Consider the following 243793-nt stretch of genomic DNA (forward strand, 5'->3'; position numbering starts at 1 on the left):
CTCACCCCCACTTTCTGATTGGCTGTTTGATCTGTGACGTCACACGGACACTCCATTAGGTACACCGCCATTTTCAGGTGTTCCTAATAACAGGCCATTTCATTAGGGAAAAAATCATGGTCAAAGCTTAAATGAAAGTAAAAAGTGCCACAACCGCCCTCACCCCCACTTTCTGATTGGCTGTTTTATCTGTGACGTCATTCAGACACTCTATTAGGTGCACCGCCATCTTCAGGTTCGTTCGCGAAGATTCATGAGACAGCGGTGATATTGATGTTTTTATTTTGTATTTGTTGGATTGTAGTTGATGGTGTTATTATACCGAATGTGTTTGTGTTTGAATAAAAGGTTGAAAAAAAAAATCCGTTATGCTGACATTTGTTATTTTGGGGGACACCAACTCATATAACAACGTAAAACACATACATATTGTCATATAAAGCAGTTAACCAAATGTCTGCTTTTTATGTTTTAATTGGCGAATATAAAAACAAGGAATAAAACACCAGACAAGTTTTACCATAAATGTTTATTAAAATAATAATAATAAAAGTACATTTCAAACCAGCAATCTTATGTGAAATTGCAGTAGATATATTAGATAACAATATTTAGGCGTATATATGCATACACGTTATTTAAAAACTACTATAAGTAGTAAAGATTACCCAAAGAGAAGCATACTCTCCCCGTTGTTGCATAACGGGGCATCCCTCCATGCAATAAAGTTAGCCGTTAGCTTGGAGAAAGCGTGCATAAAAGAAGTGCTGTTTCAGTGAGTGGTTCTTTCTGTCCTTGGCAAATCGTAAATCTACATTCTGGCTTACATAGTTCACGCCAGGAGGGAGACGCAACACGTTCACTGACTGATCCGTTGATGCACGGGAAGGAAGGCAGTTCCACCCATTGACTCGTTCGCGAACGGGACAGTCGAATTTGTTCCCTCACTGATCCGTTCTCGCGATGAACCTGAAATGCAAATGACTGACTCGTTCACTCAGATCCGTTCGTTGGTGAACGGGAAATGCAATTCACAACTCATTCATGAATAAAAACTCTTGAAACTTGAATGAACGGGAAGTAACGTCATTTTCTTCTTCGTTTTGTTTTACGGCGAGGTGGCACCAACTTCAATGCGCATTACCGACACCTACAGGTTGAAGTCATATGAACAAAAAAAACCCGAATCACTTTAGAAGTGATTCGCTCACTCTCGTTCACTGAAAAGGTTAGTTCTTTTGAACGAATCGTTCACTCACGAGCCAACACTATCCGGCACCTAACCGCGTCACAAAAAAAGTTGGGGAACGCTGCTCTAGTGTGACTTATTCATTATTTAATTTGAACTATTTTAATTAAAATCTCATATCAGCAGTCTTCATACATAAAACACCCAATAAAGCACATGGAATGAAAAACTTGTTTTCGATCGTGCGTACCACTCCGTTTGCTCCGAAGTCTCGTTGTCCCCAATCAAACTTTTTCAACATTTCAAGAATTTTTATTCGCCATGTTTGAGCGTGCCAAACAAGGAATTTGACTTCGGTACATCACAGCTGCTGTTCAACATCTAGGTGACTAACAACACTCAGGACGTGTGTAAAATGACAAATATTTCCAAACATTTTAACTCCGGAGTTGCTCTTCCTTTACTGATGACCTCCTGCTTCGACCGAAAATCCATCGTTGAAAATCGTTTGGATATGTAATCCTCCATTGCAAAACGAAATGTAAAAACAAAACAAATGGACGACTGGTCCTCAGTTGCTCACTGTAAATTTGAACTGGAGATTTCTTATTCTACAGGTAGGCGCATGAAGCATCCCGGGATCACTAGCACCCTCTGTCGTAAGGCTGGAGAACTTTTTTCGTAGCCTCCGTTTTGTTGACTTAAAGAAACACGACGTTATAGACAGATAAATAAAAACTATTATACACACCAGCTTAACTACGGAAATTAATTAATATAGCCACAGTCTAACTGCATAGCCTGTTAACATAGGCAGCCGTGTGATTACGCAATCCTCAGAGGAGGCTAGACAGGAAGTTGGCTCCTCCGAGCGAATCGTCTTCGGTATTATAACTAAAAATTCAGCGATTTTGGTTCAAAAACATACAAAACTATTGAAATTAAAAGGAAAATGCCTTTATAATAAAAACTATTTAATTTGTTTTACCTCTTTTCATGATGGCAGGGGAGGCGTAGACCGCACGTCCTTGAAGGTGACCCAGGGTGTGTCGAGACGCAACTCCAAATCCAACGTTTTAATTCTTACACAGTTACCAGAAAGTGATTCAAGACATTCCGTTTTGTGGTATTCACATTTATTCCCTGCATCAAGAAACTACATCATCATTTGAGTCAGTAAAACATAAACATGAGTCATTTGCAAAGTGCGTTTTATTTTACGTTGCCTTTGATTACATGCCTCTACGTTCAAAGATAAGCCCTATCAATATAGGATCCGACATTTCCCTCGAGCTAAGGGAAACTCTCGTCGTGGAATATTCTGTACACACGGAAACAACGGATCTTCCCTGCAACTGTCTTTAGTTTGAACCAACTTGTTGGTGAAAATACAAAAAAAGAAGTTGAAGTAGACGGTAGCCTTCAGTCGTGTAGAACTCTTCTTGGACAGTAGACGGCGTCGATCGGGTTTGACGGCCCTTTTACGCAGGAGAGACGGAGCTGGAGGAAACGGACGAGGCCTCGGTTTTGGAGGTGGTCGTGGAGGCGCCCTCCTCCTCTTCAAAGGGGTTCTTCCCGCAGCACATGGTGGTGATCATGCAGTGGCGGAACTGCTTGTTCATGCAGATGTAGATCAACGGGTTGTAGATGGAGGAGCTCTTGGCAAAGAAGGCCGGGATGGTCATGAAAACCGGTCCGAACTCAGCGCCCTGATGCGTGAAGATCCACCAGGCCACGCCAGCGTAGGGCAACCAACAGACCAGGAAGGCGATCACCATGAGCACGACCATACGGGTGACTTCCCTCTCGGCCCTCTGGGTGGTCTCGGACTCCTGCTGAGCGGCGGCCGCCTCTTTGACGGCGCAGAGCAGACGGCCGTAGCAGAAGAACACGATGAAAAGCGGAGCCAGAAAGTGGCAGACGAACATGTAGATCACGAAGGACTCGTTGTTGAAGCCCTCGGCCCGAGTGTAATAGTCGACCCCGCAGGAGCACTGCATGCCCTCCGGGATGTACCGGGACCAGCCGACGAGTGGAGGGACGGCGCAAGCCGAGGCCATTATCCAGGTGAAGGCCAAGCCCATGATGGCGTGGTTCTCCCCGAAACGGAAGTTGCTGATGGGCTTGCAGACCACCATCCACCTCTCGATAGCCAGAACCACCAGGGACCAGAGGGCGATTTCACCGCCCAGGGTGGCGAAGAATCCTTCCACGTTGCAGCCCAGACGTCCGAGCACAAAGTAGCCGTGCATGGACGTGTACATGGTGGTGGTGAATCCTCCGAAGACCATGAAGAGGTTGGCCACGGCCAGATTGAGCAGGATGTAATTCAGAGGGGTCCGCAGCTTCTTGTGTTCGATGGTGACGTAGAGGGTGAGGAAGTTGATGGGGAAGCCCAGCAGGATGAGCAGGAACATGTAAGCGCCCAGACCCGCGTAGGCCGCCGGGTTGACAAGGTAGTACTGAGGGTATTCATAAGGACTCCGGACCACGCCGGTGGTGTTCAGCATGGGGATGTAGAAATAAGGTCCCTCGGTGCCGTTCATGCTTGCGGTTGGCGCTTAGCGTCGGCCCTCGTGCGTGCGGCGTTTCTTTTAGATCTTCGGAAAGGGACCTGGCTACGATTGGACCACGGTGGCGAGGCGCTGCCTTTTAAAAGGCGCACCTTGGATTATGGCTTTCCAAATCCGTCAGCACAAAGTGATTTAGGCCACGTTTAATATCTAATCCAGCCGTGACTGCAAACAGAACTGACCACTCATCAACATATTAAGGTCTTTGCACTCGCCCGTTCCTGATGAGGAGCACCAATCGTTTATCTTGTCAGATGAAATGCTTTTTGGGCTTGAATGTGTTTTACTGGTTGCTCCAAAGTTCTGCTTTCCCTTTCACATGAACTAATCAAGGTCCAATTAAATTGAGCCCGTTTAAACAGAAACTGAGAAATAAATAAGATGAAACCTCAGTTTTCATGATTAATCCATTTCAGCAAATCTGAAATTGAATCCTACAACAGTCAAAGAAATATCTCACATTAATGTAAATTCAATTTATCGACTCCGGTCTGAAATACTGACGCCTAGAAAATACACTTTAGAGAAAATAACTTCACATTTAAACACAGACAGCAGTTGGAAATCAAATGAAATGACCAATAAAGTGTTTATAGAGCATTTCACACACACTTTTACCTTTATTGAAAATGCTTAAAGGCATATGAAAGAAGTGGGGTGCTACAAAAACCAAAAGTGACAATAAAGGAGTGTTTGATACCCGAGACCGCGTCATATTATTGAATCGGAAGGTAATAAAAATAAAAATGAAGTGTTTTACAAGGATGCCTCTGACACGCTACGTATATCGCCAGCGTATTTAGCTAACCTGTGTGACCTGGATTCTCACACGGAATACTCTTGCCATGGTTGTGAATCGAATCACGAACGGAGCAGCGATTCAAACGGCTCTATAAATATCTCCTTTTATGTTCCAGTGTGGATGGTATGTAGAGCACGGGCCGTGAATGCTGAGTGCTGAAGCGCTCGTCTTAGCTGCTGAAGAGCTCAGCACTTTCCTAATGGGTGTTGTATTAAAGAGATTTGGGGCTTATGGATGTGTTACTCTCACAGGCCTGTCAAGGGTTTAACGTTGGACGGGGGGTCATTCTCGCTCGGTACCGTGTTGCTATCTTCGGCCTCATTACACAGTTTTTTTTTTTTTGCCTCTATGGTTTGTGTCAAGGTCAAGGCCAGATGCCAGCATCAGGAGGAGGGGAGGTAGTCTGACTTGTGGAAGGCTTCTAGTTAGTGCAGCTTGCACAGCAGGGTTGGGACATGGAAAATGAACTCCTCCTAATACATGAGAAAATGTATTTGGTGACAGTAAGTGGTGTTAATTTAGTTAAAAACAAAATACGAATATTTTCATCAACGCACATATTTCACCTGAAAACACGAGAATAAAACCTCCAACACCTCCCCTAGTTGGAAACACAAATTTGAAACCCTAACCCTAGTTTGAAACCCGAACCCAAGTTGGAACTCTGAGTTTGAAACCCTAGTTTGAAACCCTAACCCTAGTTGGAAACCCTAGTTGGAAACCCTAACCCAAGTTTGAAACCCTAACCCTAGTTTTAAACCCTAGTTTGAAACCCTAACCCTGGTTTAAAACCCTAGTTTAAACCCTAACCCTAGTTTGAAACCCTAGTTTAAAAACCCCAACCCTTGTTTTAAACACTAACCCTAGTGGGATATGTTACTTTAAACCCCCTAACCCTAGTTTTAAACCCCACTTTGAATTCCTAACCCTAATTGAAACCTTCTTTGAAACCCTAACCTTAATTTGAAACACTAGCTCTAGTTTGAACCCCTCATGCTGCTCAACTGCTGTTGTCTACCTTATGCAGCGGTGAATCGATTTAGTTTTTCATCCCACATTCTGGATTGATCAAATGTCACTCACTGGACTGACTTTCTCTCATTTACACTTGAAACCTTGAATCCAGCATGCATGGTCTGTGAAAGGAAGCAGGTCCTCACACAGAACCCTCTCAAGCACTCGAGGGAAGGCCCAGGTGAAGAGTTTCACACTTTACAATAATCAGTATTTTTATTCATTATGAAATCTAAAGGACTTGAAATAAAATCCTGCCTTTGCTGACCTCTAGTGGTCTTTCTCCGTATCCGGTACAGTAGTTGGGTTGTTCCAGAACGGAGGAAAATCTAGTGCAGAGCTATACCGTTGCATTTTAAAATGACTATTTTTTTTCTAATTAGTCTTTCTACAATGTTGAAACTAATTAAGTTTGTCGGGGTGACGTCACCAATGTTTAACTATATCAATGGGGCAAATTAGTTTTTCCCACCGGTTTGGTTGTCACCATTTTTTTTTTTTTTTTTAATATTTTGGGTGCAAGCAACCAAAGTCCAGGAGCATTTTTTTTTTTTTTGCATCCAAAGATGAGTGAAGTTTGTAGAGGACAAATGAGTGGGAAGAGTGTGATGCTCTCTCTCACTGAGGACCGGTAGAGAGGAGGGAAGGCTGCAAGTAGGACATGGCACATTCCACACCATCAGCCCCCACAGTACACTTCGCGCACTCCATCTTATACATCATCGGAACAAAAATAACAGCAGCTGGTGTCGGGGTTGTCAATGTATTTGGTTAGGTAGCACTGGTCATCCAGTTCTCATGATGCGTTGGCAGTGAATGAACACAATCTCATTTAAAAAATAAATAAATAAAAATCATTCCACCTGCGCAGTTTCATGTAAAATGGTGGATGTTGAAAGTCTTTGCTGCATCGTGTGCCGCCTGCCTGCGGCGTCTATGCCAGCAGTGGGAGCTGTTTACTGGGATAAGATAAAAAAAAAAAAAAGCTCATGCTGCATCAGTATTGATTCGACAGGTTTCTGATGATTAAATAATGAAGACAGCGGCTTTTTACGAGAGGCTGTCGCGGAGAAAGCAACATTGCCGCGTCTCCGTATTTTATTTTTTCATTGTGTCAAGTCTGAAAAGCTTCTTAAGGCCATTATTTCCCACAAAAAAAAAAAAAGACACCCTGGTTTAGTCACTCGCCAGAGTGCAGAGAAGATGGGGTCAAAGGTGAACTTGAAGCCTCGTAGATAATGCTGATCATCAGCACATTTCAGAGAAAGCTATGTGTCGCCGCTTTTTTAAACTGCTGACACCTAATAAATCTTTCCTTTTTCTCGCACATCAACTTTTTGACATGTTTTTAATTTTTAAGTGTTACCTATAAAAGCCGTCGTATTCGGGAATCGAACTCACAGTGACAGGGAAGTGTACATCAGCGACTCCGGACGATTGCGCAATACGCATTTTACGATGCGTAGGCTATGACGTCACGGTGATTTTTCAGGAAAAAAAAATTCGACCTCTTGCTGAATATAATTCATAAATATTTATAAATATACATATATAAATATGATATACTCTTGCTGAATATAATTCATAAATATTCATAAATATGGCTAAATAGACAGTATTGCTGCATTGCAGACTAGATAATAACAATCGCTCATATTTATATCGCACTTACCGTAAATCTTGACGTCACTTTTGTCATCTTGACAATCAGGATGCTCCCTGCGGTGGCATGGGAAAAAAAAACGCAAAAGATACTTTCATATGATTATTTACCTTTCTAACCATATTTAATCCACCTTTTTATTCAAAATATTTCAATAAAAATATTGATCAAATTCCATGTTGCCATCCACACATTCTACTGACACTTTTAACAATTCTATTTTCTTAATGGAATTTGCAGTCCCCCCCGTTCATATTTTATTTATTTTTATCTTAAATTTTAATTAATTTAATTTATTATTCACTTCAATTTATTTTTAATTTGAAGAGGAATCATTCCACTGCACCCAGATTGCTTTCTTTTGTCTTCACCATTCAATCCATTGATCTGTCTTAATCTTGTCTTTCCCTTTCTCACCACTCTGGTCTTTCAAGTTTAAACTCACTGACACTGAGCACGCGCACACACAACGCACACACAACGCACACAACGCACACAGAACAATTTGTGCTTGTTTTTCAGACTGCTCGAGCCTATTGTGTACCCGAATTGCAAAAAAAATTAGCAGTCTACGACATGATTCAACATCTTTCTCGTTGCTACAGTGATAAATCCACTGTGCATGTGTAGATGGCTGAACTCCCCGTCAAGCGTGGCGAGTCATGTCCTCGGTTTAAGACACACACACACACACACACACCTCCCACACACTCATCTGCACATGATCACACAACAAGCGCTTCGGATTCGCACATAATCATCAGCCACTTTTCAGAACTGCTTTTATCAAAGCGCATCATTCATATGTTAAAGAGCCACCCAACTCGCGGGACTTCAAACAAGAGTGGAGCCCAACAAACACCTTCGCGAGACGTGACCCCATTTTGCTGTCTTTTGTTCTTATTTTTAATTTTGGAGCATCGTGCAGCCTGTTGACAGAAACGTCTCACCTGAGATACGAAGACGAAGTCTGGGTAGATGTGAGCACCACGTAGAATCTTGCATCACACTGACCTTGAAGGACAAGCCAGACTCAGCTGGATGGGCGTCTCTAACTGGAGGCTCATTCGGATCCCTAATCATCTCCAAAACAGACAGACACACACAGCAGCCAAGGTTGACGGAAATATATCTGAAACAAACAGCAAAATATTTTCGATCCCCAACTTGGACGGTGCTTGGACTTGTTTGTATTTACTTGAGACATTTGTGAAGGTCGCCGACAAAACCATCATCTGAACGAACGGCGGTTTTCCAAATTGGATCACAACTGTGTCGAATCAGCAAATTATTCCCGATATAGTGTGCTTTAAAGGGGTTACGTCATTTTGTAGGGGTGTCCAAATATCTAGGGAGAAGAAATGTAGGGCACGCAAAATGACCCGCGATGCACTTGGAAAAGTAGTGGCTATCAATGCTCACTCAAAACTTGAATATTTAGCACAATGTAAGAGCTAATATATATTAAAAAAAAGTAAAAGCTCAAAAAAGTTAATTTAGCATGATACAGCGACCAAAGTCATATACTTTATATCAAATATATTCCGTCACCAATCCCTGAAGTCAAAATGAGCCACGCCGCAATGAATGCTAACAAGCTATGCTAACAAAAGACAACAGAGGAGAACGTGCGAGGCCTCGATTTATTTTTCGGATGCTAGCCAAAGGTATGGGCGCAAATGTCACTCAAGAGTGACGAGGAAATCAGCAAAGTGTCGAATTTGGAGTTTTTTTTACAGCAATACTGAGTGAAGGCATAGCGAAACGCTAAGCTAACATTAGCATGTGGAATAGTTTTTTTGTATCTCGTCTTTTCAAATTATACAGAACAATGCTGCAAATATGAATGCTTCTCTGGTGAGTATAATTTCAATGATTGATTGCTCGATTGATTTATTCATTTTCACCAGTTGAATAACGTCGGTAGCAAGGTGGAAGGTATGAAGAATTGAAAAAGTGGGCTACGTATTACTTTGTAGTAGAAGCTGCAGATATTAAAGGTCGAATTGAAATTGGTGGTGGCACGGATATGGGGGGATGTTTTATGAATAATAGTTTGGCCTTCCGTGTTTCATTATAAATCACATTAATATTCATCGTGGGTGTCCAGGATGACAACAACAATAATCTTCTACGCTACGCTCCGCACCTAGACGATTCTTAGTGTGCAACACAATTCCGATTCACGTATGTTGTGACGAAGACAAACTTTTAGCTTTCCAGTTCATTACGCATTTGCATGAATCATGTTGTGGCATGAGTGGCGGGAATTTGGACCAAGATGCAAACCGGGATTGAGTTACTAACATGCCAGAGAATTAACACAATTTCCAATTAAGCTTTCATTTCCTTAATGAGACTCAGGTATGATGAGCAAGAGAGATCAGCAGATGATGGATGAGCCTCGTGACCGGTGAGAACAGGCTCGCATGGCTCACTGCTCCATCTGCTCACCAACCTGATTCTACTCTTTGTGGAGCAGACGGCTTTTTTTTTCTTATCCACATACAGAAAGTAATTGACTCCATTCTCGAGACTTTGTGGGATTAAAAAAAAAAAAAAAAAGGTCCACTGCACTACAGTAGGGTCATGAAGTTTTATCATCTGATTTTTTTTTTAATAATTCATACAGCTTCACATTGGATTTGAAATAAAACTCACCAGTTATGAAATATTACTGAAAAAAGGTCGGTTAAAAACTACACATACGATGGGATGTACACAAAACAGAACACATAAAAACAATTAGTGTAATTAAAAGAATTATATAATTATATAATGATAATGATTAAATATATATATAATTAAATATATTATTTATATATTAATTGAATTTATATAATTATATAAAAATAATTATATAATTATAATTATATAAAAATAATTATATAATTATAATTATCCATCCATCCATCCATTTTCTGAACCGCTTAGTCCCCACGGGGGTCGCGGGCGTGCTGGAGCCTATCCCAGATATTTTTATAATTAATATAAATATAATTATAATTATATTTATATTAATTATAAAAATATTTATAATTATAATTGTAATTGTTTTTGATATACTAATTATATAAAAATAATTATAATAATAATTAAAAACCACATTCAATGGGATGGACACAAAACACAATTTATAAAAACAATTATAGTATCATACACACTGAAATATTATAACCATGATTATAATTACTTGCATGAAAACCCATTGAATCACTAACAATTGAAGTGTGGTCTACTCGGCTCTGCATTTTGATTTGGAAATTAATTACTCATTGACTGGCATTTCTTTGCTCGTGCATTATGCATATGCAATCTCACAGTGCCCGCTGAGCCCTGTTGCGTCCATTTTTTATTGCCGATAGAAGGCGCCTTGTTTCACCTCAAACGCAAACAGGGGGCGCTATTTCAATTATTCATTTACGGTAGTTAGAGGCATGCAAATTTTGAAAGCATGCCAAGTATCAGGGGGAAACAAAATAAAAACATCTTGTCAAACAGCAGCTCTATTTACTGGAATGTAATTGTGTTAACCCAGATGATGCTAACGTAAAATCTGCATTGATATAATTTCGTCTGCTCGAATGTGGATCGTAGCATCCCTTAAATGTAAGCACACGTTTGGACTACTTTGGCTTTTTCCTTCTCACCCCATTTAATGAGTAGCCCAGATAAGCTCATTTCTCTGTAATTATGTGGCCAAAAATATGATGGGCCTCTCGACAGTCTCTGCAAAGATGGGGACGCGCCAGAATTAGCCAGTTGCTAAAATAAACATCATCTTGCACAAATGATGTCGAACGGCGAGGTGGGGGCTTCGACGAGATTTCATTTAGTGCTCTGCTCAGGTGGTCGTGATGACAAAATTTGTACCAAATGACTTTATGATTTTATTTTTAGCCGTCGCTATGAAAAGATTTTTTTTTTTTTAATGAAAGTAAAAATGTAGACGGAAAAGAGCTATGGAAATTGTCTCTATGAAGATAACCATGTGATTTAATTGTGATGGATTACTTTTATATGCTTCTACGTTGAAACCGAAATCTATAAATGTAATATCCTGTATATTTTCCATCTTTACAATGAAGAATGTCGGACAAATATTTTTGTCTTCTCCTTCACAGCAGAATTGAGGTGTGAAGTCTCAAGGGCAAAAACGCCTTCACGTGTAGAATTTATTTACATTTGAGCCGTAGCCTCGGGTTAGCCGCGACAGCACGGCACTTTGATGTCAACAAACCAAACAATTTTTATTTTTTTGGTCGTCTTTTATTGCCCTTGTTTGAAATTCTGCAGCTTCTAAGGTCCACTTTTCGAAAGACTATGGAATCAATCCACAGCGGTGTTGAAAAACAAGTGACCATGACGATTAACAATTTAGAATACCTGAGTTGTCGTACGCTCGCTACATAATCATCTTGGTCGATATTTCTGTCCTGCATTTAAGAGCAGTTATTGAAAAAGAATAAATTCTGTTTTCAGCACCTCACGAGTTCACGTCGGGAGACGTTAACAGATAAAACCCGCACGGAAACGGACAGGTAATTAGAAAAGGGACACTGGGACATCATCACGCCATGGCCACACTCGATTGAGTTGTAAACATTCACACTTGTGAGGCACAAAATAGCACGAGCTGGAAACGGATATATTTGGCTTCCATGCAAAAGGTCATATAAAAAAAAAAAATAAGTGTGACCCAGAAAAGCTCACACTCCAACCGCAAAATGTGTTTTGGCCCAGAGGAAATAAACGCGGTACATCTTTTGTTGTTATCGGGTTTGTTTGCTGAGAACGAGATGGCGGCTCTTTCACACTTTCGGGCAGTGGTGTGAATTGTACCTGCTTTCAGGAGTTGCTTTTGATTACAAGCCAATGAAATCTTTGCACTTGACTTTCATCCATCCATGTTTGTCTTGGTCCTTGAGAATAATGGAGAAAAGGAAAAAAAAAAAAAGGAATGAATGTGTACCTAGGAGAGTTCAGGCAGGAAATTACAACTGTTGAGTTACAAAAAGACAAGTGTTAAAAAAAAAAAGGATAGAAATCCAAAGTAGCAAAAAAAAAAAACATGGAGAACAGGATCTAAAAACGGACGAGACAACGAGGCACACCCAAAGAGAAATCCGATTGGTTGACGCAAAGGGAGCAAATGAGATCAGGTGGCGATAAACAATAAAAAAAGACTAACAACACAAGAGCTTTTTTTTTTTTTTTTTTTTACCATTTAAGGCCTCTCACTCACACTTAGCGAAGAGCTAAGTGCTTGCTACATTGTGGAAGTGGTCACCAGGTGAAATCAAAGGTCACCTAGCGCCACGCTTGCTCTAATCAAGGCTCCACATCATTGTCACCCTCATTATCGTCCTCCTCCATTGACCTCGTCTCGCGTCGCTCCAACCTCACAATGGCTCATTAGTCTCGTGGACTCACAGCACCGAGATGAATCATGCCCTTAGCTGACGCTAGACGGATGTAGGTGATCCTAGGACGTTCATCTTGTCTTCTTTTAAAAATGCTTTTTAAGTGTCTTGGGTTCAGACCATTGTTTTTTTTTTATTTCAGAAAATCTCTCACCTTGCTGACAGTTTCTGATATTACAGTCGCTTTCTTGTTTATCTAAAGACCAAGGCGACCTTCAAAATAAAGTTGTCTGACTCAAAACAAGTCTGCGCTCCACCCCCACTGCCGTCGTTGAAGGATGGTGTCATAAGTGAGTGGGAGCCCGCCCCCTCCTCCCTGTTGTTGATGCCTCTTAATCTCGACATTCATCGACGTTCTTTATTGTTCCCCATTTGTGGTGCAGCAAGCGAGAGACAGACAAACGATCAACCATGGCAATAAGTCGCTGAAAACCGTGACGAAAATAGTTCCAATCAATTATTTTTTAAAAAAAAGGTTACCGCAGTATCTGAAATGTGCCTAAAAATGTAAAAAGGGGTTAAAAAGTTGCTTTGGATCATGAGGGCTTTCTATCTAATGACCTCCAAGATGGACCTAACAAGGCCCGATTGATCTCGATGGACCTCCGTAATCATACAAAGTGACATCTGGAGGTTTGCGGCTGACGGATTTGTCGTTCTCGGACACAAAACAATCCCAAAAAAAAAACTCACAAGGCAAAAATAGTGGGGTGTCAAATATACAGCCCGCGGGCCCAATCATATTCACTCCTATTTTTCGCTCAACATATTTGTTCTTGCTAGTTTTATCCACTAGAGGGCACAATGCTGACCACTTACATGACATTCTGAATATTGGCCACAGTTCAGGATTTCAATGCATTTGTTAAGGCTGCAAAAAATGCAAATTAAGCTCGTCTAAAACGCTGTGCCGCCTTTGCGCTTTAGTTCAGTGAGAAGAAACTCATCCTGTCGAATTTTTTTTCCTGTTGTTTTCACTTCCCCCTCCTACTTTCCAAGCCTTGCCTTTCTATTCTTTGCTGCACTCATGAATCACGGCTGACCTCATAGTGAGAACTGATGAACTACTCAAACACAAACAAACGGGTGAAATGGTTCTCTGATGGCGAACAGATAAGCTGGCCAGGTTACTGTGATTGATCCTTTGCAGCCTTGCAAAGCCCGCCGGTGAAAATGGGATTCTGAAGGTGAGGCTCCAGGCACAAATACACAACTCTATTCTGGAATTTTAAACAACAGTACTTGGAAACTACTAACACATTTTTCCTGCTCCATAACATTATTTATACGACTATAGACTCATTTTGTTGTTATTGTCCTTTTCCAATGTATTTATTTATTTAATTTGTTTAGAAAATGATTTCCCGTATTTTCCGTACTATAAGGTGCACCTAAAAAAAACTCCAATTTTCTCAAAAGCCGACAGTGCGCCTTATAGTCAGGTGCGCCTTATATATGGACCAATATTGAGCCACTACAGCCCGCGGGCCAAATGTATATATCTTATATATGAACAAAGTTTTAAAATGGGCCATTCATTGAAGGTGCGCCTTACAATCCGGTGCGCCTTAAATATGAACAAAGTTTTAAAATGGGCCATTCATTGAAGGTGCACCTTATAATCCGGTGAATTTTATAGTGCGGAAAATACGGTAATTTAATTGACTTCGATATCGCAGTGTAATCCACAGCATTTTTTTAATTTTTTTTATGGTGAAATTGGTGAAAAGGAAGTGACTAAAATGCTAATGCTGCCCTCCCTCTACCCTTTCATCCATGGAGCTTATTAACATCCCTGTGATTTTTAACAAATAAATATATAAACAATAATAAGTAAATAAATGAAATCTATCTATCTATCTATCTATCTATCTATCTATCTATCTATCTATCTTTTTTTTTTACATTTTTGAGGTTACCTGTAACGGATACTCTCCATCTGATTGCCTCTGTAGTGAAATGACAGCCCCATCGTCCTCATAATTGCTCCTCTACCGAAGCAAAGGGCCGTCATTTGAGCTTAATAACATTTTTGTAGCTGTCAGGAATGATCAGTCCTTTCTAATTGCTTTGCATGACAACGCCGCACTTGCTTAGCGCGTGCTCTTTCTTTGTGAAGTCATGTGAGAGTGTGTGGGTTAGTACTGTGATTGGGCTAAGAGGTAGAAAATGGATTGATAGCGGACTGGATTTGGATTCCTAAACAAGAAACAATCTGAGCTCGGTTCTTTCCTGCCTTGCATCTGTAGTTTTATGATGCCGAGCTGAGCTAAGCCCCTTGTGAGCTAAGCCCCCTGTTTCTGTTTGAACTTCCAAAGACCTGTACGGAAGTGTCTTTTGCTGACTTTAGTACTTAATGGAGCCGGAAGGCTCCATGCATGTTATTTCCACATGTAATGATGTGTGTGAGTAAGGGAACACTGTCAAGTCTTGGCAAGCTAAGAGAAAAGCACCTTACAAAGTCATTACAATAATTTGCTATATCAGCAAGAGCAGCAGAACATTCCAGAAAAAAAATGGATTTCATGGAAGCTACAAATGAAATCGCCTAAATTGATTCCCTGCGCCACTACTTAAACCTGCTTTCAGTGAGTCTAAAATCTAGTATTTTTCGGACTAAAAGTCACGCCGGAACATACGTCGCATTAGCCATAAAATGCACAATGAAGTGAAAAAAAAGTATATAAGTCGCTCCGGAGTATAAGTCGCATTTTAGGGGAAATTTATTCGACAAAATCCAACATCAAGAACAGACATGAACGAGCACCAACAGGCTAAACGATACGGTATGCTAACGTGACATAAACACAAATGAAGAGCTGAGAACGGGCCTGACGTAACATTGACAGTTATCCAAATAACTATAACATAAATAACACCTTTATCAAACCATCTGTGTCACTCCAAATCAGTAAATCCATCGATCGTGCTTTATGTCAACAATGCCGGGTGCGCACCACTGACGGTGGTTGCACTTCAAAATATTCCACAGGCCCATATAATTATAAACAACTATTTCATCAAAGAATCTCTGTCACTTCAAATCATTAAATCCCATGATCGAATATGTATGCGCCGCAGTAGCAGTTCAGATTACAGTAATCCCTTGCTACATCGCAGTTCGTTTATCGCGGTTTCACTACATCGCGGATTTTTGAATTTTTAAAAATTTGTAAAAAAATTCACATATAAGTCGCGCCTGAGTATAAGTCGCCCCTTCACCCAAACTATGAAAAAAAAAACGCGACTTATAGTCCGAAAAATACGGTACTTTTGGTCACCAAACATCGATGAGCAGAAACAAAGTCCACTGGTTGACTTTTTGGTTCAACACCTACAAAAATGTCATTTATGTACATTATGCCAAATTTATGGGCTCGGTTGTCTTGTGGAAAAAAACGAAGCCCCGTGCTCCGTTTAATTTTTCTTCCCCTCAGCACACAAGAACATAAATACTGGTGTTTTGCTGATCCGAGTCTGAGTGTCACTGCCACCATTGGATAAAAGCTGATGACTCATTTGAACAGCCTTTGAGGGGCTGGCAGGACGAGGGCGGATGGTTGGCTTGGAGGTGTGAAGGGGGAACAGGAGGTGGGTGTGTGTGCGTGCGTGGACTGAAACCACTTCTGCGTGACTTGTTCGAACCATCACACATAGGTACATGCAAACGGTGACAACTTCATAGAAACGCATTTTTCCCCAGACGTGAAGGAGTGCAAAAGAGAGAAAGAGAGAGAGAGAGAGGGAGGGAGCGGTGGCGGGGAGAAAGCGAGAAGGAGGAAGGGAGGGAGGGATGGAGAGAGACTGATGACAGCCCTGCAGCCCGGGCAGAAAGCTCGTCGTCGTCTCCCGGACTGCGAGGAGGGAGAGACGTAAAGCCGTTCGGAGTCCAGCGTGAGCGACTCGCTCCAACTCACAGGTGAGTCTCCTCGGCGGCATCTCGACACGCTCGTCGGCCTTTTTTTCGAATGACAAAGAGCATGACAAACGGGCCGGTTAAGCTCAGTTAGGAAATGCCGGCGCTGAAAGTTTTTCCCCGATGAAACAGGTGCATCCATCCATCCATCGTAAGGCGAGAAAAAATGGAAGGAGCTTGTTTATCTTTTGAGTGACATGTGAAAAAGACCAGTGGGACTTTGGGGAAAAACACGGACGAAGATAAGAGCCAACGTGTCCGATATCCCGTCCCCCCCCCCCCAGTGTGGGTGGAGTGGGAAGGATTGGAGCAGTGGCTCTGCCAGCGTTATCTCCACAAAGCGAAAAAGGGGGGGGAAACATAAAGACGGTGAGCTCTTTTTTTTTTTTTTTAATGCTGCGCTTGAGGCGGACATAATGTTTGAAGCAATGTGCACACACAGCGTGTGGACACACTTGGAACAAGCGTCTGGTAAATCCCGAGCTGTTTACATTTCCCGTTTTGCCTGCTTTGCTTCAGATTAGTTTGAGGCTTTTGTCGAGGTAACCGACAATCTGCGCGGTACGAGATTGTGGAATGCCGAAAATATTGGGAGGGATCAGCGTCGATGTCTTGTTGATTTTCGTTTGTTGGATGTGGAGCGAGGAGCAGCTCGTATCTTATCGGGTATCTTAATCCAGATACTTCTCCTCCATGTTAGGATGATTGTCTCCGACGCTGTTGCATCACGGGATGTCATCTGTTGAGCAATGGCAGCGCGTTGAGGGCCAGAAAGAACGGCGGATGAAACTTGTAGGAGTGGGCTCTTTTGAGATTTCAATGAGGCGGGCCGGATTTAGGGTTCAAGATGAAAGGTGGGAGGTGTTGGGAAAAGGTTCCTCATAACCAGATGAGATTTCACAGCCATACGTGATGTCGGCTGCACTCTGAGTGAGTGAGCGTTGCCGCGGAGTTTTTGTGAGTCTGGGTGCAGATGCTGCGCCGTCAAAATGTCAAGCTGTCAAGCTGTCAAGGCTTTTTGTCATGTTGATGTCCTGACCCTGCCCCGTCTTTTTAGCAGGTATTCATCCATCCACCGATCTATCCACCAATCCATCCATCCGTCCATCCATCCATCCGCCATCTATCTATCCATCCATCCATCCATCCATCATCTATCCATCCGCCATCCATCCATTCATCCATCTTCCATCCACCAATCCATCTACCAACCCATCTGTCCATCCATCCATCCATCCATCTACCAATCCATCTATCCATCCATCCATCTATCATCTATCCATCCGCCATCCATCCATTCCTCCATCTTCCATCCACCAATCCATCTACCAATCCATCCGTCCATCCATCCATCCATCTACCAATCCATCCATCCATCCATCTTCCGTCCACCGATCCATCTACCATTCAGTCGTCCATCCATCCATCCATCCATCCATCCATCCATCCATCCATCCATCCATTCGCCATCCATCCATTCATCCATCTTCCATCCACTGATCCCTCCATCCATCCATCCGCCATCCATCCATTCATCCATCTTCCGTCCACCGATCCATCCATCCATCCATCCATCTATCCATCCATCTGCCATCTATCCATCCATCCGTCATCCATTTATCCCTCCCTCCATCCCTCCCCCTCTTCATCCATCCATCCATCTGCATCCCTCCCTCCATCCATCCACTCATCCATCCATCCTTCCTTCCTTCCCCGCCTTCACCACGCTCCCACCAGATTTGGAATGTTTGTTTGTCTCTTCACTTGGAGTGAGCGTGCACTCCAGCACCCCCTCCCTGCCTCCCTCCCTCCTTCCCACCTGCACCGCATCAGCGCTCCGGTCACCACAGAAACGGCTGATTCAGGAAGGGTGGGCGGGTGTCTCCGAGTTCTCGCCGCCGTGCCCCATACGGTGCTTTCACAGTACGCTTGTGCTCGTGTGCTGCTTTTATGTGCCTGACATGCTGACAGCTCAGGTGGCTGGCTCAAATCTTACACAACCATGTCAACACAACAAAGACTATTTGTTCGCCTCCCTCAAAGGACGCGTTACGCCATTTGACTGGATTAGCTTGTTAATACTCGCTAGATTTGCAGATGTCTCAGATGAGCTCCACAATTTTTTTTTTATCTCGTTGCAATATGGTTATCGGAGATTCTGACATCATCTCCCTCGAATTGTTTTATCTTGATGGAGTGTTTTCCTTTCGGAATCACCCCGCTGTGCGTTTAGAAACGACACTCCGGTTATTAATAATGCACACACCCATGACCTGAACATTTAATAATAGATACGCCGTGACCTTTAGCTTCTAGAAGAGAAATCAAAACACAACAAGACAGAAACGAAGAGATTCGGTAATTCAATAATGCAGTTCTAGCGAGAACGAGAGGCTGTAATTTTATTTTGTTTTTGTTTTTTTTCTCCCCCCCCCCATCACCGTCGCTTGTGCCGTGTTAAGGATTGCTTTTGTTGCCATGGCGATGGCTGCTGGTACAGTCACTTGAAACGGCGTATACTTGAAGGTGTCAGAACAAAAGATGAAAGTTGTTTCCACCGCCGCAGCCGATCCAAGCAGGACGGCGAGAGCTCGTCCCCGCTGTGCCGGATGAAATTAAAATGGGAATTTGTTCTCACCCGAGAAGTTATGATGGAGAGCAACTCGTTCCCCGCGCAGTTGCTTTTTCTTTAAGCTCAATTCTCAACCTCCCCCCTATTGATTAGCGTCATACTGGTCGGGTAATGTAATCAAAGCCAATCCAGTTAAGCCATAAATGGTCGTGTCTTCCGTTTCAATACGTACAAATGCGAGCTGGCTGCGGAGATTTCTCCAGCCCCGCAGCGTCGAGCGCTGACGTCGCTCGAGACTGCAGACCCGACACCGGAGTGCCAGAACAAAGAGCCCACGGTGTCATGTCGGAGACAAAGTCGCCACAGACGACGAGAAAGATGTGGCAAAGATTTAGAGAGTGTGATACGATACCCGGGTGCACCTGCAGCTTTTCACATCAGGTAGGGGAGGGGCCTCTGCGTGTGTGTGTGTGTGTGTGTGTGTGTGTGTGTCCGGGGCCACTTTGTTGTTTTCATACGAGAATATTCATAAGGGTGCAGTCGAGTAGTCCTCCGAGTAATTACTTAAGTAGGTAATCAAGTTCTGAGTACCTCCTAACCTATGTATTTATTTTAATTAATAAATGAAGATTAAAAAAAAAAGAAAAATCATGAATATTTAAAAAAAAAAAAAATCTCACCAGAAAGAGGGATTAAATAGAAAAATAGGCAAATTTAAAGTAGAGTTCTTGTCGGCTGGAAAGTCAACATTTCTTCTTTCATAATTCGAAAGGCAAAGACAGACTAAATGTGGGGCAACGGGGATTCTGTCTTCTGTAACGAGTCATTTAAATTCGAAGACAATAGTTTGAATGAGCAATAATTATAATTAATTAATAATTAAATAATTCACCTGCTGATTGTCTGATCCCGACACAAAAGAAATGCCAAGTCGAATGGAGTTTTGTTGTCGATGAACGAAACGGCATGACATCTTTTTAATTCAATTTTCCTTTGCTTCATATTTTCTCTTACTTTTTCACTCTTAAAACTATTGCGCAAAAAATTGGACCGACCCATTTTTGTATTGTTTTGCACAAAAACAAACCAAATTTCGGGAACATTTTTGGGTCAGATCAAATTGGGTTGTTTTTTGAGCTAGCAGTTTTCATTTTTTTTTTTCATGTTGTCATCAGCCCTGTTTTTCTATCGACCAATCAGCGACCTCCATTTCTTGTCCAAGTGCTCTTCGTTATCTCGTCAGTTTGCTCGTATTTAATTTTCCGTTTTACTGTCGTTACTCATGTCACGTAATGTTTCAATTCTACGATCTACGATTAAACTAAATATAATACTTTTATATACATCTTGTCCCCCTGCTTCTTTAGAATGGTGCCAAAAATTTTAGGCGGAACATCCTCATATTAGATGACAGCATCTAACTTTATTTTCAGTGTTGTCTCTCGGAAAGTCCTCGTACGACGTTTCGAATGTGATTGACCGCAGTGTTTTGCGGCAACGTGTGCATCAGCATTTTCTGTTCTATCTCTGGAGCCCAGAAAATGCTGAGTGGATCAATGAGCAGTTTACGCACGGCGCGAGGGACACTGTCCAAAAAATAAATTACAATTTGCATCCTGCGGGGAGTTGAAGGAAAGCGGCCGAAGATGCGGATTGATCCACGTTCGCCCGGCCTTGCCGGTGGGACGTAAATATTGCGTCCGCCTTCGGTCACAATTGTTAATGGAGTCGAGGTAATCTTCTGAGGTGCTCCGCCGCCCCGAGGTTACCGACTCGCTCTATCTTCAAACCGGTGACATCATTAGAGGTTCTTTTAGACGCGTAGGCACGCTCATTCAAAGGCCGTTGGAAAGAGCAGAACATGTTCCGCCCACACGCATGTACAATTGTATACGATAAATGTAAAAAAAAAAATAAAATTCCTTCCACGCGACCACTCAGGACTTTCATGAATGTCGTTTTAATATATCACTCGAGTCAATCTGAGATATTCTTTGATACTGTTTATAAAAAAAAAAAAAAAAAGTAAGATGGATGATCTTAAGCTTCCCCTGGTGGCAGCCGTTATGAATTCCATCCCCCCCGATGATTCATATTGATAGCTGCATCATATCTGCCACGAAAAAATATCTCTTCACTCGATACACCGATGCCTCCGTTGGATTTATTTTAGTAATACGTTTCAACTAATGGCGGCACGGTCGTCAAGCTCCGGCCCTTAAATCATTCCGAAGCTCCGAAACCGCCAACCCATCACCGTTATGGAGCAGAGAAGGCAGGACAGAAAATAAATGGTCACTAATTTGGGTTTTGAATCAAATGTAAACATTCTGGAACCTTGCTGGATTAGCGCTTTGTTTTTCCTTTGCTATTTTTGTGCTTTTTCAGGAAAAAAATTGATTATTGACTGGTTGTGTGGTTTTTATGGTTTGGAGCTATTGCACCTGCTGCTTGGTAGTCCTGCAAATGTTTTTTCTTTTCTTACTACTGAGATTGCGGCTGCACACTGATTGGCAATTGTTTAAACTCTGCTGTTTACCATTACGTGGTCAAAATTGACTTCCTTGTTATTTAGTCTATTATCAATTTATGTTATTGAGAAATGCTTAGCGTTGCTAGCTTTAATTGTAGCTACATGCTATGTTGCATTAACTGGGGATTTCATTTTACTATATAAGTCAGGGGTGTCAAACAAATTTTTTTCGTGGGCCGCATTGTAGTCATAGCTTCTTTCAGAGGGCCATTATGATATTATATTCAATATTATATTCATATTATATACAGTAAAAGCTACAAAACAAACTGACAAATAACTCCTTTTCAAATCAGAGAAGTAAAAACTAGTCAAATATTTAAAAAAATAGAAGATATTATTAAAAGTGAAGAGAATTTGTAATTCTAGTAATGACACACAATTTGTCTTCGCGGGCCACATAAAATGATGTGGCGGGCCGTATCTGGCCCCCGGGCCTTGAGTTTAGCACCTGAGATATAAGTCATACGTCTGGTTAAGAGGTGTGTGTGGGCTTAATGTGCGCCCCCTCCCCCAATAGTGCTGATGAAAAATTGTCCCCTCTTATATCATTTCAGTCGCCCTTCCCTGGTTTCGAACTTTGCCTGCAGCCTTCGCTACTACCATGGTACTCACAATATACACCAAGTTTTCGGCCTAAGGCAATGAGAATTGAATTGAGCTTTCCTATCCTCCCATCTCACCATCCCTCACCTTTAAAAACTACGAGCGATAAATATTTATTATTTACTTTCTGTACAAACCTCATTCATGTTAATACATATATCCGCACATTGAACTGTCAATAAGATTTTTAACCTTCATTCTTAGACTAATAACGATACTGTAAATAAGATCTTTCACTTTTATTCTCAGACTTCCTTTTATAGTTTTTTAAATTTTGTAATGTTTTGCACTAGGAAGGGAGCGGCTCCCGGAATTTCGTTGTCCAACTAAGTTGTAAAATGACAATTAATGGCATTCTATTCTATTCTATTCTATTCTATTCTATTCTATTCTATTCTATTCTATTCTATTCTATCTATCTCTCTCTCTCTGTCTCACTTGTAAAAATAGAATTTACAAAGTCACTGTGACCTCACAAAGTCTGCCTGGCTGGCCATAAGTTTGCATCTAATAGGATAAAGTGAAAAGGAAGATATTTTATCCCCAAAAGGTTAGTTCAGCGTGACATCATCATGGTCCACAAAACACTCGGATGGCTTCTAGTTTGCCAGAAAAAGACATTTTAATACATTTGAATGTTCCATTTGAGTCTTTTTGGGACATAAGCCATAATTTGAATTTAAAAAGTTTACTATCGGACACAGTCAACGATCAAGGTTTGATGATTTTTTTTTTGGTTTGAATCATCCTGGACTCACTCGGATTTTGTTCCACCGTCTTGATGAGCGGCGGCGGCTCGAAAATGAGTAAGACAAGGCCTCCATCAGTCACTAATGGCTTGGTTGCGCAACTCCCTCTCAAGAGATTCAATTGCACATTTGCAGAGAGGAGAAACAGCCTATGTTTATTTCAGATGACGTCTGCGCTGTTGATTCCAAATGAATCAAGGGAATGAATCAATATGGGAAGTGAGTTAAAGGATCAGAGTTATTCTTCAGATGTTCTCATTCTATAGAGACACATTTTAATTGATTTTTTCGATACTCGACAAATTGAATATGGGTGCGGTGTAATTATAAAGCGGCGAAGCATTTTTTCTTTCTTGGCTCCAGACAGACTTTGCGAAGCTGCTCTCGTATTCAAACGCTTCAAGGATGACTGCTTTCGAATCTGCAGTTCGCTCATGAACGAAAACTTTTCCCTCGCCGAGGCTTTGTCTCCTCTTTTGTATTGTTATCCTTTTAGCCGCTTCATGTCGCCCGCCGCAAGTAATCGGCATCTCACTTTCTGTCCTTTCCCTCGGTTAAATCTCTTATCTATCCACTTCATTTATATATTTCTTTTGTTTTTTCCAAAGTGAACGCAGCGCTTATCTGGAATTGAGTGGGTATCATAATTGTGCTCAGTTTAACTCGATTCCAATACTGTGCTGGAGAATATTTCAGGAGGACATCTTGTTGTTGCCTTTCAGCTATACAGACGAGTTTTTCTTTTTTTTTTTTTTTTTTTCTCATTAGTGATTATTGTTATGCGATCATGTCTTTGTCAACCGTATGGATTTTTTTTTTTTTTTTTTTTAAGATTATACTTTATGTGTAAGCGAGTGATAATACAACGTAGCCTAGCCGCTATATTTTTCTGCCGTTATTCACTTTAGCATTCCCCAAATAAATAATCTGGAGACACTAAGCCTGTCATGGCGAAATATTTATTCATATTTGATTATAATTATAGATACTTTTATTATATATATATTTATTGATAAATATATTAAATAATGTTTGTTCATATTTAATTATGATTATAAATAATTTCATTATATATATATATTATAAAAATTACGGGTTGTCTAAATTAATAAAGCAGCATAATCCATGCTGAATATTCAGTAATGCGTGATAGACACAGCTTTAATTACATGACTATAATTTGGGTTTATTATTTGGCTTTGCCTTGTTTGCCTTCTGTTGTCGCTGGGCAAAAAAACAGTCGGGCCAGCTTGGGCAACACGAGCGATACCGCTCCGGGTTAAAAGTTTGAAGTGATTATTTTTTTTTGTTCTTCTCGTTCCGTGAACGTTTTTGAATTTCAGTGGGATAAGCGACACAGCAAGCATGTCAGTTGTTTCCAGAAAGGTCTGGCGATGGCGTCAAAATCTTTTTCCTTAGCCGCCATTGTGTTTTGGTCTTGTCACAGTCGACTTTGTACGCTTTGTTCATGTTAGAACAACGAGTGTGAGTCATTACTTGATTACTCGGGGAGCACAAAAGAGCCTATTTGAAAAATAAAAATAAAAACGGGACCGAACAATGACAGCTGGAATGAATCATACCCGAAGTGGCTCTTTGCTCATTTTCATTTTGGGTCGAAGCCAAATTCATTATTATTACGACGTTAACCTTTCTGGGAAATTGAAGATTTTTTTGGGGAGGTGGATCATTTGAATAAAAGTAGAGTCGGTGGTATAAACTTCTTGTCAAGTCTAGTTTGTCACCAAAAAACATTCGGCTAATGCAGACATGCTTAAATTCCGTTCCTGAACCACACAAATTGAATTAAGCAGATATTTTTGTATTTCTCATTTTCCCGCTGTCCGTTCACCCCACAAAAAAATTATCATTGCGCTTTAAAGAAGGTCGGCATTCATTTATCGAGAAAGTCAAGTGGTTCTCGGAGCCATCGAAACAACGCGGCAATGACGTTGTCGTGATTCTAATTCAGGAATTGGGCAAAGGGCAGAAGCATTTCAAAGAGTTCACATTTTCAAGTCCCTGAGAGCTTTTTTAGTGTTCTGAACGTTCCGCACAATAAGTAGTGTGCGCTCCAATCGGCTTCTCCGGAATGATGTGTGTTTTTTTTTTTTTTTTTTTTTTGTGAGCAGTGGGAGGACGTGTAAAAATGCATAGCAACAGACTCTTCTCTCCTCTTTCTCCCACACACACACACACCAAGATACACCCTCGAGCAAAACACGTAAATGGCTTCGCACGAGAGGATTTGTTTGCGTGAACGGGAGTCGAGGGAGCGAGCCGCCCCGCACAGGTCACGAGCTCGGGGTCGAAAGTCGCCTCGTGTGACTTTGCGCCGTCGGCGACTACCTTGGCGTTGCCGCAGCAACACGTGGCACGCCATTACACCTTGTCAAGTGATCTGATGGGGGTGGAGGGGGGGGGCTTTATGAGCCCAGGGGCGAATCCATTTCCCCCTTCGTCAAAAGCGTGGTTCTGGAGAGCGTGCTGAAAGCCTGCAATTCTATTTGCGGCCATCCTACACGCAGTGGGAGAGGGGCTTGAATGTGTCACCCTTTAATTACAGCATTTCAGCTTCTTGTTCTACAGCTGCAAGTAAGAGAACCCTATTTTGGATTTCAGGAACACACCTCCAGCAATTAGCACGTCACACGTTACCTGGAGAGGATCCGAGATACAGGATCCACAAAAAAAAAAAAAAAAAAATCTGTCCTTCCAGCTACTGTGAGTAATGCGGGCGGACAATTCGAGTGTGTTATGTTCCCAATTATATCGACGGTATTGTCAGTCACTCGGAGATTTTTCTCAGTCTGTTCTGCCAGATGAACCGCAGAGCCAGAATTCCTAGCGGGTCGACCCCTCTTCAATTAATTTCTTGTTAGTCCTGATCCATATAAGCCACAGTAAAGGATTTAATCCTCATAACGGGATTATGAGTTGATTGGTGCTACATGAGAGACGGTTATTGTGGAAATCAAAGGCGATGGATTTCGGGTTTTGGTGTCAGGGAGTCCGTGTTGGTCAAGTGGGTCGAGTTTAGAAATTGGGAAATGAGAGGAAGGTGGGTCACTTTTGAGAAGAGGCGAGATGAGGCTGCTCGTAGCGAGCGATCTCGATCGGGATTTTTCCGCACAGACGTCGGTTGCACGCGCAACATGCCCGACTCGTCTTCTGGGCGCGGAAGGATTAGGAAACAAAATGGAGGAATGAAGAATGCTTAAAAGATTACGTTGGGGAAGAAAAGGAATTTTTAACAAGTTGATCTCAGGGGCGGAGCTAGAACTGGTCTTGGTCACTCAGCAAAATTTAAAATTGTGAAGAATGATTATTTTTGTCATGGTGATTTTTTTTATTTGATTGACAAAATGATCACCGATTATCTTTTAGTTTGCATGAGATAGAAGTAGACTATGAGACAAAACCAAACAGATGATAAAATAATATTATCTGACAAATTAAACTCACTTTTGATTTCAATTTGAATTTTTTTTTCCCATCATGGGCACCCCATTGAAAAGTTTCTAATGACTCCCCTGGCTAACCTAATAAGGGTTACCCCGCAATCCTCTGGCCTTTTTATCGTCAAAGAGAGTCTGCGGGTGTTAACGTATTTACTCAAACAGGCTACCGGCTCCGATGCGGCCATTATCGTGTTTGTCGGATCACTGCGCAGCGTACAAAGGTCGAAGGAGCGAGTGAAAGGATTGTGCGTCTCAAAGCAGTTATTATCATTAATCAAACATAAGTGAGTTCAGAAAGGGAGGCAGGAATGCCAAGGGGTTGACATTTGAGGATGACGCTAGGTCAGGAGGGAGGATCTCCAAATAGACGCGCTGAGTGTGGCAAAAAGGGGCGATAAAAAAATTACACTTAATGGCTTTATTTATAGCAGAATCACCAAATAATAAACAGCCTAAATGTTGTGTTTGGAATTTAATTCTTGGGAAAAAAAAATGGAGTCTATGAGGGGCGTAATCCAGGATTACAGAGATTTTTTTTAGGGTTAGGGTCCGGGGGCCAGACCCTAACCCTAACCCGAAGAAAAATTGTGCATCAACTTCATCTGTCAATATTAAATTTACAATTGTCTTCACTTTAAAAAAAAATATATATATATTGCTAGCAATTTTTGATCTTTTCAAAATATTTGAACAGTTTTTACTAGTCTCCGATTTCTCCGAAGGAAATTATGACTACGACAGAAATTAGTTTGACACCCCTGCTCTAACATTTACAACAAAAATGCTCACACTCACAATTTACTAAACTGCTCTCACACTACCAGATCAATCTCCCACACAAAATGGTGTCACACACACAATTGAATTTTATCGTTACTAAAAGCTTTCTAAAATCGATTTCTATCGGTTGCCCAGCTGAGCAATCGTTTGATATCTTGCTTTGGGATTTGGTGAAGCGTTTGATGTTAAACAATTTCGCAACAAGGGCCTCGGGGCAGCCGAACCACTGCGAGCGCGTAAACATTTCAAGAAAATGCGGAGCAAGCAAAACGATGTAAACCTCTTTCGGTACCGTGCCTGCACACTTTTTTTTTTTTAGAAGTCGTGCTGCATCCGGAGACCGTGTTGCCTCCGAGTTTGGCAATTACCAGCAGCGATGGCTGAACGTCGTGACTTTGTATTACGTTAGCTGGCAATCGGGACAAGTTATTTCCAGAACAAAGCGAGTGGTTTGAGAGTATTCATAAATCCTGAATGTTGTTCAACCCTCACCAGGAGAGAGACGATTAATTTCCATGTGTTGGAACGATAATTACACACAGCGGTTGTTTACAATGGAATAATTGCCTACATGCAGCTTTGAGATTAGCTGACGACCAATAAACAGTCGAGATGATTTGCATTCTCTTTTGTGCATTACGTGAGAGGTGGGCTCACATTTGAAAGCTAGAAAAGTTAAATGACTTTATCCTCAAGCATAATGGGCAATCTGTAGAGTCATTGATTCTTTTTTTGGAATGTTAGTTAAATGGAGAGTTCGTTGTGCTCAAACTGTTGACGAGATTTGTCATAATGGAAACAAATAGAAGTGCTAGCATTTTTAAGCTAGCGTTAGCGATGTAAACAAGCTGACATTAGCTGCGGGTGCTAAATTAGTAGCATGACTCATTTGTAATGGAGTTTTATCTTGGCTTGAATATTATTTGTGGAAATAACTAAAATTCGAATTTATTTCTGATTGGTTGTTTTAGGCCAGGTGGTTTCTTCGGGGTTTTTTTTAATTTTATTTTATTCAATGTTTTACCAAGTAAGCCAATTGAGAACACTTTCTCATTTACAATGGCGACCTTTCTTGATAATTAAATTAGGGGCGCTAGATAGGGCAATTTGTTCAAATGCTTTCTATTATGTGACATTTTTTATTTTTTATTAATTTATAATCATATAATCAAAATAATCAAACATTTCATATTTTATATTTATATTATATATATATATATATATATATATATATATATATATGGAATTTTAGTGTCTCTTACTATCACGTAACAATTTGACTTCCTTGTTGGGAAAAATATTTAAAAAAAAAAAATATGTATATATATATATATATATTATTATTAATATTATATATTTTTTTTTTCTTTTTTTTATATTTTAATATTACGTTAGCTGGCAATCGGGACAATAAAATATATAATAATAAATAAAATATATATATTTTTTTATTTATTTATTTATTTATTTATTTATTTTTAAATATTTTTCCCAAAAAGGAAGTCAAATTGTTACATGATAGTAAGAGACACTAAAATTCAAAATCCACATTTTGGTTGTCCATTTGGGCAAGCGCTTCTCTCAGCACATGGAGGTAAAAAAAAAAAAGAGCATCGGTCAGGTTGGGAGCTTCAGCCGAGCACCTCCTCTAATGTCATCTTTTACATAAATAAGAGCTTTTTTTTTTTTTTTTTCTCTCCCGCACACCCACACAGAGGCTGTCAGAGGCACATGAGGATGGGAGGAGGAAGGCAAGGAGGGAGGTGGGTGAAGCATGACACGTGAAAAGGGAAAAGCGTTGCTCTTAGCGCTGCATCTCCAACCCTCTCTCCATCCTTTCTCCTCACTTTCCTCCCTTGCATATCCATTATGTGTCCCGACGCCTTTTCAGAATTTTTGATTGTAGCTGATCTTCCTTCCAAAAAAAAAAAAAATACCTGCTCTCCCGTGAATCTCATCTCCCCACGGGCTCAGAGATGATGATGTTGATTAATCGCCGTTAATTCATGTGTAAATGAAAGCAGTGCTGATTGGATCTAACGGGGAGGGCGAGGAAAATCATGATGAATGGAACGATTAAATAGGAATTTATGATGTGTAAAACACGATATGCATTTGGCACGTGCGTCCCTCATTATATACCCCCGATAATGCATGACGAGGAACACGGAAGATTTTTTTTTTTTTTTTTCTCACAAGTCACTCTACGCACACACTTCCTTGTTAAATCAGTAACGCGTACATGTCTTCACATACCGAGATGATCCACACCAACCAGTTGCTACGGCAACTCAGCTTTTTCTGTCTCTCCCCCAACTGATCCACCATCGCTACTTTCTCACTCAAGTCCACTTTCGATGTCCAAACACGGCTTTAAAATGAAATGGTCCTTTTAATGAGCCGCAATTACTCAAGTGATCCTCCACAAATTCATCGTTATCTATTTGAATCGTATTGTTTTTGTACTTCTCGGCGTGAGACGATAATGTTGTGATTGTAACGATTCGGTAGCATAACAAAATAGATAATTAAACGAGTTGATTCGTTTCTTTTTTTAGGGTCATTTACGACTCAAGTCTCAAAGGGCATCACAGTAACTCATTGCAAAAGGCTGAATGTCAAACGAAGCAGCTAAGTGAATCGCAAAAAAAGACACACACGCTACCGCTAGCTTAATGCTAACGCGCAATGCAAAATGCCATTGACGTGCTATCGAATGGCATGGAAGCAAGGAATTTTTAAATACAAATGTTGCATAGAGAATACAATTCATGCTCACAAGCATATACAGTGATCCCTCGCTACTTCACGTTTCGTTTATCGTGGCTTCACTACATTGCGGATTTTTTTTTCTAAATTAAAAAAACATTTAAAAGTCAAACTAAAACTTCTAAATTGAGGAAACCTTTAGGACAATGTAGTATTGCTCCAAATGTTCGTTTACAATCCTTTAGAAGTCCGTTTTGGCGTGTTAGCAAGATCGCAAATTAGCATTTTTCCGCTAACTCGTTAGCCTGCCCAGTACTTCTTGTTGGTGACCGTACTTCGCGGATTTCACTTATCGCGGGTGGTTTTCGGAACCGATTATCCGCGATAAACGAGGGATTACTGTATTATTTATCCTCTGCCAAGAAATGACCAAAATGACCGCATTTTACAGAATCACTTATAGGATTTATGAAATGCTTCATCTTTGTAACTTCATGCCTTGATTCTATCGTCATATACACCAAAAAGAGTTTAATTTTTATTTATTTTTTTACAATCATTTATGTTATGACGCACAATTTTTCTTGTTTAAAAACAATCATTTTTCTCTGGTGTTTTAAAGAAGCTGTAATGGATAAATGGCATTTCCATTTATCTCAATGGGAAAAGATGTTTTGAGTTACGAGCAGAGTGACGGAATGAGTTCAAGTCATATGTCAAGGCACTATCCAAGACTTTGTGTAATAATATTGAGGCAGCAAGAAATTGTTGAAAACACTCACTATAAGTGGTTATGATTAACGCCATCAGACACGTTGGCTTTGTCGCTTCGAAACCTTCTCGATGCGGTGATGAATCATAAACACAAATTGGAAGCTCTCGGGGAACGAGGGATTTTAAATGTTACAGTTATTTGAGCGAAGATAACACGTAATCCCGACAAATGTCATCTCCGGGCGCGAGGCTCACACTTAAGTGGCAGACGTTTCGCTTGTCAGAAATTATCTAACCATTTTCCCGTTCGGCTCGGCGAGGGGTTGCTGATGTCAAACTGTTCGCCGGCCACGCCCACTTTCACACCGCCACTGAGCTGGAATCGATCCCGCCTCCGTCGTCAGCGACCTTGTCAGAAATTAAATTGAGAAATGTCTGCAGATCCTAATTTCATATACTGTCACACAATCTATTCAAAAACACCCTCCGCCCAAAAATACACACCCACTCGCTTCGGAAGAATGAATCGATCCAACGCATGTCTCCTTGAGGTTCGACGGCGACCTTTGGTTGTTGTTCGAAAACTCGGGTGTCAAGTGGGAAAAACGTTGATGAAGTTCAGACGGCAGCTGCGGAGTAACAACATCTGCTCACGACGTTTATCCACTTTGTGATGACAATTAAATTCGAAAACACTTGTAAGTGAAAGCTAATCTGTATCGGGAAACAAGCTCAGACAAAGTGAAAGGTCAGTTGCAGGATTGGAAAATAAACGTGTTAAAATGTTAGTAGTGCTCAGCCGCTTAGTAATCTCGAGTTTTGTTTTGGTAAGTCACATTGGAAGTGATGTGGGGCTGCCAAACGGGTTGTTTGCTTGCCAGTGGGGCCGTTGTCGTTGCTCGACTGAAAAAGAACAGCCTCGGGCTTCAAGGTTGCGAACGTGTAATCTTTGCTGACAAAGAAATAAGCGGCATTTGTGTTTGAGGAATAAAAGCGTTCTCAGCTCTGCTTGGATGGGGGGGCCGGCGGATCGGATCGACACCCGCTGTCGTATTTGGGGGAAACGCTTTTGGACGAGATCATTTTGATATCGCGGGGGTTTGGCATAAGCCATGCTAGTTGGCTAGCGAGCTAGCTAAGATTAGATAGGTGGGTGGGTGGGTGGGTGGGTGGGTGGATGGATGGATGGATGGATGGATGGATGGATGGATGGATGGATGGATGGATGGATGGATGGATGGATGGATGGATGGATGGATGGATGGATGGATGGATGGATGGATGGATGGATGGATGGATGGATGGATGGATGGATGGATGGAGCGATGGAGCGATGGAGCGATAGATGGATGGAGCGATAGATGGATGGAGCGATAGATGGATGGAGCGATAGATAGATAGATAGATAGATAGATAGATAGATAGATAGATAGATAGATAGATAGATAGATAGATAGATAGATAGATAGATAGATAGATAGATAGATAGATAGATAGATAGATAGATAGATAGATAGATAGATAGATAGATAGATAGATAGATAGATAGATAGATAGATAGATAGATTTTTTTCTTGTAATTGAAGGGTCTCATAACATGTCAGTGCCATCTTGTCTCATTTATTTTGCTGGCCAGCCATTGCATCAGTGCCAGCAATCTCAATCTAGCCGTTAAATATAAAAAGGCAAATGGCTCCTTTGTGTTAGTGGGCAGATGTAGAATTGGCAGTGCGATTTGGCGGGCTCCACAAAACGTTTTGGTGCTTTTTATCGCTTGCCACTAAATATGCGTGGCCCGCATGTTGCCTCGTAAATGAAGAAAATAAACACTAAAGCGCCTCCATCTCCTCTTTATAGTTCTGACTCCCTTTTCCTTTTTTTTGGGTGGCGACCAGGTGTGCAAACCTCCCCTGAAGCAAGGTGTGCAACAGAGCATGTTGTGACAGCCATGTCTCTGGAGATGGAGAAGACCATCACCAAGCTGATGTACGACTTTCAGAGGAACTCAACCTCTGATGATGACTCCGGCTGCGCTTTAGAGGAATACGCTTGGGTCCCGCCCGGCCTCAGTCCGGAACAGGTACACGCCCAATTGACTCCTTATTCACGTTCCACGCCGAGGAGATTTTCATCTCACATTTGACACCGCTGTGCCGCCGCTCTCGCATGCTCCATTAGCTAATGTGTTTCTGTCCTGGAACCAGACTGGAACGAATTGAACTAAATCAGAGAGAGGAATTTAATTATTTGGCCCATCGGTGTGGCATTTTCCGAATAACACTATGATGGCTAATTCGCTGATTCCCTTCATGGTGCTTTAAGAGTCTTTGGCTTGTCGTCGGTAGTGGGGGATTGGGGCGGGGTCAATCGAATCCCTACAACTAAGCTGTCAGGCTTTTCGTGGAAGACTAATTGCAATGACATTGTTTTGAGGAGGCAATGTTAAAGCTGTGTAGCAACCCCAGTTCACATTCAGCGTGGCAAGCGTGGCCAAATGAAAAGCAACCCCATACTGATTGACTGATTATAGTGTTTCGACAGAGTCTGTGATGCAGCGAACAAATGGCGGCGGATCGCTCGAGCGAAGAAGCAATTTCCTCCCCAGAAGCAACTGGGCAATTTGTATCGAAATTTGACAGAAAGACATCACATCAAAAACAAATTGATGATTCTTATTTTCAGCAGGGATTCACTCTTTGAAACTTGCCGATCAAAATGGAAGCCAAAGGGATGAGAGTGTTTGATGTCAATGAATGAGCGGAGAGTTAATTGAAAATGTGCGTTAAGGAGTTTGCGCGTTCGCGTGCTAGAATGGGCTCATTTGCAGTTTCGGTTGCTTTTAATTGTACGCATGGCCGAGCTCATTTCATCGATTGCCGAAGAAGCGTGTGTGTTGCTTTAAGCGGTTGTGCCAAGTTTAGAGTCATTTCGAGGGCATACTAAAAACATCATATAAAAATTCATTACAAAAAATATATCTAGATATAAAAATAATATAACATGGGGGATCAGGAGTGGGCCACTTTGATCGGCCATGACTGAAGTCAGAGGTGACCACTCCCACAACGGCGCAGCCAACATCGAGTCCAACCCACTTCCAGATGCAGACAGGATTTACGGCTGTCGTGAAAATGAAGCACTCCCTTAAATAACGTGCCAATAAAGATGAAGATGGAACAAAAGGCCAACATCAAGTGACCTTTTTGTTTTAAAAACAGGATTTAAAAAGCCTAACACTTGTTAACTACTATTTATTCCCATGAAACATTTCCAATTCACATTTTTTAATCTTCACGATTTTATTTCAATAGCTGCCTCAAAGGGGTTTGTAAAAACCTCTTTCCTTCCTCCATCTTCGCAGTGAATATTGCATCCAATTAACTTCTACTTACCCTTCTCGCAATTTTGTCAAGTATATTACTCTAAATAATAAAGGCCACCATCTTTTGTCTGTATCAGGTGCATCAGTATTACAACTCTCTACCAGAAGAGAAAGTCCCGTACATTAACAGCCCCGGGGAGAAATTCCGCATCAAACAACTGCTGCATCAGTTGCCACCGCATGACAACGAGGTAAAGCATTTTGCAAGTCTTACAACAAAATCCTTTTTTTAAGTGCCTGCATATATTTCGGATTGGTCACAAACTGTCTTGTCCAGGTGCGTTATTGTAACTCCTTGGAAGAGGAAGAGAAAAGAGAACTGAAGCTGTTCAGCAACCAACGCAAGAAGGACAACCTGGGGAGAGGCAACGTCCGGCCTTTCCCCTTAACCATTAACGGGGGCATCTGCGATAAGGTATGAAGACTCGAGGAAAATGTACCTTGAGATGCATCTTAGAAATCCTTACAATACGTCCAGCTTAAATTTATTGTCAAACTAAATCGAAAAGACCAAAAAAAACGAAGTACACTTACAGCTAAAGCAACCGCATACAATAGCTTTGCTAGCTTATGCTAAATAGCATCAATGGCGCCATGCTACAATCCTTATAAAAAATGTACAGTAAGCACGATCGCTCCCATTTTGGAGCTACCGTATTTTCCGCACTATAAGGCGCACCGGATTATAAGGCGCACCTTCAATGAATGGGCCATTTTAAAACTTTGTTCATATATAAGGCGCACCGGATTATATGGCGCACCTTCAATGAATGGGCCATTTTAAAACTTTGTCCATACATAAGATATATACATTTGGCCCGCAGGCCGGACTTTGGACACGCCTGCTGTAGTGGCACAATATTGGTCCATATATAAGGCGCACCTGATTATAAGGCGCATTGTTGGCTTTTGAGAAAATTTGAGGTTTTTAGGTGCGAAAAATACGGTACATTTGGGGGGGAAAAACTTTTTGAATGAAAGTCTGTAACCCTTTGCCTTCCCTCTTTCCTCTCAACCAGTGCGGTGGTCAGTTAAAGGGAGGCGACATCGTGGTGTTTGCCGCCAGGGCGGGTCACGGAAAATGGTGGCACCCGAATTGCTTTGTCTGCTGCATGTGCGAGGAAATGTTGGTGGATCTCATCTACTTCTACCAGGACGGCAAGCTCTACTGTGGTCGGCACCACGCCGAGAGACTGAAGCCCCGCTGCTGCGCCTGTGATGAGGTGCGCCTCTCCGGGCCCGGTGCCCTTCGCTGTTGGAAAAGGCTCTGATTTTTGGAACCGCTTGGAGCTAGTCTGGTGTGAAAAGATGGCTCAGTGTTCTTGCCATGTCTCGGAAAATCTGCTTGTGTTTTGATGTACCGTATGCGAGGCAAGCAGGCAAGTCACGACAACAAGTTCTCCGTGGAAAAAAAATTAAAAATCACTCATTAACGGGTTGTAGTAATAATAACGAGACTGCTTTTATAACGAGGGAAGTTTGGCGTTATAAATCTGGGTACTGTGTCACCTTAAAATTTTAAGTTCACGCAATTATACGAAAAATGATTCATCTGTAATTTTTTTTTTTTGTCAAATCACTCCAAAACGTTCACATAAGTATAAAATTATTCGGTAATGATTGTTATTATGGTAGAATTAACAGCAGGTGAGTGCACATAATGAAGAGTTGGTTGAACTTAAATATAACCCTTCATTTTAAACCTTTCAAGAAATGAGTCACATTGTCTTTATTCGTACTGCTCTCCTGAATGTGACAACTGCGAACAAGATCTCGTAATAAGGTCTTTTCACACACCAAGGCACAAGGAACGTATTCATCGGGTTCTACAATAGGACGCAATGCCTTGGTGGCCCCCAACATCTGTCCTCAAATAAGTTCTATTTGAGAGAGCCATTAGGATGAGGTCAGGAGGGCCTATCCGATAAAAGAGCAATTGGCTGACTGGGGAAGAGAAGCCTCCGGGTCACTTCCTGTTTGGCTGCTAGCCAAGTAACTTTTTGGAATAAGGGGAGCAAGAAAACCAAATGGAGTGACATCATCTTTCTTCATAATGATCCTATCTGATGCTCACGCAAACGAAGCTAAATACTCAAGCTATGGTTTGCGGATTAGCTTCAGTGGAGATGACGTAAAAAAAAAAATGCTTACAGACTTCAGAATTTCTGAAGTCATCTGGGATAGGATAGGCTCCAGTGGAACAGAAAATGGATGAATGGATTTTAGGAAAATAAAATGAAATTCAGCAGTCAGAAAAAGTATCTCACTTGGAATAGAATAGGATAGCTTCGTCCAAAATGACCTTTGAATTGAAACGGTGTTTTTCCACATAGATCATCTTCGCTGATGAATGCACTGAGGCGGAGGGGAGACACTGGCACATGAAGCACTTCTGCTGCTACGAGTGCGAGACCACCCTGGGGGGTCAGCGCTACATCATGAAGGACGGCCGGCCGCATTGCTGCAACTGCTTCGAGTCCCTTTACGCAGAGTACTGCGACGCGTGCGGGGAACATATAGGTAAGCGACGTGGGATTTGATTTCCATCACATGACCTTGTCTCAAGACATTTCTTAAAAATCGCACCCGAGCAAACCTCTGATTGAGGACATTTATCCAAGAGTGGGCATTGTAAGCCACAGCTGTGAGGAGGCGGAGTCAGTGCAATGAGACGTAGATGCTTATTAAGTGTGACCCATTCTTGTATCCAGATGGGATCTGTGAATGATTATTACTTGCTTGAGATCAGCGGCAAGGTCGGAGATGTGCTACTTGTTCATCGTACTATGAAAATCACATTTCTAATGTTCTCTGTTGTTCCTTAAAGGCATTGACCAAGGCCAGATGACGTACGACGGACAGCACTGGCACGCAACTGAAGAATGTTTTTGTTGTGCTCACTGCAAACGTTCTCTGCTCGGTCGTCCCTTCCTGCCAAAGCAGGGACAGATCTTCTGTTCACGGTCCTGCAGCGCTGGACAGGTAATAGTTCTCACGACACTGTTGAGAACACTCAGATTTATTCGGAGTGGCTGATTGTTTTGTTGTTTGAATCAGGATCCGGATGAGTCTGATTCGTCCGACTCCGCTTTCCAGAGCGCCCGATCCCGTGAATCTCGCCACAGCACCAAGATTGGTAAAAAAGAGCGCAGGAATGCCGAGCAGGAACGGAGGAACGTCGAGACCCGCCATTCAGCTCCGCCACCCATGCCTGACCGTCTGTCGGTTGAAATCGATCCACTGACCGTTCAGATGGATCGCTTAAGCGTATCGGCCAGCCAGACTCCGAGCAGGACGCCGAACCGCACTCCCAGCCGCACACCGAGCCGTACTCCGAGTCGGGCCCCGAGCCTTAACCAGGTGTGGATGAGCAGAGATGACCCTTATGTCCCTGGTGCCTTTGAGGGACCCCAGCGAGAATCCTCCCCCACCCCGACATCCGTTCATCTTTTGGGTCAGTGTAACGCCAGGCAGGGCTACAATCCCAACGCAAATGTTCATCCTCCAGCCCAGAGTCCCGCCAACCCAGGAAAGAGGCCTGATTCCTGGGGGAAAGAGCAAGGCAATTCAAAGAGGACACCTATGGCTGCTCTAAGGGGGCACTCCTTCAACGATAACTGGATCCACCACAGCCAGGATGAGTTCAGACCTAACAAGCTACGCACCCAAATGAGTTTCAACGAGATGTCGAGCCAGAACCAAGGATTCCCTGACAAGAGGAGCATTAGCCTTCACGGATTTCAGAGAGACGGAAGGCCCCCACTAACCAGACGGAACCCGATCAATGCCATGAGCTTCAATGAGCCGCTGACTCCATTGGAACAGACACCCCGTGGCTCCATGGATTCCATCACTGTGTCGAATGCTACAGGTAAGTGTGCACAATCTGCCCTAGTTCCAAATGGCACGCTAATGTGGAATGTGCTCTGTTTTTAGCAGGCAATTCTCTGGATGGGGTCACCAAGCGTCAGGAGAATTTATCCAGGTTCTCCATGCCTGATCTGAGCAAGGATTCGGGAGTAAATGTGTCTGAAAAGAGCAACATGGGAACTCTTAGCTCTTCGGTCCAGTTCCACAGCACGGAGTCTCTGTCCTCTTCTCGTCCCTTTAACAACAACATGTACACCCCGCACAGGGTGGGCTACCCACTGCAGTACTGGGATGGCCCACAGCCCCTGGCTTTTGACGGCAAAGGTCGTGTCGGGGTGATGGGCAGCAGCGGCAACTTGCGAATGGCTCCCATGAGCGACAGAATGCCCCGTCGACTCATAAGCGGGCAGGAACTGGCGTCCCAGAAACAACAGGCTCAACCCAGACGTCGCAAACACCATCGAGGGCAGCACCGCAGCGCCCGCCACCACAAACGCTCCCGGCGCTCCCGTTCGGACAACGCCCTGCACCTGGTGGCTGACCGACCGGCTCAAATGGCGGAGCCGCCGTACCATCGCGTCCAGGAGGATTACGACCGCTTCCCTTCGGGTCACGCCGCCCGGGAGCTGTTCGGCCCGGAGTCCAGCGGGTGCCGACAGCAGCCCCACCGACCGTGTCCCCGCACCACTTCTGATCTCACCCTGCAAAACGCTGGCTGGCAACCTGTCGGACTGGGCGGGCCATGCTGGGGCGATGGCTACATGGAAGCCGCGGACCCCTGGTGCTCCAGCTGCTCCTCTTCCTCCGAATCGGAGGAGAACGAGGGCTACTTCATGGGCGAACCCATCCCTCGGCCCGTGCCGCTGTGCTACATCAACAACGAGGAGCTACGCCATCGCTACAGCCCCTCTGGAATGGGCGCCCACCACGGACCACTGCACGGACCCATTCACGGCCAGCTGCACGCCCGGCAGAGGAGGAAGAGCAAAAACTGCATCATTTCATAAATTTTAGACAGGGTATAAGTGGAGGGGTGAATGAGGTAAGAGAGACAGATGAGGAGACCATAAAAGCAACAGAGAGTGGGTAGCTGAGTGTGAGATAGTGACAGCTAGTATGTGTGTAGGGGTGGACGTAAAGAGACACTAGGCCTATTTTTCATGCTGTGAGGTTACACAACTCGGGTAGTGTTTGTGTACACCTACACGGGATGATCTAACCGCAAGAGGAAGCTCGGTTGTCTTACACAACACAAAAACAAAACAAAAGGAATGTTTACAACGTTGGATGCCAACCTGACGACGAAGCACTGCTCAATTTGACTACGAAATGTGGTCAAGGTATATAAGACTCGTTCCTGACTGTCTGTGCATGTGTCCATGTTCTAGGAAGATCGAACAGTTGCTTTACCGGTACTGGAGTGATGTCAGCGTTCAGAGATCGAACTTTGGCGTTCAATGTATCAATGTGGACAATGCGGAAGTCAGAGTGGCGGGGCTAGCGAAGGCTACGTGCTGGATTCCGAGCCGTGTCGTCAGCGGAATCGCAACGCTGCTGGAATGGAGCGTTAGCTCGCTAGCCCGGTTAGCACCGTGTACAAATAGTCTGTTGAACTTTGTGCTCTGCATAGCCGACTCTCCATGCTTTACCGAGGACAGAGCGCCGGCCCGGGCGGGGTGGCCCCTCTGCTCCTTGACCATTCAGGCACAGTAACGTCAGGTATGGTCCCGTTTTCTCTTCTGCGACATGCTTTGTTTTTTGAGAGTAACTTCTAGGCAAATATGAATCAAGATAATAATGCTAACAATAAAGAACTAAATAACCACTCATGCAAATAAGAATCTTACGGAAACGAAAAAGAATAGCTATTAAATGTTTATATAGTAATACACATATTAAAGCGATGGATATAGTCATGTAAATGTCATGTACATATGGTCCTAAATATCTCTATATTTTGTAACTCAAGAATCATTCTTTGTATAATATCATGTAGAGATAGGGATTCTTGCATGTCATTTAGTTGTTGTCGCATACTTCAAATAAAGTGTACTTCTACCAACGACCAATGACGCGTATTTCCGTCGTGTGTCGGACCTTTAACGACGAATCCCGAAAATCAAGTCAGTCGTGTTCAGTTGCATTTGCGATCCGGTAAAATCGATTTTCCTTTGTTTACGCGCAAACATGATTGTGGCTTTAATGAACGAATGAGAGCACGCTGAATTCCAAGCGGCAGGCGCACAGCATCTTGTGAAAATGATTGTCCTCAATACGTTTCCATGGCATCTGCGGAACGATTACAGATTCGCTTGCAGCGGCGACTCAATGGGAAGCTTGTGCAATTGTTATTTGCCGACAAGTTTTTTGATCTATCTGTTCCGTTACCAGGCGGCCTTGGTTGCCCTGCAACTGGGAAGTGGGAAAGGAGGCCATTTTGTCCACCGGGTGGGTGTGAAAAAACACGCGGGCAAACAATAACAAGCAAACACGTGTTTGCATTGGAGCTGGAATATGTAAATGAGGTGGGAGAGGTTTTCTCACCATGCAATATCACACAAAACTAAGATTTTCCGATGAAAACCAAGCGAGTGGCTCTCAGTATTTGATTTCGATTCAATATAAATCTGAATTTTTACATCTGATAAATCAACTGTATCCAAGTGAAACCTTAGCTTTTGGCAATTGTGAATTCAAAATGGCTGCCGGATCAGATGATAGATCCCTCTGGTGTATCGCCACATTATAAAGATCATTTTATCCACGACTTAATATTTAAGTTTCAATTTGGTGCCTCGTTTTTCTTTTTCTGCACAACAAGGGCTCTTCTTTATATTTAAAATGCTTGAACAGCGGGAAATCATACGCTCCTTCCATCGCACGACGATGCATCATTGATTTGTTTTCCATTTTTCCGAGCTGCTAAAGTGTGCTAAAAACAAGCAAAAAGATGGTAACACGTCCAAATCAAAGTGAGCCGCCTCAGGATAAGAACGTTCACATCAATATCAAGGCGAGAGAAAACAAACGTTGCGGGTCTCCGAGCAATTTCCAAACTCCTCCCTGTCAATCTCGAGTGTTTGTGTCTAGCTGTTTATAAGTACAACGTCTCCCAGATGTGTGTGTGTGTGTGTGTGTGTGTGTGTGTGTGTGTGTGTGTGTGTGTGTGTGCAACTGACACACTACCTCATCCATCGCTGGCCGCCTTTCATGCTCTCAGATTAAGGGATCTTTGGTTCTCCCCTTGCTGTATTTTCTGCCTTTGTTATGCCACTCTGGCTGTGATTCCTTCTTGCCAGGCTTTGGTTTTGCGGCCGCTTTGAGGAACCTGCAAAAGAAAACGGTCGCAAACAGTTGGACTGTTTCAATCAGACAGTTGGCGAGAGAGGGAGAACGATGAGCTGGTAATGACTCAAAAGATGAAAGCCAAGCGCCACATGTCGATTTGCAACAATGCACCAGTGAATTGCGAGCTCGTTTGATGGCGCAGTTAATCAAAACGTGTCAAAGGGAAAAAATAAAATAAAATTATTCACTTGAGTTTACAGTATATCAAAGCGCATCGGGACATGTCTCTCCGTGAGGGTTTGGGCCTCACCAAAGGATAGGACAGATGGATTTTGCCACGTGTTGTATAATTTCCAAATCTTGCTCAACCTGATCCTTAATTCATAAATTGGTATATTATTATTATTATTTAGATAGATCGATATTATTATTATTTAGATAGATAGATATTATTATTATTTAGATAGATATTATTATTATTTAGATAGATAGATAGATATTATTATTATTATTTAGATAGATAGATATTATTATTATTATTTAGATAGATAGATAGATATTATTATTATTATTTAGATAGATATTTATTATTATTTAGATAGATATTTATTATTATTATTATTTATTATTTATTATTATTTTATTATTATTATTATTTAGATAGATAGATATTATTATTATTATTTAGATAGATAGATAGATATTATTATTATTATTTAGATAGATATTTATTATTATTTAGATAGATATTTATTATTATTTAGATAGATATTTATTATTATTTAGATAGATAATTATTATTATTTAGATAGATAATTATTATTATTTAGATAGATGGATTATTATTATTTAGATAGATAGAGAGATAGAGAGAGATAGAGAGAGATAGAGAGAGATAGATAGAGAGATAGAGAGATAGATAGAGATAGAGAGAGAGATAGAGAGAGAGATAGATAGATAGATAGATAGATAGATAGATAGATAGATAGATAGATAGATAGATAGATAGATAGATAGATAGATAGATAGATAGATAGATAGATAGATAGATAGATAGATAGATAGATAGATAGATAGATAGATAGATAGATAGATAGATAGATAGATAGATAGATAGATAGATAGATAGATAGATAGACACACAGATAGATCAACAGATAGACAACATAGCTTAATATTAGTAAACAACAAATAGACCAATAATAAATAAGTAAATACATAAATAAACAAATAAATAAATAGTCTATTGTGTTCGAGAAAAAAACAAAGGCAGATTCAGAATCATTACCCCAAAAAATCATCTCAAATTTTTCTTGGATCTCTGGTTTAAAGAAATAGCAACATTTTGTTGAGCAGTTTTGCATTGACACACAACAAGCAGATGCAGGTTAAGTAAATGCAAGGATGTTTTGGCGACAAAAGTGAAGAGGAAGCACATTTGTGTCAAAGAATGAGGCCCATGATTGCTTTTATGTTTTGGTTTTTTTTTTGCTGGTGTTTGTCACTGTCAACAAGGTTCCGAGCGCAAAAATAATGAACGTGAACGTTCCTCCTCATCTCTTCAGTTTTGACTCCAGTGCTGCAGCGATCCATCATTTGCTGTTTTGCTCCACACTGTTCTGGTCACCCAAGAAATGTGTGTAAAGCTTTAAATTTAGATCTCGGTGCCGCATTGAAGCAAAAGTGGGTCTCAGAACTCGCTTTTTGTGTGGTCAACGGAGTATCTCCACTTACTGGATCACATGATCTTGCTGGTCATGATTGACCTCTATGAAATTGCACATAATTTGGACAACCATTTGCATTAATAAATAATAATAATAATTAAAAAAACATTTGCATTCATACTGTTTTTATAATAATAATAATAAATTTAAAAATAATAATAAATAATAATAATAAATAATAATAAACATTTGCATTAATGCTGTTTTTATAATAATAATAATGCTGATAATAATAATAAATAACAATAAAAAAATAAAAATAATAATAAGGGAATCTAAAAACAGAATAGGCCTTTGTTTTGGTAATGTAGCAGATGGTGAATCTTTTAAATTTCCAGTGAACTGTCCTTGTCTCAGCGGGAGATGCACTCGAAAAAAAAAAAAAAAAACATCTGAGCTGGAAAGAAAGCAAAATCCAAGGTCGATACTACCGAGGAGTTTATACAGTGCACAATTGTTATGTTTTTTTTCTTACGACATGGTTATTTTTCTATCACACCCGTCGTCTGTGCTTGACTTGTTTCCATGGTATCCACCTAATTAGAAAACTATTTTGCAAAAAAGAAAATGGAGCAGTATTGGCTGCTATATGAGCCTGCAGTATTCCCGTGCTGGCAATAGTAGCATTATATACAGCCTCTCACCCTCTCGCTTATACACGGCACACACACACACAGCGATGAGTCACCATCATCACACCATCACTAGGGCACACACACAAACGTGTTCCCGAGCTCACACACACACACAAACACATCAACACACCTACACAATGCTGCAGTGTGTGCACAAGATGGAAGAAAACAAGCTGGTTAAATCAATGCAGCACAATAAATCAAATTAATGTACTTTTGAAATTTAAATGAACTTACATTGACTCTTTTTTTTTTTTTTTTTTTTTTTGCTGGTATGTGGCAACCTGCCAACCTCTTGAAACTCCTGGAGGAGCTGCTAACCCTACAAATATTTCTACGATTGTCATCAGGGAGACTCACACTGCCGCTCGACGGCCATGTGAAAAATTGCAAAAGACGTTGAAAATGCATCGCCGGATAATTCTATCGGCCAAGTGGGGGGGATCGGTGTTTCGATAATAAACGTATGCGGTTGGGTCAAGAGACTATTTTCATCACGGTTGCGTCACAGGTTACACTGGTGCTAATGTACCTTTCATCTTCTTCAAGTAGCACCTTCAACAACTCCATTAAATCTTAAAATAGTCGATGTAGTCACTCATGATGTGAATCACTCAATGACGCTGCCTGCTGCTCGAATACATTTTGTCTTATGGAAATCGAGTTTATTCATGGTTTGTCATGGATTTTTGTTAGAATTTAGATTAGGAATATTCAGATTTTTTTTTTAGAGCAGCAGCGAAGGCCGTGCTGGACCTAACCGTCCCTTCTGGCCTATATATTATTAGATATTCTAAAGCAGAGGAAAAAGAAAAAACAAACGCCAGAAGCATTTCATTTTAATGGCTGCTTAAAAAAAATCCTTCAAATGAAACTCTTTAATACTAACTTATTAGACTCCACAGGTGTTTCTAGAACTAAGAGTTTCCCTCAAAAAGCAAAGACAGACGTACGATAAGCTAAAGGGCCTCTCCCTTTCCTCAGCGTGCCTGTGGCTCCACCCATCTCACCACTTCTCTTTCCGCCTTGGATTGCAAAAAAAAAAATGATTAAAAACAGATTTGAATCAGTCTGGTGGTTTATCGTCGGTCGGCAGCGCACGAGAACTTCAGGGACGCGTTCTTCTTAAAAGGTAATTCTATATTCTAGAGATACCACCTGAAAAGCTGTAAATGAAACCGTGGCGGTGTTTGGGGTTAGAAACTTGTTGGAGCAGGTTTTTCTTCTTTTTTGGAGCTGTCACGCTTCGGCTCTAAGAATGTCGTTGGGCGCAACGCGGGGCTTTGCGAGACATGAGGAGCTAGACTTCACAGTTTTTCTTTTAAAAACAGCACAAGTGAATTTTTGGAGGTAAACTGAGAAGAAACAAAGACTGGAAAAGAGAGACACCAAAGTATGGTAACTGGTTCTATTTCTTCACCGCACGGATGTTTAGGATACTTTCTGAGATGTGTTTTATTTTTTTAGAACATCAAGACTGAAACTGAGAATAATCGCTCTTCAATATCCTGCTTAACTTCAAGAAGCGACATGAGGTCAAATCAACTGCAACGTTAAGAGAATATGTTTTGTTTTTGTTTATTGTTAGCAAAATTGGTGGAAGGGCTGAGAAGATTTGCTCAAGCATAATTGAATTATCCTCCATAAAAGGGCATGTTGTAATTTGAAGTGTGAACTTTTTTGGTCCTAATTGTAAAAGTTATGGTTGACGCAACTCAACAATATACCTTTAGCATGATGGCAGCAGGATCACACCTCCAGGGCTTCCTTTCTTTTCACCAAAAATGAGTCGCAATTAGCATGAAAGTTCTGCAAGAAAAAAAAAAAATGTCAGGACAAGATTATGAGAACATTGATAAGAGGTGCTTTAAATTGTAGCAGTGTGGGGGACCAGGGTCAAAATAGCTAGGGAATTTTTCTTAATAGTTTTTAATTCATATTAGCTTTTATTTTTATTCAGTTATTTTTTTTGGGCCTTTTTTATTTTTATTAGTTTTTTTTTTTTTTTTTTTAAAAAGGTGCTTTATATTGTAGCAGTGTGGGGACCAGGGTCAAAATAGCTAGGGAATTTTTCTTAATAGTTTTTAATTCATATTAGCTTTTATTTTTATTCAGTTAGTTTTTTTGGGCCTTTTTTATTTTTATTAGTTTTCTTTTTTTTTTTAAAAAAAGCTTTGTTTTAGGTAAGCTTTTAATTAGTTTTTTTTTTTATTTATGGAATATTTGTTGAGTGCAAGACACAAAAATATCAGTCATGTGTGATAAAGTAAGATAAATTACAATTCTCAAACGGCAATACAGAAATAAATACATTGAAAATTAACTCGAAAAATTTGTATATAATATCAAACTAGCAAAGATAAAAATGAATAATATAAAATAATTGAGTTGCATAGGTTGGTCGCATTAGTGTAAATTTTTTAAAATTGTTTCGCTTCATCTCTTTTTTTTCCATATTAACAAAATAACATTTGTGCAAGGGTGTGTAGACTTTTGATATCCACTGCAGATGTTCAATGACGTTAAAAACGGGTTTGTTTTGCAGAGTGCAGACCGCCTCAAGAGCAGAGATCCTGCGTGAATTTGAGTCGACATGTCAGGCCCTTGCCGCTTCTGACAACAGAGGCTTCAAGCAGGAATTTCAGGTAAGTTCAAACTTCCAAACATTTGTTGCACGTCCAAGCAAGAACCCTTTATTATTAAATCCTACATTTCTTCTCAGTCACAGTTTCTTTTATGAACGCTTGAAAGTTTTGAAAACTATGACGATTGATCCCTTCCATTCATTGACTGGACTCAAAATAAACATCTCATCATGTCTTTGTGAAGGAGCTGAAAGATGTCGGGAAAGATCTCCCAACCAAAACGGCGGACTTGGAGGCTAATAGAGAAAAGAACCGATACCCATACATCTTGCCATGTAAGTGCTTAACATAACATTAGGTTCAGTAGTTTGTTTTTCTCAAACACGTTCTCCTACAGATGACCACTGCCGTGTGAGGCTGACCATTCAAAACTTCCCCAACACCGACTACATCAACGCCAGTTTTGTACCTGTAAGACTTTCTTCTCTCACCTAAATGAAAAAACACCGAGTGGTTTACACATGTGTCTCCACATCTGCATTCAGGGTGGAGGATCTGAGCGAGACTTCATCTGCACCCAGGCTCCCATGCGCAACACCATGGAGGCTTTCTGGAGGATGGTGTGGGAGCAGAATGTCAGGATAATTGCCATGGTGACGGCGCTGAGGGACAGGGACTTGGTGAGACACATTGTGTGTGTGTGTGTGTCTGTGTGTGTGTGTGTGTGTGTGTGTGTGTGTGTGTGTGTGTGTGTGTGTGTGTGTGTGTGTGTGTGATAATGAACAAAATCAAGTACAGTAATCCCTCGTTTATCGTGGATAATTAGTTCCAAGACCACCCGCGATTATGTGAAAATCCACGAAGTAGTGTCACCCTCTCATTTTTAACATACATAATTTTTTTTGTGTATCAATAAGTGTATATTAAACCATATACCATATTTTCCGCAGTATAAGGCGCACCGGATTATAAAGCGCACCTTCAATGAATGGCCCATTTTAAAACTTTGTCCATATATAAGATATATACATTCGGCCCACGGGCAGGACTTTGGGCACGCCTGCTGTAGTGGCTCAATATTGGTCCATATATAAGGCACACCTGATTATAATGCGCGCTGTCAGCTTTTGAGAAAATTGGAGGTTTTTAGGTGCACCTTATAGTGCGGAAAATACGGTAAGTGCATATGTTATCATTAGAACATTAAATAATAGTTTCAAACATGTAAATATTATATTAATACTTAGTATAAATGACATACAGAAAATAATGTAGAAATAATATAAGTGTAAATATGATACGTGTGTATGTGTGTGTGTGTAATAATGTACAAAATCAAGTGCGTGGCGTTAATGAAGAAAAAGGGGCATTTTGCGTATTTAACGCAAGAAAAGTATCAGTATCAGTTCCCATCACATATTTATCTTTATAAAAAGTGTCAATAAAACTAAATCTAACTCACCAGAGATGCTGACACAGCAGACCTGGATTCTTTGCTCCTGCTTGTCCACATTTCGACTTCGACTCTCTCAGTATTGAAAATATAACAAATAACGTGCCAAACAGCGCTGGTTGCTGAAGTCATATTAATTGCGCAGGTGTCGTCCATGTTTTTTGCCAACTCCGATTGTGCTTTAAACTGTTTAATGACACCCCCGTGGGAATTTACTGTAAAGATAATCACACAACTGAAAGACTTAAACACATTGTAAATTGAAATACAAGACATGCTAGGTTTTAAAATCGTTGAAAGTGCTAATGCTAAAAGCAATCAATCAACATGTCGTTTACCTGCTTATGCGAAATTACCATCGACTTCCGGGAGTGGCAGTCCTTCAAATAACGAATATTTAAACAAATAAAGAAGATAGTATTGCAATACTCAAAGACACATATTTTCCCCAACTAGCGAAAAAAAAGATATAAAAAACGCCAAATTGAACTTTCTCCTTCTACTCTTGCTATTGCATTGTAGGTGTACCCAATGCATGCACAGCACCACACTGCCCCGATGAGGCCAACGTGCGCACTGCAGGAACAGCCAACATTTATTTTATTGCTTTTAATATCGATATTATCCATCCCATCCATTTTCTGAACCGCTTAGTCCCCACGGGGGTCGCGGGCGTGCTGGAGCCTATCCCAGCCGTCATCGGGCAGTAGGCGGGGGACACCCTGAACTGGTTGCCAGCCAATCGCAGGGCACACAGAGACAGACAACCAATCGCACTCACACTCACACCTAGGGACAATTTGGAGTCTTCAATCGGCCTACCAAGCATGTTTTTGGAATGTGGGAGGAAACCGGAGTGCCCGGAGAAAACCCACGCGGGCCCGGGGAGAACATGCAAACTCCACACAGGGAGGGCCGGAGGTGGAATCGAACCCGCACCCTCCTAACTGTGAGGCGGACGTGCTACCCAGTGCGCCACCGAGCCGCCCATCGATATTATTATAGTGCATTATTTTCCTGTGTTGCTAATTTAATTTCTAGTTTTTCTTACAAGTTAAATTTAAAATTGAGTTTTCAAATTTAATTAATTTCTACTGTACCAATACATATTTGGCACAAATACTCGAGGTGCCAGGATAGCCAAGTAAGTTCTAAGACTTGTGAAAAAATAAATAGACAAAAAATTAAGAAGATATATATTGAGAGAGATGTTTATTTGCGGTTTGAATGTGTCAAGGATGCAGTTCAGAAAAGGTGTGGCTGCAGCAGAATGAAACTGCGAAGTTAATTTTGTACTTGACAAAAAAAAAAAAAGGAGGGTGCATGGGAGTTTGCCCAACCAGTCCACATGTGTTTTGTGGACTTGGAGAAGGCGTTTGACCGTGTCCCTCGGGAGGTTCTGTGGAGGGTGCTTCGGGAGTACGGGGTGCCAAGCCAACTGATAAGGGCGGTTCGATCCCTGTATCACCGATGCCAGAGTCTGGTCCGCATTTCCGGCAGTAAGTCGGATTCGTTCCCAGTGAGGGTTGGACTCCGCCAAGGCTGCCCTTTGTCACCGATTCTGTTCATAATTTTTATGGACAGAATTTCTAGGCGCAGCCGAGGCGTTGAGGGGGTCCGGTTTGGGGACCTCAGCATCGCGTCTCTGCTTTTTGCAGATGACGTGGTGCTGTTGGCTTCTTCAGGCCGTGATCTCCAGCTCTCGCTGGAACGGTTCGCAGCCGAGTGTGAAGCGGTCGGGATGAGGGTCAGCACCTCCAAATCCGAGTCCATGGTCCTCGATCGGAAAAGGGTGGAATGCCCTCTCCGGATCGGGGATGAGATCCTGCCCCAAGTGGAGGAGTTCAAGTATCTTGGAGTCTTGTTCACGAGTGAGGGGAGGATGGAGCGTGAGATCGACAGGCGGATCGGTGCAGCGTCGGCAGTAATGCGGACCCTGTACCGGTCCGTTGTGGTGAAGAGAGAGCTGAGCCAAAAGGCAAAGCTCTCAATTTACCGGTCGATTTACGCTCCTACCCTCACCTATGGTCACGAGCTATGGGTCGTGACCGAAAGAACGAGATCTCGGATACAAGCGGCCGAAATGAGTTTTCTCCGCAGGATGTCCGGGCTCTCCCTTAGAGATAGGGTGAGAAGCTCGGTCATCCGGGAGAGACTCGGAGTAGAGTCGCTACTCCTCCACGTTGAGAGGAGCCAGATGAGGTGGCTCGGGCATCTCATCAGGATGCCTCCTGGACGCCTCCCTGGGGAGGTGTTCCGGGCATGTCCCACCGGTAGGAGACCCCGGGGACGACCCAGGACGCGCTGGAGAGACTATGTCTCTCAGCTGGCCTGGGAACGCCTTGGGATCCCCCGGGATGAGCTGGATGAAGTGGCTGGGGAGAGGGAAGTCTGGGAGTCCCTCCTGAAGCTGTTGCCCCCGCGACCCGACCCCGGATAAGCGGAAGAAGATGGATGGATGGACAAAAAAAAAAAAACTGCGGGATGAATGGGCATGAGGAAATGATGCTAATTATGAGAAGTTGAATTTTGTGGGTTACCTCCCAAGGCAGTTATGGTGGTTAGGCATTTCTGATTTGTCTCCTTTCCCTTTAAAAAAAAAAAAAATCCAAATGTTTTCCCACAATTACAACACACTGTCAAAGTGTTTGAGAAACTCCTGACCTCCGTAGTCTTCAATAATTTCCTGACAGCTTAAAATACCGGGAAGGTAATCAATCACCACAGTTGTCATGCAACAGAATGTCATTCCCTAATTGATCATTTAAAGCCACATTATCTTTTTGTCCAGGAAGTGTACGCCATCCATCAATCTGGTACGAATAACCCGAATAACTAATCAATGCTTCTATGGGTGCAGGTACTATGTGATGAGTATTGGTCTCTGGAACCAGGAACAGTTTATCACGGACCATTCCAAGTGACAACGATGGCACGTAAACAAGGCCCCGACTATTTTATCTCCACCATTAACCTCAGACAGGTTCGAAAGAATCGATCTTCCTTATTGCTACTTTGAGGTGTGCACCTCTCGCTCAGATTCTGTTCATTAAAGGTGAGTGTTGTGCGTTTTTCAGAAAGACTTTCCAACAGATCGGATCATAACACACTACCACTATCCACCCTGGCCGGACCGGGGCGTGCCCAAAGACCCGTCCTCGCTCTGTAACTTCACAGATCACGTGCGGCAGCATTTGGACGCCATTCCGCGTTTGGGGCCGGCTGTTGTGCACTGCAGGTCTGACCTCTGGCGATATGGTGGTGGTGTGATGAAGTGGCGAGCCGTCCGGAGGCTTGTACTCATTGTGGTGTGTATATCAGTGCAGGTGTTGGACGATCGGGGACGTTTGTCGCTCTGCTGTGGTTGATGCAGCTGTGCGTGAGAGGCGTGCGGCCCAATGTACGAGCGGCCGTTGCTGATTTACGATTACATCGGATGGGGATGGTTCAAATGCTGGTAAATCCACTTGAGGCTCGGGGGGGATTTTTTTTTTATATGTAGTCACACAGTTGTTAAAGTGAAGAGTAATGGGTGCAGCATAAAAAATGCAATTTCTTTGTTCATACTGTATTGAAGTGGCAGGTCATGACCCCGTCTACCGCTTACTGCAGGGGTGTCAAACTCGTTTTTTTCACGGGCCGCATTGTAGTCATAGCTTCTTTCGGAGGGCCATTATGACTGTCAAGTCAAATAAATATACGAGCACCTCATATTATATACAGTAAAAGCTACAAAACAAACTCACAAATAACTCATTTTCAAATCAGATTAGTAAAAAACGGGTCAAATATTTAAAAAAAAATAATATTAAAAGTGAAGACAATTTGCAATTCTAGTAATGACACATGAATTTGATGCACAATTTGTCTTCGCGGGCCACCTAAAATGATGTGGTGGGCCGTATCTGGCCCCCGGGCCTTGAGTTTGACCCCTGTGGCATACTGTAATACCAACACGGTATTATTGAAAATGCTACTGTATAAAAATGCAAAAATAACAACACGTAACTGGAGCAATTTAAAATCAATATGTACACAAAATCACCCCAAAAATAAATAAAACACAGGATTCAGATTATTCACTTATGAGTTAATTGAATTATTGGGTCAAAATTGCTAAAGGTGTAATTTGCAAAGTTGAAATCTGATTTGTTAGAAACAAGAAAGATCCAATGGCTGACATGCATAGCCAAGAGAAATGAAAATATATTTTTTAAAGGACATAGCAGCTTTATAAAACAAATCTTCTGCTTCATAAATGGCTTGTTGGTTGATTAAAATGGAAGGGTGTTAAAACATAAATTGTTTCTTTACTTTTTAGGAGCAGTACATATTTGTTCACCAGTGTCTGCTATACTGGATAAGCGGAGGCAAGTCATCTTGGTGAGCAAACAGAAACAATATTTTGGCATGAATAGCAAACATTAAAATTACAATTCCTCTCTGACATCTGTTGACCTTTTACCTTGACAGTTTAACCCTCTTGGAGTACACAAACCGAGAGGTGACCAGGAGAAATCGTCATCATCGACGGAAACATTCAGCGGGCCAAGAGCAAAGCACGTTACAGCAGATCTTGCAACCTGGGAAGCTACTGCGGAGGATACTACCTTCGTAGATACATCCAGGGCCGCATAGATATTGACCTCATGGGGGGGGGGCTAGAGGGCCATGACTGACAAAGGACCAAAAAAAAAAAAATAATTTTCAGCATTAACATCTGAAAACTTTTAAAGGAATGGAGCAACTCCTGCTCAGGCACATGGAAACCAAAGTCAGCAACCAGAAGATATGAGATCAACCTGCCAAACATGTCCAACCTGTTTTCCAAACACTGCCGTAAGCGAACAATGCGACAAAGTGCACATTTGTCTCAACAGCTAAAAGTGCCGATTCATCTCAATATCAAAACACTTGTTTTTGTATACCGTCACTTTTATACTGTGACTTTTTCTCTTTAATTAAAATATGTTGGGAAAAAAAAAAATCATTGTGTAGTGTTTTATTATGACACAATGCAGGCTAGAAGTATTTAAGGAAGTGCAGAAGTGATGCTGGACTTACTAAAAAAAAGGCAAAAAGATGGTATAGCAGCTGTACAAAAAATAAATTTCAGAAAACCGTCAGGCATAGTCAGTCTTGACACACGAAGGAGTGATTGAGGGAGTGCGCATTGAGGGATGGTCGAGTCGTTCAACTCGTTCATATACGTTAGTTAAAAACAAATTCATAATGGGCTTGGTGATGCGCTGAAGGAAGGAAAATCAATCTGGAACCTCATATCCATTGTTTGGCAAGTGCTCAGAAATATTTGTATTCCAATACGGGAGTGGGGGCTTCAATGTCGGACCTCGAGCAGGATCCCCAGAGTTCCAAGTCCCTTGTTCGAACAGACATAAAAGTGGGGAGGAAAAAAACCAACAAAGGGGTCACACGAACTTCATGATCAAATGATCATCATGACACAGCACACAGAAATCAACAGCTCCAAGGAAGGCAGCAAAGAAATATATTACAATTTAGTTTCTGGAAAGCATATCAACAACTGATAGGAGGCTAATGATTAAAAATTAAAAAAATAATATACAAATGATAGCAGAGAGATCAGCTCCGATTATCCTTTGGCCAAATGAAAAGAAACGGAAGAGAAAAGACAAATAATTGCCGATATTGATTGTATGTACATTTCGCATGAACAAGTTAGTGTGCATGAAGATACACGCCCGTCAGAGAACACGGGAGGGAATCCGGAACGAATCCCTAATTGAGCAATCAAAATGTCGACTGAAGAAAATGAAGCGGTCTCGTGGCTTTTTTTTCCCCCCTTTCGGTCCAATTAGCGTACGCTCTCCGCCATGTTGATGGTTTCTTGGATTTCACGGACGACCAGGATGCGGGTCAGCATTTGCTCCAACTCCTCTTTTGGGATGGGTTGGGTGGAGTACCAGATGGGGCTGTTTGGGGCCACCACGGGTTCCGGCGTCAGGTAGAAGGTGTCGTGACGTCCTTTGGCGCTCTGTGGACTGGAAAGACCGGTAAAAATATAAATGATGACCGTGTGAGTGGAACGTAACGTAAAGGACAGAAGAACTTTATTGCTAAAAAGATAATCAAACATTTCATATTTTTATTGAGCGGGCTCAACTATAAAGGATGATAAGTTTTTATTTTGAAGGATTACATTGTTGTTTACCATTTGAAGAGGTAGAAATCGTACAGCTTGATGGGGCACCGGAGAGGATTTTCCGGGTCCTCCAGTTGCTCCAAGTACATGTCGTCTGTGACTGAATAAACCGTCATTGTTGTCAGCCTTTGAAAACTCGATGAACGCGTCAAACCGATCTCGCTTTACCTTTCTGTCCGATGAACCTTTCTGCCGTTTTCAGGTATCGGATGCTGGTGCTTTTGTCTTTGGGATTATTTGGACTTTTCCTGGTGTGTCTGAGCACTTTGGAAAAGGCGAGCTTTAAATGCTGCTCGATTGTCTTCAAATGAAAATACCTATGAGGGAGGATATGTTAGAAGTGACTGGAGTGCGGGCGACGAAATGGCTTTGTCACGACTCACTTTGTGTTGAAGAACATCAGCGTCGTGAGCAACGTTGATGGCGAATGAGCGCCGAGTTGTTTGCATTCCCACAGCATCTCCTCGGTCACGTGACTGGGGATTATATAGCCTGGGTGGGCGGGGATATAAAAAGCACAATGGTCGTTAAATGCATATGGGTCAGGGGTTTTAAAAAAAAAATAAAAAAATTGTGATAGTCTCATAAAATGAAATACCGTATTGGCCTGAATATAAGGCGTTTTTTTTTTTTGCATTGCAATAAGAGGGGGTCGTCTTACATTCTAGACATTATACCCATTCACAACGCTAGATGGCGCCAAATATCTTTAAAGCGAATGCCAAAGGGAAACCCTGTCACGAAGAAAAATAAAAATAGCGGTAGCATGAAAAAGAAAAAAGTAGCTGTAAGAAAGAAAAGAGAAGAAAATAAGAGAAGAGATAACAGAAAATGGAGAAACAGTAGGTTTATTTACATTTCAAAAATCAGAAGCCATTCATTTACAAATGTAATTGCATTTTAGTTTACAAATATTAAGATGTGTTAGACAGTTTTTGCATGATTTGAATGAGGCAAAATATTATTATATATCGAATACATCGTTGTAATCATTTGTTTCAGATGTACTGTAATTATTTCCTGTATAAAAATTTAATTCGGTGTTCAAAAAGTCTTTTTTCAAACTTGAGTCTTGAAAAATCTTATAATCAGGGTCATCTTATATTCGGGCCAATACGGTAATAGCGTTTGGATGATATTTCAAAACCCCCGCAACAAATGTGAAAATGGTCCACACATTTTTGTTCTCACCGAGCGGATGGATAGACGGCGTCCAGGGCTGGAGTATCTGGTGCAGGCTTTGAGCAAAGCGAGTGTAGTACTGATCTGAAAAGATGTCATCCACGCGACCGTTATCAAACAGGTACTGCAAGAGAAGAGCGTGGGTATAAAATGGCGGTCCGTACGAACAAAGCGGCAAACGTGACCCCAGCTACCTTTTGTATGCACAGAAAGACATAGTAAAGGACATCCGCTTCGTAGGGTTCTCCTTCCAGGCCACGGGCTTCTGTGGTCATTAGCGAAAGACCAACGCAGAGCTCGGCCACAGCGCAAGACACCAAGTCTTCCTGGTAACGCAGCGCCTGGCGTCCTAAAAAAAAATTCACGCAACTCAGTGAGATGAAGCGAAGACGGCGACGAGAAAAACGAATTGCGTGCTTACGGCCGATGGGAGCCAATTTATGGTTCTCGGATTTGTCCATCTCGGCATTTTTCCGCTGAGCCCAAGCGGACCACACGTCCAGCCCCTCCTCTGGTTTGAGAGTGGCGGGAAGCAGAAGCTCCTGGACTTGCACTTGCTGCTGACCTTGTCCGTCGACCTCGGCAACGATCGCCTGAGCCTGCATGTATGGTTGGTAACGGTTAGGCCACTCGTCTTTAGATAGCGGCGATAAAAAGTTTACACACCCCTGTTGGAATGTCCGTCACATTGAGTGAGACTCGAATTTTTTTGTTCCATCGTTTTGAGAGAGGAAATCAAAATCTCCAAGTGAAACAATAAACATTTCAATTTCAAAATTCAAAAGTTCTAACCTTTGGGAGAAGTTTTGCCAAGCTCTACCTTGGTCTCAAAACTTGGCTTTTGAACAAGGGTGTGCAGACTTTTTCTATTTACCAAGTTGTGTGTACCTGTAGCTGCTGTCCATCCTGCCCCGTGAGTCCCTGCGTGTGCAACACCTGCTGCTGCGGGTCCCAGATGAGCGACTGCGTGGCGTTCGGGTAGCCCTGCACCGCCACCGGGATGTGAATATTTCCGTTCATCAGCTGAGCGGGAAAAAGCGTGTTGGCGGCCAACGTGTGCACCACTTCCTCTTGCCCGCCCATCCCCGCCGTGGTGGTGATGCTGGAAACCGCCTGAGCCGTCTGACTTTGACTGGAAGAGTTTTTCGACTTGTCGTTTTCCGCCGCGACGCTTGTCGAATTGGTGACCTGCACAGTTCCGTAGGCCTCCTGGGGGATGGCGATGTGCGTGACCTGCTCCCGACCCGACGCCCCCGCGGGAGCCGAATAGACGGGAATGGTCCAGGTCTCCCCCGTGGGACTGGTGATGGTGCCCGTAGCACTGTAAAGGTGTGAGCTGTCCACTGTCAGCAGGTCTGGCCGCAGGGAGACATAACTCTGCTGTTGACCCTGTCCTTGTGGGATAGCGAGGACCGTCGCCACCTGCTGACCAGGTAGGGCGTAAGACACCGTGATGGGCATGTCCACCTTGCGTTTTTTAGCGGGCTGGAGGACCCCCGCGCCTTGGGCTGCGCTTCCCAGAGCCCTCCTCTCGGCGCCGTCCTGTTGCTGAGTGGGCGAGAGGGCCCCCACTGTTTGAATTTGGATCTGCTGTCCCCCGGCGACAGCCGCCACCAACTGGGCTTGGAGCTTGAACGCAAAAAAAAAGCATTTTGTTGCGCTCGGCTTCGCCAAGAAAGGCGGAAGATGTTAATACTTGTTGGTGCTGCTCCTCGGTGAGATCCCCCGGCTGAATTAGCTGCGCTGTCGTCACACCTTGAAGCTGCTGATGGGAGCCGGAGGGCACTTGGAGGACCTGACCCAGCATATGACCTGTCTGCTGACCAATCTGCACCTGATTCGGGATGATGTCATCGCAGCGGCAATTTAACAAAACCCAAAGTGAGAAAAAGATTCAAATCAACGGACCTGTATAATCTGTTGGTCGTCATTCTGCTGCTGAGCTGTTGACTCTTGGATCTGCTGCTGCGGCTGAACTTGCACCTGAACCTGCACCAGAGACGGAGAGCTCAGCTCCCTGCCCGACCACGCGAGGTTTCGAGCAAATCGCAATTATCGCTCTTACCGGACACGCTAGTTCCAGAAGCGAGCCTGCTACTTCGGTGCTGTCCGTGTAAATGCAATTCGCCTCGGGCTGGTACACCATGGTGGTGGTGGTGGTTGTGACATCTTCACTTTGCTGGCTGAACTCCTGCAGGGCATCCGGACCTTTACTGGCCAAGGACTCGAGGAACTCTTTCATACGATGCTGGGGGATACTCCGAGCTTTCTGCCGCACGAGCTCCTCGTAGGAGCTTGTGCCGTCCAGGGAATTATTCATACTTGCCAACACTTTCACGAAAGAGTAGCTGTGGAAAGAATGAGAAGATAAATAATCTGTGATGTCACAAGTATGCGTTCAATCTTTTTCACAACATAAGCGTTACAAAGTTAGTCAAATAATTTGAGTGCTTTATGTTTTCCTTTTTAATGTCAATCATGTGATCATGTTAAAATAGGGTAAGCGCCTTGGATTTACTTGAAAGGGAAAAAAAGTGGAGTGTGTATTTGAGATATTTATTAGGAGGTTTTTTATGGTTAATCAAAATTAGACATTGCTATCATCGGCTGCTAATCGTAACTTCTTTGAATAAACAAATGAATAAATTTAAACCTGAAGTACTAGTCTCAGATGGATCACATAAAAAAAGTTTGAGTTATTTAATCATTAAATAATGACAAATACAGAACGATCATTTGTTAATAAACAGTCATCGGGAAAATTATTTTGCAATAAACTTGAATGCACAAACAATCATCCGGCTATTTATCAATGGAGTAATTGACAAGAACTGATTGTAAACATGTTTTATATAGACAGCCAATCCAAATTAATTTGGAATCTCTAACCTCAACCAGGACCAAATGCAACCATCGGTTCAACTCCGGTTGCTGTCAGATTCGCAGCTTGTCGTTCGGCGGTCCTGTGGCGTCTCAAAACAAGCAAGTAGGAGAATACGAAAGGGTTAATTCTGTCTGCGTGTAGTCGAGCTGGGGACAAAAGCGCGCTCACTTTCCAAACGGCTCACAGCAGCCTACGGAAATAAACATTTAATAACCCCGATTTCTTGTACAGTTATTTCTAACAACTAGAAAAGGACACCATAGCGTGATATTCTTGCAGCCGATTACTCAACCCGCCAGCTTAGCCATTAGCCGCATGTTGTTTGCTTCAGACAGCAACAAATGGCGAGCGATGCAGCGACATTAACAGTTGTTTTGCGTTTGCATGTGGTTCTTAAATGCAGTGGCGCGACATCCCGATGTTGGTGAAGATGCACCTACTGTGTTTTCTGTTTGCTGCCCAGCTAGCAGGCAAAGGTTTGCAGACTCGCTAGCATCAGCTACCTTCCCTTTCCTCAACGGTGGCAAGTCTCGGGCCGCCCACTTCGAAACAACGCCTCTTTGTCGTCAAGGAAGCAAATATTATTCCACTATGGCTAGGCTTTTTCTTTTTTTTGTAATTTATTTCACGTTTGGAGGCAGTTTCTTTTCTTTCTTGACTACTTAAATTTCGCTGGGCGCCATTTTACAACAGTACCGCCAGACCAATGGGCAGGCAATTTGTAAACCTGCCCTGCTCTCGCGGGATTTGGAAGCCATGTTGTCGCGGGATTTGGCGTTCGTTAAAGACGCCACACGCTGACTGAGCGGCACAGAGGAGAAGCGAGATAGCGGTCCACCTTAAAAGCTTGAAATTGCAGACACTTGTTCTTAGTGGTTCACTGCCATCTCAGGTTTTTAAGGTCGTCTAATTGAGATGATGGGACAATTCGAATGGTTCTTGTTAAGCTCCGGGCGATTGGGGGTTAATGCCCGTCAGTGGTGGGAAGTTTTGTCACTTCAATTTTCATTTAGTTTTATGAACTGGCATTGAAATGATACAAAGAGATTTTTTTAAAAAATAGTTTTGTACTAATGTTGTCAAATTACCCCCACTTTATGTTCAGCTGTGTTCTTGACGTCTGTGCTTGCATTTTTCATATTTCTTCAAGCCACCGGTTGATTTTATTTTTACTCCAGCAATGCAAAGTAAACTATAAATAATGCTAACACAGCGCAAATGATTATACAGTAATCCCTCGCTACTTCGCGTTTCGTTTATCGCGGCTTCACTACATTGCGGATTTTTTTTCCAAATTAATTTAAAAGTCAAAATAAAAGTTCTAAATTGAGGAAACATGTGTCTAACCTTTAGGACAATGTAGTATTGCTCCAAATGTTCGTTTACATTCCTTTAGAAGTCCCTTTTCGCGTGTTAGCACGATCGCGAATTAGCATCTTTCCGCTAACTCGTTAGCCTGCCCAGTACTTCTTGTTGGTGACTGTACTTCGCGGATTTCACTTATCGCGGGTGGTTTTTGGAACCAATTATCCGCGATAAACGAGGGATTACTATATTAGCGAAATAAACCATGTTTCATACACATTTAAACATTTTTATTATTTGGGCTATCTCATATGCATGACCTGGCCCAGTTGTCCATTTTAATATCATTTTGAATTTCCCCTTGATGGATCTTAACTACAATCACTAAAATGGCATTTCATGAGGGTGAATTTGTTCCTTATTGAAACACAGACACAAACTGTTTTCTAATAAATTTTAATTTTCCCTGATACACGAGAGCACCCTCTGCGACAAAAAGAAACGATGCGTCATGGATTTGACAGCATTACACAAGACATGAGAAAATATTGTTATGAAATTCAGGTATTGTACTGCACAAACAAAAAGGTAACCGTGAGCAATTACAAATACTCATAATTTCACACTCACGTGACAAAAGTTTGATACCAAAGATCCTAAAGTACTTAGAGTCACCAGTAAAATGGTGACTATTGTGGAAACTTCAAACGATAACTTTTTTTTTCAATCTTAACCAAAGCCGTAGCTGGCTTTCTGCATGAGGTGATGCAAATGATTTTGGCATGTATCTGTGGGCTCTTGGGAAGCGGGACACGTAGCTTGATCGCAATCAGATGTTTACATCTTCCCGGGATCCTCTTTGAGGGTGACTGTCCTGTTGAAGACCAGCTGCAATGACAAAGGAGACGGTGAATACAAAAAAGAAGCAGATAAACGGCGCTGACTGAGGAAAAAAAATAAAATAAATCGAGTTTCTCCTATCGCTATGAATGTATTCTATTTTCTAATATTTCACATCAGTCAACTATTTGGATGTACCTTGTCTGCCGTGCTGTCGGGGTCCACGGAGAAGTAGCCAACTCTTTCAAACTGGAATTTGTCAAGAACTTTTGCTCCCTTGACAGAGGTATCAACCAAGGCACTGTCGATCACTTGCATAGAATGCTGCATTTGTGGAGGAAGAAAAAATAAAATTTCAAATGTAACTACTACAATCCAATAATGGGAACTGAAGAAACATCATGTGGCCGTCCGTGAGTGCCACTCACTGGGTTAATGTCGCTCAGGAAGCCGTTGGGCACCTCAGCTGGATCCTCTGGATGTTTGTGTAGGAATCTGTGAACATGGTAAGAGCAGAACTTTAATATGCCTTGTATTCGGATTTTTTTTTTTTGGAGAGCAATTTACTAAAATGTCCTCATCAGAACAAACCAGTGTTATTGTCTGATGCTTTATCTAATTTTTTTTAGATCGCAGGAATGTGCCGACTGTTTCTATCCACTGGAAGCAATTTAAAATTCCAACTTACAATCTTTCATAGATGCGGACTTCGCACACGAGCGGCTGGCAGACCCAGTGGATGAAGGCCTTTGGTTTCTCCGCTGTATCCGAACTGCAGCAGTTCACCTTGAGTTCCACCACTTTGCCCTTAGCGTCCTGCGACCAAGCATGTCGGCTAAGAACATGCGCTGCCCGAAATAACGTCATCAAAAAAAGCCAACCCTGCTGAGTCGTACCTTGATGACCTCCTTCACGGAGATGACGTACCCGGCATGCCTTAAGCCAACGGGTTGTTCTGGGGTCAGACGTTTGTAGCCTTTCTCCATCACCTGGAAAAAAAATAAAAATACTATAATCTATCCACAGTTAGAATTATGCATCCATGAATGTTTTTTGAGGATGTGTCAAACCTCTCTGAAGTCACTTTGTTCAATGAAGATGGTGCTTTTAAATGGCACAGTGTGACTACCCTTGGACTCACTCGCGGGGAAGTCTGGCACTTGTACTTCTGACTGAGAGAAAAGGGGATGGCAGCGAATTACATCATCAAAAAATATTTAGATGATGGAAAAGTACATCAGTGGGAATTTTGCCCATATTTGAATCTGGAGATCTTTGACCATGGTAAGCATACCTTTGAGCCCTCAGGGAGGTTTACGATGGTGACTTTGAGAGGTTCCAACACGGCCATGGCTCGCGGGGCCGTCTCGTTGAGCACATCCCTGACGCACGCTTCCAAAAGATGCGGCTCGGTTGTCGTCTGGGAAACGGTCACTCCCACCTAGAAACGTGCCAGAAACGAAAGTATTGGAAGCAGCTCTTACCGATACTCCAGTCTTCCTGCTTACCCGAGCGCAGAAGTTGTTGATGGCCTCCGGTGGGAAGCCTCTCCTCCGAAGTGCGGTCAAAGTAAAGAGGCGAGGGTCGTCCCAGTCTCTGCAATCACAACAGGATATATCAAATCGATTCTTCTCGAACGGAGCTTTGAGGCTTTTTGTCCTTACTGTCATCTGATTTAAAAAAATAAATAATTTTTGCAATTTTACCTGACCACTCCTGTCTCGACCAACTTGATGATCTTCCTCTTGGACACCACCGTGTAGGTGAGGTTCAGGCGGCCATATTCCCACTGAACGGGGCAGTACACGTCCAGAGCGTTACATAACCAGTAATACGATGAACGCCTGTCAGTAAGAAAATAAAATATTATGAATAAATAAATAAAATAAAATGAAAAAACAACAAGGTCTCTTTGAATGAATTAAACGTTCATCCAAGAAGGCTAATGATTGTCAAAAAAAAAAGTGATCCATGTCTACCTGGCCTGAAACTCTTTGGTGCAGAGTGAATGGGTGATATCTTCAATGGAGTCACACAGACAGTGGGTGTAGTCATAAGTGGGGTAGATGCACCTGGAGAAAAACATTTAGGAATCCAGTAGAGTAGAATTCAAAGTCAATTAAAATCAAAAGAAGCCAACCATTCATCTCCTGTCCGATGATGCGGCGTGTATTTGATTCGGTACGCCACCGGGTCCATTTTCCCATCCTCCATGACGGTCTTCATCCTGAGTGTAATCTCTCCTTCAGCAAACATTCCCTTCTTCATCCTCTCAAACAAAACCAAAGATTCTTCCACGGGACGGTCTCTCCAAGGTGACGGAGGAGTATTGTGACCCTTCAGTTCCTCCCCCTTCTGGTGGCACACATACGCATGACCTCTGAGGGAAGACAAAAAAAAAAAGAAATCATTATCTTTATTCTAATTATGGTCTTGCAAACACGCAGAATTGTTGCACTCACCTGCGAATGAGATCCAGTGCCAGATCGTAGAGTTTCTGGAAATTGTCCGACGCGTGCGTGACTGCGTACGGCGTGTACCCTGTGCAAAACCGTAAAGTTGGAAGATGCCCGTCGAAAAAATCGTCATCAACTCACCGAGCCACTCGACCATCTCTTTGATGGCGGTGAAGTATTTTTCTTCCTCCTTCTCTGGATTTGTGTCGTCGTATCTCAAGAAACAAATTCCGTTGTTTGCCTGGCAAAAAAGTGCAAGCGTGAAAGGAGATCCACATCGACATGGAGGAAAGGACGAAGTACCTTCGCGTATCCGAAATTGAAGTTGATGGCTTTGGCGTGTCCGATGTGAAGGATGCCGTTGGGCTCGGGAGGGAAGCGGGTTCGTATCTACAGGAATGAATATGTCAGCTCATTTCATTTTTGTTTTGATTCTTCTCCACGTGTGATCTCACCTGTCCACCAAATTTCTCCATGTGCTTTTTGAGCAAGTTCATAGTGTTTGGCGTGACCACATAGCCCTCGGTTGTATAGTTCTCGCCTGGGTTATGAGGGACGCGGAAGTGATGCTTAGTATGGAAGAAATCTGCTGCATCTCATTTTGTGGTTGTCACCTGGTTTGTGGAACTTCAGCGCTTCGCCCCTGAGCTGCTCCATTAGCGATTTTCCTTCCGCTGACGTGGCCTCACCTAAACAATACACATGGCCAAAAAGTAAATAAAAAAATAAGAAACTTAAGTGGAGTCAGACTCCTTACCATTAAGTGCCACCTCTTCTTTTTTCGCCTTCACCTCATTGTCAGCTTTATTTTTCGGGGCCTGTGTTGTATTCAGAGAAAAACTGTCAATATTTGTTTTATTTCAGCAAGACAATCACGAGAGCTAACTTCTGAAAATGACATTTGTCGAGGAAAAACTTCCGAAAGTTACCTTACCTTCGATTTCTTCTCAAGGTCAGCCTCTGTCTTGGGGCCTAACAAGTGCAGGACCTTTCGAAACCAAATACAGAGTTATTTCCTTTGGGTAGTTGGAGGTTTGTGACATTTCATTCCAAAATTCCCAGACCTACCTGCATGTCCACCTCATTTTTGAGAACTTTCCCATCAGCCCATTTTAGAGCGGCGCGCACGTCTCCTGCAACAAACACCAAAACCGCCATTTTAGCCTTGTGATTGCGCAATGTCGCTTGGTTTAAAAATATCCACCTCGTTAGGTGAGCGATCCTACCCATTAGCAGGCCCATGTTGAAGTGGTACCGCTCCTTTTCAAGCTGTTCTTTATGCTTCTTGATCACAGACTCCACCTACGCAACAAAATCCGGTTTACTAATCACATCCAAGTTTGAAAGTTGCTCAGGTGAGCACCAGCAGTACTTACGGCATCTTCAATCTGCTCAGGCGTGATGACCACACCCACTCCACAGGCTTCATTAAACTCATTCTGGTTAAGGGGTTCCTCAGGGTGAGTCTTAACAAATTCCAAAGCAGCTGCAGTCAGAAATGTTGCAGAATAGAAACAGTCAAATATATATTAAGTGCAAGCAGGTGAGATAAACAATTTTTAATACGGCTTGCCTTCTCTGTTAAATATCAATCTGGCTTGATATCGAAAGCAGATTATCAGTGTGGGTTAGGTAATGATTAATTTAAATAATGCTGATTTAAGAGGCTGTGTGACTCATCTCTGGAGGTAGCAGCAGACTTTCCATTCCACAAACAGGTTCCTGAGGACCTCTGAAGATGTTTTAATAGTGGCGAGTACCACAAGTGATGATTTTTAGTCACACAGCTTTGTAAATACTCAGCGAATATTAAAGTGGTCGACGTGAAAAACTTGTTTCGCTAATTAGAATCCTCAAGAAGGATTTTAAGGACTATAACACCGTGTTTGAAAGATAAATCTTGTGTCTGTGCAGAATGTGGATGGCCCTATAAGTGTTTTCGCCCGAGGCTAGTAGATGACAATATACGCCCCTGCTTTTGGGTGAGGTGTTGCAGCTTGTCACACATTACCAGCAAGTTGTTGCTCCGTGGAGATTTTACGCAGAGCTATGTTTTCTGCAAGGAACGCCAGACGTTTCGTATCTTTGAGGCGAGAGGCCAGGCTGTACAACAATGTCCCCGTTGCTTTGTCCACTTCTGTTGCCCCATTGACATTGCGAGCCTAAGGAAATCATTGAAAGCAAAACTGAAATAATCAACAACTTGCGATCTTCATTAATAACAACAATAAAGATCAGCAACAAACAAGCATCACCAATATTGGCACAAATGAACGTTTTGTGAGCCTCAATTGCCAATCAAATAGCTGCAAAGCACTCAAATAAACAGAAATATGTCCGTACTAATCGAGAAATTAAATTCACATTTTTTTAAAAGTTTGTTGTAGCAAAAGAAATGATCAGCGTGTGGCTGTCACAGCTGTCCCTGCCATGAATACCACGAATGGATCTGGGGGGGTTCGAACCTGAACGATTGCGCTCTTCAAGGTGGTACTCAAGGCTGAATTTTTCAGGGTTTCTTTCACTTTCTGCTCACTAAGTCCAATGGAAAGGAAAAGGTTCGATGTATCGTCCATTTTTTTACTTTTCTCCAACTGGTTCAGGTGAACACCGACACACCACCGCACAACAAGCTCGCTACTTTGAGAGAGAGAGAGAGGGGGAGAGGGACTACTTCCTGTTCGCCCCAAAGGGGGACGGACAAAAAACACATAAGCCAATTGGAAGTGGCGGGTTTGACACGGTCAGCCAATCGTATGATGATTTAATATAAGCACCGCCTACTAAAAGGAATATGGCCAATCACAACGTTTATGTCATATAATTGGTAAGGAACTCCAAAACTATCCGAGAAATATTGCGTCAGAAAATCATTCCAGACATTTTTCTAGTATGAATTTAGGATAATAAATTGTATTTATTTTAGATGCAATTTGAAACGGAACACAAGACACGTGTTGTGTTGTCATTCCGCAACGTTTCCTCCGTAATGCACGCGTAATGTGAGTGAAACGGTGTGCAACTTTTTTTTGTCCATGAAATAACACCGTCGCTAAAACAACACAGCTAACTATTTTTAATAACATTTGGGCTTTTATCTGAAAAAGCGACTTAATTTACAGGCGTTATCCATCGTCCCATTGAGATATTTTTTAACATTATTATCATTAAGGCAACTACGTGCGTTCATCTTTATGCGGTTAACCACACCGCGAAAAATTTAGCATTTATTTTGTGTATATTTTATGCAGGAATCTAACTCCTGCACACAAAACAGGCGAGTATACCACTACATCGACCCTCACGAAAAATGCAGTTTGATTTTTTGACAACTTCCGCTCTGACGTCATCAAACTTCCGCCGGCAGACTGGCTGTAAACAACAGCGACAAAGATGCAAGTCGAGGTTCTTTTCACTGTGATAAACTTTTAGATGCATGCCAACAAATGCGTAAAATGATGGCAACCCACGCGGTTCTGTCATCGGGAGTCAAAACGTGGAGAGCTCTAACCTGTGAGAAGTCAGAGCTCCGATTGGATCTCACTCTTGCTTGTGGGCAATCATTCCGGTACGTCAATTAAACTAGCAGCGTGAACCAAGGCACTCTGCAGTTTGCATTGGTAAAATCGTACGGCACTATTAAACAAAAATGTTCTCAAACAATGTCGATAGTACAGTGATCCCTCGCTACTTTGCGTTTCGTTTATCGCGGCTTCACTACATCGCGAATTTTTTTTCAAAATTAAAAAAACATTTAAAAGTCAAAATAAAACTTCTAAATTGAGGAAACATGTGTCTCACCTTTAGGACAATGTAGTGTTGCTCCAAATGTTTGTTTACATTCCTTTAGAAGTCCATTGTCGAGTGTTAGCACGATCGCGAATTAGCATCTTTCCGCTAACTCGTTAGCCTGTCCAGTACTTCTTGTTGGTGACCGTACTTTGCGGATTTCACTTGTTCGCAGGTGGTTTTTGGAACCAATTATCCACGATAAACGAGGGATTACTGTACTCGGTTTAATTACCTAACTTCTGCCATCTAGTGGTATCGCATTGAATTGTTCTGCCTGTCTGCATACTTTGCCGTCTACAACGAACAACCATTCAAACCAAAGCTAACCCGCATATTTTTCCACAGCTGGAGGGAGACGGCAGACGGCCACTGGACTGGAGTCATGGGAGGACAAGTGTGGACTCTGACTCAGACCGAGGACACTTTGTGGTACCATGTTTACAAACCCAATGACGTGCACAGACGACTCATGGCAGAGAATGATGGCGAGGAAACCATGTCACAGCAGAAATGCAATGCAGCCGTGAAAAAGGAACAGAAGGAGGTCATGGCTGTAAACCAGCAGGAGGACGAGGCCATCTTGAGAGATTACCTCCAGCTGGATGTGAATTTGAAGGATCTGTACAGAAAATGGGGAGCAGCGGACAAGCATTTCCAGAAAATTGCAGACATCTTCACTGGTCAGTGTTTGGATGTTCTCATTTATTAACATCTCACATTCACATTTTCATTCCACAGGTGTGCGAATGCTCCGCCAGGACCCCACAGAATGCCTTTTCTCCTTCATTTGCACCTCCAACAACCACATCTCTCGTATCCAAGGCATGGTGGAGAGATTGTGCGAGGCTCGGGGAAACCTGCTCTGCAAGCTGGATCAAACCTCCTACTACGACTTTCCTTCGCTGTCCGCATTAGCAGGTGCACAAATATTCTGCAAGTTCCAGACCTGTGCTGCCATAGCATTTTTTTTTTTAAATCTTCAATAAGAGTTTGCAGAGAAAATCCACGTAAGATTAATTTAATAATACTAATATCGGATCAAAAAAAGTCTACACATCCCTACCACTCAATTCAATTCAAAAAATAAAAAATAAACAAATTAAATGTTTTTGCATAAGTGTGCACACCCTCTTGCAACTAGGGCAAGGTTGTGTTCAAAATACAAATCACATTCAAGTTCGAAATGAGTTTGGATTCTTTTGTTGATTTTTTTTTAGCCTTAGTGGAAATAGAGGGAAAAGTGTCTTATTTTATTATATCTTAAAAACCTGTATTCCAACCGGGGTGTGATGACTTTTTATAACCACTTTATGTGGTGTCATAACTAACTTTAATGTATTTTGCGTTTTGTAGATAGCAGCGTAGAAGCCCGCCTGAGGGAACTCGGTTTTGGATACAGAGCTCGGTTCTTGCAACAGAGCGCAAAACAGATTTTGGACCAACACGGTTACAAATGGCTCGAAGGTCTTCGCACGGTCCCGTATTCGGAGGCCCGCCATGCTCTGCGTGCCCTACCTGGGGTGGGCACTAAGGTACAGCGGACGAAATGAGCAGCCACTCTGTCGTGAGCTAAAACTTGTCCGATGTGTTCTCCTTCAGGTGGCAGATTGCGTATGTCTGATGTCTCTGGATAAGGCCAACGCCGTGCCGATCGACACGCACGTGTGGCAGATCGCCAAGCGCGATTATAAATACGCCGCGGCCAACCAGCCCAAAAGCATCACGGAGAAGCTTCACAAAGACATCGGTTTGTGTTCGAGCGTATTTTGGAAGTATCTCACCTGGCTTTACCTCACTCATGGGTACTATTGTACGCAGGTGATTTCTTCCGGAATCTGTGGGGTCCCTACGCCGGGTGGGCACAGTCTGTAAGTAGATGAATGTTGATAAACATCTCCACGCATTTGATCCATTCTAACCACAGAGTGACGTTCCATCTTTTAGGTGTTGTTCTGTGCCGATCTGAAGAAATTCCAAAAGCTGAAAGAAACGCCACATCTGAAAAGGCCAAAGGAAGAGTCCGACACTGAAAGTGTGGGAACGTGCAAGAGAGCAAATATGAAGACTGTGAAAAACAGGAAACTCAAGTCAGCGTCGGAAAAGAAAGGAAAGATGTCTGTGAAGGAGGAGCAGGTAGTATGATACTGGACTTTTTTACATTTTGATACAACTATGTTAAATAAGCTAGTTTGTAAAAAACTTAATTAAAAAAATTGTACTGTATTGAGTCTTTTTTTTTCGAAGTAAATACAAAAGGCAAAATTTCAATCCGCAAACAATTCTAGCTAATAGAAAGTAAGTCAGCAAACATTGCCGTGGCCACTAGATGGCAGTATACACTTACTGTTTTACACGTTAATGTCACTTAAAAATTGTACTGTATTAAGTCTTTTTTTTTCGAAGTAAATACAAAAGGCAAAATTTCAATCCGCAAACAATTCCAGCTAATAGAAAGTAAGTCGGCAAACATTGCTGTGGCCACTAGATGGCAGTATACACTTACTGTTTTACACGTTAATGTCATTTATGGGGTCATCGGCTCGTCTATTTTCAACGTTATTTCCTCGAGTAAACGCATTATGTGCTATTAATATGTACATTATGGCTTTTGTGTTCATATTTAAAACGAATTTCTGTGCGTTTCTAATTGGGTGGATCAGTGTGCTTGTGTTTATTAGCATTGGTTCGACTGTGTCAACTGGGCTTTTATTTTATTTTTTACAGCAGCCATTGTGCCACATTAACAATATACAGTATGTGCGGCTTACAAATTAAGATTCCATTTTCCTCCTCAACGCAAGGTGCATCGTGAATACGTTTGCATGTGTTATGTTTATGTGTCATCCAACCAGAGGTGCTGTTTATGTGCTGAGGTGTGCAGCCATGTGCATTAATGAATGTGAGTCAGCGTTCATGCCCACTCTATTTAAGCCAAACACGGGTTTGGGGGCCTGCTTCAGGGCAGAGAGGAACAGCAGACTGAGAATGGAGTCAAGAGAGCAGCAAAAATGAAACAAATAGGGAGGCTTTGGTGGATGCATGCTGATGGTGGGCACATGAATTTGAAAGGGAAGGCTATGTCCGAACACTTAACGCACAACTCGGCGTTATATAAGGGAGATTGTTCTTTGTCCTTGAGTATGGGGCATCTCTTCTCGTCAGCTTTGTTTTACTGCAATGAATGACTTCAGCAGCAGGGGGCGTCACAATTTGTCACGCCAAACAAAAACGTGAAAGTTGTCGATCTGGATTCATAAATCCTGAACAGTCACTTCCAAGTTTGAATTAGTACATGACCAAGTAATTATTATTCCTTTATGTTGGAACAAGCACAATTAGTGGGTAATTATGAAAATGGCTATTGTTTCTTTATGAGCTCTGTCAATTGTTACTTTCCACTTTCAATTTTCGGTTGACGACAATTAACTACAGTAATTCCTCGTTTATCGCGGATAATTGGTTCCAAAAAAAAACGTGGAATCCGCGAAGTACGGTCACCAACAAGAAGTACTGGGCAGGCTAACGAGTTAGCGGAAAGATGCTAATTCGCGATCGTGCTATAACGCGAAAACGGACTTCTAAAGGAATGTAAACGAATATTTGGAGCAATACTACATTGTCCTAAAAGTTAGACACACGTTTCCTCAATTTAGAAATTTTATTTTGACTTTTAAATTGTTTAATTTGGAAAATAAAAATCCGCGATGTTGTGAAGCCGCGATAAACGAAACGCTAAGTACCGAGGGATCACTGTCTTAGCTTCCGTGCTTGCTAGCAGCCAAAATGGTTAGCCTAGCTGTTAGCCGCTCATCTCCAGGCTAGCACCGATGGCGGCGACCATTCGGGGTGGACAAACAACAAATTACATTTGTTTAATAACTTAATTTTTTTTTAGCTACCGTTAGTTTAAACCATTTTTGTTAAATTCCACTTTGCTCAAGTGACGGTTGAAACTCTGTAGTTTCTAAAACCATGAATGTTATTACTGCTGAATAGTATCAGATGTACTCAAGTGTGTGTGATACATTGCCTAAGATGGATAAAATAATGTTGTTTCACCTTAGATGTGGTCAACCCAATGTAGCTGGAGCCAGTTTTTTCGAGGGGGCCACGCCAATTAATCTTTGCAGTCTAGACATCCACAGACAGAATTGAGTTGATGAGTTGGCGTATTATATTATTCGTGAACTGAGGCCTCATTAAATTTCCCAGCAATTAATGTAACCGACTGGCTTTGGCTGGCAAGTGATGAAGGGCCGAGTCGTTGTACAATCCGAGGAGGAGCCAATTCCGCCTGTTCCAGAATTGAATCGCCGATCGCCGGATCAATCGAAATGACAGAACGGAATGTGCTCACCACATTTTTGGACAAAGATGAATGTGGGCACAAGGCAGCATGAGTATCACATATGGCTGTGGTGTCACCCTCCTTTTCATCATTATGCACGCTTTAAATGTTATGTCGCATTAGTTCTCGCTTTGAAAGCTTGAAAGTGCGTTCCAGATTTATGAATAGCTGTCAGTCGAATATGATTAACCGCGTGGATTATTAGATACACCTGCGCCATTAAAATAATCATCGGGCTTGTTTTCGATTGACAGTGTGGATCAATTTTTCAAGATTTCTTTCAAAAAACACTAATAAATATTCAATGAATGGGTTCCATGAAAATAGAAGGAAAGCACACAGCAGATGATTCCAAAGTCCTCATAAAAATAATAATAGAAGAAAAATACATTTTACGAATGATTAGGTTCTTTTTATTTATGTTTATTGTTTTTGAAAAACACGTTTAAACCCCGCTCGGCCGTTTCCTGCTGGCTCAGTTACAATGTAATGGCATTACGGCAATCCTGTGTCGTGCACGGGTTATTTTAGGATTACATCGCGCGCTGCACGGACGCAAATAACGACGGCTGTGGCTTTCTGCTTCACGCGTGTGCCGCCAACAAAGAAGACACTTGCACACAAGCCGCAAGCTATTAACAATGTGGTTGGTATATTTACTTTTTTTGTATGTATGATGTTTGCTTACAAAAGTGTCTTTTCTTCTATTATAGTGAGTCAGACACATAGGCAGACATTTTGGGGGCAGGTAAAAAAAAAGAGCACGTGTCGCCAGTATGTTATTTAACTTTTGCATTTATTTCTATTTGCACAATCAATCAGCTATCACAGTGGATTAAAAAAAAGTCTACACACCCCTGTTGAAATGGCAAATTTTTATAAAATTTAAAAACAAAAACGATAAATCATTCAGAAACTTTTTCTCCAGTATTTGCTAACCTGTGACCAATAAAATAATTAAAATAAATTATTATGTATATATTTTCAAGAGGGGAGTTTATAGGTTCATTTTATTATATTTTATTCTTTAAATATTGATAAATTTAGAGGAAAAATTGCATGTGCTTGAGCACCACCTAGTGAAATAAATAAATTAAAAAAAAATATTAAAAAAAATAAATCACCACTCGCATAATATAACGACATAGCTGCTCAGTGTATATTGTAGTATATGATTCTTTCTCGTTATGTTATGCGTGCGTGTTCCGACAGGAGTGTTTTTGCACCCCAGAAGGTGAGCAGGTGGGGGCTGAAAAGCAGGCAGTAGGCCAAGGTGCAGCATGATGATGCAGAAAGATGGAGGCCAGCTCATATTCCAGTTTGTTCTCCACTGATGCGCACCAACGGTATCCGCTAACCTCGTACCCTTCAAACACAGACGGCATTTAAAATATGCAGTTGAGGCTACTTCTAATTATACAAATTAACCCAGGTTGGGTATTTTAGTGCTGCGGGATAATGTCAGTATGCTACAATGTGCCCCCAGAGATAAATGTTAATGTTTTGAGTCATCACTATCTTTTTTTTTTTGCTTTGTGTTGGAAGCAAGCTGCTAAAATTAAGTAATAAAAAGTAGTTTTGTTGCAGTTGAGTGTAGTTATCGAATGATAGGAGTGGCGGCGTTTGACATCAGAGCACACAGTGTTAAAGGGACACTGTGTTAAATGTACTGCCATCTAGTGGTGCCACAGAGACCAGCATCACCATTTTCTTCAGCAGAAATACAAAGAAAATGTTATCCCAAAAGATTTCTAGCATTTCCTAAAGTGACGAAGTGCTTTGCATTTGTTACATAGCATAGCAGTCCGTCCAACTTCCATTTTGTTTTGGTTTGTTTTTTTATTGTTGGTAATTATGGTGGTAAAGTAATCCCTCGTTTATCGCGGATAATTGGTTCCAAAAACCACCCGCGATAAGTGAAATCCGCGAAGTACAGTCACCAACAAGAAGTACTGGTCAGGCTAACGAGTTAGCGGAAAGATGCTAACACGCGAAAACGGACTTCTAAAGGAATATAAACGAACATTTGGAGCAATACTACATTGTCCTAAAGGTTATACACATGTTTCCTCAATTTAGAAGTTTTACTTTGACTTTTAAATGTTTTTTTAATTTGGAAAAAAAAATCCGTGATGTAGTGAAGCCGCGATAAACGAAACGCGAAGTAGCGAGGGATCACTGTACTTTTTTTTTTCATGGTGGTACGTGGTGTGAAAAAAATTGAACCATTGTTTTAAAAAAAACTGATTTGGTTGGATAGCATTTCATTAAATAGATAACATTGATTTAGTATAGGAGCTTAGTCGAATTAAATCCGTAAGGTAACAGAATATATGACGTCACGATCCACTTGCCAGCTTTGTGCGTGCGTGCGTGCGGGGTTGGTAAGCTTGCGTAATGTGTAGGCTGCGGTTCCATGGTGAGTAATTGCGCGCTCCTGCTAGGGGGGTTGAGGTGGGGGCAATGGACAGTTGGGCATATGGAGAGAGATGCAGCGCTGGGAGGGGGCGCGTCTCCCTCTCTCTCTCTCTCTCTCTCTCCAGTCGTGCTCATTCACTCGTGGTCGAGCCGCTCGCTTGCTTGCAGCAGAGCCGAGCTGCGAGCGTTCGTTCACTCTCCTCTTCGTCTTCCTCCAGTAATCAGCCGCGGACTATGGACACTTGCCCCGCAGCGAGAACGTCCTAACCGGCGTCGTGGCGCAGAGGAGGCGCACAGCTAGCAGGTACGTCAAATTGTATTTTATTTTTTGTCGTGGAGGCTGCGGTGCGGCGTCACTTTTGCGCAGTGATACAATGTGACTAAGCGTCGTGGCCATTATAGGAGGCTACTGGAGTCAATTTCTCACCATTGTACTCGTTGGAATATTTTACCACTTGATTCTCTAATTTAAATATTGATGGGGGAAGCAGTGTATTTTTTTTTCCGTGTATTTTTTTCGTGGTGGAATAAGTTGGGGCCTCCACAAATTTTAATATTCTAAAGATATTATTTGGGTGGAAATAAATTGAGCTGTATATGAAATTAATGTTTCTCATTGAAATTAGTCCTTTCCAGGCATCAAAAACACTATTTAATATAGGAAAAATGTTAAGTCCATTCAGAAATCTTTGGGATATATTGTATTATATGAAAATGACATCACAGTTGCTCAAGGCTCAGGTATTGGCCAATTACGGCGCAGCTTGCAAATGTCACATGACCAAAGTCAGAAAACAGGTGAGCTGCAATTGGTCATGACTCATTTCCTGAGCCCTGAGCAACTGTGATGTTATTTTCAATCAACAGCCAGTGGAAAAATAGCCACATCTTGAGATGGACAAATATTTTGCTGCTTAATTCATATTCCGCAAATGCAAAATTAATCAGAATGGATTAAAAAAATGAGAGATTAATTTAAAATATAATGAAACTAAAACTAATTATTTATATTGTATTATCTAAAAAAAAATACAAATGCTGTCTGACATACCAAGTAAAGCCAATTAAAAACTGCAATAAAAATGACCCGTCACATTAAATGTGACATCCCTGCATGAGCGCAGCATTTCATTTTATTCATTTTCCATTTCTATTAAATAGGCCATGAATATTTATGCCGAACCGATCAATGAAATTTATAATTGCCCTGGCTAATAATCCGAGCTTGGCTCACATGCTGTGTTGCGTTTGTGGTGCGCCGCAATTACAATGGCCTCACCTTTTAACCTGCGGTAACTTTTTACTCTTTATACTGTATCAATTTGAGAAGGGTGTTGCTTTACAACAGCTTGTTGAAATGCGCTCGACTACCAATCCCAGGTCAAACGGGCAGAATATCGGAAAGAGTTGCGAAACCTTTTTATGAGTTGATTCCGAGATTCCGATGAAATAGAAAAAGGATCATGGGTGAAAGTTGTAAAGCAGTTAAGGATGATAAAAAATGTTTTAGTAGAAAGCATCTCTGGCAATTCTGCATCAGCTTGTTAGGTTTCACAAGACCGAACCAGGAACCAAATTAGCCCCGATAATAACTCAGGAAATGAAAACAGCATGCCAAGCAACTAGCAACAAGTGGAGCGGGGCGTCGACGTTTTAGCAGGTGCACGCCGTGTTGTGTTTGTGTGCAGTCGCAACACACGAGGATGTCTGGGTGCCAACGTGGCTGAAGATTCACATGAACCTTAGTCTGGAATATTCGGGAAAGGAAACTGGTTTTACGTGCTACTGGACGGCTAGCGCCAGATGAACTCAATTCAGAAGAAAAACAACACGCCCAGATCCACTGGCAGGACAAGGAGGCCTCATCTTTCCTTCAAAGCAGCTCAGTAAAGATTTACAGCTTGTTTCGACAGTCCTCCTGCCGCTCATGGACAACTTGTCTGGAAGAGGACAGAAGATAAGCCTTTTGTTTTGAATTACGAGTGCTTGGACTACAATAATGGCTGACCTTGGAGGCTTTTAAACAAGCGGTCTACAGTCTTAAAACGTCACCACTGAGAAATAAAACATTAGCATAGCAACAAAGGGCACTTAGCATTAAAACACAATCCCGGGCTTTATGAAATGTTTCAATGGCAAATGTTTGCCACACAACACTTCACTTAACACCTTTTATTGCATCCAGCTGCAAGCGAGTGAGACTTTTTTCTTCCCTCCCTTGTTGCAGGCCAACACTTGACGACTTGTGATGTCTTTTTTCCCCGACAGTGTTTTGGAGCTTGCACAAGATTTAGCAGCTGTCTTGCGTGCTCACTTGTGGAGCGCGTCACTGGGAATGCGGGGGCCACTATTTGGACACCTGAATTCTTAACTCATTCATTGCCAACCCAGTTACCGTAAATTTCGGACTATAAGCCGTGACTTTTTTTTGTGCTAATTTTGAACCCTGAATCACAAGTGGTGCGGCTTATAGTCCAGTGCGACTTATAGTCCAAAAATTACGGTAATATCTTTGTTGTCTATAACCATCATAAGTTACGCATATGATTTTGGGAATGGCTTAGCGTTGGATATGAAACATAACAGAAAAGGAAAAAATCTCAGCAGCTTTTCTTAGTTGGCAATGAATGTCTTATTGCTTAAGCCAGAAAGAAGACATCATCATAAAACAAAAAGTATTACTCAATATATTTAAAACCATGTAAGGTCACTAGCTTAATGCTAACACATAATGGGAAACGCCATTCACAGGCTAGCAAATAGCATCAATGTGACATTGTCGTAACACTAAATGCAATGATTTAAACACAAACGGTGCAGCAACGCATCTAGACAGACAATATAACGATACTCGCAGGCAATTCTGTTTAGGAGGAACTTTTTAAAAGAATATTTAACTTCAGTTATAAGTGTGGCCACGGAAAGAATATTTGCCTGGCTATTTTTTATTGTGTTTTAACTCAACCAGTTTGATTATTTACTTGTTCGGCCATAATGGAGATGAGCTACCGAATGTGAGTCGATAAGCATTTTGTGCACGCCAGCAACCCCCCCCCCCCATGATGGCTACGCCCCTGGTAGACAATGAAATTTTCTGGAAAAGCCTTCTACGGCTGCCATCATGAGTCAATATTTGCTGTGTGTGTTTTGGAGGGTACTCAAACCAGACCACCCTCCGTGACCTTTCATCTGATGTGGTGGGGCTCAGCACTTTTAAGACGAACATCCGTTTCGGACGGAGATCAAAAGCATTTGGAGTCTTGTCTCCTCTGCCGGCGCGACCTTGCCGGCTGGAAGGGAGCACATCCGACCCCCCTCCCTCCAAGACATCTTTAAACGGCTTTGGACTCCCTTAAAAGCTCAGCGGGTGGCATTTGAGGGATAGTTGTCTATCAGCACTTCAGGAGAATCAATTACCCTCACGTTTATTTTTTCTAGATTTAAAACAGCGTAACGTAAACGGAATTTGTAGCGGTCTTTAAAGGAGCAAATCTGTCAAATAAATAGAAGAGGCTGGAGAATATTATGGAGGCAATCCACATGTTATTCCAAGGTGTGGAATTTTTAACGGTCATAGCCGCGACCTCCCCCCGCTACCCCACATACCAAGATAACCGCACATAGTCTCCCTCCCATTTCCCCGCTTCTCGCTGGGCTTCACAGCTTCATGTGTCCACCTACAGTCCATAAGGCAGTGCAAACAAATCTTGCACGACGTTGCTATAGGCTAGCAGGAATATTCAAAAACAGCTGCTTTTTCATCCAGCTTTGCTAGCTTGAGTTTCTATTGTAGCTTTCCTCAGATTTGAACTGGAGAAGTTTTTGAAGTTTGGAGTTAGCTTAAGTGATGGGCACTCTAGGATTAAAAAATAATGACATCTTATCACTCTGAGATCAAAATACAGTGATCCCTCGCTACTTCGCGTTTCGTTTATCGCGGCTTCACTACATCGCGGATTTTTTTTCCCAAATTAAAAAAACATTTAAAAGTCAAAATAAAACTTCTAAATTGAGGAAACGTGTCGAACCTTTAGGACAATGTAGTATTGCTCCAAATGTTCGTTTACATTCCTTTAGAAGTCCGTTTTCGCGTGTTAGCACGATCGCGAATTAGCATATTTTCGCTAACTCGTTAGCCTGCCCAGTACTTCTTGTTGGTGACCGTACTTAGCGGATTTCACTTATCGCGGGTGGTTTTAGGAACCAATTATCCGCGATAAATGAAGGATTACATTATTTGCTGCTGTCATTCAAATTTCAATTCAATTATAAGATTCAAATAGAGCAGATGTATTTTGTGATAACCATTTTCTGCTCAAAATTGTCAAAACACAACTCCTTTTAGTAAATCCAAAAAAAACCCAATTTAAAACTCTTTTTCTGCAAAAGACTGACAGCCAACAAATTTATGTGTGTCCTAAGAAACATTCTCGGTATATGAAAGGAAACATTTTGCTGCCAGGCTGTCTGGACGCTGGCAGAGAAGAAAAAAAAAAATCTCTCAAATATTCCACACACACCTTCCCGTCTGTTCCGTATGAACTAACCAACATTACTCGTATTAGAAATGACATCAACGTTAACGAGATTAGCCCCTGTTCCGCTACTTAGTCATGTGATCACAATCGTGTAATCTCTCGTTGCTGTACTATTCCATATTGTCTGTAAGCATTTCCTGTTCTGGAGAAAGAACATATTGTGCAAGAGAGCGTGACGCCATCTCCACAACATCCACACACCCCGCTAGAGCAGAATGATGTGTCCTTTGACCCCCGGGGAGAACGACATGATGGAAATACTCAGGCTGGCTGCACCCATCTGCCAAAACGGAAGCCAATGTGCCAATTTCCTTCTCTTTGGGGATTGTTCAGATTAACGCTGCACGGTTGTTTCATTTCAACTCATTGAGCCAGACAAAAAACATTCAGGAGGTCCTCGAGTACGTCTTGTTCTCATTCATCTAAGCACACAAGCTTGGGCATGCTGGAGTGCTTTGGAACAAGACGGTGGTGTGTTTATTAAAAGCCATTTCTCAATGATGATATTGTTTCCGTTTGGCTGTCAGCCATTTTGTGTGTGTACGGGGAATGGAAACCTCACCGGAGTGGGAATGGAACGTTCCTTCAAAGTATTGCAACGGACAAAACGGCCGATGCACTTTCAATTGCTTCATTCAACAAAATAAACATGCTGGCTAACAGTTAGCTAGTCAGTCTACGTTCTCATTGGCTGGCACCCACGTCACTCACCGGGCACACTCAAAGACTTAAAGAGGGAAATCTCAATGTTGCGAAATCAATTTTTATCTGAAGAGTCACTAAAATTAGATATTTGATACCAGCACCCCTTTTTTATCCATAATGGCCCATTCAGTTTTTTAAATGGCTATTGTCTTTTAATTTCAACCAGCCTGTCCTTTCTGCTCTAAATTTAAACCTTCACTCGTTCCCCTCATCCCCCCGCGGTCCCTTTTTTTTTTTTTTGCTGTCAGCTTCATCTCATCACTGGGCCACTACTTTCACCCGCCTACCCACCCTTGTCCTAAAATGATTCTCGATGAATGCTGTATCGCTGGGGTGGAATTATGCAAGAAAGAGAAGTGGAAACGAGGAAAGGAAGGGAGTTGAACTGGACTCAAGCCAGTCAGCCTGAGAGTAGAAGAACTGAGACGGGAAGCAAAATAAACACAGAGGCTACTGTTATGCCTCAGCATGAACGATTGTTCCATTACGATTGTCCTAACGTCATCCATCTGTGTCTTCTCGTTTGGTAACTTTGGGAGCTGTCATTTTTTTCCAAATGTGGAATAAAAAAAAAATAAAAAATCACCTCTAATGAGGTCATTTGCGTCTTCACGGCGGTGAATGAACCTTTGGTGACTCATTGGCTATAGAATGAGTCCTACACACAGAATAATTTCTGCTCCTAATGTTACACACTCAAGTTTCAGCACAATCTGCCTGGGGCGTTTCTCAGAGTGAGTCAAAGATAGAGGCCAGCGTGAACAAGGAAGGTTTACGTAAGCCGCGTGCTAAAAAAAGGAAGAAAATCGTTTTTGGGACGAGCGAAGGGCAGCTGGTATCAGTTTGGTCTTTGAGGATTGTGCAAACCTTCAGACTTGAGGTGTTTCTTTGTGTCGGTGGGTTCTTAATAAGCATTATTTCACCGCTTTGAAGAAATCATAAATCAAAATGACATGTCAAACTGTCAAATCCCGTGACTAATATTTTATTGATTTATTTATGACATACCGGAAGACAGCGAAACTCGACGCCTGTTTGACAATCAATCACAACTCTGGTGAATTTTGCAATATTTGGCTTTGAGACTTTTTGGGGAACGGGAGTTTTCATGAAACCGACTTGACACATCCTTAATATGACGTGCCGGTCTGCAAACCCCCCCCCCCCCCGTAGAAGTTCCATGTGACCGCTGACTCAGCAGACCAAATCCACAGAATAACCCGAGACGATTAAGAACTAAGAGATAGATTTGTTTTCAGTATTCCTGTAGTCAATCCCGAGTTTGCGTAATTTAGTGATACGGTGAGGAAGGACCTTTGTCTTGCAAGTTTTCCATGTAGTCTCAAATTAAACTGATGACTAACTAGTTTTGAAATCAGAGACTAGTAAAAGCTATTCATTAAAAAAAAAAAAGATGAATAGCAATAAACCAGAAACATCTGTATTTTAAGGCAATTGTAGTATTGACAAAAAATCGTAGCACATTTTGTTTTCACGGGTCAAAAATAATTACACGGTGGGCCAGATTCGGTTTTTGGATCGTAAAATGTAGCATTTTTTTTTTTTTTTTTCTCCCAACAGAAGCCCAGTGTGAAGATGATGTAACAGCGAGAGGCCCCTCCTCACCACTCAGGCCATGGCTTCCATGCCACTCCTTTTAGTAACCTTCCTCATCTCCTCCCTCCGTCCATCGGATGGCCAGGTCGTCATTGGCACGTCGCCTTCCTTCTCTCCTCCGGATCTTCCCAAAGACTCTCAAGCCACCACCACTAAGCAGACAGATGGATCCTGGTCCTCTTTGCCTCCCGGCGGACGCAGTGGCGTGCCAGCTAAGGTTACAACGCGGGATCGGCTGACAACAACAAATGCAGCGCAGCAAAAGCCGAGAATACACTCCACCGTGTCAACCCTTTCGTCTCAGACGAGAAGCCGTGGGATAAACGTGACCGGGCCCAAGATGGACTCGAGTAGCCCGCCACTCAGAAAAACATCGAAGGAAAATGTGCTCACTGACAAAACGGTGACTGCTGGAGTTCAAGACACACGTGATTTGCAGGGACTCGGATCAGGTAGCGCAACGCTGATTCTCGAAAAGGAGGAATTGCTCGCGCCTGCGCCGACGAGTATCGATGAATCGGCTCAGTATCGAGCGCAGACTAAAATAGTTGATGTACGCAATTCATCAGTGGTCGCTCGGGCTACGGAGCCGCAAGTGACTACGCAAATTGTCTCACGAGCAGCTCCGTCTGAAATGTCGACACAGGCCACGCCCCCTGCTGGTGAGGAACTCAACCAGTCAGTCATTTACATTCAAATCAACACTTGTGCTTGACATTGTATTTTCTTCTAATTCTCAGGTGATTTGGAACTTCCCATTGACAGAAAAAAGGGGTTAGTGACTTTAAACGAATCCTCCAATGCCACCACGGTCGGATCTACTGGAAAACCACCGCAGACTCCAAGACAGCCGGTCACCAATCCAAACAAGATTTCACTCCCAAAGATCTTAACCGAGAAAGTAACTACATCTGGAACGCTCCTCGCTTCCGAGTTGGATCGGAAAAGACCAACCAAAGCAACAAACAAATCGACACATTTGGAGAGGAACCGAACACGGACAACTGTGCAGCCAACAGGTAACTGAAGAATAACTTAAAATAAAAAATAAAAACATCACTTTTCTGACAACCTAAAAAACGACTTCAAAGCAAAGGGAAAGGTATTTGAAGGTAGATCCAGATGGCAGCAGGGTGGGTTGCATGGAAAGGAAATCCTTGGAAAACATTCATACAAAAAAAAAAGTGGGTTCAAGAAAAAAAAAAAAAAAAGACTGTTGGGAATACAGAAACCTTGGGTGAATGTGCGGTAAAGGAATAAGCGATAGAAACTCAGAGAATAATGAAAAGCAGATGTATAGAAAAAAAGCAGATGGAAAGTGTGACACATGGGTAGATTGTTTAGGAACAACACGGTAACGGAGAAATCATTTTGCACGACTTCCATGTGTTCATTCAATCCACGCCAACGGTACGTGTGGTTTGGGGAACACTTCAAGCTGGAGGTACGTTAAGCACACCCAGCTGTGCATTGTGGAATGTGTCCACATCACACCCCTGAAAGTTACAAGGAAGGAAGTCAACGGAAACCAAGAGGTCAACCCAATAGCTTGGCCAGAAGAAGTTGGAAGTCAACAATGGTTCGTTAGCCTCTCCTTGTTGGGCGATCCAAATGGGCAAAATGAGAAATTCCTGTTTGACATCCTTCAAGGTCCAAAAATATAGACCCTTACATCTCCATAAATTGACAAATGAAGATGTTACGTAACATGTAGACATTACAATTCATTCCATAACGTAACCCTAATTATGAAACGTAATTTCCAAGTAGGACCCGCTCTGCATTACGTCTGGTATGCTAATGACGTGATTAGCATGATGCGATTATATCTGTGATTATATACGTCGGATGTTTTGCCAGTCTAGTTGAATTACATAATGACATAACTTGACCGTAATATCCCAGTTGGCTGAAATTTGTTGAGACCTGGTTTTATCGGGCCTCACCTAGGAAGTACTTACAGTACATGATACTCGCATTCTGAGTTTAGAGGTTTCATTTGGTTATCGTCCTGTGGTGAAATCATATTTAGACCTCAGGCGGTTCGCTACATGACAAGCTAGCATAATAATGAGACTGGATTGGACCAGATGGTACAGTGATGGATGGCTAGCTACACCCCTCTAGTGGCGTTAGCACAGCGTTTAGTTGGCAAGAGAATAAGGTCGGGCTATGTCTTTAAGAGCGAGGTCATATTTCTTCAAGACCAGACACTTGCTAGTTGATTTTAGCAACTGACCAACCACAGCTAGCTTGCGCTAACATGAGACTTATGTTGTTCTTTTTTTCAGCTAACCCGACGGTCTTGGCTACCAGCGTCGCACCAGTCACCCTACCCAGCTTCATTGATCCGAAGACTCGCTCCATTTTATTAGCGGACCCTCATCAGGCTTCCATGTCGCCCCCGTCTGCCAGCGCCGCACCCGCCCCAAATAGAAGCCTCATCTACTGGGGTGACCTGAGCCAGAATCTTACTTTTGCGTGGGAGCTAGTACATGTCTACGGTTCGGCGAGCCTTTTCTTGCTTTTGTTTGCCGGGTCGGCTCTCGGGCTCATCTTGTCCCCGGGGTCGAGCTGTCCTCATCGAGGGGCTCTCGTGCTGGCCAACGCCTTGTTGTTTCTGGTCGGAGCTCTCCGAGCAGCTCTATTCCTGATCGATCCCTACGGGACGCATAAAATCCTCCCTCGTTCGGCAGTTGCGGCTATTTACAACTTGCCGCTCCACTTGCTGGTTTGGACCCAGGCTACCTTAGCCCTGCTGGCCCTGAAGGCGGCCGGAGTGACGGTTTTACCTTCAACGTTGGAGCGTATTCCCCTTGTGGCCGTGTTGGCTGTGCTTCAATGCACTCTGCTGCTGGCAGCAGATCTGTTTTCGCCAGCTCTGTCGCCCGTGGTGCCTGTCACGCTGCAGGTTCTCGCCCTATGCTGGGGTCTGGGTCTCTGTCTGGGATTCCTCTTCTATGTCTTCCCACGAATACGTTGCCCTCCCATTTCTCACCCGGGACTCAACGAAGAAGCCAGGAGAAAGACTTGGACAGGGAGTAGGAAAGAAGGGATGATTCTTGGAAAGGTGCTGGCGGTTTGTGCAGTTGTTGGAGCACTTTGCTGTGGGTTACATGTTCATGCCACCTTTTGGCTCTATGGACTTCTCGGGGACTGGATGAGCTTCAACTGGGGCTGGTGGCTGGTTCATTTCTGGGCCAGACTACTGGAGCTGGCCTGGGGTTTAGGCCTCCTTCTCTTAGCTTCGTGGGTGTTCTGGAGGCCCCACTGTTGCAGAGGAAGAGACGAGGGGGGAGCAGGAGATGGAGGAACCGCAGGAGACGTGCCGTCCCCTGGCCATTCTGGACCTTCCTCTCAACGGCACACGTGCTGGTCCAAGATAGTCCAGAGTCTGACGGGAAAACCGTGCAGAAAGTCCGATAGTAACGGTGTCGGAGCTGGAGGTCAAGCAGAGGTGCCCAACAACTGGGCTGGCCAGGAACGTTCTGGAGTGGACATCACAAAGAGTCTCATCAGGAACCATAATCATGATCAAGCACCTGCGCAAGCTCAGTCCGTCAAAGATAGCAACCGAGTACGCAACCACAGGGGTCGTTCGGCCGAACGCGGCGTATCCGATGACTCCACAAGCACCCTGCTGAAGATGCAGGCACTCGGACGGACTCCGCAACGCTCCGTCAGTGGAAGTCTGGAGACCGACAGAGACCCCTCGCTCTCAATGTGTGACTTTGATCTTCGGCCCCCGTCCCCCATTAACCTCACCCGCAGCATCGATGAGGCCCTGCACCGAGAACACCTCCTCGAAGGGGGTAGCTTGTTTCAACCTTTTAACCAAAATTCGCAATCGCCCTCCCTCGGATCCGGAGTCATACCGGGGCTCTGGCTGCGCAGAAACAGTGACCCTCCGTTTTCCGAGAGCAGCGAGGCTCCCACAGAGTCCTCCATGCCTCTAGGGGGCAGCGTTCTCAGCAGTGTGCCTAGCAGGCAGGTGACTGCTCCACCCACACCTTCCCATCAGGGTCACAGGTGGGCCGGGAACGAGACGGGAAACGTCCCCTCGTCTGTGTCTTGCCCCGTGTCGCTTCACCCCACCAGAATATCAACGGGACATCTCGGGGAGGAGGGAGTGGACGACACGCGACCCTTCATCACACCAGACTCTGAGCAGGGGCGGGGGAGGGCTACAAGGCCCATCGGGTCACGCAGTTACCTGGAAGTCAGCCGACATGACGACTCTGCAAGTGTGAGCAGTGAAATTATTGACTTATGAAACAAAACATCCATCCATGCATTCATTTTTTTTTCTCGCTCATTCTTACAAGGGTGAGATGGAGCCTAGCCGATATCAAGAAAGAAGCATTTACGCTCACAACAATTTAAAATCTTCAATAAATCTAACGTGCATTATTTTAAAATATGTGAGAAAACTCACACAAGCATGAGGAGACCAAACGACCGCCACATAATCTTATTGAGGACTGTTTGGCTAGGGAGCTTGCTAACAAACTAGCTTAGCGCTAAGCTAACACGATGCTAGTCCAACACGAGGTAAAACATCCAGTCTACCACTGGCTAGAGTACAACACCTGATCCTGGAGGTTAAAATAGTAAAAATACTAAACTAAAAATGAAAAAACGTGCTGGTGTAGATGATGTCAATTATTTGAGAACATTGTGGAATTCGCGTACATTACGTTCCGAGGGATTGTCCCTCCTGATTGAACTCATTAAGCTTCCTAATAAAATCTAATTAGATCATCAAATGGTTCCCTGAGAACATCGCCAAACATCATTGTTCCGGATAAAAGACAAACTGAGCTCTTGTCGTTCACTTTCGTTCTGTGTCCATATCGATAATCGTTTTGTTCAAGAGTTTTCATTTCAATTTTCCTCTGTCATGTAACAATGTGCCATCCATGACTTTTTTTTTCGTGCTTGTAATGGTTCTGTAAACCCGCAGCCGATGGTAATTAACTTGTCAAGTATTTGTAAGCCCTTAACATGTCAGGGCTGCTTCGGAATTGACGGGATTGATTTAAATCACAACCACTCATTCACACATGTAGTATATGCTTACATGCGGTTAACAGTAGATTATCAAAATTGGGTAACACCAATAGCATAACAGAATTCAAATAGAAATCCTGAATTTCAACCCGCCCCAGATTTCCAGGATTGCGCCGAGATTTAACATCAGGCTTGGCATGAACACACTATGGCTGCACTTAACTTTTCATCGAAGCACTAGACTGAAGTATTTTATTACTCGAGATTAAGAAAAAAAAAGTGTCTTTCGAATATATTCTATAGAAGCAACAATGTAAATACTTTTATTTTTATGTTGAATAAAGATATATTTGAAACATAGTCACGATTGTCACTGTGAAAGACAATCGGAAGGGTTTTTTTTGCTGACTGTGCTGTATTGTTGTTTTGATATCGGGACTTTCTTGGCTGCGCTAAGGATTGAAATATTGATTGATATGAAAATCTTTCGATTCCCTTTGAAAATTAAAACAAGTATTTTTGGGTTAAAAAAAAAAATCCCAGTGTACACGAAGGAGCCTGAGTGAGCATGTGCAATTGGTACGATGCAAAAGAAGACATACATTAAATAATTATTTATTTTATTGGCTAATTATCAGTACAGGAATGATTTCTATTAGCCAATCAGACCATGACAGGATGACGTCGACTTTTCCCAGCGATGCTTAAGTTGTTTAGTGATTTCCGTCCAATGGTTTTGTGTCGTGGTCTCCATTCCAGTGTATTTCATTTTCTTCCAGACCAGAGAGAAAGTTCCAAGTGTGCTCAGTGTTGCTCTCCCTCTTAATCTTACATGCCATAGAAAATAAATCCATGTGTAGTGCAAGATATTCAGTATTAGCGCTTTTTATTTGGGTCATTTAAAATTTATTTCATTTTGCCGAATTTCATGTCTGGATTCAAATAAAAAAATGAAAAGATCCTAATTCACGTGTACTGTCTTTGATGATAACCTCGAGAGACATTATATAAAACGGTCGACAAGAAGAGGAATCTAGAAAAGCTTGCCGGTGTAGTTTGGCGACGTCTTGAAAGACCAACCGGTTTTTTAAATCACTTCGGTGCGAAAGCGTAGCCCAGGAGACCTAATAAACTTCTTGTAGTGCTCATCACAACGTTCACTTTGGCTCACAGTGAAATGATTCTTCCAGTCACCAACTTTCCCTTCAAAAATGCAGAGAAATCAATTCAGAAGGCATTCCAACCGGCGGCCATCTTGTTTCGTACCTTTTCTCATGAAAGGAGACACCTTCAGATTCATTAAGGGGGCGTTGGTGAAGTTGGTCAGTTTGTTGTCTCTCATGTTCTCAAACTGCACGGCGGTCATGATGCTTTCCTTCTCCTCGGCCGAGACGGACAAGCCGAGGAAAGTGCACAGCTTGTCGATCTCGCGTCCCACGTTCTGCGCACGTGGAAGGTTTGCATCAAAAGATTTGCGTTTCAATTCACAACATGCTCTATCCACTCGGAAATGATGTAAAGCGAGACTTGCCTTGTCAGTACAATGGTTATGTAGTGTTAGGAATGAAAACATTGACCTGGAGGTATAGGATGAAGCATATATTTACATACTACAGTTAGCTAGCTAGCTAGCCTACACGACAAAAATACATTGTCATGATTTTGAAGCCTCATTTTTTATTACACTTTGCTTTTTGTTTGGTTATGTAGTGTTAGGAATGTAAACATTGACCTGGAGCTATAGGATGAAGCATATATTTACATACTACAGTTAGCTAGCTAGCTAGCCTACACGACAAAAATACATTGTCATGATTTTGAAGCCTCATTTTTTTCTACACTTTGCTTTTTGTTTGGTTATGTAGTGTTAGGAATGAAAACATTGACCTGGAGCTATAGGATGAAGCATATATTTACATACTACAGTTAGCTAGCTAGCTAGCCTACACGACAAAAATACATTGTCATGATTTTGAAGCCTAATTTTTTCTACACTTGGCTTTTTTTGGTTATGTAGTGTTAGGAATGTAAATGTTGACCTGGCGCCAAAGGACGGAGCATATGTTTACACACTACAGTTAGCTAGCTAGCTAGCTAGCCTACACGACGAAAATACATTGCCATGATTATAAAGCCTAATTTTTTACACCTTCTTTTTATCATTCAAATTTGGCAAATTTAGAAGATATGTTTGTTCTCACTTTAGCAGGACTTGAAATGATTTTAACTAGTGAAGCTATTGCTAACATTTCACCTCTGTCAGATCTTCATAGAAAATGTAATGCAGATTTGGATACGTTTGCTGCTTCTCCCACCAGCCGACCACATGCTGATGCCAAGGTCCATACGTCACTGAAGCCATAGAAGAGAAGATTTATGTTGGATACAAGGATGGAAGAGCAAAAAATCCCACAGTCCTCACTTTTGCCCTCCATGAATCTTTGCAAAAAACCGTCCCAGTCTCCCGGTGAGGGATGGATGCTGTTCATGCGGCAGAAGTGGAAGAAGGACACGGCAACGTCCTTCGGGTTACGAGCCACGTAGACTGTCTGCTCGAAAAAGACAGCGACGAATCTCAGCTTTTCGTTTGTTACCTGCCACGGTTGAATGCGGACACGGCGCACTTTTTACCTTGCAATTGTTCTCCCAAAACGTTTCGGGGACAAGCTGGACCGGCAGATGAGTTTTAATGAGACGAGGAGTGATTGTGAGTTGGTCTGCCAGGTCTTTTCCTTCGTGAGGAAGAGAAAAATTGTCAAATCTATGTGGAGATACGTACGTGTGACAGATAAGACTTTTTTTTTTTTTTTTTAAACCTTTGGGATGACCAGGAATGCAGAGTTCCAGGAATGGTACTCTCATATACAGAGGGAGAGATGTTTCTTTCTCCGGCTTCGTCTTTCCAAAAAACAGGCGATCAAGGAGGTAGCAGACCCAAGTAGTTCCTGATGTCATAATCAAAATACACAGTAAGTAAGCCGAAAACGTGTTTTATGAGAAATTGTGATTCGTGTTGAAAACCTCACCTGATTTCGGATAAGTGGCTATGACGATGTCATCTGGTTTGGCCTTGAAGGTTTTGACGTTTTCCCAGTTGTCAGTGAAGAATCTGGTCATTGGGACGCCATGGAAGTCAAAGAGTTCTGGTCGAGGTGGCGCCTCCATCTGGTCTTCGGTTTAAAGCAAAACGGTAAGCACAGGCATCGAGTTATTCCTCAATTCAATTATGCAATCGACCTTATGTGTTAATAATGAAAATTGTTTTCACTTGCTAGCAATTTTTGTTACCATCCTTTTTTTTTTTTTAAATATTTGAACACTTTTTACTTGCCTCCGATTTCAAAACTAGTTATTCATCAATTTGTTGTCATACATTTATTGGGGACCACACCTCATTATGGCACTCCAAAAGGAAAGAAACAAAACAAAAGAAAAATTCGTTTAACACCCCGCCTCAATGACTAACTTGTTTAGCCACTTGCTGCTATTTATTCAACAGAATACTTGTGGCTTTCTGCTTAAATAAACTCAGGTTTCACTCGGTGCGTAAATTTGCCAGTTTGCTTTTTTTTTTTTGTGAGGTTTTTGGTTCAGTGACATTTTTCTCATTTAAAATGCAGTTTATGACTCAGCTCAGTCAAGACAAATCGGTGAGACTAGCAAAATGCCTATGGCAATTTTGTGGAGAAGGAATTCCGGGCGGTATACATCTCTTTTTTTTTAAACTACAAAATACACAAAAATGATTTGTTTAAAATAAACTATTCGGATTTATGCCACCACACGTGTTAGTTTTCGTGAAATCCCTCCCAGTCTGTTTTTAGATGTAATTGCTCATGCAATTAAAAAAAGACTCTCGAATGATCACAGAAACTCGACATTCATTACCAATATATCGTTCGATGCAATCTTCCAGAGCCTGATAATAATAATAATAATAATAATAATAATAATAATAATAATAATAATAATAATAATAATAATATTCCATTTTCTATACCGTTTGTCCCGGGTGTGCTGGAGCCTAGAATAATAATAATAATAATAAAAATAATAATTATTATTATTATAAAATAACCAGAGTTATTTATTATGTATTTAAGTAGTTCTTTGTTTTTCAACTATACACACTGTATCTCTCGACTTCCCAAACTGGCTATACCGTCAAGTGATGTTAGAAATTCAAATGGCAGCGCACTCATTATACTAGTAAAATATTCACAAAACCAATTTATGATGAGCCAAGCACCCAAAAAGATTTAACATGTACTTACTATCAGCAATTGAAAAGCCATAATAAAGAATTATGCATAGAGTCACACTCACGCTAGACTCCTCCCGCCTGTAGGTATAAAGTCGAAATGCTCCTCAAGCAAGCATGCAAGAACATGCTTGAACAGTTTCATCACGGCAGATTTTAATGCCATGGTAGAATGCAAAACAAACCTGTTCATCCAAAAAAAAAAAAAAACTTTTTGCAAACACCATCCGGTCCGTCAAACAACCTTAACATTAATCACGTCGCGTCTGCGTGCATCAGGTAATGCGGCTATAACTTAGTGCGTGCACTGTTCGTTTATTTATTTATTTTTATTTATTTATTGTAAATTTTTCACATAAGCCAATTGATTACATGTGGATAGGTATATAACCTGCGAGCATTTTGACGTCTATTAGACGTCTATTAGAGTCTATATGCTAACCAGACGTCTCGGCTAAAACACGTCTAAAAATGGTCTAAAAGTGTAACAATATAGACATCTATGCTATAGGCGCGTATAGCATAGACGTCTAATAGATGTCTATTAGACGTCTATGCTATAGACGTCTACGGCATCCTATAGGATAGGCCCCAACGTGGATTGCGGCCTGGGCGGCCGCTCACATTGCTCATAGCAAAAACCGGCCCTGCTAGTAAGTAAGCGTTTTGTTTTGTTGTTAAGTATTGCCCAAGTAAGAATATTTTACTTTTTTACCATTTTTCCTCAATCAAAGGGTGTAACCTTGCCTACATTTCACTGTCATAACAATAATTATTTTCAAGCATTCAATTTTTATTTCGTTAAAAATAGGTGACACGTTATGATATACATTAAACATAAACAACGCTTTGGATTTTTTTTTTATGGAGAGGGTGCGCCTTGGCCGTCATCACGGAAGTGACGTCATGAAAATAAATCTGGGGGGGTGGAGCACACAACAAAGATGGCGGCGCCCGTCGAACCCGTGGCAAAAGGCTCTCACGTGCCGAAAACGAAAAAGGTAACTTATTACAAGGACGATAGTCCACAACTACACTTACATGGGTCTTCGGTTAATGTTGACCAAGACGAATTTTTAATAAGCGAGGCATTGAGCTACTTAACTTACTTGCTAACAGAGTGATTTTCAGGATAGCCCACACATGCCTGCTGTTAAACTACACTAAAACTTCTTTCTAACAGCCTACAGTTCGTTACTGGCACGAAAAGAATGATAAAAACGACGATGGAAAACAAGCTGCCGATGCACAACCTCAGAACCTCAAAAGAAAGTCAGGCAAGAAGAGGAAGGTACCAACGGATGATGGAAAACAAGCTGCTCCTGCACAACAGCAGAACCGCGAAATCAGGTCTGCTACGAAGAGGAAGAAACCAAACTACAATGGCCAAAGAAAACGCGTTATATCTCGGGTAAGACATGTCGAAATAAGAAGTTGGCTCCTTTCAGATTGCAACAAGAGCAGTGACTAATTTTTTTTTTAAAAAAATCATCACTGACGTATGAACTGTGTGAACCTTCTCCTGAGGTTTTACTTCACATTTTTCCGACCCAATTATTGTCACTCCCTCAGAAAGAGGATCCTTTCCAAGGACCTGCTTCCACTCCAGAAGCCAGGATAAAAAAGTACAGAAGAAAAGGGAAAACGAACGAGAGGGTTTGTACTTTGAGATTTCCGTTTGGTATTTCTGTTGCGCTGCTGGCCCATAGCACTTCTTCTTTTTTAATCCCAGGTGATCAAGAACAGAAAGGTGAAAACTGCCGTCGCTCGTTCGAACAAAGCCTCAAAAATGGCCCAAACACAAGCTGCCCGCTTAGACCTTCTCCTCACGGAGGAAGCTGGGTAAAAACTTTGGCGGCTCGGAGAGATCGGCCGGAAAGGCGACATTGTTCTAACCTCATTTTCTCAGGTTCCTCGAAGGGGACGAAGACGAGGACACGTGTACGATCTCGCAGCAAGATATCGCAGAGTGTGTGGATATAACATCGGCGACCAAGGTTGGGTGGTTTAGCAAGTCGTTATTTAAATTACCACTAAAATTCACATATAATGGCCGTCTTTTTTTTTTTCTGTTCTAAAAATAGCTCATTGACATATTTTCTTTACATTTACTTTGTCCTCAGTATTTTGACCTGAACTTGTCTCAATTTGGACCGTACCAAATGGATTACAGCAAAAACGGACGGTAGGTGACCCAGTTTTGGTCGTATTGGTGTTATTGATTAATAGTGTCAGTTAATCATCGAAACACTTTTCTCAGAATAATCCAATTAGATCATTTCCATTATCATCCATGTCATTGTCTCGAACATATGGCTTCAGTTAGAATGAACAAAAAACGATTTAATTACAGTTACAGTCCCAGAAGATGAATGATAATTTACATGTGAATATTTTTCTTCGGTGTTTGTTTCGTTCTACGTAGTCATCTGCTGCTCGGCGGGAGGCGAGGCCACATCGCTTGTGTCGACTGGCAATCCAAACAGTTGATGTGCGAGATAAACGTGATGGAGTCGATCCGTGATGTCCGGTAAGACCTCTGTAGACTGCAAAGGAATTTGTAGTTGTTTCAAAAATGTACTCAAATGCAAAATATGCACATTTCAGATGGCTTCACACGGAACAGATGTTTGCGGTGGCTCAGAAGAAGTGGCTCTACATCTACGACTCCAACGGAATTGAGCTTCACTGCATCCGCAAGTTCAATGATGTCCTTCGCATGCAGTTTTTGCCTTACCATTTTCTATTGGCCACCGCTGTAAGTTTGAAATATGAACACGATAAACACGATTTGAAATCCTGACGTGATGTTGTGTGATTTTTTTTTTTCTTCTGTTTCAGAGCGCGACGGGTTTCCTGCAGTATCTCGATGTCTCTGTGGGAAAAGACGTCGCCACCATCTGCACCAAGAAGGGCCGCCTGGACGTGATGTGCCAGAACCCCCACAACGCCGTCATCCATCTGGGCCACTCCAACGGCACGGTCAGCCTCTGGGCTCCAAGTCAGAAAGAGCCCCTCGCTAAGATGCTATGTCATCAGGCGGGGGTGCGCTCTGTCGCCGTGGACAAAACGGGAACGTGAGTCATAACTCCAGATGAAGTTAAATTTTATTTTTTTTAAACAAGTGATGATTCTGTTCATAGAGTACTGCGCAGCGATTGCTGTGATTGGTGAAAACCTGTGAAGTAGTTTACACTTTAAGTGCCTATTACCGCCACTAGATGGCAGCAATGGCAATTGTATATTAATCTTGAAATAGTTGTAATCAGGAGCCATAAACAGAAGTTACAGATTCACATTAAAAGTGAGCATTGTGATCAATAGATTATCATTTGGCCATCATACATTTTTTAAAATATTTATCTTATTTATTATTTTATCATGATTTCAAACGTAAACATACCACACAGATCAAAGATAGTCCAGTGCCATTTCAAAGTCATCTTAAATTACCTTTTAAAAATACTGCTTTATTAAAAAAATGCACTTGGGCCGATGAGATTCGTAACTTTTTCCAGCCTGAGCTAAACTTCGCTCCTCCCCCACATACTTGTCTCTTAGTCGAGAGCTCGCCTGAAAATAGTTCCTTGGCCCCAAGTTGCCAAAGGGCAAAGCCCTGACTAATATGGGAGTAGGATCACTTCTCTTTTAAAAAAAATAGATTTAATTTGTAAGCGTGTTTTGAGACCCTCTAGGATATTGTACATCATTAAAACAATATTTAAAAACAAAATTGTACAGAAAAAGACTAATATTAAATTTAAAAAGGTGCTTTGGCGCCATCTTGTGGTGTTTAAGGGCTGATCACAAAAATAGAAAAATAGAGGTGGCAAAGTCTATAAACACTATCGTCCCTGTATGGTCTATTTGTTTCGCCAACTCTCGTCATGTCATCTGTTTTGGCAGTTACATGGTGACGTCAGGCATGGACAAAAAACTCAAGGTGTTTGACGTCAGGACTTTCAAGCTCCTCAAATCTTACTTCATCCCCGCCGGGGCTTCCTGTTTATCGCTGAGCCAGCGGGGGCTGCTCTCTGCGGCCACGGGTGATGTCGTCCAGGTGAGTCACGTCTGAATTTGCTCATGCAAAAATGGCCACAAACCTGGCGATGTGTAACAGACACACAACGCAGAATGTGCAATCGTTATTGGATCAAATAACGCACTCCATCTTGTTGCAGTTGTACAGGGATGTGTGGAGCACTCCGGTGACAAAACCCTACATGGCCCACAGAGCCCAGGCTCCAGTGTGCGAGCTACGCTTTTGCCCCTTCGAGGATGTGCTCGGCATCGGCCACGGACAAGGCTTCACGAGCATGCTCGTACCAGGTCTGACCATATTTGGGCAGCGGTACCTTCAGAAATAAGCATATCTGAAATTTACAAACGTTTCATTTTCATTTCCCCAGGCGCGGCCGAGCCAAACTTTGACGCCCTGGATTCAAATCCGTTCCGCAGTGTCAAACAGAGGCAGGAATGGGAAGTTAAGGCCCTGATGGAAAAGATCCAGCCGGAGCTCATCAGTCTGGACCCCACTCAGCTCGGCAAGGTCGACCACGGCACCTTCCAGCAGAGGCACCAAGACAGAGTGCTCGCCCTGGTCAGTTTTGGAATGCACCACGTCGAGGTTAAAGATTCTTTGCTGAATAGAAATGAACACTTTTTCTTCGTAGGGCTTTGATCCTCTTGCCAGGGAGAAATTCGCCCCGAGGTATAAGAAAAAAGGTCGCAGCTCAGCAGGCAACGTGGAAAGGCGAAAGCGGCAGGTGGCTAATATCGACCAGAGGGTAAGTGCCATGACCTTTGAACCCGTCGGCAATCAAATGTTTGCCGTTGCGGGGCTCAACGCGTTGTCGCTTTCGCCGTGCAGGATCTGATCGTGAAAGGTATGGGGGACAAAATGAAGCTGGAGCAAAAAAGGAGAGCAAAGGAGAAGACGTTTGCGGCCATCGCCAGCCAAAAATCCGCTCTGGGCAGATTCCAGAAATAGAAGCGCAGCCATTGTGCACTGCGACATCCTTTTTTTCCGAGCGAGGCGTTCCCCCCCCCCTCCCCCCTCCCCTCCCCACCCTGTGTGGGCATATCAGGCCATGCCAGAAAGCCACACGCAGGAAATGACGTCTGACGAGCGTTTTTTTTAATGAGCAGCGAGATCTGCGTTTATGCCTCAAGGCACATCCTGTCTGCACATGAAAAATGACATGCTTCGGCTCTTGCTCGTACTTTCGTAGCTCAACTCATTTTCAAGCGTCAAAGCGCTTCGGTCGACAGTGAACTGATAAACCGAGGTCAAAGTGTAAATGCCTGAGTGGCTCCGAAAGGTTTTATGACTTGACGTAATCACTTTAAAATTGTGTGCATTTGTACTTTGGAATTGTTTATAGACCACACCTTACTTTTCTCAGATCACATCAGGTTTTTTTTTTTTTTTTTTTTTTCTTAAGTGTCCACAAAAATGCAGATAAAATGTAAGACAGTCTGAAAATGACACAAGATAGTCAAATGGCATCTCCTTACTTCCTCATGTTTGATTCCTGGCACTGGTTAATTATTACAAATATACACCCAGTGCTGATGTAAGCAGCGTGCTTTGACGCCCGTGACACATTTTGTAAAGTCGGGAATTGTGAAAGGTTTTGATTCCTTTATTGAATGAGTCTGTTCATAATCCATTCATAAAAAAAAAATGCCCTGAATGTCACAACACATTTTGTTCTTTGTTGGGGTAACAATTGAATTGGGGAGTTTGAAATATAGATTTGCTAATATGGCTTCATTGGCCCAACCCTCAGTCAATGTTTGCTCTCACCATAAATGCCGGCGAGGATTGTAGCATGTGTTGCCATATTCGATTCGTGTTAGCCGATAATATCACGATAGCCGAGCTTTCCATTCCATTTGATGAGAAAACACATTTGACAACGTTTGATTTTCCAAGAAATATTTCTATCAGTGCCGTCAAAGAAAAATACTCCAAAAATGCAGTAAAAAAAAAAAAAGCTACAAAGGTTTGCAAATACTGGAGTGTTTTTTTTTTTTTCTTAGTGGCTACCAAATGGCAGAAGCTACAAATAACCTGTCCTATGTTTTACATTCATCCAGCTAAACAGGCTCAAAAGTTTATTTCCTCAACTAAAATATGTGCCTTGGCTCACAAAGGTTGACGAACAAGTAAGACAAGTATTTTATGCTAATGCTCAAATCTCAGTTTCCCTTTCTTGCAAATAGTCCAATGCACAAAAAGGCTACACAAAAATCATTTTTTTGTGTGAAGTCTTGCCAAATTGCGATTATATGAGTTCAGAATTGAATCCCACTCATGTCTCCTTCCCCAAACCGAGCGCTGATCCCAGCAAAGCTCCGACTTTGCACATCAACAGCGACGCCCTCGTGCTCAACCAGAGGCACGGTCCCGACGCGTGCATATCAGCCCAGTAGCGTAGCATATCCTGCGGCGCGATATGGTGCACCGAAACCATGGCTTGATAGCAGCAGCGTCCGTACGGAACCGCCGGTCCACCAGAGAAGAGGGGCGAGTGCGTGGGAATTACACCAGCGGCCCGGGCGCATACACCCACAAATACATCTTCTGGGGGTTGAACCGTGGACAGAGGCGACGTGGAGGCAGCCAAGGAGATTTTGAGCAGGGCCGAGCGGGATAGAACGTAAGCGGTTCCGCTGCAATAGTCTGGAAAAACAGAGGGCGGGTAGGCTTCCTTCTGGACGTAGTGCTTGCTGTCAGGGTTCCGGTTCGGAGCTACGCGGAGATGGACCCTGCCTAGATACAAGTCGGCTTGTTCATACGGGCTGTGGCTCTTATTCAGCAGATGCAGGAGTGCGCTGGGATTGAACAGGACGTCGTCGTCCACTTTGGCCACAAAGTGAGCTTGGGGGCAGAAGCGGCGCACCCAGTTCTGCAGGGCTAAAGTCTTCAGGGTCAGGTTGGAGTAGGAGTCCAGGTAACGCCCCTGAATCAGGTCCCCATGCTGCTTGGCCTCCTCGATGAGCATCTTCGCCAGTCCCGGGTCAGATGGCACACCGAGCATGAAGAGGGTCATGACCCTCAGACCCATCACGTTGTTTTCTCCGCCCCATGTGTCCCTGATGGCCTGGCGCGCCCTATGGTGAGCAGGGGCCGAGGTAACCATGGTGATGAGGTAAGGCTTGGCACGCTGGCATACCAGCGGACTCGGCATGAGGAGGAACTCCTCGGGTCTGGTGGGAGGGACGTTGAGAGGGGGTAAGATGCCGACGTGGGGGACCGGCGCGGCGTTCATTTGCAAGGACGTGATCCAGTACTCGAGGACGTCCACAAACATCAAGGCGAAAAAGGCAGCGATCACGATCGCCCCGCAGAGACACGATAACAATCCGGAGCGCCCCCCTCGTTTCCCCAACCGGGGCACGCATATCCACAGCCACCGGACGACCATCATCACTCCAAGCGGTAGCCGCTCCTCCTCTCGCGCCGCGGATGCTGCAGCCGGCTGCGCACACGACACGATCGAATAATCGGTCGATTGCGACACATTTATTGGGAACGTGCCGATGTGTACGCATTCTAGTCCACCGCAGTGATGATGGAGCACGGAAAAAATGGACCAGAATGATAATAATGCAAGAAAAGGAGGCTAACCTGATTTTATGAATCGCTCGAGGAACGTGCTGCGTGTTGTCTTCACGCATGAAACGCGTTCATCATAAACACACCGAATCGAAAGCCTTTGAAACGTGGTAACGCTCTAGTGGTCATCTGGTGGTACTACATGCAGAGTACACCCTATTTTTACAGTCCTATTGTTTTCTTTTGATTGATTGATTTATGCTCTTTTGACTTTTACTTTTTAAATTGCTCAATAGTCTGAAGGTTTTGTAGCCTCAGTTTGAGAGTTGATATATTGTAGAAGAATTGTGCACGTTGATTGGATTAAAAAAAAAAAACGTGGTCAACATGTAATGTAAAAAAACTCGTACTCCGTTGTGCAGAAAATTACAGAGAAAAAATATATTCGGGTAAAAATATTGCTGCAACTCGTGTTAATGTAAAAAAAAAAAAACTGTATAATAACTGAATATACAAAACAGACTCTGAAATAAGTAAAAATGATTTTATTTTTTAAATAGTCAAATTTCTAAAACAAAATAAAATTATATAATACAGGCTTGAAGTTGGTACTTTTTTAATTGTCTGTTTTAGATAATAAAATGTCTGTCTTATCCACCATAAAATATTTGTCTAATCCATCTCACAGGATAGTAATTTATTCATACATACAGGACTGCCTCAGAAAATTAGAATATTGTGATAGCGTCTTTATTTTCTGTAATGCAATTAAAAAAACAAAAATCTCATAAATTCTGGATTCATTACAAATCAACTGAAATATTGCAAGTGTTGGATTTCAGTTGGAAAATGCTACGCAGGAGATTTTGATTCCATGAGAGTGGGTGCTGTTGTCTTCCATCCCGTCTTTCGGCCTTGGCGATCACCTTTGGCCGGGTTCTTGGTTGTTTTTCCTCTGGCACTTCTACCGGTTTTATCTCCAAGTGTCCTTCCTGTAAATCATTCTTGCACATACATCCACTTCGCCCACTGTTGCACGCCCTCCCATTCATCATTCTTTCAATTTTGTTATTTTCTACGGAATTATGAGAGCTTTTGGCTGTGACATCATCAATTTATTATTAATTTATTGTACTGACCACTTACCATGTTTTTGTTTGGTCTTTTGATACTCCATGTACTTGCTTATATAGTTTAATCATGCTTCCAACCATATCTTTTCTTTGTTAGGCAAAATATTTCCCTCTGTCCAGAACGTTCAGTTGTAATCGAAAACTGGCGTCTAGCATTAGTCAAAACATAAGATATAATCGAGTACTGAACATTTTTAGACGACTATGGCAGTGTCCGTGATTTAGAAAATCATCAGGCATGCATTAAATAGTTCCTTAAGTGTCATTAAGCTATTTAGGCAATATATCAAAAAAGATTTGTTATTTCAAAGTGCTCAGAAATATATATCAGATCAAAAACCTTTCTCATTACCACTTATCAAAAATGTCTAGTTATGTCTGCTTTGTTGATTTGGTGTGTAGGTATAATTATATGCTTAAAATGTTTCTTTTATTGATTTAATATGTGAATATACTTGTCTGCTTATGTACTTTATTCAATGACGTTTGAGCATATCTGTTTTTGTAGCTAGGCAGGACTTTTTGTATTTCGACCTCATTCCTTCAAAAGTTCTTTATTTTCTGTGATGCAATTAAGAAAACAAAAATGTCATACATTCTGGATTCATGACAAATCAACTGAAATATTGCAAGACTTTTATTATTTTAATACTGCTGATTATGGCTTACAGTTTAAGAAAACTCAAATATCCTATCTCATAATATTAGAATATCATGAAAAAGTACACAAGTAGGGTATTCAACTAATCATTTGAATCATCTAATTAAGTCCTGAGCCATGAAAAACACTTGAAAAATAATCAAATGTTTGCAATATTTCAGTTGATTTGTAATGAATCCAGAATGTATGACATTTTTGTTTTTTTTTAATTGCATTTCAGAAAATAAAGAACTTTATCACAATATTCTAATTTTCTGAGACAGTCCTGTAGTGTTAAAATAATCATAAGTCTGTTTTTTTTTTTTTTTTTTTAATTGGAATGCGATGTTCGATTCCCAATCGACGATAGAATGAACGAACGATGTTCGGATTCTCACCGAACGACACGTGCCTCTTTACTGGTAGACAAGATGACGTCACCTGTCTGGCTCGCACGCGCCTGGAGGAGGAGCGCCAGGACGCGACAGAGGAAGAAGGGGGGAGGAAAAAAAAAAAAAGAAAAACCTCCAACCATCAACGGGTCACGAACTATGACCTTTAACAGCAGAAAAGCAAAACAATCCATTTTATAAAATACCACCTAGCTCCGAAATCTTCATTCGACCACTCATTGAGGTAAGGCTCGGCCACTGTGCTTGAAAAGCACACAAAAGCCTCGAGACATTGCGCATGATAAAATAGCGGCGCTAATCTCCCGGTTCGCATGCTAGCTCGAGCCGATAAACGCGTCCCGCGACACGGCCGAGTTGTCTCAATTGGATTTAAATACGTATGAATGACGTACGGTGGTTCCTAACGTGAGCTGTTAATGGGTCACTGTTGTAGGGATGACGAACACGCTGCTGCTGTGCTCGTGTGATGCTAGCTAGGAAAGCTAACGGTAGACAACTCGACCTTTTTACCTTTGCCTTCCCGGCGACATGGGGCGGAAATGTCGTGGGACTTTCCCGCACATACCGAATAATACCGAATCGCCAAATATTTATTTCCCTACCCAAAACATTTTCAGTAATGTGATTGTGAAAAACAATGTGCTGACATCTATTCGTCGATTCGCCCCCAGTGTTATTGGCTGCTTGCCAAATTCTCCATTTTGTTGTGTTGTGATTCGCAATGTGGTAGCGAAAGCACGTTTTGATGGAATCGTGTTCGACCAATCGCTAAATTCCGTTAGAGCTCCACGCCCCTCCCCTTATAGGACAGCTTCACAATGACGTCACCACGACTTCCGGGTGGCAAGGCCTGAGTTTTCTCATCATAAACAAACCCGATAGATAAGATTATTAAAGAGTGTGTGGATTTCATCGTATTTGTTTATACGCAGTCTGATAGGGATTGGGAAACGCTGGATTTGTACAAAAATGAAAAGCTTCCATTACACCAGCTCAAATATTGTATCAGTTATTTTGTGGGTGATTAATCATGCACCTTGCATTGTTCCAAACAGTCCTCACTAATGACCTTACATCATCATCATCATGACGGCCAACCTGAATTTGCTCCCTCAGCAGAAAGTGGAATTTGAGGCAGAGGTGAGTGTGGCTTCTAGTGCGTTCTCCTCCACGCTGTTATTTTTTTTATTCAATGTTTGAAATGTTGGTGGTGTTCTTATGCATGCACTTTTTTTTTTAACCGATGAAGACCCCAATATTTCAAATTGTTCCTTGCAGACTCTGCGATGAGTCAGTCACCTCAGCGCTTTCAGGTCGTGTCTAGTGAGGCTTCAGCAACATCACAGCAGATACAGGTAGCGTATCTTCCACCTCCGTTTTTCCTGCATGACTTTGAGCCGGTGTTGGTATGACTGCCGCACTGTCGCTCTCCTTCCTCAGATTGTAACTGACCGGCAGAGGGGTCAGGAGATTCAGATCGTGACTGCCATGAACCCTTCAAGTTCTCCCAAGCAGCAATTCATTCTGACCACATCGGACAGCTCCGGGACAGGAAAGCTCATTCTGACCTCTCCGGACAACCACAACACCAAGCAGCTCATCTTTACATCTTCAGACAGCCTGATGCCAGGAAGGATACAGGTGAAGGTGCTATAATACATACAAGATTAATCTTCCTCAATCTGTTGTAATGCCGTTACAGAGGGAGGAAGCCAGCAAACCTGTTTTGCTGGTTTGGTCAGATGCCGGCTGTCTGTGTTTAGCAGCCACTTTGGTGCCATCTAGTGGCATCTTAGCGTATTACAGAAAAAATAATGTAAATCAATTAAAAAAAAAAATGTCAAAGTATAGCTTCCAAAAAATGAGCCAGCACCTGTTTGCTTATTTTTTTTAGAGATACAATAAATAAATATGCTTTTGCATTAATTACTACACAATTTTGCTCTTAGATTGTCACAGATCCACTGTCAGTGGAGCAGTTACTCGCCCAATCAGGCGATCTGAGTCGGACGCAGACGGTGGAGTACTGTGTGGTGTGCGGAGACAAGGCTTCAGGTACTTGAGTCCATAGTCAAGTCCTGGATTGTTTTATATTCGGATATCCCCAGTCTAGGATTACGCCAATCTGCTCAAAGTGAGTCTCAGCGTCATGTCACGTGTGTCCAGGTCGTCACTATGGAGCGATGAGTTGTGAGGGATGCAAAGGCTTCTTCAAGCGGAGTGTCAGGAAAAACCTGACCTACAGCTGCCGCAGCAAGCAGGACTGCGTCATTAACAAGCACCACCGCAACCGCTGCCAATTCTGTCGCTTGAAGAAATGCCTCAACATGGGGATGAAGACTGACTGTGAGTCAAGAGCTCAGGGCTGAGATAAATTCATATCTCAAGGCACCCAAGAACCGCTAAACGGTTTGGAGAATGGATGATTAACATTTTGCTCATTGTCCTCAGCCGTTCAGAGCGAGAGGAAGCCTGCCGATGTTGTCCCCAGAGAGAAACATGTCAACTGCGCACCCTCCACCCAGAAAATCTACATCCGCAAGGACATTAACAGTCCACTCATCGCCACGCCAACCTTCATCTCCGACACAGAGACGGACGGCTCCAGGTGAGCGGCCAAACACCCCGGCGGCGGGAGTCGACATTTCGATATGTTTCATATGCAATACGGGTTCTGCGTATCGTGGGCAGATCGAGCCTGCTGGACCAGGGGATGTTGGTTAACATCCAGCAGCCGCTCATGCAGAGCGATGGAACGCTGGTGCTGACGTCTGACTCAAAGGTACAGCTCCAGTTTCTTTTTTGGGTCCTTTGACCTCATTTTTGCTATGTGAATGAGAGAAGTGCATATCGGTTCATCGCATCGCTCTTCGTGTCTCAGTGTGCTGGATTGTGCAAACCTAGCCAGACTATTTCCACAGGCTTGGAACAGGACCAAATATGAAGCATTTCCTGTTGTTGCCTTTAGATGGAGTCTGGACACGGTGACCTCGGCACGCTGGCGAACGTGGTGACATCACTGGCCAGCCTGAGCGACTCATTAAAACAGAACTTGAAGAATGGAGATTCGTCAGAGTGCCAATATGTGGAAAAAAACACAACAGAGATAACACGGTCAGTTCGCAAAGTTCATAATTTAGCTTTAAGTAAATGTGACTCTGTTGCTGGGCAGAGGCAGAAAAAGTGGAGTGTGTACTTAAAGGGGATGTCAAACCAGAAATTTTCTTTAGTTGTATGTGCCCCCACTAGTATAAACACATAATTCCGATTAATATTGTACAATATGAGTTAAGCTGCAAAATTGCCGTTTTTATCCATCTCAGACTGAAAATGACATCACAGTTTCCAGGTCTTTGCTCACAACCAATCACAGCTCAGCTTCAGAAAGCTGGTGTGCCGTGATTGGTTGTTACCTGGTAACTATGATGTCATTTTGCAAAATGGCTGCCCCCTGAGATGGTCAAAAACAGGTGGATTTTGCCTCTTTAATTCATATTCCACAAACAAAGCACTAATAAGAACACTGTGTTTTGATTAGTTGAGCTTCACAGAACATATTTTGGGGGTTGATTTCTTTATGTACAATTTTTTGTATGTGTCGTTCGCAGTGCCTTTGACACTCTGGCCAAAGTCCTCAATCCACCTGAAGCGGGCGTAATAACCGACAAGTGCGTCAGTGAGACGACCTTTCAGCTCATTGGCCAAGACCAGGAGACCCCGATCATTGAGGTGGAAGGGCCTCTCCTGACCGACGGCCATGTTAAATTTAAGGTGGGTGTATCAATCCACTGCTGTCATTTTAAATTCAGTACAAGGAACGCGTCAAACAAACTGCTGTCTTTGCGTGGTCCTTCTAGCTGACCATGCCCAGCCCCATGCCCGAGTACCTGAACGTACATTACATCTGCGAGTCGGCCTCCAGGCTTCTCTTCCTCTCCATGCATTGGGCTCGATCCATCCCCGCCTTCTTAGCCCTTGGGTAAAGACACAACACCTGTCGGCCATGCTCGGATGTTTCTGAATCAGCGCCTTGTCACGTCTTGTCTTTACCAGGCAGGAAGAAAACACCGGTTTGGTGCGAGCCTGCTGGAACGAGCTCTTCACTTTGGGTCTCGCTCAATGCGCTCATGTGATGAACCTGTCCACCATCCTGGCTGCCATCGTCAACCATCTTCAGAGCAGCATCCAGGATGGTATGGACCACCCGCCTCTTCATGGCACAGTAGGACAAAACGACTAAATTTGTAGTGATGATTCACAGGCCAGAATCCCAAAATGTTTTTTTAGTCCTTCCTCTTCTTTCCCTTTGGCCATTGACGGCTCGCCGCGGCAAATCAACACGAGCCGTCATTGGGTAGATTGTGGTCTGCTCTGTCCTCTGCGTCTTCTGCAAGTTGTGCCGAGTCTTCTCTTTGGCGGTCCCTCTTTTCCGCCGACTTGTCAATCTCTAGATCACAATGTCATCTGCAAACATTATAGACCAGCGAGATTTTCCGTCAATCCGATACACCAATTTAAGTGAACCAAACAATGGTGCCTTGAGATACAAGTTTCATCCGTCACGTGACCACTTGCGTAACTCAAAACGCTCTTTCCTCAAATCGTCCTTTCCCATTGAAATAATCAGAATGCCCATAACTTGTTCTAGCAAAAAAAATCCCGCAAATATCAATTTTTTTAAATATATGTATCTGTTTCTTTTTGTATCTGTCTTCAACCCTTGTACTGTTAAGTGTCTAGAAAAGCGCTTTAAAAAATAAAATGTATTATTATACAGATGTACTGTACACGGAGATGGTCTCAGCTCCCCAGTAAGCCGCAGTAATAGTATTCGTTCTTCGCAGAGGATAAAGAATATATGCAGTGAGTATTGTTATATTCTGTCTACATGTGTTGTTCCAACATTTGTGTTCAAATATCCGTGGCTAAATTGGGAGAAAAGTTCGACGCTGATGATGTTAGCAAGAGGTCAAGACGGGTCGCTTGTTTCTCAAGGCACCACCGTATCACAAGATAAGCGTGCAAGACACTTGATGGTGATCCGGCATGGTTGACACAAACCTCGTTGTCCCCGTAGACAAGCTGTCAGGGGAGCGGGTGAAGCAGGTGATGGAGCACATCTGGAAGTTCCAGGAGTTCTGCAACAGCATGACAAAGTTGGAGACAGACAACTACGAGTACGCCTACCTGAAGGCCATCGTCTTGTTCAGTCCCGGTCAGTCATTTGTGAAGGGTCAAAAGATGTGAGGAAGACAAAAAGGGGTTAAAACATAAATCATATGATGTCATCAGATCACCCTGGTGTGGACTGCGGTGGACAGGTGGAGAAGTTTCAGGAGAAAGCCTTGATGGAGCTTCAGGATTATGTACAGAAAACATATCCAGATGATACCTACAGGTACAAAAAATTATAGATGGAAAGTGGAATCAATACTCGCCGCCATATATTCTTTATCCTCATGAAACGTTTCGGAGTTTGCTCTCAATTAGAAAAACTTGTCTTCATGGGCGTCTCCAGGTTGACTCGCATCCTGACCCGTCTCCCGGCGCTACGCCTCATGAACTCCAACATCACCGAGGAGCTCTTCTTCACCGGCTTGATCGGCAACGTCTCCATCGACAGCATCATTCCTTACATCCTCAAGATGGAGACGGCCGAGTATAACAGCCAGGACGTCGACCCCGCCGAGTGACGGGAGAACGGTGTCCTCCATTTCAGGTACTGGTTCAAATTTCCATTTGACGTCAAGAGAAGAAGAGTCTGACTAGGTAGTTTGTAGACAACGTCCCCCTTTGCCTGCATTTCAAATGTATGTTTTAATACGTATGAGTTGCCTTACCTGGTCATGCGCTTTTGGTGGAAGCAATTTTCGGACTTTAAATATGCATCGCAATGGCTTTACTTATCTCTCGTTTGATTTTTTTTTTTTTTTTTTTTTTTCCCGATGAATACATGTGACTAACAACTGGAAGGAAAGTGAGCATCTATCAGGTTCACATTCGTGTAACAGCAGCACAACAGACCTCAAGTTTTATTCTGGAAGCAAAGTGCTTTTATTATTCATTTTTTTTCCACTAGCCAAATTATTTAATTGTTTTTTTTTTTAGCAGCATCTTTGAGGTTGTAAGTGCTTTTTTTGTATGCACACATTTCATGGCTGTATCCCGTGCAATCGCCCCATCACTTTTCCCTTTACGACAATCATGATTTCTTTACATCCCATCAGTGTTTGTCTCCATTTTGTACGTTTATTTATCAAAAAACATTTATTTTTTACATACCTTGTGTGTAGCCACCGTTTTTAGTGCTTGTGTTTGTTCAGCGGACATCGGTCAATTTTTTGTGGCGTTCTTCCGCATCAATCCTGACTGAACTTTAGCGTTTTCTATGTTTTCCGAGAACTACAATTTTGCTCATTGCATACTAAGTGTACTTAAGTCGTTTTTGGGCAGGATTCCCTAATTTTAAGAAAAATAAAAAAGACAAAAAATATAGATTTGGAAGCCCGTCTCAAGACTTATGCAGCTGCTTCCTGCTTGTACGATGGGTCAGAAAAATGTATGACAATGAAAATCTACAGTAAATAAATTAAGAATATATATGAATGGTAATGTTTTGGGTTTAAAACTCATTGAGACTGTTTGTAAAAGTGTTTGTGCGAATTTATCCTTTGTACATGTAATCTCATTAAAATGAGTGCATGTTGTTTTTAAGCAATTTTCTAATGTTGATGCCGTCTGCCCTATTAATCATCATTTTATAGCGCATCGTTGTGCATGAAGAAGTGGCTCATTGCATTTTATTAAATGCTGTATGATAAAAGTTTATTTAAATGTTGTGGCTTTAACAATACTATGAACAAGATTTTTTTTTCTTCATTTTTGAGTTTTCTTGTATGACATACAATATGTCCATTTTTGTTTTCAGCTATTGTGCATGTATGGTTTTTTTCAAACAGTACATTTATGTCATTGTTTGATCCAGAAGTGATTGCAACCTTATTTCTACCTCACAGATGAAAATGTAACCCAATGTATTAACATTCCAGTCTCAGACTGGTTTTGTCGAAGCCACACAGCATAAATAAACTGTTATTCATCCACTTTGGCTCTTGCACCGTTATTTTTTCCCCTAGACTGAACAAACCACAAAGACATTGTGAGAAAAAAATAAATAAATAGCAGGATAGGCAGGCCATCAACGAAAAAATAACAATTTCCACATATAAAAAACATTTAAAATGTACATAGATTAATTAAATGTGATGGAGAAAAAACCTCCAGGGGCTTGCGAAGTGGCATTCTCCAGAAATATGAGTTAATTTAAGGTAAAATTTCAATGAATAGAGAAATATGCATTCTAATACAGATGAAAGAAATAAGAAAAATTAATAACAGGGATAAGACATACAACAATAGGTTAAAAACACACCAAAACTATAACTTTTTTTGTTTTGTTTATTTCGAACATTAAAGAAATACAAGAAAAAAGTAAAAAAATACAGAAAATGATAACTCCATAGTACAATAGAACATAAAAAAAAGAAAAAAATGACATTGCATTATAATTTTCCCTTTATCGTAAATTCATGTTTGTTCAAAAGGGAGTAGAAGGAAGCCTAAGCTTATCTAACTCTACCCCTTGTTTCTCTTTGATACTGTCCAGATTTGACCATAGTCAAATATATAAAAAAAAAAATAATGAAAAAAATTAAAATAAATACAAAAGCAACTTAAGCAACTTCTTAGCATATTACGGTATCCCGTCAATATTTTGTCCTTATAACTAATTTCTAGTGAAGGTTAGTACTATTTAATCATCCCAATTTTTTTACAAGAATAATATTAAACCCTCAAACACACACACTTGGCTTCTCGGAATTTGTGTGTACTGTAATGGAATAAAAAAAAAAAATAAAAATAAAAAAAAAACCACCCTGTGGTGCAGTTGCACATAATGTCCACTGGGTGACAAAACGCAACAGTTTGACATTTGACGCCCAAAGCCCAAAACCAAGGAAACAAAAAACACAGCAGCCTGTTCTCCGAACTAAATAAGTGAAGAGAGAACACACAACAAGAAAACAAATGTCCTCCTCTCCACCTCGCCTTTTTGCACTCTTCGGACGCGGAGGTTCGGTCTCCGTCTGGACCAGAACACTTGTCCAAGCAAGGGCTGCAGTTGAAGCAGCCAAGCTCAAGACCATCGATGACTTACCCGGACCCACTTTGTCCAAAACTCTTTTCTGGTTATTTTTCAAAGGCTATGCGGACAAGAGTCACTTGCTGCAGGTAAGCAGAACCACCGTCCCAATTTTCAGTTCGCGGAGTTCGATTCGACAGATCTATTTCAAAACCGCTTCCTGTCTAATTACCGCATAATTGAAGGTCATTGTACAAATATACGCACTTAGCGATTTTCCAATGCTCATATACGGATTTATTCTTAAATAAATCACGCAGAGCATAGCTCCGTGGTTATCACCTAGCTTAAATTCTATTTATGGATATCTAATTAATGGAAAAATTGACTTCTCGTTTTACGACGGCGGCGTAAATAAAGTCGGACGTTGCTGTGATTTTTCTTCCTAGATTGCCATTTTTCTATCTATAACATCCTTGGCACACTTATTAATTGATTTTAGTTATGGCCGTAGAGTATCGGTGTCAAACAGAAGGCCCGGGGGCCAGATACGGCCCGCCATATCATTTCATTTGGCCCGCAAAGACTAATTTTACATTATTTCGATTAGCTTCAAAATGTCTTCTGAATACTATCCGTAGATTTTTTTTTTTGGCCGGAAAAAAAGAATCTACGAATATAATTTTGCATTAACTTCATCTGTCAATATTAAAATTAAAAAATATCTTCAGTTTTTAAAAAAAAATAGATTTATTGCTTGGAATTTTTATTACCATTCGTCTTTTTAAGAAATTTGAACAGTTTTTATTAGTCTCAGATTTCAAAACTAGTTTGTTTTGTAGCCTATACTTTATATAGAAAATTTTGGCAATCATAATGGCCCGCCGAAGAAAACTACGATGAAGGCCGTGACAAAAAAATGTTTTGACACGTAGCGTGAGATTTATTTTGCTCTATGTGTAGTACTAGTCATATATTTGTGTGGAAAAACCCTTGAAGACCAAAAATATAAAAAAAATTCTTATATCAATTACATGCTGTTTGTAATCTCAAACCTATTTTTCTTTCACCTGACCTTTTACCCCAGGGTGCACAAAAAAATCTTTACGGGCCCATTTGGCGCTCCAAGTTCGGCCCTTTTGATCTCGTCAATGTGGCCAGTCCGGAGCTCATTGCTCAGGTGATCCATCAGGAAGGACGCTACCCCGTGCGAGCGGAGCTTCCGCACTGGAAGGAATACCGAGACTTGAGGGGACAAGCCTACGGCCTGCATGTAGAGTGAGTCCAGGCTGCAAACATCTCGTGAAAATTACTTTTGAAAAGTTCGAGACTAAGTTTCGCCCCAGAAAACTCCATCATGATGACTTTTTAGCAAAGGGGAAGAGTGGCACCGGATCCGCAGCGCTCTGAACCCGAAGATGCTGAAGCTCCAGGAAGTGTCAGCCTACGCTCCCATCATCCACCAGGTGGTCGAAGATCTCCTGCAACGCGTCGAGTTCCTGCGCGCCCGCAGCCCGGATGGAATTTCCGTTCCCGACGTGACGGCCGAGCTCTACAAGTTCGGCTTCGAAGGTGAGACGGCGCGGCGGTGGCGGCAACGGTGGGGAGGGCTGAGCTCTGCTGAAGCTCTACTCGAATGCAGGTATCTCGTCCATTTTGTTTGAGACCAGGCTGGGTTGCCTCCAGGAGGACATTCCGAAAGACACGGAGCGTTTTATCGCTGCCGTCAATGACATGCTAACGCTGTCTGAGATTGTTGTTATCTTTCCACGCTGGACCCGCCGCATCCTGCCTTTCTGGAAACGATTTATTCAGGCCTGGGATGACCTCTATGACACTGGTAGGTTGGACGAGTGGAAATGGTGAAGATACTACTCGAAAGTTGTTCGGGTTTTGGAGCTCACGGTGAATTTTGACGCTATAGCGCAGAAGCTCATCGACAGCAGACTGGCTGAAATCCAAAGCCAGATGGAGCGAGGTGAACCCACACAAGGCTTATACCTGACCTACCTGCTGTCCTGCGATAAGATAACCCGATCGGAGATCTACATCAGCGTGACCGAGCTGCTGTTGGGCGGAGTCGACACGGTGAGAATCATTTCTCGGATACTTTTACCGGATTATCTTGGCGATTTTTCTGCATATTTACTGTTCGCATTGGGGTTATCATTTTAGGGAGGATAAAATTCCGATAGCCGATTAATTTTTAAAATATGTAATTTATAAAACAAAATTTAATACTTGCTTAAAATTTATGACAATAAATATATGAATGACAGGAAGAATATTTAACAGTATTCGACCCTGTTGTATTTGTCATCTACACCAGAGCGAAAAAAATCGGCACTAATCGGACATTTATTTTGTCAATTTTTTAATTTACTGTTCGCATTGGGGTTATAATTTTAGGGAGGATAAAATTCCGATAGACGATTAATTTTCAAAATAGGTAATTTATAAAACAAAATTTAATACTTAAACTTATGACAATAAATATATGAATGACAGGAAGAATATTTAACAATATTGTATTTGTTATCTACACCAGAGCGAAAAAAATCGGCACTAATCGGACTTTTTTTTAGTCAATTTTTTGGCTATTTGAATGTAATCTTTACCTCTCGTAATTTGACATTAAATTGACAAAAAAATCTGCCGATTTTTTGGGCTATTTGATTGTAATCTTTATCTCTCGTAATTTGACACTAAATCGACAAAAAAATCTGCCGATTTTTGCCTATTTTGAAAGAGTGAATGTCACCCGATTTATTAATTTTGCCCTAGTTCGCACATTTGTGTATTCTTGGAGTAAGGGGAAAATTCTGTCCAGTGTTGCTTATAACAATAAAAAAAGGAATCAGGACTTTAACTTAATTTATGAAGGGGAATGTTTTCATTATGTCACTGTGGTGCTGCTCGTCTCCAACACAAAGTCATTTTGGAAGGTGTGGAATGTGAACAGGCCACTGCGTTTAAAGGGCAATTTTAGAAGCATGACATCGAAAACATAGTTTCATTCGCTTTGTAAATACGTTATATTTGCTATTTTGCGTGTAATTGGGTTTAAACTTCTCGGCCACCATAATGTCCTCTGAATGCTTCACCAAACATGTGGAATGTGGTCCAACCACATTCAATTGGTCTTTGTTATAATAGAAGCAAAAAAAAAAAAAAAGCCTCGAATAAAAATTTGAGTTACATTTTTGGATTCAAACAAAAGCTGTAACATTTGATCACAGGGAAATTTCTTGTGCAATGATAGTGAGCAGATTATTTCCTGGTGAGCGAATCAAACTTGTGCCCGCAAGCAGCTGCGTGAATCGCTTATCAGGCTGAAACTTGTTTTTCTCTCCGGAACATTCACTCTCAGCAATATCTGTGTCCAATTGTAAAATGATCTCTTCCCAAAATGAACCTGTTGATATGCTGGCAGACCTCCAACACGCTGTCTTGGGCCTTGTACCACTTGGCGAGGGACCAGCAGGCTCAGGATCGACTCTACAACGAGGTGAACGCCGTGTGCGGCGACGGACGTAAACCCGGAATGGACGACCTTCAAGCGATGCCCTACTTGAAGGCTGTCATCAAGGAAACGTTACGGTGAGCTCGTCCAACTAAGTCTGGGTTCTACGTGCAGCAAATGTTATTTTTCCGGTATCTGGTATGAGCTCCTATCTGGTCTTCCTTTCCAGCTTGTATCCTGTTGTTCCTGGCAACGGACGCTTTGTTACAGAAAATGAAGTGATGGTGGACAATTACTGGTTTCCAAAGAAGGTACAGACATGTTTTTTCCTTAGAAGGAAGGATTCCTTGTCTCTGTTGCCTAGTTCTTCTTGTCGCAATATTTATAGAGCAAGTCTAAAACAGTAAAAAAGTCATGTTGATTGTTTTGGATTTTAATCACAATTAGTTTCAATAGTTTATTCTTTACACTGTCTAAAACCTTTTTAAAAAAACTCACTTTTATTAGAAAAAAAATACAATTTAAAAAATACACTATATTTATTTATTTATTTATTGTTGCAATATTTATAGAGCAAGTCTAAAACAGTAAACAAAGTCATGTTGATTCTTTTGGATTTTAATCACAATTAGTTTCAATAGTTTATTCTTTACACTGTCTAAAACCTTTTTTAAAAAAAATCACTTTTATTAGAAAAAAAATACACTTTAAAAAATATAGTATATTTATTTATTTATTCTTGTCGCAATATTTATAGAGCAAGTCTAAAACAGTAAAAGAAGTCATGTTGATTATTTTGGATTTTAATCACAATTGGTTTCAATAGTTTATTCTTTACACTGTCTAAAACCTTTTTTAAAAAAAATCACTTTTATTAGAAAAAAAACACAATTTAAAAAATATAGTATATTTATTTATTTTTATTCATTTATTCCACATATATATACATATATAGGAATAGAACTTTATTTATACAGCATGTTCTCACGTCTTTTGTTGTAATATAACTCATTTTAATTTTCATGTTGATTATTTTGGATTTTAATCACAATGACTTTCAATAGTTTATTCCTTACACTGTCTAAAACCTTTTTAAAAAACTCCCTTTTATCAGAAATAAAACACAATTTAAAAAAATATAGTATATTTATTTATTTTATTATTTTTATTCAATTATTCCACATACATATACATAGAATATAACTTTATTTATACAGCACGTTCTCAACGTCTTTTGTTGTAATATAACTCATTTGAATTTTTATACAAACATCCACTAGCTTAATGCTAACAGACCATGTGAAATGCCCTAGACGGGCTAACAAATACCATAAATGTTGCTGTGTTGTATTTTTTTAGAAACACAAAAACACTGAACATAAATGGTGGCGCAACACATTTAGACTGACGACATGCATATCCTTTTCCGTCTGTATTATACTGCCACCAGGTGGTCAAAATCCACACACCAAAAAGGAGCAACAAAATGTTTATTGAAATTACAGTCACATGCTTCGCTGAGATCTTAAAGACGCACTCGTTTTCTTCCAGACCCAGTTCCACCTGTGCCATTACGTGGTCAGCCACGACCACGCTCAATTCGCCCGTGCCGACGATTTCGTACCGGAGCGTTGGCTTCGCCCCGGCCACAAGGTGACGCCAGGTTTCTTCCAGCACCACCCGTACAGCTTCATCCCCTTCGGCGTAGGCGTGCGAGGCTGCGTGGGGAAGAGGGTGGCCGAGATGGAGATGTACTTTGCTCTGTGCAGGGTAAGCGGCGCCATGTTGGCTCACATCACATGACCACAATCTTTATAGCTAAGAACTTGGTCAAGAACGCTGACTTGCGGTTTGCAGCTGATGCAGCGCTACGAGGTCCGGCCGGGGGGAGACGACCAAGCCCCTGTCGAGGCCAAAACGCGGACGCTGCTCATTCCCGCACAGCCCATCAATCTTCGATTTCTGCACCGAGCTTGAAGGAATCGAACCGAAAACACGATACGCAGCAAAAAAGAAATGGTGGTTAATAATACAAAGACAGCTAAAAAATATTGTATTCTCATTACTGATCACTTTATTCATTCTGTTCAACTCAAATTTGTTACTAACTTAATTACTGTATACAGATTATAACCAGTTAAACCTTTAAAGTGTACAAAAACAACACATTGCCCTCATAAGAAAAGATTCACATACTGTATGTATTCCTAGCTAAAAAATCATGTAACAAACATGCTAATGAAATGATTTACTAGGCACAAAACTTGTATAATCCTTAATTTTTGCAATAAAGTCGAATGACTAATTTTGTTTTGGTATTTAGCAAGTTGATTCAAATGATTTTGTCTCTGATTTAAATATGTAATAGGAGCCCCCATTAGTCCAAACATAGCATTCTGTGGAATAAGAATTAAAATTAAAATAGCAACGTCCACCTGTTCAGTGGGCTGCCATTTTGTCATTTGCTGTCGAGTAAAAATGACACCACGGTGATGACCGTGACGATTCTCCTGTTGTCTGTCTTGGGTTTAAGATATTTTTTGTGGGTCCTTCTTTAGGGGAGGTTTGTTTTTGTGCGTCCTTACAGAGAAGGAATTTTATTTTTTTTAAGACGGAGGGTGTTTTTCAACTGTCAGCCTGTAGGCGGCGCTTGTGAGCTGCACACACTTAAGTGTAACAGGCAATGCGCGGTCACGAGCGGCTGCCAGCCACCTTCATGGGTAGCGCGACACACCGCGTCCGTCCATCCGGGCTCGGGGCCCGCTCCACATTTGGTTGCGGACCTCCCCGCGGTGCTCCATTCCGACGTCGTATTTGAAACCGCTCCAGTCATGGAGGACTAGTCCCATCCGGATCTACCGACACGGGAGAGACGCGTCGTCTCGACCTACACCGACGGACGGAACACACCCTTTGTTGGACTGGGTGTTCATGACACGGTCGGGGCTCGGGCTGCGGTGGCCCCCTCTGAAGTCATGAGTACGCCGCGGGGGTGGCGCGTCACCCCGTCGGATCTGATGATGGTGAGTCCTGTCCGTCGTCTTTCGCACCACCTGCTGTCAAACAACGGATGCTTTGAGGACATTGGTGCGAAACAATCGTTATGTTCGGGATTGAATTGAGGTCAGTCTAGGATGGAAGTCGATCCGGGTTTACCGGATGGCCGCATCGCGGTCGATGAGTTCGTCGTCGAGGGAAGGTGCGTGGCTCAACATGGATGGATGGATGGCAGTGCAACGTGAGGCACAAACACGGGGGTGCTGACGTCTCCCAGCGGTCCGTGAAAGCAGCACAAAGCATTTCACGCCTCTCCAGAAGGCGGTTTGACAGCATTAATCCATTTTAATCAGCTTCGTTACAGAATCAAGGCCGTACAGCGACACGCCAAAATATTCATGAGAAAATATCCATATTTTATAAAAAAGATCATACAAGCCTACGTGCAGCTGTGTCAATTTACTAGTATGCCCTTTGTCCTCCATTTAAAGAAATGTCCCCCCCACTCACAACTGTGTGATTTTTGTGCACAATTTCTGCCACTTTTGGCCCAAGTATCAGACATTTGGAAAGCTGCTTAGTTTAATATCATGTATCAGTTAAGAGGCAAGCAGCAGCAGCATTTGCTGGAGGACTGGCGGACTCCAAAGTATAACGCATTGCACTAATCCAGGAATAAATTGATAGAATAGAGTGCCCACAAATTTTCTTCACTGCTAGATAAGACCACAGCAATTCTAAATTGATTTGAAAAAAATATTTGAAAAATGGGCAAAATTGCATGAGTTATTAAATAGATGTATATTACAGTAAATAAGAAAATATTGCATGCTCAATGCACATATTAAAGATTCTGTCTACAACCACAAAGGATGTGAAGAATACAAAAAAAACATGCTGTGATTTTTTTGAAAATTCCTTCTGCATAAAAATAATGGCACAAAACTACTGAACAAGTAAAGACACCCCCGTCCAAAAAAAAAAATGAATTCACTTAAAGTTTTAATATAATTCAGGTAGACTATGGTTGTCACTTTTGGTCGGGTCATGCAACATCATCTCCCCCTTCCCAGCATGAGATCCTTGCAAGACTTCCATGCGGTTTTTGTTTGTTTCGTTCCCTTGAAAAACGGTAGCCGTTGTCCGTGGCAACAAGCATCATTGAGATTCCTCAGCTCACGCCGCACGGAGGCGTCTTTTCGTCAGGCTGAAAGGCAACTGGAAAAGAGGAGGCTTTGTCGGAGGAGGTTGGCGCTTACAGTGTGATGATCGGTGGTGGGTGGCCTGTGAACCACCTGCAGCTGTGCAAAATTCTAACGAAGGCAGAAATTGTGCGGTCAACGAAAAGCAGATAGTGAAAATCCTTTTCTACTCGTGCAGAAGGTTAAAAACGACATTTTCTGTTGATTTTTAGGAAGTTTGTGGTCAATTCAAACTAAAAGTACTTTTTGTTCTTATTTACACTATAAAATACTACTGTGCTGCCATCTAGTGGTCGACAGTGGAAATACCCCCAAAAATTCACTTTTGTAAATTCCATTCTCACGGAATCCCATGGAACGTAGTCCTCTGTGTCACGCTCAGGCCTGTCGTACACGTGACACTTTCCACCGAAGCCTCGTATTGATCCGCATCGGCCGGTCTGAATAAAACTGAACGGTGAGAATTCGTCCGAGCCGCTCGGCGTTTGTTCGCCCGTGACTTCAGATGGCGACTGAAGAGCACAAAGGGAGGTAGCTGCGTGCACGAGTCAGTTAAGGACAAGAGTTGTTTACTCCCAACTGCATTGTGTGTGTTTGCTGGAGTGGCAATCTTCCGTTTGCTTGATATTATGGTATGTACATATCTGTGTTTGCGACGGTTTGTTTTTGTCGAATAATAACCGTCACGCTGGCGCATCGACGGTATATCCGTGCACGGCTGCATGCCAAGCCTCTGATTGGCTCTGGTTCTGTTGCCATGGTAATCGCTCGTCTTTCATTTTGAGGAGACAGGTCACGGCTTGTCTGTCGGCGTTCCGCCGTTGTCATAGCAACAGACGGGGAGAGGCCAGAGGGGTCGAAATTCATCCGGGAGATTTTTTTTGATTTTGATGTAAGAGGATGATGGCATCTGCGCTACCAAATGGCTTAACGCCACCACACAAAAAAAGACAGACAGACAATCTGGTGCGGTGACTACACATTTTGTGTCGTCAGTGCAGTCACAGGCACGTGTTTCATCCACAGGTGAAGGCACGCAGCCGGCCGGCGCTCCATCGTCTCAACATCCCCCGGCCTCTCATCTAATCAGCCTGCCATCTTCCATTTCCTGGGCTCTTCATTCTTCTTTTTTTTGCTCATCATGACAACCACCCTGGAACCGCTGCAGGTTCTCCCCGAATTGGAGCTGAGCACCCGGCCGCTCAACGGGTGCGAAGACTCGGCCGGCCGCTACAAGGTGGTTCCTTCCGTAGTCTGCTCCATGTGCTGCCTCTTTGGGGTCATTTACTGCTTCTTTGGTGAGTTGAAGTTCTGGCTGTCCTCACACTCACCACACTTTGGCTGGACAGTTTTTTTTTTTAAGAAAAAAGAAAAATCATGGCTCTAGTTAAAGTTAAAATAAAGTCAAGCCATTTGTGGTGGCCCCTCCCTCCCTCCCGCAGGCTACCGCTGCTTCAAGGCGGTGATGTTCCTGACAGGCCTGATGTTCGGCTCCGTGGTCATCTTCATGCTCTGCTACAAGGAGCGCGTGCTGGACACCCAGCTGAGCGTGGAGGCCTCGGTGGGCATCGGCCTGGGCATCGGCACGTTGTGCGGCCTGGTCACCATGCTGGTTCGTAGCGTGGGCCTCTTCATGGTGGGTCTGCTGCTCGGCCTGCTGGTGGCCGTCGCCACCTTGGTGGGACTGGAGGAGCTTTCCCACAGCCCGCCACGCTCGGTCTGGGTGCCTCTAGGCGTGCTGCTTGGCTTGGGCATGCTCTTCGCCGTGCTCACCCTCCAGTGGCAGCGCATCTTCACCACGCTGTCCACCGCCGTTTTCGGCGCCGCCGTCATCACCGTCGCCCTGGACTACTTCGTGGAGCTCTTTGCGCTCGTTCTCTACATGTACGAGCGGATGAAAGCCGTTCCCGGGAAGCCCGTTTGCTGGCTTACCTGGGTGGTGCTGGGGGTGTGGCCTGCGCTCACCCTGTTGGGGGTGGTGGTCCAGTGGAAGGTGACCGCCGAGGGCTACTCGCATACTAAGGGTGAGGAGACGTGGTGTTCGCTTCGCCCTAATTCAGGGGTTGAGTCTTGAAAGGTCACCAAAAGGTCCAGCCCCTGTATTGGGTCACAAATAGTCTACCTTTAGCGCTTTCCGTGCTAGCAACTTCATTTTGCTAACTGAGCCCCGTTCCTCCTTTCCGCAGTCATCATCAGCCGTCAGCAGAGGAGGATGCAGGTGATGCGTATCCGCCAGCGGGACGACCGCTACCGCCACAAAAAGAAGAAGAAGAAGCATCTGGGCTCCTCCTCCAGCCAAAACCAAGCCAAGCAATTCCACCAGGACCCCGTCTATCGCCGCAAGCCCAATCCAATCCGTCGCTATGACACCGATGTTCTCTCACCTGTGAGTAGAAGCTATGGAAGATTCCAAACAGTCCTAGGCTTTTTCCAGAATGTTTGGGTGGGCAGGAACCCTGAGTTCCACTAGAATAGACCCCGCCCCCTGTACTCAGCAGATCGTGTGATTGGTGAAAAACAAGGAAGTGGGAGACACAAACCGTAAATCATCTCCTGACTTCCCATCCAATGTAGAAAATAGTTAAATGCAATTGATCCATTAATTTCAACACAAAATCTCCAAAGAGGATAAAGAATCTATGACTGTGAGAAGTGTTAAATTTTGATTACATTTGTAGTGTGGATACCCCTGAAAAAAAAAATACTGTATATAACTAAGCCTTGAGTTTTCTATCGTAACAGAGGTCTGATTCTTTTGCAATCTTTTTTTTTTTGACGCAGAGCTACATCCAGAATTTCCGTGACCGGCAGGTGCAGGCCCAGCCTTTCCCAGGACAGTTGTTTGGCGGGCCGCACACCGCAGTGGACCTGGGTTACGACCCCGGCTCGACAGCGCCCCTAGCCGGAGCTACCGGACCTCCGCTACGAGCCTAATCACCTTGACTCGGTCGAGACACACACTTGTGCACACCGGTGCGAGTTGCATCCACGCATCACTGCACGATTTCACACACACACACAAACACACACAGCAGCCACCGTGTGATGGGTCCACATCTGTTTCAGCGCCTCACTTCAGATCAGGGATCAAAACGCAGACCCACCTCAGGCACAAGCATCTTCACAAGATGATGATCCTCAGTCTGCAGCCCCCTTGTGCCATCTGGATTCCATCTGTCACCTTTCAAATTGGTGCTGGACCATTTTGTCTTCAAGTGGATTTTGCTGTAATGGGTGCCTTGCTCCTCTTGGGCTGTTTTGCCACTTTCGGGGTGCTCACACAGGGTCGCATTTGATTCAGGGCTCGGCTCGTCGTCCTCACCACGACCTGGACGGACCTGTGACGAGCGTGCACGTTTCTCGAAAGCCATACGGATGGCGGCGCCTCGCCGCGACTCTCCCAACACGTGCCGGAAGCGTCGGAAGTGTCGTTGCAGCTTGTATTTGTCACAAAGCCCCAAAGATCATTTCGAGATCAAGATCAGAGTTTGTCAACCGTTTATTTTCCATTTGAAAAATCTCACCAAACAGAAATGACACTAAAAATTCTGTACGGTATAGTAAGACGCCCTCCATCGCTGGTTCCGGGTTCGAGCTCAGCAAATTGATGTTTTTGTTTGAGTGGAAATTAACTTTTACAATTTTTTTTAATCAGAGATACAAGTAAAGATTTTAGATTTTTTTTTTTTTTGCGGTGATTCGGAATCAGCCCTTATTTTTTTCTGGCACATCAGGTTTCCATAATATTAATAATTTTATGTAATATAGTTAGTATATGATAATGTATAGTTAGTCGGTAAGCTTTATGAATTAAGATTTTTTTTTTTTTTCCTGAAACATCATTGCTATAAATACAATACATGGCAAAGTTTTTACGGGTCAAACTCGGACAAAAAGGGAAAATATCTCAAAAGCCTGATGTGGCAGGGAAAAAAAATTAAGACATTTTTGAAAACTACATTTAGGGACACATGAAGTCATCTGTGCTTCAATTTATTGTTGACCAGTGTCATTGAATGTCATCATCTGTAATTTTCCAAAGCCACGGCTGGAGGTTAAATTTTTTTAATATACTTCTTTAGGCATGATTATCAATCTGTATTTCAAGAATAAAAAAAAAAAAGTATTTGTTCACTATAAACACATCGAGGTTTCACTACACTGAATATTTTTGTGTTCTCAATTACTCTTGCTTTCTCTCTTACGTGTTTTAAATGCATTTATATTATTTGAAATATGTTTAAACTACTTTAAGTGCCATAAATGCTATAAAAGTATGTCTAGAGAGTATTTCAATAAGATTTTTCCAGAGTGCGGATTTCACTTCTTGTCCGGAACGTAACCCCGCGATGGAGTGGCGATTACTGTATATATATATTTTTTAAAATGCGGCCCTGATTTGTTCATTATTTTATTTTGTGAATAGCAGCAGGTTAAATTGGGAATTTAATTATTCTGCCTGTCACTATTTGTCACTGGCAGGAAGGATGAACAAATCTGAATTATTCACAAAAAAATGAATCATAATTTTTGGACCACTTTTGTGGAATTGGATCATTTCCAGCATACTGCAAACTTGATGATCTTTGACATGCACTTCGAGGCACGTTGTGTTTATTCCATTACATTCCACCGTCTGTTAGCTAGCAGCTTGCTAACAACAGTGACAGAGAGGCAGACAAGGCTGTGAACATCCCCTTAATGGCATCATTTCTGTAAAAAAAAAAAAAAAAAAAAAAAAATATATATATATATATACGAGGCTTTGTAAAAGCAAAGAGTGAATGTATGAGATGATTGCATGAGCACTTCCCTTTTTTGACACACACCCTTAATCGTGATTCCAAAACCCCTCAACGTCTTCTATATGCACCCACGTCCGATTTTTCCAATCTTTTTCCTCTGTTTTATTTAATTCCATCCTTTGGTTGGAATCTTATTGGGATGTAGTCACAGTCAATTCTAACATTAAAGCATGCCTTCCTGTGGGCCAATGTGTTGTCATGGTGACACATGATGTCATTCTTTTTTATTACATGTATCCACATTGCTACACACACGGACGTGTTGATCACACTGCCCTTCCCACACACAAAGCCATTTATCTCCTCCATCTGTCTCCTCTCGATAACATGTTCTCAAACGTGTCTGTATATGTAGAAATATGTAGATAAAATCATGCACAAACACATTGATAATAAATTCCGGTGATGTGGATCACATCTCCTGATTGACTGTTAAGTTGTGTTTCTTTTGTGAAACCGATTCGTTGAGCAGCCGCACAACTCAGAAACTACATCAGAAGACACTTAAGGGTTAAAAATGTAAGAATGTGATATTTTGGTAGGCTAGTAAAAATATCAAGATAAATTGTAACTTGTTTCAACACGACTCTTGTTGTTCATGCTTGGACTTGTCTCAGTTTGATGTTCTTAAATGTAAAGGCCTCAGACGTAGTTTTGCGTAAGGAACCCTCCCGAGCGCTAGGTGTCGCTGTAAGCAGGCTCCTCCTCTTTGATGCTACTTCCGCCGTAGCTTCCTGCATCAGTTATACTGGTCTCAAAGTTCAATGCAGGTAAGTTCCTTTAAAATAATTCGTTTTATTGCATTATGAGCTTTGTGCTTTGACAGAGCCCGCAACCTCGACTTTAAGTGACGTGCAGTTTTGCTAGCAAAGGTTAGCATGCAATGCTATTGGACCTAAGCTTGGACTATAAAAATGATCCTGCTTGTTTAACTGATTTTTTTTTTTTAATGTGCATTTTTTCTTTCACAGTCTGTAATAATGAAGAGCTCCAAGGAAGCCGTGCAGTCAGCAGCGAAAGAGTTTTTACAATTTGTTAACAGAGGCGTGTCTCCATATCACGGTAAATCTGATGAGCTGTCAGTCAATTGTTTTCACAATACTTCTCTTTTACTTCTCTTAATTTTTTTTATTACCAAACAAGAATGTTACTCAAATTTATTCACTGGTTAATTATAATCATACATTCGGCCGTGTACTAAAATTAAAATGAAACACGTCAGTGATCGAATAATTTTAATTTAATTTTAATTCGAATAATGACATACATTTTTTTATTACCAAACAAGAATGTTACTCAAATTTATTCACTGGTTAATTATAATCGCACATTCGGCCGTGTACTAAAATTAAAATGAAACACGTGGGTGATAGAATAGATCTTGTATATATTTTTATTTAATCTTTTTTTTTTTTTTCTAGGGAATTTTAGAGGCATTTGAAATGCTTATTTTTTTAGAAGTCGGCCACTTGGGTGGTAGAATAGGTCATGTATTTATTTTTATTTAATCGGTTTTTTAGAATAGGTCATGTATTTATTTTTATTTGATCGTTTTTTAGAATTTTGTAGAATAGGTCATGTATTTATTTTTATTTAATCGATTTTTTTTCTAGGGAACTTTAGAGGCATTTGAAATGCGTATTTTTTTAGATGTACGCCACGTGGGTGTTAGAATAGGTCATGTATTTATTTTTATTTAATCGTTATTTTAGAAAAGGTCATGTATTTATTTTTATTTAATCGTTTTTTAGAATTTTTTTAGAATAGGTCATGTATTTATTTTTATTTAATCTTTTTTTTTCTAGAAAATTTTAGATGCATTTGAAATGTTTTTTTTTTTTTTTTTAGATGTCGGCCACTTGTAACATTGCGATTAACACCACACAGGCAGGGAGTCAGTGCTCTTCAATAACTTGAATCTTTATCGATTGACTTATGAGCAGGTCAAACTACGTCTTTGAGATTGAGATAAGATTACAATGACCTTTCATTGTCTCTCACCATTGCACTTTGACTCCCGGCACTTTTCATACAGCGAAGTGATTATGAGAGTTGCGCAATCACCGTGCAATGTGTCTTCTTCAGTGGTGGAAGAATGCCGGAAGCGTCTGCTGGAGGCGGGATTTGTGGAACTGAAGGAGATGGATAAATGGGACATCCAGCCATCCAATAAAGTAAGTTGTACTTTGCATGTGCTGGTATGATCCCGATCTTCTCAAAAGTGGACTTTCTGTGTATTTTGCAGTACTTTGTGACCAGGAACTTCTCCAGTGTCATCGCTTTTGCTGTAGGGGGGCGTTACTCCCCCGGGAATGGCTTCTCCATGATTGGAGCCCACACAGACAGCCCCTGTCTTCGGGTGAGACGTCAACACACGTGAGATGTTTAAAGCCAACGCGGGTGACACGTTGGTTTTCAGGTGAAGCCGAGGTCAAAGAAGACAAAGCAAGGCTGCCTTCAAGTAGGCGTGGAATGCTACGGCGGTGGCATCTGGAACACCTGGTTTGACCGTGACCTGACCATCGCGGGCCGTGTCATGGTTAAGGTAATATTCAACATGGATGATAGATTTATAAAAAGTCAGAACCCTCCATGAATGGTCTGGCAGGGAGATGGTAGACTGCTCCACCGGCTGGTGCACGTGCCGCGACCTTTGCTCCGGATCCCTCACCTGGCCATCCACCTGCAGAGGGACATCAACGACTCCTTCGGCCCCAATAAGGAGAACCACCTGTCAGTATCTTGAAAGGATGATGAGAAAATGGTGGGATGCAATTTATCCTAAATGCTGTTTGTCACCTCAGCGTGCCCATTCTGGCCACCGCCGTCCAGGAAGAGCTGGAGACGGGCAGTGCATCATCTGGAGATGCCGTCAACGCCGCCAGCACGGTGAAAACGGCGACGACGCCACATATTTCTGACATCATCAGATTCTAATTAGAATGTCGGACTTGAATGTCTTCAGGCAGACAAGCATCACCCAGCACTGGTGAAGCTTTTGTGCTCCGAGCTCCAAGTGGAGCCCGAAGCCCTGATGGACTTTGAGCTCTGTCTGGCCGACACTCAACCCGGGGTGAGCCTGTCTTTCGTAGTAATTGCCTATAAACTTGTGAGTTGTTATGTAATGTTTGTTTATTTGTTGGCAGGCTTTGGGAGGTGTGTATGAAGAGTTTATTTACTCCCCTCGCCTGGACAACCTCCACAGCTGCTACTGCGCCCTGCAGGTCTGACTCGCTCACATCTAAGCACCTGCTGACTGGTGGGTCAGGACCCAAAAGTGGCTTGCAGACAGCTAGGAAAAAAAAAAATCAAAACTTAGTATATTGTATGCAGGATTTTGTTGACAAAAATTCAGTAGCTAATGTCTTTTATTCATGTTTTCTGCCATTAACATAATAATCACCAAGGGAATGTTTTTGTTGATTCATTAAATTAATAAATATTTAAAAACATGACATTTTAGTTTATTTATATTATCTGTAAAGGAGAAAAAAAATATGTGGAATTTATTATGGTTAATGTCAATTCAGCTCCAAAAAAGCCTGCATTTGTTTTTAGGATATATGAATTAAAAAAAAAATAATCGCCAAATTTAAAAACGTTGAATAATGTCAGCTGTCATTTTATCTTTTTTTTTTTTTTTTTTGAAAGGGAAATATTAGATTTTTATTTTAGAGCCATATTGCTCCGTTTGTGATGTGGTCCACTTTTGTTTCAGGGGCTGATTGAGTCCTGCTCGGGGGACTCGCTAAGCCAAGAGCCCAACATCCGCATGGTGACGTTCTTTGACAACGAAGAGGTTTGTGATGCTATGACTGATCTTCCTTCACTGTTGTCTTTATCTTCTATAAATGTTCCCAAATTGACTTAGTCATTTTATCCCCACCCTCCCCTAAAATTCGACTTGCCTGGAATTTGCGTGTGGGAATCCGGATTATGCTCAAATAATTTTTTTCCACTCTATTATGAGTCAACCTTCAATTAAAAATTGTTCCCTTATTCCGTGGTATAGGTGGGCTCGCAGAGCACTCAGGGGGCGGAGTCCAACCTAACGGAGCTCATCCTCACTCGCCTGGCCTCCTCCTCGTCCAATCCCACCGCCTTCCAGCAGGCGGCGCCACGCTCCTTCCTGATTAGCGCCGACATGGCTCATGCTGTGCACCCAAACTACCAGTCAGTTTTACCCGCCAACTAATAAACTGAATAAAATTTTTTTTTTTGATAAATCATATATTTTTTTTTTCAGCGAGAAGCATGAGGAGAACCATCGCCCGGCTTTTCACAAGGTACGGCAAAATTTTGTTCATTTTTTTTAAAATTTTGTTTGACTTTTATTTATGTTTTTCTTCTTTCAGGGTCCAGTGATCAAGTTCAACAGCAACCAACGCTACGCCACCACCGCCGTGACTGCCGCCGTTGTCCGGGAAGTCGCTAGCCGGGCCGGCGTTCCTCTTCAGGTACCGTTTCCGTCGCGGCGGCTAAATGTCACATGTGCTATCCCGTACCCTGCTCGCATTTCACTGCGCGAATTGCGGCTCGTGCAGGACGTGCTGGTCCGAAACGACAGCACGTGCGGAAGCACCATCGGCCCCATCCTGGCCGCTCGCCTCGGTGTGCCCGTAGTCGACATGGGCGCTCCCCAGCTGGCCATGCACTCCATCCGGGAGATGTGCTGCACCTCCAGCATATTGCAAAGCACCACCCTCTTTAAGGTAACTCCCATTTTTTGAAGCCACCAGCAAAAGGGACATTTTTATTGATTTGTCTGGATTTCCACTTTTTTTTTTTCTTCACCGCAACGAGTCCGTGACAATGCCCGCTGATGTGTTTTCGCAGGCTTTCTTTGAGTTGTTTCCCCGTGTGAGGAGCACAGTGATGGTCGATTAGAAGCAGGAGGATGGGAATAATCAACACGAGGTGGAATCAAATCAGAACGGACTTGTTTGATTAGAAACGGGTCCGTTCATGCTGCACACACCTGTAAATGGTACTTGCAATAAAGCGTATTGAAAAACTCAAGTGATTGATTTTTGATTAACACACAGCACTTCACGCCATTCCAATTCAGTGACATCATTTGGATCGATGCTTTTCTTTGAGGTGTTGACATTCACCAGGATAGGTGGAAATGTATTTTCTCACAGTTATAATTAATGCACGTTCATACACGAGGCCCGTTTAATTAACATAATAATCAGTGGCGTCTTTTCAATGGCGATCGAAAATGTAAGAATTACTTTTTTTTCCTAATGTAGCATAAAAATGCTTTTCACATTCAGTTTCAGTCTGGCAGTTTTTGGCACGAGTGACAGACGTACCAAAAAAAAAATCCTGGTGAGTCCTTGAGCAAGACATTGAAGTTTGTTTTTCTCCCAGGATGGCCTGGCAGCACCGTTCATAGCAGCATCAATTTGCTTTTTCTGGGTATTTTTCAAGGGTATCAAATTTGAACAGGTTCCTCTTTCCCCAAGCAAAGTTACAATTCTAACAGCAACCCTATTTGAATAATTCAAGCCGTGAGAATAAGGTGAACATGGAAAAAGGGGTTCCTGTGTACACCGTGTTGTTTGGCGCCCCCTTTTGGTGATACTCCGCAAACGTTCTTCCTCTTATCTTCATCCCAGCAGCACAAGAGAGGCAGGAGCGCTGGCGAGCAGCGTCTTTTAGCTTCTTCTCGACAATGGGCAGCTGCTAGACGGGAGGAAACGGCAACAGCAGCGGCAGCAGCGGCTCACTCCCCATCTCGCTCCAGCGGATCTCGGCTGGACCATGAAGCGTTGTCGGCTGTGGGTGGCCTTGTGCCTCCTCCTCCTCCTCAACGCCTCCTGTCGCTTCAGCTCGGCCGCCCGACACGGTAAGAGGAGTCTCAAAAAATTACTCCCTGTATTATATTAAACATTAATCGAACAAAAATAGCTTAGCTAATGTAAATGGTTTAATCCAAATGGTCTTGCGGGGTGTGCAGATGATGCAAATGGTGGCTTGTTGTTTTCTTATGCACAGGGAAGCAACAAGCAGGAAGACATGATAAAATTGAGTTTTTGAAAATCTGAAATACTACAAGACGAGAACGTAATGTTTTTGTGATTCCCAAACTTCCCCTCCACACTCAAAAAAAAAAAAAACTTGTGCTCCAAGTATCATCACCAACATTAGAATGCAGTTATGTTGAATTAATCAAAAACCAAAACAGGTATTTTATATCTAAGTAAATATATTTTAATAATATTATTATTAATATATTAATATTATTAGCAACTTAGATACAATTAATTAGTTAGACTCACAAAGTGCCAGGAATGGACCTTCCATGACTTTGCATCAACTTGGAGCTTTGATTTAGCTGAAAATAAATTCCTCTCTTGGAAAGCTGCTCACTTGAAGAAGGGATTCATTAGAAAATATCTTTTTTTTTTAAATCACTGCCCACCAGTTGCAGTGACGTTTGTCTTCTCATGGTATCAATCACTCACCCGTGATCATTATTGTGGAAATGAGGCACTCAGAAGTCCATTAGCGCACGAGTCGATATCGTGTGTGTTTATGGAGGAACAAAAGTACTCGGCCATGTCTTGCTTGGCTTGCTCTTACACTATGGTGCCATCACATAGATTTCAGCCCAAGTCCAAAGTTCAACTTGTTGCCTCGTTTGGCAGGGGGGCGCTATCTTGCTTAGAGAGAGACAAAACAACAGCTGTCGTGGTCCTCTGATCATCCACAGTCTCTTTTTAATTTCACATTTCACTGCTCATTGTTTTGTGAGCAAATGCCGAAGCCGTTCTGCTCTTCAGGGGCCCAATTAGATTCCTGTGATCTTCTCTTGTGGCGGCCTTCTCGTCGTCTAGACTCCCTGATGTCTTGGTTTCGTCAATAATGAATCGATCGGCTTGGGAGGAAAATGATATTTTGCCAATCGGCCGCTTCCTCGCCCCCTCCCATTAGACATTAGACGTAATTATGGAAGATTAATGAAGGTGTGAATAATGAGAACAGAGTGAGTGGCCTCACATCTGCTGCTGTTTCGGAAAGGTCAAGTGGAACACACACGTGGATATATTTGCGTCTTATTATAAATTCTATTTATGCAGCACAATCTCTGTTTTTTGATCTAGATTAAATTCTGTTTCCAGGTTGCTTATTTGAGAAGAGGCTTTGCTCCACAGATCAGCTGTGCACTGACGGTGAGTTTGCACGTCCTCCATCTTACGTTGCCAATACGCTTTTCTCGACGTTCCAACTCAGCATGGACTAAAACAAGCGAGGCAGATTGTTTGCGCGATAAAATTCAATACAGCATACGCAAAGAATCCGAGTGGGTGGAAGCCCAACGCCGACAACCGTCAGCGGCGATCGGCCAATTGCGGCCGGCGGAAGTTGTTACTATGGTGACGGTGACATCACCTGCCTGACAACCGTGTGGCTGGCTTCTCTTGCGTGTGTGTGCCAGCGTTTGTTTTGATCAGCGATAGAGGGAGCAGAGATGCGATGAGTCATCAAGTCATGTCACCACTGCGGTGAATGTTAATGTGACGTGTGAAAGTGCAGCGGAAGTGGATTTATTTTAAAATATAGTTGTGAAGGATATTCTTTTACAATAAGATTTTATTCAGGTTGTCAGGAAAATATGCGATAAATAAATATATTGATGCAATATCAGTTTTGTTTTTTTAAGCCATTCATTCTAGTTTGCACAAAACGCAGGATTTTTATGTGTTTTGAATTTTTTTTTCATGAAGTAGCGCTTTGAGATATGAGTGACCCGACATACAGCTTTTTCAAGATATGAGCCTTTAATTCAGATTTTTTCTTGCTTCAATTTATTTTTATTTATATATTATATATTTATCTCAAATTTATATATGTATATATAGATTATTTATTTTTCAATTTATATATAATAATATAAATAATAATATAAAAAAAATAGTAAATCATATAAATAAATATAAATATATAATAACAGATGCAACTACAACACGTAAAATACAAATCATCTAAAGTAAATTAAATAAATAAATTAATACAAATTTTATTCTTATATAATATATATAAAGAGATTTTTATTTATTTTTCAATTTATATATAATAATATAAATAATATAATAAATCATATATATAAATATAAATATATAATAACAGATGCAACAACAACAAAAATACAAATCATCTAAAGTAAATTAAATAAATAAATTAATACAAATTTTATTTTTATATAATATATATATATATATATATAGAGAGATTTTTATTTATTTTTCAATTTATATATAATAATATAAATAATATAATAAATCACATATATAAATATAAATATATAATAACAGATGCAACAACAACACGTAAAATACAAATCATCTAAATTAAAACTCGCTTTCCGTTTCTTGGCAATTATATCCCCTGCCATCTGTCGCATGCAGATGGTTTGTTCGGACAGTGCTGGGCTCCCCACCACGATCCGGTCCAGTACCTGGTCTCCGTACCCGCTCTGCATAAGCTGCAGGAGGTTCTTAAAGACCTGATGTCACAAGGTGAGTCCCAACCAAACCTTTACTTTGCGTCAAAAAGTAGAAATGCACCTTTAAGAAATACGCTGGCTGGCTGAGCAGGCATGACCTGGTGGGATGACGTTACCCAGGCGACAATCGGGCGAGAGTTGAGCCAAATCCCCTCCGTGAGGTCTTCACGACTTCACCAGCGCAGACAGTAAGAAACCTACGCATCAAGATCCCAGAGATCTTTTGAGTCCATCATTTTCCCTTCTGTCTTTCCAGGTTGCTCGGTCAGCGGAGGGTTCCGAGACCCGAGGAGGATGATGACCCTCAAATGATGCAAGAGTACCTAGACTATCTGACACTTGACCCCTCCTCGTCCTCCATGCACGGGCAGATGCCCCTGCTGGATTCGTACATTTACCAACAGGTAGAGAAATATGGAAATTTGTGAAGGTGCCACCTAAATAAATCTTATTATTCTCTTCAGGATGAGGCTGAACGTTCCCTCAACTCCCTGGAAGATCATCCAAGTTCTCCATTCCAACGCTACTCACCTCCCCGCTCCAGAGGAAAGTCTCTGGATAGAGACGAGCAACTTCTCCAGAACTTGGTGTCCTATTACCTCGCCTCTCCACCCTCCTCCGCTGTCCAGGCTGCTTCCCGCCACAGGGGGGCGCCTGCAAACTCGTTAGCATTAGCATCCTCCTTCCCGGGGCTCGACTTCCCGCCCGATTATGACCAAGATTACGTTTCTCAAATTGGAGGTCTCAACCGGGAGCCGCAGAGCAAGATGGTGTCCAAGTATGACCCTCTGGCGGGATTAGATGGTGAGAAAAGTCCAATAAAGAATTCAAAAAAGAGTTTTTTGATTAGATTAGATTATTAGTTATTATTATTTTATTTTTTTGCAGCTCGCTCTGTTCAGCGTCTGGAGAAGCTGCTGAACCGCTACGGGCTGGAGGTCCAAGATTTGTCCCCCGAGCAGAGAGACAAACTGCCGGGTCTGCTCAAGCAGCTTCAGCTGGAGAGCTCCTTCGGACACAAAGCAGCCAAAGGTCTCATGGACATATTGATACGTTGAAGTAAAATACACGCAACTAATTATTGCTAATCTTGTCATGTGTCTTTTTTTTCCAGAAAATTATGGAAACAATATCGGCACAGGGAAGAAGGTGATTATTTTGCCTTTTTACTTTCCTTTCGGCTTTTTGTGGCCATTTTTCGTCCACACACAGACATTGTCTGTAATTTTATTTTTTTAATTGTAATAGTATGTTTTATTCATCAGATCAAGGAGGGTTTTGAGGAGTACAAAATGGCTGCCCCTGATGTTCTTCCAATTGTGAAGTCCTCCAAACCAGTGGAGGTCCAACAGGATACTCGCGTTGCAGTGGCGGCCAAACCGGGAAAGAACAAACCGGAAGCGTAAGACCACCAACTAAACACTTAAAGGTTGATATTTTATTTTTATTTTTTTAAACAAATGTTCTGCTCCATCCTTTTCCCAGTGCCTTAAATCCAGTGATCACCTACGGGAGCAACCCAAACGTGAAGAACCTGTCGGAGGAAGAAGGTTCGTATTACGTCACATTGACATATTCATAAGTCACAAAGTTTTTATAAGTTTCCACTTGGTCATTTGCAGATAAGAACGTCCTGCAGCCTGAAACAAGCCAGAAGATTCTGCAGAACCCCGACGACCAGGTGACAGCAACAAGCATGCTCATAGATATCTGGTTAGCATGTCTGCCTCGCAGTCAAGAGATCTGGGTTCAAATCCCTCTTTTCTCCAGCTCAATTGGAAACTCCAAATTACCCAATGTGAGAAGTTCTTCTCTGTGCTTTTCCCCTAGCAAGAGAAGACTCATGGCAAAGTGTTACCCCTGGCTACGCGTATCCAACCCGGTTCTCGCTGGCTTTCCTCCACCCTGGTGGCGTTCGCTTGCATCGGCGGCATCCTGGCGGCGGCCTTAAGCGTCACCTGCCTGCGTCGCCACGCCCAGCGACTGGCGGCGAAGAAGCTGGGCCTCGGGGCTGAGGGCGGAAGCTTCAGCCACCAGGAGTATCAGGTGGGGAAGCCCCGAAAAAAGGTATTTTGGGTTGAATTTGAGGAGCCCAATCAATTTCTGAGGTTTATGACGTGCAGTAAGATTTAAAACTGGCTCACCAGGACCTGTGTCGCCAGCATATGGCGTCCAAAGGTGCCTTCGGACGTTTGGAAGCCGCCGCCCTGGGCGCCGTGGGGGGGCCGGGCGGAGGAGCCGGCGGGCGAGGGGCGGGAGCCGTCGGAGGCGCCGACTCAAGAGTGAGCAGCGTGTCGTCCCAGTTCAGCGACGGAGCCCAGCCCAGTCCCAGCTCCCACAGCAGCACGCCCTCCTGGTGCGAGGAACCCGCCCAAGCCAACATGGACATCTCCACCGGTCACATGATCCTGGTACGCTTTCAAACTTAACTCAACCTAGTGAAAGGGAGTAATTGATTTTTTTCAAAAGGCATACATGGAAGACCACCTGAGGAACAAAGACCGTCTGTTGAAGGAGTGGGAGGCTTTGTGTTCCTACCAGGCGGATCCCAGCAGCGTTGCTGTGGCGCAGAGCAAGACCAACACCAAGAAGAACCGCTTCAGCCACTCGCTGCCTTGTGAGGCCTCGCCGGCGTTTTCGGCGGCCGTTTTCATGCGAGCGATCATAAATGTATGTTGGCTCTCCTAGATGATCATGCCAGGGTGAAGCTGAAACCGGAGATCAACCCTTCTCGCTCCGACTACATCAACGCCAGCACCATCGTGAGTAGCTACTTCGAGAACTTGAGTCCGAATAGAACACTGAAATTTCACCCAGAAGCACTCGGTGAAGATTATTGTTGTTGGTTTCCATGGAAACTTAGCCAACGTCTCGTCCTTGCTCGTTTTAGATCGATCATGACCCTCGGATGCCGGCCTATATCGCCACCCAGGGTCCTCTGTCCCATACCATCTCGGACTTCTGGCAGGTGAGGTCATCATCCATGTCAAAAGCAACAAACCAATTATGGCAAAGTCAGAAGTAAAAAAAAACTACAAAAATAAATAAAGATGTCTGTCTTCTGAAAAAATATCAGAAAATTAATGCTGTGTGCAGATGGTTTGGGAGACGGGCTGCACGGTGATCGTCATGATGACAGCTCTGGTGGAGGAGGGAGAGAAACAATGTGACCGCTACTGGCCGGACGAAGGCTCCTCGCTCTACCATATCTATGAGGTGTGCAGAAGTAGTCATCTGTAGAAGTACAGTCATGGATTATTTCTACTTACTATTTCCAGGTGAACCTGGTGTCCGAGCACATCTGGTGCAATGACTTCCTGGTGCGAAGCTTCTACCTGAAGAACGTTCAGACGCAGGAGACCCGAACCCTGACTCAGTTCCATTTCCTTAGCTGGCCGGCTCATGGAATTCCTGCCTCCACGCGCCCTCTACTGGACTTCCGCAGGTATAACCTCAGTGACATTGAAATAATTAAATAATTAAATGAATGAATGAATGAATGAATGAATGAATGAATGAATGAATGAATGAATGAATGAATAAATAAATAAATAAATAAATAAATAAATAAATAAATAAAAAAAATAAATAAATAAAAATAAATAAATCCAAAGTGTAAGACTTTAACCTTACACAATGGAACCTTTTTCTTCTTTTTTCTCCTCAGGAAGGTCAACAAATGCTACCGTGGACGCTCGTGCCCGATCATCATCCACTGCAGGTTTGATATGATTCAAACGAAATAGTGATGGAAAAATAACTTTTTATTAATTGAACATGGTGCTAAATGATGGTTTTCCTAATTTGCCTTTGTCACCATAGCAACGGAACAGGCCGGACTGGTACTTACATCCTGATCGACATGGTTTTAAATCGGATGGCTAAAGGTGAGCTTTGAATTTAAAATAATTTGTCCTCATTAAAAATGTCTAGAGCAAGATTTTTTTTTTTTTTTTTTTTGGCTGTTCTGCAGGTGTGAAGGAAATCGACATCGCTGCGACGCTGGAGCACATTCGTGACCAGAGGCCCGGAATGGTCCGCACTAAGGTGAGCATTTATTTACAAGACAAAATTTACAAATAAAACCACATAACAGAATTTGAAGATGCTACCTGTTCTTATTTGATGCTATAGTCATATTTTCACAATTACCGCAATGTATCAAAAGTCATCAGCCGACTTTGTGTTCTCAGGACCAATTTGAATTTGCCCTGACTGCTGTAGCCGAGGAAGTGAACGCCATCCTTAAAGTTCTGCCTCAGTAAGCGACACCAGACTTCTGTGTGATCTCCTTTTCGCTCTTGACGACCTTTTGCCTTGAAATTAACAGTGATGTTACATCATCAAAAATAAATGGAACCTTTCGGATGGATTTGGACAGGTGCACAGCTCTAACTAACATTTAAATAATGCATGAGTAATCTCATTAAAAACGACATTTTCAGATGCGATTCACTCGTGTCGACCTTTTAGAATTACACCACAAGTTAAAATTCAGGTGTCACCTGCACCTGCACAAATCCAGCCTGAAGGTGGTGTGACGATTTTCTCGTGGGAGCCTTTCAGCTTGTTCTCGTGTGGTTGTAAATTTTGCCGTTTCATACATCAAGTTTATGTCTCAGGAAGTTGGACACAAAGATGCTTGGGAAAAATTTAACACCATTGTACGGTTTACTATTATTGATAAAATATAATATATTGGTCTGTGATTATTGTCATCCTGCTGGAAGTCGACTTCCCATACCTTCAGAAAATGTGTCCTTGTCCGTGTACCATTGAACTGGTTGTATTGTCGTATACCTCACGCATTTTAGAAAATGGAAAAAAAAGAAATTCTATTCTATGAGGAAATTATTTTATAACTGTGAAATTATAAATAAATATTTTCGTGTGTAAGTGCTGCAATATGTTTGCTTGTCTTTGTCTGTGCTTCGAGAATGCACAATAGGCCTTTCTTGGCCTGTGTACATTGTGAACAATATTTAAAAAAAAAAGTAAGTTTATTTTTTAGCATAAATTGAAAGAATTTAAGAGACTTCCATTGACATTTTATTTAGAGAGACTTTCTCACCAAAAGAATAATGGAGACTTTTTTTACATTTACATTTAAATTGCAATTTTGTCTCATGGTGACGTCATTTAAAGGGACAACTTGGCCAAATTGATGATCATCAATGAAAACATAATTTTAAAATAAAAATTTGATTTACTTTAAGTAAAATATTAAACGTTTTTTTTTTTCCCCTGGGAAAAACGCAGACAGCCAGGCCATGAAAGCGGAACTATAAACGACTGTCTTGTTTCACGCCGTTGTTTTTACGCGTCGCAACCATAGACAAACCAGACGAGCTTCTGGGGCGTCAGCTAATATTTGTTTTTTTAAACTTTTAAAAAATATATTTGTTTTATACAAGCCGCTGTAGCTAAAAGTGACTGAGCTACTTTTATTGATGTGATAGAAAATTGCTGCGGAGGTAGAAAAATAGATAGCAGCACATATGTCATTTTAAATTAGCAATGTTTTTGTTTTCTAAATACAAATAATGTTTGCGACATTTTTCGTGTGAGATGACGTTAATTTTGCCTGACCGGAACTGTAAGTACACCTATTTTTAATTTCAAACGAAAATCAGGCCAACATGTTTTTTTTTTTCACAAATGAGGAGATGACATGGCTTGTTTGCAGAATCTGCCACCGTGCAATCACCTGAGAGCCAGCACGACATTTTCGCAAGGTTAGTAAGTATTTTGGAAAAGAAGAACAAAAAAAGCAGATTAAACAGCCGATTCCAATGTGATTTTATGGGTTAGTTCCTCATTCCATTAAAAAAATGCTAATGTTTACAAACCCACTAGTCTCTGATCGTGATGGAAACCATCGAAGCCTCCAGTGATGTTCTCCTTCAGCATCCGTGGCTTCCCATCTCCATTGATGGTTGCAACCTGCTCGTCAAGAGCTGCTTTGCAGAGACGACGTACCACATCCTGCTAACTGACATGCGCTGCGTTTGGCAGGAGACCATGCAGTCGGCAGCCATCCAGAGCCGTGCTCAGGTCCACACCTTCTGAATACAGAATGAGCGGTTATAAATTTGCCATACCATGAAAATATTTTTGCCTTCTTCTAAACTTGCGCTTGTGTGCCAATTGGTTGTGCCAGGAGCTGAACAAGCGTTTGCAAGCCCCCGTCAAAGCCTTTTTCTCGCACCTGTGCGAGGTGGTGCGGCCCTGTCTGTCCGGCAGCGGTCAGCCGAGCGAGAACCAAGTTGGCATCACCGTGATGCGGCCTGAAGGAGGCGACTTGTGCTTAAGGCTGAAGAGCAAGTTAGCGGAGCTGCCGTTCTACTGGGAGTTTCGCTGCACCCCCGCTCCAGTTGATGTGGTACCTTTGGCTTTTGATTGAATTTATACTTCGTGAGGGGGTTGAAGGGCTTATGCGATGGAGTTCTTTATCTGCTAGGTATGTCTTCATCTGGTGCAGCCCCTGGTGTCCATGAGCCACGTGCTGCAGCAGCAGGTGGAAGAGCTGGAAGAGTTGCTGGTCACGAAGGATGCCGAGATCCAAGACTACAAGGAGAATGGAGCCACACTCAGCAGAGGTACAACTTTGGGGGCGGTATTGGGGCAAACAATCTTGGTAAAACAGGATTAAAAAAAAAAATATATATATATATATATATATATATATATAAAATTTTCCTGGAATTGTATATAATTTTTTTTTTTTTTTTTAAATTTTATATATATAATTTTTTTTCCTGTTTTATTTATATATATATATATATATATATATATATATATATATATATATATATATATATATATATATATATATATATATATATATATAAACCTGAAAAATAAATATCAACAAGTGCCGAAATGTTAGTATGCAAGGAGCGCAACTGTAGTTTGAAGTTGTCATACCACTATTAACCACTAGATGGCAGACATAGCTTGATTGCACCTACAGTGAGTTTTATTTTGCCCTGTACTACAACGTGAGTAAGACACTCAATATTCAAATTTTGAGAGAGTTGAGAAAAATGCACAAAATGGGCTGCTTTGCTATTTAGCAGTTTTGTGCCGTCCTTGGATAATAATTTTTATGCAAGAAAAGCCTTTGCATTGGGAAAAAAAAAAAATTAAATCTTTGCCTATCGCTATCCATTTCAGTCCGACCAACTTTTCTTTCTTCTTGTGTGCAGCGCGTCTGCAGACAGACATTTTCGAGCGGCACACCTACAAAGTCGGTTTCCTGGCAAAGGTGAGAGGCCAGCACGCGTCACAGTCCGGCCATGTTTCATCTTCTTCGCACTCGCGTCACAAAGCGGAGGAGAAAACCTTGCGCTGTTTGCTCAATGGAGGTGTGGAATTTCTTGTCTCTGCCTTTGTTGACCTCAGACTCTTCGTGTACGTGTGCGCGTATGAACTAACATTTCATATCGACTTGAGGAATGTCCAAGGTGTGGCAGGGTGACTAATTTTTTTTTTATGGCAAGTTTATTTCAGGCCACGGGCTGTATTTTGGTCCACTTCAATGATAATGCAGAAAAAAAAAAATGTTTGTTGCCTTGAAAACAAGCGATAATGGAAAATTACATCTGGTGGTAGACAAATGCATGCTAACGTTTGCTATTTTTCCCTTCTTGGCTGCTCGCTCGCAAGCCTCGGTGGGTAAACACCACAGAAGAAGGCGCAGACAAAGACTTGGTCTTTGGACTCTGGTGGCAAATTCCACCGGCCAGTGACAAGGCCGCCTTCAGAGCCAAGCGAAATCGAAAGGTTGTTCGAAAATGTTGCATTCAAGAGACAACCACGCACCAGATTTAGCTCCGTGCTTGAGTGTGTGCAAGGATGGGTGTTTATTTGCAATATTTATCGAAGCCTACACGCTTCTGTGTTATTGTTTCTTCCCTTCCGGCATTATTCTTGGTTACCATAGTAACGGGCATCACGCCGCATCTAACGTGGTCGGTGACCATTAATGAATCACCTTTGCTTCATCTCAACTTTCATGAGGAGATTGAAGGGGGACCATGGTGCCAGTTCCATCCTGTTCAGGTCCACGTTGACTCGGTCTGAACGAGCCCGCCTCGCCCCCTCCCCCTTGTCCCTATCAGCTTCTTGGAGGGCTTCCATGTGACTTGTGATTTGAAGTCACTTCCTAATTTCTTAACTTCAGCTGTTTCTAAAAGCCAAGGCCAGGATCCTTTTGAAGGATGATGACATCCACATAGTGTTCAAATGCGTTCCCGATTTGAAAATCTCCTTCAAATGCAGGCCACAAAATTCTTTGTGGGGCTTCTTTTTCCTGTTTTGGGACGAAATACCTCCGCTATTCTCGGTGGCTTCCCATATGCCAAGATTCTTTGCGCGCCGCTGCACAGCGCTGTAAAAGGATTTGAACGGGGCAAGCGCAAACTTCTGGGCCTTTCCTCATTTGTACGTCTGAACTGATAAAAATCCATGGATGAATCACTCCTAGGTGTTTTGAACGTAATAAAAGGTTGACGACAATAGATTTAATGCGGCTGTTAAATTTGAGCTCCAAGCCAATCCTTAACTTTTTAGCTCCAGAGATTCCAGGCTCGTCCGAGTCAAGTTGCGGAACGATAAAGCGGAGAGAGAGTCTAAAGGTCCATATTCACCTGCTGTCAGCGAGATGGTAATCTTGAGTGTCGTCCGCGTAGTCATGGTAGGACACATTATCGCTGCTTATTAACTGATCAAAGGGCAACGTGGCTGACTAAAAAGGGGCCCGGGATTGACCCGTGCGGGATCCCACATGCCTCTACCATTAGGTTTCCGTTTTAAGCAAGTACTTCCTGTCCTCAAGATAGTTCTTGAACCCTTGAACAGGAGATGCATACCTAGTCCTCTAACCTCCTTGGTGGGCAGTCTACAAATTGTCGACAAGATGTCTGTTGATTTTCGTCTTTGTCGAATTTGCTCATTAGTTCAGGGATGAAGCAGCGAGCCATAAATGACTTTTTTGATTCGGGGCGGGAAGTTGAGGTCACATAGTGTGGAAAAGAGTAAACACGAGGTCGTCAACAGAGACGAGACAAAGTGAGTGAGTGTGAGACTCGCTGGCACCAGCGAAACCACCGCTGCCCCCCCACACCCCCTCCTCGCAGCCCCCCTTAAGAAAACAACAGCTTCTAAAATCAGAGCTGCTAACTTGCTAATAATAGCCAAACGTCAACAGGCTCGAGCCTTCCTCACCTCACCTTCCCCACCACAGGAGGCAGGATTTAGGGGCGTGGCTACCAGGTGAGCTGCTGAGGACTTTGTCCTTTCACCGGAAGAGAAAAGAGCTGAATTGTCTGGTTGATGAAAATGGAAATGTCATTGACCTGGACCTGGACTATAATCTAAGCCAGGGTGTGATCATCCTCAAACAAGCATCATATGTTAAGAACAAATGGAGCCCAGCGTCTCAGATCATCTAAAAGAGGCTGAAGGACAGGTCAGCTAGTGAGGGGAGGGGGCGCTGTGAATAAAAATACAGTATAAGGTTGGCTTTCTGCTTGCAACCCCCCCCCCCCCCCCCCCCCCCCCCCCCCCCCCCCCCCTCCTCCCCTACCCAGCCCCTCCATCCTTTCAGCACATTGGTTCCTCTGTGCCCAAAGCAGAACTAAGTCCCCCGTTCCCCATGTATTTAAACAAACAAATCACAAAAATAAATCAATGCGAAACCTCCAAGCCTGACCAGAGTGTGCTGAGGAAGCCCCCTTGGCCCTGAAAGGGAGCAGAAGACCACCAATTTCACATGGTCAATATTTGAGGAGCTAATTTGGAGAGTGTGTGCGATCCATCGAAGGACTTAGAGACTGGAGTGCTTTTCTGTCTTCTGCTTGAAGCTTTGATCGGTATATCACATTTTCAGTGTAATGAAAACAATGATTTATTTATTTATTTTTTTCCACTGGTTGGCATTAAATAACTGGTCATCTCTCCTCATTAGACTCTTGCTGTGGTTTCTTCCGACGATCACGGCGCGAAGAACTTCGGAGATGACCTCCGAGAGCTTTACACCGCCATCGTCGCACACGGAAGCAAACGCAAACTGTCGGAGCAGGACCAGTTGGTTGCAGTAGATCCGGATCCCGTAACTTCCTCAGGTTTGGGCTGGAACTCCTTTTGTTTAATCCTTTGACCTCTATGCTAGCCATTTGTCCTCCTCACTTCATTTTAGAAATAAATATTTTTTTAGGGGGTATAAAAACATCATTTTAGGTGATTTGAATCCATTGATGTTCAAGCTGAAAGGTTTGTCAAATTTGGCAAGGCCCGAAGAACATTTGCGTGTTTGGGCCTCGGCATGATGCAGGCGTTGAAGCGTGCGCTGAAGGAGGAGAAGCTGACGACAAGCAGAACCCGAGCAGCCCAGAGGCGGAAGCGAGAGACCACATCGTCCACACAGTCCCGGCACAGCAGGTATGGCGGTCAGGCCGTATCCGCACAAACACACGTTTAACAACAAATATTTTTTTCTTGTACGTATACACACTGGTGGAACTAGAAGGGGAGCCCCCCAGGTTTTGTTGTAGTTTCCAAATTTTTTCTCAGATTTTGCAGACCCCCTTGGCCCCCCCAGGTAAAAAAAAAAAAAAATCCTAGCTCCGCCAGTGTATGTTGACTTTTTATTAAATGACGAGGCCGAGGTGCTGATTGTAAAATGGAAGTTATAGCGCCATCTGGAATATCAGCCCGGACTTAAGAACAGCATTTAATTACAGTCTACAATTTACAATTAGTTTTTTTTCTCGCACATTAAGTTTAAATGTAATAATAAAAATCGTATATTACCGATATACATATATTAACAATAAAAAAAAACGGAAGGGGCAGTTTATAGAATCAAATCAGAATTTTTGAACGCACACATTTTGATGTTCCACAGCTCATCACCTGCGGCCGTGCTGAGCAAACGTCTTCCAAAGCAAAGAAGAAGAAAGTGGTGGGCTTGTTCCGATGAGCGCCATTTTCAATCAATTATTTTTAAACTGCTTTTAATCTTTTAGAATCAATGGCAATGATTTTATCGTGGGAGGTAGGCTTTTTAATCTGAGAATTAATATTTTTAATAAATAAATGAATTAATTTTCTATTTAATCTAATAAACTGCGCAATAAATCATTTATTTGTTGAATCAACTGTAGAAAATGCTTATTAAAACTATTTAACCCAGTTTGTTTGCGTCACCCTTTTTAAACTTTTTTTTCAATTTCAATTATTTGATGAAAAAAAAAGGTAGATTGATTCATTTGAAGAACTGAACTCGGAAATTACTAAATCAAACAGTTTTTCTTGCGTTGGTGACCTCCGGTTTACAAAAAGAGCTGATAACAGGAGATGTCAATCAAGGTGTTTCCGCAAGGTCAACTGTGATTTATCACGCGAGCACGTGACGTCATTTTCAGTCGACAGTCAATGGCTTCCTAATGGTATAAATTGTAAATAATGGACGTTTAAAATAAATGACAGACTTTTAAACTGTTTTAAGTGATTTGTAGCGAGAAGATAAAAAAATAAAAAACTCGGAATAGTTTGTAAAGGCATGTCACTCATTGGCGTTTGTATGGGGAATTTGCCCCCTTGTGGATTCGCCCTCTGTAAAAAAAAAAAAAAAGGGGGGGGGGGTCTTAAGGAGTGATTGGGGATGTATAAATCGTGCGTGTGTGTGTTTTGCTGGGGGCGGATTTTCTTTGCTTCTTGTTTCATACGTGACGAGTGAGGACGTTCCTCACCTGCGGGCAGCTCGGATCTGCACGTTGGTGCCCCTGATGGGGAGGAGATGGGGGTGGGCACCAGACTTCCACGCACATTGAAACATTGAGCTGCGGGGACACCCTTTGACCGCCGCGCGCCTCCGTGTCTGACTCTGAGACAGCTTTGAAGGCGTCTGCCAAGACAAACTCACCTCGCCTATTTATGCCCCTGCCTCCAAGTGCCCTCGGGACACTCGATTGTCGGCAGCGCGCTGGCAGGTTCCTCCCTTGCACCTCGTCCGTGGCGCGCACTTTCTTTTACGCGCGTGGAATGGCAACTTCGGGGGACTCGGGGGGGCGTCTTGCTCTTTTACCACCGCTCTGAAGAACCCAGTCCGAGTGTCCGGCCTCAGCATTTGACCCTCTGACCACCTGCCCGGGGTGGAGGACATCGCCCCGGGCTGCTGGAATGCTTCTCCCGAGGCTGCTCGCGGTTCTCGCCGGGTGCGCCTTGCTCCTGACGCCGGGCTGCGGGGGTTGCGGACCGGGTCGAGGCTACGGCAAGAGGCGCTCGCCGCGAAAGTTGGCACCGCTCGCTTACAAGCAGTTCAGCCCCAACGTGGCCGAGAAGACGTTGGGGGCCAGCGGGAGATACGAAGGCAAAATCACCCGCAACTCGGAGCGCTTCAGGGAGCTCACGCCCAACTACAACCCCGACATCATCTTCAAGGATGAGGAGAACACAGGTGCAGACCGCATGATGACGCAGGTGAGAGGGCATCTCCGTTCCGAATATTGTGAAGCTTTGCATGGAACTTTGCTGCATGGTGCACTTTGACCAGTCTTGAGACGCGTTATCTTTTTTTTTTCTTCTTCTTCACATTCTTTGTTGACTCAAGGCCGAGAGAGCGCGTTGTTGTGTCTTTGCTGTCGCGAAACGTCCCGCGGCCAATAGTTGTCAGCCAGCAATTGTAAAATATATTTAAAAAAAAAAAAAAAACTCGCTATTGAGCGCACTTTTGGCCCGTATAACATATCAAGTTCCTGTCGCGTAAAAGATACACAAACATGCCAGTTAACCTCTGTGACTTCCGGTTTTCTATGTTTTTTTTTTTTTTTTTACACGATACTTTTTTTCCCTCTCTCTCTCCGACCAACACGTGCAAGGATTATTGCCTGTAATAAAAGTGGCCGTCCGCGTTTAGCTTTGGTTTGTTTATTGCCACTCATAATTCCGATAAAAAAAAAATGCAACGGCGTTCTTTTAGCAAGCAGCGCAATTTTAGTTTGAATTCCACGCAATGATTTTAGGCTGTATACTATTTTAAAGCGCGTAATTTATGAGCTCCAGTGCGCAGCACACAAGCCTGCCTGTTTGTCTTTGACTGTTCTGTGTTACTTTTAGCTTGTTTTCTCAGCGCGCTCGGACCGAAATAGCGAGCGCACTTGGACACTTTGAAGCCGTAATGAAAGTGAATTTTTCACCTCTTGCCTTTTTTTTTTATTCGCTTTTTCCTGCGTGCCGCTGCACATACAGAAGCTCCTGTTCCCAAAGCTCACTAAATCACTTTTAGCGACACAAACGTGTAACTTAACTGCGGTCAAATTCATGTTATCACCGCAGAGAAGAACGTGTCAACACATTTGACTTTGAGAGCGAGACATCGTTGACGCACTGAAAAAAAGGTGCGCAAAAAGATTGTCAGTTTGCGCGTGCAATGTTTGTACAGCCAGCGGTTTGGTGCACAAACCGCTGTGCGTGTGTGCTAAATGGAGCGTTTAATTTATAAAGTTTGACCGCGTAGAGAAAATAGCAATGTTTGAATACACGCGACCTGTGAAAAGGCAACTGTAGCCACCGGCGCGGGCTATTCTCATCACAACCGCCATGTTTTATTGGCTTTAATCCCACTTTTTCCACACTTGAGGTGTCGCTAACCTAACCGTAACCCCGATCCGAAATTGTTTGTGTCAACATACAGACAGACATGATCTGTTCTAAATAAAATGCACTAACTTGATGTTTGAAGAGTATTTTGACATTTGACCAGATTTGCCTATTTGTGATTTTTAATTTTTCTTTCGATACCAGTATCGGCTGTCCTTTTTTCAATCTGGAATTAAAGGCGGCCATGTTTGACAGATGCCCATTATGATGAAGTCTATTATATAGAAATAGAAAAAGATAATAGAAAATGGACAAAGTTAATATTAGTATTTGTCACGTGCGGCAAAAAAAAAAAATCAACAGTGGCCCGCAAATGAACCCCGGGCTGTGATTTGGATACCCCTGTCCAAGGCGTTTGTTAATCTCGTACGCAGTGTTTACATGGCAACATGAGTTTTAAGGTCAAGCTAAATTTGAGCGTTTTCTGCTGTAACAGCAAACTGTCTTTAAGCCAATGGCGTCTCACCTTTGAGGAAATGGACCTTTTTGTTCCTGGCGTGAACAATCGGGTCAAGGTGTTCGCAAGCAGCGGCCGGCCAGACGACAACTTTATTAGCAGCCTTCCGAGTGGGGCAAAACGAAGGGGGGCAGTCAATAGGCCCTCTCACTTTGTGTTTGCTTAACCGGACAGCTGAGGTTCACACAGCACCTACAAAAACGTCAATCATAAAATGCAACTTTACAATTTTATTGGGTGCCAATCAAGCCCAACTTTTATTTTTTCATAGCAAACGTGTAACTTTGGATCGTCAGCTGAGCCAATCACTCAATCAATTAATTCTCAACATCCCCTCTTTGAAAAAATAAATTAAAAAAAAATCGATACGGGCCATTAAAAAAAACAACAATGGGCCGCAAATGGCCCCTGCCCCGTAGTTTGAATATTAACCTTGGTTGCATAAGGCAAATATCTAAAGTGTGTGTTTGTGTGTGTCGTAGCGCTGTAAGGACAAGTTGAACTCTCTGGCCATCTCCGTGATGAACCTTTGGCCCGGGGTCAGGCTGCGGGTCACCGAGGGCTGGGACGAAGACGGCCACCACTCGGAGGAGTCGCTCCACTACGAGGGGCGGGCTGTGGACATCACCACCTCCGACCGGGATAGGAACAAATACGCCATGTTGGCTCGGCTGGCGGTGGAGGCGGGCTTCGACTGGGTCTACTACGAATCCAAGGCTCACATCCACTGCAGTGTCAAGTCAGGTGAGGTCCGGGGTCAACCCTGGTGGTTTTTCGGATGGATGGTCTGAGCTAATGGGTGCTGGTCCAAATCACTCGATGGCTTTTCGTCAATATAAAATCCCATTAAATTATTCATCGTTAGGTTTGGCTGTTTTATATTTGAGGACTGTAAATCAGAAGTGGCTTCGATCAAGGTTGTCACTTTCAGAACACAATGAATGTTATGTCGCTTCAAGCCCACTTGCCTAAAACACGTGCCAAGGTCAGATAACATGACAAGCTGGACCGCTGCTTCTTCTGTCCTGTCCTGTTCGGTTCTGTCCTGTCCTGTCCTGCTTTCACCATCTCAGCTCACCAACTCCTCTGCACGTTCCTCTCTTCCCTTACTGCATCCCACTAGCCTCTCCATGATGCTGCTGCTGCTGCTGCAACCTTATTAAGCTAACTCCAGTGTGTGTGTGTGTGTGTGTGTGTGTGTGTGTGTGTGTGAGACGCAAGCTTGCAGAAGCAGACACACCACTTTAAGGTCAACCATATATGACAGTCTGTAAAGTAGTAACTGAGATTTTTCCTTTTCTTTCCCTCTTTTCCTCCTTGTTTCTCTTTTTTCCTCCCAGATCGGGTTGCGAGGATGCAGTCCTTGACCTGATTGCAAGGGCAACCAATCAAGTTGGTATCCTCTTGGGTTCTCTTTTGTCCCCTTTAATTGAGTCCAGGATAGAAAGTAGTAATCAGACCCAGGGTCGTACCTGGCGCTTTCCTAGTACATAGTAACTCCTCGGTTAGTTTAAAGTAGGGTTTGAAATATTTGAGATTTTTTTTTTTAAATCAATAAAAAATATTATTTCATAGCATGTTAAAATAATAAATAAATAAATAAATAAATAAATAAATAAATAAATAAATAAATAAATAAATAAATAAATAAATAAATAAATAAATAAATAACACAGTACGTGCTGCAACCAGCAGAGGGCGCTTCAACATCTTAAATTACAATGCAAGTCTTTTCCAGGCTCATCAGTTTGTATGTCCACTTAAATTCAAAAATTATTTATTTAAAATGATGAATTACAAAGTGTTTCATGTACAATTAACTATTACGACAAATTACTTTGTTTAATAAAATTTTGTTTTGACTAGTTTATTTATTTTTTACAGTACACAAGTTGTTTAATTAGAGAAATGAATACAAATAACTAAAACATGAATGACCAATTTTAGGAGGGAAATGCTAAATTAAATCAACAAATAAAATCAATAGGGCAAATGTAACTGCATCCAAACACCCTGCCGACAAACAGCCATATTTGCCTCTTGCTGTCTTTCAGACCACTCAGTGGCAGCCCGGTCCGGAGGTTGTTTCCCGGGCGACGCCTTGGTCACTGTGCAAAACGGCCTCCAGAAGTTCATCCGTGACCTTCGCCCCGGCGAGCCTGTCCTGACCTTGTCTGGCGCCCAACTGGTGTACAGCCAAGTCCTGACTTTCCTGGACCGCGACCCGGCGGCACACAAGCTCTTCTACACCCTGAAGACAAAAAATGGGGCGCGGCTTTCCCTCACCGCCGCCCACTTGCTGTTTGTGTCTAAGGGCAACTGCTCAGAAGGGGGGTCGCCCACCCCCGGCTCCCTGAGGACGGTGTACGCTTGCGATGCCCGGCCGGGCCAGTGCGTGCTGGTGGCCGACGGCCCGTCGGGAACCCTTTCCCGCATCACGGGGGTCACGGTGACAAAGAGGAGGGGGGTTTTCGCTCCTCTGACGGCGCAGGGGACCCTAGTGGTGGACGGGGTGGTAGCATCCTGCTATGCGGTAGTGGAAGGGCATTCTTTGGCTCACCGGGCCTTCTCGCCACTCAGGCTGATGCACAGCTGGGCTGGAAGCAGCGGTTACCGTGGCGATGGGGTCCATTGGTATGCTGAGGTTTTACACTGGCTGGGGAGGATGCTGTTGGACTCTGGGGACTTCCACCCACTGGGCGTGACCGCAGCCTCCAGGTGAGGACCACAACTGGGAAAAAGATGAGCCAACAGAACCATGTGATGGATCGCTGCTAAGCTGCGTGAGAAATGAAAAAGAAGAAGTGACTTAAGGATCATAGCTGTGAACTGGTCCTGATGTAGAACAATGGATAAAAAAAAAAATCAACATGAAATGTAATCAAGAATGATTTCCTACTGAAATGAAACGTTGCACACTAACTACACTGAACAAAAATAGAAACTTTTTGCTCCCATTTGAATTTCAAGCTTTTTTTTCTTGTTCTTTCTCTATGTGCACAAAAGATATTTCTCGCAAATACTGTTCAAGTTAGTGAGCACTTCTACTTTGCCAAAATACTCACTAAAACAAATTAAGACAGATTTGTTGACGATATTTGAAAGACGTGATGTTTACTGCAAAATTGCTGCATTTACATTTTTATTCCGTATACTTTTAAGGGTTGTGTTTCCTGTGATATGCAACATTTTCTCTTTTCAGATGTATTTTAAGACAATTTGTATTTAAGATTTTCCTGTTCATGGAAAGTCAACAAGAAGTTATGGTGGGAGAAAGTATTTATTTTTGTGGAAATAAAATCCCTTTTAAATGAAAGCATTCTTGCGTTGCTGCCATCTAGTGGTGATGTTGCATGTGCGTCCCTTTTGACTGGAAAAGTGCGCGTGCACAAAACAAGCATCGTGCACGGATCGGAAAGCCGCTCACGCCAGGTGTCGCCTAATAATACCAACAGTGCTACGCCTTTAAGAGCAAGATGAGGAGGAAACCCAATAGGTCCACATTTAGAGTGCAAGTCTTCATGAATTAGCAGAGCAGAAGCGCTCTGTTCGGTTCCACGACCACTTTATCTCCACTGTTCTAGTGGATTTGCACAAAATCCGGATTAAGTAACGCGCTGCTCCTTTAAGAAGATCCAACGGGATTAAAGTTACGCGCAACGAGCTAAATTGGCGTCCGGTTGCTTTTACGCACACTTTGTATCTACGGGAGACACTTGTCGCTCGGTACTGACTTGGTACCGCCTCAGCCCAGAACGCAAAGAGTCATGGCCGAGACTGGGAACAGTGGGAAGGGGGTCACCGCTGGGAAACTGGCTAGCACGGTCCAGAAGAGGTTGAGCAGAGCGCAAGAGAAGGTATGACAAAAAAACAACAAGCTTTCACTCATTTGCCATGACACCTCCCCCTGGCCTAATTTCAAATATTCAATTTAAATTAGTCAGGTTAATCACGTGCATCAAATCAGTCTTCTCATTGGCTATTTTAAAAACGTGTTTGTGTGCATTTGTGCACTTTAATTTTATTCCTTGTAACGCCTTATGGAAAAAAAAAAAAGACCCTCAAAGTGCTGCAGTGTTGCTTCTCTCCAGTAGAGGGAGACACATGCTACTACTTAACACAGTAGATGAGTGCGGAAACAAGGAAAAAGTTAATTTAAGTCAAATTTATTTAGATAGCCCTTCAGCTCAGAAAAGTTTCATAGGGCTTCATATGATTATATCTGACAAATATTAGCCACAATTTAAGAGAAAAAATCTGTGGAAAATGAGAAATGTTGAATATGGGGCAGTACAACTTAAAATGCCTTAAACTTTAAAATGTACAAATCAAAGCAGTAGATGGTAGCTAACTAGCTAGCTAGACAGCTAGCGTTAGATATAGATAGATAGATAGATAGATAGATAGATAGATAGATAGATAGATAGATAGATAGATAGATAGATAGATAGATAGATAGATAGATAGATAGATAAATAGATAGATAGAGAGCTAAATAGATAGATTTAGTGGCTTGGCTTTACAATATAAAATGCTAAGTATGACTTGACTTGTTTCAACTCCAAAACAAAGACAGTGTTAAGTGGAAAAAAAAAAATATGTTTAGTAAGATGAGAGAAAGTAGCTTTTTAGGGTAGTGATGACGAAGGTCAAAGACTTGTCCGTGTTGGCGGCCGGCTGTCGTTTTGGGTAGGTGGGTCGGGGGCGGGGGGGGCTTGGACTGCAGCTGTCTGTTGCCTGGCATTGCCTTGCAGACACAAAAGCCCTCATTGCTCATCGGCCTGGCAAACGAAAAAACATGAAGTCTTTGGCCTGTTGGTTTTCAACCTCTCCAAGATGAGTCACGTGAATCGAACTTGGCGTGCACACCTGTCCCCTCTGGAGTCCCAATATGCCTCCGTGCCAGAAAGGGGGCCGAGGGGGGAGATGCACGACTATGAATAACCCCCCCTCCCCAAATCCTGCTTCCCCGTTTCTCTTGTAACCACAAAGTGTCTGTGTGTATTTTTGGCTTGTGAAATTGAACACGGGCACATTGCGGTCATGCGTGAGGCATTGAACCCGCACATTCAGGAGCTCCTGATGATTCGTTTTCGAGAACAAGCTAGCATGGTGGCTTGACTCCCAACGCCAACCTTCCTGCATGTGAGGAGTTTGCATGTTCTCTCCGCACTTGTGTGGGCTTTCTTCGGAAACTCCGGCTTACAAAATTTGCTTGGTAGCTTCACTGGAAAACTCGAACTTGTCCTTAGGTATGATCTGCAATGTAAACAGTTCTTTGTCTAGTTGCTTCTGAGCTTCAAACAAAATGGTGGATTGGACTTTTGGGTGAAATTTCTGGTTGAAGCACAATTATTAAATTATTATTTTTATTATTCTTTTACATTTCCAAGGGCGTACTTGTCTTTCTGTGACTCGTATAGTCTGGCTTTATTTCTGGTGTGACCTGCCGATGACACAATGGCCACTTCCTGTTTGATGATTCCTGTTTTGGTCTCACTGAATATAAATGTGATAATCATGATTAAAAAGACTATTGAATAGCAATTTGAATCCAACCAGGACATTAATTGACCCATTTATGAATCAAACACCTCCTAAAAATGTTGGTGTTCAGCACCTTGTTAGAAAAAAGCTGAAAAGGTGAAATTAAGTTTCCCTGTCAAGGTCAAAGTACATTTTTAGAAATTTCTCAAATCCACAAACTTTTTTTTAGGATGGTGACAAGTTCAGGACGCACCGAGTAAGGATAAGCACCAGAGAAAAAAAATGGATTGGATATGCAGTACTAATGTTAATCCCCACGGTGGCGTAAGAGGACGAAATATGAGCCGGCTGTGGGGAAGTCCCTGACAGGCTCGTTGTGGCTTGCTGGGACTGTGGACACAGCCACATCTGGCTTTATCTTAAGGTCAAAGGTGATTTTTAAAAAGGCATCATGTATATAGCTCAACAAGAGGTGGCAGAAGGATTCGCAATCTGTATTCAAGTAGAACAATAAATGGTGCGATAAAGACTGATTCTATTCCGTTACATATGTAGATGAAAAAAATAATCAGTAAAAAATACCTTAGTGCAAAAGTAAAACAAAAAAAAGGTAAAAATGATATGTACTGATAAATAATGTATGCAATATGTGTTTTTACTAACTTGATACAACAACAAAGCTCCTGCACACAAAATATATATATATTTTAATCAAAACAGGTATTTATGCTATCAAAACATTTTCATTAACCTTGTGGCTCGGTTAACGAAAAGAAAATTGCAAAATTAGCTGATAGCAACCAAATATGGGTTTTTGTGCCTACCTCAAAGCTCTGAGGCAGGGGCGGCGCTATGTGGTGGCCAGAGGGCAAGCTCTGGCCACCCCTACATAGAGAATAAATCTACAACTGATCTGAAAAGCTAAAACTGAAACAATCTGTGCTTTTCAGGTTTTACAGAAACTCGGCAAAGCGGATGAGACTAGAGATGTCGTGTTTGAGGAAATGGTGGCCAACTTCAACAAGCAGATGGTCCTTCCCCTCACGTTTTCATTCACAACAACATACAACGCATATTTATGTTTCACTTCTCTGTCGCTCTTTGACATTTCTCACTTTCAGGGAGAAGGCACCAAGCTGCAGAAGGATCTGAAAGCGTACATGACCGCAGTGAAGAGTAAGCCAGAGTATCTGTTGATTATTGGACAGGACCGATTGTATCGGAATATCATACTTGGGTAAAAGTATTTGAACAGAAAACAACAATGGTAGAAATAAAAGTCACCTAGTGGAATATCACTTGAGTTAGTCTTTTAAAGTTTGCTATAAAGGAGCCATCAATCCACTTTTGGAGCTTTTAGTCATGTTCAAATGCTAATTCCTCACCAAAAACTCCTGATATGTTTTTTAAGTGAGGGTGTATTGATTGTTTGTTTTGTTCATTAAAAAAAAAAAAAGTAAATGGCGTTGATTGAATAAAGATCTAATGTTGGGTAATAGTAAAGTTAGCTAGCACATGTTAGCTTGGCTGTTATGTTAGCCAAACAAGACATTTTAAGCTTTTGTTTTTTAAGTGAGGGTGTATTGATTGTTTTTGTTAAAAAAAAAACAATAAAAAAATTAAGAGGTGTTGATTTAATAAAGATTCGCAACTAATGTTGGGTAATAGCGAAGTTAGCTAACACACGTTAGCTTGGCTATCATGTTAGCCCTAAACAAGCTTATGATAAGTGAAATAACAACACACTTTAGTTCATTAGTCTGCCACCTGTTCTCTGACATTTTTCAGCTTTGCACGAGGCGTCGCGAAGGCTGCAGGACTGCCTGGCCGACATGTACGAGCCCGAGTGGTTCGGCAAAGAGGAAATGGACGCCATGGTGGAGGTGAGAATCCTGACCTTTAACCTGAGCCGCCCTCCTAAGCCAATCTTCCCCGCTTTTTTCTCACTTTTATTTCACTCTGTTGTCACTTTCTTGGCTTTAACCGCATGCTCGTATCCTTCCTGCTGAAGGAGATGATAGAGAAGGAGTTGGACAATAACTTGGAGGTAAATCAGATCGGTTCAGAATGTAGTAACCAGAATTTCGATCTGAATAAACCACCAGGAAACAAAGACACTCGTTTGAAGAAGTTTAATGGAGAATATCAAAATAATGTCTTGTGTGTGTGTTTTGTAGGACACAGACACTCTGTGGTTGGACTTTCATCAGAACATCACAGACAACTCGATGGTCTCCGTTGATTCATACCTGGCTCAGTTCCCCGATATCAAGGTATTTAAAAGTCTAAATGTGACAATATTACAACTTTTTCTGTTAATATAAATACGGTACAGAACTGAAAATAATAATCCTGGTGGTGACTTCACTTTTTAACGGACTCGCCAACTCACCTGCGCCCCCTTCAGGCTCGCATTGCAAAGCGAGACCGCAAGATGGTGGACTTTGACAGCGCTAGGCACCACTTTGCGTCCTTACAGAAAGGCAAGAAAAAGGATGAGGCTAAAATTGCTAAGGTAACTACGTTAGCATGTTGTGGTTTTACTAGAAACGTTTTTGTCTACTAATACATCCAGCTGGGATGACCTCCAGAAGCTTCCGCAGATTTTTTTGTCTTTGAGGGATAAATTGCTAAAATCAGAGACAGAAATAAATCATGAAATTCTGCTCACACTAACTCACTAACATGATTGCAGTTGTTTGGAAAGATTGATTTTTTTTTTAAATTGGTTTTCATCCTTCATTTTTGCTGCTCGTCGTCACCCTACTCACTTCCGCTCCTCTTGACCCTTGACCCCCCCATCCGTCTTCCTCCTCTTTACCTGCATGGTGTGCGTTGTATGGCCAGCCTGCGGCCCTGTTGGAGATGGCGGCACCAAGCTGGGCTCAGGGTTTGATCTCAGCCCACCAGGTGGCTCAGACTAACCTCTCCTACAACCAGGTGATGTAGAACCCTAAAAAAAACTAAATTCATCATGTCACTGCCCGTGAGTTGATGTGCAAGTGCCTGAAGTGGCTCCAATTTGGTGGAGCATCTTTATTTTTATATGCATGGAGCATTGTGTGCATTATTATTATTATTATTATTATTATTATTATTATTATTATTATTATATGCATGGAGCGTTGTGCATCACTGGATCATTGTTTATTATTATTATTATTATTATTATTATTATATGCATGGAGCATTGTGTACATTATTATTATTATTATTATTATTATTATTACTATTATTATTATTATTATTATTATTATATGCATGGAGCGTTGTGTATCATTGGATCATTGTTTGTGTGTGCATGTAGGCCGAGGAAGAGCTGGGTCGCTCGCAAAAGATTTTCGAAGAACTCAACGTGGAATTACAAGACCAGCTTCCAGTATTGTGGGACAGGTGAAACCGGACCGCCGAAGACCTGTGCAAAAAGCCACAAAAAAAAAGTTAATCATTACTTTTGTCTTTGTGTTTGTTTGTGCGTGTTAGTCGTGTTGGCGTCTATGTTAACACATTCCAGAATCTGGCGAATCATCAAGAAAAGTTCCACAAAGAGATGAGCAAGGTGAGTTTCCAACTTCCCCGTCCGTCCATGAGTTGATCACTCTTCATGATCCTCCTTGCTCTCCCTCAGCTGAGTCAAAACCTGAATGACATCATGACCAAACTTGAAGAGCAGAGGCAGCTCAAGTAAGTCTGTCCGACTTTAGAGGCCATCACGCTAACGTGTCGAATCGGAGAGTAATGTCCCTCACGCCTTACTGTAGAAATGATGGTGCAGCTGCCAAGGCAGGCGACCAGGGAAAGAGGTAACCTGCTGCATGGCCTGACCCCATAACTGCTGATCTAAGCATAAAACACAAATAATTACGCTTGGAATTAACTTTGTCTTGAATGAAAGTGTGCTGGCTTCATGCTAACGCAAACAAATGATATTTGAACACGAAGACGTGCAATGTACACAGAAAATACGCATATACAGTGGTCCCTCGCTACTTCGCGTTTCGTTTATCGCGGCTTCACTACATCGCGGATTTTTTTTCCAAATTAGAAAAACATTTAAAAGTCAAAATAAAACTTCTAAATTTAGGAAACATGTGTCTAACCTTTAGGACAATGTAGTATTGATCCAAATGTTCGTTTACATTCCTTTAGAAGTCCGTTTTCGCGTGTTAGCACGATCGCGAATTAGCATCTTTACGCTAACACGTTAGCCTGCCCAGTACTTCTTGTTGGTGACCTTACTTTGCAGATTTCACTTAGTATTTGGAACCAAATATCCGCGATAAACGAGGGATTACTATTTTCTTTATCCTCTGCGAAAAATGACTGCAGCTACCCAAAAAGTCGTGGTTTTTTTTTTTTTTTATTCAATGATGTGGTTGTGCTCATTTGTGACAGTGTGATGTCATTTTGTGTTATACCTTTGTGTAACTGGTCTCCTCTCGTTTTTGTGTCTTGCAGCGAGGAAACCAACCACAACGAGGCAGCCAGCTCGCCACCGACGGTAACAAAACAAAAAAAATAAAAATCCCTCATTATACTTGGACCTCATGGTGTAGCATCCCATGGTTGCTTTTAACATGCTTTAACTAACGCCGACCCTAACTTTTTATTTTAAATGTTGCTTTAAAACCTACCACAAAAAAATGCTGTCATGAATTAACAGCATTTTGAAAAAAATTTTGACGTACCAGTCAAAAATGCGTGCTAACGTTTGTGCTTCTGCATGTGCTCGTGTTTGGAAGAGGCCCAGCACGCTGCCCAGCCGGCCTCAGCGGCATGACGAGCCGCTTGACCTCAACACGTCTGACATTAACACAGAGTCCACAACGACACAGGTCGGAACCCACGTAGTGTGCCAGATGTTTAGTATCCCACCCTAACCCTTGTGTGCACCCCCGTATGTGCCCATGCATGTGTGTAAAGCAGTGTGAGCCCTCCGCATGGGTCAACCTGCTGGATTGGGATGTTATACAGCCTGTCACATGTCCAGTTCTCCAGGTAGGTTTAGGTTCCTGAGGAACATGAAGGAATAAAACTATGCCAATGTGAAATGAGATCTTCTTTGCAAACACTTTTGCAATGGCAAAGCTAGGATGTTTTCCTTGAGGGAAAACAAAAATAATATTTTACAAACACCAAAAATTCTTCAGAAAACGCTGGTAAAGATTTATTATATGCCCTCTACAGGGGATGAGTAAAAATCTTGGAAATTATTTCCAGAAAAGTCAGAAAATCCCCAAAAGTTAAGTATTTGGCCAGGGGCGGTGTAAGCATATTTCAGAAGGGGTCGCGGCCACCCCACCTTGCTTCACCTCTAGGGAATCTGACTGCACATTTTGAGACCACCTACAGGCCACTGGTGGAATAGCAGGTGACAAAATGACAGGCGAGGTGCTGCAGGTGTTGTTTTAAAATAGTATAATTTTATTTATAAAATCAGATTATCTTTTATGATGTTTACATTATTATTTATTATTATTATTATTTGTTGCATGTTGAATAAACTATTTTGACATCAGAGCGGGTAAAAAGTAGGTATATGTCAGCAGGAACAAAAATAACGATAAATAAATACTCAAGTACGATATTATAGACATTGTATTTAAGGGCAGTGATGACGAGTTTGTATTTTGTTAGCATCCTTCGCAAACGTGATGTCATCGAACCGCCTCATTAAGATCATGCATGCATTTGTCTTTACTGCTGCTTGAAGGCGCCATCTTGGGACTCGTGGGTAAGAACGGTCTCCCTTCTTTTGGACTTTAACGGCACGTAAGCTTCTCACTCAAAATTGCTTTCTCCTTTCTCGCATGTGTTGACACTCATCACAACTCTGCTCACTAAACACCTCCCGCCAACATCCTTCCACGACCTTTGACCCCGTAGCATGACCAGGCTGTTGTCAAGGACGAAGTGGAACCCCAAGAGCAGGTTGAGGGTGGATGGGACTTTAATGACGGAGGCTCCAAGTGTGACACGCAGCCCCTCCAGGGGGCCGAGTTGTACGCTGAGCCCGCTTGGTCCTATGATGGCGCCGCCGTAGGTCAGGGGGGCTGGGCCCATGATGAACAAGTGCAGGTAGGACCTCATGAGACGGGGTCACTTCAGGATAAAACACAGCCTGGAATTCAAGGATCCAAAGTCACATTTAATGGTCCAATACGTATTTACTGTCGGGCATTCCCAGCTTCATCTTCTTCAACGTGAAAAAAAATTTGCACCCTTTTGTGACATCTTGGTAAAATGAATTGAGAAGTGTCATTTGGACAAAAGTAGTGCTTAGCCACCATCTTGATGCTGAGGAACTATGTTGAATTGAGTTATATGTACACTCCTTTCCTGTCAGGTTTCTGAATCCAACAGCTCAGACTACAAGCTCCCTCCTGACTTCCTGTACAAGGTGAGCCGTCACATTGATCACGTGACTTTTTTTCTGCTGACTCAAACATCTCGCTCCAGGTCAAAGTCATCCACGAATATGCTGCCACTGACGGGGACGAGCTGGAGCTCAACGTGGGAGACATCGTGCTGGTTGTAGCTTTCGACAACCCGGACGAGCAAGTGAGTGATGTCACTCCGGATTGACTTGCAGGACATCTGAACGTGGAGGTTCTAATATTTGTTGATGTTCGTAGGACGACGGCTGGCTCATGGGCGTGCAGGAATCGCTTTGGATTCAAAACCAAGATATTTCAACCAAAGGTGTCTTCCCTGAGAATTTCACGCAGAAGCTTTGAAATTCCTCCTTTGCTCACTATTTGGAATTAAAAACATCAATTATGAAAATTTGTGAGTCAGAAAATGGGGTCCGAAGAACTCGTTCAAGATTCAAGCCAACTGAACGCATCTGATATGAAAGTCTTGAAACACGGAAGTTCCTATTCTTTGTATTTTATCATCATTTGTGTCGAACATAAATATTGGTAACAAGACGGCAAGTCATTGAGTGTGTTCATGAACGTCGCGTAAAAATTAAAAGTTCGTACGGAGGCCACTTGTGGATTTCACTGAATAGTAGAAAAAAGAAAATCTCCAACTTTTGATATTTCATCGTTTGGTTTGATGTCAGTATTGCCGCTTTCATGTATTATCTTTTCTTTTTTTGAAGGACACATACGTTTTTGGCCAAGTCAGGTGGAAAACCTCCATTAGTCCGATTATCATTAAAGATTGATGAAGCCTGTCCCGTCGTGTCGAGTGATTATTACAAATGGTATGGAAAATTGACTAAAGGGGTGTCGAGTAACGCAAAACGAAATCAAGTTGAATATGTTGGATTTCGTTCGAACTCTCCCTGATTCAAATCAGGTGAGAAAGGTCCGGATCTTGTGGGACCAGGGTTCCTCATCCCTGCCCTTGTGTAAATCAACAAAAAGTAACCAGGCTAGCCAAATGGCGCCTGTTACTAGGCGACCTCGGAAGGCACGAGTCAAGTCAAATATCCCAATTGGCACTAACGCAAACATCTCCTACTTCCGGTGAACACGATCTGTTTACTTTAGGACTTTGAGGTGCCAATAAGAGCGAGTGTTAAACTGTGTCACCCAATATGGAAGTGGCGCTCTCATCAAGTCCGTTGTGAAATTCAACCCTATTTTTCTCAATCGTAATCTGAGAGCGGTAAAGTCAACCACAGTTGAGATCTTGATCGATTGAGATCTTGAGTTGTTGTCGGCCTAAAAGCCACTAGCAACATGATGTTCAGAAATCTCTGTAATCTGACAAAACACAGCTAGCTAATGCTAGCTTGCGCTTTAACAACAACATTTTTCTGATTGTTTGTGAAGGTTCATACTGGATTTTTTAATTTACTATTTTAAACGGGTCTTTTAGTCTGATAGGGAAAAGTTTTTACCTACTTTACATGTTTGGGCTACTTCTTGTAGCCTTCCTCAGAAGCGTCACGAGACGACAACCATCTTGTGACGCTTCTGAGGAAGGCTACAGGAAGTAGACAAAACATGGAGTCGGTTAAAATTTGTCTGACTAAATGAACTGTTTGAAATAACAAAAAAAAAAACATATTAACATAAGATCACTACTGTGAAAATGTGAATCAAAGAGGGATTTTTTTTTTATTTGTTATGTTATTTTAGTTTTTATCACAATGGGTATTGTGAGAGTCGGTTAAAATTTGTCTGACTAAATGAACTGTTTGAAATAACAAAAAAACAAAAACATTAACATAAGATCACTACTGTGAGAATGTGAATCAAAGAGGGAAAATTTTGTTTTTATTTGTTATTTTAGTTTTTAGCACAATGGGTATTGTGAGAGTAAAAAACATTCTTATAAGTCAATTTTTTTTTTTTTTTTTTTCTTTAGCTTCAGTTGGCACTTCTATCTTAAATCTTTGAATCGCTTCTTGGACAAGTATTTGGACCAGTACTTGAATTCTAAGGCAGACGTGAAACCTAAGAAGACGCGGCAGCAGTTCCGTGTCACATTTCACCGCACAGCTCGTTGCTGGTTACTAACAACAACCATTGTCGAGAGGTCAGAATTGTGTGAGCTTTTCTGGTCTCCTCCTCCAATCGTGTTTGCTTCCGCAGCTCCCTTCGGTTGCCACAACATGGCTGCTTGTTGCCAGGCGATAGCGGACTATAAAACAGCGTCCCGCTTTTGCTTGCAACAACATCCCCAGGCTCTCGTCTCAGGTGAACAAGATCTCTTCAGGAGTCATGGTGAGGTCGACACAAACATCTCCCGATTCGATATTCTTAAATTGCGTTCCTAGGAAAAAATGACCTTGACCTTTTGTGGCATTCTTTTTTCAGCGTGAATGTATCTCCGTCCACGTTGGCCAGGCTGGTGCCCAGATTGGAAATGCATGCTGGGAGCTGTATTGTCTGGAGCACGGCATCCAGCCGGATGGGCAGATGCCCAGTGATAAGACCATCGGAGGTGGAGATGATTCCTTCAATACGTTCTTCAGCGAGACCGGCGCTGGCAAACACGTTCCCAGGGCAGTCTTTGTGGACCTGGAGCCCACGGTCATCGGTGAGAAACCAGCAGTTTGCCGATATAACAAACCCTTCCATCTTCTAAAATTTTGCAAAAAATATGCTTCTGTAGATGAAGTGCGTACAGGAACGTATCGTCAGCTCTTTCATCCTGAACAGCTGATCACAGGAAAGGAAGATGCAGCCAATAACTACGCTCGTGGTCACTACACCATTGGCAAGGAGATCATTGACCTGGTTCTGGACAGGGTTCGAAAACTGGTGAGCTTCATCGGATCTAATCGTGTTTTCTGCCTCATGACCTTCTTCACACTTTTCTTCAGGCGGACCAATGCACCGGACTGCAAGGTTTTCTGATCTTCCACTCCTTTGGAGGAGGAACTGGTTCAGGCTTCACGTCTCTGCTGATGGAGCGTCTCTCAGTGGACTACGGCAAGAAGTCCAAACTGGAGTTCGCCATCTATCCGGCTCCTCAGGTGTCAACTGCTGTGGTGGAGCCGTACAACTCCATTCTGACCACGCACACCACCCTGGAGCACTCGGACTGCGCTTTCATGGTGGACAACGAGGCCATCTACGATATCTGTCGGAGGAACCTGGACATTGAGCGTCCCACCTACACCAACCTCAACAGGTTGATTGGTCAGATTGTCTCCTCCATCACCGCCTCGTTGCGTTTCGACGGCGCTTTGAATGTTGACCTGACAGAGTTTCAGACCAACCTGGTGCCCTACCCGCGCATCCACTTCCCCCTGGCGACCTACGCCCCCGTCATCTCGGCAGAGAAGGCCTACCACGAGCAGCTGTCCGTCGCCGAGATCACCAACGCTTGTTTCGAGCCAGCCAATCAGATGGTGAAATGCGACCCTCGCCACGGCAAGTACATGGCGTGCTGCCTGCTGTACCGTGGAGACGTGGTGCCCAAAGATGTCAACTCCGCCATCGCCACCATTAAAACCAAGCGCACCATCCAATTCGTGGACTGGTGCCCCACCGGCTTCAAGGTGGGTATCAACTACCAACCCCCGACTGTCGTTCCCGGGGGAGACCTCGCTAAGGTCCAGAGAGCCGTGTGTATGCTGAGCAACACCACGGCCATCGCCGAGGCGTGGGCCCGACTGGACCACAAGTTTGACCTGATGTACGCCAAGAGGGCTTTTGTGCACTGGTACGTCGGCGAGGGGATGGAGGAGGGCGAGTTCTCCGAGGCTAGAGAAGACATGGCGGCCCTGGAGAAGGACTACGAGGAGGTGGGCACGGACACCATCGGGGATGAAGAAGAGGAAGAGGGAGAAGAGTACTAACCGAAAAAAACCAACTTATTTAAACGTGTTTCACTGTATGGCGTAGTAATTGTCCAGTCGTTGTAAAATGCAATGTCATGCTTATCCTGCACTCCTCCAATTATAAGGTTGCATAACGACAGCTCAGGTGAACCAACATGTCCGTTGCTGGGTGACCTGCAATTAAGACCTCACAAGGACTTTGTCAAATTAATCGGTTCATTGTTCCTGTCCTTATTCAACAACACACTTTAATATTTGGCAATAAATCATTTTAAGCTTTACGGTGGTGTCAAATTCATTTTTGTCGCGGAATGCATTGTAGCTATAATAATAATAATAATAATAATAATAATGATAATAATAAATTATATTTATAATGCACTTTACGTTTTTTTAAAAATCGCAAAGTGCTATAGAAAATGCCTTTTTAAAAAGAAATGATTTCCTTCAGAGTTAAAAATGTTTGTTCAAATATTTAATCTTTTAAAACATAAAATACTTGCCATATTTCAACTTTTTTTTAAAAGTGAAGACAATTTGCGGTTTTGATATTTCAGCAAGAAACATGAAGTCGATATGAAAGCTGTGAGAGGGAGGTTCATTTAACACGTGAATTATAACAATTTCAGTTCAACAAGTTCAACATTTCCTCTTTGGAAAATGCATTTTTTCAAATCATAATTGTTGATTAAATCAAATGAACCTCATTTAGCTTGTAAAAAAGAACTTTTATGTCCACACAAACTTGATTTAAAGTGAACGTGACGTCACACAGACGTTAACGCGGCAACGACGTTCAAAATACGTACTGTCCCTTTAAGGATCACGTGCTTGTAGCCAAGGCAATGTTGTGTTTACTTCCGGGTTAGCGGGTCGCAAACAAGAAGGGGGTAAACACGCCCAAGAGGCCAAGTAAAGCGGATTAGAGTCCCGCAGAGATGGCAGGGGAGGAGATGGACGAGATACCTGGTAAATAATAATAATCAAAAACTTCTTATAACGCGTGTTCGCTTCAAATTACTCTCAGCTGTACATAGAGCGGCCAAATAGTAAAATACAGCGAGTAAATTCCCGTTTGAAAGCAACCTTAAAGTCACAAAGTCTTTAAACGCACCCTTTTACGGCAAATAATTCGCTCATTTAATATTCAGATACAATAGAATGCAATGTGTTACCATTAAAAAAAAAAAAAAAGCTCATTTAGTCTTTCATTTATTTGACACCCCCTGCTAAGAATTCCTCTGGTATCGTCTTTCAGAAACGGGAGCAGTTTTCACTTTTGGCAAGAGTAAATTTGCCGACAACATTCCTAGTAAATTTTGGCTGAAAAATGATGTTCCTCGAAAAATAGCTTGTGGGGATGAACATACTGCCTTAATAACAGGTAAGTGCGTAGTAACAGCCGTGGGTTTTACAACACAGTATTCTCTGTTTCGTTTATTTATTTTTTATTATTATTATTGTGTGTCTTGACAGAAAATGGCAAACTCTTCATGTTTGGCAGCAACAATTGGGGACAGCTCGGTCTGGGGTCCAAAGTGACCGTCAACAAGCCCACTTGTGTCAGAGGTTTGTTTTTAATCCATTTGTGATGAGCATACCGAGCCAATGTGATCCTTCACGTGTGTTTTGTGTCCAGCTCTGAAGTCAGAGAAGGTCCAGCTCGTGGCTTGTGGAAGAAACCATACGCTCATCTGCACAGGTCAGCATCACGTGATCGCATCGAGAATTTTTGGCCATTTTTCCCACGTTTGTCTTTCCTCTCTAGCTGAGGGGCACGTGTACGCCACGGGCGGCAACAGCGAAGGTCAACTGGGCCTCGGCGACTGCAACGAGCGGACGTCGTTCCAGCGACTGAAGTTCTTCGACTCCTACGGGCCAATCAAAATGCTTGCTGCCGGTTCAAACACGTCAGCTGCGCTCACTGGTGAGACACTTGAGGTGACACGTCAGCTGTTGATGGCAGCTACAGCTGAGAATAAGAAGCATACAATTGGAAATGGTGATGGCTGTTCCTTTTTTTTCCCCCCCATCTGAAGAGAGCGGTGAGCTGTTCATGTGGGGGGACAACTCGGAGGGTCAAGTGGGCCTGGGGAAGGAGAGCTACGCGTGCTTGCCACAGGAGGTCAGTGCGGGGCAGCCCATTGCGTGGGTGTCCTGTGGGTACTACCACTCTGCTTATGTGACAGGTAAGCTGCCTGATTTATTAATTTAGCTCATGCAAACTTAAAATATTATATGCACAGTGTCGTGCCCTTAAGTTGCTATTTCCCAAAATCGTTTTTTTTTTTTTTTGCTGTTCTTGTGAAATGGATTTTTGTGATTGCTAGCGGACGGAGCTCTGTATACATTCGGGGAACGCGACAGCGGTAAACTGGGTCTGGGGACGGATCAGCTGTCTCGTCATCGAGTCCCCCAGCTCGTAAAAAGCATGCCGGAGCCGGTCACTCAGGTGGCCTGCGGTGGCGGACACACCGTGGCTGTTACAGGTAAAGAAAAGCAAGATTTGGGTTTTGTAGACTTTTTGCTAGCATGAAATATTGTTTGCTGTTTTTCAGAGAATGGCGTGTATGCCTTTGGCTTGGGGCAGTTCGGTCAACTGGGCCACGGGACGTTCATATTCGAACTGCGCCTGCCGCGCCAAATCGAGCACTTTAAGAAAGGTCGGGTGCGTCAAGTGGCATGCGGCGAGAACCACTCAGCGGTCATCACAGGTGACTGACAGCTTTGCGTGAATTAAATGGGAACCAAAGCCAAAAGTTTGAAATGACGTTGAAAGATTTGAAACTAGAACTGTATTTAATTATGATGATAATCAAATTATTCGTCCATTACTTTGTGGATTAATCGTTGAATCGGAGTTTAAAATGTGTTCATTTGCATCCTTTTATTGAAAAATAGGGACACTCATTTAAAAACTGCAGAAAATGCATAAATAAATCGGTTTTGGTAAATGACATGTCATAAAAAAGGCAAAAATGTTTTCCAAAAAGTAAATATTTTATTTTATTTATTTATATTTTATTTTCAAAAAGAATTTGGTAAATGACATGTCATAAAAAAGGCAAAAATATTTTCCAAAAAGTAAATATTTTATTTTATTTATTTATAATTTATTTTCAAAAATAATGCAATATTAAGTGGAACACCGTGTTTAAAACATTTTTTTTTTTAAATTAGTTTCCATTTAAAGTTAAATTGCTGACTTAAAATTCACTTTTACAGACTGGCTCTGCAATCATATCCTTTTTATGAATTAAATGAATTTATTTTTATTGGCATTTCATTTTTATATTTATTTTTAATCTTCCCATCCCAGCCTCTCAGTGTTCATCAAGGTTGCTTCTATTTTCAGACAGCGGTCTTCTTTACACCTTCGGTGACGGCAGAAACGGCAAACTGGGCCTAGGAGAAGAAAACTTCACCAACCAGTTCAAACCAACTCTGTGTCCACGCTTCATCAAGTGCCACGTCCAGGAAGTACGTGCTCTCCTTCACACATGTGTTGCCATCGCAAAGCTCTCACAAATTTCCAGGCAGTTTGCGGCGGTTGTCACATGGTCGTGCTGGCGCGACCCCGAGACCCGAGTCGCGGCGCGCTGTTGCTGGAAGACAACGACGTGACTGAGGACTACCTGGAGAAGCCCTACGTGGAGCTGCTGGGGGACACGGGCGACACCTCCAACCCGGCCCGTGTCCGCCGTAGGGAGAGGGTGCGTTGGACACATGTACTATAAGTTCTTGGGCTTGTTCTGAATTTCTCAACGGCATCGCCAAAGGAGCAATCACCGGAACAGTTTGGCGGCCTGTCTGGAACATCAGCCAACGTGAAATCAGAGCACCTCCAGCTTCCCGCCTCCAGCCACAGCAACCTGCCTTCGTCAGAACTGGCCCACAGAAAGGTGCTCCATAGCGCTCATCGACATGGCAACAAGGGTATCTACCTCACTCCATCTTCTTCACCGACACCCAATATTAATAATTAAAGACGCGGCGGGATTACATGACGTACCTTTTCATCTCTGGTCCACCTCCAGCATGTTGCTAGTTGTGTCTTGCTAACTAAAAAAATAAATTTGCATTATTAGAAGCGCCTACAGGCCAGGTTGACGACATTGTGGAGAGCCTGAGCGACACGGACAGTGTGAAAGGTTTGGGAGAAACCAGAGACCTCCTCAACATGGTGAGAGAACCAAAACCCGAGCCGCCGAGCGGACAGATTTTCGTATTTCCGCTTACGGCTTGTGCTTCCCGGCAGACGCATGTGATGAAAATGGATCCTGGTGATAAAACACTCACACTCTCTCCGCTTCAGAAGGTAACTTGCACGTGTGTACAAAACATCTTCTCCAGCGTACGTTCTGCTGAGGTTTTCTCTTTGATTTCGGCTTCAGGTTTTATGATTTTTCTGTCCTGCGTTTCCTCACTCGCTAATGCATGCCTCTTTTCTATCCTCTTTCTCTCTCTGGTTCCCGGGATAGAAGAAGGGTAAACACGGTAAGACCATAACGAGTCCAAAAGAGGAGCCATTAAAAGATAGAAAGCTCTCGGAGAGGCCCGGGTTCTCTTCGACGTCCTTATCACATAACCGTCAGGTCGCGGCTGCTCGCAAAACGGCGTCCGGAAAGCTCTCGAGGAGCTCAAGCGCTCGCTCTCAAAAGATGACCAAGGAGAACAAGGAGAACCGTTTGATGGCTTCTGAGAAGCCTCGCGAGGGCTTGGGAGAGTTCAAGAAAGCAACGGCAAGAAAACCAATCCAAGTCACAAAACAGGGTTCACGCTTCAGTTTAAGTGACGCATGTGAAGTGGGCCCAGGACAGCGCCCTGAGGCGGAAGCAAAGTCCAAGAAAATCCGCTCCAAAGATTCGAAAACATCCAAAAATGAGCGAAACAAAAAAGAGGCTGAGTCCAAAGACGCCGAAGAAGCGCCGTCGTCTTTGCATCTTCTGGCTGGAGCTGCTGCTGCTCCGTTGCTGCAGGAGCTGGCGGCCTTCACTTTGCCGTCGCCGTCTGACAGCGGCCATCTTGTCAGCGCTGACGTAGTGACATTTTCTGATAGCAATCCGTGTAGCAGTCCTTCCACCAATCGAGGAAGACCGAGCGTGAAGGACTCAGTCGGGCAGGAGGAGGACGGAGAGACAAGTGGAGGTCCAGGTGAGGAAGACCGAGTTGGGAAGGTAACAAGTGCAAGTGAGCAAGAGGAGGAGGCAAGTCAAACTTCTGAGCAAGTCGCCGGAAAAGACGACGGTGACACTCTTAAGCCAGATGAGGAGGAAGAAGGTGAAAGTGCTCAAGAGGACCAGGAGAAGGAAGAAGAAGAAGAGACAGCTGGAAAAGAGAGCAAAGAGAAGGCTGTTGAAGAAGAAACAGAAGAAGCGGAAGAGGAGGAGGAGGAAGAAGAAGAAGAGACAGCTGGAAAAGAGAGCAAAGAGAAGGCTGTTGAAGAAGAAACAGAAGAAGCGGAGGAGGAGGAAGAAGAAGAAGAAGAGACATTTGGAAAAGGAACAGAGGATGAAGGAAAAGAGAGCAAAGAGATGGCTGTTGAAGAAGAAGCGGAGGAGGAGGAGGAAGAAGAAGAAGAGACAGTTGGAAAAGGAACAGAGGATGAAGGGAAAGAGAGCAAAGAGAAGGCTGTTGAAGAAGAAACAGAAGAAGCGGAGGATGAGTCAGGGAGAGAATCAGAAGGTGAAGAAGAAGAAACGGAGGATGAGGAAAAAGAGAGCAAAGACGAGGCTGTTGAAGAAGAAACCGAAGAAGCGGAGGATGAGTCAGGGCAAGAATCAGAAGGTGAAGAAGAAGAAGAGGAGGAGGAGGATAGAAGTGAGGAAGAAGAAGAGGAGGGTGAGGAGGAAGATTCGAAGGAAAGTGAAGAGGAGGAGGCGGAAAGCAGCGAGGAAGCAGAAAGTGAAACAGAAGATGAGGAGGAGGCCGAGGAAGAGGAGGAGGAGGAAGAAGAAGAAAGCGGAGATGAGGAAGAGGATGAGAGTGAAGAGGAAGAGAGTGAGGATGAGGAGAATGAAGAAGAGGATGAGGAAGAGGAGGAGGAGGAGAGTGATGATGAGAGTGAAGAAGAGGAGCAAGAAAGTGAGGATGAAGATGAAGAGGAGGAGGAGGAGGAAGAAGAAGAGGTCAAAAAGACAAGCCCTAAAAGTCAGCGAAAACGGAGGTCAGGAGTCAAAGGTCAGGCAGCCGGAGAGGCCGAAGACTTCTGGGATGATGTTCTGCCGCAGTATCTCAACCTGAAATAAGCAGAACGTAATATTCATCTTCTGCTTTGATTGGGACTCCACACACCTAAAATGGTTGTTTTTCTTTTTTTGTTTTTCCACCTGCATTTTCAAATAAATGCTCTTTCATTAGCAGACCTCATCCACTTTTTAATGCCATCGCTAAAAAATATTGTCAACAATAATATTGATGAGCATTATTGGCAATTTGCATATTTGAGAATGAAAAATGAAAAAGCAGTCAAAAGTTTCTTTTCAAATTTGTCGCCTTCAAATAACTCAACATTGGTCAAACTACAATAAACGTCAAACTTACGCGGAATTATGAATCGTGCTTGATCCAATCAGGGCACGTCCATTAATATGAAATCTAATTGGTTTAAAATAAATATAAAACTATTGTTTATTGCACAAATAGGTGGGCAGATTACATTAGCATGACAACACACAGAAGCTGAAATCTGATTGGCCGAGAGGAAAAAAATGATACGCTGAAGTAAATAAATCCGAATATAAATTGAGAATGTCGGTCAGCACCTTGATGGCGATGAAATGATTTCAGACGTCAATTTGAGAAATTTTTTTTCATTCACTTTATAAATACCGCTGAGTAGTGCAAAAATTCAATCTGGAGTCACATGCCGCTGTTGCCGCAGGATGATTGGCCACGTTCAGAAAGCAGGTGGGACTCGTTTTCTTCCTTCAACCTTCAAGTGACCTTCATCCCTTCCTCTAGTTATTTCCCATCAATTCCTGAAGAGGCCTTGATAACGGCTCCTCTGTTGGTTCTTGAGTTCCGTTCACATTAGCTGAGTCTTCTAATGGTCCTTCCTGCATGTTGTAGCTTCACCCTCGTCCGACCTGCCAGCTCAACCGAAAGCCAGATGCTCCTCAACTGCTCTCCTTTCTTTACTCCAACTTTTATTAGGATTTCGCCAACGAATCTGATCAGACTGACAGCGAAGGTGCGGAAGATGAAGAAGAGGAGTCCGATCGGAGCGAGGATGATGTGCCGGCGGAGAGATGGGAGGAAACGCTACGGAATGTTGACGAGCCGTCGGAAGAACCTGTTGAGGAACCATGCGACCAAGCACCGGAGTTTCTCAACACCACGCCGGGAGTCAACGGGAACGACGCCTTGGCTGAAGAAACGGCACGTAGTGACACTCAACCAGCCAATGGGACGGCAGACGTCGTCTCCGAGAGCCAATCGGGCTCCAAAATGAAGGTGATAACTTCTTTTGGTTTTGGTATTATTTGGGTCGATGTGAGCGGTGGCAGCAGTGTGGACCTAAAAAAGCCTCAAATATTTTTAAATAATTTTTGGGTGGTCTGTTTCAGCTGTCGCTTTTCAGGCGGCTGTCAAGCTCAAATTCTCAGCAGGCCCAGACGCGGGTTCCATCATCTGCTGACTCACAGAGGAACCCACCGAGAAGGCCGTCTTCTGGAGCCTGCAACCTTCTCTGAGCTCAACACTATCTTTGTCTCGTCCGCCTGAATATTATTTGTTTTTCTACGTTTTGGAGCACATTTGCACTTTTAATATGAGCTGTGGAATTGCTGAAATGTTTTTTTTTTTTTTTTTTGCAGTGAGAGATGATATCAGCTCAACGTTTTGATAAATCGGAATAAATGCCAACATATGCCACTGATGAATTTCATGACATTTTTCATTTTATTCCGTGATGAAAATGTATTATTTGATGAGAGGGAATGTCAGTAAAGCATTCCAAATAAATACCAACAGTGTCATTCAAGCGGACGGATGCTGACATTTTTCAGCTTACGCTCAATAAAATGTGACAACAGTCCTGGAATTTGTCTGACACATCTCACGGATCTCGTGGCGCAATGGTAGCGCGTCTGACTCCAGATCAGAAGGTTGCGTGTTCAAATCACGTCGGGATCAAATATTTCTTAAATTTCCTCCCAGGGATCAATAAAGTTATCTATCCCTTTAAATATGGCTCGTTTGAATATGGCGGCTTTTGGATTTACTAATATGTATTCTACTACAAATGACGTCAGCCGAATTAGAGTTAAATCGTTTTTTTAATACCAGCTGAAGTCAAATATTTTAAGTCGTTATGACGTCATGGCAGGTTTAAAAGTTGACATGACCAAGCGGTCTTCCTACCAGCAGATGTCACTAGTGAATCAAGCGTCTTCTTCAAATCACACGTCGTTGACTAGCTATAGCGGAAAGCTACGCCTTGAGTTTATTTTTCCTCCTTCATTTTCTGCTGTTGTAAACAAACAACAAACACTTTTGTAACCACTCCAAGAGTGAAAAACGACAAGATGGACGAATATCATAACGAGGTTCGTAGTTTTCTCCTTCTTTATTCAAGGCGGGATAGCAAAATGCTTGTTTGCTAATATCAGTTTAGCTAGTCTCCAAATTTGTAGTCGTGTGTACTTGATGTAATTTAAATTCTGAGTCGTGACATAGTCTATTACACTTTTATCGTAGTTTCTAATGGATAGCAAAGCGTTATTACTACTATTACTAGTGTTAAGACCCGCTTTATGGTTTTTCGTGCCGTGTAATTTTCAATAATACAGTAATCCGTCTTTTATCGCGGATAATTGGTTCCAAAAACTATCCGTATTTGCGTTTATCAAACCCCACTGCTTGATGGATAAATATTTTTTTACAATATTACACTACTCATCATATGCTGCTTTTTCAGGGCTCATTCAACTCCGAAGAAGCTGATAACATTGTCAAAGAGGTAATCTCTTTTTATTTTATTGAAATTTTCCAATATGTTTATTACTGTGTGAAACTATTTTTAACATTTGTGAGGATGACACATTAGCAATGGACTTTAGTTTCCCCTCCTCCATAACTAACTCAATGCCACATTTTATTTCAAAGGAATGAAGCCTGAGGCGTCAAAAGAAGCTCTCATGGTTCTGGTCTGTTGACTCATGCATCCCGTGCTATCATCTGACATGTTCTCTGTGTTCTTGGTCTTTCAGTGTATTGAGACTGTTGTGGGCGGTGATGACTACAACCAGAATCTGGTAAACAAATGGACCTCTGCTATCGTAGAGCGCTGCCTCATACAACTGGTCAAACTGGGAAAACAGTATAAATTTATCGGTACGTTTGATTCGGAAATATAGTGGTTCCTTGATGACAGATGATAAGTTGTGATGATCGAATGAATTGATTTGCACATTTTTGGGATACAAGTTGTTGCTCCAACACTTCTCACAAGAACACAAATGACCACAAAGCATATAGACAATATAATTCTCTTTAGCATAGATTCTTTATCCTCAGATTTTTTTTTTTTCAGTTGCGTCTGTGTGACTACTACCTTGCCCCATGCCGTTTTTATTACTAAAATAAAAGGGTCACTGTCATGCCTAATTATATGTATTTTTTTGTCTATAGTTACATGCTCCCTGATGCAGAAAACTGGTGCTGGCCTCCACACGGCAAACTCCTGCTACTGGGACACAACCACGGACGGTACGTGAGGACAATCAGGCTGACTTATGACTTTGTTTAATGTACTCGTATGTTTGCAGGTAGCTCCACGGTGAGATGGGAAAGCCGCACCATGTACTGCGTGGTCAGCGTGTTTGCCGTTGCAATCGCGTAGAGAGCAACGTCGTTCCGGGGAAACCACAAAAGTGCCACTTCCACTCCGGATGTGAATGCACAGTAAGTGTAGAACTTTCTGGGCTGTACTGTACATAATATTGAAAGGAATAATGACCACAATCTTTATGCAGCTCCAAACTTTGCACAATGAGCGGCGACAAATTTTTGTTCTACATCTTAAAGTGACAACGCTATTCGATTCTATTATTTAGTCTGTTGTCTTAGGCATGTAAAATGTCAGAAGGAATATTTGTCTTGATAAGCATGTTTTCCAATTAAAAGAACAAGCATCCTCACTTTATTTGTTAAAAGATTTATTGAACAGTTTTTACCCCTTTGGTGTTTTTATTTTTTTTATTTGTATTTGTAGTTAAGTTTAAAACCTTCTTGTTGGGGATTGATGATAGTGATTTAAACAGACAGGATGAAAAACTGCAAACTCTTCCACAGAAAAGATAAAACTCTAAATGTTTATTTAACTGAAATCTTACCTACTTGATTATAAGAGACTCAAATTTAGATTTTTCGCAACTTTAGCGTTTTATTTATATAGTATTTTGCATTATTGACGAAAAAAATCAACTTGTATAGACTTAATGGTGAGTAAATTTGCCAAGTTTATAGCCATACCCCAAAATAATTTTTTTTATAATCTGAAAATGTTGCCATGGTGTCATTCTGTTTTAAATTGATCCCTCCAAGCTGATCTTGAAGGCAATTCATTTTTATTACTCCGTAAATTTATTTATTACATCACCCTGGTGAACTTCTGCATCTCACTCTGAAGGAAGAAGTGAAAGTTTTCTGGTTTGTACGTGAAGATCGTGGCAAATCGGTAAAATCAAAGTAACGATTGAATGAGGAAAAACAGAAGTGGTTGTGAAACCAACGATTGAAGCATTGCTAAAGCAGAACAATGGCGACGTGGAAAGTACCGGCAGGTCTATTTCTTTGCTTTTTGTGCAACAGCGGCATATTTGCAAAACATCTGGTGGGAGGTAGATGTCAGAGCTTCCTCAAAATCTTTTGTTTTTGAAGAGCACGAGTAAAATAATATTGAAACGCTACAGATTTGATTATGCAGATTATCTGAGTAGCTCTTAATTCTGGATTCCTCAAAATAATCCCGGCCAATAATTTTTAGACTAACCTCAGACAAATTCTCAACTCCATTAAAAGTTTTCTTTGTTAAAGATAAACTTGACGTCAGCTTCCGAGTGTGACAAACACTGTTTCTCCAGCGACTTGCCCAACTGTGGTGGCCCGCAAAGGAACACTCCGACTTTAGTTCTGTGGAAGCGTAAATTCAACACGCTTATTCCAAAACTGATATTTTTTAGAATCTGGACAAATGAACAAAGACGGACGTAATCTCACCCAGGATGCTTAGATGCAATTCCGGTGAACTCTGTGTCCCAGTTGGGTTTTCCGTAAAGAGTTTTCTGCTTAAGGCCTGTGATGGGGTCATTCTCCGCCTCGTGGTGTACCCAGAAATGGGCCGCCTATAAATAGCAAATCAAGAAAGCCTCCTGGAAAAAATGGTCTTTTTGTTCTGGTGTCACCAGAAAGTACAAAACCATGCTGGAAGGTCAGAAAAAGTTCCCACACCTCTGCTTCCTTCCAGCGGGTGAGGTAGATGTTGTAGCTCAGGAAATCCGTCACGCTTTTTGCCGCCATCTGGCTCTCCAGCGACTGAAGCAAGTCGGCGAACCACTCGAAGGCCTGCGTCTCGGGGCAAAGCCAGTAGAAGTAGATCTGGACAGGGACAGAGAAGATTCTGGTTCGGACTCTCAAGAGGAACTTATGTTGTTCAACGTGATGGTGATCATCAGTTCTGGTTGCAATGTTTAAAGTTCTCACGTCATTTTGGAAAATATTTTTTTCTTGGTGGACTTTGTCAGTGTCTTACCTTTTTGGTGAAGACATCTTTGTTCTGGATCCGTTTGTACCACACCGACTTGAGGATGGACGCAAAAGGCGTGACGCCGATTCCCGCCCCCACCAGCACCACCACCTCGTACCGAAACACGTCCTCGCTGGCGGTACCGAAAGGCCCGTCGATGGCCACCCTGGAAGAACCCGCCGAACCCATTTAAAGCAAAAATGTTCTCCAATTTTTGGGGAGGAACTTTTTAAGGATGAATCATTTTGCTCTTCACGCCTAACCGGTTGATATTTTCTGATCCAAATAGAGAAACGTTTTATATTTCCCAGCAAGACTGCGGCGGCGCATTTCAGATCCGATTGTTCCGATTGACGCTTTCTCGCATCCTATTGCGTCTTCTCTTTAAGTGGGAAGAATTACAGCATCACAATTGGCCACCTAGCGTGAAGATGAGCCAGGGACGCCGTTCCCCCAACAACTACGTAGCGCTAGCTGCAATCAAACATAATCAGTGACAATTTCAGAGTGTTTTCATACTTTGGCAGTTTCCAAGCCTCCTGAGGCTCGGTTTTGTCTCCTCCGCAGGCTTCGTACAAGGCCTGAGTCCAGTCTCCGACAATTCGGATGTGGGCGCTGAAGTAGTCCTCCTCGGGGGCTGAGGTCAGGGTGAAGGGATGCCATTCCAGTCTGGAGACAGACGGGCACTGGATGAAGACGTACTGGCCCACCTCCATGTGGAAACCTTTCCTCTTCATCTGAAGCTCCAAAGTTTTCGAGGGATGCATCACCACCTGTGTCGACACACCCCGTCAGATTGATGACATCACAAGGTCACATGTCTACTTTACCTTTGTGATGACTACTTTCTGGTGGGATCGATAGAGTCGGACGAGTCTCTCGCACGCGTATAAGATCATGGGTCCCACGATCCACTTCCAGGTCTGGAAAGATGCGAGATGAAATAATCCGGCACGGAATTCCAATCAAAGTCAGGAGGTTGAGTACCATTGGTGGGTTTCCGGCAAATTCTGGAATGGCGCAGTCTGTTTCATTTATCCCCCAGTCCTCAAAGTGGTCTGCACATGCTAGCGGGTTGTTGGTCCTCAGGCTGGTAGCTGTCTGACCTCGCACGATCCTCCTGAGCGGAAAATCACGGATATTGAGGAACATCCGAGAAGATGGTGAACCGTCGATTTCCTTACCCAAAGCCGTGGAATACCAGTCCGATGAAGAAGAGGACGAAAAGGTGATGGGTGTACCAGAACAACTCAAAGTAGGACCGGCGGATGACCTCCATGGAAGACGTGATGATGAGGATGAGGGCTAGCGTGATGACCACGCCTGTCACACCGGCGATGGTGGTGAACATGACGATGGTTGGATTCTGTTAAAAATAAAAAAAAATGTATTTGCTGCCTTTTTTTGGTGGGACAAGTTTTACGCACCGTTTCGTTGGACCTGATGGGATTGAGGAAGGACGCGTTGTCTCCGTTACCGATTTCCGACAGAACGAAAGGCAGAAGGCTGCTGTTGCGGTTCAGCTGAGCGTCCATGAAATACTCAAAGTTGAACAAGTGCGCCACGATGTGCACGGCTAAAAAAAAAAATCACCACAGGATGAGGTCAGAGGTGACGTGGCGCTTAGTGTCGACAGCGATCCTACCTGTGTGGAAAGCGATCATGTACGCCACCAGCTTGTGGAAAGTGATGTTCCGGTCCAGCTGCCGAGCGGCTGTGCGGCTGCAGAACTGATTACTCGTTTTAGTTAGCGACAAACTCACGGAAACCGAATCGAGTCGGAACTTTTTCCTACCTGGATGGAGCCACGCATGACGGAGAGAAGGTTCCTGCAGACGGGTAGCAGGATGAGCATGCAGTTGAAGTTGAGGCAGGCGGCCGGAGCTCGAGCCCACGACAAAGCGTGCTGCAAATCAAACACGCTAAATTAATCAGACGAGCGTCCCAGTGGGAGACGTTTGACGCCGGACTCACCCCGAGGAGCACACGCGTGTAGAACCATTTGTCGACCAGAAAGGCCATGTAGAAATGGACGAAGAGGAAGGCGTTAATGGCAAGCCAAACCAGCTGAAGCAGACAACCACAAGTACACTGAGTTCATCTGATAACGCAGATTTCATTCCCGAACTTTTAATGAATTAGGCTGCTCATTTGTGATTGTCGGCGTTGAGAATATAAACAGCGGAATTATTGAAGTGGGATGAGATTGTGTTTAGAATGAACCAAAGTTGAAATCAAATTTGAATTTTTCTTTTTGCTTTCCAACTGGAGCCTCGGGTCATCCAGGGCCGCATGTTTTCGATGTCTCCCTCCTCCCGATTCACATGATCAGCATCGTTACCAGGCTTCCTCGAAGCTTGTGGATGAGGTGATCATTTCAATCGGGTGTGTTGGAGGATGGAGATGTCTAAAACATGCGGGACAGATGCCCTGGAGGACTGGGTGTGGATGGACACCCCTTTGGGATTCCGATAGATGCTATTCGGAATGGCTGTCAAATTTAACAGTGTTCAGGATTCTGCTTGAAAGCAATAAATAAATAAATGAATGAATGAATGAGTGAAATCAAATAATTAAATTTAAAAAAATAGAAAATAAATAAATAAATGAAATAATAAATAAAAACAATAATAAATAAATAAACAATTTTAAATAATAATTAAATTTAAAAAATAGAAAATAAATAAATTAATTAAATAAATGAAATGATAAATAAAAACCATAATAAATAAACAATTTTAAAAATAACGAATAAATAAATTCTTCGGCGTGGTGACCCTTAAAACAAAGCAAAATAATTCTCACAATGACAAAGATGGAGAGGCCCTCGTTGGCTGCCAAGTTCCCCATGCCGAGTCCGGGCTGGCGCAAGTGCTGGTGCAAAGCTGAAGAGCGAATGAATGCGCGCTCTCTACCGGGTCAACCTTTTTTGTTTGGCGCAAATAGGGAAGTGGATCTGAAAAGTGCGCTCCTGAAATCATCAGTTACGTGATGTCACGTTCGCTGAGGAAATCTTCACCAGCGGCTTATTTATAGTAAAGGCAATGAAAGCACGTCGTGTTGATTGCAACCGTCCATGACAGAAGAAATCCGTTTTGAGCACTCTTTGATTTCTCCTGGCGTCAGATTGACAGACGTGGTGTGCGCTCATCTTTTTTTAAGTGACCGTTGAGGAGGAAGGTGACATCCCATTTCAAAACTTCAAGCAAACAGAGTTGCTTTAGATTTCCTGTTTCAAACAAGCAAAGAGACAATTCACCCGATGGCGCCAATCAATACGTAAATGGCGTCCTTATTCGGCGGTTCGTAATTACTTTTTTTTTTTTCATGCAGGCAATTTTTTTTTTTTTATGCAGGCAATTTGTCCCTGAGGCTGTCAGCGAGATTTGCGTCATCCTTATTTGAGCTTATTAACTTTTTCTTCTCTCCATTGTGATTTATTTTGGTCTGAAAACTATTGCTCATAAATCATAAATTCATACAAAATAAATAAACGCACGTTCATCTCTATAATTATGACGTATCGTGACAGCCAGAATAATAAAATGCTCCTCCACTAGATGGTAGAAGATACACACTACAGGCCCAGAGTTGACTGAAGTTTAATCGGGAGTAAATTTACTCAAGGTAATTATCCATCCATCCATCCATTTTCTGAACCGCTTAGTCCCCACGGGGGTCGCGGGCGTGCTGGAGCCTATCCCAGCCGTCATCGGGCAGTAGGCGGGGGACACCCTGAACTGGTTGCCAGCCAATCGCAGGGCACACAGAGACAGACAACCAATCGCACTCACACTCACACCTAGGGAGTCTTCAATCGGCCTACCAAGCATGTTTTTGGAATGTGGGAGGAAACCGGAGTGCCCGGAGAAAACCCACGCGGGCCCGGGGAGAACATGCAAACTCCACACAGGGAGGGCCGGAGGTGGAATCGAACCCGCACCCTCCTAACTGTGAGGCGGACGTGCTACCCAGTGCGCCACCGAGCCGCCCTCAAGGTAATTATTTCGATGTTATTACTTTTTGTGACATTTGGATGAGTTCTTTTTTCGCCCTGGCTTAATAAAGGTTGGAAAACACTTATCTAATCTCCAAGCTATCAGCAACGTGGGTACAAAAATTTAATTTGCAGCAATAAGGAACTAGACTGCTTCCATATAGCGCCCTCTAGCAGAACGACGACCGTACTACACTTTTAAAAATACTGGATTAAAAACAGTCCAATTTGGGTTAAAAATTGAACCGACCCAGGATGTTGGGTTAATTTCAGGTTGATCAATTTGACCCGAGTTCCTGGGTCGGCCCATTTTACTCGTGCATGCTAATTGATACGCAAATTTGTCACGTCACAGAAATTCAAATTATTTGAAAAAATAATGAGAAAATGATTAATAAGCGTTTAAAATCGTGGGGAAAAAAAGAAGAGGGGAAAAAACAACAACAACAAAACTTTCACGTCACATTGCCAAAAGTTCGAGCCGGGGGCTGGGCACTGAACCCGCCCACATGTGCACGCGCACTCCAAGCGCAGCTCGTCAGGCGCGCTCACGCGTCTTTGGCTCCTCCGGGAGTTGAGTTGAGCCAAGCAGCAGCTGCTCCATCAACAGAGGAACCAACTGGAGGAATTTGAACCAGCAAAGACGCAACAAATACTTCTACAAGCAAGGTGAGTCCACTCAATTAACTTCATTCTCTTTTAATTATAAGATGATGTCACCCCCGAAAAAAAAAACATTATTTACAAGAGAAAAAGTGGTGTAACTTGGAATTTTTTTTTTTCTTGTCATCAGTGTTAATTTAAAGCCATCACTGTCAATTACCAATTTTTTTTTTTCCTATCAGTGATTTTTTTAAAAATTCCTCAATGGGCTTTGTGTGAGTCTTCTCGTTGGGTTTTATGTTCATCTCAGATTCTTGTTGTCTTTCCTGAGCCCCCCCCCCCCCCCCCCCCCCCCCCCCAAGTGGTCCAGAATGACTTCACCTGTAGCACTCAAGGAAACCTCATTAGAAACCCCTGTTAAGATTTTGGATGGTTCTGCTGAGATTTCTGATGCCTTCATGGTATCTTTGTAATTCCCAGCGTCCCCGGCGAGATGTGCTGTAGAACGGCGGTCGAGCAATTTTCAGAATTTGTCCAAGTCTCTCATAATGATCATTTAGCAACATTGGCTCTTCGCAGGTCCAACATCAACAAAGTGAGACCTCGTGTCTCCAAGAATCATTTCAGCTCCTATGTAAGAACACTTGAAAGTTGTTCCCTGAAAACAAAAGTGTTTTTGTTACTTAAGTGGAATGAAATGAAAATGTTTTGCCTCAGTGTTTTTTTTGTCATGTGATATTTTCAAAGACAAGATGCTTGGGGAGAAGCAAACTGGACAGTGCTGGTTCTGAAAGTAAAACATCCAGTAAGTGGAGTTTAATGAGTAAAGTGTTTCTCTTCATCCTTATGTAAGCAAGTCTTGAGAGTCGCCGCCGGGTACATGCAGGAAAAAAAAAAAAAAAAAAACCTCACATGATTTGGATTTCATGACACACACATGCTTGTATTGTATATTTATCATCCTGCTTTTACTCTTTCAACAATTTCATCTTGTGACATCCAACTATAGGTTCCATTCGTGACCTTTAGGCCTGTTGCTACAGAAAACCTTTTGTCTGCTTATGGCATTCGTGTCCATACGTTGAAGATTAAAGATGCCGTATCGGAATGTCTATCTTCTGCCAAATCGTTCAATGCCCATCATCTGATTCGATTTGGTATCTGCGACTTCCTGTCTGGAGCAGGATGTTCGAATCTTTTATTCAAGGGGGCGCTGCTAATTGAACTTAATCACTTTTTTACAAGCGTTGTCTGAAAGCGACACATGTCATGAGTTGTGAGTGGAAACAGCAAGAGGTCACTGACACTCGAGGCGTTTCCAAGCACATTGCTAGAACATTTGCGTTCCAGCAAATTAACGATGGAAATTGGCATTTGGGTGATTATGGACACAAAGGCTCTTTGACGAGTAGAGCGGCACACTGACTAGTTGTTAGATTAAGGGGGTATTGAGTAAATGTGTGTACTTTGACCCCTGTAGGTTGGTTTATGGGCTGTCTGAGGTGCCTTACAGTACACGTACAGAAGTTGTTAATGAGTCACCAGCCGACATCAACGTCTAGGATGAACTTGACACATTTGAGGTGTCAAACTCATTTCGCAATCCTGCTTTGTGTGTGAAATGTAAAATTGCCTTATTAAATGACAATGGATCAGACCGATGGAATTTAAAGTCAAGGAAAATGATTTCATTCAATTGAAAAGGGAGCTTGGTAACAAAAGAAATGTCGAAATTTGCAAAACATGGAGTGGACGTGTTTTGATTTTGTGAACTTTATAAAACGACGCACATGTGCTGGGACGATTTCATTACGTCACATGCAGTGACGCTTCTGGCGTGACGTCACCTATAGTTGACGTGTTGCAACTGATATAAGTGCGCTGAATGAAATTAGTCCGTTAATTGGACCCCCCACAACAAAGAAATAAGTGTTTACAGAATGTACAGTGATCCTTTGCTACTTCGCGTTTCGTTTATCGCGGTTTCCCTACAATTTTTTCCAAATTAAAAAAAAGTCAAAATAAAACTTCTAAATTGAGGAAACGTGTCTAACCTTTAGAACAAGTTCCAAATATTCGTTTACATTCCTTTAGAAGTCCGTTTTCGCGTGTTAGCACGTTCGCGAATTAGCATCTTCCCGCTAACTCGTTAGCCTGCCCAGTACTTCTTGTTGGTGACCGTACTTCGCGGATTTCACTTATCGCGGGTGTTTTTTTGGAACCAATTATCCGGAATAAACGAGGCATTACTGTATTATCCATTGAAATGTCCCCAAACATAAGTAAAAAAATTTGTGGCTTTGCTGTGCTAGCTAACTTTGTTGCCATGAATGTCAACAAATTACAGTTTTAGTCCACAAAATACTCTCTCTCGCTCTCTCTCTCCCCCCTCTCTCTTTATTAGATCAATCTTCTGAAACATCTGACTCGTGGCTATGCGTGTTTCTAAGCGGATGACATTATTTGACATCTTGCTAGCGCCATGGCGGCTTTGATTGGATAAAATGGACGTGACATGACCCACAATGTGACCTTTGTGGTTTGGAGAGCATCCATGCTGGCCAACTGAGTCAATTTCAAAGATTCATTTGAAACCTGGTGACTGCCCCAGTTCCATTGTGGATGCTCCTGTTGCTGATTTAAGTAAGGAGCTAACCCTAAATCACATTAATAAGTTACGCTGTAAAAAAAAAAAGTTGTTTAAACTCCAAATTTCAAGGCAACAAACTTTGATAACATTTTAAGTTTAAGCTGTTGCGAAAATTGTCTTTCCTGAATATATAGTATATAAATAAAAGCAATTGGCTTGCTTTGTTATGCTAACATTGTATAAATGTCAGTAATTTATATTTTTTTCCAATTTTTTTAGGCCTAAAATACAAGTTTTTTGTACAGCGTGGAACATAGGTGCTGTTCGATTAAATCAGATGATGACAAGACCATCTTTCTGGAATATTAGAAAAAAAAATCAGAAAAAAACGAGAGCATAGTTCCTGGAGGACAAGACTTTCCAACAAAATAAGAGTTGTAATCTTCCAACAAGCACTGCTGCTTTGAAAAGTTTTTTCTTTACTTGGCAAGTCATTTAATATAAGCAACACGAAAACAAAGGGGGGGGTTGTTCATCCTTGTGATACGTCTCATGACTGTGGGATGCTCCCGTTGCGGTTGTCCAAGTTTTTCCTACATTTGCCAGAAGCGCGTTGTTGTTTGTGTTGACAGCGTGTGCCGCCGCCGCCACAGTAGCGGGATGCCGCCGCCGCCGCCGCTACTTTTTTGCCTGCTTTTCGCCTCACTGGCCTGCAACACAATGCAACAGCTGGACAGACAAGCATCAGGTGAGTCCCTCCACGCTGTTGCATCATCAAATCAATTAAGTGGACAAATTAATAAGGAATTAACAAATAAATGCATTTTAATTATTTATTTATTACATGAATAACATTTTCATAGCTTTCATTCTTGTTTTTGCGAGACTAACTCAAGGCCAGGTAACGTCTCACTTCCGCTTGTTCGACTCTCTGACGTTTATTAATTCGTATCGGCCGTCGTGTTCCCACCGCCTGCAGATGACAATCAATCTTGCTCGGACTCTCGGCGCGGGTGCGTGTTTGTTGACACGTAACTTTGACATGGCTAACCTTCAATTCCAACTCACACGGCCGAATTAATAAGAATGTTAACATGTGCATTCGTACGGACCATAACGCCCGCTTACTTATCTAACCGAAAGACTCCCAGCGTGTCGGGGAGGTTGCCGTGACAACCAGGCCTCTCATCTACAAATGCCGATCGCCCAACATGGAGGTGTTCACCTGCTGGTGGCATCCGCTCAGCAACCTGACGGAGGGAGAGGAGGTGACCTACGTGCTCACTTATTCCAAAGAGTACGAACACGCTTGTTATTTTTGGAAATGACAAAACGAAGTGGTGGAATTGACATGATTTTTTTTTTTTTTTTTTGTTCCGTTTAGCAATGAGCCCAAACACGAGTGTCCCGACTACAAGAGCAGAGGTGCCAACAGTTGCTTTTTTGACAGCAGCCACACGTTCATATGGAACATCTACTGCATGAACGTCACGGCCATAACGGCACGCCGAAATTTTACCTCACCTCAACATTGCTTTGATGTCGCCGACATCGGTAAGGTCAAATCACAGTTGTTGCCAAAAAGCCGCACGTACAAAGGTCGACCTGAGAAAAAATCCAATGATATATTTAACTTGTAATCGTAGCCTGAACTCAATTTAATTTTATTAAATTAAAAAAGCTAATCTGTTTATGCCTGCATCTCAAAATGCTCACAATTGAAATGAATAGAAGCTTACACTGGGGGAAAAAATTTAATTTGTTTTTTAATAAGAGAATGCACTACAGCCGATCGTAATGTATTTTATAAACACAATAACAACATAATTAAACAGAATGTGAAGAATGTAAGAGTTTGATTTGACCACCGGGGGCAGTATAACAGAGTCATGCGGACACAATCAAAGAAGAGTTTCAAAGTTACTGGAAGTGATTCAGGAAGTTGCAGTAATATAAAGGGAGTTTTTAGTACCTGCGGATTCACCTATTTACATTTTAAAAAATATACATTTTTCTAGTTTTGAGGGGGCAGCAACCCCGGTTTTAACTATTTATTATATAAAATGGAAAACAATTATTAGTGGTTCATCCCAGCTCATTAAAAAAATATTCAGTTCTTTTCTAAAATGTTTATAGTATAATCAGTTGTACGTGCCGGCCTGCAGCCATCCAATATTTTTCTTTATCGTCCATCTTCCAGTTCAGACCGAAGCGCCGATCAACCTAACTTACCAACTGACGGATGCCGGCGGGGACGAGATGGGTCACGACGTACTCCTCACCTGGGCGTACCCGAGGCCCTCTGACCTCAAATACGGCTGGATCACGCTGGTCTACGAACTGCAATACAGACAAGTTAGCGAGCCTGCAAAGTGGAAGGTAAATGAAATTTTGAATATGTGATGGCGAGACGGCAAAGTGCTCTCGGGGATTCCAGTTTTTGTTCCACGGCCCGCAGGTCAAGCAGTCGCTGCGAGAGCCTCAAGTCAAGCTACTCGGCCTTCCCATCAACGACTACGTGCTTCGCGTACGATGCCGCTCGCTCAACTACGGCCTGTGGAGCGATTGGAGCCAGCCGTTGCTGATGAGCATTCCGAGCCAGGCGCCAACAGGTACGATGTGTGCATTGATGTGAGTGAGGCAATTAGCGGGTGGACATAATTGCATTTGCTACCTGGGCCTTCAATGGCGATTTAATCTGCTACTTTCAAAATCAGCTTTTTTGACGTGTTGTTAGAAGACATAATTTCCAATATTATGACAGCTCTCGGTGACTATTGTGTTTTATAATTATGTAAACACACAAATTACCATATGAAAAATAAGACGCTCTTCTTTCATCACTCACAAAAAGTTAATTTCTATTCAAAGTATTTTGGACAAAGAAAAAGCAGAAAACTTTTTTGTTTGATCTTGGCGGCAACAATTTGGTGACAGAAAAATAGACTAGACTTTAGACTCGTTAAAAGCGAGTCTAATTTGTGGTGCAGGTTATGTAACGTGATTTTGCTGGATTTAATTAAAGCGAAGACAGATTCCAAATAATCAGGGGAAAGAAAAATGATGACATCATCAAGGGCAAGGAGCCTGGGGAGATTAGATTGATTTGGCAACACTTATGAAATCTGATGAGGGAAAAAAATAACGCAATTTCATGTTCTGGAAGCAGAAAACAGAAAATAAATCCACATCAAAATGACACAAGAACTGTTGAGAATAAACTAATATCAAATTTGACAATGTTGGCTGTAAATGAAGGTCTTCGCTTTTGGTCTTCTTGACTTTCATTGAAGCAGACAAACTTTTGGTGTTGATTCTGGTGTTGAGCATCAGCATGGTGGCGCTGCTGGCCATCGCCGTGCGCGTCATTCCGCAATGTTCAAGGTGAGAATTCACAATGCCATTGTTTTTTTATGCGCGATGAAATGCTCCTCGGTAGCCTTCCCTAAAATCTCACATCCAACTGTGTGACCATTCAGAGTCAAAGACTTCTTCTGGCCACAAATCCCAAAACCACGCATCATCGGGATTGACCCGCTGCTATTAAAGGTAACGTATGTTTTGTCCTCTGTATCTTTTCTCTTCTTGTAGTTATCACAGTAGGCACAGAGAACACATTTCTGGTCTAGTCTTATACCCTGTTGTTAGCAAACAAGGAATGGGCATTTTTTTCCTCCCCCCTGAGGTGGGTCTTTCGCCGCAGGTTCAGCAAAGTTCTTGAAGCCCAAGGGATGTGTCTGTTTTGAGCAAGCTCAGTACACAGCCCTGTAGGGATGTCTGTTTTGAGCATGCTTACGAGGGAAACCTGATTGGTTATTTTCCCTCAGACGTTGTGGTTTCTTGAAAATCTAATTGGCGGTAAAAGATGGGCCCATTGATTCTCTTCTCTTCTCTTCTCTTCTCTTCTCTTCTCTTCTCTTCTCTTCTCTTCTCTTCTCTTCTCTTCTCTTCTCTTCTCTTCTCTTCTATTTTATTTTATTTTATTTTATTTTATTTTATTTTATTTTATTTTATTTTATTTTATTTTATTTTATTTTATTTTATTTTATTTTATTCGGCTCGACTCGGCTCGACTCGGCTCGACTCGGCTCGACTCGGCTCGACTCGGCTCGACTCGGCTCGACTCGGCTCGACTCGGCTCGACTCGGCTCGACTCGACTCGACTCGACTCGACTCGACTCGACTCGACTCGACTCGACTCGACTTGACTTTACTTTACTTTACTTTATTTATTTTTTGTTGTTTATTTACAATACTGAAAAAATATCTACGTCAGTTGAGGTCCACTTGGCTTTCATCAATTAATATTTCTACTTGTATTTTTCCCCACCACTGCTGCTCACTGACATTTTTTTTTTTTTTGCCCCCCCCCCCTCCCCCTACTCTATGTCCTCAGAAGGGGAACTTGGAAGAAATCAACCGGCATCTGAGTAATTTCCACAGCTACTTAGCTCCCATCTTCATGGACACGGATGTGTGGGAGCCAGTGAACCCCGACAGCATCTATCTCACCTCGAGCAAAGACTGCACCATCCCCATCGAGTCCCCCAGCCAGGTGACGGACACCTTCGGCGCCCCTCAGGACTTAACGCCTCCTGCAGCGCTTCATCAACACATGAGCCAGCCTCCAACGCCGTTCAGGCAAAGCCCGTACTGCACGTCTCCTCCTCAAGACTTCCCGTGGCCCAATATCATTAGCATGCCGGAAGACAGCTACAGCATGATGGGGCAGCCCATCCCACCCCCAGCCGCCCCCTCCACCAGCTGCCCCCCGCAGGATCTCTACAGCTGCGTGCAGCTCATGAACCACAGCGATGGCTTTCAATTGGTGCCGTGCCCGCCGCTGGCGTATTGCGAGCTCCCGCCACTCCCCAAATCTAATTTCCACGTAAAGGAGCAAGACGAAGAGAAGCTGGCCGAGTATCAGGCTAAAAAGAAAGATGCCGACGTAGCCAAAGAGAGCTGAGCAAGATGTGCAGAAGATAATTGTCTTGTTTTTGTGAACCATTTGACTTTGTCAGATTCGAAGAAGAATTGGCAGCATCCACTTCGAGCGATAATGGTGGAAAGGGTTTGGATGGAGTCCTGCAAGTTGCGTGGAGCTCGTTCCATCATGATGTCATGATTATGGTGGAAAACCAATGACAAAAAATGAAGCATGTGGATTGAAAAAAAAAGGAAAGACGCTGGGAGCCTGAAGCATCCATCCCCCCCCTCGCAGATAGCGTCACGCTATTTTCATTTATGATATGAAAATGCCACTTAGCCCCGCCTCCAAATGTTGCCGTGACACCCTCTGACCACAAGCGCTTGCTTTTATTGTCAACTATTATTTAAGACTGTGTTTAACGTGTCATGTAATCTATTTTTGTTTTAAAAACATGTTTATGGAGAGGAGATCAAGATGGCCGGAATGAGCAGAAGGTGTGGTAGAGAAGGTTCGAAATTTGAAACATAGCTTTTCAGTCCTGGAACTTTTCTGACGACTCATATTTCTACTGCCTTTTAACTTCTTCTGACAGTTCCATCTCTTTTCCTCTGTGCTCGTTGACATTTCTAGATGTGGACCTTCTTCCTCGGGTTTTCAGCCACTCCGCTTTTGCCCCTGTAGGGGCTTTTTTGTGCAGGGCAAATAAAAATGTGCCACATTGATCCACACGTGCGGAAATAATTGCTAACTTTCATCATTCGCCTTGAGCAATTCACGACGCGGCATTTAGATTATCAATAGCAGACAACGTTGTCAGCTGACTCACAAAGGCCACGTTGTTCTTTTGAGAGATGAGAATCTCAGAGAAGTCGGATAAGAATAGAACTCTCGGTGAGCTTCTCGTTATCTTCTTGTGGTGATGCGTTTAATGTTCAATGGAGTTCTCCATGGGGATGCATTTAATGGAGTTCTCTGAATGAAACGCCAAAGTAAGGAAAAAAATGGCGGGTGGAGGAAAAAAGAAATTCTTCTAAGAATGTAGGATTTATTCAAGAGGCTGGTTCAAAAATTAAAGTAAGGGCAGAAGAAAGGAAGCAAAGATGAGAAAAGGAAATAAGGGAGGAAGGTGACGATCCTCTGGGTGAGTGGGTGTCGGGTGTCCGGACCCCCCCTGAACGGTCGAGTGATAGTGCTGTCACGAGGGGGTGGAGGGACAGTCTAACTTTAGCCGGACCACCGCCAGCTCCTCAAAGCAGACCTCCTCTGATGGACACCTCAGCTGGCTGCCAAGGTAAGACAAACCCAAATTTGTTGTTTACATAAAAAGACGACATATCGAAATGATTCTTTGTGTTTCACCTTTTTGTGTTCGTTCTTGTTCGGTCATTTACACTCGGGGCGCCGCTCTCAAAGTTTGTGACGCAGCTGTCGGTTAAAAATAGATCTGCTGCCAGGCCTGGAACGATGTAGATATCATCATCGAGTTGAACCGTGGAGTGAAAAACAATCGTATGATCGAAGTTAGTCATAACATTCAAGTTGGATTATTAGTTTGATTTATTTTAAATCAGTGTTTGGGAATCATGAAAAGAACTAAAAATTATTTTTTATAATTTCCACCTTGTGGGTGGTTTAGGTTCTCCTGAACAGGAGGCCATCAACAATCCTGACATGGCGTCCGCCAACGAGCAGGAGGATCAGACGGTGCCGAACGGCGACGACGAGGAGAGTAGCATCCGCGGGGTCCAGTCTCGATACCTACGATGCTCGTCGCCCAGGTAATATCTTGAATCGCTTTGAGCCGATTGAACTCAAGATGATTCGATCTGTGTGCTTCTCAGCCTCTCCATGATGTCAGAATCCAGGTTCTCCGCCATAACCGGCTCGGATGCCGCTAGTATCTTCATGGAGCCGATCCACTTGTCGTCCGCCATTGCCGCCAAGAAGATCATCAATGAGGGTGAGTCAAAGTTTAGTTGCTTATTTTATCCGTAGAGGTCCTCGACATGTCCACCAAATGTCACCACCGTCTGAACAAATCAAAGATTTTCCTCTCCCTGATCTGAAGTTGAAAGAAGCCAGAAATCTTTCCGTGTTCGTTGATTATTAGCGACTGGAGCTCCTGCTGTGACCGTTTCTGCTGCCGGCGGGACGCCGGCGCCTAGCACATGCAGTGGGAAGATAATTGAAAGGCCATCAGATAAAACATGGATTTCATATCAAGATGCCATAAGCCCAGTAGATCTGAAGAGGAATGTGATTTGCGTTCAATGAGCCAATTAAGTTTAAGTAGGTGACTGTCTGGATTTCTTCAGCTACTAATGAGTTGAGGGGATGACTTGAACGAGATGTCAAACGCTGCATGCGGATGAGCTTGTCTATCTTCTGGAAATTCATCGGGGAAAAAAAAATTTGACGTCTCAAATGGAATTCAGTCAAAGCGAACTTTTTGGTCCTCCGCAGAATTACCGCCTCGAGGTGTCCGCGCTGAGTCCGTCCCGGATTCCATGCTCGAAAGAGCCGAGCATCTGATGGTGGAGGATCTCTACAATCGAGTACGGGATATGATTGATGATCGTAGTCCCTACAACACTCCTTGCGTGCTGGATATCCAGAGGGCCATGGTTCAAGATCGCTTGGAGCACCCCAGCCAGCCTGTGGATGAAGTGTTTCCGAATATTTTTATCGCTGAGAAGTTAGTGGTGGATGTTAGCGGGGAGGATTGCGAAGTTAATTTTGAAATTACGGACAGTTTGGTAATATGTTACGATTTTTTTTAGATCTATCGCCGTCAACAAGGGCCGGCTGAAGCGAATGGGGATCACGCACATCCTTAACGCCGCCCACGGAACCGGCGTCTACACGGGGGAGGCCTTCTACGCCGGGATGGGGGTGCAGTACATGGGCATCGAGGTGGATGACTTCCCTGACGTTGATATCTCGCTACACTTCCGGCCCACCGCTGAGTTCTTGGATGAAGCTTTGCTGACCCACAAAGGTGAGGTCGTTATCTTTGACTGCAGCTTATGTAACCGTTAAATCGTGACGAAAATAAAGTTCCGAGTTTTTTTCCACATCATCTTAATTTGAGCTGGCTATAAATACGTAAAAATCAATTATTTTAACTCAATCATTGCCAGCCAGGTCCAAATTTATGGTAGTTGACTCTTGTGGAACGCTCACTATCGCCCCCTTATGCTCGCAGGCAAAGTTGCAGTGATCTCCATGATGGGCGTCAGCCGCTCAGCTGTCCTGGTGGCGTCCTACCTCATGATCTTCCAGCACATGACCATCATGGAAGCTCTGACAACCATGAGGAAAAAACGGCCCATCAACCCCAACGAGGGTTTCCTCAAACAACTACGAGAGCTCAACGAGAACCTTCTGGAGGAACGCGATGACGACGACACACTCAGCCAGTGTTCCGTCATCGACGCGCGCACCCGCGCTCGGATCTTCGGCGAGGCCAGTGAAGACGACGAGACGGATCGGGAGGAAGACCGAAGTATGGTGGAGGTGAAAGCGCGCTCCATCATGATGGAGGAGGAAGAAGATGGGACCAGTGTGATGAGCAGCGTGGCCTCCTCCGCGTTGGCTGAGCAGCTCCGGAGCAGACCTGAGGTCCAACCGTCATGTGGTGTTCCAGACACATCGGTCCTTTCCGAGCAGTTGGGAAACAGTGATGAGGATGAGGATGGTCTGGATCAGATGATCCACGAGTGGCAGCGTAGAAATGAGATGTATCAAAGCGATGATTGGTTGGAGGCGCAGCTGAACAGCGACGAGGAGGACACGGCAGCTGGGGCGTGCGCCGACGTGGAGAGCGTCACCAGCGAGGACGTGCGCGCCCTGAAGGAACGTTTGAAGCGTCGCGTCAGACGTCCTCCGACGGACGCCGCTTCCACCTCCAGCTGCACCACTTACGCCGACCTCTGGAAGCAGCGGCTGAGGGAGATCGAGGAAGAAGCCGCCGCTCGCTATCGGAAAACGGATCACGCCGAAGGCGAGGAAAGCGACGCGGCACGGGAACGAGAAAGAAAGAAAAAGGTCGATGAGGAGGTGGAGAGCATCATGTCGGACACGTCGTCCATGTACAACTACTGCCAGAAGAACAAGGAGAAGATGACGGCTTTGGAGCGCTGGCGGGTCAAGCGGATTCACTTAGGGTGGAACAAGAAAGAACGAGGGGATGGAGAAAATAGTTCCGTTGGCGATCAGGAGAAAAGCGACGGCGCCGAAGCCACGCCGCCGTCCTTCCAAGATGTCAACCTGACGGCTTATCAGGCTTGGAAACGGAGGCAGCAGAGGCGACTTGGCGAGGAGAACGTGGATGAGATTCTGGAAATGAGTCGGGGTGAGGATTCTGCTACGATTAAACGGCGACAAAGGCGAGAGGAGATCCTGGAGCGTTCCAAAAAGACCTTAGAAGAAAGTCAGTCCGTGTGCGGCTGGGAGAACGAGAGCTGCGTCAGCGGTGGGACGATACCGCTCTCCGCCTTCTGGGCCGGAGCCGGCGTCAGCGGAGCGCCCAGCGTCGTCAATGACGACAACATGTCCATGATCAGCGGACAGTCGTCCGTCCTCACGTCGGCTTCGCAAGCCTGCGGTGCAAGATCTTCGCACTCGGGTCTTCAGCCTCCCCCCATTCTCCCGGTTCCGACGGTCCAGGGTCCGTCGGGAGAACCGATGGTCAACCTGGCCAGCATCCAGAACTGGATCGCCAATGTGGTGACGGAAACGATCAAACAGAAGCAGAGCGAGATGAGCCTGCCGCCTCCGTCGCTGGCCGGGTCGGAGGTGAGCTTCGGCGCCCCGCCCAGCGCCATTTCGGGTCGCGCTGGAGATGACGATAAAGCGTCCATGTTGAGCGGGCGCTCCTACTCCAGTAACATCTCGCAAGGTCGCGGGCGGCCAGCGTCCGTCTTCTCGACGGGCGGCTCGAGCGGAATCAGCGGGCGAAGTTCCGCGTTGCCGGATGCTCGGAAAACCAAAATCACCACCACCAGCGTCCCCCTATTCAGCCTCTTCCAAGACCAGGTCAACCTGGGCAAACTGGACGCCATGGACAAGGAGATGAAATCCGAAATGAGAGGCAAGATGGCGTCCTACGAGAAGAAGAAAATCCTCGAGGACAATAAGCGCAGCACTATGTATAAGAAAAAGAAACCAAAGGCGGATGAAGATGAAGAAGAGGAGGAGAAAAGGAAGGAGGAGGAATTCCTCGAAGAGGCGAAGAAAAAGAAAACGAAACCTTTAAAGACGTTTGGTCTCTCTGGATGCTTAAATTTGAATCCCGCTCTGGAGGTTGATAAGAACACCAGCGTTGACGACTGGCTGAAAAGCGTCAGGCCTCCACCCAGAAGATCTGCCGCCGCCGAGGATCCCTACGACGACCTGGACGGCTCCGCCTCCCAGTTTGACTTCTCGTGCGCCGGTGTGGACGATGACGTGAAAACGAACGGCGCCGCCTCCATCAATAACGGCCACGGTCGAGCCACTCGGTCATACGGCGAGGATGATGAGACGAGCGACTTCAGGAGGAAATTCACAAATCATTCACAAAGCGACGAAGCAGGCGGACGCAGGCGGGACGCCGATGGGGACGATGATGACGAAGACGCCGAAGCCTTCATCGCACGAACCAGGCAGAGGATCAGAGCCCGAGCGGCCGCCGAGGAACCCGATGATGAGGTGCTCGCCGCTTGGAGGGCGCAGCAGGAAGCAAAATGGAAATCGTAGAGAAATTGAACAGGAAACAAATGAGACTGGAAAAAAAATTGATGAACGGACATCAATGCGGAAAGACAAATGTACGCAATTTAGTCTTTGAATGCACCATTCATACTTAGAGTATTTATGATCAATTAAAATAAGATTAGAGATTCAAGAGATTTTTATTCGCCATGTTTGAGCGTGCCAAACAAGGAATTTGACTGCTTTGTCATTAATAAATGAGGGGAAAAATAATTAGTGAATCATTTTCAGATAGCTCACCCATCCAGGATAGCGCAAAAAGGTTCTGGGTTGGAATGTGGAGCTTTTTTTTGAGGATGTCACAAAATGAATTCATCCAAAATGTGTTAAAAATTAATTGAAGCGTGATTTTAAGAGTCAACGTTTGCGTTAGTCCTGTTTTTGCTCTGTGGAGTGTCTTTTTTTACTCTTTTGGAGTTAATGAATGGCAACAAGCATTTAATGAGTGTGAAAGAGCTCCCGAACAAAACGTTTTTTTTTTATTTTACTGGTTCTTTTATCACAGAATTACCTGACATGGCGGAAGTACACGCCGAAACATGTCAGGTAATTCAACCTAAATAATTTGTCTGTGATAAAAGAACTAGTGAAATAATCTACAAGTGAAGACAAAATGAACGTAGTACAACTAAAATGTTTTTTTGTTTTTTACTTAATTAATTTTACTGTTAAAGACGCCACTGCACTGAATATAAGCTCATATGTAGCACCCCCTAGTGGAACATCGGTGTAAAAATCCATATTGTGATGGCGTCCCTTACTTTCCAATACTACATTCCGTCCGAGTTTCTCTCAGCGTTATTTTTAAACAATCAGTTTTCTTTCCAGTGGGATAATTGGTGGCATAATGTTGTCGCATGTGAGATTTAAAGGTCAAATTCTGCTTCGAGACTTAAATGCTGGCGTCAGTGCGGCAAGATCACATTTGAGAGATTAAAGTCTTACAAAACGTTTGTAAATATATGACGCATGAGGCTGGACACGTGGCCAGAAATAAGAGCAATGGCGGAGGCGAAGAGGAAGACGATGGAGGAGTGTGTGAGAAAACACATTGACTAACAATCATCATAAAAGTGACAGCGAGGAAAATGTGGAAGTGAAAAGGGAAGTTTTTATTTCAGAGTGAAAAAGGTGGGAGAAGAATGATCACGGAAGAATTAAGCAAAGCCAGTTGGAGATGATGGTGAAGGAAACCATGAAGGAAAGAAAAGAGGATAAAGATGGAAAACGATCGATTATGGAGAAGAGGCCTATTCACTTTTGTTCTTTTACGTTTGTTTGCATTATTATACTGCCTCCCAGTGGCCAAGACAGGGATACCACCACCACCACAATACATCTAGAAAGCTATTTGATTCCTTAATAAAAGGACAAAGGCAACATTTTATCTTTATTTTTATTTATTTGGGAGGGGGGGTGAAATTGGTGACCTTTCCCGTCCATTTAAGAAAGAAAAGAGTTTTTAATAACAGGCGTCGACGTCACGATTCAATCCCGTACCACTGTTTGAGGACGCACAGACTACAAGACCCACAATCCACTTCGCCACTTTTCTCTGACGTCACCGGGTAGTCAATTGCGCGGCGTGTGCGCGCTTGTGGAGCAGCAAACGCGTTTTCTTCCTGCAACATTGTTCCAGGTTTGTTTTCTCCTACAAACGTCACTTTTCATTTAGTGTTGATAATTTATGGAACTTGTGTGTTTAGCAAGATGGCGCAGTTTATGAAGGAGAAAGTATTAAGAGAAAAAGCCCAAGTGCGCTCAGTGATATATTTATTCGGCACCTTGTGTTGATGAGTGACAAGAAGAAGTTACGCTCGTGTCGTGTTTTTGCACAGTTAGGTTCTTGCTGACAATGATTTATTCGTCGCTCCTTTGGAGGAAAAGGAAGGAGGTGACGACAATGATGACGATGGTGGCGCACACTTCGCGGGCAGCCAGGCAGGAGAATTGACCGACGGAGCCGAAGCCCTGGCCGGAGTCATTTACCTGTCAAGTCGAATTTGCCGCAAAGGATCCCCGCGGCGAGGAGGCAAAAATGCCGCGGAGGAAACAATCCAATCCGCAGCCCGTTAAATGTGAGTTGTCGCAAAGTTTTTTTCCTTCTTTTGTGCGTGTCAAGCATGAAAACAAAATAAGATTTAGGGCTCCTTGTCTATTGAATTTTTTAAAATTTTATTTTAAACTGTATTGTTTAGGGAACAGGAACTGGTCGGACTGGTCCAACTTATTTGTTGATTTAACTTGCTCTTCCTCCTCTTTGTGTCTTATCGCATCCTGACCTGAACGTTGTCTGTCCTTCACACTTCTTCCTGTTTCCACTTCCGTAACCCCCCCCCCCCCCCCCTTTGTTTTTCTTCATCACTTCCTATTTGACTTTGGCTCTTTTTGCTTGCATGCCATCTGTAATATTTGGACTATTTTAGCAGAAGAAACTTTGTCTGAATGTTTCTATAAACTGAAAAAGCGGCAGTCACTGAAGTGTTTCCTCCTTTGACTTCTTCACTTATCACATCATCACTGGTTTTTCTCCGTTGCATTATCTCATACTTCCTGTTTCACCAAATTATACTGATAAGGCAAGTCAGTTTTATGAATATATCACCAGATGGCAACAGAACTTTTTCTTTGTATGCATTGAGCAGGTCAAGCTAACCATGAGTCATGGCTGAACCAGACTAGATCAACTACCAGTTTTGCTGCGATTCACAATTTGACAGCGTCACACCATCACAATCAAAAAATGCACTTGAGCTTTCACTCGCACAACAAATACATTTCCGGGATTTTTGAGTGAGACACAGTCTGCCATCACCTCCCCGCCAAGCTGTACAAACACACGTACCTGTATAAACATGAGTCTCGAATAGGGATGTTCGATATTTTTTTTTCCAGACCAATGGCAGGACGAGTATTCAATGATTGCGTAATCGCCGATACCAAGTACCGATACTTCTAGTCGTTTTGATACATAAAATTTCCTCCAAATAACTGACAGATCATTTTAAACACAGACACATATATCCAAATTTTGGCAATTTTCTATTGCTCTAATTTCAAATTTCTAGTTACTGATCATAAAATGGCCACAGGAGTATCGGCCGCCGCCGCGAGTACCGATACCTTGTTTTGATACTCATATGTTTTGTTCTCAGTGGAGTTGGAAGATGGCAGCGTGGCAGGCAACACGGGTTGTCTGCTTCTGGACGATGACGTCCGGCTGAGTGGAGACTTGGGCTTTGGCAAGTCTGAAATTTTGCCTTTGGATGCCGATTCCGGTCAGTCACACGGATTGTTAAAACCCGGATGTTCAAGTGTGAGATATGACTTTATTTTTTCTCTGTGTGGAGGAAGATGTTTCAGGACTCACAGAAACAGCGTTCCCACGGTTCCTCTCATGTAAAGGTTGTGGTCAACTTCTTTGTGACACACCACTGGGGGCAGCGTTTGATCATGGTAACGTCATTTCCTCCCTTGCAAAAAAATATAAAAAATTCACTGACATGTTTTCTTTAAAATTATTCACCGCCTTGCAGGACTGGACTGTGATCTTAAGTCGGACCTCTACTGTCTCACCTGCGAAAGCGATTTCCAAGGTGCGGCCTCCATCAAATCCAGGCAGGCGGCGGACGCCAAGATGGCCGACGGATCCAGGAAGAAAAGAAATAAAATGGGCACAACTGGCGAGCTTCCTCCTAAAGTCTACTCCTGCTCACTATGCACCTTCACGTCTCGTTACTCCAATCACCTGAAACGCCACATGCACATCCACGCCGGAGAGAAACCGTACCGCTGCCCCGTTTGCCCCTACGCTTCCACGCAGCTGGTCAACCTGAAGCGCCACGCGCGCACACACACGGGAGAAAAGCCGTACCGCTGCCATCAGTGCAGTCACGCCTGCAGTTCCCTCGGCAACCTGCGCCGGCACCAACGCATGCACGAGATGGATCGGCGGCCGAGGAGGGGCAAGGAGACCACGAGAGCCGGTGGGAGAAAAGTCAACGGGAAAAGCGATAAAGGTAGAAAACGGTCACCGTTGTCAGAATTGGAAACACGTCCGACAATTCCGTCTCGTCTTTGTTCTAGCCGTCTCCAACCGGATGCGGCAAGTTTCTCAGGAGTCGGCTTACCTGCAGGCGCAGGATAGGCTGAGCTCGCCCGCCGGCTCGTTGCCTGTCCTGCTGTTTCCGTTGTGCTGCCGGCGATGCGGCCTCACGCTGGACGCCATGGACGTGGAGGACAGCGATACGCAAGTGTGTTCTCTTTTTTTTTTCTTTTAATTGTGCTTGCTATTTTATGTGTGTACAGCGACCTTGAGTGCCTTGAAAGGCGCCTTATAAATAAAATGTATTATTATTATTATTATTATAATTATTACTATTATTATTATTATTATTATTATTATTATTATTATTATTATTATTTCAAAAACACCGTTAGAAACAAATCTTGATAAAAACACACCACATTTTAATCAGAGCTGGGTTTTTGTGTCTGAAATGATTTTTGGTGTTGATTTTCAAATATTTTTTTTCTGACACATCAGGTTTTTAAGATTTATTTTAGTTTGACTCATGAAAAGCTTCCACAATTTAAATTCGACCATGACTTGTAATTTATAGTTATGATGTGTCAGAAAAATGATTCACCTGTTGTTGAACCTGAGCCTTAATCAAAATAATCACAAAATCACAAAATCACGTAATCACAAAATATAAGTAAATATACGTATACAATAAATATAAATAAATATAAAAATATAAGTAATATAAGTAAATATACAATACCACTGTATTCCTTATTATTATTATCATTATTATTATTATTATTATTATTATTATTATTATTATTATTATTATTATTATATGCTTGAGAAAAAACTGGGCAGATTTGGAATCAGCACAAAAAAAAATCCATTAAGAAAAGTTTACTGACAATCTGTGATTTAAAAATAAATTGAAAAATGTGTTGAATCATCAACAAGTCAACATAAAAAAAAAAAAATCAATTGTTTCAACCCTTGTTTTGTTTTTAGGTGTGTCATCGTTGCTCGTTGGACCCGTTGGTCAAAGATGGCGTTGATTGTCCAAGAAGTCAGTTCGGGCCTCTGGAGTCGCACCAGGGTGGCAACCAACCCTACCGCTGCCCTTTGTGTCCCTTTCTATCGCACTACCCCCACCACCTGGCCCGCCACGCCCACATCCACGCCGCGGAGAAACCTCACCGCTGTCCGCAATGCTCCTACACCTCCTCCCACTTGGACAACCTCAAGCGCCACCTACGGGTGCACACGGGCGAGAAGCCCTACCAATGCCCGTCGTGCAGCTACGCCTGCGGCAACCTAGCCAACCTACGGCGCCACGAGCGAATCCACTCGGGCGCCAAGCCTTTCCACTGTGACATTTGCGGCTACTCGTGCAACCAGAGCATGAACTTGAAGAGGCACATGTTGCGACACACCGGCGAGAAGCCGTACGCCTGCGGCGAGTGTGACTACACCACGGGACATTTGGACAACTACAAACGACATCAGAGGAAACACGGCGTGGACAACTGGGACCGGCCGGGGGCACAACATGACCTCGGCTGGGTCGAAGAACATCAGGAGAACCAAGGGTGCGATTAATTTCGACTTTTGAAAATTGGTGATTTCAATGAACTCTAGAACTTCTGTCACTCCATCTCAGGGAACAGCTGAACTCTGACCCCTTTACTAAGGACTGTAAAGTTGACATCAATTCCGTCCGATTATCTTCTCAATTGAGTATTTTTGGTGCGCATTTGATTGTTTCTAGTTTGAAATTTTGGCAGCATTACTGTTGACTTTTGAAATATTCTGATGTCATTTCCCAAATAAAATAATATGATCGTTGGATTTTGTGCCGAGCTACATATATCTACTATGAATGAAAAAGAGTTGAGTTCCTCTTTTCACCCCGTGAGCAGGAAACAGATGCTTCGAGGGTTGTATGCAGTGAAGAAGACTCAGCCATGGGTGACCCTGAGAAACTCCCAAAACACACCCGCATAAACAAATGTTGGCCTAGCTAGTGCTGCCATGTTGTGACATTGTCACTTCAGCCAGGACTGGTGACACGGATAGCTTTAAATCATGGGCCAGGTGAGTCATGAACCTCACGTCTATCATTTCATCGCCCAAAATGTTTTGGTTTTTTGTCCGTGTAGTCTTTGCCGAAACATGACGCAGGCCAGCTCTTCCCTGGAGACATTGTGGAGTACCCGAGGAACAGGTACTTCTCCCATTTTGCCATCTACTATGGGGAGAGGGATGGCGTCCGCTACGTGGCTCACCTGACATCTCGAGGTAGAGTGCATAGAAAAAGTCTACACACCCCTGTTCAATTGCCAAAATCAACCAAAACTAGTCAATCCGGTTCATTCTTAGAATTCCCCATTGTGCTAAAATATTTAAAAAAAAAACAATGGAGTTTTAAAAATAGTTTTAAAATGATTAACCTTGATTTTTTTTTTTTTAAGCTCACAAAAAAATTGATTTGAACAGGGGTATGTTGCCTTATGTCCACTGTACGTTTGTCTTTCAATTTCAAACTTCATTTTTGAAGAATTTCATACGTTCATAGATTCGGACTCCAAGATCCCCCTCTATGGCCGAGCGCTACGTTCAGAAGTGAAATTAGATCCGATTGAGTTGCTGGGAAAGAAGTACAAGGTGATACCGCCACGTGGTTTGTGAGCACGATTTAAACATGCAAATGAAAAATCTTTGTGTTTAGGTGAACAACATGCTTGATGATTGCTACCCGGCCCGAGATTTCTACAATGTCGTGAAGCTGGCTATTGATGACATGATGGGAAAAGAAGTGACCTTTGACATTTTGTTCCACAACAGTGAACACCAGGCGACACTCTTTAGATACGGAGTGAAAAAGTCAGAGCAGGTCAATATTTTGATAATGCCAATCAAATTTGAGCTACGGTGTGAGGCAGCAGATGCTAAAGTCCAAAATTTTGCTATGTGTGTGTTGCAGATTGTGAAAATCTACAAATACATCATGCCGGCTTGGGAGAAGTTGTTTGAGGAGAAGAAGCTGTGAAAATGTTTCCCATGTAGTTTTTCATCTCATCTATATTGACGAGATAGAAATTTAGCAATTACAAAGAAGGCAAACTCATCTGAGCATCTTGATTACTGCTTTTAAAATCAATAAATAAATTGTATATTTTTTGGCACCCTCCAAAAAATATTTTGTGTCGTGTAAATTGAATAATTCCTCGAGTTTTTAAAATTTTTTTCTTGATGGATCCTTGTATACCAGATCTTTTCATCGATCTGTTTTTCTCAGGCAGCGTGACTCATCTCGATCTTCTATATCATCGTGGATCTTTGGATGAGTAGTATCGCGAGATTAGCGATAGGCTAATCTCGCGATACTACTCAGTTGACGGCTGCTGGAGAAGGAAGCCGGAAACGATTCCTACTTCGACGGATTTAACCTCTACGCATGGAGTTAAACTGGCAACGTTGATCCCTAACCAATAAAATATAACCATATTGTAATATTCTCTTCCCGAGGGCACGGACGGACTCCAAAATGGAGGCCGCCGAAGGTAATTGTATTCAAGATGCTAAGGAGCTAGCTGACGAGCGTTAAAACTTGCACGTAGCTTCATTAATGCATTTGTTGCTTAAACCTCTTATTTTCTTTAAGGCTGTTGTAGAAATAGAAACAGAATATTAAATTGTTCACGCAGGAAAAACTGGTCATAACTGCAACTGGCAAACATATGTTGCGAGTGAGATTAACAGGTACTGTGTCACACCTTTTAGTTTTCGTCAGAATTCTGTAAATAAAAATTAGTCACACCAATCTGTGACGTAAACGTATCTACATTAGATTAAAATAAATTTGTTGTTGACTCATGATATATGATGATTGGACTCTCAATATCAATATTCTGTCGCACATTGAAATTTAGAGTCGATATAATCGTAAAGTGCTTTGAAGACTAACATTTAAGCAATTTGAACTTCATATTTATTGTAATAAGTCAAAGTTTTTAGAAATTCAACTTGGTCAAGCTTGTCAGTTTCACGGGCAAAATAAACCAAACTGACTCGTTTTATCAAATGACTTGTGGAGGACGACATGTTCAGAGGTGGAGGGTTCGATCCCTGCTCCAGTCTAACCTGTGTGGAGTTTGTATGTTCTCCCCGTGCCTGCGTGAGTAGGTTTCCCACATTTCAACAACATGCTTGGGAGGCCAATGTGTGCAATGGCCGGCGACTTTCACGGCGCCCCGGGTTCTAACTGTCCCACCGTGCTGCCCATCTACAGGTGTGAGTTGCGCCACGCCCATAGACGAGATGAACGGAGCTGGCAACCTGATGGACTTCCTGGAGGAGCCCTTCCCCGACGTGGCTACTTATGAAGACTTCCACACCATTGATTGGCTGAGGGAGAAGTCAAGGGATACTGACCGCCACCGCAAGGTTGCTGGAGATGTTTTGTTCTTGTGCTTCTGCCTGTAACCTCCGCTAAAACTTTGCTCACCATTTTTTGTTCCCTCAAAGATCACCAGCAAGAGTAAAGAGTCCTTTTGGGAGCTGACCAAGAGCCTGCTGGATGCCTGGTCAGGATGGGTGGTGATGCTGCTCATTGGACTTCTTTCAGGTTTGTCAGGAGCACGTGGAACTCCACGTCAAACCCTTGAAGGTAGTGCACAAAATGAATTTAGCGCGTCTCGTCCAGGTACGCTGGCCGGAGTCATCGACCTGGCGGTGGACTGGATGACGGACCTGAAGGAGGGTGTGTGTCTGTCCGCCTTCTGGTACAGCCACGAGCAGTGCTGCTGGACATCTAACGAGACGACTTTTGACGACCGTGACAAGTGTCCGCAGTGGCAGAAGTGGGCGGAGTTAATGACAGGCACTTCTGAGGTCAGTCAATATGACATGTCTACATCATATCAAGAGTTCATTTTGTTCTATGATCCCTGGTCACCTAATTTAGCCTTTATTAGCTAAAATGATTTTGGATTAATTTGTGACCATGAACAAAAAATCACATCTGACCTTTTTTTTTTTTTTTTTTAGGGAGCGGGAGCATACGTGTTAAACTACTTGCTCTACGTCATGTGGGCTCTTTTCTTCTCCTTCCTGGCTGTGTCGCTGGTGCGAGTGTTTGCTCCGTACGCTTGCGGCTCAGGAATCCCGGAGGTGAGCAAGTGACGGGCGATGTAACTTTGGCGACCGTTGCCGGTAAAACCCACCTGTTTTCAGATCAAGACCATCCTCAGCGGCTTCATCATCCGCGGTTACCTGGGAAAATGGACGCTGCTCATCAAGACGGTCACGCTGGTGCTGGCCGTGTCGTCGGGGCTCAGTCTGGGGAAGGAGGGTCCCCTGGTCCATGTTGCGTGCTGCTGCGGGAACCTCTTCTGCAGCCTCTTTTCAAAGTACAGCAAGAACGAAGGGAAACGGCGAGAGGTACTTATCGCCGTCCATGCGATGCGTCGGGACACGTGGGCTCACATTGTCGGCTTTCCAGGTGTTATCAGCTGCGGCGGCGGCCGGCGTGTCGGTGGCTTTTGGCGCACCCATCGGTGGGGTTCTTTTCAGCCTGGAAGAGGTACGTCTAGTTTTCCACCAACCAGAAGTGTGTGTGATCTTCGAATTAGGGTTAAAAAAGTTGCAACCGCGGTGGCAGTGCACATCAGTCAGTATCCATCTTGGGAGGGCGGCCATTTTGTTGCTTGCTGTCGACTGAAAATGACTTCACAGTTGTCGCAGCCAATTACAGCTCACCAGTTTTCTGAAGCTGTGATGTCAGTCTCAATCGACAGGAAGTGGCAAAATGGCCGCCCACTAAAATGGATGGCTGCTTAATTAATATTCCACAAATGCAATATTAATCAGAATGCCGCGTTTAGACTAGACATATTAATTCTAAAGAGTTATTTTTTTTAGCTTGGTCTTCGGACTGAAAAACAACCTTCTTGTCTCCCACAGGTCAGCTACTACTTCCCCCTCAAGACTTTATGGCGCTCCTTCTTTGCCGCATTGGTCGCCGCTTTCACGCTCCGCTCCATCAACCCGTTTGGCAACAGCCGCCTGGTGCTCTTCTACGTGGAGTACCACACGCCGTGGTACATGGCCGAGCTGGTGCCCTTCATCCTGTTGGGTGTCTTCGGCGGCCTTTGGGGGACCCTCTTCATCCGCGCCAACATCGCCTGGTGCCGACGAAGGAAGACCACCCAGCTGGGGAAGTTTCCGGTTCTGGAAGTCATCGCCGTGACGGGCATCACCGCCGTGCTGGCGTATCCCAACCCGTACACCCGGCGCAGCACCAGCGAGCTCATCTCTGAGCTCTTCAACGATTGCGGAGCGCTGGAGTCATCGCAGCTCTGCGACTACGTCAACAACCCCAACATGAGCCGACCCGTGGACGACATTCCCGACCGCCCGGCCGGCCCGGGTGTTTACAACGCTCTGTGGCAGCTGGCGCTCGCTCTCGTCTTTAAAATCGTCATCACCATCTTCACCTTCGGCATGAAGGTCAGTTCGATTCAGTTTGCATTTGATTCAAAAAAAAAAAATTGACTTGAAAACACCGCCGTGTGATGTCACCAGATCCCGTCAGGCCTGTTCATTCCCAGCATGGCAGTGGGCGCCATCGCTGGGAGAATTGTCGGCATCGCGGTGGAGCAGATGGCGTACCACCACCACGACTGGATCATCTTCAAAAGCTGGTGCCGGCCCGGCGCCGACTGCGTCACACCTGGACTCTACGCCATGGTGGGCGCCGCCGCCTGTCTGGGTAAGCGAGGATCTCCTTTTCCAAAGCGAGGCGCTTTCGTCTTCACGGCGTGGCATTATTTCAGGCGGCGTGACCAGGATGACCGTGTCCTTGGTGGTCATCATGTTCGAGCTGACCGGCGGCCTGGAGTACATCGTTCCGCTCATGGCGGCCGCCGTCACCAGCAAGTGGGTGGCGGACGCCTTCGGGAAAGAGGGCATTTACGAGTCGCACATCCAGCTCAACGGGTACCCGTACCTGGATGTCCGAGACGAGTTCACGCACCGCACCTTAGCCGCCGACGTGATGCGGCCCCGTCGGAGCGACCCGCCGCTGGCCGTCCTCACGCAGGACGCCACCACTGTGGAGGACGTGGAGATGTTGATCAAAGACACGGATTATAACGGCTTCCCCGTGGTCGTGTCTCGGGATTCGGAGAGGCTCATCGGCTTCGTGCAGCGCAGGGACCTCACGCTCGCCATCAGTGAGTCCGCTCGCTTCTCCTAATTGTAACGTAGACGAAAATGTCGAATTTGTGCGAATCCACAGAAACCGCCCGTCAAAAACAAGACGGCGTGGTGAGCAGCTCGGTGGTCTACTTCACCGAGGACACGCCGCAGCTGCCGGCCAGCACGCCGCAGCCCTTGAAGCTGCGCCGCATCCTCAACCTGAGCCCCTTCACCGTCACCGACCACACCCCCATGGAGACGCTCGTGGACATATTCCGCAAGCTAGGCCTCCGCCAGTGTCTGGTCACACGCAGCGGGTAAGACGGAGGCGTCATAAAGTTCATTCTGTCCCGGGCTCATTGTGTCTTCTCGCCAGGCGCCTGCTCGGCATCATCACCAAGAAGGACGTTCTGCGTCACATGGCGCAAATGATGAACCAGGATCCTGAGTCCATCATGTTCAATTAGCCCCTCCCCTTTGTGGACACACCAGCCTCAAGGGTCCGTCCGTCGCTCAACATGGCGTGAGTGACAACAGGCTTATACTGTGAATGCTGATATCCATTGTTTTTTTTTTTTTTTGTGTTTTTTTTTTTTTCTAATGAATGTTTACGAACTTCAGATACGCTACCACTAGATGGCAACGCAAATGCCACAATTTCCGCCCATCATTACTTCATTTACTGTACTGAGATATGAGTAAACCAACTTTTTTTTTTTTTTTTTAAATATGAGTTGCAAAAAAAAAGCAGTTTGGCAGATAGTGAAAAAAAAAAGGAGTCTTCAAGTTGTTTAATGCCACTCCCAGTTGAAGTTTAATGAGACGTAATAAAACTAAAATCCTTACAGATGTAATAAAAACAAACACATAACTTTTGTGATGTTCTAGCGCAGTGGTTCCCAAACTTTTTCAGACTAGCGCCCCCTTGGCTCCCCAGTGAATTCCTAGCCCCCCCCCCACAATCATCTGTTCTTCTTCCATAGGTTGAAGGTGGTTGTCCTTCTCCTCCATGTTGTGTACAAATCGTCGTTGAACACAAACAGTGCAGCAACACATGTAAACAGACAATTCAACACTACTCACAATCATATTTGTAATTTTTATTTGTAATAATTTTTGGGACAAACAAATTGATTGTGCTTTTTTGTTGTTTAGTTTTGTGACTTTCGCGCACACTCGGTGCAATAAATGGCTGAACTCGTATATTAAGTCAGCGCTGTACAAGAAAATGTGTCACAAATCAAACTCGTAAGTCAAGGTACCACTTTATCGGTGCTCGTGTCTTTTTTTGAAGGCTCAAACGAGGCATTGGTTGGGCAGACTGTTAAGTAATCATTATTTTAACTGATTATTTTAATCCTCAAATGCATCTAATCACTGCATTGTCACCAAGTACACTGGACACTGGAAAACTGCACGCGTCCACTTCCGCAGGATTTCATTTGTCTCGTGATTAAAAACAAAAAAGAACTGAGATGTTTGCCTGAGGCGGCATCTTTAATGCTTTTTTTTGTTGTTGTTTGCTGCTCCGTCTGTCACGCTGACTTCCTCATTTGCAAATGTTGATCTAAATATCCTGTCTTGAAATGCCAAAATAATTTCTGGCATGTTTGTGTATTTATATGATTTCATAGTGTTTTGTTCAAGACACCTGGATTAATTGTTCATTTGCACTTCGGTTGAAACATGTAAATACAGTGATACATAATAAAATATTTACCTAATCTTGAATATGCTAAACATTTGTGTTCTGTGATTATGTCAACATGACCCTCCCTGGCACACATTTGCTAAATCATAATTTTGAACGTTTTGCTCATCAGGGTTTGTTTGCCACCGCCTCCTGCTGAGTGGCTCGCTCCAGGTCCGAGTAGTACTCCAGGGCTCGCCTCACCGGCTCCAGAATATGTTGCTACAAAAACGCCATAAGTGCTCAGAAGTTAGAACGTGTAATTTCATAGAAGACCATTATTACCTCCAGACAGGGAAAGAGCTTGGTGATCTCCGTGAAGAGCGGCAACAGGACAAAGCGAATGAAACTGGTTTGGGAAGACGGCTTGGAGACTTTGTCCCGGTCCATAAATGGAGTCACCGGAAGCCCTTTGAGTTTTTCCGCGTCCCCCTGCAGTCCAGACATGCTCATTTAGACCAGTTTTTTTTTCCCCGATGTCAAGGAGTTCATTGAAATGAGTTGAGGAGATTCATTCAGACAAAAGTAGTGCTTTGCTGCCATCTCGCGTATTGAAGAAATGATAAATTTGATGATCACATAATTCCGTCAGTACCTGGTTGAAAAACTCCTGCAGCAGACAGTCCAGCCAGGGCTCGGCCACCGCCATCGGCCTGGCCTCGTTGGAGATGTCGCTCACCTTCACCATGATCTTCATTAACTACATATGGAAGACAAAAAGTCTTCAGGATGTAAATGAGATTGATTTTCATGATGTCCAGTGAGAAATGATCCATGAGAAGGTTCAGGTCTTTACCACTTCAGTGTGATCCTTGTTTTTGAAGTCAAAGACAGGCTGGATGGTCTTGAACTTATTGAGGATTTCGTTGTGTCTCGCCATGTCGGTGGCCAGGATGCACCTGGAACCATCATGACGTCAAGTTGAGAAGTTAAGAGATGTTAAGATGGAAAGTTATTACCTGATCATCCCTGCTCGAATGTGTTTGTACTGCTCCGTGGTCACGTGCTTGAGGATGTTGGACTCTTCCTGAATAGATCGGACAAAAGAACCTTGAGCAACCTCTCAAGAACTGTCAATGCTACAAAACGTTACACCTTAGCCAAGATGCCGAAGGCGACCGCGCAGTGGTGGTTCTCCAACGGTGAGATGTCATTATAACGAAGAGCCAGGTCGGTCTGGGCGTTGATCTGTCACGTTCAGACATAAATGTCGAAAACAATCTCGCAGAAGATTGAAAAGGAGTTGAGAGGAGCAAGGCAACCTGGTAGACGTTGCTGTAGCCGGGGTGGTCCAGGTCATGGCACAGCGCAGAGGTCAGCAAGATCAGAAGGTCCATTGGATCTAGTTTGCTCCAGATGTCTGTCAGCCAAATGAGTCCGTACATCTGTGAAGAGGCACAGTTTGATGTTCTGGGGTCTACTCCAAGTTAGGTTGTCATAGACCGAGGGAAATCTTTCCTTCATCCATCTAGTCTGATTTTTTCTCACTAGCTACCATCTTCATCTTAGCCCAACTTCAATGTAGTCTGGGTTCTCGTTGAGGTTTCTTCTTTTGAGAGGTTTTCCTAGACTATATCACCAATTGGTGTTCGTACCATCTGCGTGACGCAGAAGCAGTGCTGGAAGTTATGGAAGGGGATGTTGTTGTAGTGGCAGTAGACCTCAAACAGGAAGTTCTGGAGAACATCCACTTCGATGTGAAACACTGTCAGGAAGTCCAAGTCGGTGAACATCACCTGGAGGAGTACCAGCATCTCTGGCTCCTCCCACTGCCTGTCAACAATGCATCAAATAGGTGTGGGGGGCGGGGCTTGATGCTCCGAGTGTGTTGGCACTCACCAATTGTCAAACGTGGGAGTTTTCAGTTGTTGTCTCACTTCTTCTATCACCCGCAGCGAGCTGAAATCAAAACTTATTTTGTAACTTATCCGGACTGTGTTTGGGTTATCATCTTGTTGGATCCAGGAGCCATCACTTGGATCTAAGACCAAGCTTTTATGAATCTAGATAGTCTTGAGATTTGGTTATGAAGTATCAGAGTAGTGCCAGAACATAACCAAATCTCCTCTAAGTTTTTTTTTCTTCTCAATTTTGGCCTACTGGGTTCTCCAGTGATGACCCAAAACATGGGACTATTCTGAAGAGCCCAAATCCACAGTAAACACTTTCAAAGTTATTTCGTTCTTCAACAGCAAACGACAATTTTGTCCGGTTTATTGCGTGTCTAATTGGTCACCTCATGTTGAGGAACTTCTTGCGAACCTCCCGGTGCTCCTCTTCTATGTTCAACTGAAGCCCTTTGGCTTTCGCTGGGAACTTTGAAAGCTGTTGTGGACTCTCATCCCTGAACAAACCCATCCAGCTCAGGTGCTTGACGCTCTGTCAAGAAAAAAAAAAATGTTTCTGCTCGGAAGCAAGAAGCAGATTCTGAGCAGGATTACAAACCTCGAGTTTTCGTTTGAAAGACTCCACCTGTCTCTTGAGGTTATCGATAATTTCTGGAGTGTTGCCTGCATCTTGCTGGACTTTGGTTTCGAGGTGACACAACCTGAAGCCGCAGACAAGTGAGACTCTCGTTGTCCTTCACGTTTGTGACGGACTCACCTGTGCTCCATGTTGTCCACGTCACTTTTTACACCGATGCCTACGATTGGACAAAAAGTTTCACAAAAAGATATTGGGCTTAAAATTGTTTAAAAACTCTGTGATGAGCACAAGTTCCAGAAGACAATGAATGTTGGTCCTGCTACAAAAAATGGCCACTCACTCTGAAGATCACATGCCACCACCTCCAGCCGGTAATACGAATCCTGGCTGTTGGACTCCAGCATGGGCGAGATGTTCACCACGCTGCCGTTGGCTTTGTACAGCTTCAGGATGTGATGAGGAGACGCCTCCGCTGCCGCTCGGAACAGGTCTACCACGTTACAGAGGTCATTGCATGTGAGTATGAGCAGCTTCATATCTGCAACAAATTAGTATACAAAGTCCAGGATGGCATATCTTCTCCAATTCTCTGGTTGATTAAGTGAGATGGTTGCTACATAATTTGTTCCTGTGTCACGGAGAATGAAGCTCTTTATCCTGAGGACCTGTCGCCACCATATGGAGTTCAAGTCCTTCCACACAACTCCAGACTCCACTTGTGACTAGTACACATTTTAGTTTTTGACACTTTCATTTTAAGCAATTTATTTGAAAGAAAAGAAGATTGTTTGAAATAGTTTGAGTAAATTGCAATTATAGTCACCCCCCCCCCCCCCCCCTTACCTTTAACATCTTCTGTCGTGCAGTCTGCTCTAAACTCTGCTCGCTCCACTTTGCCATTTACCAAGAAATGAATTATTTTCGTGGCCATTTGTAGGCGCGGTGGGTCATGACAGGCTCCGGGAATGAAAATGAGATGTCTTGACAGAGTGACATGGAAAAGCCCAATGGGTGTAGGACCACCTGCATCTGACAGAAAACCCACCCACCATCCGGACACTCATTGGTGCATGCTTGCATACGTAATTCATCAATTCTGCTTTCACCTTCAGTACACAATAATAATAATAATAATAATAATAATAATAATAATTATTATTATTATTATTATTATTATTATAAACTAAAAAAAGGTTTATCTAGCACTTTCATCACTCAGACGGGATTAATCTGTCCGTCCCATGACATTGAGCAAGATAAATATTTATTTATTTATTTATTTATTTATTTATTTATTTATTTATTTATTTATTTATTTATTTATTTATTTATATATATATATATATATAATTTTTTTTATTATTTTTTTTTTAATGCAGCTAATTATCTTCATTCAAGTCCTGGAGCTGGAGTCTATCTATCCCGATCTGACTTTGGGAGAGATATCCAAGATTTATGGCAATAGTTTGAACGTGGAAGGAAGCTGACGTATAAGGAAGTGCGGCAGACGTCATAGTAAAACGTCCAATCAAACAAAAGGTTAGACAGCTGGACCGCCCACATTGCCGGCCGGCCAGATCTTGCCAGAAGGTGTCGCCCTTCTGCAGCATTCCCAGCTACTTTTCCTACGGCACACGATGCAGGCCAAACTTTTATTTTTGCCTGGAAAATGGCTATTTTCTTGCGTTTAACTGCCTTTAACTACGGAAAAATAACGGTTTAAAAGACATGTAAATAATTCGATTATTCTTTGCATATGAGTCCAATTATGTGACGGGCTGCGATTTGAATGAACGGAAGCAGCGTCGCCACTTCTGACTTTGGTCCATCCGGTGAGTGCGTAAATTTCCAGAGTGTCACTGTATTCATTTATAATTTATATACACGCCACGCCGCATAATTATGTGAGTAATTCACGCCGCGTATCCAACTAAAATGTAACTAAGCTAATGCTGACTTGCGCCACTTTAGCTCCAAGGCTGCGTACGGTGCTTAGCTGCTTTGCTAGCTGGGAAGCTAGCGGCTAAACAAACTATCCGAGACAACTAACGGTGGCGCAAATACTTGAATTTTATCCTGTTAACTCTCAAAAGAACTAATTAACAAGTTCACCCTGAAAGTCACGAGTAGCCAAACTTGTATTCAACGGCATATTATGTGTATTGTATGGAGAATTCCTACATAAAACAAATCCCTTGTGTTTTAAACAGGTTAAAAAATTACAAATATGATTACATTTTAATAATAAAATCACACACGTGAAGAACAGAAATATTGACAATGTATTGGATTTATTTAAAACTAACTGAAACAGCTGTAAAATATAATTTTTAAAACAGATTTAAATGTAAAGGGAGTTTGAACACATATCAGATGCTCATGTATTATGATTTTTTTTAAAATCCTGTTTTAATGGACATAGCATTACTTTAACTATCAACCTTCATTCACTAACTTAGTTATTTTTTCATGTCCTCAAGCAGAATCACACAGGAGAGCGAATTGGACCATCAAGTGGGGGATTATGGCATTCACGGGGACTCTGCCAGTAACGCCAGCTGCCTCCTTAAAACCGTAACTGGCTTAAAAACACGACAGAGAGACTCGTCAGCTATCAGGACTTTGTTGGACTGAACGTGAGAAGAGGAGCTCGCTGGAAGTTGGCGTGCGCTTGTCCATTCCCCTCCAATGGCTGAGGAGGAGGAGGAGGTGATGGCCCCGGAATATTTGCTGCAGCAGGTGATGCTCAAGGACCTGAGCAAGAGGCTGCAGGCGGGCCAGGAGATGGTGGAGCTTATCCTGCAAGAGGACAAATGTCCAGATCTTGAGCAGGACCAGGGTACCCTGGATAGAATGGTGGAGGCGTTGGCCAGCTCTTGGGTCAACTCCAGTCACTTCAAGGTCAGTTTTTTCCACACTTGAATCGACCATCTTAATCCACATCAGATTGACACTCTTAAATAGATTTGTCATTCCAAGTGGCTGACATTGACCGATAAAGCGAGCCACGTTATTTGGAGTAAATAAGTTTTATACGGCACTTGGAATAAGTGATCTGTAACATTCATGAGAAGAACGATGAAGTGCCAGTCCTAGATGAATTTGGGCTAATGGTGGTGATAAATTAAGCTCACAGCCACTAGAGCCTTGTCCCCTTTGCAGCTTCAGACACGCAAAATTGGGAACACTGGCCGTGCGTGTGTGTGTGTGTGTGTGTGTGTGTGTGCACGTGTTTGACAAGGCGTGCAAGAATTAAGCACGCTGACACTCTCTTTCTTCCCTCCCTGCCCATAGAGGCAACTCAAAAATTGCCAATAGATTTTGTTATTTGATTTTTTTTATATAATGGTCACAAGAGTGTATTTTTATATTATTTCTACACAAAGGACATCCAAAGAGGCAAAGAAAGGATTATTCAAAAACTAGATAAAATCACAATCAAGATAAACCCACACACAAAAGTGACAAGTGAAAACAAAATTTCGATTGACAGAATAAATGCAAGATGCTTAACGACTATTTTTAATTTATGAAATGGCAGACAGTTAATCAACGTTTTCAGGCTGGATTGACATGTCAAAAGGCGTCATGGAATAATCGGAACTCATCAGAAATGCCACGAATAGTGGAAAATGCGTTTACTTGGCTATATTTGTGACATTCGTGCAGTTCTGCCGTCTACCGGCAGGCGGTTGTTTCATTCACGTCTCGGGTATTTATTGCACGTTGAGGTGTGCAGGAGTTTCCAAAAATTGCACCAGAACCCGAATCTGAGATTCGGGAGATGCGTAAGTGTTGTGTTATGGTGTCAGCAGGGAAACTCTCACTAGACGTTCATTGAGTTTCCCGTTCACCCCATGACGAGGATGGATGCGCGTGCGCGGTCCCGGTCGGAGACTAATGCAATGTGGGCAATGAACTCACTCACGGTTTTTGATGACGTCACACCCAACTTATTTATTTACTTAACTTATTTGCTTGTAGACTCCAAAATACGGAAATAATATTGTGTTTGTAAGAAACAAGCGTTAATTCTGGACTCCACTGTTTTAAAAGTCCAGGTTTTATATTGTTACCCATAATGCCGCGTAGCTTTCAACTCGTTTACGCTTCTGCCCTCTAGCGGTGGTATTTTAGATGCATTTTATGGAATGAGGTTACTCCACTAAAAAGTAAAAAAACAAAACTTAGTACTGAAATAATACACGATATTCAAAAATAGTTGGAATTTGTAAATACAAATATATACAATAGTAAGTTTGTAGATGAATAAAGTACTAACCAAAGTGGACAAAAGACCAAAATGTCTTTTTTACAATTAAAAAACTATTACTACAATAATAATTATGATAATAATAAAGTAATCGATAATAATCAGCTCTTGTACTGATGCCGTGAATGAATATTAAATATCTTATTTATGTGTGTTTTAGTCATTCAAGGGGTGTTTTTTTATGTGCTAATGTGTGTGTATTAGGTGGTTTTGTTGGGGATGGACCTTCTGTCGGCATTAGTCAGCAGACTGCAGGAAAAATTCAGAACACAGGTTGGAACAGGTGAGCCTTTTGACACTTTGAAACATTTTAGAAATAAAACTACAAATCATGTGTGGGGACATCTGGGTTTTTTTTCCCCCCAGTTCTTCCCAGTTTAATGGATCGTCTAGGAGATGCCAAGGATCAAGTGCGTGACCAGGACCAAGCACTTCTACTTAAAATCATGGACCAGGCTGCCAACCCACAGGTGAGGGGGGAATAATATTTGCATGCACGTAATAGAATGTCAACTGTCAAGTGTCATTTTTGAAGATGAATTCCTTTTTTTTTTCTGCCATGTCAGTATGTTTGGGAGCGCATGATGGGAGGCTTCAAACATAAGAACAACCGAACTCGAGAAGGACTCTGCCTTTGTCTCATCTCCACCTTAAATGTGTAAGCTTACATCATGATGGAACTCTTGTCTTTACCAATTAAAATTGAGTTCAAATCATTTTCATACTTTTAAAAAAGTTCTTGTTTATATATTTATATCGTCTTTTTTTCACAATTTTCTTCAGGTTTGGTTCGCAGAGCCTGACACTTAGCAAAATAGTTCCTCACATTTGTAATCTCCTAGGAGATCCCACAAGTCAGGTACAACATGACTTTCCTCTGAAGATATTTTGTCCTTGCCTTCTGCTAAAGTTATTTTATTGCATATTATTATTATTATTGCAACAGAAGAAATTGAACACAGATTATTAATTCCATACTGCAACATAATATTGTGAATAATAACCTGTACAATTATTTTGTTAGGTGCGCGATGGAGCCATGGGCTGTCTGGTTGAGATCTACCGCCACGTCGGTGAGCGAGTGAGGATCGACCTGGGAAAGAAGGGCCTACCTCAGTCGCGGTGTGTTTCTACACGCCACACGTCAACGCTTCATTCACAGCGGCCCATTAACGTGCCGATTTTTTTTCCTCAGGTTGAATGTCATCTTTAGTAAATTTGATGAGGTCCAAAGGTCAGGGAACATGGTCCTGTCCCCTGTGTCAGGTAGGATTTAATCATCTGTTTGCTTTTTTTTTTTTTTTTTGGGTGGATGTCATTTCTCTTGCAATGTTCGTGATTTGACTTGAAACATAAAGAGGACGCGTGGTTGTAATCATTCAACCACGGAGATGATTGCTTTTATAATGCCTGGCAATGACGTGATCAAATCGTAAAATATCGTTGGTGGATTTGTTGGACGCGTCACAGCTTAGTAACAGCGCCCCTTGTTGGTCGTTTGCGGTAAATTCAGGGCGTTGCCATTCATCCTCTTTCAGCAAAGAGAGACTTTTTGTCACATTTGTGGGATTTGACTTTCTTTGTCATCATATTGCATTTTGCAGTGTGTGTTGTGATAGCTGCTCGACGGCCGCTGACACACACTCTCGCTCTCCATCCTCCTCCTCCTTCCCGGAGGCGCACACACAATGGCCGCCCCTCTGTTTGGCTCCGCCCACAAGCGAATCTCGCGTTCATACACCTCCCATTGTCTCCACCCACACTTCCTGCTCTCTCCATCACCAACCGCGCCGCCGTGCGTGTTTGCTGAGGTCGGCGTGTGGTCTCCATGTGTTGCTCGGGAATAATGACTTCAATATGAGAGGGTGGGGGGCGAGCGGGCTGACTCCATTTCCCTCCCGGAGATGAGAGGACCGCGGAGGACTGCCGGGACCACCTGACTGTCGGCATGCTGAGGAAACTGGTCTGCAGGCGGATCTGTTCCTGTGAGCGCTCTTGATTGCCAAGAGAAGCAAATTATGAAGGAGTGGAAGGGGCTGTTAGATGATAAAGGATGTGATGAAGCCTGGCAGTCTGGCTGTTTTTTTTTTTTTTTTTAAAGCATACTGTGTAGTTTTAGACACCAGGGGAGGAGCATCCCCATCTTTGTGCTCTGGCTGACAGTTCAGGAAGGGAAAAGAGCGGTTGCGTGTTTGGGTGTGAGCATGTCGGGCGGAGTTGCAAAAAAAATGGCTCGTGTTTGCTGACCTTTGTTAGCCATGTTTGTGGTCTGTCCTCGAAATGAGTTTGTCATCACCGGTGACAGTAGTTTGATTGTTGTGATTGTGGCTGGAGGAATGTGCTTGTCCTCTTGCTTGTGGAACGTTTTCATTAGAAATGCAGACAGGGCACGGCACGCTCGCCTGCCCACGCCACATTGTTGAGATGCACACTTGTGCCTGATCTTCCCCGTGTGACTTTTCACCTTTCCCCCCTGCCCCAGATAAAAACTCTGAGGATGGCGATTCGCTGGACGGTGGCTGCTCTTCGTCCTCATCCAAAGGAGAATTGGCCGGGAGGAAGACCGGCGTGGGTTCGTTGCGACGCCCAGTTTCCAAATCAGCAGGTCAGAGCTTTATTTTTTTCCACTGAGATAAAAATCAATGAGGTCACCAACTGTGTTTTTGTCGGTTGCAGGGAGAGATGGTTCCACTGCTGGCGCGGTGGACGAGGCTGACTTCATTCAGGCCTTTGACGACGTTCCCACTATGCAGGTTCGTTCGAGTCGAGATTTTCTATATGTTTGTCCGCCACACAATCAGCTGATCGCATGTTCTCCGTCAGATTTACTCCAACAGGGAGGTGGAGGAGGCCATGGTCAAAATCCGAGACGTACTCTCGGATGACAAGCGCGACTGGGAGCTCCGAGTTGCTGCGGTAAGTGGTCATTTTTGGAGTCGATGTCGTCGACCGCGCTTCATGGCTTCGTCGGACCCTTTCAGCTGAAGAAGGTGCGCTCGCTGATGTTGGCCGGAGCGGCAGAGTTTGACGGCTTCCCGCAGCAGCTCCGCCTCCTGGAGGCGGCGTTCGTACTGTCAGCCAAGGATCTGCGTTCGCAGGTGGTTCGGGAAGCCTGTATCACTCTGGGGTATGACCACCTCAAATCTTGATGCACAAAATGTTCAGTCAAGTCTAAGTTGCTTGTCTTCTGCAGATACCTGTCCTCACTGCTCGGCAGCCGCTTTGATCACGCCGCCGAAGCCATCATGCCGAGTCTCCTGAACCTGGTCCCCAATAGTGCCAAAGTCATGGCCACCTCCGGTGTGGCTGCCATCCGCCTCATACTTAAAGTACTTCTCCGCTTCTTGAAAATTGATGTTCTCAAAATGAGCGCAACATGGCACGAATGAACTGACTGTGTGTGTGTGTTTTGCAGCACACACACTACCCTCGTCTGATCCCGATCATCACCAGCAACTGCATCTCCAAGTCTGTGGCTGTCAGAAGGTTAGCAACAAAAAAGTTGAAAAGATTAAATTTGTCTGTCAGTTTAAAAATACTTATATTTTACTTTCAATTTTTTATTTATATATATATATATATTTTAATGTTTATATTTTATTTTCAAATATATATGATCAATATGATGATGATGATGATGATGATATATATATATATATGTGTATATTATTTTATTTTCAAACAAAAGAATAGAATTAATCGTATGTAACAAATCTTTTTTTGCTGTGTGTGCGTGTGTGTGTGTGTGTGTGTCCCAGGCGATGCTATGACTTCTTGGACCTGCAACTGAAGGAGTGGCACACAAACTCTCTGGAGAGGTGAGGAAACCTGACCGATGTGTGATGACGAAAGCTTGATCCATAGTTTGTCTTTTATTCTACTTGATTAATTCTTAAGCGAATAAGATACAGATAAATTAATTATTAAAATAATCATTAGTTGCAGTCCCGCAGTAAAAGCAGCACGAGTGACAATTCTACCGAGTGAAAGTGCTGACATCGGCGGGGGGGTGATTCTGTCATGGTAACATGACACTAAATCTGGCAGGGGGGAGGGGAGGGGAGGCTGCCTGTGTAAAAGACACATTGTATTTCTGCATGGCTGCCGCCATCACTGCCGCTTGGGGGAAATGTGAGCTGAACGTCCATACCAGGGGAGCTCTCGGATTGTGTGTGTGTGTGTGTCCTGGAGAGTCGTTCACACAGCTATGTGTTGATGTGTGACCCGACAGGCACGTCGGCGTGTTGATGGAAACGCTAAAGAAAGGTATTCACGACGCAGATGCTGAGGTGCGCTCCTTGGCCAGGAAGTAAGTGCGGAACATTTATTTTGTTTTCATCACTGTTGATTCGGAGTCCCAAAATGACATCCGGCGGCGTCCCCGCAGGTGTTACTGGAATTTCCAAAGCCACTTCAGTCGGGAGGCGGAGCAACTCTTCCAGCGCTTGGAGTCGTCTTATCAAAAAGCTTTGCAGGCTCACTTGCGGAGCGGCGATACTTTGATGTCACTTCCTCCATCTGATCACTCCTCATCCTCCTCACAGGAGAGCCTGAAGTGAGATCTTTAAAGTTCAATTCGATGCAGCTCTTCCTTTATGTGTCTTTTCACGTTTTTGCTTCGTCGTCGCCGTTTCTAGTCGAAATTTGTCTCCGAGAAGCAACGCCGGGAGAAGCGTGGCCAAACGTAAGAGCGTGATCTCGTTTCAACCTAATCACAAACAGCCCACATCAAGTAGTTCAACATTTTTTCCTGATCATTCTTTTTTAGCCAAATCGTCAAAATCCTCTCGACCCCCCACCGGCACCTCCTCCCCCGGCACCCTCCAGCGTTCCTGCAGCGACGTGGACGTCAACGCGGCAGCCAGCGCCCGCACCCGGATGCCCACGGTAGCCTCGGCGGTGCAAGGTTCCCCTTCGTCCTTTAGCTCCGCCTCCGCGCTCCCTCCTGGATCTTACGCTTCGCTCGGTGAGTTTTCCTCACCTGCCAATTCCTGACCTTTAACCCCCTTATGTGTCTTTCCTGGGCTCTTTAGCCGGTCAGACGGTTTGTTAAAGCAGATGCTAAGCTACATGCCTCTCTTCGGACTTTCTAGGTCGCGTCCGAACGCAGAAGACCAGCACGGGAAAGCGTCCGTCAGTGCCCGACGGTCGGGGCCGCAGCAAAGGGAAAGTGGTCTCGCAGTCCCAACGTAAGGACGCCGAAATAAAACAACCACGCCGTCGACTTGCCTGATCTGAACTTCCGCGCTTTAGCCGGCAGCAGGTCCGGTTCCCCGGGACGAATCCTGGGCTCTACCCACGGCAGGATGGTCAGGGTGCCCGTGGGCAACTCTCCCGCGCCCGCCAGCAGCGGGCTGAGTAACAGTCGGCGCCCACGAGGCCACCGCAGCCAGGGATGTAGTCGGGAGACCAGCCCCACCAGATCGGGCTCTGGTAAGGACTGCTTCCAAATCATCTCCGCGGCAAATCCACAATCCAATCGGAATGAGTCTCTCGTTGAGGGCAAAAGATACGCCGAGACTTGTTGTTCCTTCCCGTGCAGTTAACACTCTCTTTCTTGTCTCGCATGACTAACGCTCCCCCCGCATAGCTCAACGTGCTTAAGAGCCGACGCTTGCCGCTAAACTCTCGCCCTGCGCTTCTGTCTGTCTGTCTGTCTGTCCGTCCGCCCGCCTGTCTGTCTGTCTCTCACCACTCCAGCACGGAGCCGAATCCCTCGTCTCAGTATGAGTCAGGGCTGCAGCCGCGAAACCAGTCGCGAGAGCAGCCGTGACACCAGCCCCTCCAGGGGTTTCTCCCCCCTGGGTGAGTAAGCGCTCGCTCACATTGGTCACCCCGCCCGCCCAGCAGGTGTACGTCAAGAAATCAAATACTACCGTTGCTAAATGTCTTTTCCTGAACATTCTCTTCTTTGTCCCGGTCGTTTGATTTCCTGCATGGTTGGGTGTCATCTTTTGCTTCAGTGTGTGAAACTACGATCGATCGCTCCGACTCAAAATCAATTGTCGCCTTATCAATGATGTTAAATCTCTGATCCGCTCCAGCAATTCGCACTTATTGAGTTTGACTTTTTTCTGATTATTAAATTTTTCTCTCTTTTGCCGTCAGACCGTCTGTCCCACCAGGCTCGGATCTCGGCCTCCGTCAACGCCATGAGGATTCTCAACACGGGCACCGAGGTGGAAGCGGCGGTCGCTGATGCTCTGGTGAGAAGCTTTTCCGAAAAAAATGTTTCTTGGAATCGATTATGACGTACGTCGGAAAATTGATTTCCTCCCTCCTGGACTTTTGTACATTTCAGCTCTTAGGAGAGTCGAGGAGTAAGGTACAAGTGTTGATGTGTGCATGAGCATGGAACATCTTCATATCGTGTCAATCAGATCACGGATCTGTGATTAACAACCCGTCCCAGTTCTAATACGATAGCTGCCGATATTTCTCACCGCATGAGAAGCACGACCGATCTCGGAAAAGACGTCAGCAGCAGCATCAAACTGTGTGACTCTTCTTTCTGCAGCAACGCTCAGTGCGCCGCCATTTTGAATCGCCGGGTATGTTCTCCGACGACGACGCCAACAGCGACGCCTCCAGCGCCTGTTCGGAACGCTCGTACGGCTCCCGCAACGGCGCCGTGCGTCATACCGACGACGTGGCTGAAATCCTCAACCACTGCGCCAGCGCCAATTGGTCGGAGAGAAAGGAGGGCCTGCTGGGACTGCAGAACGTGCTGAGGAGCCATATTATGCTCAGGTTAGGAACTTCAAAGGCTGGCTTGAGAACATTTAAAAAAAAAAAAACTTGATTATCTCACTTCCTTTCTGGAGTCAGCATTTTATAAAATCCAACCCAAACCCGTGTGTCTCTCTCAGTCGCGTGGAGCTGAAGAGACTCTGCGAGATCTTCACCAGGATGTTTGCAGATCCTCACAGCAAGGTAACACCCATGAAATACAAAGCGTCCATCCCAGTCATGGTGGCATCATCCATCAGGTCTTGTTTAACAACTAACTTGTCATTTTATGTTGGCATGGCTCCTCACTTGTGTGGACTCACCAGAGAGTAAGTTTTTGCTCTTCTCCATCGCTCGCTCGCTCACCGACCACGCTAAACACTGATCTTTGTCCTGTAACGCCCTCAGGTCTTCAGCATGTTCCTGGAGACTCTGGTGGACTTCATTGTTCTGCACCGGGAAGATCTACTCGACTGGCTTTTCATCCTACTCACCCAGCTGCTGAAGAAAATGGGCGCTGACCTCCTGGGCTCCGTCCAGGCCAAAGTTCAAAAGGCGCTGGATGTCACCTGGTGTGGATAAGACGCGATTGGAACGGAAACGAGTTGGAACAGTTGGATGAGACGCTTGTTTTTTTTGTCTCCTCCAGCGAATCCTTCCCGTACGAGCAGCAGTTCAACATCCTGATGCGCTTCATCGTGGATCAGACCCAGACGCCCAACTTGAAGGTCAAGGTGGCCATTCTGCGCTACATCGAGGCGCTAGCCCGGCGGATGGACCCGGCCGACTTTGTCAACACCAGCGAGACGCGCCTGGCCGTCTCGCGCATCATCACGTGGACCACCGAACCCAAAAGTTCCGATGTCCGCAAGGTAGACCCGTTTAGATCTCGCCGTCCTCTTTCCCCACATTTTTCAGTTTCTTCTACATTCTCCATATTTGTTTTTGTTCTAGTTTGGTTGCACGCTTTTTTTTCGTTTTCACATCTGGATTTGTTTCCGCAATCAGCATTTATTTCATTCAATAAACCCCCAGACCCTTCATAACTGGGAGGATTTGTCCGGCCGAGCCGGCACCGTGGCCTCTCTGCCTGGAGAGGGCAACCTGGAGGAGAGGTGCAAGCAGGTAGAAAACAGCATGACATGTTTACATCTGCTTCTCCATTTTTGTTTCTGATAATTTCCATGGGAAATTTAGCTGCGAATCATATTCAAGTATAAATAAAGTTATGTGCATTTGAATTCCCATGGAAAGTTTCCAAGACTTTTTGCAACTCCTTGCCCAGCTTCATCAAATGATTTTAGCACCAGCTTTGAGATGCTCCAAAAGTGAGCAGTGAGTCTCATAAAGTGCCTCCATGCTTTCGTGCAGGCGGCCCAAGTGGTGCTCATCGCCCTGTTCGAACTCAACACGCCCGAGTTCACCATGCTCCTCGGCGCTTTGCCCAAAACCTTCCAAGATGGCACCACCAAGCTGTTACACAACCACCTGAGGAGCACGAGCGGCATCGCCATGGTAACGCCATCCCGCCACACGTAAATGCGTATTTCAGTTTTTTCCTGAGACGAACGAACGTGTTGCGCAGGCGTCTCCCGGCAGCTCGACGGGTCGAACGACTCCGCGCCAGTCCAGCAGCCGAAGCAGCCCGCTGACATCTCCCACCACCTACTCGCAAGGAGGGCTTTCTCCCAGGTATGTTTTCCGATCTGCAGAAGATGGCATCAAATATTTTGCAAGCTACCTTTCGGGTCGAATACTCGGCGGCTTTTATTATTATGAATGAACACAAGATCTTGGTCATCCATTAAAATGTTCCCTCAGCATGCTGGAGTGCGATAGTGAGAACCTGAACTCTGAAGAGATCTACAGTTCCCTCCGTGGCGTCACTGAAGCCATCCAGAACTTCAGCTTCCGCAGCCAAGAAGAACACATGGAGCTGTACAAGCGAGATGGAATGCGAGACCTTGGGGTGGACCACACCGTTCATCTTATTCTTCTACACTGATGCCACCAACTCGATACTAATCATCTATTCTTCTTCCATAGGTTGAAGGTGGTTCTCCTTCGCACTCTAACCTCAAACTTTACGGTGATTCGATGGAGGCCGGGCGAACGGCTCTGGACAACAAGACGTCGTTACTGAACACCCCTTCGCCACGCTCGTTCACGATGCAGCGTTTCCGAGAATACAACCCGCACAACTACGACAGCATGGAGCTGCGGCTCAACGGTGCGTTACTCACGAGTTTTCCATCGAGAACATTTTTACACGAGACTAAAATTCATCTCCTGTCGTCACCTGCAGGACGCCAGCACGAGTCTGCCAAAAACAAGATCCAGAACCCCAGAAATATCCCAGGTAGATGCATATTTTGAAGTCACAACTCACAGAATTGGGCTGACGACGTGATCTTTGGCAGGAGTTACCGAGCAGCTGGTGGGAGAGCTGCTGAAGGAGCTTTCGCAGGGCCCGGCGGGCGAGTGTGCCACCGAGGAACGTAGCGTGGAGGAGCGCCGCGCCACCCTGCTGGAGCTTCTCAAGGTGGCACGGGAGGACGTGCAGGTGGTTTGGGACGAGCACTTCAAGACCATGTTGCTGCTTCTTCTGGAGATGCTGGGAGACAAAGACGTAAGTGGTAGAAGAACCACCAGGTCCAAGATAAAATGAGATTGAACCTTTTTTTGATGCTGAGCGTTTTGAGCCACTTTGAGTCAAGTCGCAGCATTTTCATTTCGGACTCTGCTCAGCACATGATCCGGGCCCTGTCCTTGAGAGTCCTGAAGGAGATCCTGAGAAACCAACCGGGTCGCTTCAAGAACTACGCCGAACTCACCATAATGAAGACACTGGAGGCTCATAAAGATTCGCACAAGGAGGTGAGTGCAAACGGCGCCGTGTGTTCGATCGGGACGAGTCATGGTATCCGTGTGTCGAAGGTGGTGCGTGCGTCGGAGGAGGCCGCGTCCACGCTGGCCTGCTCCATCCAGCCGGAGCAGTGCATCAAGGTGCTTTGCCCCATCGTCCAGACGGCCGACTATCCCATCAACCTGGCCGCCATCAAGATGCAAACCAGGGCGGTGGAACGCATCACAAAGGAGCCGTTGCTTCAGCTGCTGCACGACATCATTCCGGGTCTACTGCAGGTGAAGCGGAACTTCTCAATCCAGCTCAATCTTCTCAGCCGTCTGGCTTCCGTGGGTTAAATGCGTTCTGCCGGCGCAGGGCTACGACGACACGGAAAGCAGCGTGAGGAAGGCCAGCGTCTTCTGCCTCGTGGCCATCTACGCCGTGATCGGCGAGGAGCTCAAGCCCTTCCTGTCTCAGCTCACCGGTAGCAAGGTAATTCCCGACATCGACCCATCACGGCAAGCCACCAGCTGCTCCTCAACCTGTGCTGATGTTTCCTTTCCAGATGAAACTGCTCAACCTGTACATCAAGAGGGCCCAGACCTCCACCAGCAATAGCAGCAGCTCCTCCGACATCTCTTCCTACTAACCTGCTTTCAAAACCTTCACCCGCCATTTTGATATTCATTCTGCCATTTCATACGTCCTGCTATCACACAGCAAAAAAAAAAATCAGCCGTGAGCTTGATGGAAGCAGAAGATGAGTGGCCCACGTGGCTAAGCAAAAGTCCCCAGGAGCTGAATCTGCTGCCCCCTGCTGGCGTGTGTCTTCCAGAGGATCACTTGGCTGGCCAATGATTTGAAGGGTACAACATTCGTAAAAAAAAAAATAAAAAAAAAAACATTCCGTGCTTCCACATATAACTAACACTCGAGTGACCCCGAGATTCTCTCGTGAAAAATCGTTACGCACGTCTTTTAATTTTGCTTCCTGTCAGAAAAAAAAATCTCGGCAAAACACCTAAAAATGTATCACCGATGAACTTGTTGTATTCCACTAAGACCATCTTCTGCAGTGCCGTCCCGAGCTTAGCAGCCCTTAGCAGAATAGTCCAGTTACTGTTGAACCACGAAGTTCAGACCACTGTAAATGTTTTTCGGAAATTCCACTAAAAAAAAAAAAAAGGTCAATAGCACTAAAGCTGAAATACTTGCAAAGTTATGAAAAGTTGTTCTTGAACTTTGAAATCATGTGAGGTTGACAATCAGTGGAAAAGCTCGCTGAGGTGACAATGACCTCCAGCTACCCTGTGGAGGTCATTGTGACGTGAGACGTGAAAATGAAACATCTGGAGAATGAAGACTAAAACTGACTTTTTAAAAATGACACTTAATGTTTCGAGGGACCGAATCACTGGTTTGATGCACATCCTGCCATCACACATTTTTAAAGTGACCGACGGGCCGCCACGGTTTCCACGGCCATGTTTGAATGTTCCATTTTCACTTTCATCTTATACGCGTGCCTTTAGTTAGACGCCTCTTTTTTTCCTGAACTAAGTCCGCCTTGGAGAAAGAAACATGAACTTTGCGAGTAAAGACAACCTGTTAGTATGTTGCTGATGAAATTCCTTTGCACCTACACGCATGCTTCTACCCGTCACACATGACTATATTTATATTCCGCAGACTACTGCAAGTATTTGTTACATCACAAGTGAAACTTAAATAAAAGATCAGACTTGTCATTGATTCCTTTTCTTTATCAATCAGTCAGCAATGATTAAGTCCCACCGGCAGATGGCGCTTTGAGCTCGAAGTGTTGCAACAATGTAACGAACGGACTTGGTGGATTTTTCTTTTTTTTTTTTCTTTATGATCTTGTTTTACTCATGTTTACATTTGGTAAAACATTTTAGAAATTTATCGGCTTATTCTTTGTTCGTAAACTCTGACGTTGCAGATTCTAACTGAGTTTATACGCTGTCGTCGAAATATCCTCAAGAAAAAAAATACCACTGCGTATTGTTGCCATTTTACGAAATTGGGAAGTAGAATATATTATTATAAAAATAATTAAATATATTTATAATTAGTACAAAATTGTAGAATTGTATCAACACTTGGACAGGCCACCCCAACCACTGAATTAAACTACAAGTCCCAGGATGCACCGCGACAGCTGCTTTGACATGGCGGCAAACTTTGCTGCCCAGATTCCCTTCAAACAAACTCATCCGGGCCGGTTTTCACAATTACGTCTACTTCGGCTTGTGGAACTCACGTAAGTTATCCGAGTTTACCGAATAATAACAATAATAATTCATAACACGCGATCAAATATCCTGTAATGTCATTTCATGAAGGTGTAGGTATGAACATATTTCTTTCTAATCCAAATTGTTGAATTTGACAAAATGGACGCTCTCTTGCCCACCATGCACTCTCAATACAAGAATGATATTAGTTGCATTATTTTAGCAGTTTTACCCAAAAAGTATTTATTCTCCAAGTTGCGGCCTTCTTTGGCTGTTCTGTCCTTTATGGTGTGGGTTCACCTGGGCAAGGCTTCAGCCCACCTGTAGACCCAGTGAGGACAAGTTTTGTAGAATTTAGCTTATGAGGAAGATCTGCTCTGCTACTTTACCATTGAAATATTCTGGAGATCTTGTGTGTTTGCGTCATTTAAAGATTCTTTGAAGGAATGTTTCAATCTCAGGTGGCTGTTCCTGTTCATTTGAAGATACCTTAGGTAGCTTCTGACAATTTCCTTATACAGGACCTGTTGGTTACTAGCTGGCACCTTCATCTTGAAACACACTCGTGCATCCTTGAGGCCTGATGGGACCTTTTCTTAGTGTCTTGTTTGTGTGTTACTTACTGTCTTTCATCAGCACGTGCATGCTGTTGAGAATTAATTTCATTAAGGGGGTCTATTTGCAAGCCCCCCTCCCTTCCCCAGCTTGTTTAAAAGCCCTCATAGTGCATGATTAGCGTGCCGTTCCCCAACCTGGCAGCGAGTGGCGGCTAGGTCGGCAGGTCACGCAAATGAAAGAGAACAACTTCATTGTGTGATGACTGGCCCATAAATCATCGGCCCTTTTCTATAAATCACGGCAGATGGCAGGGAGCGAGGCGAGGCTCATGGGAGCTGCGTGCGGCCCCGGTGCATGATGGGAGAAGGGTTGGCGAGGCTGGCAGAGGCGCGGGGTCACTTCCAGTTTGCGCATGTGAAGACGTGGAGAGGCCCAAACACTTCATCCCCCCCCTAATCCCCGCCGCTCGCCACAGGCCCGGCTGATGAGATGCAGACCCGGCAGGTTCTCGCACCGTGCCCGTTTAAGAGGTCTCAACTGTCTGCTTAATATGGAGACAACTTCATTGACTGTCAACCACGAGCTCCACTGACACCTGTCCGCTTGACACCTCGTGTCCACCCGGGAGGACGTCGGTCTTCATTATTCATCCCCGTGGTGCTGTTCAGCTAAGTTCTGTTCAAACAACTCAAAATCTTCACATCGTCCGATCCACGTTGTCTAACTTAACTTTGAAGCTAATGGCACAAAAAAAATTTTTCCCCATTCTAGAAGTTCTCAGTCTTAAAACCACGTGTGTAAAAATGTAAATAAATGTGACTTGAATTTAAAAGAGCTTCGCTAGCAACCAAATTTGAGTGATTAAAAATATAGCGCTTAAATAAAAAAACGAAAAGTCAAGCCGTTGTCTCCGTTCTCAAATGCTGCGTTTGCTGAATGTTGGAAACCACGCCTCAAATAGATTTTGCATTGTCTTGTAACTCATGTTTGAGCCACTAAAAATATATCTGCCTGAATCCTCCGATGAGCTAGAATATGTCCCACCGGTCCTCGCGACGAGAGGCGCTAGCTCATTAGCCGATAGACTTCCAGGCTCTTCCACGGTGTCACCTCCTCGCTTGGGAATTTACTAACGATACTCGGCTATTCTGTAAATTCTACCATTCACACCTCGATGAGAATTTCTATCAATTGATGGACGAACGGGGGGGCAAGGACACCGGGAGATGTCCAAGGTGGACTGGCCTCGGTCACCCCGCTCCCCGCCCCCCCAGAAGGCATCTCTCAGCTGCCATCAATGCAAATGATGGTTTGATAATTTAATAACCGAGTGGGCGTGATGTGTCCTTTTTCTTCCAATTTTCATCAGGCGAGGGTTGCGTTCCATCATCAGAAAATAAACACCATCCATCATCCTTGTCATGATTAGCCGCTGACAGGCCGAGCTGTGCCGAGCATAAATATTCTGTAATGTGGCAGCCGGGACGCCTCGCCTGGTTCTGCTCACTTTGTTGGACCAGCCAAGAGAAACGTCAATTGAAGTCTTACATCAGAAGGAGATGGCGGCATTGACTTGACTGTTAAGTCCAAGCACAAGAAGCCTGGAAGGGTTCTGAAGTACCCCCACTCCCCGCCCGCTACTAATTGCAGGGGAAAACTATGCTCCACGCAGAGAACAGAATGTCTATGCCTGCCGAGGAGGAAGAAGAAGAAGAAGAAGAAGAATCCAACTTTTGAGAAACATCAGTCTTGCATCAGGTGCTGAATGTTTGATGCTCCTGTGATCTCCATGTTCTTGTCACAAACAAGATTCTCAAATAGTGTTTGAGTAAAACACAATTTTATGACTCGGAGGGAATTTGGTGAACTGGTCTTGGACCCAGATTTGGTCCGGGTCCATTTTGATTGGGTTGCCAATTAAGTAAAATGCTGTAAGCTATTCTATTGATCGTCAAGTACGACGACTTGTACAAATCAATTTGTGCCCATTATGTTCTTTATCAATAATATATGTATTCACATTGTGGCAATACATTAAGTATTTTTATTAAGTTTGGAGTCTTGAGCTGAAAAAGATTGGGGGGTAAAAAAAAAAACTCGGGTGCATATTTTACCAGTCGTCAAACTTCTACAATTATCTGGTGGTGGCTCTCATCAAAATACAGCACCTGTCATTCCCAGCACACCTTTCCAGGTTGGAAACCTCCAGAAGGTGGACTGGCTGATAAGGATGAGAGTTCACAGCCGTGGGAGGTTTTAATGAGGACCTCCATCCTCTTAGCCTCGAGAGGAGAGACCTGAAGGTGCTAAGCGGCAAGGTGGCGGCGGCGCTGACCTCCCTCAGCTGCCGCCTGAAATGCAGACAAGATGTCCGCACGTGGATCCGAATCTGACCCGGTCACAATTTTGGTGACCGCCCATAGTGACGTTTTGGATGCAGACACAATTTCTAGCGGCTAACCCCCATGCTAGCATGCTAGCATGCTTGACCTGGTTATTTTTCTTCAAGTGTCTTCCCTTCAGCTTGTTAGCACTGTCAAAAAGTGCGCTAAAGTTAGCTTCTCTGCATTTGTGTCTTTCCGAGCTAAAACCTCGCCGTCGGGTTGTTTTCCGCCGTGATGAGCCGCTAATATGACAAAGTTAGCCAAACATATGGTGCGCTTTTTGTAAAGCAGCTGTTATTTTGCTAAGCCACACATCATAAATATGCATGCGGTCTTAGCGCATGACACCGGGGTTGCCAGGACTCGCCACGTAGCGCTGCTTTCTTCCACCGCTGTTTGCTAAACGGCGTGTACTAACGCTAAAAGTTAAACATGCTACAAAAACCGGAGGCGGCAGGTCCTTAAAGAACCATACGGGTGATTTTTATCCCTTCGAACTCATCTGCGACGACCCCGGATTCCAAGGATGAACATTATTCCGAGGTCCTTCGTTAATATTGAGTAGGCGCTGACATGGGGAGGCGGACCTTCTTGCAATGAGAGCGTCCTCAATAATTCATGTGTCCCTCAGGGGCCACCATGCAAAGAGTGCAAGGTGATTTAGATCATCTCTGACAGACGTCGTTTAGCCAATCGCGTTGATTTGATCAGACACCGAGCCCGCATCTTAGCATCTAGCTGCCGAAACTTCGATCCAGAACTGCTTTCTGATGCACTCATCAACCGGGCAAGCGAAATGGATCAGTAACTGAACCCGTGAGGTCGTTTCCATATTCCCCTAATCGAAATGAATGAGGCGTCGGCGTGTGCCGAAAACTATCCATCATCGGCGCTGACACCAGCGCCATCCATCCAGCCTCGTTAGCCCAACACGTTTGTAATGTGGTTATGATTGCGAGCCGGCTGACACGTGATGGTGTTATCCGGAGTTGGTTAGAGAATCTCCTTAACTCGTTCCCTCCCAATGACGACTATAGACGTCAACATTTATTTTAACTGAGCTGGTTGTGAATGTCTAACCAAGGTTAGATGGAATAATTTAGAGGGATCGGATTTAGATGGTTTGGAAACATCCAGAAGAAGTATCTACGATATACCGGGATGAGGATGGAGCTACCAGGCTAAAGATCTAAAGGAAGAAGGTTGAAAGATCAAATTGGTGGATCCATCAAAAGAAGATTCGACTTAAGATGTCAGCTTCTGTATTTACTGGAACTTTCTTTTCAACTGTGTTTCTTTGTAAAAGTGCTCCATAAATAAAATGGAGTTATCTGGAGCTACAAGAAATATCTTGTTTGTGTGCGGAGTTAATGAAGAGGCCCGAGAGACGGTGGAGGATTGAAGCAGGCTGGATCTCTGCCCACCGTGTGTCTCCGCGATTCTGATTGAAATTCTTTTAACCCGTGAAGTGAAAACGCACTTTTGTCAGCTAATGAATTATTAGGGTCAGATGAATCGCGGCACGGACCTTGAGGAGCAGGTTGACTATTACAATAACAATCATTTCCTGAACGTTCCGAGAACCGGAAAAAAAGTGTTGATGAAGCTTTTATAGCGAGCGGCGATGAGTTGTTCTTAACAAGTAAGTTCTTGTCATTAATAAACGAGAGCGTTGTTAGCGAGATCTTAGCGCGTCGCCACCTCTGCTTGGACTTGAGCCCGCGGCTATTTTCCCTCCCACTTCCCATCTCTAAGAGAAGAAGGAAGCTGAGATCAAACGTGTCCGTGGCTGAGTTCCCTGACAGACTCCCATCATTTGTTCCCGTTGCGAGCGCCGAGCGCCGCCTCCCCGCAAGTGCGAGCGCCGCTTTGTTGTGCGCGTTTGAGCGCGCCGTCCTCTGGGCCGCGCTGTCACAGCTCATATTTAAGTACAGCTCGACTAACACCCCCCCTCCCCCCCCCCCCCTCCTTTTTCACCGCAATTGACACGATGTCGGGGAGGTAGGATGAGGTCAAAGGAAAGCGATTCAAAGCTGACTTGGAAAAGGTCAACAAGAAAGCTGCGATTTCCGGACACTCAGCAGAACCTTCTCCTCTTTTTCCGGGACATTCTACCGACTTAATTAGCCTCGGCTGTAATTGGTTCAAAGCGGATTCATTGGTGAATATGCGTAAAAATTACAATGGACGAAATAAACGATGTTCTTCAACTGTCATTTGAATTTATAATGAGTGATTTCAGAACTTTTTTTTTTCTTTCGGACTTCTACCAATTAAAAAAAAGAGCTGGTGATAATTTCCAAGATAGATTAGAAACCACTAGTCAATTAAAAATTCTTGCACTAAAACCAAGAGAGACTATCTGGTGGGATTAAAGCAACTGCGCTATCGCTTTTATAGATACTATATCATTTCTGTAAAAACCGTCCCCCATTGTATTTACATCTCTAATTAGTATCGTAAAATCTTGGCAGAAGTCCGTTAGCCACAGTGAAGAAACTTTTTATTTGAAACAAGACTAACTTTTGTTGAAAACTGGAGACAGTAGATTGATTCAACAAAGCACCAGGGAAAGCAACTGTTAGCCGTTAGCTTGCGCGTTGACCCAACACCTTCCCCGTTTTTGCTAGCTAGCTAAAACATGTAAGTCTGTGTGTCTTTGGAATTTTATTCCAGTCATCCAGAAGAACATTTGTGAGGCCAGAGATCACTGATCATGTCTTACAAGCTCTTTCAAAACAATCCCCATAACGGTTGACTACAGAAGACTTTTAAAAAAAATGCTACTTGCATATAACCAGGTCTTCGATGTTGTCACAGGATAATAGACATGGTTGGAAAAATGGTCGCTCTGGTGCGTTTTGTGTGTTTGGAAGTCAAAATGATTTTCACCTGTGTCTAAGCCAGGCACTTGCATGACTGCTGAAAAAGTCGTTTACATGCTACTTACGAATATGGCTTGTCAAAAAGAATATATTGTGGACAGCAGATTGCAGCAACAGTAACGGCGGCTTCTTCTTAATGGACACTTTGGTGCCACGTGTCAGTTTCAGGAATGTTTTCTCGAAAGGACTCCAAAAGGAGCCATGCTTCCCTTCCTTGGCCATACTTATTCCAGGAAAAACGATTTGGTCCCTGTCGGACAAAGTATTCTATCTGGGGGTGTTGTAATTTCGTTGGCAAGGAGTCTGCCGAATGCTTTGGGTTCTTTTGGGGGTATGGCTGATATGGTTTCGGAGATAGTTCAGTTCCGTCCTTCAAGTTGAACATGCTTGAGGTGGTGGATGCATTAGCGGGTACTGTCGGTGTATTGCCCTCGTCGTCTGAGGTGCTAGAGGTTACCATCTGGTTCCTTGCAGCCTTGATGGTCTATAAAAAAGAATCCCAACAAGGTTGGAGAGGAATTTTGCAGAGGTGTCGGTTGTAAACCTTCAGTGACTGGAGCTTTGAGGCCCGAGGTCAGGCTCCAACGGATTGGCCCGAGCACGGGAAGATATTGTCGGTCATGTTTCAAGATCTGACTGGAGCAGCGAAGAGGAGTTGCCTGAGGAGCGGAGGCTGAGGGTGTTGAGTGAGTTCAGACTTCTCAGCAGACCCAGGACCAATGCCTTCACTCTGCCAGAGGAACACTGAGGAACATCAGGCAACAAAGTGAGATGTTGGATGAGCGCTTTCATCGATTTGTTTCCACTCACCGCCTGCTGGTACCGGTGGCAACGGCAAAAGTTGGCTTGGCGGTCCATTGGCAGAAGTCCCTCCTCTTCTTCTTGATATCCTCCAGATATGGATGACAGCTGAGCTGCTCCTGGATGCTGACATTCGCTGATCCTGCTTCTTCGCCATTAGAATCACCCAAAGACTCCACAGCGAGTTAAAGTCCCGCAGGCTTCCAGCGCTCAAGCCTTCCATCCCTACTCCACCGTCATTGTCGGTGGCCCCACCATGCGGTGATGGTTCGCTGCTACGCAGTGACTGACCACCAGGGCTGGACTGCTGCATCTACAAATGAGCAAACACAGATGAGCTCATCGATATTCGGCCCGCTTGGAAACACAGATGATCCGTGGTGGTGGTGATGATGAGTCATTGTCGTGCCGGACGATGACAGCCAAGGCCAATCAACCGAGCTCTGCTCCAACATGATACGGAGAGCAGTCGGTCTTTTATCCTCGGCCATCTTAATTGTAAATAATGAGTGTTTTCTTAGGAAAGGGGGCTGAAGAGGTGGGGGCGCTTCACAGATTACAGCCCATCTTAGTCTGTCTGTGAATAGGAAATGGGCAGGATGAAAGGAGGCTTGAGCCCGAGCCAGAGCAACGGGCCAATCATCACAAGGGGGGCGAGCGACCGTGTTTTCTTCTGCCCGATCTTCCCTTCGACGCATTACGGGAACCTAGATGCGATTTGTTTGTCATCTATGGATTCTGATACTTCACCTTACCACTGTTTGTTCTCCCCAATTAAAAGAATCGCCGAGAAGTCAATAGCGGCTTCCGTGCGAACGAACTCTGTTGCCTCTCGGGCGCTAATATATTCAGTGCTAAAAAGCCGTCTTGATCACAGCTTGATGGTTGACTCTGTTTGCAGAGAGCAGCAAAAGCAATTCCCACTGTGTGAATATTAATTCCTGCTGTGGCTTTTATCATGTTCAGACTGTGTGACGGCTCTCCTCTCCACTGTAGGTTTCACGCCGGATGCCACGGATGTGTGGTATTCTAATACGGCTAATGATTACATGTTCCTTCAATATTAATTAGGGCCGAGCCACAAAGAAGCTCTTCTGCCTTCCATGTCGATTTTAAAGCCAGGAAAAATTATATTGGGATTTCACTTGATGGTAAATTATGATAGCGGTACACCATGGTACGTATAAAATGACATATGATGACTTGAAATGGGAACAAACCCAAAAGCGAGTGAGCTCACCTTAACAAGGTCTGGTTGTAAGGAAAGAGAGATGACAGATTTCAGTTCAACTACTTTTTTTTAGGACGGTAATGGTCCAAAGGATGAGTGTCTTACCACGGAATTTTCCGTCTTGATGGATTTGACATGCATGAAGTCCTCCGCACCTGCGGGGGCGCTGCTGTCTGTGCGTTTCTCGTGGATTGTCTGGTTCTCGCTGTTGTCCTTGGGCGCCAGCCTGGTCAGCAGGTCGCCCCGCTGCCTCTTGGTGACGTGGGCTTCTGGGCCGTGGACCGTTTTCACGTGTTTCCTCAACGAACTGGGGTCCGTGTAGCGCTTGATGCAACCCGCCATTTTGCAAACGTACGGTTTCTGTGGGAAATGAACATCGGATTTGTTCAAAAACGACAAGGACAACGGCCAAATGGGTTTTACCTCGTTGGAGTGCGTGCGGTTCTGGTGTTTGGCTCGGTCCGAAGCGTTGGAAAAAGCCTTGTTGCACCCCTCGTGCTCGCACATGTAAGGTTTCTCCCCGGTGTGAGAGCGAAGATGGGTCTTGAGATTTTCCAGACGAGAGTAGGCCTTGGAGCAGCCCTCAAACTACGGCGGACGGATGAGACGCAAAGGTCAAGTCCGGTCATTTTTCGGCGCGTCTGTTACCCACCGTGCACTTGTGCGGTTTCTCTCCCGTATGCCGGCGCATGTGAACCACCAACATGTACTGAGCCTTGAAGGGCTTCTGGTCCCGAGAACATTCGTCCCAACGGCACACAAACTCTTTCTTCTCCCCGTGGATGTGGTCGTTATTTATGTGCTGCGGGGACGAGTCCATCGGGTCAAAGTGACCCCCACCGGACCACCATGAGAGTTCTGGATGCCGAGACTTACGTGGACCAGCTGCTCTTGGGTTTGGTACTCTGTGCTGCAGCCCTCCCAGTGGCAGTTGGACTCGCACGGGGATTCCGGCTTTGCTTTGCACTCGTCATGGTCCACTTTAAGTTCTGAGATGCTCTCATGGTTCTGCGTCGGTACGCTGGTTTTGTTCGGCTATGGGCCGAGAACAAGAAGCGAACATGGTCATGTTCCACAATTTGTTAGTTCTTCAGTGCCTTTTCGTGAGAACTATTGTGGCTGGAGATAAGTTCAACCCCTTGAAATATTGATATCATCAAGTTGGATATTTTAGGAGAATAATCTGATTACTTGACTGGACAATACGTTCGATTAGCCGCGATCGGAAAAAAAAAATCCTTCTCGCTGCAGATATGGTCAAGTTTTGTCAAAAGTGAACATTTTGGTCAGTGTGAGTCTTCATCAAAATGATGAGCGGGGCCGCATGTGCAGTCGTGCGTGTGAACATGCTGACTGCAGCGTGTTTGTGTCTGGCCCCCGGGCGCCCGATCTTCATCAATTGTGCCGGCCCCAAGACGCCTGCGCGTGGCGCCGCGCTCATGCATCACGCGCAAACTTGCCTCGCCGTTCACAAGCGGGCAGAAATTTGTCACGGGAAAAAAAAAAAAAATCCTCACATGACGGCGAAGCCGCTGGCCAATATTTCATGAAAATGAAGTACACTGGCACAGTTTACACGATCCCGGGAGAGCGGGGGGGCGGTTGGAGGGGTGTAATGAGGGTGCGGGGCGACGCAAAGCTCTTATGCTGTGGACTTTCCTAAATCTGAACCATGTTTCTCAAGGAGGTCATAGGAGGAACTATGCACTCACCAGTGAACTCGGTGCTTTGGATTCGGGTTTCACCTTTGACCTCTTGGTGATGACGGGGTCGACTGTGCAGCTAGTGACTGATTCTCCGCAGGGGTTCTGAAGAGAACATTTGACAGAAGAAACTGAATCCATTCCAATGAATCAAACTGAATTATTCAAAAAAGTATCTCAAGGGATTTATCCTACTTGGGACGCCAGGTCGTTGGCGTGGACCGGAACGGACGGCGATGAGAATCCGAGGCCGGGCTGGCAGCCGGGGTAGGCGGCCGCCGGCTGGATGAGTGGTGGAGTATGGCCCAGAGCCAGAAGATGCTGGTAGGCCACGGGGCTGATGGGATGAGGGAAGGCCAAGGACGGGCTGGGGATGCAAACATACCCGAGTCACATCTTCATTCTTTCAAACTTCTCAAGACAAGCTTCCAGCTGACCCCGCTTACCTCAGTCCTCCGACGGAAAGGTGTCCATAAGAGCTGCTGGCAACCGAGCCGGACCTGGAGTTGTTGATGTAAGCCACCAGCGAGCTGGGCGAGGTGCGGATCATAGTCTGAAGGTTCACGCTGGCGTCGGACAGAGGGGAGATGGACAGCGTTCTCTTCCTGCTTAACCTCGGAGTCAGTCGCGACACTGCGGACGACAGGAGAAGCCTCGAAGTCACCTGGATGTCTTCTTCTCAAGACTTTTCATTAGGAACCAAATAGGTGTGATGTTCTCAGGCAGTCTGGCATGACATGAGAAGCTACAACATCTAACTTTGCATTACGGCTGCAACTAAAGTCCAACATTATCCTCATTAGGATTCAGACGTAGCTAATTGAAAATTCCACGTAATTACCTCCGATAAGATAGAGCCGTGGACAGGCTCGCAGCGTCGTGTTTAATGAGGCCAATTTACGGAGAATTGATTCCAATTCGGAGGGAAGGAGAGCGTTGATTGATTTTTACAAAGTATGGAAAACACTTCATCTACAGTTTCCTGTTTAGTCCTTGCATGTTGTCGCCCTGGTGAGGGTAAGTAACAAACTTACGGTTTGACCTTGAAACGAGCCGCTAGCTAGCTAGCACGCCTAACTATCTCCTGATTTTCAAAATATCGCTTCTCTCAGATTGATGCTTCATCAAATCTTAAGTTTTTTTTGTGATGATGATGAAGTCTATAACTTACCATCAATGGGGGTCATGTAGTCTGACAGGTGGGCTCCTGCAGCTAGCCCCGCCCCCTGCATGAGTAGCTCGCCGTAGGAGCCGTGGTGGCTCGCCATCAACTGGTAATACTCCCTGGTCAGACTCACTCCGGTCGGAGAAGGTGGTGGGAGCCCAAACAGGCTGCCATCTTTGAAATGGTCGTGAGCCACTGAGGAGGAGGCGGAGACAAATTCAGTATTGGACCCTCTCAGACGGCCGGCTTGGTATCTTTAGCGGCTTTATTGCACTTTGAATCTTTCCATCGTTAACAATGACAGAATGCAGAATAAGATTTATGTCCACTGCCGCCTCGCAATCTTGTGTTCTAATTCCAGGCCGCTTGCAAATCACCTTCTTTGATCGAATTGCAGCAGGTTATACGCGCTCGCCGTTTCAGCTGGCGGACTTTCATACCATCCACCGAACGAACACACGGCGCAAAAACAAACTCCCGCCAAGGTTGCCACTTCAAAACTTACTGTGAGTGGGGCTCAGGCCTCTGGCTGCCGAGATCATGGACAACGTAGGGCCTCCGTGCAGGTAGTGCTCCATGTGAGGGTTGATATAAACGTGCGGGGGGCTGAAGGGGGAGTCGCCGGTCGCCATGGACGCAGGAGATAGACGGATCAGAGAGATATCAGAGATGACAGGGCTACCTGGAATTCCTACGGGCCTGGGATGGAAACAGTTCATCAGTATCCTAAGCAGAGACTCTTGAGGAAACTCATCACAAGTGGGCTTAGTACAGCTCCAGGGGGAGCACCTTGGATCTTCAGCTATGAACCTTGTCTTTAGCTAACTGATTTGAGAGATGACAGGGTTGCCTGATAGTTCTACGGACCTGGGTTGGAAACAGTTCATCAGCATCCTAGGCAGGGACACTTGAGGAAACGCATCACAAGTGGGCTTAGTACAGCTCCAGGGGGATCACCCTCACTTTTGGACCTTGAGTTATGAACCACTTAACCTCCTTGTCTTTAGCTGTTTGCGGATCGTCTTGTTATATGCTAGCTAGCCAAAAGGGACAAAAGATGGAGTCACTTGATTCCGTTTGCTCCTGACTCGACTCAACCGAGGTGTCATGTTGGGCAATCACAGAGCAGGAGACCCCTGACGGTGCCACGGGCATGGTAACAAAGTGCCACGCCGGGCCATAAATGACACAACAATTCATTTACTGCTCAACGCTGTTGTAATTAGGTGAATTTGGCACTGGCGATGGGGAGGGACAGCTAGATCAAGGTCTTGATGAATGAGGGGTCCACTGTCAAGATCAAATCACATTAATCAACGTGGCCGCGTCTGAGGACAGGCGTAAAAACCTACACCCCTACACCAAACATCTGCCCCGCCCGACACAAAACCGAGCCCGTGTGATAAATGGCTGTTGCCAGGCGCGTTGCAATGGAGGAGCACTCCATCCAGACGTTTCCTTCAGTGCTTCTAAGTCTAAGAATTAATTCTACACTCACCTGTGGACGGTGTGGACGGCGTGCGGTTCGTAGTGGTACGAGTGGCACCCGTCATGATGCCGCGTGTCCATGGCCATGGGCTTGTGGAAGGATGAGAAGATGTGTGGGGAGGCTGTGAAGAAGCACAGAAGGAAAGATCGGAAAGTCATAAATGATCAAAGTGAGGCTAAGAATTTTCAGCCTCACACAATTCTAGCAAGGTGACCTGGGACTTTGCGGCGTGGAGGTCACAGTCATGGATCATTATCTACTCTCGTCAAAGCATCGAGGGAGTTACGGTTCCTCGTCAGCATTTGCGGTCCATTCTTCTCACTCTGCGCCAAGCTGACAGACTGAGCGCTTCCCCAAACGGCCACACAAATATTCTCTCAACTCCGACTGAGTTGGTGTCGTCAGTGATCACGCTGCACTTTTTAAAGCCTGGCCCAGCTAAACTCGAGAAAGTCTTTCCGTCCTTTTGCGAAATACTGTCGAGTGGTCGAAGGGTAAGGTAAACACTTGTAACCTCGAGCTTGGCTTTTTCTCCGAGGACCACCCATCCGAGCGGCACGGCGGCAGTTGGCGGGGTCTCCTCCTTCCATCACCCAGACATTTCCATTGTCGTGCCGCCGCAGGAGGGACACAATGCGAGCTGCAGAGGCGGGCTTACCTGATGCACCCCCAGCGGACCCCCCCCCCCCCTCACGGCCCGCTTAGGCTCCACCTATTAATCATCGCAAGCTAGTGTTTGTTTTTCATTGTCATGCCCTAACTCACGTTCCACTTCTTGGTTTTGTATAAAAAGTTATGTCCCGTTCCGAATTCAGTCCTGCCGGGTCATAAAAGGTGATTTCCGCTGATCGTAACGGCCAATGGGCTTCCTCCGCCGCTGCGTTGTTTGTATAATTTAGCTACTTAGAAGAATGCATATGTTGAAAGAGTGATTGCGGCGTGGCGTAATCACCTCCAGCGAGGCTGATTGATGACCGGCGGCCTTAATAGCGCTGCTTAACACACAGGTTTGTCTAGATTAAGTAATTACCTCATCATCCCGTACGCGACGTGATAAAGAGACGCCTGCGTGGCGGGGAACGAGAGCGATAATTAAAATAGCATCAATTAAATAGCGCTTGTGGGCCTGTCACGGTGCTCCCTAGCTAACATCCATATTAGCCCACTGGCACCCTCGCCAGGGGGGCGCCTGGGATTATGGAAAATGACTCCAATGTGCCATCTTGGAATTAAACAAAGACCCAGTTCTTTTTTGCGCACTGCAAGGCAAGCGGAGCTAAGAATAACATCCAAAGGCGATGAACATGGTGATAGATAACCTTTGACCTGGAATGAATTGTCTAATTCCCTCCTGTCAATCAAATGCATTCATTTCAGGAACTGGACTTGATTTTTTTTTTTTACACAACTCGCTATAACTTGCGCAAAGTTGCTTTCATTGGCTTCGTGACTGAAACCAGAGTGCCAAAAAAATAACAACCTTATTTATTTCACTCCACGCTTGGCCTGGTTTGGTGGCTAATTAGCTCCAGCTAATGCCACCAACAGCCACAAGACAAAGCACAAGAGCACAACAATTAGTCTGAAGGCGCTAATGGCTTTCCTGTGCAGGTGTGAGCACACGCAACAACTTTTACAATCGGCCTCTGTCTATAAAATTAACTTTGACGTCGTCCTGATTTTTTTTTTCTTTTGCCTACGCTGTTTATAGCGGTCTTGGCTGAGTTGAGGAAACCTTCCAGTGTGTTCCAGTGTGTGCAAACCACACTGAGAAAATTTGGCTTACTGCTGTCATAATAACTAGGGCCAACAAAAAAATTGACATTTCTACGTTTTACTTTGTCATTGATATTTCTGTTAATTTAAACTTTCACTCCACTACATATCCTGAACAAAATATGTACTTTTACTCAGATACTCAAAATCTACTCTCAACTACAAAATAAAATCAGAAGAATTTATTTGTTGACGTAATGCCTGAACCGGGGGGCACAAAGCGTAAGAATAATATAATATAATATAATATAATATAATATAATATAATATAATAAAGTTTTTACTTTAATGTGATATATTAATGTAATAAATAAATTAAATATAGTAATTTAATATATATACACATTTTATAGTATAAATATAATATAAATAATAAATAAAATGAATAATAATATAAATAATAAAATAAATGTATATAAAAAATAAAGAACCGTGTGGCACAAAGCGTAAGAATAATATAATATAATGTAATATAATGTTTTTACTTTAATGTGATATTTTAATGTAATAAATTAAATATAGTAATGTAATATATATATATATATATATATATACATACATTTTATAATATAAATATAATAGAAATAATAAATAAAATGAATAATATAAATAATAAAGTATATATAAAAAATAAATAAATAAGAACTAATAAATCAATATAATATATGATTTCTAATTTAGCATCATACACTAATCATTGAAACTTTTAAACATATAAACACAAAAAATGGCTTTGTGCTGTAGTGTGTGATTACTCTACTGTATTGTTTATTTCCTGCTCAATAATGTTAGCTACTTTTTAAGTCTGTGTTTAAGAATGAGACATCCCGGTGACCCCTGAGCGGGGCGGCTATTATTCTCCGTCTTCCGCCGTCCTCGCCGGAAGATAAGCGCTCCTCTCTTTTGACCATCCGCATTTTTCTCTGCCAGAGGTCCGATCGCCCCTTCCTCACCCCGAGCACTTCCGGCAGAGCGGCGGCCTCCAGTTGCTGCTCGCTATCATCAATAACTCGCCAAATCTTATCCTCCTTATCACGAACACGGCTCTCTTAAAGCTGGCCCTGCCTCCACTCACCTTGCAAGTTCACGCGAGACAGCCGCTAATCGATTTCAAGAAATCTCGGTCTGATCGGTGCGATCGACTAAAAGGTTTCACAAAGTTTAGCTCCTGAATTAAAACTTGAAAATCTCTTTTTTTTCCAGTGCAATTCAAATTTGGGGATTTTTTTTTTTTATAATTGCAGGCGGGTCTCCGGGTATCCACTTTTCCGCAATTGCCACCTCATTGTTCCTTGAGGGGGGGGTCGTTCGTGAGCACCCGGGTCCATTCTAATTGACTCGGAGCGCCGCATCCCCACTTTTTTTTTTTATTTTAAACAAAGTGACTCTCGCTTGAGCTTCATTACATGCACCCCATTTCCATAGGCCTCTGGGACCGAGACCTGGGCCGCTCCCGTGGAATAAACGAGTGCTCCATGATAAATGGTTCTATTAGCAATCCAGATTGTTAAACTGTGATATAACAGATCGGAGCGGCGAGCGGGGCTCCATTCATTTTCCTCCCCTCTGCACACGTTTCCATGTGTAAATAAGGTATTAAAACTGGGCATTAGCCGCGTTCCGTGATAGAGAGGAAATTGTTCCAAATAAATAACCCGGCCCGCGAATATAAAACAGCCGACACGGAGGCTTCGAGGTGGGCAAGACTTAGGTAGGGTCCCTCCTCCATAAAAACGGCTGCCGTATATTAGTTTGGGCCTCAAGGACCTCGCCCTGTCACTTATCAGGCGCCGCCTGGCGAGAGCAAAAATAATGCCCAGAAATTCCGTAAGTAATGATTCTGTCAGAAGCTACCTGATTGGCCGAGGTGTTGTGATGTCGTCCGTTTCAAATTAAAGCGCAAAAGGAGGAAGTTCAGAAGAGTTTCTCAAACTGGGGTCAAAGTATTGGACTGACAAAAATATCATCAATTTTTGGATGGAGCTGCCAATTTGAGAAAGTTGTCCATGTCAGAAAACACATCTGACACAAGTTCTCATCATTCCAGGAACCACACGGGTCTCTGCGTGGGTGTCACATGACCTTCAGAATACCACAAGCAACCCGGCTGCTGCCCTCGGCGTTGGCCTCGTTGAAATATTTAACAAGGTTGTGTCCGTCTTGGCTTGTAAAAGCGCCACTTCTTCATCACAACCGCCCATTTACACTTCAAAAGTGGCGTGGCGTGGCGTGGCGGTCGATGCCTTAACGTGGTGGTGTTAATAGCGTTGCGATGTTGTCGCAGTCATGTTCGCCGTTGCTCCCTCGGGATTTTTTTTTTTTTCTTGCCTCATTAAATCGCGTGCTTCAATCTTATTCAATCATGATGAAAAGTGCTTGGCACTCTTCCTCAAAGACAGCCACTGGTGGAGCTAGAGAGTGGGGTGCGGGGGCAGTGCCCCCCCTGAAAATATTTGGACCCCCCCAGGTGCCCGGCAAGATAATTGACTTTTGGATATTTTTTTTCCATATTTGCACTCAACCTCTATAAAAAAAACATATTTAATCTTAACATTTTTAGATAATATGTATATTTTTTTATTTACCGTATTTTCCGCACTATAAGGCGCACCTAAAAACCTCAAATTTTCTCAAAAGCTGACAGTGCGCCTTATAATCAGGTGCGCCTTATATATGGACCAATATTGAGCCACTACAGCAGGCGTGTCCAAAGTCCGGCCCACGGGCCAAATGTATATATCTTCTATATGGACAAAGTTTTAAAATCATCGAAGGTGCGCCTTATAATCCGGTACGCCTTATATATGGACAACGTTTTAAAATGGGCCATTCATTGGAGGTGCGCCTTATAATCCAGTGTGCCTTATATATGGACAAAGTTTTAAAATGGGCCATTCATTGAAGGTGTGCCTTATAATCAGGTGCGCCTTATAGTGCGGAAAATACGGTATTTAAACTTTTTTTTGCTTTCTGGAGTTTTATTGTCACATATTCACGATCTAGTTGAGCACACACGTTAATTTTGAGTTGGACTTTGCTTGTCTTTCATCCCACGTGCGTGTAAATCTTTGAATCATGACCGTGGCGCTCATCAGTCCTTGAGTTGTCCACTCACCTGTCTTCTCTGGCCACGTCGCCTATTGATCAGCGCTTAAGCATTCATCATGCACTTTCACGTTGCGCTTTTTTGATGACTCCTGACTGCGAGGCCACAAGCGCTTTTTCTTTCATCCGCGTATTTGATTATTTCATCACCCGGCCCACCCTAGCCGCTCACAGACAACATTCACGGTCTCCCCCTTAAAGTTGAATGTTACCTCTGGACTCTAGTGGCTTCTTCAGGAGGTCTCCAAAACCACTACCATCCATTTTGTCTTTCTTCTCCTCAGCCCGAGTTGCTTCCATGGTCGAGCATCTGAAAGAGGCAGAAGGAGAGTTTAGCAGTTAGCAAGTGCAAGTTAGCAAGTTAGCATGTTAATAGATGTGCTTAAATGTTGCTTTCAAAATAATATACAATAGAGACGGCTGCAGGATTAAACAATTAACTAGAAGAAAAGTTCTTGAAAATCAGGCATGGATTTATTTTTTTCTCCCTGGGCTGGATGAGGTGTGTCAGAAAAGTTCCAGGATTTCATCTCCATTTTGGATGAGATGTGTCAGAAAAGTTCCAGGATTTCATCTCCATTTTGGATGAGGTGTGTCAGAAAAGTTCCAGGATTTCATCTCCATTTTGAATCAGAGAGTCAGGAATCCACCCAAGCCACAATTTGACCTTTCAGTTTATATAACAAAAAGTGCATCCAGGCCTCATAGAATTTTTTTTTTACAAATCATCTCACTGATTATAAATCAAGCTTGTAAAAACCCACCGAACTTTTCAACATGCAAAATTAATTACAGGAACGGTTCTACTTGTAGATCTGAATGACTAACAAGCTGCTTCCTCCTTGCACCACTGCGGGTGTTCTTACTCTGTTTGTTTTGCCATTTTAGCTTCAACCGAAGTTCTCGGCGTGGCACGGAGGCCGGCAAAGCGACCCATCTGTGAGTGGCACACACACACACACATCTAAATATGCAACAAAGCCCAGCCCAGTCTTGCCAGCGCACCGTCGCAGATCCAGATTACAAATCAGATGCGATCGGGCTGGGGAAATAATAATGAATTTCAACGTTGAATTATGAACGGCGCTCTTGTCACCCTAACAAACGAGCACGCGTCTCAGCCCAAAAGGTCACGGCGCGCGAGAGTAAAATCTCTGTCAATTCCTCGCCAGCATCCCCTTCGCATGGGCCACTTGCTGGAATTTATGGTCGGACCCGCCACCTATTCTCCTTTGAATAATAGCGGTCCCGTAAAAGAAGCCCGAGTCGAAAATAGATTGCGGCTTGGAAGGAAGCGAGTTGTTTATCGCGTATGCGGCTGGTGTGCAAATAAAGGCAAGCAGATGACGTTGAAATTTATAGGACCAATCAAACATCATCTGACAAGCACTTCAGAGCTACTTGTGCTTCTTGAGCAATTTTCAAATTTAATGTGTGTAAAAAAAAAAAAAAATCAATTTGTCATTCTCAGCTTCAAATCGAATAGCGGCAAAGAGATCATAGTAATCGTTTACAGTTCATTTGTATTTAACGTTTGATACATGAGCAATTAATGGTAAATAAAATATTTATTTAATTTTTAAATATTTTTGTATTAATGTGCCATACATTTTTATAAAATGTTTATTTTCTTATATTTTTAAGAGCTGTTAATGTTCACCTTGTGCATCACCTGCGTTGACAAATTTAGTAATAAAATAATTTGCTTATTTTTCATGAACACTTGGCCCAGTATGTTACTATATTTTAATCATTATGATAATGCTTGAAGAACTAAGTATGTCTTTTTTAAATTATTTTGATATGTTTAGCTTTCTTGCTAGCTACGTGATAACTCGAAACAAAACAGTACTTATCTGCACTTGCCACTGGCGGAGCTATTATTATTTTTTTTTTCCTTGGGGGGGGCGTGAAGGGCAAAACAACCTCCCCCCCAAATTCTTCAGATATTGCTGATCAGATGTTCCCTATAGGGAACGTGTGGAAATGTTGAAAAAAAAATCTTGTAAAAATCAGAAAAATATCCGAAGGTCAATTATCTGGCCTGGCACCTGAGGGGTTCGCCATATTTCAGGAGGGGACAGTCCCCCCCCCCAATCTAACTCCGCCAGTGATTCTACAGGCTTGAAATTGTTTGTTGTTATTGTCAGCTAATTTGCCATTATTGATTAGTCATTTTACAACATTAGCATCGCTATGGGAATGTTGCTTTGATAGTATATGATTTATTTTTCTTCTCAGTATGAGCACTGTGCCGTTTATTATTAAAACAAACTACGTATCGACGATAAAATAATATATTTTTATTCAGAGACAATTTCTCTGATGGGCACGTCGTTAAAAGCAGGTTTAAAACAGTTTGGGATTTTTCATTAGAGTTGGTTTTCCATTTTGATGGATTTTGCAAATGACAGTTTGACCTTCCTTTATGTGTACAGAAATACGACAAAACACAAGACATTTCCACTATTAAAGTTTTTAAAAACGATCATGTCGTTTTTAAAATGCATTTTTTGTTTTAGTTTTTAAACACAGTTTTGTTCAATTTAATTTATTTTGTTAGTTTTTGCTAACTATATTAACCTTGCTGTTCACCAGGAGCCAGACAAGTTTGCCTCATGCAAGATAAAGAAAGACGACTGACCACAGTTCTCCATTTCCTTTGTGGAGGTACACACACACACGCACACACACACACGCACACACACACACGTTTTGTCTTATTATGACATACAGTATGCATCAAAGCTCTGCTTAGAGGGAAGCGGGAGAAAAAGAGACGCTCTCCAGAGGTCTTCACAAGTCCTGTCAAATCTTTTGCTCCTCACATCCAGTGCATGTGAAGAGTTTCAAATATGTGTTTGGATCACATGCTTCCAATCTGTGGAGATTTAATTTTGTGGAGCCAGCTCACCAAATGATCGCAATGCTGTTTTTCCAGTTTTCAGCTTTTTACATGTACTGATGAATTTTTCGCATTTATCTTCATGAGGTTCACACGTGTGCCCTGAACTGGTCGCCAGTCAGTCACAGTAAACCAACCGAATATTTAGTCATCATTCAACCAGTCATGTATGTTTTTTGGGAATATGAGGCATGCAAATCGCACCCAAGAAGGCCACAGCCCGGTTTTGAACCTCCAAAGAAAACTGAAACTAACCGCTAACTCACTGTTGCACTCATTTACAATTACACAGAATTGATTGTTACACTAAATTTACACATCACACCCAAGTAACATGTGATTTATAAAATGATTGAAATGTCCTTTTTAACTCAAATTGCAAACTGTATTTATAACTTGGATTCTCATGAAACAGCACACATTTTGTTTGCATGAAAAAAAACCAGATGTAGCTATACTAAATTATAACAAGTGCTCTGTTATAATAATAATGATAATAATAATAATAATTCCAGTTTGTCTTTAATTTGTAATGAATTTGCGTTGACAGTCGGTCATGCAAGCATAGGACTCACCAAAAATCCCGGTTTTCTTCTCCCGGCAACTAAATCTCCGCGTTTTCAAGTCAAAGTTTGCCTCTCTGCGCAAGTGAAAAGCGCACGACGAGCGGATGCGGGTCTTCCAAATGGATCCAGAAGTTCGGCGTTATTGTGGACCTGACTTTTGAGATGCGCAGCTCGCAACTTCTGCAAGTAGATTGGTGAAACTTTTTTGGTAGTGATGGCATGAGCTGGCGACTCAGCGCGCGCTGCTTCTAAACGAAACCCCGTCAGACCCCCTCCCCTCCCCCGCCCGCCCCAAAACCTCCAAACCCCCCTGGTCCCTCCTGTTTGGATATCATCAATAACCAATCACCGTGCAGGCATCGTGAAGATAAGATAGATGTGCCTGGAAAAACTCCAAGCTTGCATTTCTTTTAGTTATTTTATTCCTATTTTTCAATTTAACCCGTATTTTTTTTTTTACGTTAGAATCGTTTTTTTCATGCGTGAGCAAAAATGTTTTAAATGAATTTGAATTAATGAAGAGGATCGGTAAACTTAATGTTTTATTTTATATTGCTACCTGCTCCGATTGTTTACATTATTACGTGACTAAATTTATTTTAAAATGAATCAAATTTACAATTAAATAAACGCCGCTAAGTCCGCTCAATGTAAAATCCTGAAAGGTTTAAAATTGGTTCATTTGTGAATCAGCAGTCGAAGAAAAACAAAAATAGTCAATCGTTTTTCTTTATTTGTTCAATATGGACGCGAGAGTTCAACTATTAAGTCGAATTGACTTTAAGTTGGCTAGCCTTAATCTTAAGTAATAAAACACTGCCCCTCAGTGGCTAAAATGATGTACTGCAACCCAGGAATTACCAGCTTCCTCTTTATTGAAACGCTGCCCTCTAGTGGAAAAATGTCCGTAGTGCACAGCAACATTAGTTCTTCGTTATTATGTATTCCCTCTCTCCCTCATGCTATTTGACAAATATACATCAGAGTGTTAATTTATTTTGCCGTTTTTAGTCACAGACTGAAAATAAATCAAACATTTGAATTTCACGCCGCCATCTGCAGCTGGCAAGTCAATAATGACAAAACCAGCAGTCAAACGAAATAAAAATAAAAGACGCAATCATAACTGTTACTAAAAAGGGCCATGTGGAAATAATCGGACTTTCAGGCAATAATATTACTTTAATCATCCCCGTCCGAGACTGATGACTTCTCCAGAGACGCCGCCACCAGACAAACTTTGTGAACTCGTAGAGTGGAACGCCTTATGTCACATGTTATTATTGGTAAGTTTCATGTTGAGAGTAAATGTGTAAATCTTGGTTACATATGTTCCAAGTCAATGTTGGTTAGATATTAGTTATGGGCTCATGTTAGATACGGGCTATTAAAAGTCGGTGATGTGAAGAAAAATGAACCCAAGTGAAATTCTTTCCAGGCTATCCACCATTAATGTGATCTATCACCTGTATAACCGAAATGATTTTTTAAACAATCGTTTCCAGGTGGATGTAAAATTGAGCAGCTGTGATTGTGTTTGGTGTCAAGTTAGAAGAAATAATGAATCGTTGTAAAAACCACTCGGTGTTCTGCTGGAAAGTCAAACACGTCAGGGGGAAAAATACAGGGCCACATTTAATGATGGACAAAGTTTTAAAATGATTTGTCTTTTTTTTTTATATATGACAAAAATCTGACATTCCAACAAGGGTGTGTCGACTTTATCTCCCGTCAATGTCACATGATCTGGGTTCATTCATGTTCGTTCCGCATTGTGGGTAAATATTCCACCTGAAACGTCCCTCCATCTCATCTGGTCTGTTTTGGTCGTCAAAAAACCCACATGTTAGACGACCCTTTGACCTTTAATATCCGCAAAGTTTATTTGGTAGACACCCCCCCCCCCCCCCCTCGCTTGCTCCTCTTCTGCTGCAATGCGTATTAAATCAGATATGCCGGATTCACATTTAACCCCGTGGCCCGGTACTTTTCCTCGTCTCGTCTGTTTGCTTTGACTGCGCCTTCTCGCCGTATTTTTTACTCCGTGCGCTCGGTTGTGTTCTCTCATCAACCACTAGGGAGCGCTTGTCATCGTGTTTCTTCTGTCAAGACCAAACTCCTCACGGTGGCTTGCGGCCTGATATTTCAAGATCCGAAAATATTTACCCGTTTAGGTCGAAACATATATATCACATATTTGCCCGTAACAATGTATTTTTTAAATATCTGTGATGATTATGACATGATAGTCAGGGCCGCCATCGCCTGTGAGGTTCCCATACGGGGCAGGGTGCCGGGCGCCTGTCAATGTTTGTGAATGTTTGGCTTCATGGCCGCCAGCCAACAGAGATCTGTCAGTAGCATCAAACAGCGAGCGGCAGGATGCGGACTCCCCCACTGTCTCTGTCACACTCGCCGCTGACACCCATTCATCAGAAGCCGGCACTTGCTCCGCCCCTCAAAGGATTCAACTACACCGGTTGGACTGATCCCAAACTAAATATGGGCCTTTCAACATTTGGTGATAATTCATTTTCCACTTTGACGTCGTGTCGAAAATGTGCACACAAACACGTGTTTATCGTTTTGCGTGTAAGGATAAGAAGGACAGCCCAACAACTTGCATCCAACCGATTATCAGCCAGACGATTTTTGCCGATTTTCAAACAAATATTCCCCCCTACCGAAATTTTTTTTTGTAAAATACTAAAGAACAGGAGCAGTCAAAGGTTGGGCCTGTAATTTATACTTTCATTGTTGGAAGCATTAAAAATAATAAAAGTAGAGTTATGAAAATTTTACCAATTATTGGAATTGGCAAAAAAAAATCTATTTCGGTCGGGCCAAACCACGCCACCTGTCAGACCCCTCGCCCGCGGCGATGTGACTGCTCGGCGCCTGCTGCGCTCCCGCCGCGCTACGTTTCAAGTTCACCTTTTGTTCAGGTGGCTTCCGATTGGCCGCTCCGAGATCAATCAGCTTCTCTCTTTCTCTTCTGCGGGGGGAACGTGAGAACCCGTCGCCATCTTCCCCTCCGCGCGACGAAATCGGGAGTGGCCCTCGGAGGCCAGGAGTGGCCCTCCGTGTGTCGCGGAGGATCTCCGATGCTGACGTGATCGCTGATGTATTGCGAGCGGCGTGCCGAGGGCAAGGGGTCGCTGACTTCACATGATATTTTAGGAGGTGGACGAAAGATTAATGGCAGCTCCGGGCGTAGTTTGGAGGATTAATAGATAATACAAGTCCCGCCAGCACACGTTTATGAAAGGAGAGACGGGGCCCAGTCACCTAAACGGGGTCGCGGAGGAAACGCGTTCCAGCCTCCAGATGCGTGCGTGCAACGCCGCCGCGTAATTCAGAGCAGGCCTTGACCCCCCCCCCCCCTCCCCGCTTTATCCAGACTGTTCCGCGCCACTTTCAATGTCATGTGTGTGCGTCTGTAGCTGCTGGGCAGACGAGAACTTGTTGTCCACGTGGGAAGGAGGAAATGAGACACAACGGACTGGACTGAGACTCCAGGGGCGGCGAGAACATTCCCGACGTTGACGTTCATGAGCGTCTGCGTTTCAAAATGTGTCTGGGATGGAGGAAATGCTCGGCTGGTTTTCCTTTGTTTCAACTACAAGGGTGTTTTTAAGAAATGTTTTAGAAATGTATTTATCTCGTCACAGAAATGGCTTCAGATGGTTGACAATTATTAACGACATCCTCTGACCTTGACCCCCAGGAGGGCAAGGTAAAACTCCCAAAAACACGAACTGGGGAAAAATGAGAAAGCGGCTCTAATGTCTGTGTGAAGGGCATTAAAAAAAAATAATGTAAACAATCTTTTTTTTTTTTATCTTAAATCAGGTATTTTTAGACTTCACGTAAGATTAAATGTTTTTCTTAAAACTGACATATTTAACTGTTCCGACAAGCATGGTAAAAGTTAACATTTCTAAGAAACAAAGTTACACAACAAAGAACATGAACACAACCCCAACTGCACCCCTCCTGGGTGAGAGGCCTGGTCCTAATATAGGCCACGTGGATTGCAAGATAGCGACTCCCCGCATATCACGGCCATCACGGAAGGCCACGTAACGTGCTTATCGACTGCCCAAAGTATTTGGCGTGAAGGTTAATTTTGCAGTTTGACAATCCCTATTACAAATGGAATTGACCAAAACATCTTTGTCCCGATCTCAAGTCCATGTCCAAGGCTGCGGAAAGCTGCTGTGGTGCACAAAC

At 43.4% G+C, this 243793-nt stretch overlaps 29 protein-coding genes, 2 long non-coding RNA genes and 2 other non-coding genes across 85 annotated transcripts; 23 read left to right on the forward strand and 10 right to left on the reverse strand.

The window, feature by feature from the left end:
• Nucleotides 1–2308: 2308 nt before the first annotated feature.
• Nucleotides 2309–3828, reverse strand: LOC125988459 (rhodopsin). The gene has a single exon (XM_049753708.2). It carries the CDS (start codon nucleotides 3733–3735, stop codon nucleotides 2671–2673), a length of 1065 nt encoding a protein of 354 aa, XP_049609665.1. The 5' UTR covers nucleotides 3736–3828; the 3' UTR covers nucleotides 2309–2670.
• A 12582-nt stretch (nucleotides 3829–16410) lies between these two features.
• On the forward strand, nucleotides 16411–40025 carry LOC125988446 (prickle-like protein 2). 3 transcript variants are annotated; one of them, XM_049753685.2, is made up of 10 exons: nucleotides 16414–16583; nucleotides 28997–29044; nucleotides 32600–32784; nucleotides 34164–34277; nucleotides 34364–34501; nucleotides 35106–35309; nucleotides 36420–36606; nucleotides 36914–37068; nucleotides 37144–37957; nucleotides 38023–40025. In XM_049753685.2, the coding sequence occupies exons 3-10, from the start codon at nucleotides 32653–32655 to the stop codon at nucleotides 38961–38963; spliced, it is 2685 nt and encodes an 894-aa protein (XP_049609642.1). In that variant the 5' UTR covers nucleotides 16414–16583; nucleotides 28997–29044; nucleotides 32600–32652; the 3' UTR covers nucleotides 38964–40025. The 3 variants fall into 3 exon arrangements, with proteins under 3 accessions (XP_068505871.1, XP_049609642.1, XP_049609641.1); XM_068649770.1 differs by lacking the exon at nucleotides 28997–29044 and having other exon boundaries at nucleotides 16411–16583; nucleotides 38026–40025; XM_049753684.2 differs by lacking the exon at nucleotides 28997–29044.
• A 4562-nt stretch (nucleotides 40026–44587) lies between these two features.
• LOC125988457 (receptor-type tyrosine-protein phosphatase eta) lies at nucleotides 44588–52631 on the forward strand. Of its 5 annotated transcripts, none has more exons than XR_007488374.2 (12): nucleotides 44588–44738; nucleotides 44938–45004; nucleotides 45074–45141; nucleotides 46152–46251; nucleotides 46436–46526; nucleotides 46589–46662; nucleotides 46737–46871; nucleotides 50505–50627; nucleotides 50722–50882; nucleotides 50971–51101; nucleotides 51966–52027; nucleotides 52118–52204. XR_007488374.2 is itself a non-coding variant. In XM_049753700.2 (12 exons), the coding sequence occupies exons 2-12, from the start codon at nucleotides 45002–45004 to the stop codon at nucleotides 52260–52262; spliced, it is 1098 nt and encodes a 365-aa protein (XP_049609657.1). In that variant the 5' UTR covers nucleotides 44588–44738; nucleotides 44938–45001; the 3' UTR covers nucleotides 52263–52631. The 5 variants fall into 5 exon arrangements, 4 of the variants coding, with proteins under 4 accessions (XP_049609657.1, XP_049609659.1, XP_049609660.1 ...); XM_049753700.2 differs by having other exon boundaries at nucleotides 50966–51101; nucleotides 52118–52631; XM_049753702.2 differs by having other exon boundaries at nucleotides 44938–44999; nucleotides 50966–51101; nucleotides 52118–52631.
• Nucleotides 45157–46813, reverse strand: LOC137840012 (uncharacterized). The gene is made up of 2 exons (XR_011086401.1): nucleotides 46683–46813; nucleotides 45157–45415 (listed from the first exon to the last, which is right to left on the reverse strand). It is a non-coding gene; the product is annotated as an uncharacterized lncRNA (long non-coding RNA).
• Nucleotides 52632–58615, reverse strand: LOC125988449 (transcriptional regulator QRICH1). 2 transcript variants are annotated; one of them, XM_049753689.1, is made up of 13 exons: nucleotides 58335–58615; nucleotides 57900–57982; nucleotides 57076–57358; nucleotides 56919–56999; nucleotides 56707–56844; nucleotides 55899–56639; nucleotides 55432–55609; nucleotides 55205–55359; nucleotides 55020–55134; nucleotides 54212–54320; nucleotides 53997–54145; nucleotides 53838–53928; nucleotides 52632–53667 (listed from the first exon to the last, which is right to left on the reverse strand). In XM_049753689.1, exons 3-13 carry the CDS (start codon nucleotides 57328–57330, stop codon nucleotides 53481–53483), a joined length of 2199 nt encoding a protein of 732 aa, XP_049609646.1. In that variant the 5' UTR covers nucleotides 57331–57358; nucleotides 57900–57982; nucleotides 58335–58615; the 3' UTR covers nucleotides 52632–53480. The 2 variants fall into 2 exon arrangements, with proteins under 2 accessions (XP_049609646.1, XP_049609647.1); XM_049753690.1 differs by lacking the exon at nucleotides 57900–57982.
• A 1024-nt stretch (nucleotides 58616–59639) lies between these two features.
• Nucleotides 59640–65157, reverse strand: qars1 (glutaminyl-tRNA synthetase 1). The gene is made up of 23 exons (XM_049753688.1): nucleotides 64961–65157; nucleotides 64507–64657; nucleotides 63872–63981; nucleotides 63722–63797; nucleotides 63564–63628; nucleotides 63430–63483; nucleotides 63253–63313; nucleotides 63110–63184; nucleotides 62951–63036; nucleotides 62799–62885; nucleotides 62637–62736; nucleotides 62502–62580; nucleotides 62180–62419; nucleotides 62019–62111; nucleotides 61746–61883; nucleotides 61548–61635; nucleotides 61334–61480; nucleotides 61110–61211; nucleotides 60936–61028; nucleotides 60728–60855; nucleotides 60468–60534; nucleotides 60238–60363; nucleotides 59640–60087 (listed from the first exon to the last, which is right to left on the reverse strand). The coding sequence occupies exons 1-23, from the start codon at nucleotides 65069–65071 to the stop codon at nucleotides 60037–60039; spliced, it is 2328 nt and encodes a 775-aa protein (XP_049609645.1). The 5' UTR covers nucleotides 65072–65157; the 3' UTR covers nucleotides 59640–60036.
• A 560-nt stretch (nucleotides 65158–65717) lies between these two features.
• ogg1 (8-oxoguanine DNA glycosylase) lies at nucleotides 65718–85888 on the forward strand. Of its 5 annotated transcripts, XM_049753698.2 has the most exons (9): nucleotides 65718–66063; nucleotides 66633–66967; nucleotides 67026–67205; nucleotides 67641–67819; nucleotides 67887–68034; nucleotides 68106–68155; nucleotides 68232–68420; nucleotides 73272–73357; nucleotides 79878–79925. In XM_049753698.2, exons 1-8 carry the CDS (start codon nucleotides 65942–65944, stop codon nucleotides 73272–73274), a joined length of 1206 nt encoding a protein of 401 aa, XP_049609655.1. In that variant the 5' UTR covers nucleotides 65718–65941; the 3' UTR covers nucleotides 73275–73357; nucleotides 79878–79925. The 5 variants fall into 5 exon arrangements, with proteins under 5 accessions (XP_049609655.1, XP_049609654.1, XP_068505860.1 ...); XM_049753697.2 differs by lacking the exons at nucleotides 73272–73357; nucleotides 79878–79925 and having other exon boundaries at nucleotides 65729–66063; nucleotides 68232–68657; XM_068649759.1 differs by lacking the exons at nucleotides 65718–66063; nucleotides 66633–66967; nucleotides 67026–67205; ... (2 more) ...; nucleotides 68106–68155; nucleotides 68232–68420 and adding exons at nucleotides 70271–71281; nucleotides 80654–80932; nucleotides 82205–85888 and having other exon boundaries at nucleotides 79878–80575.
• On the reverse strand, nucleotides 85527–89389 carry LOC125988460 (cytosolic sulfotransferase 3). The gene is made up of 8 exons (XM_049753709.2): nucleotides 89250–89389; nucleotides 87950–88088; nucleotides 87740–87868; nucleotides 87555–87655; nucleotides 87346–87472; nucleotides 87178–87275; nucleotides 86190–86364; nucleotides 85527–86126 (listed from the first exon to the last, which is right to left on the reverse strand). Exons 2-8 carry the CDS (start codon nucleotides 88086–88088, stop codon nucleotides 86011–86013), a joined length of 885 nt encoding a protein of 294 aa, XP_049609666.1. The 5' UTR covers nucleotides 89250–89389; the 3' UTR covers nucleotides 85527–86010.
• A 654-nt stretch (nucleotides 89390–90043) lies between these two features.
• wdr46 (WD repeat domain 46) lies at nucleotides 90044–95154 on the forward strand. Its single transcript, XM_049753691.2, has 14 exons — nucleotides 90044–90185; nucleotides 90368–90595; nucleotides 90757–90840; nucleotides 90917–91026; nucleotides 91094–91181; nucleotides 91308–91369; nucleotides 91610–91714; nucleotides 91792–91942; nucleotides 92026–92261; nucleotides 93091–93244; nucleotides 93366–93513; nucleotides 93594–93784; nucleotides 93858–93971; nucleotides 94055–95154. The coding sequence occupies exons 1-14, from the start codon at nucleotides 90129–90131 to the stop codon at nucleotides 94172–94174; spliced, it is 1848 nt and encodes a 615-aa protein (XP_049609648.1). The 5' UTR covers nucleotides 90044–90128; the 3' UTR covers nucleotides 94175–95154.
• On the reverse strand, nucleotides 94809–96951 carry b3galt4 (UDP-Gal:betaGlcNAc beta 1,3-galactosyltransferase, polypeptide 4). The gene is made up of 2 exons (XM_049753699.2): nucleotides 96821–96951; nucleotides 94809–96671 (listed from the first exon to the last, which is right to left on the reverse strand). The coding sequence occupies exon 2, from the start codon at nucleotides 96618–96620 to the stop codon at nucleotides 95502–95504; it is 1119 nt and encodes a 372-aa protein (XP_049609656.1). The 5' UTR covers nucleotides 96621–96671; nucleotides 96821–96951; the 3' UTR covers nucleotides 94809–95501.
• Nucleotides 96952–98962: 2011 nt separating this feature from the next.
• Nucleotides 98963–104712, forward strand: nr2c2 (nuclear receptor subfamily 2, group C, member 2). The gene is made up of 15 exons (XM_049753692.2): nucleotides 98963–99157; nucleotides 99990–100074; nucleotides 100213–100289; nucleotides 100375–100575; nucleotides 100884–100989; nucleotides 101101–101280; nucleotides 101386–101542; nucleotides 101626–101716; nucleotides 101903–102048; nucleotides 102543–102705; nucleotides 102792–102913; nucleotides 102988–103127; nucleotides 104012–104149; nucleotides 104227–104332; nucleotides 104453–104712. The coding sequence occupies exons 3-15, from the start codon at nucleotides 100221–100223 to the stop codon at nucleotides 104625–104627; spliced, it is 1794 nt and encodes a 597-aa protein (XP_049609649.1). The 5' UTR covers nucleotides 98963–99157; nucleotides 99990–100074; nucleotides 100213–100220; the 3' UTR covers nucleotides 104628–104712.
• A 2182-nt stretch (nucleotides 104713–106894) lies between these two features.
• cyp27a2 (cytochrome P450 family 27 subfamily A member 2) lies at nucleotides 106895–112862 on the forward strand. Its single transcript, XM_049753693.2, has 9 exons — nucleotides 106895–107226; nucleotides 108165–108355; nucleotides 108450–108649; nucleotides 108720–108917; nucleotides 109002–109165; nucleotides 110511–110677; nucleotides 110770–110851; nucleotides 112092–112310; nucleotides 112398–112862. Exons 1-9 carry the CDS (start codon nucleotides 107023–107025, stop codon nucleotides 112515–112517), a joined length of 1545 nt encoding a protein of 514 aa, XP_049609650.1. The 5' UTR covers nucleotides 106895–107022; the 3' UTR covers nucleotides 112518–112862.
• A 338-nt stretch (nucleotides 112863–113200) lies between these two features.
• LOC125988458 (transmembrane protein 198-B) lies at nucleotides 113201–119980 on the forward strand. 2 transcript variants are annotated; one of them, XM_049753707.2, is made up of 6 exons: nucleotides 113201–113563; nucleotides 115766–116037; nucleotides 116182–116763; nucleotides 116926–117125; nucleotides 117521–117712; nucleotides 117806–119980. In XM_049753707.2, exons 2-5 carry the CDS (start codon nucleotides 115881–115883, stop codon nucleotides 117671–117673), a joined length of 1092 nt encoding a protein of 363 aa, XP_049609664.1. In that variant the 5' UTR covers nucleotides 113201–113563; nucleotides 115766–115880; the 3' UTR covers nucleotides 117674–117712; nucleotides 117806–119980. The 2 variants fall into 2 exon arrangements, with proteins under 2 accessions (XP_049609664.1, XP_049609661.1); XM_049753704.2 differs by having other exon boundaries at nucleotides 117521–119980.
• Nucleotides 119981–120182: 202 nt separating this feature from the next.
• dnpep (aspartyl aminopeptidase) lies at nucleotides 120183–124563 on the forward strand. 2 transcript variants are annotated; one of them, XM_049753695.2, is made up of 16 exons: nucleotides 120262–120314; nucleotides 120371–120416; nucleotides 120516–120606; nucleotides 121630–121718; nucleotides 121790–121903; nucleotides 121964–122089; nucleotides 122153–122277; nucleotides 122349–122433; nucleotides 122510–122617; nucleotides 122691–122768; nucleotides 123263–123343; nucleotides 123557–123717; nucleotides 123791–123830; nucleotides 123900–124001; nucleotides 124089–124256; nucleotides 124381–124563. In XM_049753695.2, the coding sequence occupies exons 3-16, from the start codon at nucleotides 120525–120527 to the stop codon at nucleotides 124429–124431; spliced, it is 1410 nt and encodes a 469-aa protein (XP_049609652.1). In that variant the 5' UTR covers nucleotides 120262–120314; nucleotides 120371–120416; nucleotides 120516–120524; the 3' UTR covers nucleotides 124432–124563. The 2 variants fall into 2 exon arrangements, with proteins under 2 accessions (XP_049609651.1, XP_049609652.1); XM_049753694.1 differs by lacking the exon at nucleotides 120371–120416 and having other exon boundaries at nucleotides 120183–120314.
• Nucleotides 124564–125136: 573 nt separating this feature from the next.
• LOC125988447 (receptor-type tyrosine-protein phosphatase-like N) lies at nucleotides 125137–132964 on the forward strand. Of its 2 annotated transcripts, none has more exons than XM_049753686.2 (22): nucleotides 125137–125398; nucleotides 126675–126725; nucleotides 127962–128072; nucleotides 128151–128247; nucleotides 128316–128463; nucleotides 128524–128863; nucleotides 128948–129091; nucleotides 129174–129208; nucleotides 129325–129461; nucleotides 129545–129609; nucleotides 129682–129740; nucleotides 129890–130126; nucleotides 130207–130470; nucleotides 130529–130676; nucleotides 130748–130821; nucleotides 130950–131027; nucleotides 131156–131275; nucleotides 131338–131504; nucleotides 131727–131780; nucleotides 131882–131946; nucleotides 132033–132106; nucleotides 132253–132964. In XM_049753686.2, exons 1-22 carry the CDS (start codon nucleotides 125314–125316, stop codon nucleotides 132322–132324), a joined length of 2625 nt encoding a protein of 874 aa, XP_049609643.1. In that variant the 5' UTR covers nucleotides 125137–125313; the 3' UTR covers nucleotides 132325–132964. The 2 variants fall into 2 exon arrangements, with proteins under 2 accessions (XP_049609643.1, XP_049609644.1); XM_049753687.2 differs by having other exon boundaries at nucleotides 129890–130105.
• Nucleotides 132965–133378: 414 nt separating this feature from the next.
• Nucleotides 133379–139561, forward strand: nhej1 (nonhomologous end-joining factor 1). 4 transcript variants are annotated; one of them, XM_049753759.1, is made up of 9 exons: nucleotides 133379–133655; nucleotides 133723–133794; nucleotides 133916–134113; nucleotides 134220–134441; nucleotides 134520–134658; nucleotides 135268–135326; nucleotides 138030–138186; nucleotides 138354–138502; nucleotides 138969–139561. In XM_049753759.1, the coding sequence occupies exons 3-9, from the start codon at nucleotides 133928–133930 to the stop codon at nucleotides 139041–139043; spliced, it is 987 nt and encodes a 328-aa protein (XP_049609716.1). In that variant the 5' UTR covers nucleotides 133379–133655; nucleotides 133723–133794; nucleotides 133916–133927; the 3' UTR covers nucleotides 139044–139561. The 4 variants fall into 4 exon arrangements, with proteins under 4 accessions (XP_049609716.1, XP_049609717.1, XP_049609715.1 ...); XM_049753760.1 differs by having other exon boundaries at nucleotides 133726–133794; XM_049753758.1 differs by having other exon boundaries at nucleotides 133746–133794.
• A 124-nt stretch (nucleotides 139562–139685) lies between these two features.
• LOC125988477 (indian hedgehog B protein) lies at nucleotides 139686–145497 on the forward strand. The gene is made up of 3 exons (XM_049753757.1): nucleotides 139686–140545; nucleotides 142664–142925; nucleotides 144236–145497. Exons 1-3 carry the CDS (start codon nucleotides 140246–140248, stop codon nucleotides 144901–144903), a joined length of 1230 nt encoding a protein of 409 aa, XP_049609714.1. The 5' UTR covers nucleotides 139686–140245; the 3' UTR covers nucleotides 144904–145497.
• A 157-nt stretch (nucleotides 145498–145654) lies between these two features.
• bin1b (bridging integrator 1b) lies at nucleotides 145655–154851 on the forward strand. 17 transcript variants are annotated; one of them, XM_049753723.2, is made up of 20 exons: nucleotides 145656–146038; nucleotides 148619–148699; nucleotides 148790–148844; nucleotides 149457–149551; nucleotides 149680–149715; nucleotides 149846–149941; nucleotides 150076–150183; nucleotides 150516–150608; nucleotides 150976–151061; nucleotides 151152–151227; nucleotides 151297–151352; nucleotides 151430–151471; nucleotides 152127–152169; nucleotides 152411–152503; nucleotides 152592–152666; nucleotides 153382–153402; nucleotides 153555–153746; nucleotides 154015–154068; nucleotides 154128–154229; nucleotides 154304–154851. In XM_049753723.2, the coding sequence occupies exons 1-20, from the start codon at nucleotides 145949–145951 to the stop codon at nucleotides 154403–154405; spliced, it is 1596 nt and encodes a 531-aa protein (XP_049609680.1). In that variant the 5' UTR covers nucleotides 145656–145948; the 3' UTR covers nucleotides 154406–154851. The 17 variants fall into 17 exon arrangements, with proteins under 17 accessions (XP_049609685.1, XP_049609688.1, XP_049609680.1 ...); XM_049753724.2 differs by having other exon boundaries at nucleotides 152595–152666; XM_049753728.2 differs by lacking the exon at nucleotides 151430–151471 and having other exon boundaries at nucleotides 145655–146038.
• A 1374-nt stretch (nucleotides 154852–156225) lies between these two features.
• On the forward strand, nucleotides 156226–158198 carry LOC125988476 (tubulin alpha-1A chain). Of its 2 annotated transcripts, none has more exons than XM_049753756.1 (4): nucleotides 156226–156357; nucleotides 156446–156668; nucleotides 156744–156892; nucleotides 156955–158198. In XM_049753756.1, the coding sequence occupies exons 1-4, from the start codon at nucleotides 156241–156243 to the stop codon at nucleotides 157933–157935; spliced, it is 1470 nt and encodes a 489-aa protein (XP_049609713.1). In that variant the 5' UTR covers nucleotides 156226–156240; the 3' UTR covers nucleotides 157936–158198. The 2 variants fall into 2 exon arrangements, with proteins under 2 accessions (XP_049609713.1, XP_049609712.1); XM_049753755.2 differs by having other exon boundaries at nucleotides 156252–156352.
• A 554-nt stretch (nucleotides 158199–158752) lies between these two features.
• On the forward strand, nucleotides 158753–164539 carry rpgrb (retinitis pigmentosa GTPase regulator b). Its single transcript, XM_049753718.1, has 14 exons — nucleotides 158753–158886; nucleotides 159176–159301; nucleotides 159394–159486; nucleotides 159557–159619; nucleotides 159686–159844; nucleotides 159957–160106; nucleotides 160248–160406; nucleotides 160476–160631; nucleotides 161273–161397; nucleotides 161454–161630; nucleotides 161697–161853; nucleotides 162006–162100; nucleotides 162176–162235; nucleotides 162399–164539. The coding sequence occupies exons 1-14, from the start codon at nucleotides 158856–158858 to the stop codon at nucleotides 164163–164165; spliced, it is 3318 nt and encodes a 1105-aa protein (XP_049609675.1). The 5' UTR covers nucleotides 158753–158855; the 3' UTR covers nucleotides 164166–164539.
• A 1442-nt stretch (nucleotides 164540–165981) lies between these two features.
• Nucleotides 165982–166053, forward strand: trnaw-cca (transfer RNA tryptophan (anticodon CCA)). The gene has a single exon. It is a non-coding gene; the product is annotated as a tRNA-Trp (tRNA).
• Nucleotides 166054–166299: 246 nt separating this feature from the next.
• Nucleotides 166300–168059, forward strand: LOC125988480 (dynein light chain Tctex-type 3). Its single transcript, XM_049753763.2, has 5 exons — nucleotides 166300–166466; nucleotides 166838–166879; nucleotides 167130–167253; nucleotides 167551–167628; nucleotides 167688–168059. The coding sequence occupies exons 1-5, from the start codon at nucleotides 166446–166448 to the stop codon at nucleotides 167759–167761; spliced, it is 339 nt and encodes a 112-aa protein (XP_049609720.1). The 5' UTR covers nucleotides 166300–166445; the 3' UTR covers nucleotides 167762–168059.
• A 1-nt stretch (nucleotide 168060) lies between these two features.
• Nucleotides 168061–172671, reverse strand: cybb (cytochrome b-245, beta polypeptide (chronic granulomatous disease)). The gene is made up of 13 exons (XM_049753722.2): nucleotides 172472–172671; nucleotides 171641–171733; nucleotides 171462–171572; nucleotides 171312–171396; nucleotides 171094–171242; nucleotides 170851–171032; nucleotides 170654–170786; nucleotides 170497–170589; nucleotides 170186–170439; nucleotides 169673–169832; nucleotides 169372–169518; nucleotides 169141–169265; nucleotides 168061–169053 (listed from the first exon to the last, which is right to left on the reverse strand). The coding sequence occupies exons 1-13, from the start codon at nucleotides 172514–172516 to the stop codon at nucleotides 168936–168938; spliced, it is 1695 nt and encodes a 564-aa protein (XP_049609679.1). The 5' UTR covers nucleotides 172517–172671; the 3' UTR covers nucleotides 168061–168935.
• A 186-nt stretch (nucleotides 172672–172857) lies between these two features.
• On the forward strand, nucleotides 172858–182508 carry LOC125988474 (prolactin receptor). 5 transcript variants are annotated; one of them, XM_049753751.1, is made up of 13 exons: nucleotides 172858–173293; nucleotides 173665–174332; nucleotides 174846–174900; nucleotides 175014–175071; nucleotides 176671–176909; nucleotides 177489–177604; nucleotides 178000–178153; nucleotides 178241–178410; nucleotides 179057–179235; nucleotides 179315–179468; nucleotides 180150–180240; nucleotides 180336–180405; nucleotides 181253–182508. In XM_049753751.1, the coding sequence occupies exons 6-13, from the start codon at nucleotides 177517–177519 to the stop codon at nucleotides 181820–181822; spliced, it is 1476 nt and encodes a 491-aa protein (XP_049609708.1). In that variant the 5' UTR covers nucleotides 172858–173293; nucleotides 173665–174332; nucleotides 174846–174900; nucleotides 175014–175071; nucleotides 176671–176909; nucleotides 177489–177516; the 3' UTR covers nucleotides 181823–182508. The 5 variants fall into 5 exon arrangements, with proteins under 5 accessions (XP_049609708.1, XP_049609706.1, XP_049609711.1 ...); XM_049753749.1 differs by lacking the exon at nucleotides 176671–176909; XM_049753754.1 differs by lacking the exon at nucleotides 176671–176909 and having other exon boundaries at nucleotides 180153–180240.
• Nucleotides 182509–182643: 135 nt separating this feature from the next.
• dusp27 (dual specificity phosphatase 27) lies at nucleotides 182644–187668 on the forward strand. Its single transcript, XM_049753720.2, has 6 exons — nucleotides 182644–183077; nucleotides 183423–183564; nucleotides 183628–183746; nucleotides 184250–184481; nucleotides 184567–184784; nucleotides 184992–187668. Exons 1-6 carry the CDS (start codon nucleotides 183053–183055, stop codon nucleotides 187523–187525), a joined length of 3270 nt encoding a protein of 1089 aa, XP_049609677.1. The 5' UTR covers nucleotides 182644–183052; the 3' UTR covers nucleotides 187526–187668.
• A 1409-nt stretch (nucleotides 187669–189077) lies between these two features.
• Nucleotides 189078–193438, forward strand: LOC125988472 (zinc finger protein 513). Of its 4 annotated transcripts, none has more exons than XM_049753745.2 (7): nucleotides 189078–189179; nucleotides 189379–189618; nucleotides 190696–190818; nucleotides 190895–190996; nucleotides 191077–191559; nucleotides 191627–191793; nucleotides 192576–193438. In XM_049753745.2, the coding sequence occupies exons 2-7, from the start codon at nucleotides 189579–189581 to the stop codon at nucleotides 193164–193166; spliced, it is 1506 nt and encodes a 501-aa protein (XP_049609702.1). In that variant the 5' UTR covers nucleotides 189078–189179; nucleotides 189379–189578; the 3' UTR covers nucleotides 193167–193438. The 4 variants fall into 4 exon arrangements, with proteins under 4 accessions (XP_049609702.1, XP_049609705.1, XP_049609703.1 ...); XM_049753748.2 differs by having other exon boundaries at nucleotides 190904–190996; XM_049753746.2 differs by having other exon boundaries at nucleotides 189087–189179; nucleotides 189383–189618.
• A 96-nt stretch (nucleotides 193439–193534) lies between these two features.
• plaat1l (phospholipase A and acyltransferase 1-like) lies at nucleotides 193535–194694 on the forward strand. Its single transcript, XM_049753762.2, has 5 exons — nucleotides 193535–193661; nucleotides 193727–193865; nucleotides 194143–194231; nucleotides 194296–194460; nucleotides 194551–194694. Exons 1-5 carry the CDS (start codon nucleotides 193653–193655, stop codon nucleotides 194614–194616), a joined length of 468 nt encoding a protein of 155 aa, XP_049609719.1. The 5' UTR covers nucleotides 193535–193652; the 3' UTR covers nucleotides 194617–194694.
• Nucleotides 194695–194941: 247 nt separating this feature from the next.
• clcn4 (chloride channel, voltage-sensitive 4) lies at nucleotides 194942–200507 on the forward strand. Of its 2 annotated transcripts, XR_007488377.2 has the most exons (13): nucleotides 194942–195130; nucleotides 195859–196013; nucleotides 196095–196194; nucleotides 196273–196460; nucleotides 196617–196739; nucleotides 196803–197009; nucleotides 197071–197151; nucleotides 197532–198077; nucleotides 198153–198339; nucleotides 198404–198802; nucleotides 198868–199084; nucleotides 199144–199290; nucleotides 199751–200507. XR_007488377.2 is itself a non-coding variant. In XM_049753721.2 (12 exons), the coding sequence occupies exons 1-12, from the start codon at nucleotides 195115–195117 to the stop codon at nucleotides 199232–199234; spliced, it is 2310 nt and encodes a 769-aa protein (XP_049609678.1). In that variant the 5' UTR covers nucleotides 194942–195114; the 3' UTR covers nucleotides 199235–200507. The 2 variants fall into 2 exon arrangements, 1 of the variants encoding a protein (XP_049609678.1); XM_049753721.2 differs by having other exon boundaries at nucleotides 199144–200507.
• LOC125988471 (high affinity cGMP-specific 3',5'-cyclic phosphodiesterase 9A) lies at nucleotides 200067–203895 on the reverse strand. Of its 4 annotated transcripts, none has more exons than XM_049753742.2 (14): nucleotides 203728–203895; nucleotides 203225–203374; nucleotides 203062–203101; nucleotides 202903–203005; nucleotides 202694–202836; nucleotides 202297–202356; nucleotides 202053–202230; nucleotides 201720–201842; nucleotides 201553–201645; nucleotides 201417–201484; nucleotides 201254–201356; nucleotides 201053–201179; nucleotides 200743–200889; nucleotides 200067–200679 (listed from the first exon to the last, which is right to left on the reverse strand). In XM_049753742.2, the coding sequence occupies exons 1-14, from the start codon at nucleotides 203813–203815 to the stop codon at nucleotides 200558–200560; spliced, it is 1545 nt and encodes a 514-aa protein (XP_049609699.1). In that variant the 5' UTR covers nucleotides 203816–203895; the 3' UTR covers nucleotides 200067–200557. The 4 variants fall into 4 exon arrangements, with proteins under 4 accessions (XP_049609699.1, XP_068506104.1, XP_068506103.1 ...); XM_068650003.1 differs by having other exon boundaries at nucleotides 201553–201633; nucleotides 203225–203422; nucleotides 203728–203891; XM_068650002.1 differs by having other exon boundaries at nucleotides 203225–203422; nucleotides 203728–203891.
• A 583-nt stretch (nucleotides 203896–204478) lies between these two features.
• LOC125988462 (CLIP-associating protein 1-A) lies at nucleotides 204479–218480 on the forward strand. 8 transcript variants are annotated; one of them, XM_049753711.2, is made up of 39 exons: nucleotides 204479–204716; nucleotides 205368–205785; nucleotides 207362–207440; nucleotides 207524–207627; nucleotides 207724–207815; nucleotides 207941–208016; nucleotides 208182–208279; nucleotides 208353–208423; nucleotides 209640–209762; nucleotides 209834–209910; nucleotides 209981–210073; nucleotides 210139–210284; nucleotides 210351–210486; nucleotides 210573–210643; nucleotides 210916–210975; nucleotides 211389–211466; nucleotides 211545–211712; nucleotides 211795–211841; nucleotides 211926–212123; nucleotides 212251–212346; nucleotides 212411–212590; nucleotides 212858–212962; nucleotides 213266–213363; nucleotides 213459–213482; nucleotides 213675–213907; nucleotides 214027–214090; nucleotides 214295–214458; nucleotides 214536–214758; nucleotides 214922–215011; nucleotides 215258–215401; nucleotides 215472–215578; nucleotides 215708–215855; nucleotides 215933–216116; nucleotides 216192–216245; nucleotides 216307–216515; nucleotides 216635–216763; nucleotides 216824–217030; nucleotides 217110–217226; nucleotides 217300–218480. In XM_049753711.2, exons 2-39 carry the CDS (start codon nucleotides 205573–205575, stop codon nucleotides 217381–217383), a joined length of 4590 nt encoding a protein of 1529 aa, XP_049609668.1. In that variant the 5' UTR covers nucleotides 204479–204716; nucleotides 205368–205572; the 3' UTR covers nucleotides 217384–218480. The 8 variants fall into 8 exon arrangements, with proteins under 8 accessions (XP_049609668.1, XP_049609667.1, XP_049609669.1 ...); XM_049753710.2 differs by having other exon boundaries at nucleotides 215933–216245; XM_049753712.2 differs by lacking the exon at nucleotides 214922–215011 and having other exon boundaries at nucleotides 215933–216245.
• Nucleotides 206626–206755, reverse strand: LOC125989527 (U4atac minor spliceosomal RNA). The gene has a single exon (XR_007488704.1). It is a non-coding gene; the product is annotated as a U4atac minor spliceosomal RNA (small nuclear RNA).
• Nucleotides 218481–224469: 5989 nt separating the features above from the next.
• LOC125988481 (zinc finger protein GLI2-like) lies at nucleotides 224470–239828 on the reverse strand. The gene is made up of 14 exons (XM_049753765.2): nucleotides 239570–239828; nucleotides 236302–236399; nucleotides 231218–231329; nucleotides 230225–230418; nucleotides 229726–229914; nucleotides 229001–229187; nucleotides 228750–228921; nucleotides 228564–228659; nucleotides 227728–227886; nucleotides 227504–227653; nucleotides 227275–227439; nucleotides 226957–227211; nucleotides 225630–225933; nucleotides 224470–225563 (listed from the first exon to the last, which is right to left on the reverse strand). The coding sequence occupies exons 2-14, from the start codon at nucleotides 236387–236389 to the stop codon at nucleotides 225445–225447; spliced, it is 2190 nt and encodes a 729-aa protein (XP_049609722.1). The 5' UTR covers nucleotides 236390–236399; nucleotides 239570–239828; the 3' UTR covers nucleotides 224470–225444.
• Nucleotides 238688–243458, forward strand: LOC125988482 (uncharacterized). The gene is made up of 2 exons (XR_007488384.1): nucleotides 238688–238759; nucleotides 243004–243458. It is a non-coding gene; the product is annotated as an uncharacterized lncRNA (long non-coding RNA).
• The last annotated feature ends 335 nt before the right edge of the window (nucleotides 243459–243793 follow it).

The sequence above is a fragment of the Syngnathus scovelli genome, chromosome 2 (assembly GCF_024217435.2).
Source record: "Syngnathus scovelli strain Florida chromosome 2, RoL_Ssco_1.2, whole genome shotgun sequence".
In the NCBI taxonomy this organism is placed as follows: domain Eukaryota; kingdom Metazoa; phylum Chordata; class Actinopteri; order Syngnathiformes; family Syngnathidae; genus Syngnathus; species Syngnathus scovelli.

Excerpts from the sequence above, each read along its gene's own strand:
- LOC125988459 (XM_049753708.2), bottom strand. The coding sequence starts at position 3,735 with ATGAACGGCACCGAGGGACCTTATTTCTACATCCCCATGCTGAACACC.
- LOC125988446 (XM_049753685.2), top strand. The coding sequence starts at position 32,653 with ATGTCTCTGGAGATGGAGAAGACCATCACCAAGCTGATGTACGACTTT. Across the intron at positions 32,785-34,163 it reads CCGGCCTCAGTCCGGAACAG|GTGCATCAGTATTACAACTC; the intron begins GTACACGCCCAA and ends TGTCTGTATCAG. Across the intron at positions 34,278-34,363 it reads TGCCACCGCATGACAACGAG|GTGCGTTATTGTAACTCCTT; the intron begins GTAAAGCATTTT and ends TGTCTTGTCCAG.
- LOC125988457 (XM_049753700.2), top strand. Across the intron at positions 46,527-46,588 it reads ATACCCATACATCTTGCCAT|ATGACCACTGCCGTGTGAGG; the intron begins GTAAGTGCTTAA and ends GTTCTCCTACAG. Across the intron at positions 46,663-46,736 it reads TCAACGCCAGTTTTGTACCT|GGTGGAGGATCTGAGCGAGA; the intron begins GTAAGACTTTCT and ends ATCTGCATTCAG.
- LOC125988449 (XM_049753690.1), bottom strand. The coding sequence starts at position 57,330 with ATGAATAATTCCCTGGACGGCACAAGCTCCTACGAGGAGCTCGTGCGG. Across the intron at positions 54,146-54,211 it reads CTGATGTTCTTCAACACAAA|GTATTTTCATTTGAAGACAA; the intron begins GTGAGTCGTGAC and ends CCTCCCTCATAG. Across the intron at positions 53,668-53,837 it reads GATTTCTACCTCTTCAAATG|TCCACAGAGCGCCAAAGGAC; the intron begins GTAAACAACAAT and ends CGGTCTTTCCAG.
- qars1 (XM_049753688.1), bottom strand. The coding sequence starts at position 65,071 with ATGGACGATACATCGAACCTTTTCCTTTCCATTGGACTTAGTGAGCAG. Across the intron at positions 62,581-62,636 it reads AGAGATGGTCGAGTGGCTCG|GGTACACGCCGTACGCAGTC; the intron begins GTGAGTTGATGA and ends GGTTTTGCACAG. Across the intron at positions 60,856-60,935 it reads CCGTGAAGGAGGTCATCAAG|GACGCTAAGGGCAAAGTGGT; the intron begins GTACGACTCAGC and ends GCTTGGTCGCAG.
- ogg1 (XM_068649759.1), top strand. The coding sequence starts at position 79,933 with ATGGCTTCCATGCCACTCCTTTTAGTAACCTTCCTCATCTCCTCCCTC. Across the intron at positions 80,576-80,653 it reads ACAGGCCACGCCCCCTGCTG|GTGATTTGGAACTTCCCATT; the intron begins GTGAGGAACTCA and ends TCTAATTCTCAG. Across the intron at positions 80,933-82,204 it reads GACAACTGTGCAGCCAACAG|CTAACCCGACGGTCTTGGCT; the intron begins GTAACTGAAGAA and ends TCTTTTTTTCAG.
- LOC125988460 (XM_049753709.2), bottom strand. The coding sequence starts at position 88,088 with ATGGAGGCGCCACCTCGACCAGAACTCTTTGACTTCCATGGCGTCCCA. Across the intron at positions 87,869-87,949 it reads AGCCACTTATCCGAAATCAG|GAACTACTTGGGTCTGCTAC; the intron begins GTGAGGTTTTCA and ends TTATGACATCAG. Across the intron at positions 86,365-87,177 it reads TCTATGAAGATCTGACAGAG|AACGTGGGACGCGAGATCGA; the intron begins GTGAAATGTTAG and ends CCACGTGCGCAG.
- wdr46 (XM_049753691.2), top strand. The coding sequence starts at position 90,129 with ATGGCGGCGCCCGTCGAACCCGTGGCAAAAGGCTCTCACGTGCCGAAA. Across the intron at positions 92,262-93,090 it reads GCCGTGGACAAAACGGGAAC|TTACATGGTGACGTCAGGCA; the intron begins GTGAGTCATAAC and ends CTGTTTTGGCAG. Across the intron at positions 93,245-93,365 it reads CCACGGGTGATGTCGTCCAG|TTGTACAGGGATGTGTGGAG; the intron begins GTGAGTCACGTC and ends ATCTTGTTGCAG.
- b3galt4 (XM_049753699.2), bottom strand. The coding sequence starts at position 96,620 with ATGATGGTCGTCCGGTGGCTGTGGATATGCGTGCCCCGGTTGGGGAAA.
- nr2c2 (XM_049753692.2), top strand. The coding sequence starts at position 100,221 with ATGAGTCAGTCACCTCAGCGCTTTCAGGTCGTGTCTAGTGAGGCTTCA. Across the intron at positions 100,990-101,100 it reads GTGCGGAGACAAGGCTTCAG|GTCGTCACTATGGAGCGATG; the intron begins GTACTTGAGTCC and ends ACGTGTGTCCAG. Across the intron at positions 101,717-101,902 it reads TGCTGACGTCTGACTCAAAG|ATGGAGTCTGGACACGGTGA; the intron begins GTACAGCTCCAG and ends TGTTGCCTTTAG.
- cyp27a2 (XM_049753693.2), top strand. The coding sequence starts at position 107,023 with ATGTCCTCCTCTCCACCTCGCCTTTTTGCACTCTTCGGACGCGGAGGT. Across the intron at positions 107,227-108,164 it reads ACAAGAGTCACTTGCTGCAG|GGTGCACAAAAAAATCTTTA; the intron begins GTAAGCAGAACC and ends CTTTTACCCCAG. Across the intron at positions 108,918-109,001 it reads GGATGACCTCTATGACACTG|CGCAGAAGCTCATCGACAGC; the intron begins GTAGGTTGGACG and ends TTGACGCTATAG.
- LOC125988458 (XM_049753704.2), top strand. The coding sequence starts at position 115,881 with ATGACAACCACCCTGGAACCGCTGCAGGTTCTCCCCGAATTGGAGCTG. Across the intron at positions 116,038-116,181 it reads GGTCATTTACTGCTTCTTTG|GCTACCGCTGCTTCAAGGCG; the intron begins GTGAGTTGAAGT and ends TCCCTCCCGCAG. Across the intron at positions 117,126-117,520 it reads ACACCGATGTTCTCTCACCT|AGCTACATCCAGAATTTCCG; the intron begins GTGAGTAGAAGC and ends TTTTTGACGCAG.
- dnpep (XM_049753694.1), top strand. Across the intron at positions 121,719-121,789 it reads ACATCCAGCCATCCAATAAA|TACTTTGTGACCAGGAACTT; the intron begins GTAAGTTGTACT and ends TGTATTTTGCAG. Across the intron at positions 122,769-123,262 it reads GCTGCTACTGCGCCCTGCAG|GGGCTGATTGAGTCCTGCTC; the intron begins GTCTGACTCGCT and ends CTTTTGTTTCAG.
- LOC125988447 (XM_049753686.2), top strand. The coding sequence starts at position 125,314 with ATGAAGCGTTGTCGGCTGTGGGTGGCCTTGTGCCTCCTCCTCCTCCTC. Across the intron at positions 126,726-127,961 it reads AGATCAGCTGTGCACTGACG|ATGGTTTGTTCGGACAGTGC; the intron begins GTGAGTTTGCAC and ends TGTCGCATGCAG. Across the intron at positions 129,209-129,324 it reads ATATCGGCACAGGGAAGAAG|ATCAAGGAGGGTTTTGAGGA; the intron begins GTGATTATTTTG and ends TTTATTCATCAG.
- nhej1 (XM_049753759.1), top strand. The coding sequence starts at position 133,928 with ATGGAAACCATCGAAGCCTCCAGTGATGTTCTCCTTCAGCATCCGTGG. Across the intron at positions 134,114-134,219 it reads CCATCCAGAGCCGTGCTCAG|GAGCTGAACAAGCGTTTGCA; the intron begins GTCCACACCTTC and ends TGGTTGTGCCAG. Across the intron at positions 134,442-134,519 it reads CCCCCGCTCCAGTTGATGTG|GTATGTCTTCATCTGGTGCA; the intron begins GTACCTTTGGCT and ends TTTATCTGCTAG.
- LOC125988477 (XM_049753757.1), top strand. The coding sequence starts at position 140,246 with ATGCTTCTCCCGAGGCTGCTCGCGGTTCTCGCCGGGTGCGCCTTGCTC. Across the intron at positions 140,546-142,663 it reads CAGACCGCATGATGACGCAG|CGCTGTAAGGACAAGTTGAA; the intron begins GTGAGAGGGCAT and ends TGTGTGTCGTAG. Across the intron at positions 142,926-144,235 it reads CCACTGCAGTGTCAAGTCAG|ACCACTCAGTGGCAGCCCGG; the intron begins GTGAGGTCCGGG and ends GCTGTCTTTCAG.
- bin1b (XM_049753723.2), top strand. The coding sequence starts at position 145,949 with ATGGCCGAGACTGGGAACAGTGGGAAGGGGGTCACCGCTGGGAAACTG. Across the intron at positions 151,353-151,429 it reads GAAGAGCAGAGGCAGCTCAA|AAATGATGGTGCAGCTGCCA; the intron begins GTAAGTCTGTCC and ends GCCTTACTGTAG. Across the intron at positions 153,747-154,014 it reads CCCATGATGAACAAGTGCAG|GTTTCTGAATCCAACAGCTC; the intron begins GTAGGACCTCAT and ends CTTTCCTGTCAG.
- LOC125988476 (XM_049753756.1), top strand. The coding sequence starts at position 156,241 with ATGGCTGCTTGTTGCCAGGCGATAGCGGACTATAAAACAGCGTCCCGC. Across the intron at positions 156,669-156,743 it reads CCTGGAGCCCACGGTCATCG|ATGAAGTGCGTACAGGAACG; the intron begins GTGAGAAACCAG and ends ATGCTTCTGTAG. Across the intron at positions 156,893-156,954 it reads TGGACAGGGTTCGAAAACTG|GCGGACCAATGCACCGGACT; the intron begins GTGAGCTTCATC and ends ACTTTTCTTCAG.
- rpgrb (XM_049753718.1), top strand. The coding sequence starts at position 158,856 with ATGGCAGGGGAGGAGATGGACGAGATACCTG. Across the intron at positions 159,302-159,393 it reads ACATACTGCCTTAATAACAG|AAAATGGCAAACTCTTCATG; the intron begins GTAAGTGCGTAG and ends GTGTCTTGACAG. Across the intron at positions 160,107-160,247 it reads CCACTCTGCTTATGTGACAG|CGGACGGAGCTCTGTATACA; the intron begins GTAAGCTGCCTG and ends TGTGATTGCTAG.
- LOC125988480 (XM_049753763.2), top strand. The coding sequence starts at position 166,446 with ATGGACGAATATCATAACGAG. Across the intron at positions 166,467-166,837 it reads TGGACGAATATCATAACGAG|GGCTCATTCAACTCCGAAGA; the intron begins GTTCGTAGTTTT and ends CTGCTTTTTCAG. Across the intron at positions 166,880-167,129 it reads CTGATAACATTGTCAAAGAG|TGTATTGAGACTGTTGTGGG; the intron begins GTAATCTCTTTT and ends TTGGTCTTTCAG.
- cybb (XM_049753722.2), bottom strand. The coding sequence starts at position 172,516 with ATGGGGAACTTGGCAGCCAACGAGGGCCTCTCCATCTTTGTCATT. Across the intron at positions 171,243-171,311 it reads CATGATCGCTTTCCACACAG|CCGTGCACATCGTGGCGCAC; the intron begins GTAGGATCGCTG and ends TTTTTTTTTTAG. Across the intron at positions 169,266-169,371 it reads CCCGCTGGAAGGAAGCAGAG|GCGGCCCATTTCTGGGTACA; the intron begins GTGTGGGAACTT and ends TGCTATTTATAG.
- LOC125988474 (XM_049753751.1), top strand. The coding sequence starts at position 177,517 with ATGCCGCCGCCGCCGCCGCTACTTTTTTGCCTGCTTTTCGCCTCACTG. Across the intron at positions 178,154-178,240 it reads GTGCTCACTTATTCCAAAGA|CAATGAGCCCAAACACGAGT; the intron begins GTACGAACACGC and ends TGTTCCGTTTAG. Across the intron at positions 180,406-181,252 it reads TTGACCCGCTGCTATTAAAG|AAGGGGAACTTGGAAGAAAT; the intron begins GTAACGTATGTT and ends CTATGTCCTCAG.
- dusp27 (XM_049753720.2), top strand. The coding sequence starts at position 183,053 with ATGGACACCTCAGCTGGCTGCCAAG. Across the intron at positions 183,078-183,422 it reads CACCTCAGCTGGCTGCCAAG|GTTCTCCTGAACAGGAGGCC; the intron begins GTAAGACAAACC and ends TGGGTGGTTTAG. Across the intron at positions 184,482-184,566 it reads AATATTTTTATCGCTGAGAA|ATCTATCGCCGTCAACAAGG; the intron begins GTTAGTGGTGGA and ends GATTTTTTTTAG.
- LOC125988472 (XM_049753745.2), top strand. The coding sequence starts at position 189,579 with ATGCCGCGGAGGAAACAATCCAATCCGCAGCCCGTTAAAT. Across the intron at positions 189,619-190,695 it reads CAATCCGCAGCCCGTTAAAT|TGGAGTTGGAAGATGGCAGC; the intron begins GTGAGTTGTCGC and ends TTTTGTTCTCAG. Across the intron at positions 191,794-192,575 it reads TGGAGGACAGCGATACGCAA|GTGTGTCATCGTTGCTCGTT; the intron begins GTGTGTTCTCTT and ends TTTTGTTTTTAG.
- plaat1l (XM_049753762.2), top strand. Across the intron at positions 193,866-194,142 it reads GGCTCACCTGACATCTCGAG|ATTCGGACTCCAAGATCCCC; the intron begins GTAGAGTGCATA and ends ATACGTTCATAG. Across the intron at positions 194,232-194,295 it reads TGCTGGGAAAGAAGTACAAG|GTGAACAACATGCTTGATGA; the intron begins GTGATACCGCCA and ends CTTTGTGTTTAG.
- clcn4 (XM_049753721.2), top strand. Across the intron at positions 196,461-196,616 it reads TAATGACAGGCACTTCTGAG|GGAGCGGGAGCATACGTGTT; the intron begins GTCAGTCAATAT and ends TTTTTTTTTTAG. Across the intron at positions 198,803-198,867 it reads GGACCTCACGCTCGCCATCA|AAACCGCCCGTCAAAAACAA; the intron begins GTGAGTCCGCTC and ends GCGAATCCACAG.
- LOC125988471 (XM_068650002.1), bottom strand. The coding sequence starts at position 203,815 with ATGGCCACGAAAATAATTCATTTCTTGGTAAATGGCAAAGTGGAGCGA. Across the intron at positions 202,231-202,296 it reads ACTCCCACGTTTGACAATTG|GCAGTGGGAGGAGCCAGAGA; the intron begins GTGAGTGCCAAC and ends CATTGTTGACAG. Across the intron at positions 201,646-201,719 it reads GCTACAGCAACGTCTACCAG|ATCAACGCCCAGACCGACCT; the intron begins GTTGCCTTGCTC and ends TGAACGTGACAG.
- LOC125988462 (XM_049753710.2), top strand. The coding sequence starts at position 205,573 with ATGGCTGAGGAGGAGGAGGAGGTGATGGCCCCGGAATATTTGCTGCAG. Across the intron at positions 207,816-207,940 it reads CTCATCTCCACCTTAAATGT|GTTTGGTTCGCAGAGCCTGA; the intron begins GTAAGCTTACAT and ends AATTTTCTTCAG. Across the intron at positions 214,459-214,535 it reads AAGGCGCTGGATGTCACCTG|CGAATCCTTCCCGTACGAGC; the intron begins GTGTGGATAAGA and ends TGTCTCCTCCAG.
- LOC125988481 (XM_049753765.2), bottom strand. The coding sequence starts at position 236,389 with ATGGAAGCAACTCGGGCTGAGGAGAAGAAAGACAAAATGGATGGTAGT. Across the intron at positions 231,330-236,301 it reads GAAGCCACTAGAGTCCAGAG|CCTCCCCACACATCTTCTCA; the intron begins GTAACATTCAAC and ends GCTTCTTCACAG. Across the intron at positions 227,654-227,727 it reads CCCAAGAGCAGCTGGTCCAC|CACATAAATAACGACCACAT; the intron begins GTAAGTCTCGGC and ends TCGTCCCCGCAG.